Source organism: Stylophora pistillata, chromosome 4 (genome assembly GCF_964205215.1).
Source record: "Stylophora pistillata chromosome 4, jaStyPist1.2, whole genome shotgun sequence".
NCBI classification, from domain to species: Eukaryota; Metazoa; Cnidaria; class Anthozoa; order Scleractinia; family Pocilloporidae; genus Stylophora; species Stylophora pistillata.
Window position 1 is genome coordinate 20,245,454 of NC_142522.1, and position 245,000 is coordinate 20,490,453.

Below are 245,000 nucleotides of genomic sequence, written 5' to 3' on the forward strand. Positions count from 1 at the left end.
AGCTCGATCCAGAAAAATAATGAAACTACGTACTAGGTGTAAGTCACCTCCACGCTTAATACTTCTGTTGTTAGTTCTACTTAGCACTACTCTATTGTGCTATTTTAAGACCCCACTTTTAAAAAGGTAAAGACTAAAGATAAACTCATATGGTGTGACAGGTATTACGAAACAGGCAACTTGTCTGTTATGATAAAATAATCAAAGGAATAAATACCCCGACTAACAAACATGACCAAAAATTTCGACCCTATTCAGCAAAGTGACTTTAATCTTCCTTTAATGCATTTTTGACTGTCTATCTTCACAAATATCGTTCATACATCAGCAATTAAACTTGAATACAAAAATGAAGAGTATCGTCAACGACATTGAATGCTTTCTTGGTTAGTTTACGAGAATCAGTCTTTCCATTGAAAACATCAAAGGTATTTCCCTTAGTTCGGTTACAGCCCTGGGGTGTGAGCTCGCTTCAATAGTTGCATTGAGACAGATTTCCCAGTGGGGTCTTTTCGATCTCATTGTAGACTGACAATGTTATTGTCACATATGCTGGAAGGTCCACAGGTTAAGTGATCGGTTAAGCTAGTTGTAAAGTACTCGAAAGAGAGTCTGAGAATGGACACAGCTGATTTGTCGTGACAAACAAAATTCTTCAAGATAATTCGTTTCCTTTGTGTTGTTGATTCAATTAGCATTTTTAGAATCGCCCAACCGCGTTTTAACTTTGACTTTTTACCTATCTAATGACATTCTAATTGTCCTGACTGCGATAAACAAGATTTTATCACGAAACCAGCGGGAATGGAGTTGACTTCCATTGCGTCGAAAGCGTCGTCAGAAATATCGACAACATTCTTCCATGCTATCTGAACTTATTTCAAGCCATGTGCAGACTCAGGGAAGTCGACAGAAACCAGCTTCGAGTTCTTTTCCAACTAAGTGATTTCATGTTATTGATAATAATTCTGTAATTACTTTACAAATAGCTAATGACTCATTGAACTGTTTTTTTTTTTCCTTTTTTTTTTTACCTTTTCCAAATTTTTTTTCCTTGGGCTTTCTCTCAATTGAATGCTGGTTTCGTACAAGAAAAACTTTGTGTTTCCTTTAATCTTCAATCGTGCATGATATATCAGAGTTAAGGTATCGTAAGGGTTGTTCAACATAATAGATAAAAGTTGGTTGCTAAAACAATCTGGTCTCGAATAAATGCTGAACGTTTACAAATGCCCTTGGGAAACAACGTCAATATAATTCGATGACAGCCATTTCATTACTTACTTAGGTAAGGCCGACAAAAAGAACGAACCTGCATACTTAACCTTAATTATTGTTAGTGTTGTCACAAGTCAAACTTGGAAATGATTTACGGTCAGAAATATTTTATGGGCTTTTAACTTAAGTGTCCACCTTTTAAGCTAAGCGTTTTCACTCTCAGCATTCGCTTCCACCGTTTCACCGTCTTGGATGTGGGCATTTCCACTATTCATTTGCTGATCCTGGGTGGTGCCGGTGTACATGTCTCTGACCTTGTTCTTGTTCTTCATGAGCCGTAGAATGCGATATTTGACGAAAACAACAGCTAAACCTATGACTGCAACCAGACCAACTCCACCAGCGGCAGTTGCACCTCCTATTACAGCTGCTGACTGTTTTCCTTTGTCTGTAAAAGCACACACACAAGAAAAATGATGGTTTTATACGAACTTGATTTGTACACGTTTAAGATCTCACGTCCACAGGCTGTGACAATGATCGATGACTTTCTACATTTTTTATTGCTAACCACTGATGGTGATGCGTATTCGTAGGTTCTATTATACAGTCTTTTCTCATCTTTTTAGAACCCTGCCATCGTATTAGTATTTTAAAACCACTGTTATGTATGATTTACTTTACGGCTACCTCCGGGAAATAATGTTGTTAAAATTTCATTCTCATCGAATTTTTAAGTAACTCGCTAAGTGTCATTCTTTGAATTAGGACTGCCTTTTACTTCAGTAACGTGGAAAACGTTTCCCTTTACTCTCGTCATAATACACACTCTAGTTGTTTTAGTTGTATTAAACTTTGCGCATGATAATGATCTACCTCCTTCTTCGTTTTGGCTTTTCTCTTGGACAATTTTGATTGGCCCTCTTTTGATGATGTACGGACTGGTTGCGTCCTCTACCAGTTCACGTTTCTTCCTAGTAGCTGGCGGTACGCATCCCTGTTGGCACCTTCAAGTCATCAAATGCAAGTTACGAGTGATTTAGTCTATTGCAATGTTATCACTGAAAGTTAGTACTGGTGCTATGAGCTAGCATATTTCATCAAACTTTCAATTGTTTTAAAAAACAGATTGTCCTTCTGTTCCAAAACATGAAAAGTTTAGTCTGGTGGACCTTGGCTTTGAAATACGTAATTTTCCTGTGCATAATCGATCGCAAACTACCGCAAATGAACTCACCTGGAAGAGTTAGACCCTTTAAGACAGGCTAACAGCTCGCAGTGGATATAAAATGAGTCATATTCATTAAAGAACCTGAATGCTCTCAGTCTAAATGTTTGCCTATTTCTGCTTGGGTCGTAGTCGTGACTTAGAGTCGTGTCCATTGCACACCTTTTGATGCGAAAAACAAAAATGTGTTAACCAAATGACGAAATTATCCTGTTTTGGTCATATCATGATAAGTTAATAATTTTATATGAAACTACCGAAAGAAGAAATTGAGGTCCACTGAGGAAGGAACAAGGATGACGTTCAAAGAACTGGTAAGACTAAATTTTTCAAAATAAAAACTGGTAAGTTATTAACACCTTAATTAACATCACACGTACCCATCTTTTATAATGTGATATTGCGGCCACGAATAATAATCTGGAGTTTTTGTAGCCAAACAGCTGAGAGCCATCACCCCCAGGTCAGCACTGGACGCCACCTTGTACTCTAGGTAGATATACTCATTGAGCGTCACCTCGACAGGGAAAGCGGAGTAGGGCGTTAAGTAAGAAGAGCTTGCGAAGATATCAAATGTGAAGTTGAAGTCACCAAATTCCCCTGGAATAACAGTTTATCATCAAACAGAGTAATATTTGCATTAGATTACTCGAAGTTACCTTTTTTTGCAACAGATAATACTTTTGTGACAGTATCTGTTTGTCAAGTCATATGCAATTACTGCATTCTCGCCTTTTTACCACGGGCAACAAAGCTCCAGCATGTAAAAAGCGATCAAGGTAAAGTCTGCTACCTACCTAGGATGCTTAATGATTACTAGCGCAGTCAAATTGATCATCAGGATTCGACCGTGAAATACTACAAGTGTTGATTTAAGCCACTGACAGCATTCAGCAGAATTACGGATGAACTGTTGATTGGCGATACATTTACATACCTACACCGCGTACATCAACCCTTCCCTCGGGGACAAAGTTTAGGCTGAGAAACTTCGTTTTGGAATAGCTGCAATTAAACGGGAATTCAAAGTCATGTTCACGAGTAATCTGGCCGTCCACTAACTCGGCATCTTGATGAACAACATTGGAGAACACAATAGTGTCTTCAGTTTCCTGGAGTTTTGTTCCGCATCCATTTAGGGCCGTGCTAATGGAAATGAACTGTAGGCTGTCAGAGGCTGAACACGCAGGGGCATCCAAGGACATATTCCCCGCGTCTAGTGCGGGGAATATTCTCTTCTCAAATGTGATCTCCATCTGATGAGCACCGCAGGTAACAGTCACGCCAGGTTCTGAAATTATTTTCGAGAAATATATAATTAGGAATTTAGGCCCAGACGTATATCAATTTAGATCAGTTGTAGATGCGTGCGCTTGGCATTCACTTGCTATTTGGCTCGAGTACCTTTACTTCCGCCCTGTGCCATGCTCTTTGATATACAAGTGAGGAAGAGGAGAGCCAAAATCCAGGATATCATTTTGCATTCGAAACTTTGGTTGATTATCTCACTAAGTTGTACCAAGTCTAAACAGAAATCGCCTCACGATCTATTAATCGCCCTAATTTGGAAAATTTCGAGTAATGTAATGAGGCTGTGTATGGTTGCTTTCGCAATCAAAATAGTTGGCGTGCAAGTGAAAACCAATTACTTATTGAATTTCTAAGTTGATTTTCAAGTAATTGATGACGAACAGCCATTGTTCTTACCTACTGAAGTGTGCTTCGTTGTCTTACCGTGGGAAATTGGACAATGCACGGGTAGCCATATTTTCGAAAGGGCTGTTGACTCAGCCATGCTCTCAGCATTCAGTAGGATTTCAACGCGAATCATTTCTGGTTTCCCATAAGTTCCTCTGATCACTTTCGAGGAAAGTTCTAGCTTTATCAAAAAGTATTGATAAATTTTCAAGAATTGAAAATCCAAATCAGTATTTGAAGCTTCCACATGTATGAATCACAAAAATGTTTTCTGAATAGTGCACGCAATGGGACTTTGGTTCCACTTGGGCAAGAAAAACCTAACAGACCAACAAAAAAACTGCTGCAATCCCTGAAAATGATGTGAGTGTCACAACCATTGTTTAGAGCCTTCAGTAGAAAATAAAAATCAAACAAAACAAAGCATAATCAAACGAATTGAATCAGTAACGTGCTATCAATATCAAGCCTGCTCAGTTGAGCCCACTGCTGTGAAGATTCAAAACAATATGCATTAAAGCGGACGGCTGTCAAGCTTTTTACTGTTGCATGAAGGAGGGACCCACAACCCTTGAAAACTTAGTCTTCTAATGGATTATGCCTATTTTGTTAACAAAGTTAGGTTCCCTCAAGTTCTTGTCTCCTGAAGACAACATCTCGCTTAACTCTCTCCACGAGTGCATCCGTCATGAATCTGTGCTGTCGTCTTGAATTGCAGATTATCTAGTAGTACATAGAAGGCGACAACACGTCAAAGTAATCATTTTGATTAGCGTTAATTTCTTTGATACTCTCGTTAGATACTTTTATCAAGGTGTGGAGTTTGTGAAGAACATCATTTCTTTAATTCAGCCAAAATTTTACATAGCTAGGAGAGATTGCAGAGATTTCACGTTTTTCGGATTTTTGCGAATATATAATTTTGACGATGTTTTGAAACATAATTGACTAAGCTATCACTGATATTTGACATAATTCAAAGGGAATTGAACAAGGTTCCTTGTACGAAGTTTGAAAGAAAAACGTGCCCAGCCCCACGCGATTATGCGTATGACACGCTTCACTGGTTGAGACTTCGCAAGATTAAAAACGCATTTATTTTGTTCAGTAACTATAACCCTGTATTAGCTATTTCCTCTGCATTTTCTTCTCAAACTGAAAATAGAATAATGTCAACGTTGCAAAATCGTCAGGGAATACACTACCTGAGCATTTATTTGTTGCAAACAACGCCATTGTTAAAGCAATCATAACGGAACAGGAAATTGCTAACCCCCGGCTGAGTGAGTATGCCAATGCGGTATAAACTTGACGCGCGGAACCTTTAGGAAACGAGTCTTTTTCCGAGAAATCAAAGAGATTAAGAACAAAGGACCACAACTGGCCATACGATAAGTGTTACAAGTCACTGATTGTTTTTGTGAAAGAATATCAAAACATTATTTCGCTAAGTATGTTATCAACTCGTTTAAGCTTCTTCAAAGTTGTTTCCATTTTATTGGAAAATAATGTTAATCTTGTTACTCTTGTCACCTCCTCATAAATTTCACTTTCTCAGAGTACACCGTGGCGTCATCGAGTCCATTACGCGGCATCAACCGTTTTACATTTCACTTCTATGAAAATTTCAACAACACACCGTCTGCATTGTACCTCGGCAACAAAACATATTTTCCTTTTATGAATCAAAGATGAATGCGTTGATGAGATTAAAGAAAACTGGCAACAACCTGTTGGTGATAAGGGGAGAGCATTGCTTAACTGTCACATCCTAAACTTTTAGCAGATATTCTCAACAGAACGATTTTAGCACTCCATCTAACCGCGACAACGTTTCCTGAAGGAGACGCTCTGAGCCTGATCCGTGATAAAGCTACAACAGCGCCTAGCAGTAACATGTCGCTGGCACATGTCAGAACTCCGACGTCAATTCCCTCTAGAATTGGATATGTGCAAGATCAGAAACCGACAGACAGTGGAAACAACGCCATCTATTCTGAAGATTCAGAAATGTAAACACTGAAAATCGAGATTTTCAAAGCCAAAATACTTAAAAAAAAACTTCAAATGGACAAACAACCGGTCATCCACATAGAAAAAACAAGGGACAAAATGATCGCAAACGTTCTCAGTTTGAATCTCATTTATTTGAATGAGGATGACAATGAAATGGAAATAAGAATACGGAAGGCATGACAATAATAATAATAATAATAATAATAATAATAATAATAACTTTTATTTCTATAGCGCTCTTACCCTTTGTTCAAGACGCTTTACAACACTGTGCGGGGGACTTTCCAGACTGCCAGTGGCAGTTTACAATCAACAAAGGCGAATTTTTAGCAGATATCCCCTCCCCCCAATTTCCAGTAAACAGGCCAGACCTCACCACAGTAATCTCGTGACGTAGATTTTTTAACGTCCCCTGCCTAATCAAATTATATAATTAATAGATACGGGACCTACCATTTATTCGTCCTTGTCTGAGAACACTAGAATGTCTATCCATTTCTTGATATTATAGAAAGGTAGCACATTCTCCTCAGTTATTTTAAGACCATGTGTCTTGGTTCGGCCGGGGCAAGACGAGTAGTTTGATTATTTTAAGCGAAAAAGGACAAGACGAGTAGTCTCATTATTTTTTTTAAGCGAAAAACGTAAGGGGAACAATTTTGCGTGGTCTAGGGGGTAGATACGAAGACGCTTTTTGTCATACTTCTCTACAGATAATTTCCATCAAGGTCATGGTCCATCTTGCAAGTTTTCCCTTTGTTTTCGGAACGTTTTGATACCGGAAATATTTAATAGCTATTTCGCCAATGTAGTTCCAACAAATCACCGTGAAAATTATTTCAACGATCATCCAAGTGTAAAACTAATCGCTAGCAAAATGCTGCTAGATCAGTTTGTCTTGCAGCCTGCGAGTTGCAGCTATGTACGTGAATCGAAGTCTCAGACAATCTAAATCCCCGGAAGACTGTTGGCGTAGATGGAACTTCACCGCGTCTCTTAAGGCTCGCTGCTCCCATCCTAGCGGAGGTGATAACACAGCTGATGAACTATCTGAGTATGAACCAATCATGGCCAACCGAATGGAAGAGAGGGAACTTGACACCGGTATTTAAAAAAGAAGGGCTTACACTCAAAGGAAATGATCGTCCTGTTTCGAATCTTACCGCCATTTCTAAAGAGTTCGAGAAGGTTATCTTTGACCAGCTGTACGGCGCTTTCCATGATCATCTTTCTTTGAATCTATCTGGGTTCTTGAAGAAACACTCTTGGGTTGTGTCCTGGTGTACCGGTTAACGAAAATGTGTCCTGGTGTGCCCGTTAACCAAAATATGTCTTGGCGTGCTGGTTATCGAAAATTGCGTGACATCGGCCGATCGCGGAATGATAGCGTGACAGCTAGTTAGTTTCATGAATAATAAATGCTGGAAGGGGTAATTGGGCCAGTCGGGTCATTTGGGCCAGCGGGGTCATTTGGGTCATTTAGGCCAGTTGGGTCATTTGGGCCAATTGGGTCATTTGGGCCGGTTGGGTCATTTGGGCCGGTTGGGTCATTTAGGCCAGTTGGCTCATTTGGGCCGCTTGGGTCATTTGGGCCGGTTGGGTCATTTGGGCCGGTTGGGTCATTTGGGCCGGTTGGGTCATGTGGGCCGGTTGGGTCATTTGGGCCAGTTGGGTCATTTGGGCCGCTTGGGTCATTTGGGCCGGTTGGGTCATTTGGGCCGGTTGGGTCATTTGGGCCGGTTGGGTCATGTGGGCCAGTTGGGTCATTTGGGCCAGTTGGGTCATTTGGGCCAGTTGGGTCATTTGGGCCGGCTGGGTCATTTGGGCCAGTTGGGTCATTTGGTCAGTGGTCATCAACAGTAGGCTGCCAAGCGCTTCCATGTGTTTGTGGACTAATTCGATGAAAACATCGGCCTTTTGTTTTTTTACGTTGTCGATTTGACTCACGGCGTGAAACTTTGTGGTTTCGTTGAGGTGACCGCTGACCAATAAAATACTGTATCGTCCCCTAAAAAACGTATTTCCGCGGTGTCATTTGGGCCAGTTGGGCTATTTAAATCAGTGGGTGGCCAGTTAGCTATTAAACCGGGTGAATTTTTCGCAGTCAGTGTAACAATTGGGCCAGTTGGGTCATCTGGGCCAGTTGGGTTATTTGAAGAATGAAGATAAATCAGGAATTTCTGAGTTATGTTCAGCATAATGTAAAAAAATACGAAGATCGTCTACTTCGGGGCGAAAAGTTGGATGGACCTGCGATTATTGAGCCAGGGCAGCAGTTAAACCCAGACTTTCGCAGTCCTCCTAACGTTAGCGACTATGTGCTTCCTAGAATCATCATTTGGGATCCATTGAAGCAGCAGCAGCATTGTTTCAAGACTGGATTCACATGCCCCCATTATGAGCATGGCCATCAGAATACTATCCTTACTCCCTGTAAGTGGAAAGATGGGACGAGTGAGCGAGATTTGCCTCGCCAAATTTATTGTGTAAATGGCCCCGTGTTGCTAGCGAGCCGTGTGTATCGATGCACTCAAGGACACGAAATCGCCGGTCATGACCCCAGACTACTAGAGAATATACCATCAGGTGATATTAAATTTCATCTTGGCCATAAGTTAGGATTTACTCCTGACCTTTGCTCTTTAGTGTTTGCATTGGCTTCAAGTGGACACCCATTTAATGAAATTGAACTGTTTCTAGCGCAAAGATACCTGGAAAACTTTGCGGAAAGACAGTGTAAGTATGCCAGACACATCTCTACATATCTGGAGCAAAATAAGTCCGTAGACAAAGGCAAACTTCCAAAATTCCCATCTTTTGATGTATGGAGGCCAACACCAAGCACAGACACAGTTCATCAGTGCTTTCTGTATATTTTTAAAGAGAACCATCAATTTTTTCGGCAAAACATAAGTGAGAAAACTGCTGAATGGATGAGTGCTGACCACACATTCAAAGTTGCTGCAAACATTGGTTGCATGCTCCCAAATGGATCTTGGTCTACGCAATTTGATTCCCTCTATATCGTTATGAATGAAATTGGCCAGGTACTCACCTACAAACTGACAAAGGGTACTGCAATAAGCAAGGTAGAGGACATTTTAAAGAATTTGGAGCATACATTTGATAAACAGAAAGCATCCTGTGACACAATTTTTGTGGACAATTGCTGCAAGGTTCGAAGCAAATTACAGCAGATTTTCCCACACGTGTCTGTCAAGCTTGACTTGTTTCATGCCATTCAAAGAGTCACCACAAAAGTGCCCAAGGGCAAACGGCAGTACTTGTCCTCATCTTTCATAGATGACTTTAAGATGATATTCCGAGCTGATGCAGACCAAGGTGAAATTAGAGAGATGGATACACCAGATGAGCATACAATAATGAGTAATCTTGAACATCTTACAGAGAGATGGAAAGATGTAAATTATGACAATGGTGAGACTGTTTTGAATGAAAATGTTTTGCATGAAATTGAAAATTTGAAGGTTCACATCGAAAGAGGCTGTTTGTCAAAGATTTCTCAAGGGGGTGGCTCCACAAGAAATGAAAATCTACACAAAAATTTGAGGGCTGTGATAGCCCGATCAAGGCTGGGTTGTGAATTGGCTGAGGCATTACTGGCAACCTTCTTTTACCTCTGGAATGAGAGGAGAGGTGCATCAGAATTACCATCAGGTTGTGTAAGGCCTATCCTATCCTACAGAGCGGCATTAGAAGAACAAGGCTTTGAACCCACAGCTGAAAGGTTTGGCATAATCCCACAGTCAAGTGATCCTGAGAATGCTAGTGTACCCAAGGAGTATGATCCTGAAGTCATGCAGAGTAATTTGCTTGAAATGTCTGTTAACAGCACTTATGAAAATCTTGACACAAGCAAGGACAGGCTCAGTGACACTGAGCATAACTACATTTTTTGCCAGGCTGTGAACTTGTCTGTTCTTTATAATCAGCTGCGTTCACGATGTAAAAATCCCAGGTTGAGTTCCAAGCTACTTTACTTGATGCCCTGCAGCTTACTTCTGTTCAGTAACTCCACATTCAACACAGAGAAAGTTGCTGAACACTCTGAACGGCTAAACAAGAATCTATTGGGGTACAGCCTACAACTAGCCACTGCCGAGTACGATTGTCCAGCAGATAGCATTTTTCTCAGTGTTATTCGCCAGCTGAAAGAAATGTCAGCATCATCACCTTCTCTTCAAAAGCACTTGGTCTTCCTTGGAATTTCACTGGGAGACAGTGGTTACATCAAGATTGTCCAAGAATTGCGGGATCTTGTAGTCAATGAGTGCCTAAACAATGCTGGAAGGTACAAGCATGCCCTTCTGTCACCTGATAAGCATTTTGATGATGAGATAAACAAATTCAGGGAGTGTGGATACTTTTCAAGTAAGTGATCACACCAATTTTTATGTGTAACAGGACTACATGCTGTCCAATTTAGAAAAAATAGCCAAATTAAGGATTATTTGGATGATTTGGAGCTATTCAAATTCCTCCTAAATCGGACAGTTTTGATAAAATTAAAGAATAATAGCTTTCCTGAAATAAAACAAAATTTAAAGAAATTATCAAAGCTTAATTGGTGTTTTCAAATGAGTGGAGGTGTGTTAGAACAATTACTTCTATCTGGGAGGTGTGCATCTTCTTTGAAACTAGACATTTTGACATTATTTTACCATTGCAAACACTCCTGCACCTTCTGTTTATAGATGACTTAGGAGCATTTTTTCAAGAAAACAAATTATTTCCAATATTTTTGGATTTATTAAATATGTAACTTCTATGTATAGGAAAACATGTTAACCTTTTCTTTACTCCATAAGGACCAATTGTGCACTGCTAAGCACACCAAAAAGCCTGTCTTAAACTTTCATTCTTTTTTAGATGAGTTGGGGAATGTCATAGGAATTGCACTATCCCAGATTCTGAGACTAAACATTGTCATCTTTACATCACTAGACCACATGCCAGTGGTACCAGTTTCCCCACTTTTGCCTTGCACAGCTACAAATGCCATTTTTCTGGGATATAGTATTGGTCAACCAGAATTATATCACACTGTGGTATCTTTGGAGAATGTGTTTGAAGAAATCCCACCCCATGTTAGTTCTACGAGTATGTGTAGCAATGCTTCTCCAAAGGAACAGGTGCCTGAGCACTGCTCATGTGGTCGTGGTTCTGCCAAAAAAGATGGAAGAAAATTCTGCTTTCAAGCACCAAATGGTAACAAGAGCCGGTGTAAGTGCTACTCTACAACAGCTGGTTGCTCCCATCGATGTAAATGTGTTGATTGTGGAAATCCTTATGGCAGCTCCCAGGCTGCCAAACAGGTATACACACAGATGTGACAACTTCAAGATACCGACCCAAGCAAAAACTACAAGAGGTCAAAGGGAGCACCTCCAGTCTGGATTACCTTATGAAACAAGGTTTAACTCCAGTATTTGGATGGTCTGAGATTGAAAGTCTTACATTAGACTGTCTTGTGAACTTTGCATCTTTGAAAGGTTTAAGCATTGAACCTTCAAAAGTACATGAATACTACTCCAGACTTTATGACATTTCAAAAAGTATTGGCAGTCCCCTGCAACCAAAGAAAGCCAATCAAATAGATGGGAAACTCCAAAGCATTAAGAAAGTGGCTAAAGGCTTTGAAGCCCTTTACAAAAAGCAGGTTGAACTGAACTGGTTCTGATGGGAGAGACCTTTTGGAATACTGTAACCACCACCTAATGTCAGCCAAGTCAATTTGTTTTTTTAACTAATTGGCAGGGAACCAGTATTAATAACAATTAGAGCATTAATAACAATTAGAGCATTAATAACAATTAGAGCATTAACAACAATTCGACATAGAGTATTACTTGCTGGTCAAATAGAAACTTCAACATCTCCCCCTCCCCCCCCCCCCCCATTCCCAGCCCCCAGCATGATCCAGGTAATAGTTATAGTATACATAACAATCTGCACATGATTTAAATGAACAGGAACTTTTATTGTTAATTCAGTTATGTTATTACTTGGGTGTTCAGTTTTGAAATATCACTTTGAAATATATTAATTCCATGAAATATGAAAGGTACCTGAATAAAAGAAATTCTTACAACTATGTAATTCTACAATATTAATTGGGTTTAAATTTGTATTTCAAGAAATATTTCCAACACACCTCTGCAAAAAATAGATTGTATCTATCCAATTTGTTATTAATAATGTTATGCACATCTATTGCAATCCAAATTCTTCTTTATGATGAAATCACTTTCATTAATTCAGTTTTGTCATTATTTTCTTTGGATGATCAGTTTTTGAAATATGACATCAAAATATAACAAATAAAATTTAGATAGAACATGATCAACATAAATTGTTATAAACTATCTTTCTCTACAATATTAATTGGGTTTCAATTTGTGATTAATGTCAATACACCTCTGTAAAAAAATCAATTATGTATCCAATTTATTAATAATTTTATGTACATCTGTTACAGTCTGGAGACAACAATAACACAATAGTGAGATTTAGCACTTGGTTTACCAGAAAAGAGTGACCATGATTTTCCAGCCATTTTTTTTTTATGTTTGTTGGATGGGCTTTGCAGTGTCTGCAAATGATGTAGCTGTTTTGCATTTGTTGAGTATATGGGGATTTCTTCCTTTTCCTCTCACAGAGCAGAAGTCACACAAGTAAATGAAGTACTTCATATTTGAAACCCTTGAAATGCCATGCTTTTCATCAGCAGAAAGCTGCAAGAATTCATGTAAACCCAAAGTGACTTGAGCTTGTATGAAGCTTAAGCAGTTATGCTAACACTATTTTACGTGAAAAGTGAAAGGGTAAGCTGATGGTTGCTGTTTCGAGTAAAAGCAGTGCTAAGTCTCCCTAATGATTTAGATGTCCCATCTTTACCATTGTGATGAGCAGCACAATATTAATTAAAAGGTACTATTCTGTTGCCTGCAAGAAAGCTACAATCTCATCCTTTTGTGGATGAGCATTCATAACAGTCTCTAGCATGTCCTCTGTGATCTTCTTGTCTTTTGTGAGGAATGCCTGATGGTGTTCTTCTGGTGTTACACCACATGCAGCAACTGCATTTGAGTTTGCAACTATTGGAAGCTTTTTGAAGAAGACCACCAGCTTATTTACCTTCATAACAGAGCCAATTGTAGCAGCCTGTAAGGCTGCCATGGCTTCCTGGGCTGCTTTGCTGCTGGGTCTTCTTGTAGAAGAATAGCTCTGCACTACTCTCCTCACACTAACAAAAAGACCAGGCAGGCACAGAATTCTTTTTTGTATGTCTTCACATAACACCCCCACTTTGAGTCCTGCTGGGGACTTCTGCAGACGGCAAGACTGTAAAACAAATCCATTTAGCTCCAATTAAACTAAACCTTTGAGTTTCCATGTCACCAGCAGTCTACAGAATATTGAGCGAGTAATTCAAACCATGTATCTTGTGGTTTAATTGTTTTTTTGACCAGTTTGGAATAAAAATTCGAACTGACCTATAAATGAATCAACCAAAAACAAATTTGTACCACAACATTTATAGAACGTACACAGTTTTTTTTTACCACCCTCAAAAAAAGTGCGTTGAAGTGCTTTTCCATAATCATTTCTAACCTGCTGAAATGGCTACAATGAACTAGCTGTTAAAAATTAACTAAATAAGCTCTTAACCAAACAGCACTTTCTCTCATTTAATCTTTTGGTTTGGAATGCTAGGTAGGTCTTACACTGCTAATCATCAGAATTAATGTAAAATATACAGATGTAAATTCAGGTTAATATATAGTCATTTCCTTTCCAGCTGCATGAACATGTGGGTCACCATAATAGATCATTATAATAATAATAATATTTATTATTATTATTATTATTATTATTATTATTAGTTTCATCATTAATATAATTAGTATTTTATTGAACTCACCAGCTCTGAGATTCCCTTCATGGTCTCAAGAGTATCAGTGAAAGTTATTGCCATTTATGGTCTCTGCTGTTATAGCTGTGGGCGTTGTCCCCGATTCTAAGGCAAGTGCTTTGGTAAGCCGGTGGTAGAGGACATGCATATTCAAGGCCACACGTAGAGTGTTTTTATATTTCTTCGAACCTGAAGAAATAATTGAATTAGCAACTGCCCCCTGGCTGTCATCTTCGTTGGGCTTACTGAACTTAAAGAAAAGCTCCTTGGCAGTAGCAGTCAGTGTGTACTTCAGTGCTGGTGTTGTATTATGTTCCACATATATCTTTTCAAATACATCGCCAAGAGATTTAACAGAAAACTCGTCAAGGGAGTCAGAGTTCTCTGCCATAGCTTCCAGGTCTAGATGTTCCGATCTCCTTTGATAAAAAAAGAGCAGCCTCTCTGCCAGCCCATTTTTTGAGGCCACAATTTTTGGCCAAACTGACTCTAGGAACTGCTGAGGGGTGGTGAAAGCAAGGAGGGCTAGTTTAGCTGAAGTAACACCAACCCGCTTGCCTTTTGTTCCTTTTAGAACATACCAAAAATCTCCATCGTAACATTTACACAGGCGTTCCATTGAGAGGCTCGTGTGTGATATTGACTTTCCTTGATGTGTTAGTCTTTGCAGGAGAGAGTATGCCTCATCCACACAAAGGATTGGCACTGTAGATGCTGCAATAAAATGTACCAAATTCTTTCTATTACAATTAATATATGTTTCACTGGACAACTGAAAGTCAATTTGAACTAAAATTAATTTCGAATATTACCCATTCTACCCACTTACCCTCGATTGCAGAGTGAAGGGGCCCAGAAAGACCCCACACAAAACAGACAGGGATGCTCATCGCCTTGCTTTGGAGTGTAAATTGCAGATGTTTATTCTTGCCTAGGGCATTTTCAGAGAAAATGCCAATATTTTTAAGACACAAAGGAGTACACATCAAGAAATGGAAAAAAAATATTGCATGTTATGTACCTACATCTGAGCCCCTCACCCAACTCCTGGGGATGGAGGGCACAAGTTCAGAGGTCCTTGAAAAGAACATTTAACCCTTAACACCTTAGCACTGGTTTGAATATCCTCTACACTATTCTTTGTACATTAAGTATCATAACATGAACTTACTGCACACAAAAGATAATAATGGATGTCTAAAAATACCAACCTCCCAGGAAATGGTTGAATAGGCTGCTTGATGATGTTTCATCTATTACGATGCTGGTCTGAATTTTCTCCTCAACATGGCCCACAATTGGCTCCACGCATCCCTTCTGGCACGCTGGTGTTTTTCCCGTTCCAGAAGGGGCAGTAGCGATGAGATGGAGATTTGCTTTCTCCTCGTAGGAACGAAACAGCTTTAAAGTTGTTTGGCCGAGCAAAGAGCTCGTCGACACCAAAGTTGAACAGAGAAGCATCTCGCTTGTGGTGCCATTGCTGCAAGCGAACGCAGACAGCCATTGACGAAGGCGTTGAGGCACAACTTCGTCGATTGGAAGAATAATTTGGCTTAGCTGAGATTGCAGATCCGTAGTCGATGTTACATTACTTTGAGTGTCCATGATATTAATACCGAGGATCAATAAATCTATCTTTGTACCTATAACCAGCTTCCTTTGATGGCGGGAAAATCTAGATTGATTTAACAGGCGCCTGCGTCAGCGGTTGTATTTTGGCGATTGTGGCGGGAAAGCGACGGAAAAATATTATTCACCCAAATGACCCAACTGGCCCAATTAACCCAACTGGCCCAGATAACCCAACTGGTCCAATTGTTACACTGACTGCGAAAAATTCACCCGGTTTAATAGCTAACTGACAACCCTCTGATTTAAATAGGCCAACTGGCCCAAATGACCCAACTGGCCCAAATGACCCAGCCGGCCCAAATGACCCAACTGGCCCAAATGACCCAACTGGCCCACATGACCCAACCGGCCCAAATGACCCAACCGGCCCAAATGACCCAAGCGGCCCAAATGACCCAACTGGCCCAAATGACCCAACTGGCCCACATGACCCAACCGGCCCAAATGACCCAACCGGCCCAAATGACCCAAGCGGCCCAAATGAGCCATCTGGCCTAAATGACCCAACCGGCCCAAATGACCCAAGCGGCCCAAATGACCCAATTGGCCCAAATGACCCAACCGGCCTAAATGACCCAAATGACCCCGCTGGCCCAAATGACCCGACTGGCCCAATTAACCCTTCAAGCATTTATTATTCATGAAACTAACTAGCTGTCACGCTATCATTCCGCGATCGGCCGATGTCACGCAATTTTCGATAACCAGCACGCCAAGACATATTTTGGTTAACGGGCACACCAGGACACATTTTCGTTAACCGGTACACCAGGACACAACCCCAAGTTGGGATAAATTAAATCTGAGTGCAGACATATCCTTTCCAAAAGAAGCCTCTTAAGATTGATAAATAATAACAGACCTTACTTACCCCTGTCCTTCCAAGTTTGGTGATATTGATTACAGCTTGCCAAGTATTACCAGATATCCTTGCCTTGGTCTTGAAATATAATAGCACCCAATCTGGAACTCGGAGGCTTCCACGTATAAGGAAAATGTTTCATCACCAACAAGCTCTTCCACCGTCCGTTTAACTCCTTTCTTTAAGGCCACATCCTCCACAATCTCATTTACAATAGCCTTGGCCTCAGGATCGCCAAAAGCACACATGCTGGAAAGCACCGTTGATAAATTTTCTCGGTTCCTTTCACAAATGCCTTGTGCATCTTGGAGAACGCGGCTCCCCCTTTTCTTAATAAGGAAAGTCTTTTCTGGGGTCTCCAAATCATTCCTTTGAGCAATCTCCTTTAGATTAGGAGAACTAAGACTGCCACTGTTTGGAGGAGTCAAATGAACCGAGACAGGCATTTCTTTCGTACTAGGTGGAGTGTTGAATTGAGGGGTCATTGTAAGGCGCCGAGCTGCACGTGGTCGCTCGCAATTCAAGTCGTTGCCGTCTCCCGTGAGTGAACTCAAATCCAAGCCATTCAAAAATTCTTTAACTTTATAAATCGCGGCGGATCCTCCGTCTTCAGAACCTCTTTTTTTCCTCAGAATAACCGATACAAGTCCAAAAGACGAGCAAAAAACTTCAAATGCGCTGGAATTTTTCTTGTTGACGAAGGGGCGCCCATCGAGAAGCCGAAGTTTGTCGCTTTCAATTCGGCAGAAATCTTCTGGAAAAGTTGTCCCGATCGGCGATCGCTTAAAATATTGCAGAGGGGTAATTCCACAAAATTCTGTTGTGAGCACATACCAGTAATTATGCTCGCTTAATGCATCACTGACGACGCGAGAGAAAGTCGAAAAACCTTCCCTCGGCGCCATTTTTGGCGAAAATAACTAAGAAAACTACATGCACTACAAAGCAATCTGGGAAAAAAAAAAAAGAACATTGTCCAGATCCAAAAACAGACACTGTCCAGATCCAACCGAAAGGGGCGCTAACGATATTAACCATGCAAACGCTGACATAAAAACCACATATTTAATGGGATTAGAACGCCTGAGGAGTTTGATGTGTACTTCCAGTGCAGACGATTTGCGTCCCCTCATGAAATCAAGGAGTCGGTTGCACTCTGCGGATGGTAAATAGTTCCAACAACAATAGATGGTATGCCCCTAGGGAGCCGTTTGGGGCGGATTTTGACCAATAAAACTCCAAAATTCTCGTCCATAAGGTCGGATAGAACATCAAATCGGATAGAATCGCGGACGTACATGCAAATGCCTCCATGATCACTAGTTACCCTGTCTCCGCGGATGATATTGTAACACGAAATTGTCATCAATGTGGTTTTTGAGCCATGTTTCCGTGATGTAAATGAAGTCCAGATTTGCATTGCAAATGTCACTCGAACTTCGTCAATCTTTGGTGAGAGAGACATCACATTTGAGAGAATAAAAGGCAGCACAAACGAGTAAGCAGAGCCAGATTCCAAAGGGGCTTCGAGACGAATAACCTTGCAGTTAGCAGGAATATGTCCCGAACTGGGCGCCGTGAATTTAGTTTTACGGCTCACTGGTCTTGACTTTTTAATGGTGGTTATAATATGGCGCTTGTACGTTTCTCGTTCTTTAACTTGCTTGCCTGCTCGCTTTCCTCGGTAACGGGGCCAAACTTTCTCCTCTAGAACATCACTGTTAGGAAAAGATGAGGTTTGCATCATGTCGATGAGGTAAAGTAGCAAAATAAAGATAAACAGTTTAAAAATATGCGGAGCTGTGAAAGCCATGTGCAGCCGTGAAAGGCGTATACATACATTGTTGAAATTAGAAAAACAACGAAGGATGTCAAGCAAGTTGGCTGGTTTTTCATCAAGTACCACTACGACCGTCACAGCTGCCAACGCCGCTGAGCGGCGATCCACGCCTGAAGCTTTGCGAGAAATTTATGTCAACAGCCTTGCACTTTCATCAGTAGTTGGCAATAACACAACAGCAATGAATAACGACAGTGATGGTCTAACAGCAAGAGTTCTAGGTGGACTTTTCACCAATGTATCGTTCAACAACTCTCTAGTGAATATTTCCGTCCCCCGGTTAGCTCAAACTGCCTCCCGGTTAGCTCAATGGGTTAGAGTGCCGGATTGTGTTGTGCGGGAGGTCGAGGGTTCAAGCGAAGCTATTCGTGCGATATCGGTTTTCGCGGGAAATTTAACGCAGAATTCACCAATAAGGTAATGAATTTTCATATAATACTACACACCAAAACGTATAATAAGTAATTTATTATCCCACTGTTTTAATTTACATGCATTTCTTATTGGGCGTGAAAAGAGAAACAGACAGGGAAGTCTAGGCCGTTCAGCCGACCGGTTTACAGGTTTTTTTTACAGGAAAAAACATCCAACTGTCCAAAATTGCGAGATATTTGTACTCGTTTCGCGCGTTTTTTTTTTAAACTCTTCCCAGCGCAGTCGGATAGTAACAGGTGTTATTACTCACCCATTGTGCACAGTTCCCACAGAAGTACACCAAAAGACCACCTACCGAAGAAAAAAAAGAAACTGATAATCAGAGTTTAAAAGTTAGTAGAATTCCACCAACAAGAACTCTCGCTAACTCGAATAACCTCGCACTAACTCGAACTAAAATCGATTTCCACTGGATTTCATTTTACCCTCGATAACTCGAGCCTCTGGCAGACTCGAAGCAATTTTCGTCTCCTTTTAGGTCATTCTTTATACAGTATGTATACCCACGATAACTCGAGCCACGTCGAAGCACGTCTGTCAGTACGTGACAAATCAAAACAAACAGTTTACTGCAGTCCAAAACGTTTATGATACGTTGTGATTTCTTCATTAAGTTAGTGCTTCTTCTCCACTCGCCTTCTCCATTATAAAACTGGATTAAAATGCATACGGTCTGAGTATTAAAAATCAGTAAACACCGGTTGTTTACCATTTACCATAAATTTACCGGAAAGTCCAGTTGGGATGTAAATGGTAAACGTTTTTTTGGTTTGTCCTACTGGAAAATTCCCGGGAAAAACGGAAATTCTGAAAAGGTAGTCTCATTTTCCCGGAGGAAATTTTCCAGTGGAAAGTTTGTGTTCCATTTATTGATCCTCGACGTTTTTCACCAGTTTCAAAACTTTTAAGGTCGTTTTCGCTGCCAGATCCCTCTCGCGTTTTTTTGCGTCAGTCAAAATGGCGTGCGCTCAGGTATATGAGTGTTCAGTGCGCCGTTTTCTAGCCTCGAATTTACAAAAGTTACTTCACCATGATTGCGGCTCATGTTTGAATGGTAAGTAGAATTTGTAGCGTACAGTTTTTTTTTTACAGAATTTGTACCTGGAGCTCTTTGAGAGCAAGTGTATCTGGCGCAAAAATTATGTAGCGTCGCTCTCTAAGGTGTCTGTATAAATTTGCAAGAGTTTTTGAAATTCTTTGTTTCTAGCTACCATTTCTTCCGTTTCAACTAGGCCCTCGGCAAGTGTAACCGACCACGGTGAAGCAGGGTCGATGGAAATTTTGGAGCGGCGGGAAGATACAGAAGTAAGACCTCTCACAACAACATACGCAGATAACAAGCACATTTTGAATTTTCGCGGGAGAAATTTTTTTAAGCCAGGATGGAGCAACAGAAAGGGGCCTGCAAACGAATAAGGCCTGATTTAAATGGAACACATCATTATCTAATGGAACTTCCTAACGGAAAATTGCCGAATTTTAGTGTAAATGGTAAACAACCACGGTTTCCCCTTATTTCTGGTCCTTTGTTTTTAACCTCTTTTAACTGAAAACTATTGTACAGAATATGCAAATTTTCTTAAAGTGCACCTACACCCAAAAAATTTATTTCGCTTAACGAAGTAAGCTTATTTTTTTGAGTATTTCTGCGCAAAAATTTTTTTATTTGCTCAAATCTTCAATTTTCTATGCCCGGTCAAAATACGGAAAATCGGCCGCCATCTTGCCCCACGACCGAGTTTAAAGAGGAATGGCTCTAGTGGGTAATGTGACGTCAAATCGAGAACACGAAAGTCTGCTTTTCACACATTTTCACTTGTTTGGGAAGGTTGTAGTTGATAATTGTCCGAAAATATGCCGACTAAGTGTGTTGTAGAAGGATGTAGCAACGTGCGAAATTTGCAAGAGGGTATCGCGCTCCATACAATCTTCATACAACACACCTAGTCGGCATATTTCGGACGATATCGACGACAATCTTCCCAAACAAGTGAAAATGTGTGAGATGCAGACTTTCGTGTTCTCGATTTGACGTCACATTACCCGCTAGAGCCATTCTTCTTTAAACTCGGTCGTGGGGCAAGATGGCGGCCGATTTTCCGTATTTTGACTGGGCATAGAAAATTGAAGATTTGAGCAAATAAAAAAATTTTTGCGCAGAAATACTCAAAAAAATAAGCTTACTTCGTTAAGCGAAAAAAAATTTTTGGGTGTAGGTGCACTTTAATACTGAATTGTAAGCTAATGGTCAGAGTCAGGTCGATAATGGGAGAGTAGTCTTCCTTAGAGAGGCCCTGTGAACTTTAAATACTCACACATCGCTTTTAGAAGTATATTTGCCACTGACTAGTGACTCGGGTGCCATCCATTTGATTGGGAGTTTCTTCATGTTTTTTACTTCATACATATCCCCATACGTATGACGTAACAGGCCGAAGTCAGCAATCTTCACAGCTTTGTCCTCACCAAGAAGAATGTTACACGCGGCTAGATCACGATGAAAAAATCCTTTACCAGCTAAGTACTCCTATTCAAAAAGAAAAACGAAACACACAAGATCCATACAAACTAAGTTCCATCTATCCTTTCCTTTTTTTCATAGTTTCGCACTGCGGCCATGGAGAACATACACTAATGGTAGCTCAGTTCTTGCTGTCAGAATCAAACTGGTTGTATTTGGTTAAAATTGGAAGATTGTTTCGACAGCATGTACACTTAATCATTTGATGATTTTGCGATTAGAGAGCTATTTAAAAGTTATTTCACGTGTTTAGAATATAATTGTTTGTGTATCAAGAATCAAACGTTTATCTAAATTTCTTACCCTATTTCATTTATTTTGCCCCAGTTCAAAGCGAAGAATTTTTTGACATAGCATTCGGCTCTCGAAGCTAGGATAATAGGGAGGCACGGTCATTCCTACCCTCCTGGAAAGTACGAGATCGTAACATTTATTTCATTGATTTCAAGAACTAACCATTCCCTTTGCTATCTGCCATGCAAAACAAAGTACATCTTCAACGGTGAAGTCAACTACCTGCTCGCCATCACCGTCTGTTTCTTGTCGTCGCTCCATGTTCTCCAGGGGCTGCGGCAAAAAACGTGCACTTTTAAATGAAATGCCGATAAGTCTCTCTTCATCAATCGATGACTTTACTTCCTCTTTCCCTTTATTTTCATTTTTGTTCTCATTCTCCGCCCTCTTGGTGTTCAAATCGTCCCCGCTTCTACCACTAAGCCGAAAATCAGCGGTAGAATCTTCCAAACTAGTGTTTGCACTTGCAGTAGGCAAAATCACATCCATGTGACTCAGGCGGCCCTGTTGGCACTGTGGTCTTTTCTCTCCTTCGCACCCAAATTGAAAATGAGTTTGGGGAATTCTGATTCAAAGTACCTCAGTGTCATTCCTTTTCTCGTCTGTAAATGGCTGTTCTTCCAAAGTGAGTAAACTGTCCGACGTGACGATGAAGTCTTGCTTTTCGGTAACTTCCTTGAATTCCTGCACAGTCGTGAGTTTCTCTCCAGTATCGTGAAAGCCTTCGTCCTCTGACTTATCAGACGAGGCAGCTTCATTTGAACTCGCAGTACTGTCTGATAAAACGATCACGGAATCAAAAATTACACCATCAACGCCGTTTTTGCATTTTACCTGAAATCAAAAAGACGAGACGTTGGAACAATTCCACTTGACAATTTTGAGAATAAAGGAGTTAAAAAAATATGTCAAACCATTTTGAATTGTTAAAATTGGACCCAACACCGCCTCCCGGTTAGCTCAATGGATGGAGCGCAGGACTGATGTGCGGGAGGTCGAGGGTTCGAGCCCCGGCCGGACCAACACGCAAGGCCTTAAAATAATTGAGAAGAATATGCTGCCTTTCTATAACATCAAGAAATGTTCTAGATATTCTAGTCTTCTCGGATAGGGACGAATAAATGGAAGTCCCGTCTCCTGCAGGGTTAGGGATAGGAGACGTTAATTTCCCACGCACGAGATTACTGTGTGATGGATGTCCTCCCTTGGGGTGGGATGGGTGGGTTTTTTGTCTTGCGTTTCATACATGAGCCTCTGGCTCGGGCAATGTGGGTAACCATGCCCCACGTAAAGACATTAAACTTCGATTACTATTACTATTACTATTTGGAACTGACTCTGTTAAGCCCTGTCCAAATGGTAAATGTTTTACTGTAAAATATGTTAAAACATGTTTTAGGGTAAAAACATGGGTATGTCTTACAGAGTGGCCAAACGGCATAAACCATCATAAAACATGTTTTATCAAAACAGGTACTAATCTCCAGAAGCAAAGAATTGTGGTCCACTACATTACCCAGTACGCCTCACTGTTCGGCTCCAATTTTCAACATGGCGGAACGCGAGATTCAAAAGCGCAAACTAAGACAATCTGTAGCAGCTGCAATGCTCGTCGAATTGTTAGAACATGAAGAGAAAAGAGAAGGTAAGATCGAAGATACTACCAGTTAGCGTGAAATGATGCAGATGACCCATGAAGAACTTGTAAACATCCTGGAGATAATTTAACCTGATGTAACCCGTTATCAGGTTACTGGTGGTCATAAGGTCATAAGTGCAGCAGAGCGACTGACGTAGGCTTTGTCACGCTTATCCTTCATGTGATAGTCTTACTAAATATGTCCCATAGACAGGCGCTTTCCTCGAACATACCGATGAGAATGTCCGTCTCTTCGTCGCTCCATTTACTTGTCCTAGCTTTATTTCCTTTCCGCTTTGGTGTAGGCTTATCTTCGATAACATTTTCTAACAGACGGACTAAAACGTCCTCTTCGTTCGCCATCTTGAGAGAAATGGGCGAGTGACGCTCATCATATCCGTGGATACAAACTACTTAATAGAGTCAGCACGCATGCGCGCATAAAACATGTTTAATGCAGCTGTCCAAACGCGCAAAACATCGCTCACCAAACACGAGAACAAAAGAAATGTTTTAAGATGTTTTATCGAATGTTTGACAGAGTTCAAATCTTACCCAACATGTTAAAACACGTTTAAACATGTTTAAACAGCAGAAGATAAAGTGGCCAAACGGAAAATGTTTGGCCACCCAACAATGTTTTAGCATGTTTTACGGTAAAACATTTACTGTTTGAACAGGCCTTTAAGGTTAAAACAAAGTGAGTTATACCATACCTCAAGTTAAGAGCGCTCTCTAATTTGTCAATTCAGTGTCTACTATTTGCCCATGGGTGTATACTGCTGACGTGAGCAAGTTTTTCCAAGTAAGTAAATGTTTCGCAAGAAGAAGCTGTATTAATCTTTTACCTGTAGCCTTTTGTTCCTCAGCCACTGAAGAAGATCTCCCTGTGGAATATATTCCAGGATTAGCATAATGGGCTCTGATCTGTCCCAGTAACCAATCATGTTTAGCACATTCTTGTGACTACCAACTCGTGCTTAGTTCTCGTTTAACTGAGGAATTCTCGGAGGGTTTTGTATACCTTGTCACAAAATGGATCATTATGTGACTGTCTCTGAAAGAGAAGAAGACGTTCGTTAGAACAGCAAAAATAAGTCAGCGTATGGATTTTGTCTTTTTTTGACTATTGGTAAAACAAGTTTTCCATGAGACAACAGCTTATTCGACGCTACGGAGCGTAAAGTCCGAACAACAATGATTGAAAACATGGTCAAAATATTTAGATTACAAAACGCCTACTTAAAAGAATCACCTGCGAATTGGAGAACAATCAGAAATCGGCGTTTGGCCTTTCGAATGGTTGTTGCGTTCGTAGAAAGATAAGGTGTCTAGGGAAATCGCTTAACAGTTTTCTTGCGGTCTTGATCATGAATTCCGAATTTTGAATTTAGCCGGCTTCCTTCGCCAAACCATGTATAAGCAAAAGTAGCTACTCGTGTTACGTACTCTAAAAAAAACCTAAATAACGTGTATCCCCATCATGTGCAACCTTCGAAGAAAATCTATGAAATCAAGCGTAGCCAATGTAATGTTGTAATACTGGTTAGCTACAAACACAAATGATATTTCATTGAAAAACATTTCATTTTTGCGAGTTTTTTTAATAAAAATTGTAGTCACCTCCAAACGTTTTCACTCTCCACAATCGGCCGTGGTTTAGTATTACTGTAAATGGTGTCTCTGCTGTCGAATTCCAGGCTGTTACAGCTATTTCCTTCTCCCGTCGGCAACCAAGATGAAGATTATAACTCGTCTTATATCCCGATACGTTAACTGCTTTCCAGTGACTTTTAGCCTCTGAATAAATTTCTCTGTGGTATACAGTGAAGAGGGAAGCAGTACATGGCTTCCAACGGACCACCACAAAACTTCCTTTCACTTCGTTAGCTTTGTTGAAAATGACTGGGTACCCTTGGAAAAACAAAATTGAAATGAGAAATAAAACAGAACAATAACAACAAAACAAAAACAATACAAGCAAACAAAGGGAGTAGGTAAATCTCGAGTTGTGAGTTACAAGGGATGGGTTAGGAAACGTTATAATGAGAATGATACCTAAGAGAGAAAGGAAATCGGTACGACACAGAGTCCTTCACACCATACTCTTGTGTTTTAAAGCTCATAGAATCGGATAAACCGCCAATGGGGTAGTTTCTGTTAACAATTAATATCTTTAAAATTTCTCACAATCACTTGTGCTTTCCACTTAGCGAGGCTATGCTCGTTTGTCTAACTGAAATTTTTTATTGTTTTCTTCATTTAGCCAGATGATTTTTGTAGCCAGTGCCAAAAAATTCTAAATGAATTCAGAAAAAATAAAGATAGCGAAATACTCCCGCAATACCTGTCATGGAATTCACCTGCCAGGACTCTGAGCGGCTACTTGCTTCTACATCGTTCCATGCAGACACTTGAAATTCATATTCTGTGTCACAGTAAAGTGGTATGCTACTGTAGCTCATATCGTTTGTACCGGATGATGTATTGATACGATGACAAGCGTTTTCTTTGTTTTGTGATTTGATGGCTCTGTAGTACACGGTGTACATAGTTACTGGACAGCCGTTGGCTTCAGGAGGATTCCATTTGATTGAAGAGTTAGGAAATGATATTTCCTCCTCTTTGTTTATGACAACAGGAGGTAAAGGTGCTCCTGTGAAGAAGATGAATTCTATTTAATGAACTGAAATAATGTGACTATTTGAGTTTGACGCTTTAGAAAAACAAATTTTTGCCGAATTGTAGTACTCGCCATGTTCCCAATGATAACCGAAGATAATGTAGAAAGTTACCAAAATTTAAAAAGTTCTCGGTTGGCGTTTAATTTGAAATTAATAGAACGCATATGTCTCCGGTAAACAACATCTCGCAGCTCCTAGATTGTCTGTGGTTCCTTTCTCTCAATGATCGTGTGGCAAGGAAATCAGAACGAGGAAAAATCAACCGGACATCGACACCGACGAGAAGGATAACAGGCTACAATTCTGACGCATTTCGTTAAGATGTCTAAACAAGCAGGGTCTCCATTTGACTCGAAGCGCTCCGTTTTCTCCGAGCTTCGCGCGGGGAGAATATTTACGGACAGCTCACAGTTTGTTTCCCCTCTTCAGTAACAATAGCTGAACTCTCTCTCGTCTTCAATTTAATTTTAAATGAAGACTTATCGTAGTTGACGTAAGGCTTGAAAATTGAGGATATTACTTGGGGTATGTGTAGGCAATATCCCCTATTTGGTGCGGAAACATGCACGGATATTCGTCCGCGGACATTATCTGTTCCAAGATGCGAACACTTTTCCGAAAGCGAAGATGGAGGAAAACTGTGAGCTTCAAGGAACAGTTACTTTCCAGGAACAAATATACGAGCATATTTCGCGCAAAATAGAGATCAATGACGCGTATGAATACAATGAATGTATTTCATGCAGACCTATACAAATTTGGCAAGGGAAGACAGCACAAAAAATGCACTTCCGAGCCCGGAATTTGTCTAACGTATAGGTCAGTGGACTTCCTTGTAATTGTAATTTGGTTCATGAAGTGTTAACCTCAGCACTGATCACACAAGTATATTCACAAAATCTGTTGCACTGAAGAGTCTTAGCCAAATATGTAAAGAGAGGTATTGGTCAGCGTTCTCTTTATTTTTATGTCTGTCACTTTAATGCCAAAAGCACTTCAGTATAAGGGTTTGTAACAAATGCTTCTCGGCCTACTTCTTCAACAAATAAGAAGACGCTGACTAATATCAGCGAGCCCGCAATATGTCAGGATGCCACTGATGAACAATTGAATTGTTCATCAGTACAACGGTTTGTAGCCAGTGCTTCACGACTTAAGTCTATAGGAAACCAAAATCCGATGATTGATTTCAGCGAGCCCGCAATGGAACATGAACGCTGCTCAGAGGATTTTTTTTTTGTGCAACAGCTGTCACTACAACATCTCAAAGTGGAAGTCCGCTCTAACAACAATGCACTAGCATTGGGGGCCTTATGCGTTTAGGGCCAAATGCTATTACATTTTAAGACTTTATTACGTTTAGGACAATAATTAAATTTGCGATTTCAACATTTAGGACCAAATGTTATAAGATATAGGACTTTATTACATTAAGGATAGTTATTACCTTTAGGACTTCAACACAAGGTCCCAGCGGAATTTTCCATTCCGAATATATGGCTTTGATTTTTGGTTTTTGTGAGATTAAAATCAATCAAAAACTCCACTCAGTCAACGACGGTTTCACACAAAGAATCAAAATATATTAACAAAACTGATGTGTAAATTGAACGAAAAAAAATTGTTTGAAAAATAAAAGAAAAACTTAATTAACACTTCCTGTCGCATTCAAAAAAGCAAAAGTCAAACAAATTTGTAACAACAACATTGTTACTATTAAGAAAAATCAAGCCACAAATTCTTAGAGTTAAGCAGCATTCTTGTTTTCACCCCTGCACTCTAAAGAGGCTTTTTTCAACTTTTTCTTTTTTCATATTTTTTTTCCTGAGACCATTTTACACTTAAATTCATTTGAAGGAATAGGTCCAAATAGCCTGAGAAAAGTCGAGAGGGCGTGAAATTGAAGTCCTTCTATTTTTTAAACCTTAAAAGGTTCTTGTTTATAGTTGTTATACTAAGATGTCATTTACCAATAATATCAATCTGATCAGAGTTACTGGTGAGATGTACAAATAAAATTCAGTCGACGTTTGACATTTGGCAGGTGCAGTCCGTTTTCATCGTGGGTTAAATTCAAAATGCTACATTTAAAACGTTCAAAACGAAAGATTGACAAACCTGCAGATGTTTTTGTTCCATACACTTCTACTCTGAGAGCTTTGTGCATATGATAGTCAACTGGCTGGACCCGAATGATTCGTGCCCTTGCCAGCTCAATGAGAACTTGTTTTACTATTTCATTATCGTGCGAATTGCCCCGGAAAATCTGTGGAAAAAATGGTCACTCATTAATCAAAACTTTTTCCCCTCAAATCACGATTAAAAGTTCATAGATGTATGCCAAATTTGAACCAAGTAGGGAGGTCATCTCCATTAACCTAGCGTAATTTTAATTTGATTCTTGCTTCTCCGGTTGAAACTGAGTTATTGTTACTTTCCGGGATGTGCAAGATGACCAAGAAATAAATATCACCGCAACCTAAACTGATCGATGTACAAATAGGTAAAAAGAACTTTATAGTTTTCTTTCCGCTGATGGTTGGGAAAAAAATCTGAGCACGGGTTTCCTTCTCATCAAACCTTCTCAGTGTTGTTCTCCTTGTAGATGCTCCAATTTTTTTAGGAAGAAATGCAACTTATAGCTTTTGGTCCATCCACCGTATTTTGGACTTCCTTGAGTAGCTACAGCGCAAATGAAGAACACTTCTCCCAGGTTAATTTCCAGGTAATCATCAGCATTGTTGTCATTGCTAGGTAGCCAGGCGCCAGTGCTACTCCGAAGTCTTGCTTGATAAGGTTCATTACCAATACGAGAGGATGAGAATGAGAAACTTTTGTATGAGAAGATGCTAGGGCTGGCCACCCCAAGAGCTTGTGTCTCACACACTTCAGAAAAAAAAAGAGAAAGAGCAAGTTAAAGGGGACATTGTGAAGGATGACATAGCCACCTTTCTACAATTATCACTCACCTGTATCCATGAAAAAGCTGTTGTGGATAGGTTTCATCGTAGTACAAGGGAGGTAACCGGTGAAGTCGCACGAGAGTCATCTTGCCCGAAATCATGCCGCCCGAAATCCTGTCGGGCGACATGACTGTGGTTTCGGGCGCCATTACTTTGGGTGAGATGACTCTAGGGTGACTTAACCGTAAACCGCAAGGAAATGAGGTAAGTGTTAGGAGGATGTTGTTAACTTTGAATGCTCTCCTATTCTAGGAAAGAACTTATATTTTACCTTCAATTGTCTCTTTAGTGATTTTCTTCCATCGGACATTTTCACTTCGTCTCTCATTTGTGGGTAAAAGGAAAATCAGCTCTGCGCTGGAGCTGTCTGAAATCGAGCTTACCCTTTTTGTTGATCTTCTGTACACTCATTTTTCGCCATGAATTTAGTAGGAGAAACGACAATATACGACGATTTTAAAAAACATCTAACAAATAATGAGTAATTAGTGCCCGATCATTCAACATCAACTCCTGATTTATAACAGCTGCTTACCATTGCCTGTTTGTCTCTCAGAATTAACCTGCACCTCGCGTAAGGAATGTGCTCTGTTGGCGCCTGAATCTTCAATAAAAACAAATTTTCCGACAAGTCTTGGAAGACAATGTATGTTAAGTTGTTCTGGAATGGTTAGAAATCTTTCGGAAGTATGCTGTCCTCCACAGCGCAAGTTTGAACTGCCTCTAATGAGACTGTCATAGCCTGTTGAACAGGAACAGAGGAAAATTATATAACAGAACTTGCGATCGGTCGAGCTTTGCTTTTCAAGACTTTTCCGTCAAGTATTACCTGAAGTTTAAGTTGAATAGGGAACGGGTCATTCAGATGCAATTCTTTAATTTTTTCATTTCTCCATGAAATAAGCTTAAATCGCCTAAAGAAACAGATGCACTTGGGCTCCTTCTTTGCTTCAATCTCAATTCTTCTTCTCTTTCTTTATTTTGCTGCTGCATTCATGAAAGGTCCCACTTTACTTCGTAATTCTCGGAACTCACCAACTCATACGTGAAGTCCTTCCATTCGATTTTTGTATCTCACGATGACCTTCCCTACAACCAGTGATGCTCCCAAATCCACTCTCCACCAGGGATCCTGCTGGGACTGAGTTGTGGTACAGGAATGAAAATTTCCATCCCCTGCTTTGCCCGCCGCATTATTTGTAAGCGTAGAGGACTGATACGTAGACTGATGCAAGGCAAGATCTAACAGAAAAAAACAGCCCATTGTAAATGTTTGTATGCCCTGTATTTGCTACGAAGATCGTAAATTCTAATGATTCAAACCAAATAATTCAATCGTTAAGCAGCACTACTACCAAGATCTAAGTGGTTCCTGAAGAGGTAAACGTCCCAAAAATATCATGACGTTGCGCTCTAAGTCGCGATTTCAATACAATTTTGACACTGTGAAACACCAGAGATATCCTTGATTCCCTTTGGCCCTCCTCTCTCTCCCATTCCTGTTTAGGTGCAATTTGCAGACCAATATTACTGTGGACTGGGAAGGCAACATGTGTTTAATCAAATTTGTCCGAGGGTGTACTCTGAATACTGAAGATGACAAACGTTGAACAAAAGAAGTTAAAACAGCTCAAAGAAAACTAAAAAACTTTAGCCCAGGTTTCTATTTTCGATTAGTTTCAGCAGCATTTTTCTAGCATTTTATTTGTAAAGTTGCAAAACATTTGAGTATAAGTCTATTAGAAATCACCTTACAACATTTGCGCATATTATTTTGTATCATAATGTAAGTAGTGGCACTAATAAAGAATTCTTATAACTCTGCCAATTATATCGATTCCAATGACGCACTCTCTGATTGGCTTAGAAAACCTGCCTATCAGCGTGCAAAGTACTCACAGTTATAAAATAACACATTTTTTTTTTATCTGAATCGCTTTCTGAAAACCGAAAAACTAAAAGAAAATGACTTGCTCGCCTTAAGAATTCAGAGCACATCAAGCTAACTGTTCACAATCTGCAAGTTGTGCAGGAGTTGGTGACGCCAGAGGAAATGTGAAAAAAAAAAAACAAGAATCAGAATGTTTCTTTTCCCTCACTATCCTGCATGTGCTTTAAAGTAATGAAAGTAATGATACAAGTAATAGATAATGATTTACAAATGATTAACAAATAATGATTGACAAAAGCTGTAACTGACTCCAGGCGCGATTACCGCAAGTTCAGAACTTAAAATAAAGGACGTCGAAGCAGTGATCAAGAGCACTGGACTTGGTGTTGATTTCCAATGATTTATCTTTATTACAATATTCCTATGCTCAAAACCGTCAAACGATTGTCCTCTCTGTACGCCTGAGTAGTTCTAAACGATTAATCCAAAAACAATAAACAATAAACAATAAACGCAATAAACGCGATAAACTTCGCAAACGCAAAAACACAGACCATGCGCACAGGCTACTAGTAAAGACGCACGAGGCTCTGAAATACGATCTGACGGAAACGTCACTAATATCTAACCTAGACAGTCACAAAAGTTCTTCTGACAAGCGTGACAAGACAAGGTTAAACAAGATATTTAACATTTGAGAGAGAAAACGTTAAATTTGCCAACGCAAACGGCTAAGCAGCTGACTGGGGGCGTTTCGCGTCCCTTATTAATGAGCTGCGTAAATCAGAATATCGACTTGTTCGAGGAACCGGTAAACCAAACACTTAAATAAGCGTTAATCGTTTGCTCACTAAAACAAGTTTTAGTGCAATGGCAAAATCCAGGCACCAGTGTTTGGCTTGAGTTTGATGATGACATTTTGCTTGGATAATTAAAAAGTTCATCTCTTTCTAAGCATGCACCTTCTCTTGGACAGTCATACGCCACTAGATAAGTAAGGAAATTCATTTGTGTTCGGCAAGACTAGTTTCTGCAATTACTGTGGCACCCAGTAACAAAAATGATTTCTTGTAAGAATGAATGTAGGGACCCATTTTTGTCAGGATACACAAGATGTGATGCAAACCTATCAGCTGTCAGACTTTCTCATTGTATTTTATTTCTTTGTATCGTAAACACCCAAAGTTTGCAATTGTGAAACTGCATGATTTGACATCAGGAGGGTATGTAGCATGCTTCTTTTGTTCAGAATTGTGTGACTACAATATGCTTTATTTACCACATTGGAAGATGTATGTTAAAATGATATAGCGTTAATATCCCACGCTCAAGCTTGAAACTAAGATGTTTTTTGAAATATTGATATCAGTTCCATGACGAAGACTTAGATAGAAACAAATGTTTACAACTGAGGTATGTGAATTTTTCAAGTTGGGAATCTTGAAAAGTGAGGGCCCTTCTAATCAGGTCTGGAAATATTAAGTGTCCTATCTATTCTAATACATGGTTTTATTCTGAACCTGGCTCCTCCCCTTTAATCTCTTTGATTACAATGAGTAGCTGTTGAAGTATTTTGATGCATGAAGTTTAAATTAACTGGTTTCCACGTGATGCACAAGGAGAGAACATGAAAAACTTGGCTGAATAGTAAGTAATCGAATTAAAATCAGAGTTTTGTGGGACTTACGTCTAGCATTCCTCCACCCCCCACCCTCCTCCCCCACGGTATATTTTCTGTTGTAACGGAGAGAAAATATTTTCTCTTGGTAGTAACTCAATCACTCTCAGAGTTACGTCCATTCTCATGGCTGTCCACTGAACCTAAAGTGCTCTAAGTACACTCTTCAACAGCCAGTGAAGAATCAGATAAGGCGAGGGGCAGCCTTGGCGAAATCTGTATCTTGATATGTGTAGACGAAGTTTTCAAAGAACTGCCTAGCTGTCACCAATGGCATCCAGTACCGCAGTAAATGGTTTGAACCTGGGGGTAACGCGTGAAAGCGTGATCGTCCGGGTGAGTGTAGTCCTGCGAAGGACTGTTGTCGGTGGTGGTGACTGACGTTTCGACAATTTGTGCGGAAGTCATCATCAGAGTAGTCCTACGCCTACAGCAACCATACCGTACATAAAAGGCATGTCTGAGAACATCTCGCACATCTTACAGCCCTCCAATGTCCGCGCCGCCCTCAAACACATCACCACACTACGTCAGTTACTAACCTAACCAACGTTAAAGACAAGGACGAACCCGGACGACCACGCCACACTTTCACAGTATCCAGTACCATTTTACTAATGAGTACTCACCCACTCTTATCTCAGCATCGTTTAATCTATCCTCACAACGGTCTCCTCTATTGAGTATGAAAACCTTTGAAAGGGGGAGCACTTGCTCAAGGTCGACTCCCCACCATGGATTAGTAGATATTGAGCTTGTGTGTGTACAAAAATTATGATAATCATTCTTTACTCCGTCCACTGCGTTACTTGCATAATGATTATCATTATCATCCGCATATATACTTGACTGAATAGTGGGTTTTTCTAAGGCCAGATTGTCTGAAATACAAAACGGAATGTTATGAATTGTCTCAGAGTATCGAAAGAGGTGCGAAACAAAGATGTTAAAAAATGAAAATATTGAATTGTTTTCCAAGTATCAACAATAAATATATCATTTCCATTATCATTTCCCCTATCAACAATAAATCACTAATTAGTTCGTAGTCAACATAACTAGGCGACCAATCTTTAAATTCTTAGAGAACAAGTTTACAATAATGAAAGCACTTTCAAATGTTGACTGTAGTACGAATTATAATCAACACGCTCTTGCTAGCAAGCCTTCATAAAGCTTTATTGCCTTTTTACCTGCTTTCAGCTATATTCCATATATTTCAACCCTCATACAGCAGTTGCCTTGGTATTCTTGAGGAATGAAACGTAGACGTTTAGCTACAAGCCTATGGCACAAAATTTGTTTTACTGTTTTGTTTTGGTCCAAATTTCCTGAAAAGACCTGTAGAAGTAAGAAATACAACAGGAAACTTATGGTACATCGTTACTTACTCATTGTAGGCAGACCACAAGCGGATGTTCTGGTTTTTGCTCTTGCAATTTTAGCTTTTTTATCGTCGTCCTTTTCTTAGTAACAAGCCATATTGGTCTTAGATCGACTATGAAAGTGAAAGAATTGCAGGCATGGGATCATCATCGTCAGACATCTGGTCTAAACGTAGAAACACTACAGCCTCTACCTTACGATCGTGAGGAATGTCGCCGCCAACATTGCATCGTTCCCTCGAGTGAAGTGCCACCTAAGCATGCGGATCAACTATTACGCGAATTCATCGGCCACTTTTCAACTATCACTATTACTAATAAGTGGTGACATCAATCCCAACCCTGGTCCTGTTTCCTCAGACTCAACTAAGTGCACATCGTGTTGCCGAACAGTAGCCAGAAACCATAGAGCAATATTGTGCAGCACATGTAAGTCGAAGTGTCACATAAAGTGTGAAAATGTACTTCCACGTAAGTACAAGGAGTTTCTAAACGCTACAAACATCGTTTGGTTATGTAAAAGATGCCATGAATCCCCGTTAAACACGCAACAACCTATTCTGCAAGCAACTCAGCCGGACAGAACCGAAAGTACCGAATAAGGTTACTTTTTAGAACTAAACATGAGGATATCATGTAATAATTATCATTTGAAACTGGCCCATATTAATGTGAATGTTCTGATGACAAAATAAAAAAATTCCGGGAGGTCCAGTTGTTATTAGAAAAGGTGAAATTTGATGTGCTGGGTATTACAGAAAGCAAGCTGACGAGCAAAATTCGGGATCAAGATATGATTCCGGGGTATAAATTCTTTCGAAAGGACAGACCAGTGGAGGATGGAGGAGGAGGCTGTGTGCTATACTATGCGGAAAGTTTAGACATTGTTGAGATTCAGAACTGTTTCCCTGCAAATCTAAATACACTTGAGGCAATTTGGGCTGAGCTAAAATTCCATTCACAAAACCTGGCACTGTCAGTTATGTATAGACCTGCGAAAGACACAAACTTCTTCAGTATGCTGGAAAGGCAACTTGACTGTTTGCAAGAAAAAGAAAGACATCCTTATTATGGGTGACTTTAATTCAAATGTGTTGCGTAACACGAGACATGATGCCGTCGCCAATGTAAATGACTCTGATCAAGAAAGAAATCTCACAAACGTGCTGAGGAAGGTTGCATTGATAAATGTCATCAAAGAAACTACAAGGATTACGGAAACTAGAGAGACAATGATTGATTTATGAATCATAAGCGACAGAACCAAAGTTGTACAACTTTGTTAAGGCAGGGTATTTGACACTTGCACTGCAGATCACAGATACACACAGAACACAGTAGTGAAATTATCTTAAACAAGAGTTCCGTCGGTAATCAGGACGGCAATTGACTGAAAAACGGCAATCAAGATACCTTCAGACAACAAGTGGCCTTTATTCCATGGCATGCCTGTAATATCTTCGACGACATCGATGACAACAACTGGATGCCAAATGTGCTGTATCAGGACATCAAATTAGAGTTTTTACCAGAAAGAAAGGTAAAGATCCGCTCCAAGTCTCCCACCTTGGATGAATGGCAGCATAAGAAAACTTATAAACCAAAGTTATCAACAACTTTTGAAAGCACAAAGGACAGGGAGCCCGGAGGATAAGTTAAAGTACAAAGAACTGAGGAATAAGGTAAACAAAGCTCTCAGAAGTGCTGAGGCTGAGCACTAGACAAATATGCTATGCACCACCACTAAAGGATCAAGGGACTTTTGGAAGATTATGAACCAATTAACAAGAAGAGAAAAAAGCAGCAAGAGAATCGGGCCAGTCAGAGACAACAAGGATGTCTTAGTTTATGATGATCATGAAAAATCAGCCACAATGAATTCCTTTTTTGCAACAGTGGCTGAGAAATTAGCTTCTAATATTCCAACCACCATTGTGGATGGTTTATCACTCATGTCAAGAATTACGCAAACAATTTCGGATATTTCATTTGGTCATGAGGTTTTTCGCAGTAAACTGGCAAACTTAACATTCGTAAATCCCATGGGAGTGATGGCATAACATCAAAAGAAATGAAAATTGTCTTTTTAAGGAAATTGCTTATGGCACCTGAGTAACATATTGCATATCTGTCTGGCGCACCTGTTCTGTTGCTAAGCTATATGGAATTGAAAGCTTACAAATCAAAGTAGGTAGATTTATCCACAGAGTTCCTCAGAATGTTTTGGAAAGTGAAGTACTGAGCTATATCAAGTGGCAAGATCTAGGATACTTATATAAACGTAGGTTTGCTATTGAAGTTTTTAAAGTTAAGCAGGGCTTAAACCATAGGTTATTGCCATTCTTCAATTTTACTAAATCAAAGCGTAAAGATGTGTTACTTGAGGTGAAACGGAAGAAACCAGAGCTTGGAAGAAATAGCTTCCCATATAGAGGGACTGTGGTATGGAATTCACTGGACAGAGCGACAAGGAACTTGGAAAAGCTAGCTAGATGCTTTGAAAGCAGCACTGAACCGTAACAAAACTTGGCTCGGCAAAATCACTTTTAACAAAGGGACCACAACAATTCGTAATAAGGACACTAACTTTTTGTATTATTAAATGTAAATATTAACGCCTCTTCAAATTTTGAAACTATCTATAATTAGTTGGTTATTTTCTTTTATTGTAAATAGGTATCTTCGTTTTATTGTATATGGTATTGTTAATGCTCTGTAAGTTTTAAAATAGTAGATTTTAGTATTTCCTAGGTAAGTCCACATCAGCTGTAAAAGTTGCCACTACTGAACTGCATTACTAAATAAACTATGTATGTATGTATGTATGTATGTATGTATGTATCTCACTCTCGAAAATTTTTTTCCTTAACCGAAAAATTTCTTCCAAACACAAAGTTAGGCCGGTTGTTTAGTGTTGTTTTTACTTTCTTAGCAGAAAGGAAGATACCATATTTTAGTTTTTTTCCCACTTAAAAAGATTCAATTCATCTAAGAAAAAAAGGTACCTTTCAGCGTCAGTCAAATTTAGGAGTGAGATTCCTCTAACAGAATTGCTACCAAAATCGTTTATTTTATCTCTGATTCAGAGCCCTTATTATAAATAAAAGTGTGTTATTCCTTTGACATCCAGAATGTTTAACTAGGTTATTCAAGCACAACGATGAACCCTGCGCTTGGAAAACTTGAGCAACCTCTCTAGCGCAATTATGAAGGCAATTTTTTTTTTAATCAGGAATTGTGCTACTTTATTATTTCTTAAATTTCTGAAGGTAACAAACCTTCAATAGTCCCGCCTGTTGATAGTCTGTCCAAGTTTTTCCACCCTTGGATGACTGCAATGTGTATTTCTTCACCCACTGATCCCCTTGGGCATTCCCCTGAGTTGACACAGCACAGATAATATAAAACTTCTCTAAGTCCACCTGTAGACATGGCTGACTGTCATTTGTTGCAGCACACCACGAGGATCCTTCAGTGTAGTTCAGTCGACCATCCTTAGCAGGTGCGTTAGCGTTAAGTACGGAGGACGAACTGACGTCTCTATCCAGGATGTATCCATTGCCCAGTCCTAAGTCGATGTACTGACATCCTGGAACTGCGAATTGAGAAGAATTATTTAATGTTTATACAAATGCTAATAAAACCCCTTTGCACGAGTTTTCATCCAAGAAGTTCACAAATACGTTTGGTAAGATACTTTTAAAATTACTTTTGGGGGGGCTTAACCCTTTATGAGTCTCATGGAAAATAAAGCTCAAACGATTTAAGGCCTGTCTTCCATGTGTTTGACCGCATCGTACCTTAGCACAGTTTTCGAGACAACTGATTGGAGAGATCCGTTGATCATATGGAAAGCTGTGATATGAATGAAGGAAGCCTTTATTTAAAGAGGGTAGCACTTAATAGCCAGAGGCTAATAAACTTGTGGCCCTCACAAATTACACAACTATATACAATCAGATAAATATGTAAGCTAAAATATGTAAACATTTAAAATAAGCATTTAAAATAAGACAAGATTCAATTAAGAAGATATTATTAAATAGTAAAATGATGCAAACATTGTTGTTCTTTAAAAATCTTGGCAAACATGTTCTTTTTAAAACATGCTATAGAATCTAGTTTCCTAATTTCAATAGGTATACTATTCCACAGTCTTGTAGCCGAAACAGCGAAAGAGCGTCCTCCCTCTGATTCTCTTTCGTCTTTAGGACAAACAGCATTAATGCTTGAATATCTAGTGTTGCCGCTTATTATTCAAAATTAAGTGTTCATTTAGATAATTCGGCAAACGCCCATTAATTCGCTTATACATTATTATGCATTTATCTATCTCATGTTGCTCATAAAACGGAATCCAACCTAGCTTGTTAAACAAAGCAAACTGATGGTGTCGTGCGATCGGCATAAGAAATAACTCGTGCCGCACGTTTTTGCAATCTTAAGATCCTATAAACCGACTCTGTCGCAATTTGCCCAAACCACGTTAGCGTAAGACATAACAGGGCGAATAATGCTATTATAAAACTGAAGTCGCTGTTTAAGAGGTAAAAAGGCTCGAATCTTACGCAGTATTGCGATTCTAGAGGCCATCTTTTTACATACTTTCTCAATATGTTCATTAAATGACAATTTGCTGTCAATTTCTACTCCTAATAAGGTAGCACAATCCACATTATTGAGCTGTTTTCCGTTTAAAGTAACAACTATGTCACTTCCATTCATGTCAGCCTCACATCTTTTCCCAGGGATCGTGAGTACTTTAGTCTTGTCTTCATTTAATGGGAGCTTATTTGCTGAAGCCCATAATTGAATTTCAGAGACAGACTTATTTAGTGATGAACTTAAGTTGGCTAAGTTCTTCACATCCGCAAAAGCGTTGACAGTCGTATCGTCTGCGTGAAGGTCCAAATGAGCACTTGTATACAAGGGTAAATCGTTAATAAACAAAATGAAAAATAAAGGACCTAAAATGCTGCCCTGAAGGACTCCGTGCAACATCAAAGCTTCGCTTGACTCACTCCCATTTACACGGACAATTTGCTTCCGATCCGACAGATAAGAGTGACACCAGGCAAGCTCCCGGTTGACTATACCGTACAGCTCCAATTTGCGCAGCAATGGCTTATGGTCCACCATGTCGAAAGCCTTTCGATAATCGACCAGGACCATGCCGCATACATGATTGTTATCTAAGCCGAGGATATGCGGAGGATAGTTCCCCAAGTTGCTCGAGTTGTTAGTGATCCCATAACCTGGTGTCTATACAATCCGTACCGATCACTTAAGTGTTATTTGGGACGATTGGAGCACTCTAGACGACTTTGCGGAAACCAAGCTTATGAAATCGGCTACTTGAGCACTCAACCAGCTAGAGTTGCCGTCGGCTGCGCCTTTAGCAACTCTCACGCATCACTCGTACTCTCCGAACTTCCTGCGTGCTTCATATCTCGATGAACACACGCTGACGTTTGAGCAATTTGTTAAGTAAGAATATATAACATACACAGAATGTTTATTGATTGTCTCATACTCCGCAACCTGTTACCTGTTAAAAGTAAGCATATTTTCATTACTGTTACATTATTTACTCACATTTTTCTTTGTAAATCTCAACTCTGAGACAGCCCCTGATGTGATAATGGGTTGGATGAAATCGAAAGTATCTTGCATACACTGGCATCGGTAACTTGTGCTGGTCGACTGTCGGACTATTACTTTTCCTCTGAAATTCCTTTGAAACGAGTAGGTAAGAACTGGAAAATTACTCTTTTGAAAGGGAACAGCAGATTCTGAACAAAATTATTCCAAAAGCAAAAGAGAAAAACAAGAAAAAATAAATTAAAAAAAATGTTGTTCAAATTTCTTTCCCTACCACCAAATTAAAGTTAAAAACTGTTCTTTATGCCTAATACAATGAAATTCGTACCATTTCACCATTTTCATCCTGGTAAGTTTCCCAATTTGATCCATCCAAGGAAGAAGACAGTTTGAAAGCTTTAACCAATTGGTGTTTGCCCAAATGTATGTGTCCTTGGGTGGCAAGACCGCATGCTTGAATTACTACTCCGAGCTCTAGGGATAATAGATAATGCCACAATTGTGCCATAGATAATGCCACAATTCTTAATTACTCAATAATTCTTTCATGTACAAAAATTCGTAATCAATGAGAAATTTCTAGGAGTATACACAACCACAGACCCTAAAACAGCCAGTTCATAAAAAGGATGTCTAAAAAATACGATTACAGCTACAGCAACGTAACCGGCTATCTTGAATGAAAGCATGTGAGCTTTCGATTTCTTTCTTTAAATTTACCGCCGGCTTTGTATTGAAGACTGAACTACAGTTGAAAGAAAACCCGTCCATATGAGCTCATAAGCCATGGGAACAGCATGTAACAAACAAGCCATGCACATCCAGTCTCAAAAGAGATTTCATTGGGGCATAATTTTGCTCAGTACACACTTTGTCTAATTTGAAAAAAACTTCGGACATGAAAAGTTAGGACACACACGCTTTTCCATTGTTTTCTATATGCTGTCTTTATTCAACGATCAGCTATCTAATAAGCTTGTACAATCATCTTAATTACAAAACGTTTTCGTCATTCAGTGATCATACAATAACATTAAGAATGTTGATGCAAGTACTTGTTGCTATAGTACTAAATACACAAAAGGTACATTTTGATAATCACTCAAACACCATTTAAATAGCCGTCATGTTTCGATATGTGCCACAAATAAAGATACTCTCAATTGCCGTCAATAAGTTCGAGAGTGGCCGGAAATTCTCCAAATTGGAAACACGTAATCAGTCTGAAGTATCAGGCATTGCTTCGTAATTAGAAATCCGCCGAAGTATTCTAGAGTCAGAAACCAGAATCGCACAGTGACTTTGCACATTGCAAAGAGTATTATAGAGGGCGTAACAGACAAATACCAGTACTTCTTGTCATCAGCAGCCTTGTACATTTGAGCGTTGAAGGACGAGTCTTACAATTACTCTAGTGTTTCAAATAATTGTGAAAACTTGTGAAGAAAAACGAGAATCTTTTAGAATTGTCAATTTTTCAAAGGCTTTTTTCTTCACCCATTCTACAAATTTCATCATTCTTCCTCCGTATATGTTAGTATTTTCGGTTTGAAATACCGTGCTTATACTTATGTTTGGCATAGTTACGTGATGGTTGCGTCAAGCAAAGGGCTCACTGGTTGGTTTGTATTTACAACAGCGTTCAAACTTCGGGCAGGCGGAAGTGCATCCGTTTAGGCTGGCCGCACGACAATTTTTCAGCTCAAAAGAAACGATCAATATCGCACGAGAATGCGAAAAGTAAATTGAAACGTTCATAGAAATCTGCTAAGAAAAAAGGAGGAACAAGGAAACGGGACTCGAGAGTTTCTTTAACTTAATGTTGATTTAATGGTAGGTATCCTGTTGATTTTCGCCACTACGGCCGTCAGCATTTACAGTACATTTAAGAGGCGACACAATAATTTGAAATGTGGGACCGTGAACGTATCCCAAGCCAAGTGCATATTCGAATTCAAATTATTGCTACTTCCTTTCAACTATCCTCAAATGTCCTGTTTGTTTCCCCGTTCAGTCATGCTAGTTTTGACATTTCTTCTGAACAGTTTTTCCACGTTTGAGAGATCATGGCCTTACATCTTCATAAATTCATGGCTCTAATGTTTCTTGTGAGTATTCCCATTAATTGTGCTCGTATAACTACAGATAATTCAAATTCCGAAATATAGTGTAAAAGTAGAGGTGATCAGTTTTAAAAGAAACCCTCATGCTCAAATTCATTAGGAAGCCAGTTCTGTTCCTTGAGAGAAACTTTTGATCTCTTTAGATCTGTTTCCCAAATTTCAGGCTTAAGAGTCTTCATTTTGATACTGCCAATTCATGTCTGCTAATATTTAAATTCTATCATTTCTCACTGAGTTTTAAGCTTCAAGCTTCAGGCGATTCGCCAGGTATGGAAAACATTTGCATGGTAGTGTACTTTTATCAGAAGTAAAATAAAGACCAGCGCTGTTCAACTGTTAAACCGCGCGTTATGGGAATATTCTGTAACGCGCGTTATCTGCTATCAGTATTATCTGTCTTAGCATTCCGCTTAGAAAGATCTCGGTTTTGATAATTCATGATATCGTGTTTAACCTCACCCAATAATTACTCATTATATAAAATACATATCGCTACCGTGTACAATGGAAAATTAAGGGCAGACTATATGGAAAATTACACGATTGCAATTATGTAAAATGGCAGCTTTAAATGCAATGAAAGTCATTACATCGAATCAATTTATTTTAGATTGCTTTAGGAATCCTGTTGGTGTTGCTGATCCCAGTACAATCCCCGATTATCAGATAAGAGCATCTTCCGAATACGCTGGTCACAGGGTGGCTTATGGTCGACTCAACGATAACAGAGGCGGTGGTTGAAACTCTTGTGATACTGAATGTTTCACGATCTTAGATTCTGCCGCTTCAAAATACCAAATTAAGATCAAAGAGGCATTGCATATTAAGTGGGAAAAACCTATCCTTAATCAGCAATTGAAACATCTAGAATTTTCTCTTTCCTTTTAATTATGTTGTTCCTTGGTCTTTTAATTTATTTTTATTATTATTACATTTATTTTTTTTTTATTTATCTATTTATTTTTTGATCTAGTCAAGCGCGCGCTATTTACATCTTTCGCGTTTTTAACATTCAAATGTAACGTAGGCCCTGACACGTAGTTTGTAACGTACCTTAATTTAAATTCAAATGTGCAACAGTTAAATGCTCATTTGCAACTGAAGATGACATGAGAATGTCGAAACATGTCTTGTAAATTTAAACTCAAAGTTGTTGTTTCTTTTTTGAGAGTTATTGTCACTCTGCTGTCTTTACGTCCTTTTGGTAGCTGAAGAATTGTCGCGCGGTTATCCAAAACGGATGCACCTCCGCATGTCCGTAGTTTGACCACTGTTTTAAATACGAACCAATCAGTGAACCCTTTGCTTGACGCAACTATCACGTAACTATGCCAAATATAACTATAAGTACGGTATTTAAAACCGAAAATAATATCATATATGGAGGAAGAGTGATGAAATTTGTAGAATGGGTGATGTTAACACACTTTGAAAAACTGGCGATTCTAAAAGATTCTCGTTTTTCTTCACAAGTCTTCACTATTATTTGAAACACTAGTCAGAGTAATTGTAAGACTCGTCCTTTAACGCTCAAATGTACAAGGCTGCTGATGAATTCATGATTGGCAGCCAATTGAACGTCTTCATAATGAATCTCTTTTCGATCAACCCTCGACGTTTCTCTCGGTATAGAATTGAACTGGAAGTGTCACTTAAAGAGAATAAACTACGCCTTTTTTTATGACAATAGCATTTTTCAAAAGCTAGATACTCGTGGCAATTTTCATTGGTGCTTGACCGTTTTTTTCTTTTTTTTTTTCCGCGTCAAAAAATCAACCTACCTTTCCTGTTCCCCTTCTAGAACTTGTATGTTAAGAGGGTTATGAGCGAGCTTTTTGTTGTTTATCATGATATTGATTTCAAAAGTACCTAAAGCACTCTCCGTTGTTCACTTAACAGGCTTTGAAGCTCGCCATCTGATAAGTGGATTCTATCATGGCTTTTTTTGCCCCAACTTCATATTGTTTCTTAAGGAAATTGATGTCACTGTTTCTACGCCAACTTGGACATTGGGACCCTCTATCGTTATAAAACTTTCATCTTTAATGCTCAATGTTTCGTATCTAAAGTTTGAACTTTGATCATGGCGAGACGACGCCTGAATTGGACGAAATAGCGTATTTTTTTAATATAAGAAGTACTGATACTTGTCTTTTACTCCCTCTACATTACCCTTTGCAATGTGCACAGTCACTGTGCGATTCTGGTTTCTGATTCTAGACTACTTCGGCGGATTACTAATTACGAAGCAATGCTTGATACTTCAGACTGATTACTTGTTTTCAATTTGGTGAATTTCTGGCCACTCTCGAATAGGAGGAAGACGCAGCTCATTTCTTTCAAGTGTTCAAAATTAACATTTGGATAACTTATTGATGGCAACTGAGAGTATCTTTCTTTGTAACACATATCGAAACATGACAGCTATTTTTATTTTACCATTTTATTTACCACCACAAAATACAAATGATATTTTCACCACAAAATGCAAATAACAATAAAAACAAGACAGTCACCCAAAAAAAGAAGTAAAAGTGGCGAGGAAGCCCAAAGGGAGACCATGGGGCTTATAGATATTGGGTTCCCTCAGAGTAAAAACAAAAAATAAAGATAACAGTAACAGTAAGGCCAGGATCGAAGGTAAAATACAATGAAGGCAAATATAGCTTAACTAATTACATAGACTGAGTTACCAAAATATAAATTATAGTTAAGTATGATTAAGTATGTAACAATGCGTTTAAAGATAATATCAAATGCGTGAAGAAAGATAAGTAATTACTATAAGAATTTTTAAGCTGATAATTCACATAATTTTTTTTTCAGTTTCGTTTTGAATGAGTGGAGAGATTTAGATTTTTTGATATCATTTTTTAAAGAGTTATAATATGTAGGACCTTGGAAACTGACAGAAACTTATCGAAGGTTAGTTCTACAAAAAAGAAGGTGAAAAGTGTTCGCGGATCTAGTGGCATAGCTATGGACTTGTTTGTTTAAAGAAAAATAATTGCTGAACTTTGGAGGCAAAAGAGAATGGTCAAAAGAAAGCATAAGTTTACCCAATGCTAGTTGTCTAATATCGAAGAGTTTTAGTAGCTCTAATTCTTTGAAGATAGGGTCTGAATGAGAATCGAAAGTTGATTTAGAAATAATTCTGATACTTGCTTTTGTAAAGAGACAAGACGGCGAAGATTGGTTTTGTTCGTAGATCCCCAGACAATTATACAATAATGAAGATAAGGATAAACCATAAATTAAACAATAGTAAAGAGCTTTTAGACATGGTTTGGGTAGAAAAAATCTTGCTCTATTAATGACTCCTGTTGATTTCGAGATTTTACAAGGTACTTGAGGAATGTGCGGTTTCCAAGTTAGATGTTCATCAATGACTACATCGACGAAGACCGTTTCTTTAACCTGTTCGATTCTTTGTTCATTTACGCTTATTTGCATTGGAAAATGATACTTTTTCTTTCTTGGCTTAAATAACATGAAGTTTGTTTTCTTCAGGTTTAAGGAGAGTTCGTTTACCTTAAACCAAGCAGACAATTTATTAAGTTCGAAATTAAGTGAGGTTGCCAGGTACATAGGATCTTTATGGGACATAAATAAATTAGTATCATCGGCGAATAAAATCAGCTCGACGACCGTCGATACATTATTTAAATCATTAATATAGAGCAAGAAAAACAAAGGGCCCAATATGGATCCCTGGGGGACATCACAGCGGATCTCGATCTTGTAAACTGTCCTGATGCTTCTCATGGTAAATGTGCCGGTGATACTACGATGCAAGTTTTTGTAAATAAGGCCGGAACTGATTGTGCTAGTGATGTAATTTTACAATACCTTAGCTGGTCAAGTACTAACTATATGCCTTGCGATCTTTCCAAGTGTAAAGAATTAGTTTTGAAGAAGAAGAGAAAAGTAAATCCTAGTCCTATTGGTAATATAGAGCAGGTCGAATTTCTAGTGCTACTCGGAGTGACTTTCCAAAACAATGGAAAATTTACAGAGCACATTAAACGAAAACTCTTGGAAGCGAATAAGTGCCTCTATGTGTTAAGGAGCTTAAGGAAGGAAGGATGTAACCAAGCGGAAATTGATGATCTGTTTCAGTCTTTAGTTTTACCTAAAATTCCGTATGGTTTACCGGTGTATGCAGCCTCTGTGCCGGAACTTAATACTGTGCAGCGGTTCCTTCGTAGATGTCATAAACGCAGTTTTATATATTATGCTATAGATATATATGATTTGTTTGAGAAAACAGATGGGTCAATCTCAAAGAGGATCAGTTGCCTGCCTACTCATCCGCTGTACAATTTGTTGCCCAAAGTTAAAGAATCTTCCAAACGTTTGAAAACTCAAAGAAGCCTACTACCTTGTGTCAACACAGAACGTTTCAAAGCTAGTTATATTAATAGACTGTATTTTAAATATGTTTCCGCTTTTTACCTCTGTTGTCGGTGGTAGTGACTGACGTTTCGACAACCTGTGCGGAAGTCATCATCAGAGTCAAGTGAATGATTGCTGTCAGTAGAATGTTCTTATTCCAGTTCGTGTGAAATGATCGGTTGGTTTTGCCGTGATGTTATTGGCTGTAAGACTCAAGTGACGTAAGTCGGTCGTGATTGGTCTGTTTCGATCTGTTGGTAAAGTTAGGTAGTTCTTTTTCGGTCGTTTGTGATGTTTATGTCGTGAATGAGTCGTTTGTATGGAGCGGGTAGTTGTTGACATCTGTTTAGTTACCCCCGGGTTCAAACCATTTACTGCACCAAAAACTATCTTATAACATTGAACCCGAGATAGAAATTCTCTCAGCTTTTCTAGTGTTTACCATTTTAGTAAGCTACAACGGTGTTCGTAATTCATTTCGCCTCGTTTCTGCCTTAAAGCTAGTCGCGAAGCTCTTCGTTGAACCTTTTCTAGAGCCGTAATATCCTTAATCAAATACGGACTCCAAACAGGAGTCACATACTCCAGTAAGGGCCTGACCAGTGACTTATAGAGCTGCGAAAACACGTACTGGCTATTAGTTCCGATGGACCGCTTTATGATACCTAGTACCATATTTGCCTTGTTTACCGTTGCAGATACATGCAAGCCCCAGGACAGGTCAGAAGAGATGGTTACTCCAAGGTCCTTAGTATTCCTACCGACCCAAATTGCCCCCACAGCGAGTAAATTGGTTTAGCTTTATCCTTTCTATGTGTAATACGCGACCTCGTATTTATCCGGATTGAAGTGCGTCTGCCATTTATTTACCTTATTAAATTCAACTAGTTTTAATTTCTAACATGGCTACGAGGCTAGGGAGAATAGAACAAAAGAAATCAATTACTCATCCCTCAACCTGGATGTGATTTCTTTTGTTTTATACCCCGAAGCCTCGAGCCCAGTTTGAATTTTCATTTATCGAAAATGGCTTGCTATTAAAGACATACTTTTTGTATTAGTGTTCAGAAGATAGCGATTACTGCAATTGTCATCTTGGAGAGTCGACCTCAGTCACTGATAAACTTCAGCCTGGACATGACCGTCTCACTTAAAGATAATGAACGTAAGATAAAAAATAAATGAACAGTTAAACAGAATCGGCCACAGTTACTAGCTATCTGAGCTGTGCTTCCCTTATTAAAAGGACTCATTCTGCAAAATATTTTTATAAGTTATCAATGGCTCCATTTATAGCACTACTGATGTAGTGTAAATACTAAATCTGTAATGTCTCTTCCAAATTTTCCTACAATTTAATGGTGTTACACTTTTACGTATACCGGGGTGGATAAAAAAATCAATTTTATTTTAAAATGTGATCTAGAAGTGAGGAGAATTTTATAGATTATCTGTTGTTACTTAAAGGGCATGTAAACCCAAAAATCGTATATATTCTTTTCACATAGCTGTTTAGCAAATATATCAAGTACACCAAAGGTGCAATTCGTTTTTTCTCAAAATTCCATTTTCACCATGTAAAAGCTCTTCCAAATTCGAAACATTCGCCATCTTGAATTACACCATCTTTCCTGAGACGTCACGGGTGAAACCTTCCGGTGCTGGAGGTCAAAAGCGCATGAGATACCTTTAAGTCTCCTTCGCATCCCTTGTTTGCCGGTCTCGTCCCGATTCTTATACTTACAATTTGGTTGTATCCATTCAATTTTTCCATAATGGTAAAGCGTTGTGTTGTCCAGTTTTGTAGTAATTCAAACAAAACCGAGCATACAATGCATATATTTCCAAAAGAACCATGTTTGAAGTGACAAAGGGTTAAATTTGTACAAGTGAAGAGGGCCATTTCGTGGAGCCGTCCAAACATTCTGTTGTTTGTAGCAGTCATTTTTCACCCGTCTGTTTTTGAGAAAAGCTGCAAGGTGGAAATGGGCTTTAAAAGAGTTGCTGATCTCGGTGCTGCACCAACGATTCAGGCCCTACCAGAAACAAAATTCTTCTGAAGTAAAAAAGCGACCTGTGCAGTTAGCAGATAGCGGTGGCCGACCGAATTGAGAAACAACCGAGGAGAAGTAGAGCTCTCCAAAAGTAAAGGGAAAGAAAGGGAGACAAAAAAGAAATTCCTAAAAAAATCTCTGAAACTGTCAGACTTTTGACAGCCAAGTCAGCTCACCATTAAGGGGTCTCAAACTCATCCCAACACCCGTGACAAATAAATGTAAAACCTGAAGAGCTCTTGCTAGATTTCTTCGCAAGATGAATGCGCCTCCAAAATACCTTTCACGGACAAAACAAAGAGCCACATCCTTCTCCTATCAAACTGAATGCCACCGGTTCAGCCTTCTATTGCCCTCTAGGGCTAACCCGCAAAGATTACTTATCTAAGTCATGAAAGAATTTGTAACGCAATGAGGTAACAACAACTTTGCTTTAAACCTCACAAAACAACAACAACAACAAACAGCATCTTTATTTATAATCACAATTTAACTTCTAGATTAAGACTACCTGCAGTATAACGAAGCTAATCGAGGCAGGTAGTATGAGAAACGTGTCAATTACATATTGATATAATATTATTCTAATGACAAAACATAAATAACAATTACAAATGTACAGATGTCAATTAAAAAAGTGAACACAAAAATATAGGTATACTAATTATGAAGCCACGAGCACATAATTGAAAACAGGAAAAGCTCAAAATACTCTTTATTTTAACGAAATCTAGTTCCTTGTCATTTCATTTATTAATGTATCAATATCAGGATAACAATCCTGGTTTAGAAGGATTTGAAGTAAAGATTCGCTTATTGTTTTCTTGAAACTATGTTTTGGGAGCAGTTCCAAATTTTTGCGCCCATAGAGGGAAAAGAATTCTTATAGTGATTTAGTCGAGAGTAGTTTATATAGAAGTTACCAGCGGTAGAAGATCGTGTGTTATAATGATGAGCATCTTTAATGGGTCTAAAGAGAGCAGAAATGTTAGATAGCACGACTTTGTTATAGCCATCATGCATTAAGATAGAGAAATTTTAAAAGTAGATTAAACGTAAAGGCAGAATATTGGTAGAGATATAAAGTGGAACAGCATGAACATTAAACTTAGAGAAATTCATCAAGCGGACTGCCCGTTTTTGAAGATGGAGTATCTTGTTTAGGTGCGTTTTGGCTGCCTGTCCCCAAGCAGTAAGGCCATAGGAGATATATGGAAGAATAAGAGATCTATATATATTAAGCAAAGTCACGAAGGGAGTGAAATGCCTTAATCTAGATATTATACCCATATTATACTACTGATCTTTGACGCGATGTGGCTGATATGATATTTCCAACAGAGATTACTATCCATTAGTACCCCTAAGTACTGAACATATGATTTAGGTTCTATACTTATCAGTCTATTACTTTGGTTGTCACATATCTTTAAGTTTAGGTTCATAATCTAAGCGTTTTTGGTGTGGATGAAAGATAACAAAATTAGTTTTCTTTATATTTAAGGAGAGTTTATTAGCGCTTAGCTAGTCACAGACATTAAGTAGCTCCACATTTACAACAGATTCAAGTGATTATAAATTCTTATCAGCATATAAAAGACTTGTATCATCAGCGAATAGGTAGAATCCTAGTTTGTTTGAAGCCTTGTAAATATCATTAATATAAATCAGAAACAATAAAGGATCCAAAACAGAACCCTGTGGCACTCCACAAGAGGTTTTTTCTTTTTTTAGAAATACAGGCACCGACCTGAGTGGTTTGGGTTCTTCCATTTAAGTATGAACAGAACCAATCATTGATTATACCACGAATTCCGTAATGAGCCAGCTTACGTAACAAGATATAATGATCGACAGTATCGAATGACTTTTGCAGATCAATAAAGACCCCACACGAAAACATGCCCTTGTCCATATTGAGTTGAGTTCTATTGAAAATGTCTAAGATGGCATATTCCGTTGAGCATCTTTCACGAAATCCATATTTATAATTGTAAAATATATTATGTTTGTTCATAAATTGTTTTAGGCGATTATACATAAGCTTCTCAATGATTCTATTAAAGACTGAAAGAAGAGAAATTGGCCGATTGACACTCCTAAAGGTTCTGAATAGTTAATCCCCATTGCTGTCATGTAAGTTTAAGGAATTCGAGTCACTCTCTTCTGAAAAAACATTCACTGAACTATCGCTACTCGCACGAGCTGCCCTATCAATTCTACTAATGAAACAGTGTTCCGCAATATTTTGTTCAACCGCTTACGTCACGACTTCTCGCTATTGTTTTCACCGGAAGTGGAATTTCAGTTAAAAATGCCGATTTTCTCCTTAAAGAAGTCGAATTAGGCAAAAAGAACTGCAAATTCGTATTCTAAACCTTTTTTTACATAGTATAAGAAAAACATTTATTTTTGGGTTTATGTGCCCTTTAGAGCTAATGTCAACAAGCATCAGACAAACAGCGGCAAGTCACCCAAAATTTGCTTTCTCCCCTACTTTCAGATTTTGTAGCCCAATATATCTAAATAATTGTGGTGTAGTTTTTTTGTAAAAATATATTTTAGTTTTCGATAAATTATTTTTTAGGTCGACCGCTCAAATATGCAAATTTTCACCGTGAGTGTTTCTCCAGTTGTGTGACCTCGTGTAACGAATATACTTGTCCTCCGATATTTCTGACAACATAATCCTCTGTTTTAACATCTAAACTTAATCCCCTGTCATTATCGACGCTGGAAAAGAAATATTAATTTTTTGGCGAATATTTTTGTCTCACATACTTTTTGTATGTCGAAAAGTAGCATCAAGACAAAGACAGTTTTAACAATGACCGATATGACAGAATCTACTGAGTTTCTAGCTTTTAAAGGACGTCATGGATTCCATATCTATCTGTCATTCAATCATGCACGGCAATTACAACCTCTGTGATTATGCCTCCAACAAGAAATTGGACAAGCTTCTTCTTCAAGCTCTCCATCCTTCTCCTTCAAGATATCTGTTCATCCCTTCAGCTTGACATCTCCAATAATAAAGTAAAGCGCAAGAGACCATATATTATGCTAATTGAATCTTTGGTGGAGAGGTGTTCCTTTAAATCCTGAGTCTTGTTTTACTTGTACATAATCGTTTCGATGGTATTACAATGCAAAGAATATTAACAGATAGTGCAAATTAGTTTAAGTACCGCGTTTACATGCGAGATAATTTAGCCTGTAAATACAATTAAAGTATTTATGTCTTTTTCTGTCTTTTTCTCTGCAGATATGAGTATCGTATAGCGTTTACATTATTCAGGTACAAAAGGTCGTCCAGAATGAATGTTTCGTTCTGAAATGAAAAACTCAATAGACTTATTAAAAAATTACTCGTTTGGAATAAATTTTGCTCTGGTATCATGTGGGGTATCCGCCGCTTTCGCCCCTATCGAGTTCGCCCCTTCGCGCGTTCGCCCCTAACTTCTACTGTGTTCGCCCCCACACTTTTCGAGTTCGACCCCACCAAGTCGAGTTTGCCCCCAGATTGAGTAATGTCTAAATTAGTTCCTTTCGAAAAGTCTGGTTGCTATGACCGAGAATCCTATGAGGCGTGGAATGCGTTCTCTTAATAAGTCTTAAATAATCAAAAGCGTGATCAAATCGTGGTTTCGTAAATCCTTCAGTCTTATTTTCATAAATGAAGCTAAACGAGGTAAGTATCATTAAAACTGTTACACATTTATTACAAGTCTAACAACTTAAGCAATGATGTCGCGATGAAAATGAGGTTTGCATCTTCTCAAGTCTTATTGTTATGATCAACACAATGCGATGAAAGCGTGGTTTCCATCCTCTCAAGTCTGGTTGATATGATAAGCACATTTCGTGTTCGTTAGTTAAACAGCAGATTCCACGCAATTGTTGAAACTCAAAATGGTCGTCGCTGACTTGACATTTGGCACATTCTGCTAGTGTCTGAACATCACTCAATCAAGGGGCGAACTCGACTTGGTGGGATCGAATTCGAAAAGTATGGGGGCGAACACGGTATAACGCAGGGGCGAACTCGACTGGGGGGTGAAAGCAGTGCAATTCGTGATTACAACTCTAAGCACTTTGACAGGAAAATGCTTCTTTTTTATAGCGAAATATTAGGCTATTTCAAGGAATTACGCAGTGGTTATCCTGATGTTTACAAAAGCGAATTTATTCTTTGGAACGATAAAGAAATTACAATAGAGAGCAGATCTATTTTCTGGAAATATTTGCGTGAAAAAGGAATTTATTTTGTACAGGATTTATTAAATAGGAACGCTAAGTTTTTATCTCTAGAAAATTTTCAAAGGAAATATAATGTTGAACTAAACTATATAAATTTTTTTCAACTTATTGCTGCAATTCCAAATTATTTGAAGAGAAAAGCACAGGCAACTGCTGTAACAAACAGAAATATATTAGAGATGTAAATATTACTACAAATTACTTAGGAAAAGATTAGGACTTAACCTACCGCTGTTAAAAGATGGTCGAGACGTTTTGTAAACTTTGACTCTAGTCGGAAACAGATCTTACACAAAACTTACATTACGACGAGTGACAAAAAGTTAAGAGATTTGGTTATAAGGTTTTCCACAGAATATTAGTCACTTATTAGAAACTTGATAGTAGATACATGTCCCCGTGGTGCCTCAGTTGCATCTTTTGGCTTGATATCATTTATTAGATAAGTAGCCATTATGTCAACAAAATACCAGATTTGATTTGCTTCGTTGCCTTGTTGAAATATTAAACCCGATGAGAGCTCTTCGAAGGATCAATTAAAATGATTGGTCTTTTTACTGCGTGATACTTATCGACTTATATGATATGTGTTGGTGGCAAAAAGATAATTTGATGCCCTGAAAGCTGATGTAATCAAAAGGACAATATCTTTGATCAGATCATGCCTACAATTTTGTTCAGCGGTCAACTTTGACATTCATTTGGCATGTTGTATTTCTAGTCCGCAAAGTTTAAAATGTAATGAAGATTTATGGCTATCAAAATGTTTGTCTCGTTATTTGCTAAGCTTAAGATAGTTGCTGGTTCGAAAAACGAATAGGCCAGTGAAATATTCGTCTCCTCTCAGCACAAGGAAAAAAGAAAATGGTTGAAAACCTGTCACGTATATAGAAATCACTTTCGTATTTTATCCAGGGTTTTCTGCTTACATTTGATACGTGGCCTCTAGCAGCTGTCTACTGTAATATCTGGCTTTTCTTCGAGATGTACCTTAGAAGTTACTCTATTGCAAAAGTGCGGATTTTTAATGAAATGTGAGGAAAGGAAGGGGAGGGGGTCAACAATCAATTTCGTAGTAACTCAGACAGAAGTGTAATAGCCGCTCTTAATTAAAGGTTACAAATAATGACCGTCAATCCGCTAATGTTAACATCAAAACCCGAAAGAAAACATCCTTCGAGCGTAACGCTTCTACTTTTCTTAGTAATTCAAGTAGGGAAGAATTGTCAGAACGTGAGTATATTTCGTTGAGAGCAGGATTTTGCCACACCAACTCTCGTGTATTTGCAAACATCCCACCTATAAAGTGATACAAAAAGCAACTAGAATCCTCTCTTTCACATTCCGCGGATACTTGTGTTTTCGCAAACGTCTCTGAGGTCGTTAGGGGGTAAAAATTGATAGTTACTACAAGAAAGATTATGGCGAAAGATTGTTTCGACGTCCAAGAAAACGATTTTGAAGAGACGTGATCCCTTTTTTGCCGCCTTTTTTTCAGGAACGGATTTAGCCAATGTTTATACGAGGAAAATGTAAGTTTTGTTTGTGTCCACTTACGCAACACGCCTCGCATATTTTTAGCTACTCCGACTTTAGATGTTAAAAAACCTGACACGTATATAGAAATCACTTACATATTTTATCCGAGGTTTTACTGCATACATTTGATATGTAATCACTTACTGTGTACTGTCATACCTGGCCTCGGAGTGCATAATGTATTCTGGCAGCCTCTTTTCCCCGGCCACATTGTCATTTGTTATATGACATACACACTCGACCGCTGAATAATATGGCCGGCTTGGTAAAGAATGGCGCAGCGTTGATCATGTAGACTAAGGAACTAGGAGATCCAGTGATCCTTTCGCAACCTGGAAAGGCAAGTTCCGAAATCCGAAAACAATAAAGGTTTTTTGCAACGGATGGTCCTACACGCATCATATGTTGTCTCGATGAGTGATCCAAACCGCTACATTAGAATAACTAGCTTAAAGTTATACTGACTTGGGTAGGATCATCCATATGTTAATTTGAAATATAAAAAATTAAAAGAGAGGAAGTACCCTTTGAAGGGTAGTAAGATATACTCTTAGAACATACCTCGGCGAAACATTATCCTGTTTTGAAAGTGAAATAGACCTTCACAATCTGTGACTACATTCATAATATGCGTGGTGTCGTTATATTTTAATCAGTAATTTATACGTTGTACGAAAACCCTTTTTTAGTTTTCTTTTTCTTTAAACAAAAAATTCTTCTACCTGTACAAGGTACCGTGCAAGTGCACGAAACGCATCTAATCACTAGTGCAGGGGCTTCCTACCGACGCTTTCGTATTTTACATCACGTTTCAGTCGGTAAATCAATTTCAAAAGGAAAGGTCTAGTATAAGTTGCTAACCCGAATCAAGCCTTTAAGCTAACCTGTAGCCAACGGCCCGCAATGGAGGCAAGTAAAACATGATTATCAAATTATAATTTTGAGCTATTTTGGAGTCGAATTATTGTATGAGAGCTTAGTTATACATAAATACAAACGGTTTTGTATTGTCCTTTTGCCGGATCGAATAATTGCAATATCGTCATTAAATAACAATCAAATTATAGGATTTGTGGTGGATCAGTTCGTCGGCGTTACTTTCTACGTGGAACACCGACTATCCTTAAAACAAACAATATATCAAAAGCCGTTTATGACTGGTAACTTTGTATTTTGTGAGCTTTATGGCCTATTCTATTGTGGTATGTAAAGGGTTGTAAGACACCACAACCAGGAGAAAATTAATTATCGATAACATAGTTAGTAGAGGGGACCTATCCGACTGAAGTTTGCCGCGTTTCCTAACCAGTCCCCTCTACTAACTATATCGATAATGATATTTTTCAATTACACTATTAGACATAATAAATATGCGCGCATTGCACACCTATTATTATCTGAAAGAAGAGAAAATTTGCATAGAGACAATAGTTTTAAAAGGCATTATAAAATAATAACAAGACTTTCTCTTCGCTTGATAATCAATCATACCGCATAGTGGTGTGCTTGGGCTGAATGTCAGGGTCGATCGCTTGGTCTCGCCATGCTTTGTATTTTAGCGAAACCAAATAAAAGAACCAGCTATATTTCTGTTTAATCAAAGAAATACGCTATGTTATTGCAACTGTTCAAAAGCTGATGAACCGCCATTGCCGATCCTTGAAACAAATGATGGTAAAACCCTAGCCATAATTACTTAAAGAAAGGATTGTTTAATCGAACGACAAGGCTTCTCTGTAAAATTGTGAGAGCTATTTGAATTAACACAAAATCCTCGCGGAAATCATGGGCTGGAGACTTATCGAGAATCAAAAAGAAAAAAAAAATACTAGATCTAATGGACGCCAGGATTCTTCGTGTCAATTCGCACGGCGTCATTTTAAGCCGTCAAATTGAGACTAAACTGAATGTCGATTTTTGCATTGCAAATGAACCGTACGGGAATTCGTTAATTCAGATCTTAAGAGACCGAAGCTGGCGGTGAGCTTTTGCAGTGGTGTGGGCATTAAAAACATGCCTGGTGCGTGAGAACATGGTACGTTGCCCCAGGTGAAAAATTCATATTAGTTAGATTCGGAAAACACGTTTCAATTTCAGCTATACATATTTCAAAAGATTTGTTAGCGCCATATTCCAGACTCTTTAAATCCTGTAATACATATAGCTTATTCGTTCCCTTAAAATTCAAATTTTTGGAATATGAAAAACTAACTGCACCTGGCATATGCTGCAAGACAGTATATCTACGTACGCCTGCTGTAACTAAACATTTTCATTAATTCACGTCCAACGCTTTAGTTAAAGATAGGCATTGCAGTCGGGGAAATCAGGAGAAAAAAGGCTCCTTATTCTCCGATCGAGAATAATTATAATGAAACTTCCATGTTTGATTCTAATGTTTATGTCTTAACCATCAACCACCTGCATCCTTAATACTTCTGTTCGTTCTGCATTGCACGATTCTAATGAGCTGCTTTTAAGACCCACTTTTAGAAAGGTAAAGACCGAAAATAAACTCGCATAGTCAGACAGGTGTAATATGAGACATGCAAATTGTGTTTTTGTATTTGAATTCATAAGTGTCGACCTCAATCTGTCTTCTCTGCAATATTTAATGTTCACCCCCAGAAGTCGTTACGATATATTAACAATTAAACTTAAGTACATTAATGAACAGTGTTGTTTACTGCTTTGAACACTCCCTCCGTTAATCCTGGAGAACCAGACTCTCGATTGAAAAAATCACATGTGCCTAACGTAGAGTGCACAACGTTCTTTATTTCATTTTTTTTAGTCAAACACTTCTTAGTTCAGTTATAGCCCCGGGGGGTTGAGTGCGCTTCAATCTTGCATTGAAGCTTTTTCTCAGTGTGATCTTTTTTGTTTTATGTGATCGAAGAAACCGACAATTACACAATTGGACATGCTAAAAAATGGAGGATACTTGATCAGTTTTGCGAAGTTGTAGAGAACTCGACGTCGAGTCAAAGAACGGACACAGCTAAATGGGCTTGACAAACAAGATTCTTAAAGATAATTGATTTCTTTTGTTTTCTTGACGCAATGAGTTTTTTTCTAACAGCGCTTGGAACTTGACTTTTGACCTAACATTCCTTGTATTTTCCTAAAAACAAGATTTCATCACGAAAGCTATTGGAATGTTGACTACCACTTCGTTGAAAGCGTCTTTATAAAAGTCGCCAAGACTCCGATCCAAGCCGAGTGTAGACTCAGGGTAATGCATAGTTTCGTACATGGAAACTTTAAGTTTCCTTTGATCCTCCATCTCGCTTTATTAAATCATAGGTATTGTAAGGGTTTTTTTAAGTTAATTACTTAGTGAATTTCAAAATTGACTTGCATTGTTTGATTAAAAACAGCCTTTGTTCTTACCCACTGAATTGTGCCTGGTTGTGGCACCACACGGCAGCCACGCTCTCAGTATTCAGTAGGATTTCTACGCGAATTATTTCTCTTTTCCCAGAAGTTCCACTGATCGCTTGCAAGAAAAGAGCTAGCCTTAATCTTAAAAAATATATAGTTTCATGAACTGAAAAGGCAAATTATTTTTGTGGAGCTCCGGCATGTCTTAATCACAAACATATTTCGTGAGTAGTGCACGAGAGGGGACTTAGTTTCACTTGGGCAAGAAAAACCAACAAATAAACTTTTGCCATCCCTGACCGCAATGTGACTCTTCTGTAAAATAAAAGCAAAACCAAAATCAATCAAAACATAATGAAGCAAATGGAGTCAACAACGTGATATCAATCACAAGCCTGCTCAGTTGAGCTGTAGATATTTTTTTGCGAGTCCACAACTGCTTTGAATATTCAAGACAGTATGCAAATAAAGCAGACTGCTGTCAAGCTTTTTACAATAACATGAGGGAGTTGCTCCAATTACCGAAGACAAATACACTTGAATATTTAGTTTTAGCTGGAAAATGCCGTTTCTATTAAATAGCAAAACGCCTCACTTGTCCCCCAAATAAAACATCACACCTTCCCTCTGTGCACGAGTGGGTTTGTAATGAATCTATGCTGTCGTCATATATTGTACTTCTGCATATTAAGCGAAAACACTTACTCTCTTTGCATACTTTTATCAAGGCGTGGAGTTTGTAAAGAATAGCATTTCTTTAATTTAGCCAAAACTTTAGCTGGGAGAAGCTCAGCGATTTCACATTTATCGGATCTTTGGGAATGTAAGATTTTGACGGTCTGTTAAAAACATAATTGACTGATCTATGATGTTTGACGTGATTCAAAGCAAACTAAGCAAGGTTCCTTCAAGAAATTGGGAAAAGAGGAACGTGACAGGCGTCCACACGATTACGCGTATGACACACCTCACTGGCTGTGACTTTGAAAGATTAAAAACGCATTTATTTTGCTCAGTAACTGTCACCCCGTATTAGCTATTTCCATTGCATTTTCTCCTCAAACTGAAAGTAAAATAATGTTAACATGCTACATCTTCTTGGCATTTGTTATAATTAAAGCCGTTGTTAAAGTAATTATAATGGAACAATAAATTGCTGACCCTTGGCTGAGTGAGTATGCCACTGCGGTGTAAGCTTGACGAGGGAATTTTTCTGGGAAACAGATCTCTTTCGGGAAATCAAAGAAATTAAGGAAGAAACGAGAGCACGTTAGGGCATATGACAAATGTTACAGGTATCTGATTGTTTTTGTGAAAGAATGTCAACACAGTTGTTTAGTTATTTCACTCAGTATGTTATCACCTCGTATTAGCTTCTTGAAAGCTGTATCCAATCTTTTGGGAAGTAATGTCAATCTTGTTCCATTTTCAAAACTTCTTCTCTCCTTGAGTACACTGAGAAATAAGGAGCACCTTTTTGAAATCCGTAAGCCCAAGTCATCTGACTGAGCATGATAAGACCCTAAAGAAAAAAACCAAATAGATCGATTGTAATCATTTTTACAAATAATATTTTATGGTTTATCATTCTTAACATTGGAATCTAAGTAAATGTTGAACGACTAACGCTGTTCTTAAGGATCTTTAAACAATTTAGATATATTTTCAATTGTGGGATTTAAAATTACTGGCAATAAGGATGAAGGGAACATATTGCAACGCGAATATAGCTTCGCGTTCTCTGCAATCCACAGCTGCAGAATAGACACGGTGGCATCCTGCATTAACTTCAGCCGGGTTAACCGTTTTGGCTAAAGAATGCTGTGCTTTCAGTTGCACATTTTAAAGAAGAAATATCCAAGACTGTTCTTCTTCCTAAGCTTCAACATCCTGCATTGGCGCTAAAAAAAGAGATAATCACATAATCGAATGATTTAAAGAGAAAACAACTCAACTGACTTTACACACCTTAAGTCGGACAGACAGAAAAACCTAGAAAGGTTGTGAGAACAAAAGCAGAAGGGCTGCTCAGAAAAGTCACTCCAGAACGGCAAGTCATTTTCCTTTTATATCAGCTGACTTCCCCTTCTTCTGGGTAAATTTTCGGCTATATGACCATCACAAGGCCGGGTAGGGACATATTGGCGATAATACAGATCAGTGATGGAAATCACTGATCCACTACTTTCATGTAAAAGCCACGTTAGGAATTTTTTTTTGTATCAACTTCGAGTTCTCATTGGCTCTCGACGATATTTTCCTTTTTTTCTGATCAACGGGTTACAAATAATTCTTGACGGTTTAACCTAAAAGCTCTTTACAGAGGAAATTTTATTTAAGACACTTAAATTACGCTACGCAACTTTTATTATTTAAACGGTAACGAAGCCATAGTGGTTAATAAGCGGCCGGCCTTTCTGGTAAATTTTAAAGACTTGGAGAGCTCCTGAAGACGAATTTCAAGAAGAACGACAATCCAAAACGTTTTTTCAGTTTTCTAAGGATTAATGTCGACAGCTAGGGTGGAATTACAAGGTCGATGCAAGCGGTAATTGAGCTAAGCGAAGGTTTGGTTGTGTAAGCACGTGCATACGTTCGTAATTTAATAGTTTTTACATAAAGGTTAGTTACAGATGCATGTAAATACTCTTTTTATCTCCGTATTGTAGCCTAGAAACTCCTCAACTTCTACATAAGCTTGTTCATTATGCTTTATGTGAGTATAGAGCTGGATAACTTTCGATAAAAGCTTGCATAGGGCCGATTTCCGAATCGAGGAGACAATTGACAATGTTTGGTTTTCATGGGGATAGAATGCGTGTAAAGGAATGCTTTAGTATTCGCGGGGAAAAAATTGTCGGAAACTAAATATTTTAGTAATTCAAGGGAGTTTTTGCTATAATCCAGGCAAAGCGCTAAAAACTCCTCAAGTTGTTGAGGGGTCGTACAAAAATTGCATGTGTTCACCTTTCCAAAAATTTTGCGATGTTTTTCCATGTTGACTAAATGCTTTTGGATAAATATCATAGTACCAAGCTTTCAGAAATGGATAAATTTCCCTTTTTTTTCGTGAAAAGATATACTGTGCATTTTCAAATGAGATTGCATTCTTTACTACTAAAAATGATTGAAGAATGAGATACAAGTCAAAACATACTTTCAATACATGTTTTGAATAAAATGTAAAAGTGTAATGAGAGGTTGATCAGCAGCAAATGTAACCTCATTCTCAAGGTAGATCTCCTGTGTTTATTAGCTCTTTAACCCCTGAGAGTAACTTATTAAATATTAAGGTCACAAGAATAAAGGACATGATTGGAAACTAAAGAATCTCGAGAACATGCACACTGATGTTGGGGTGGACTGGGTTGAAATAGACAAGGTAGTCAAAGGTGCCAGGAATAACCTGCTGAAGCATTACCAAAAAATGAGGTCCAACTAATCTACTAAAGTGAGCGAAAAACTTTCACAAGTCATTCACTTATCATTAATTGTTTTTAGTATAAGTCTTACATAGCTTATTCATTTCTTCCATCCAGTCAAGACTTGCATTGCACAGCTTTGGCATTCAGAGCGTTTATAAGCTAACTGGTCTTCATTTGTAGTGGATCCACGTACTTAACATGTAGGTTAAGTTAGCTGGCAGCATTTGTTGATTTAATTTCATCTCTCATGCTTTCATTTTAAAATAAGAAAATCTAAATTAGTATGTTTTTCAGTATATAACCACAAAGTCAGAGATGTTGTTTGGTGAAAGGCTGTTTTCATTAATTTAGCTAAGAAGGGCCCTGACAATGATATTCATAACATAGCTGACTTAACTCTTTTGTGGATACCAACCTTAGTCCTTGAAATCGCAGGCGGCCCAGGCTGTGTCACAGGCTGTGTCACAGGCTCTGTCACAGGCTCTGTCACAGGCTCTGTCACAGACTCTTTCATAGTGGATTATTATAGAGTTTATCTAGTGGTTTAGTTGGACTTGCTTTTGAGGTCCATAACTATAAAGTTGTGTGAAATAATAAAAGAAATAAAGTCTTACCTTCATACAGAGTAGTCTGTGCTGTTATTGTCGCGATTTGAGGCCGTTTTGCTGTGTTTCAGCTCAACGTCCTAGCACTACCAAGTAAAAGGGAAGGTAGGAAACCTCTGTCTCACACACGCTCGCCAAAATCGCTCAAAAAACACACTTAAATACTTCCCCTTATATCGAAACTTGGCAGCACGAAAGCCAAAACGTTGCCCTTCAAGTTCATCAAAACAAATCCCACAAAAGTTGGGTTATCGAGCAACCAGTCCAGCGAAAATCTCAAATTTACCGCCATTTCAACGCCGTTAGAATGCGCATCCGTCAAAACCTGTGCAGTTAAAAGTTCGTTACGACGCGGTCAGCCTGGACACTAGCAAAACTAGGCCCAACGGGTAGCCCCATGATATGAATGATTCAGTCAGAAATAAATATCAACCCAAAAGTGGAGGGAATATTTTGGTAAATGGCTTGCTGTTTTGCTAAACATTGGCCACAGTTGAGCCTGGGCCGCCTGTGTTGAAATCTTAGACAAAAAGAATGCCATTGTTTAAAAACAGACTTAAATCTTGGATGAATTAGGATATCAAGCAGATAACGGCAAAATGCTTTTCAAGCGGGTCAGTGACCCTCATTTAAACGCCAACATAATACATTTGCATAGTTAGTTAATATATTACAGGTTAGATGACTTTTGTGACACGGGTAACAGAAGAACAATTGCAAACTTTGTGGAATTTTCTCCAAACAAATGGTGGCAAGTATTACTGTTCTTGCGGTAATCGGGATATAGAAATGCGATATATTTTTCTTCATTGTCATCACTTGTCTGCGTTATGTTGTTTTGACACTGATAGGAGAAAATCCTGTCTCAGTCACTCAAGTGAGTTAAAGGGTTAAGTACTGCTTTACACTCAAAGTAATCAATCCAGTCCTGAAATACCCAAAAAATTGTAACAGATCCTATTATCAATTGGTATTTGGATATTTAAAACCATGTAAGATTGAATTAAACCCAACCTTCTGATTAATTCTGTATTCTGGCATCGAATGAAAACCTGGACCATTGGCATGGTAGGCTTACTGTTAAAGTACTATAACCACCATGCATGTCAGCACTGGACTCCACACAGTACCAAAAATACATGTCTTCATTGAGACTCACTCGCTCAGGGTAGGATGTGTGAGGTGTAGCATATCCAGTGCTTCTGTAGATTTTAGGCCTGAGGGTGAGGTTGCCTTATCTTTCTAAAAATTGATATATATTTGGGAACAAGACAGGTTATGCAGGAGAAAATGATATGAGAAAAGTTGGTTGAAATATAATGTGGCAATGGAGTTGTTCACAGTAAATAGCTCAGGTTCAAATGGCTTTAAAAGAGGCGTCAATAATAAAATAATTTACGATTGTGATAAATATGTTGGTAATCGTTATTGAGGGTAGCAGCCAGTGTGTTGAAAAGTGTTGAACATGATCCTAAGAAAACTATAAACTTAGCAAATCAATGTTGACATTTTAATAATATTTATATATAGAAATAGGTAATTGTTTTGTTAATGTTAATAACATTTAACAAGTCACATACTAATTAGATGACTTTTGTATAATTCTGTCAAGAAAGTAGACTCGAGAAGGCACAATTATTTACTTCATTGCATGGTTTGTCCAAAGTATTGTCACGTTTAAAGAGAAAGACCTTGACACCATTATATACCGTTCTAGCACGAGATGCAGGTGAAAAGCACAAACGATATGATTGAAAAAGCCCCTTTTGCTGAGAAAAGGTCAATTATAGGGCCATCAGTTCATGTGGAGGTGATAATCTTTCATAGTGTGCAGTAAGTTGAACCTGGGAACAAGATTATATAGGAAAACTCATTACCCGACGAGGGAATTCCGCGTTAAATTGCATTTGAAAACCGATATCGCACGAATCGCGAAGCGCGCGCTCTAGAAAGCCATTTCAAAGCCACTTGCCAGAAGTGTCATTATGTTAACGAATAGAAAGCAAGGTTAGTCGTACACGTTTGAACCTTCGACAATTTTCTTTGTACCTCGTGCTCGATTTTATATTAATTTTCGAACTTTTTAAACAAGCTTCAAACTATTTAAGGATAATAGTGGTATTTCACTGAATTTACAAGCCGTATATCGTTAACATCTTTTTTCAAAATTCCAAATAGTTTGCTCAACAAGGATAATTTAAATATATCAACAAAGTTGAAATGGTTAATTGACCACCGTTACGATTATAAAAGCTGACGTTTATAGGAATTGTGGGTTGTGGGTGCCTTTAAAGGCAGAAAAAGGAGCTACTTGATTGGTGGGAACGTGGCAACGAGAAAAACACGAATAAATTAGTGGAATGAAAAGCGTTCGTTGATACCTGTGGGATTTAGACTGCCCGTTTGAAAGATGAGATTTTATTCAAGAGTTTTCCGGCTTTCCGTGCTACCTAAATGTAAGGAAAGACCACAGATTGCCATGTGTTGCTTAGAATGCTTAGGTAAATTAAAATGTCTAGTGACTGGTTTCGATGTGTCCTTGTCATTCCTCTCCACGTCGCGAAGGTGTTCTCGGAATCGGTCACCTAGTCTTCTGCCTGTTTCGCCGATGTAAATCTTTTTGCAATAAGTGCAAGTTATGCAATAGATTACATTAGTGGAGGTGCATGTGAAGTGATCGGTGATCTTAATGGATCGTTTGGGTCCCGATATTTTCTCAGTGTTGTGAATGAAAGGACACGTTTTGCATCGGACACGAGCGCATTTAAAAGTGCTTGGTTGGATATTGGTGTAAAAAGAACTTCTGACAAAAAAATTGCCTATGTTTTTGTCGCGTTTGAATGAAATGAGCGGAGGCTGCGAAAATATGGTGCTCGTCTATGGATCGTTTTGAAGTAATTTAAAGTTTTTAAGAATGATGGATTTAACTGAGTGGTTTTGAGGGTGAAAGGTGAGAGTGAATGGAATGCGATCGGAATCTTCCTTTTGTGACGTTTGTAGTGCTGCGTGTCGATCAATAAGTTGGGCGCGGTGGTAACCCACTTGAACGACAGAAACAGGGTAACCTCGTTTATCGAAAAACTGGCACATTGACTCTGATTTGCGGTGGAAATCAGAGTCATCGCTATATAAACGACGAAGTCTTAGAAACTGAGAAAAAGGAATAGAATTCTTAACGGGATATGGATGCAAAGACGAATACAACAAGTAATTATGCGAGTCTGTAGGTTTGTAATACACACTAGTGCATAAACCGTTGCCTTCAATTGAGACTTTGATGTCTAAAAAGGATAAAGAATTGTCATAAATTTCCCAGGTATATTTCAGAGCCGGGTGAAAAGAATTGACCGCGGTTATGAATTGAGTGAGCTCCTCTCTGGTAGAGGAGGAGGCGCCGATACAGTCGTCGATGTAGCGACCGTAGAGTTCAGGTTTGGAGCCGTTGTATTGACTAAAAAATTGGTGTTCGACAAAACCTACAAAAAGATTGGCATAGCTAGGTCCCATTTTGGTACCCATGGCTACACCATTGGTTTGTTTGAAAAAGTTGTCCCCGAATGAAAAACAATTGAGTGTGAGCACTAGTTCGGCTAAGCGTAGTAGTGTTTCAGATTTAGGTTCCTTAACAGTACGTTGATCAAAAAAATGTTTGAGGGCCAGAAGACCTTCACCATTAGGAATAACAGTGTAAAGAGACTTAATATCCATGGTGAAAAGAAGTTTGTTTTGGCCAAGGAAATTAAAGTCGCGAAAAATTTGAAGAGCGTGTTGGCTGTCTTTAATATATGATGGTAAAGTTTTGACGATGGGAGCCCTTTACCTCTTCGGTGGCAAACTGAGAGAAAATGAAGTGTGCAAGCGAAAGCGCTGATTTCAAGGGCAAGAACATCGCGATTAATATAAGGTAAGTGCCTTGAAGTGTAAATGCGTGTATTGATCGATTCTTTATTCCTTTAAAAGCAAAAAAGTTTTTCTTGAAAAGTCCAAAAACTTTAATCTTTTATTTGTAGAAATTCACTACAGGCGACTGCCATTAGCTGAATCGTTGGGATGAGCATTCGACTGAAAGTTGATGGAAATATTCACTGGAGAGCGTTTGAACGATACATTGGTGAACAATCCATCTAGAACTCTTGCTGCTAGATCATCAATGCCGTTATTCATTGTTGTTTCGTTATTGCCAACTACTGATGGAAGTGCAACGTTGTTGACATAAATATCTCGCAAAGCTTTAGTGCGTGGACCGTCGCCGGCGTTGGCAGCTGTGACAGTCGTAGTGGTACGACTGAAAACCCAGCCAACTTGCTTGACATCCTTTGTCGTTTTTCTAAAAGATTATGGCTGCAGATGGATACTGAACAGGGGTTGGCGTGACCTGTTAGCTCGGAGATTTTTTTTCAGGGGCCCTGCTCACAGGATTTACTCGCATTCGGGTTGTCGCGAGCGAAATAGGTTTTTCATGCTTCTCCAAGAATTTGAAGTTCAATTCAAAACAAGGAAGAACCCCACTTTCACTTTGAAAACGCTTTTGTTTTTTTTTTGCTCTTTAGAAGGTAAAAATGGTTTTGAAAACATTTTAAATTGACTTAAAAACCAAACTTTGTAACAATTTGACGATCATTTGTTGTGCTTAGTGACGTAGATGCGAAACAATTTCGCTTAGCCTCGTTTTCAACTCGCAATTCCAAGCTAAATACCTCGCTTCGTTAACCAATCAGAATGCGAGATTTTATTCAATGATGCGATTCTACACCAAATCATCTGGATATTTGTGTTTGCCATGTTTAATAAAGACCACGTGAGTTCATTGGCATAATACATATATCATGACATCTCCCCTCTAAACAAATATGCAGAGTAATAAACATGCAATTCAACACTGTCCACAGTTTATTGTCCAAGACTCATGAAACTGAGCACCGTTGTAAGAAATGACTTCATCAGCCATCCTATAGCGCACAAAGGTGGATCTAAGTTGGATGATGACTTCAGAACTAACGGTGCTGTTGCGCAGCAAGCCAGTGTCTACCCATTTTGAGTAATAGTCGACAGTTAGAAGAAAATCCTTTCCACCAAGGGTAAATAGATCTCAGGCAATCTTTTGCCAGGGCCAGTGTGGGACTTGATACGTATCAGGGGCTCTTTGGTATTGTTCTCTTTATGTTATAGACATGAACTACAATTTGCAATCAGATCTTTGATCTGTGCATGTATGTTTCATCAGTGCAGGATGTTGCGGGTTCTTTGTGTGGTCCTTTCAATTCTCAGGTGGTTTTCGGGAATTCTTCGGAGCAATTAGAGTCTCAGACGTTCTGAAACAATAATCTTTCAACAGAATTCCTTTAGCTTCATGGATTTCTTCTTTGAAAATCCAGTGATGATGGTGTTGCATCAGCAGGTATTTCATGTTTGTGTTAGGCCATCCTTGTCAGGTCAGTTGTGTAACATTCTGAAGTGTTGGATGTGCTTTTGTTGCTTCTTGAAAATCTTTCAATTTCTGTTCTGAAATTGGAAGATTGGCTTTCAGGAAATGGATTTGCATTTCAGTCTCAGCATTAGGTATCCCTTTCTTAATGTGAGTAGTCTTCATATGGGTTCTGGATAATGCATCAGATATGAACATTAGTTTTCCTGGGACGTACCTCACTTTAAGGTAGTAGTGCAGAAATCGAAGTAGTAAGCGTTGAATTCTGACTGGTGCTTTTGCAATTGGTTAGGCGAATACTGCTTCTAGTGGTTTGTGATCGGAAGCTACTTCTATTTCTTTGCCATACAGATACTGATGAAAGCGTTCGCATTCAAATGTTATTGTCAGTGTTTCTCTCTCAATTTAGGCCTTCCCCTTTCTAACAATCAGTCAGGGATTTTAATGCATATAACACAGGCTGATTATCTTGAGGTAAGACAGCTTCAAGTCCTGATTGGGATGCATGTACTGAAAGCTTTACAGGCTCGTTCACATGTAGTAGCTTAGTACTGGCTTTAAGATTAGGATCTTCTTAATTTCATTTAGAGCTCTTTCTTACTACTCCTCCCAGTGTCAATGTACCTATTACTCTTAGCAGCTCAGTTAAAGTGCTCATGTTTGGGATGCATATGAACTTACTTAGGCAAGTTAACATGCCTAGCGGGCGCTCCACATCCTTCTTGCTTTGTGGGCATGGCAAGTTGTGGATTGCATCAATCTTTGATTCATCAGGTTTGATCCCATCTTAGGTAATCTTGTCACCAATATAGAGAGGGACATTAGGGTTGAGATGTTATGGTGTTGACCCTTTTTTTTAAGCGGTATTGCGGTGAAGAACAACCCCCATTGCGGTGTTGTGGTAATCTCAAACCTTACGGTGTACAATGTTTGTAATTTCAAATTGACCGTGTTCGGTGAAATAAACTATTTCCGGTGTTGGTGTTTATTCTTTAACACTTATAAAGACTAGATTCTGATAACCTATGGTTAATTGTCGAACAAAATAGGCGACACATCCAAGTTAACCTTTATTTAATAAACATTAGCTGAATAACCCCAGGCCGTGTTCGTTATTATTTTAATTGACCTCTGGACCTCTACCACACGCACTATCAGCCAGCCAAAGATCAGCGGGTGGTAAGGATGAGTGAAGCCAGACCAGGTAAATCCTGAGACTTATACTATATCGCGGTTTAGGTGTGTTGATGATAATTCTTGGGGTGATGCGGTGTTTGCTCTAGTTTGTTTGCAGTATTGCGGTAGTCAGAACCCCCTGTGCCCCCCTCAACATACACAACTTCGGGAATCTTGATTTCACACTTTTGTTTCTTCAGTTTAACCGCTTTATTTTGGGCTCTCAAGCACAATTCTGAGTGCTCCGTCATGACTCTCTTATTCTTTGCCCCACACAAGAAGATCATCATAATTATATAACTTCTGCTCCTTCAATTTCTTCAAAAGAAACCTGCATTTTCTTCTGAAATACTTTATTTTAAGGAATTCAAGCCAAATGGTAACCGATGAAATTTTAAACGACCAATGGTGTGTTAAAGGTTGTGAGAAGAGCACTAGGGTGGTCGAGCTTTACATGAAGCCATCTTTGGCATCCAATTCGCTGAATAATTTAGCGCTAGTTAACTTGCTGTTTCTCTCAGCGGCTGTTGAGTGTTGAAAGTTTTCTCTCTTTACTGCTCGGTTCAAATCTTTTGGATCAAGACAGATTCTCAGACATCCGTCTGGCTTTTGCATTATCACAATGGGGTTAAGTCATTCTCTTGGCTGATGAATCCTCTCCATGGCACATAGCTGCTCCATTTTCTCTAGCTTTTCCTTTAGCTTGGATAGAAGGGTGAATGGAACTTTCTAGGGTAAGGATGACAGACTTAACTTCTGAGTTAATTTCAATATGATGTTCCCCTTCAAGCTCTCAGAGACCTTGAAATAGGTCGTTAAACTCATCAAGAATTGAACTCTCTGTAGTGACATTAGCTGTATCAACAGTTCTGACAAACCTAATCAAACTCAGTTCCTGACATGTTCTTAGTAGGGAAGGTTGACCCTTAACCTCAAAAACAAAGAAATCAGAGTTAATCTTTTTGTCTTTGTACTTCCAAATCATCCTTGCGACTCGTAGGACAGGTATCTCAGATCCGCTGAAACCAGTGCGTTTTGCTTTGATTGGTTTCAGCTGCGTTGTTCGTTTGAGCGAGATGATTACAGCTGATGGAATTACTTTTGCCTGTACTCCAGTATCCAGTTTAAACTCTACAATTTTGTCGCTCACTTAAAGAGATGCTTTCCATTCTTGCCCATGGTCATCTTTTTGTACTTTACTGATGAATAATTCTTCTAATTTCCGTCTTTGAGAACAGGTTGAGCGGCTTGATCACTTCCCACAAAATGGACATTCTTCGAGAGACACGGAGATGCAAAATGGTTTCCATTTTACATTTTTGACAGATTTTTCCTGAAGCAGGGCATTTTCTCGATGAATGAAGTCTTCCACATGTACATCTCTTACATGCGTTTAGGAGTCCACTGATTGTCCTCGGCTGGTTGTAATATTCCTCACTGTCTTAGCTTTCGGCGGGAATTTACCACTAGGTGTAGCTTACTTATCTGCACAACCTACAATCTTCGCTTCTTTGGTGATCATATCGTTTGGCTTCAGTTTTGGAAACTCCGACCCTCTGCACATATCAATTACTTTCTGAAGAATTTAGTCGGTTTCCTGCTTTCCACCTTTTCTCTTATTGTGTCGCAGACTATTCCACGTACGATCTCGAATTAAGCTCGGCTTACACAGCTCTCCAAATACACACGTGCTTGCCTTTATACACAGCTTGGTTACATACTGATTGATTCTTACAGTTGGCTCGTGAACACAGGTGAAGAATTTGTGCCGTGCAAATGTGGTATTGAGTCTCGGATTACGCTAGTCCGAAAATGTGTTGTAAATTTCAAGTACTTCTTCTCCCACGAGATGAGGTATGGCGACTCGTTGCTTTTCGAGTTTCTTCACTGACCCTGAATTGTATTGTATTGTATAGTTTATTTTGCCATTTTGTAATTTATGTTACATCAGTAGTAATAAAATGAAGTACATATACATAACACAACTGAAGATTTATCACGTGGCGAGGAAACCCGTAGGGAAACCAAGAGGCTTATGCGAGCTACAGGCTCCTCATATTTAACAAAAGTGAGGTATCAGTTTTTTGGAATAATTTAGGTACAAAAATATTTTCGGTTAAAATGGAAATAGCACAAACACATGTAAAACAACGACAACAATAGCAGGCACTCAAACAAACATATACTTAAACAGCTTGCGAAAAATAGAAATAAATAATAAGGGAATAAGTGGGGATTCAACCAAGGAGTAATTTAGACTTGAACAGGGAAAGTGTGTCAACATTTTGAATTTCTATATTCAGAGAATTGAAAAATTTAGGTCCTAGGAAACATAAAGAAAATTGGTTGATTTTTTTTCTGCAAGATGGTACGTAAAAGGAATTGTATTGTCTAGATTAATGGGTGTAACCTTGGGAGGTTACCGTTGTGGAAAACTCGACTGGTGCAACGTAAATAGAGTCGGAGCTGAATTAGAACGCACGTATAATGCCAAAGTCCAAGTTTAATCCAGCAGACGTAAATATGCAATGAACGTATGACTACTGTGCCGATAGCTTGAAATTATTATGGTAAAGCTTTGTGACTTCATGGTTCGAACTATAAACGAAATAGGACGACAACTACCTAAGTATAATGAGCTACAAGAACATAACGCTAAAAAACAAAGAAACGACTATGTAGAAAACAAAAGCCGAAAATAAATGGACAACGTGACGAAACTAAGATAAAATAAACCTAAAATAAATGTACCGGAACTTACTTTGGTCCAGCTCCCAGAGGAGGCAACAGCATGCACGAGAGCAAGAAAATCTCTTGTAGCTATAGATAGCTGTCACTCGTAGCCGATCGCAACTATCTGACTGAATACACTCACGTAAACCTGAAACCTAAAACCTAACACCTGCAGGGAAACGGTAAGGGTTCCTACGGAGTGAGCTAAATTACGTAATGTATTGACCAGCGAACGAACCGTCGTATAAAACTATTAGCAGGTACCATTTAACGCGTAACGAGTAAACGAAACATACAAAAACGCGTTTAAACCTAAGAATGGGAATGATTGCTACTTGACTGAAGCTTCCATGTACAGTTGCAATCGATGTTTTCACCTACGTCAGTTGTCTGCATCATTTCCCTTAGCGTTGAAGGGAGCTTGAAGACACTCATTTTGAGCGTGATTTTCGTAGTTCAAACTGTGTTTGAGATCTACCACTTCTGACACCATTCCATGTTTAAAAAGACCACGTGATTCAGTGATGTACAACATCTATCACAACAGTGTCAGCTGTAAATTTCTGTGAGTTGCTTGTATTGAGAGGTTTGAAATGCTATTCATCATATATCAACCATTTCTATACTTACCTAAGGATGGTAGTGGGTGTCTCTCTGGAAGAACTTCGAAGTCTGAGACATCGTTCTTAGGTGACTTCATCTATTGTAAAATAGTCCCATTTAAAGGAAAGTTCAAAGTCCTGTTCGCGATTAACCACACTACCAAACCGTTCAGAATAGTAGTAGACGACGTTTTAAAAATACGGAATCCTCTTTTGTTTGAAAAAGCGTTGTGCCACAGCCATTCAAGGATGTACTAATAAAAAGACACGACTCGGTATCCGTAGCTTGGCATTAAGGGTCTAACAAGTGCAACTGGCTAGCATCTAATAACAGGAAACTTCCCTTGTGAAATGACGCTTGTACTTATTGGCTGCCACACCTCACAGACACACCATGCTCTGAATAAAATGATGTTTCAAAAACTGGATGATTAGGAACTTGATCCCTTTGTTCCTATCCGTCACTATCGACGTTTGTGCCCTCAAGAAGGTCCAACTGCACCTTCTACCTTGGCCATGGGGATTAGTTAAAATGAAAGGGGGATAAAAACATACACAAGTTCATCTTCTGTTGAAAACCTCTCGTGAGGAGGATGACTTGGCCAATCTCAATTCTGAGGGAATAATTTTTTATTGCCTTAGAAATTAACATTCCCATTGATTGTTACTCAGTTTCAGGGATCAACCTTTGGTATCCGTTGGGAAAGCAGTATGAAATTCGTGGTCGCTCTCCGATTAAATAAAGAGTTCTCTTTTTAATTCTCTTTTCGTACAAAGGTGTCCAAAAGTCGATTTTCAGGTAATTTTGATTGGATATAGCAGACCTCAATCGCTTCCTTTTGACTTCAAGTACCATTAAGACTTACCTGTGATTAATTGGACACAAAATGATTTCCTTTGACAGAAATCGAAAGTAATCTAGTGCAACACCTTCACGACCTTCACTTCCAAACGCAGATAAAACCAAAGGAAAAAGAATTAGAACTGCTTCAATACAGGACTTGGCGTAATGACTAGGTGGTAAATTAAATTGACTGCAAATGAACAGACACCAATTTACGCGCAACTCGATTGTGTGACCCGTGCACTATAAATCCATCCCTGAGTACTATTTGAAATCAAAACTCAGAGCAAGGTGGTTCGCGTGAAAAAAGGAACAGGGAAAACTATTCTTTTATTTATTTTGAAAATATGTGAACAGTCTGGGGAGCATAGTTTAAGCGCTAAATTGTTACCTTTAATTTAATAACTGATTTCTTCGAATATTTGCCAAATTGTAACCTTTGATGAATAACAGAGGCTAAGTTTCTTCACTTCTCTCAGTGGTCTTTTATTCTGAATCATGAACCGTCAAAGGTCGCAAAATTTTGCCGTCCACCGTCAAAATAAAGTTGTTTTATCTACACTCAGCAGCTTCCATGAAGAGAGAGGATCAACTTCTGCCCACGTAGACATGATGGGACGAATTGGAGTCAGTAAGGTTAGACAACATTTCGAATAACAGCTCTTGACCCTACCAAGTCAAGGCCAATCAGTGAGTTTTTTCCATCTTTGCGATTGTTTGAAAGCGCTGAAAAGATTGTCACTGTGTTAACGTATTTTAGCCTCTAGCTGCACCAGAGAGTCTGAAGATAAGGTGTGCTTATTTAATATTTCGTGACATTTTAAAACGACTAAAGCTAAAGAAAATAAAATGCGATTGAAAAGGCAGGTTTGATGAAGAGAAATGATAATCGGCTTGGTTTAAAACCACCTTTCCTATTCATTTTTGATTGCTTTTAAAAGATCCAGTTACAGTGATCAAAGATTCTTAAATTAAGGCACGACTTATAAGATCTATACTGTTTTGGCTTACATATCCTTCACAACATTCTGTAAATGTTTAAAAGCAATCTATTCAAAACAAGGCCTGCAGTCAATAAGAGACTTTTCAATGTAAAGCTGGAGTGAAACAAACAAATTACGTAACCTTTAAGGGGCTAAATTTCCCAGGAAGGAGATGATAATGTTTATTTTTATCAGAGGTTGCAATGAAAACGCGGAAACCTCTTAACTTCCGACATAAAGTATGTATTGGGTTGTTGTTTGTTAAGGGGGCAAATACACGATGCAGAAGAATAGCATATGTTTAGAAAGAGTCTTCATGTTCGACCATGTCTTCAGGCTGAACGTAAGCATTTCTTCTGCTTAGTTGTTCATCTTGGGTTGCGTACTGGTCTCCAACCTTGTTCCTATTCATGAACCGTCGTGCAATGCGGTATTTGACAAATAACACAGCCAATGCTGCAACTGCAATCAGAGCAAATCCTCCAGCCCCTGCAAGGCCACCAATCAGCGCAGTTTGCTTGTTTTGATCTGCGTCTGTAATTTGAAAGCAGGAGATGAATCAAAGCTTAAGTGGGGACTAAGGAAAGAGAGACATTAAATTCTAATTTTCCTTACTATTCTTATTTCGGTTGATGAAATTAGCGGTAGAAATGAAAGAGGGAAACATCTTAATATTTATTGGCAAGAAGTTAAAATTAACTGTTACCACGCTTAAAATTCACCGTAGTTTATCTTTTTTCAAAATCCTTTTATACTCACCTTTGTTTTTGATAATAGACGAGGACTCGAGTTTTATAATAACAATAATAATAACTTTAATATTTGTATTGCGCAAAATACATGTAATATATGATCAAATGTGCAATGTTTTAATTTTTGAGTTTTAAAAGTTTTTCTCATCATCACTACTATTTTGATCAATTACGATAAATGGCCAACTATTGAGTATTTAAGACCTGAACCAGCCTGAGTAATACTCCAAAGTACTTAAATTTAAAATTTAGGCAAGATAGCGTTGTTGATATCTTCAACACAAGCCCTAGATTAACTGATAAAACTATATTTCGATCCCCCATCTCTTCACATTGTATGTGAACTTGCCTCCTAGCTCTTGTTCTTGTTGGATGATCAGTGGTCCTCGCGTAAGAGTAACTTTGGTAGTGCTCTCTTCATGTTCTATTTCGTCACGAGTAACATCCCTCCGCTTTCTCTTCTTACTGCCTAAGCAACTTCGGCTGCACCTGTCAAAGTAGTTGAAGAAGATTTGAATTAGTTTCGAACGCCTTCGTTATCTTGTGAAGAAATCATATTACAATCAAGTTTCACTAGTATGGTTGTGATACTCGCCACTGATCAATATTTATTTGGCATCTCCTAGCCTACAGCATTTTTCTGGACAGATCGATCTAGTTTGATAAAACGTTTAAATACTTGTGAAAAAAATTCGTGGCTGGTATTTGAAAAGTATTTGAAAATTTTACATTGTATAAACTTTTACGTTTTACAGAATAATAAATGAAAGAATAATCGTTTGTCTTACGATTTAGAATCAGGCCATCAATTGCATTGATTGCCATAATAAACGACAACATTTCTTGTAGCATTAAAGAATAGCGTTGAGTGACGGTGAGATTTCCGTGCTATTTATTTGTGCCATTGATTGTTTTGATGTTGTTCTCGCAATGATGTAAACCAGTAAGGGAAAGCTGAGGTACCTTCCATTTTAAACGCATTTTTGTGCAAGTACCTTTGTAAAGATAGCCAACTGCAAACATTAAAGCAATTCCAGTTGAGTTTCGAAGGCTAAAAAAGAGGCTCTGCTAAACTGTAACTGATTTGTAATGTTACTCACATATCCTCGTTATCCCCAGCAGTTACCTATGTTACTTTCCCTGATTGGGCTCAATGATCATTTAGATGTAACAGGTGGCTTAACGATACTCATGCAGGAGACTCAGTGGCTCAAAGGTCAGTGTACTGGACTGGGTCGAGAGGTCTGAGTTTGAGACCTGGCCGGGTCAATGTGTTGTGTTGTTGGCCAAAACACTTTACCCTCACAGTACCTCTCTCAACACAGGAGTATACATGGGTACTGGCGAATTTTTAGGGAAGCCTGATGCAACTCAAGGGGGGGGGGGGAACTTTGCAATGGGATAGCATTCCATACATCCCAGGGGGGAGTAGTCATGCTTCTAGTCGCTTTATGATACAGCGGGGAAACGGGGAAAAGCTCCGGCTGGGTGGGCCTATAGGCTCAAGTACAAACTAAAATGTGCAGTACAGAAAGAATGCTCTCAGTATAGCTGTCCAAGTTGGTTAATTCACCTGGAGTTTGAAGAGTATCTATGACAGGCCAAAACTTCGCAGTGAATGTACACCTGATCGTAGTCGTTGAAGAATCTGAACGCTCTGATTTTAAATTGCTGGTAATTCCTCTTAGGATCAAAGTTGTATTCCATGGTTGTATCTTGCGGACAACTGTAGATAGTAAAAGTAATTAAGAAAATGTGTTGGCCTATGTGGTCCAATTCTATCCATTCATTACTCTTTAAAATCAGTTAAACGTTTGAAGTTGTCCTTCAGTAACATAATGATTGGATGAACGATTCGATTGGGGCCTTCAGCTACTGTATTTCTTTTTCTATCCCTAGCCTTTGGGAATGACAATGTCGTGTATCGACGAAAGCCTGGAATAAAAAGGGTATAATTAGCCAACACCTTAATCGAATCATCCATTTACTTCTCAGAATGATTATCCGATCAAGTCTATTCTTCTGTTTTTCCTTAAGGCCCCGTGCAAATGCACTAGATTTGTCCACTGTACAAGCTCTCAACACGTTGATTGTTTATTGAGGTGTTGAGTGGGGTGTTCAAATGACCTCAACAATGACTCAACATTTTGAGCATTCCGAAGATTTCACAAAGGCTCATGGAATAACATATCCGCCGTAACCTGATTTCTTTGACCTTATTTTGTTAAGTTCGCGGCCAAGCTGAGATCGAAGGCCAAATATCTTTGTCTCAATATCTGCTACCTCAATGTCTAGTTCGTCACTCATATCACTGAGTGCTTTCTCTCTCTTGTTTTTTAAACGGTATTCTTTCGTGCTTGGCGTCCCATAAGCATGTATTCTTCTCCAAAAAATCAATCAGCTATTCCGTTTCTTCCTCCATCCATTTTCTTGTATTTCCTCTTTTAGAATTTTTTGCATTTGAACTTTCCTGTAGAACTTCTAACTGTTGCGACACCATCTTGTAAAAATGTTTGGTGTGTTTAAACTCCAAATGGATACGCTGGGCACTGCGCGTGCGCGGGATCAACATGTGGAGCGTTGCTGTACAAATGTACTCGACTCTGTTGAGCCACGCATGGATGACCGCGAAACAAAGGAAATGTTGAGCGGTGTTGAGCGAAAAGTTTGACCAGTTTCAAATTTGATTCAACAAGACTCAAAACCACTCAACACCGCTCAACAGCTCTCAACAGGGCGTTCAAATGCGCTCAACTTGTTGAGCTCAACATGTCGAGAGCGTGTACAGTGGACGAATCCAGTGCATTTGCATGGGGCTTAATACTCAAAGGTTCTCCGACTGCCTCCATACTTTGCACCAAAAATTAAACATTCGCAGCCAATGAACTATATACCTTTAATAGCACTTAAACGATTTATTTCTAGAAGTAAGAAATCTAGCTGATATGAAATAACTAATCCTTGATTAAACTGACTAAAACTTGTGTACTTGTTCCAGAAAAACCATTCAAAATAATACGCTTGAGTAACATACGTACCCGTTCTGTATGATAGAGTATTGTGGCCAGGAGTAAAAGCTTCCAGTTTTAGTGGCCTTACATGTCACGGCCATTATTACCAGATCAGCACTGGATTCTACACTGTATCTCACATACAAGTACTGATTGATTGGCACGCTCAGAGGGTAGTCCTGCTCAGTATAGGGTGTGGCAAATGACGAACTCTTGTAAAAGTCAATTTTAAAGGTAAAGTTACCATACCCAGCTAGACAGCAGAAAAGATAAAGCCATTTTAGCACTTAACCGTGTTAAGTTTTGAATCATTATCAGACTTAAACAACTTTGCATTCTACCGTCAAGATGAAAGAGTTGCATCTTCCTCAGGGGGAAAGCAACTTAAGGTAAACGTTGCTGATTTGAATTAATCGGAACGATGGCCGGAAAATTTTATTTACCTTCTGTTCCAAAGTGTAGATGCTGAGGCTTGAAACCCAGGTTGACCCATTTCTTCCTCGAATAACTACAATAGAATGGAATTTTTATGTCATGTGATCTAGTTATGACATTCTCGATAACGATCACATCCGTTCGGATTTCATTCCAGAAGATAAGATCATCTTCAGTCTCGTTGACCAGTGTTCCGCAACCATTTAGCGGAGTGCTGATTAGCAGATGGGTGTCATTCTGTGTGGCTTTACACGATGAGTACCTCAAATGTAATCGGGCAGCGTCAAAAAAGGGAAATGTCTTCTTTTCTAAGGCAACTGTCATAATGTCACTGCAGTTAACAGACACACCAGGTTCTAAGATGAGGTAAACAAATCAATAGTTTTAAATTTAGCAGGAATTAAATGTGTCTCAACTACTCGTGCCTGCTACATTATAACTTCGAGGTGATTATGTCACAAAAAAGTATCACGTATTCGCAAACGCAGTGCATTTTCGATATATTTTTCTGCTCTTTTTGCAAATGAGCGAACTCTTTATATTTTGTTGACCAGGGGGCAACAGAGTTATGACCGTCTCCGGGTCTCAAGACCGAGCACTACCGCTAAAATCTTGCCAAGTTGTTGTTGCATTAGATTGTCATATTTTTTTCCCACATACTTTTTCATTATTGATCGTTATTCATTTCCACTCAGAAATCAGGGGCAGAAATTGTCGTCAGTAGAGAAAAGGTAACGGCTCACATTTCTTACCAACACAAGTCAAATTGTTAGCACCCATACTAATTCCGTCTGGACAGCCACAGTAAAATGATCCAGGGACATTGTAACAATGATGGCTACAGCCACCATTATTGATCGCACATTCATCAGCGTCTGTGTAAATAGAAATAAAAAGTTAGAAAATTGAAGGAAAAAACTCAGCCACGTAAAATATTTAAATTGCAAGCTAAACTTACAATGGACACCTTGGGATAATGGAAAACGCATATGCTGCACGATCCTCGCAGTAGATAGCGCTATTTAAGCAATAGCGAAAATCAGACCTGAAAAAAATCAGGCCTGTACGGGATTCGAACCACTGACCTCTGCGATACTAGTGCAGCGCTCTACCAATTGAGCTAACAAGCCAACTGGGAGCAGGCCGTGAAGTTGATTCGTAATAAACCCGTGAAAGTGATAAATGAGATACAATGAAATATATGAAGTTCATATATTTTGTACTGCAGTAAGAAGAGGAGACTAACTTTGGGGGTCTCAAGTCTATATCATGAGCCCTTTGACCCTAAGTGTGACTAGCATCTAACATCTCCTTTCAGCATGGCTTCTGAATCTCACATTAAGGTTACGAGAATAAAGGAAATGATCGACTAAAGAAGCTGCTAATTGTTACATAAATTTTCCTTGGTATGCACCCAAAGAAATCTATCAAGAACAGCGTGAAGAGCATAGATACTTGAGTCAGGGTGTAATGAATCAAATTGATTGGGAACTATTGAAAAGTATGGAACAGCATTTTTTGAACGATAATTAGGCAGCGAAGCTGAACAAATCGACACAGCGATCTGTTATTTCAATCGCGAACGCGTCAAACAAATCGTTGTCGTTATTGCTTTTCCCACTAAAATTTGTAGCTGCACAATAAAAATATCACCAAACAACTTTTCTTGTTTAATAAATTTTACCCAAGCACGATTTCCCGTTAGCAGCCAGTTGGTATCCACCAACGCAAGAGCAAGTGTAACTTCCAACTGTGTTGTGACAACTTTGATCGCATTCCGCCGGTAAATGAAATTGAAACTGAGAAGGATCTGGTTGAACGTTTACACTTGAAGCAGCATAGAAGGTCGTTGCCATAGCAGAGGCTGGTGTCGGGTGGATCCCGTGCACTGCAAACAAAACGTACATATTTCTTACTTTGTCAGTTTTAGCCTCACTCGCTTAGTCTATTCATGCCTACTTTATTAGGCTCAGTCTCATAGCAATAGCTAATAACGCTATTATGTTTTTATCATTAGACTGTGTATTTTTAAGTTTGTTTGAAACATGTTCTTTATGAAACGATGCTGGTTTTAAAGGGAATTACATTTGGGCGAGGAAATTGTTTATAAAAACATGGTAAAGCTTCCGATAGATAAGTAAAGGTCTTTAAAAAATTAGCCTTTTTCAGGAGCCCGGGTTTCGTTCACTTACCGTTTGACGAAGTAGGAGTGGCAGTTTGTGGTAAACACTGCACTTGGCTGGTCATATGGATTTGTTGACTTGGTGATGCAAAATTGTATCCTGCGTAAGGGGAAGAACTCGAATTTGTAAATATTACCGAACAAAAGCACTAACATTAAATAGAACATGTTCTTTTTGGTTCTAAGTATCATTTGTAGGTTACTCCCATGAATTTATTTGAAACTTAACAACAAAATGCACAAAAAAAACAACGAAGTTCTCCTATGTTTTCTCTAAAAAAGTGAAGCAAGTTAAGCAAGTCGTGATAGACGCTCGATCGTGCCTGAGTTCTGAATCTTTACTATGTCATAGAGTTTTACCGCTCCTCCTCTGTACCTGCACCATTTACCCTTCTTCACCTGGTAAGTAAGTAGTTTTTGTTGACAAAAACGTCTTTAAACCTCCACCAAAACAAGTTCTAATTGTCATTTAGGCCATTACTGATGAACTCAAATTTCGCGCGCTGAAGTACTCGGCATAGAGTCGATATTTCAAGCTTTTGATCTCTTAATAGAAGAGCATAATCTCCTCGAACAGAAAAAATTACCATAATGGTGCGTTCATTAGCCCTTATTCTTAAACCGGAACCAAACCCAAAGTTTGATATGTCCTGATTCAATCATCATGCTTTTTCAGTACTTCGAAGGTAAGACTTCACCAACCTAGAAGACGTTTTGATCCTGCTTTTAAATTTTCATTCAAATTTGAAATATTCTTTTACCCTTTGTCAGCCAGGAAAATTTCATCTATACATTTTAATTCAAGAAGGATTACGGAAATATCTTTTTTCCTCTTACTGTAAGATGTAGCGTAGAAATAAGCGTAAAATCCAGGCATCCTGATGACACCGTTCGAATGGAACAACACCATGAGGAACCTTCCTTTACTGTACAATCTGAACCATGGCAATTGGCCACATGCCCTGAAAAGAACAGGGCTGTACACAGAGTTACCATCGAGAATTTTCACATAATCCCACGGGCAGTGAGAACCTCCATAATCCAAATGGAAAGAATAGAAGTCTAGACGAACGTATCGGCCAATAGGAGCTTCGAGCAGCCAGGCGCACTCCTTGTTGTTCGGGTAACAACCTGGTTTGCCAGGGCTCTCAAAGGAACCATAACTGTAGTTGAGGTGATGGAAACAGTTTCCTGTAGAGAAAAAGAAAACATATCAAAACAAAACACTATTAATTTGAACCAAAAGAATATTCTCCCGTTTGAAGTTAAGTGCATTCTTCTGTCCAGGTTTCTCAGTGATCGTCGATTTGTATTCACGCTGACTGGATAGTTCTAAGGAGAGTTAGCACTAGCAAAGTTTCCTCACATCAGATAAGACATAGGTGCAAAGCCCTGGAAGAAGCATAGATTCATCTTTCACTTAAATAACCAAGCATCAAATTGACCATCCTCGTTTACTTTATCATAGCGCAAAAGCACCATAATGGAAATCCTATTCTAGCAATATGCAGGAAGTTTGCCATAATCGATCAAGTTAAGCGGCTTCGCCTGCCACGAGTCTCCCATGTCTCATTGTATGCATCAGTCGTAGAACATCCGAATTTCTAATCGAAAGGTCGTAGGTTCGAATTTTATAATGAGGACTTGGAGTTCTTTTTCTCGGAGTATGCTGCGTCATTCACTGAATAACATCATCTTTTACATTGATTTAGTAGTCAGCGGGATTGTTGAAATCTGAACCAAAAGCTTTGTAACTGCTCCCCTTAAACCACATAGTAGTTCAAATTAACACATTAGCTTAAAGTGTTACAGCGGCATGCCTTGATTTCTACCATCTGTTACTCACCAGGAAAAGCCGGGGTAGCAACGGCAATATACTGGGCTTTAAAAAGGAAGAATAAAGAAGAATAACCGTCATTAACATTGAAGTTCATAACCGCAAAAATTACTCTTAAAAATGCATAATTAAAGTGAGAAAGACTGACAAACCTGTTATATTTTACGCTCAAGGTGATTCCTCAGAAAAAAGTTATCGAAAAATTTTCTTAAAACTCTCCTTAAATGTTCCCTATCAATGTCTGTTTAGAAGAATACAATAAAAAAAGATAAGTCCTAGTGCTTGTTTAGGGGATGTAATGGGCCAAACTTACCCCATTTATGCCTATACTAGCACTAATCATGAGCGTCATTTCCTCGGTTCTCGGTACATTTTGCGATAGCTGGAGGCATGGGTTTTTACATTTGGGAAAAAATCACGCAATTTTCGGACATTGACTTAAAACTCTCCTCGAGTCGTTGCTGTCAAGGTCATAATTTGCAACCTCGAATAACGACCTTCGTGCGCGCCTTTAGCTATGTCTTTTATTCCAATCGATGAATTTTTTAATTTTCTCGAAATAAAAGGGGATTGTTCGAACAACAAAATTATACAGTAATAAATATATGTCACTGTGCTAGTTCAAGACCTGAAAACCTTCGTACCTTCTTACCTGGCCCATTGATTGGAAAACAATGCCACACTCTCGGTTAGTGCGCGCTTATGCGCCTGTTAGTTTTTGTGCGTAGTACAAGGTGCACAGTGCAATTCTGAGGAATCACCTTAAACATGGAAACTATCTCCTGGATCATTCATCTAGTTTTATTTCTTGAGAAGAACATTTCTTCAGTTATTTAATCATGGAGGTAAAAAGAATTTAAAAAATGGTAGAGCTTCTTCAATGTAGTCCTAACATATATTCAGTTCGTTCTGTACACTTCTCGGAGGAATCACAAAAATCAATCGGGGTAAAACAGCTGAAACTTTAATATGAATTTAAAAATTCATATTAAAGGAAAGATACTTACAGGGAGTAGGTGCGATACTAGTTGAGTGAAGAGCTGAAAAAAAAAACATTCATTGAAAATTGCGTTAACGTGGAACAATCTCAACTCTATCTAGCAAAATGAAATCATATCTTTGATACTTCATTATGTCCAGCACAAGCATAGAGCCATTACCTTTCATGTGGTTTACGTTTCCTCTTAGACGATACAGCTTGCAAAGTTTCAGGGATAATTCAAGTGCTCTCCTGACGCGAGGCCTCACGCTCCCAGAGATTCAGAGTGATCTAAGCTTATTTTATCCAGCTATTGCGGATTAATTGAATTAAATCTGTTCTAAAGTTGGAAGATGGAAAAGATTTCGGTTGTAGTCACGCTCCAGGTCATCACGAGAGAAATCTCACTCACCTTGGTACGTTAATATCTGACGACCATTCTGTCCAATTTTCATGAAAGTTTAACAAATCTACATGTCTTGTTAAGAGAGGTTGTCACGAAAAATCAAACATTCACCGGCAATAGTCAAAAAGTCGAATTGGCTCATATTCTAGTATTAGGTAGGCCTATAGGTAAAACAAACCAAGACATATGTAGTTTGAGTTTTATGGAAATTGGTTGCCTCTGACTGTTGTTATTTCTGCTAATGCTTAAGCCTTCTCAGTAAAATGAAAAAACGAAGATTGTTATCATACGCTATTTAAAGTTAAAAAACGTGACGCGAGGCTTGCGCGCGTAACTATGTATTTGATGCTCGCGCGAGGTCTTTATAGGCTTCTGGAAGTACGATGTGATCGTTCCTAGCATTCGGATCCAAAGTAGACTGCCAGGCCTCAAGGAAAAGTCTCTCGTGGTAATTAGATTCGAAACCAACGACCCTGACGTTTGTAAAGTCCATTTTATGGTCGAAAAGGTGGACATGGCTTGAGACCTTGGAGTTTAAGTCAAAACCTGCGACTGCCTTTTTGTGCTCCGCAATTCTGGTCTTTAATGACCTTTCTGTTTGGCCATAGCACTTAAAATTACACTGTGTGCAATTGATTTTGTACACCACGCCTGACTTCTGGCAGTCAGTTTGTCTCACTCCTTGGGGCGTGGAAAAAGGCTGTTGATTGTTAGTTGTTGTTGGTAGGCTACTTTGACCTTTTGTTATTTCAATATGCGACTTATTTTCTCGGAAAGACCCTGTACATATGGAAGCATTACAAAGCCTTTGTAGTTGGTCTGGACGGGTTGTTTAAATAACACACTCTTACAGTTACGTATAAAAGTCATTGGATAGCTGTTATCTCGCAGAACGGCCTTTACTCGTTGTATTTCTTCCCGTCTACCTTTATTGGTAGATGGAATGTTGTTTGCTCTTTTCAGTAAGGTGTTAACAGCGGACCTATTATGGCACATAGGATGACAGGAAAAGAAATCGAGATAACGGTCGGTATGTGTTGGTTTTCTGTAAATATTCACATGAATTTTTGTGCCGCGTCTACTTGTTACGGTGTCTAAAAAAACCTCTGAGAAAGAATACCTTCGCAGTCCAAAACAGTTCCGTTTTCACGCAACAAATAAAACAGCTTTCCATCTCCAGCGATGAAGTCCTGGTCTCCTTCGATGTGGAGTCCCTGTTCACCTCCATACCTGTGGACTTAGCTCTCACAATAACCAAAGAGAGACTACAACGAGACCAGAATCTGGCAGAACGTACCAATCTTTCTGTTGGCAACAAATGAGACTTTCAGAATTTGTCCTCAACCACAATTATTTTAAATATGATGGCGACCACTACAAAGAGATTTTTGGATGCGCCATGGATTCTCCCATTAGTCCTGTTTTAGCCGACCTGGTTATGGAAGAAATTGAGGAGACGGCGATCTCCACGTTCCCATACCCTCCCAAATGGTGGTGTAGGTATGTTGACGATAGTTATTCTTGTCTAAAAAAAGATCAATTCGACAAATTCCACAAACATTTGAACTCAATCAACCCGAACATACAGTTTACTTTAGAATTAGAAAACACCAACGGACAAGGCTTGCCTTTTTTAGAAACCGTAATACAACGAGTAAAGGCCATTCTGCGAGATAACAATTATCCAATGACTTTTATATGGAACTGTGAGAGAGTGTTATTTAAACAACCCGCCCAGACCAACTTCAATGGCTTTGTAGTGCTTCCATACGTACAGGGTGTTTTCGAGAAAATAGGGAGTTTAAGCAAATCACTATGGCTGGCGCTGCTACAGCTACCGGAAGTAAAATTGTCCAGGAACGATTCATTGCGCATGTCAGTGGTTCCCATCCAGTCGTAGCGGGAAATCCTTCTACGCGAGTGGGAAGGTTTCGGCGTAGTCTGTGGTACGTGAACTTATCTCGCTTCTTTCTTCGCTTTATACATTCTCCTGAGCAATTTTAACTATTGAAATACACTTAACATCTTTAAAAATAGCTTATCGGGAATATTTATCAAGCTTGCTGTCCCTTCGCGAGTGAATCTGCCTTTATTTTTGCAGCCGGGTTTGTCGAAGGATCGAAGCAGTGTGCACATGGAGAACACAGCGAACGCAAGGAGAAATGCGGAAGTAGAAAGTCTAACTTTTCCTTTCAAACCTCAAAGACTACTTAAAATTCAAATAGCTAAAGCCGAGGAATGACGAGGGTTATGAGGGACCGTGTAGAAACTTTGCTTTGGTGTTTATAAGCTCCAAACTGGCAATTTTACAACACGTAAGCTTAAATATTTTAATTCACTCATTCACTGTGCACAGGATCGCTTACAATTTTTTTCCAAACGTTGGAATCCCTCGTCCCTTTGAACGAAGTCATTTTGAGTTTTTAGACGAGCAAAAACTACCGCGAAGACGCTTAATTTATTGGTTTTAAACTTCTCAGCCGTACTAGGTTTGTAGTTCGCGTTGCTTAAAGTTGAATTTTGGCGGGCTACGGCGACGTACTCTCCCCAAGCCTCGTCAACCACGATAGCCGTAGCAGCGCCAGCCGTAGTGATTTGCTTAAACTCCCTAATAAGTCGCATATTGAAATAACAAAAGGTCAAAGTAGCCTACAAACAACAACTAACAAGCAACAGCCTTTTTCCACGCCCTAAGAAGCGAGACGAACCTGACCGCCAGAAGTCAGCCATGGTGTACAAAATTAATTGCACACAGTGTAATTTTAAATACGATGGCCAAACAGAAAGGTCATTAAAGACCAGAGTTGCGGAGCACAAAAAGGCAATTGCAGGTTTTGACTTAAACTCCGATGTCGCAAGCTATGTCCACCTTTTCGACCATAACATGGACTTTACAAACGTCAGGGTCGTTGGTTTCGAATCTAATTACCACGAGAGACTTTTCCTTGAGGCCCGGCACTCTGCTTTGGATCCGAATGCTAGGAACGATCACATCGTACTTCCAGAGGCCTATGCAGACCTCGCGCGAGCATCAATTACATAGTTACGCGCGCAAGCTTTCGTCACTTTTTTTAACTTTAAATAGCGTATGATAACCATCTTCGTTTTTTCTCATCACTGATGAAGGCTTAAGCATTAGCTGAAACGTCTGATTCAGAAGTAACAAAGGTCACATATGTAGTTTGTTGAAAAATTCTTTTCATTTCAAGAAAATTGATAGAACTAAATTCATGCATAACTAGCTCCATTAGAAGGTCGAACTTAGTCCATTTTTGGAGGCCTTATTTGTACTTGCAAAAGCAGATAAAAACTTACTTATTCCACAAACTTTTAGTACAATGTCTTCCCTATGTTTTCACCAAAACGTAGTGTCACTATTTAAATTTGAAATAAAATACGGATTTTTCTATCTATTTACTTAGGTGCCGTGTGAAAAGTAGGGTAGCTTCAAAAAAAATTTTTATAGGTGCTAAGTGAAATAAACGTTTATTATTTGAAATATGAGAGGTGTAAATGATAAACTTACCGTTTGTAGGGTTGTTTTTTGGGGTTTATGCGCTGATATACATGCGAGGGCTTTAAATTCATAGAAATTTCGCTCTTCGGCGAAGTCGGCGACACGAAAGATAAGACCGACTTTGTCTATCATTTGCAGTTTGTGAGCTTCACTGGTAATAATAAATGCTTGAATGCTATAAATAACATCTTCAAATTACTTGCAATACGATAGAAGTTGTTTTCGTTTTCTCTGAAAGCATTCATTTTGCAGAAATGAATAGACATGGTTAATTTGTCACTGCGTGACTCCTGTGTCACGCATTTGTTCGATTTATATTCTTATTTTGCACGGTGGTTTGGAATTTCTTAAATCGAAAAGTTGCAGGGAATTTTTTAGATGAAATCCAAAAAGTACGAATGAGAGGTTTCGTGTTCAGATAAAAATCCATAACCTTTTATGACTTGTAACCACTCATGGGCAATTAGCAGTGAAACGTTACAGTTAATTTCACCTGATGAAACTTAGTGCACAACTAGTAAACAACCGAGTTTAAATGTTTTGAAGAATGCAAATTTGTTGTTCATTGAATCTCTTGTTATGGATGATTAAAATATAGGGCATTTGAGAGAAGGTGCAATAAAACTTTGGTTTACTTGCATTCGTATTGTTAGCATCATGCGGTTTGAAACATGTAAAAAAAAAATAGAGAATTCGAAAGAAGTAAACTTTGTTCATTCTACGCTATGTCAAATGTAGGGGTATCGTCACCTGTAGGTCAAAACACTACTCCAATGTCATTGTTATTCCCCGACAGGTATGGGCTTCCCACTCTCCATAAGAGAAAAGTTAATTGTAATACTGTCGAATTCGTAATGGCCCCCTTACATTCTGATTACCTCTATTTTTATTCTTGGTGAGAATGATAACAAAGAGTATTCGTATCGTTACTCTACCTTTAGGTCGGCAAACCACACCAGCGTCCTCACTATGCCCACAGTTATGATCTCCCCATCCTCTGTGGTCGCACTGTGATATTGATGTCTCATTTCCCACACATCGCACGTCATCCAGCCATATTGGACCAGTTCCTCGCCCAAATGCTGCATTACGAGGTGCTGATAAAGCTCCATCGTATCCAAGCTCACGACAAACTACGTTAGCATCCTGTAAGTCCCAAAGATCGTCACAAATGGTTCCCCATATGCCATTGTACAGCACTTCAACACGACCAGATGACAGCGAATTGTTGAGGCTAGCCAGGCGAACTACAGTCGTGAATATAAAGATTAGAAAAAGTTCCAGATAAAACTTGTCGACTCAGCCACTTTTAAGAATGTACTTAGAAATTGAAATTTCATATTTTAAAATATGAAATCTACTGCATCGCTCTAAAATACCTCATCCATCCAATTATTGTTGTTCAATCGCAGAAAAAAGTTAAAATGGTATAGAGGGAGAGAGGGTAAAGGTAAGGGCATGAGGAGAAAAATTTGGTGGGGCATGTCAGAGCATTATTGCGGAATTTAATCTCACATTGTAGGAATTAGCTAAACAACTTTTTGTTACAATTGTACTGGACCAGGTCGGTCTGATGGAATAGAAACAAAACTGGATCCGGAGACTTCAGAACGCGTGCATTTACCGGTAATAGTAAAAAAATCCGAATTGGCTCATATTCTAGTATCAGTTAGGCCTATAGGTAAAACAAACCAAGACATAGGTAGTTTGTTGAAAAATTCTTTTGATTTGAAGCGAAGTGGAAATGATAAACTTACCATTTGTAGGGTTATTTTTCTGGGGTTTTTGTGCTGCTATGCATACGAGAGCTTTAAATTCAGGAATTCCACTCTTCGGCGAGGTCAGCGACACAAAAGAAAAGACGGACCTTGCTAATCATTTGCAGTTTGTGAGCTTCAGTGGTTAGAATGAAATTACTGGCACTCTGCATTTAGTATTTCCCCCTCGAGTCCACCCAAGACCAAGTCTTGAGCAATGAAGTGGGCATATTGTCCATGCATCAATATCGTTGGGTCGTTGTAAAACAGCTGCTCTACTCAATATCAAGTCATACTCGGTGAACACACCCGACGGTGAATAAAAAAGAGCCAAACGTCCTTCTATTTCCTTGTCACAGGACAGCAAAGCTAATATTCGCCTATCTCCTTTTCTGGCTCTTGGATTGTAGCCTTGATCATCCCCAAAAAATTTCCATTCTTCAAATTTCTAAACTTAACTGTTTTCTCACTGCGCACTAAGCCTTATCAGATGAAATTGATTGATTAACTGTAACGTTTTATTGCTAATTGCCTATGAGTAGTTACAAGTCCAAAAAGGTTATGAATTTTTATCTGAAGACGAAACCTCTCATTCTTACTTTTTAGGTTTGATCTAAAAAATTCCCTGCAACTTTTCGATTTAAGAAATTTCAAACCACCGTGCAAAATAAGAATATAAATCGAACAAATGCGTGACACAGGAGTCGCGCAGTGACAACCATGTCTATTCATTTCTGCAAAATGATTGCTTTCGGAGAAAACGAAAACTATCGTATTGCAAGTACTTTGAAGACGTTATTTATAGCATTCAAGCATTTATTATTACCACTGGAGCTCACAAACTGCAAATGATAAACAAAGTCGGTCTTTTCTTTTGTGTTGCCGACTTCGCCGAAGAGCGAAATTTCTATGAATTTAAAGCCCTCGTATGCATAGCAGCACAAAAACCCCAGAAAAACAACTCTACAAACGGTATGTTTATCATTTCCATCTCTCACATTTCAAATAATAAGCGCTTATTTCGCTTAGCACGTATAAAAATATTTATTTGAAGCTACCCTACTTTTCACACGGCAGTTAAGTAAATAGATAGAAAAATCCGTATTTTATTTCAAATTCAAATAGTGACTCTACTTTTTTGTGAAAACATAGGGAAGACACTGTTGTAAAAGGTTTGTGGAATAAGTAAGTTTTTATCTGCTTTTACAAGTACAAACGAGGAAAACATAGGGAAGACACTGTTGTAAAAGGTTTGTGGAATAAGTAAGTTTTTATCTGCTTTTACAAGTACAAACGAGGCCTCCAAACATGGGCTAAATTTGACCTTCGAATGACGCTAATTATGCATGAATTAAGTTTTATCAATTTCCTTGAAAGCAAATTAAAAGAATTTTTCAACAAACTACGTATGTCTTGGTTTGTTTTACCTATAGGCCTATCTTATACTAGAACATGAGCCAATTCAGTGACATCTTCTCTCAATTCCTTTAAGTAGAGGTAACTCGCGTTAAAAACAAACTTCGAGTAAGAAATTCGCAGGCATACCACCGACCAATGAAACGAAACATCAAACTTCATGGCAAGTCTCTTGACAAAGAACTCCTTTGAAATTCGTGGGAAAGGTCATTACGCGAAACGGGGAAAATACAACAGTACAATGGAATATACAAAATCCAAAATTCATCGGGAGAAACCGAAGGAAAACTGGACAAAGCAAGCTGGGGAAGAAGAAAAACTTAACTTGGATTTCTTAGGCCCGGGCTCTCTCATCGTTGAGTATTCCCCTTTTGAGCATTCGATGAAGATTTTAATTTTTTAGCGCTCCGAAATGTGCCAGAAAATCCCCTTTGTAAAATGCAAATCGAGATCCCGGACAAAAGCCCGCGGGAAGCGTCAACACTCTGCTGGAGGCCTTCCGGATTATGTCAACTTTCGCTCTTAGGTACAGATTACCCTAAAACATTCTTTCAGCCGTATGTCGCATTCTTTTTTAGATTTGAATTTTTTTTTGGACAAATTAAACTTTAAGAAAGCAATTAAACTTGTTTTCTCTGACTAAAGAGAAAAAAGACGAAATTTAGAAAATTCTGACTACATTTTGTTGGCAATAACCTTAAAACACGCGATACAGATGTAGTAGGTGTTTTGGTGGAAGTGCACTTCCTCAGTTCATTGTAGAAGAATAATAGATATGGTTCAACTTGTTGCCTACTTCCAAAAATTTGGTGTAAAAGTGAGCGGGGAGACTTTGTCTTACCATTCCCAAAAACATACATAGATGCTGTCGCCGTCGGCTGTGTGGATGCTGTTGAGTTGAACGAAAAGATGTAGTTACTTTTAATCACAATGTAAAAGTGGAACGATAATAAGTGTATTATGTTACGTGAAAATAGAAATTTCTGGACTAACTTGAACAACGCCGACGAAAGAGGCAAAGAAAATTTTAGGCAACAGAAATACCTGGCGAGGGTGCTATAGTGGTAGACGTCAACGAGTGATAACCTGTTGAGAAAAAAGTGAAGAGCTCTTGTAAATTGTGATTTGACCTTATCGATAAATAGGTCTAAACTAATTATCATCTACGATAGGAAAATTCTAATCTCCGTTCTGTTACTCTCTGGCCTTGGCAGTCTTTGCTGTCTGTTTCATGTAACTGTCTGTCGGTCTGTTTGGCTGTTGTATGCTGTTCGTCTACGTGTTTGTCTCTCTTCAATTGGTCTGTCTGCCTGGTAACTGTCCGTTTGTCTCTCGCAACCGTCTGTTTGCAGTCTATCCGTCTGTTTGTTGGTTTTTCCATCGGTCTGTCTTTCTGTCTGTTTTTCTACCAGTCTGTAACGTCTGTCTGTCTCACCTCCTCCATTTCCACAAAAACGAGAGTCACAAATTGATAAGGGTACAAGCTCGTACACGTAGAAACCGCTGCAGTTACGAACGCGAATGTAAGTAGACCATAAGCAGCAACTTGAGGACCAGTGAAAACACACTTGAACATAGACAATTCCATCAGCCACCGACGGGTGCTGGCCATTTAACCAACCCGTTACGCTAGTGCCGCATCGATATCTTCCTACACAGGACGTTGGCATCTCTGTTCCCGCTGCACCAAGAAATCTGTACCATCCAGATTGTAAAGTGTGATAATCACAATCTACATTTCCGTAATAGCCGTTATAATGACCCATCCCTCTTTCTGCATCTTGTAGGTAAGAATGGTTGTAGCATTCTATAAAGTAATGTCAAATGCATGCTTTAGTTTTTAGGTGCGTTTCACAAAGCTTCACAACTAATAAGTATTTTGTCTTTGTTTTCAAAAATCTGAAATAAACAGAACAATGCAATGTTAACCATACATGTTTTTAAAATAGCCTAGAATGGTGCAAAGAGAAATTCTGCGATCAATCACGACCTAATTCAGTTTATCTTCATTTTGAAGAAAGTTAGTTATTACTGCTCTAGTAGCTTAGAGTGGGATCTGAAAGAAGAGAAATAAAAACGTAGAAACGTCTTATGACAACCTGAAGATTGTGAAGGAGCTGCGCTAACGGATGCAGATGGGCCTGTGTAGAGAAAATTTAGAGTTAATTTTACTCAAGGACTCAGCTGCAAATTAGCAAGCATTTGTCAAAAAGAATGGCAACAATTGCAAACGACGAACATCACATTCAAGGCTCAGTGTTCCCTATGGATTTAGTGTTTTTTTTTTTACTTAAATCTCTCAAGATTACTATTCATTAATTCTATCTAAAAACTCTTCTATATGGTATCGATATATTGGTCTGAGCTCAATCAATAACATTCATGTCATGTGGTAATAGCGGTGTCAGTGGTGATAGTAAGTAGTGGTTATAGAGCTAGCAGTGAAAGTACTTATAGGAGTAGCAGCGGTAGTGGTGGTGACTTGGTAGTTAAAGTAGCCATGGAAATACGCAGTGGTGCTAACGGTAATGTTAGTGGTAGTAGAAGTAGTAATGAGGGGGGGGGGGGTGGTGATAGTATTACTGGTGGTGTTAGTGCCAATAATCGAGATAGGGGTATAGTGGTAATAGCAGGGATAGCACTAGGGGCAGTGTTAGAGGTTGGCTTTAGAGTTAACTGGTGATGGAAATGAGAGGGGTAATGGGTGCGGAAGTGGTACTAGTGGTAGTAGAAAAAGTAATTACCAGTTGAAGTAGGTGTTATCCTTGAAGAGATGGCTGTAGATAAAAAATTAAAAGCACAATAAGATCACAAAAAGGAATAATCATACAATTGATACAGACGATATCTCTGTTTGAGGAAAAAGCGTTTGTTATTTCGTTGGACACATCAGTTTTCGTTTGTTAATGTTAAAGCCTGCCCTAAGCATGATCAGAAGGATATGCTAAATTTTAATTAGAAGAAACGAGAAAAAATCAACAAAGATGTTAACGTGGGAAACATTTCCAAGGCATGATAGGCTGAAAAGTTTACTAAATCAAACACTGGGAAAAATAATCATGTTGCAAAGAGTATTAACTATACCGATGAGCTTAAAAGATACCCTAGATGAAACAGTTTTGAGAATATACAGGTAAGATGTTGTTTTCAACTCTGTCATGAGAGTAACGTAACCCTTGTTCCAAGAACTGACAGGGTAAGCCTGTACACCTTGAGATAATCGAATGGCTCAAAGAAAAATTATGTTGAGGTCTTTTTTCCATTATTGTTATTATTAGCATAAGGAAGCATCCCACAAAAAGTAGTAGCAGTAGATGTATCTACCTGAAGTCTGGGTATATGGCCACCACCAATGAGATCGTTTTGACCGATGATGTCCCCTACACTCATCTATATCTGCAAACAGAAAAGAAATTTCCACGTGGAATAAATCTCGTAAAAATATATCTTGAAATTGAGTTTATGCTTCTAAATTTCAAATATTAGAATTGGTTCACCCCAGTTAAATATTATGATTTCGATTTTGAATTTCTGGCTTGATCTCATTGGATATTGGTTTGCTTTAGATTTAAGTTTCTACTCCAGCAATTGATAGAATAATTTCGAAACATTAAAATTGTAAACAGTTTAGAGGAAGAATATTAACTAAACTTTGCGGTTTTCAAAAATTTCATACATTGCTACATTATTGCCGAAAGTAATTTCATTCTGAACGACCATCGGTGGAAATGAACAATACATATTCCATTTAATCAATTCCAACAGATCATTCTTCATGCACATAACCTTTTAAGATAATTATGGGAAGAAACATTTTCGTTGGGCTGCGTAAAATCATTCTTACTAAATACAAAGCCCTATTACTGAAGATTATCAGACTTACTGATAGCGCTTTTTGCATTGGTTGAGATAGGAGCATAGATGATGCACCCTCATAGCCTACAACGAGACGAGACAATGCAAGCTAAAGATGCCGGTTTTGTGAAGATGTTTAAAATCAAATATTATAACTCTGGACGTACCCTCACACTTTTGAAAACTTGGAGGAGCCAAAGCATAACCAACAGGGCAGGCACCATCTACAGGGAAAGCCCAGTCTTTGGGTGAGGTTATACCAGGCGTTGGTGGACCATCATATGAGCAGCCTTGTCCAACTACTGCACCGTGATCTATCAAGATGGCATATGAACCATTCATACTCAGTGCAGCCTTGGGCGTGGCAAAATGCAGTGCTGTGCGATTACTGTCGATAATGACGTAACCGGAGAGGGCATTCACTTTGAAGACGGTAAAACCATTTGATTGCAGAACCAGTCGTATGAATGCTGAGCTACGAGGCTTCTTTATCTGCAAATAATCAAACTCATCATAAATTCAAGTATATTCTAAATTTGGATGTTTCCCTCACCTTTTGAATCCCCACGATCTGAAAACTAGTTCTCCCAGAAGATGACTGTTTTTTCGGTTTCTTGGTAATGAGAAACTGGGTATCCGAGTAATGTTCCTTAATTTTTAATTTTCTTGATTATTATCCCTTGAAAGCATTAAAATTTATTAACATTCTATTAAAGTATCTACGTATAGGTGTTCCTCACCACTCTGTCAAAATGAATACTCCACCATATCAGTCCTGTTCCAATCTCACTTATAGGGCTTCTTGGCCTTTGTGTACCCAAAATAACATGAGGCGTATTACCTAAAAATGATTGAGTGTCTATATAAATAAATGATGAAATGATACATGCTTCTTAAATAACGAATGGCTAAAGGACTCAGTTGATGTGCTTTTTATTTCAGTTTTTAATTTATGATGATATTGAAATTATTATTATCATAGTTACTATTATTATTATTTCATTGCCTTTTTGTCATTAACATAATAGATATTACTATTCATTGTTTTTGCGTTATTATTAATAAACAAATAGACCAGCCAACTCTTCAGTTAGCATGAAACATTAAACGAAAGAAAATATTAAAAAGCAAAAGCTGAAAATATCCCTTTTTCTCAATGAATCGAAATGTACTAGAGGATTAAAAATACTTACTCAGCCCCACAAGGATTGTGACACAACGCCATTCACTTTGTAATCTGTAGATTGGAAATATATGAAATTTAACAAATGGTAAACACCACAGCGTACACTATGGAGTTATGGATGCACGCGGGAGGTTGCTAAGCACGAAAGTAGGGTAAGAGTCGCTCGAGGCGATAGCCGAGAGCGACTCTAGCTTCTTGAGTGCTTAGAAAACCTACCAAGTGAATCTATAACTCAATAGTGTAGGCTGTGGTGTTTACCATTTGTTTTATAACATAACATTGATACATTGTAGCTAAAGAGTTCCCTTTTATTTAACAAATCTTACGCGACCAGAAAAAACAAATGCGCGCGGAAAAATAGTCTTTGCATTTGCTCACGTCAGCAGCGTACACCCATGGGCAAAGGGGGGACGCTAAATTGACCAATCAGAGCGCGCGCTTTACTTTGGTTATGTTATAAATGGATATATACACACCGACTTACACAACATGAACTTTTCTCATCCTCCTGTAAATTAATAAAGACATGGACCAAGATAAACCAGACACAAAATTGTTTTTTCCAGTACTCGAGTTTCTTGTACTAGTATAGAGCTCTGGTTGTTGGACTAAAAATGCTGCCTGGTATGCACATGTTGCACTCCATAAAACATCATTAATGTTATACTCTTGTCTTGACAGTGATCATTAATACTAATAAAAACTTAAAATAACTCATTCTAACTTGGCAGTTCATCAAAATTAGGATTGCAGATACAAAAATTTTACACAACGTACGAGAGCATCTTACCCGTCTGAATCCAAGGCTTGAAAACAGAACAACTGCTGCCCAACTTGGTTCTGATTCGGATACCAAGTGACATTCCTGTAGAAGATGCCTCCATGAAAGCGTAGTGGAGTCAGTTGCATCCCAATTGGAGAGCTTGTCGTTATCTCAACAATACTTAGAATATAAAGAACAGATATTAAGCGTTGGATGTAGTCTTTGAGTAGCACAGTGTCATACCGTCAGAAGTGTAAGTCGAGTGAGGCCAGGTATGCTACGATAGTTTAATTTTCCAAGCTTTCGCCAATCTACGGCATCATCCCTGATGATGTCGTAGATCGGCGAAAGCTCGGAAAACTAAACTATCCTGGCATACCTGGCCTTACTTGACTTACTCGTCCATCTTTCTAAGGAAAAGAGTCTTGGTTAACGTCAAATATAACATGGCAAGTAATACACTTTTGGATATGTGTTATATAGACAGTTCATGGATGAAAAGGCAAAGTCAGATGCCCTGGACTTGCAACCTTGAATACTTACTGTTTAGCAATGTTTGAAAGCCGCACCTCAACCACTGCTCTATATACCGACCCAATCTGAATCTCTGAGCATTCACCATTTTGAGGTGTAGAGGCAGTAAAAACTGGTATGTCTTGGCAAGAACCAGACCCAACGCTTATTATGGCAAGAAACTGCAGTGGCACGGCACTGAATGGTCTGATGTTGTTAAAGTTGGTGGTTCCAGCTGGAAAGTCTTCCAAAGTTAAGGTTACTGCGTAGGTGCCCGATGCTCCACTTCCACCTCTGTAAGTTAAAACGCAGTTTTTCTGCAAAGCAAAGTGTGTAAGAACCATTTTACACTGCATTTAGATACATTAGACACATAGATACCGTTCATACCACATTTTGAAGTATTCAGTGATTGATTGCTGAACAGACCTACAGCAAAATAGAATCTGCTGTTTTTTTGTTTTTTTTTTAATAAAGCAAAAATTAACAAATGGTAAACACCACAGCGTACACTATTGAGTTATGGATGCACTTAGGAGGTTTGCTAAGCACTCAAGAAGCTAGAGTCGCTCGAGGCTATCGCCTCGAGCGACTCTTACGCTTCTTTCCTTACTTAACTCAGTAGTGTACGGTGTGGTGTTTACCATTTGTTTTATAACATAACATTGATACATTGTAGCTTAAGAGTTCCCTTTTATTTAACAAATCTTACGTGACCAGAAAAACAAGCGTGCGCTGAAAAATAGTCTTTGTATTTGCTCACGTCAGCGGCGTACACCCATGGGCAAATGGGGAACGCTAAATTGACCAATCAGAGCGCGCGCTTTACTGTGGTTATGTTATAAATGTTATTGGCGACGTCATCCATGCGTCTTGCCTCCAATAGATTAAAAGTGGGAACCAACAAAAATACGCGTAGAGCTAAGCTAATTCTATAAAATTGTTAACATTTCAGAAATAAGTTCATAAAATTAATATGAGTTAACAAATATAACTAATCAGTATTCGGAGAAACACTGAAACGTAAACGATGGTTCGCTGTAGCCAATATTCCAATTCTTAATATAAAGTTCACGTTTTCCTGGAAAATTGTAGTATTATTTGGTGCAAAATTATAGCAGGTGCCTTTATTTATGTATATACCGCTATTTTTCTTCAGTTGTCGCTGTAATTTCTGTTGATTTTCTGTGTGCCACTCCATTTACTCGGTCGCTGTTTTACTCAGAAAGCTCTCGGGCATTTCACTCCATTTACTTGGTCGTTGTTTTACACGGGAAGCTCTCGGGTAGCTTACTCTCAGATAGACGTTGGGCGCTTTGATTGGTTTCTCACGCTTTGTCATGGGTTAGGTGACAATTACCAACTTGATCACGAAACAAGACTACTTTATCCAAGTTGATGTATCGAGAAAGTCCAAGAGGTTGCGTTCTTTTGCGTTCTTTTGCATTAGTAAAGTACTTACATAACAAGAAAAAAATGTAGTGATAGAGCATAAAAATTTACCTCATCAAGTTCACCGTAAGGAAAACTATCTCTTGATATGAAGGACTCGGCGCGGGTTGCCCAACGACATTTCACAGAATCACCATCTGGATCTTCAACTGGGATTTTAAGAGACTTTTGACAGCCCTTTTGAAACCGTACAATAGCTGGGCTCTTGGAGACCGGCGATGAGTTGATTTTTCCGTTATCTGATCGCTTAGAGAGACTTATATTGGTAGATATCAACCAGCTCGAGCTAGCATATCGCACAAGATTGGAAATCCAGCAGCAAGTTCGGTAACTGTCGACGAGACAAGAAAGGAAGGTTTGTGGAAAAGAGTGAGACTGCGGAAATTTATCTTGATTTGGGAAAACAGGCCACCACACCAACGAAATTGAACATGAGAAAGACTTCTACGCTGGTCTGCAGAATTACCAAAACGTAAACAGGAATGGAAGGACGGAGTGACGGAGTGACGGAGTGATGGGTGGAAGGAGTGAATTTGGGGTCATAACACTGATCAACTCGGAAATAATAAAAAAAAAATATTATTAAATAATAATTTAGCGATGGACATTCCACTGAGTGGCCCTTCCTTGTCCACTGTTTTCAGATCGAATTGGAAATTGGAATGTTGGTTTTTGCGGGGAAGGAAAGCCGAAGGACCCGGAGAAAAACCCTCGGAGCAAGGACGAGAACCAACAACAAACTCAACCCACATGTGACACCAGGTCCGGGAATCAAACCCGGGCCACAGTGGTGGGAGGCGAGTGCCTTCACCACTGCGCCATCCCTGCTCCCCAAAATGAAATGGTTTTTAGTTATTTTCTGAGTTAAAAACAATTTGTGAAATCTAATTTTGGTCATTGCAAACAGCTCATGATTGTTTGAGGGTTTCTGCCTCCTTAAAACTGAAACATTGTCAGAAAGTTAATCTTCACGTGGTTCTTTTTCCTCTTAATTCGGACGTTGACACACCTCACAGTCCACTCTAGGTTGCTAGACGGAAAAGTGTAGGTAAAATTATTTTCCCCCATGGACCAGTCTTCATCGCGACTAAAGTCGGTACAGCGGAAGCCAGTGTCTGCGATATAAGTAGTCTGCCAACACACTGCACTGAAAGGATCGCTGCACTTAGCTCCCCAAGAACCTCCAGGTCTAATAATTCCTCCTATGCTAGTTGTGTTCTCATCGCAGCGGTACGAAAAAAATGACCTTCGAAAAGCCAGACGGAAGGTAAACCGAATCTGGAAAATAAATAAAAAGATGATATGCATAAAAGTTAGGATTTCAAATAAAGTTTTGGTTATCTCTAAGACTTTAAAATTAACGAGGAAAGTTAATTTAATATAATCACACATAAAATGAAAAGCCATTTTACGCTGGCGATACTTCTTTATGGCTTTATCAGGTTAGGTGGTCATGGCCCATTGTCAAGTACAAAACAAAAAAACAGTGATATCGATGGAACGTAACACGTAAACTAAATAAAGGAGCAATATTTCCCTCGAAGAGCTTTGTCTACGGATATCTTTAAATGCCGCTGAACCCACGGATAGCCGAGCCGCATAAACCTTCCACAGACATAGCAGGCAGCCTTGATTTCCTTCTACATGTCCTAAAAGTTTCTATAGCCGTTAGTCCTTGTAATAATAACAATAATAATAACAATAATATCATTTATATAGCGCTTTATTCAAAAGTTCTAAAGCGCTTCACAGAATAAATAGACAATAGAATAATGAAACTTACAATATCTAGGAGATAAAATAACATTCAATAAGATAAGTTTTGGAGATTACTTAAAAGTATCGACTGTAAGAGACAGAAGAATGATCTTGTATAGTGTGACTAGCGTACTAACATTGCGGGCGCTTTTACCATCGAGCACATGGTTTTAATAGTGTTGTGTTGTAATCGTTTTCTCAAGGACGAGTTTCGCTTGTTGTTAAAGCACGATAACTTCGAATCCTCTCATTTCTACGAGTCTCGAATGAGATGAATACAAGTTTGTGCAAGTTAGGAAGCCCCGCTTAATAAAAGGTTTGTTATTCCAAATAGCCAAGAGTGGACGCTACATCAATCGAAGTTGTTTATTATTAGCCAAGAAGCCAAGAGTGGACACTACATCGACGCTGGGACTGTACAACTTTTTTGAAGCAATTATATAATTTTTTCAAAGCAATCGTTGTCAAAGCAATCGTTGATATTTTCTTTTCTAAAAACAATAACCCTTAGTGACGCTGTATCGTAAAACAGTTTGTCATCGTGGCAAATAACACTTTAACAAGAAAGGATAATCGTTTGTCTCACGATGTAGTCACTTTTGATGTGGATCGCGACGCAGACTCGACTGCATACTGCTAATCTCCCTCAGGCGATGAGGTCGATTGAATACGCGTCACCTATATACTTAGTGCTCAGCTGTGATTGGATGGAATTCCACGGCTGTGATTGGTGCCTCTTCGGAATTCGCTACTGCATGGCTCTCCTGCTCTTGTGTTTCTTGATCGTCGACATCCAGGCTTCCGGGGTCTCTTTTCCAAAGTCTTTGTTGATGTTATTAGGGTGACGCCTAATGTAAACTGCCCCTTTCACCTCGCGCACCCTTCACAACTGAACTTAACAGTATTTAGGTGACGTGTGCCAACCTTAGTGCCAACCAATTTTCAATTGCGTAGGAAAATTAAAATCATATTTCATTTTCGTTTTTCGTTTCTTGTTTTTCGTTCTTCGCTGCGCTGTAAAAAACCAAATTGGACTTCAATTTTCTTTTTTCGTTTTTCATTTTCCGCCAATGGCACTGAAACTGACATTCTGTGGGAAAACTCATTACTTCACAAGGGAATTCTATGCGGTGGCCATAAGTGCAAGTCAAATTAAAATCAAATTACTCAAAGCAAAACGTCATGCGACACAACAGAATAACTCACGGCAAAACAAATAAACTGACGGCAAAATAAAATAACTCATGGAAAAATATGATAAACTCACGGCAAAACAGATCTAACTCACGGAAACATATCAAACTGTTTCCCCACTGAGATGGACATTTGTTTTTGTCGGTTCCAGCCTGGCGCGGCCGCTAACCCAGATGCCCTCCTGAGCAATTTTCAAAATGGCGGACCAGCCAAAGAGAGAGATAAGAGAACCAAAGCGATTCTGCAACGAATACTCAGCATACACCCCTGTTAAAAAGGTCATTTCAGAGACAGAAGATACAAAATTGTATGATGTTAAAGTCACGGAGGTTGACAAACCCAACAAGAGACTGAAAATTCACTACAGTACACGCTACAGTACACGCTTCGATGAGTGGAGACCCTTCGGGGACGATGAAGCATCTGAATATTTTCCTTCGAAATTGTATAGATTAGTAGGCTGCAACAAAAATTTGTTGGACGACGTTTAGGGTAAAAACAGCAATCTAACCTGAAAAAAATGTATTCATTTCGACTCTCTCGGAAAATAACTTTACAAATCTTACTTGTTTATCTCGTAAGTAAACGATGGTAAATTAATACCCGAAGCGCTTTCCGAGCTACCCGATTCTTCTCCCACTGCTTTCACGCTTATAAAACAGGAAACGAGCAAAAGGAGGAAGGTGTGGTTGTTTTGACTAGCCATTTGCCGAGGTTCAGTCTGCTCCTTGTTCGACAATTTACATATCAAAACAAAGGAAATTTGTTCCTCTCTTTGATTTTGGCGGTACATTTTCAGTTTGCGCTTGCGTAAGAGAGAAATCGCCCAAGACTCCTTGCTCGGTCTTGTTTTGACCACGAACGCCTTCTTAATTTTGACGGACCCGCTCGGGAAAAGGTGAAAATGACGAGGGAAAAACTTTACTTTGTAGTACAAAAATACACAAAATGGAAAGCCATGATATTATAGTTCAATATTTCGGTGGTACATTGTTAACATTTTATACAGAGAGTCGGCAAAATGATATAACATCCAAAAAACGCACTCGATTTGAGTTGGCCGATGAAGTGGTAGTGGTCACGAAATTCAGTAAGAGACCATTTGTACCCCGTGAGTTTGATATGATAAAATAACCAACGGAAAAATAAAATAACTCGCGGCAATATAAAACAAATCGCGGGAAAATAAAATAACTCGGGGCAAAAAAAAAATCAACTCACGGCAAAACAAAATTTAAAATTTATTTGAGGGTCAACGGTTGATATCGTTCAAATACTGACTGCGTACTGCGTATGACGCTGTGTATTTTAACATGGCGGATAACGAATCACCTCGTATTCATACCCTTGCCTAATTATAAAATAGTATTTCAACAAAAGCCTCTGTTTTTCGAGTCTTTTAATATTCATTTCGGGGTCAGATACTGACTGCGCATGATACCGTGTATTTCACCAAAAAAGCGGGTCACGAAATTGTCCTTTGCTGTGAGTCTTGCAAAGAAAGTGTCATTGAATGACAATTTTTTGCTGTATATGCGGTTGTTTTCTTTTGCCGTGCGTCTTTTTCTTTTTGGTGTGAGTCTTTTTCTTTCTGGCGTAAGTCTTTTTCTTTTGCCGTGAAGTTTATTCTTTTGCCGTGAGGTTCTTCCTTTTACCGGGATTCTTTTTCTTTTGCCGCGAGGTTATTTCCTTTGCCGTGACATTTGTGGGCCACCGTAAGTCTGCAGTTATTTCGCGGGGATCTGTCGTATCATGATTGGCTGTTATTTAGGTAGAATTCCCTCGTGAAAAAATTAATTTTCCCACAGAATGTCAGTTTCAGTGTCATTTGAGTGCCATTGGCGGAAAACGAAAAACGACTTGACTTGACTTGCAATCCGTTTTCCAAATTACATACGAAAACGAAAAACGGAAAACGAAAATTGGAGTCCAACTTCATTTTTTTTACATCGCAACGAAAAACCAAAAACAAAAAACCAAAAACGAAAGTGAAATTTCATTTTCATTTTCCTACGCAATTGAAAATAGGTTGGCACTAAGGGACACGCATTTATTATAATTCTCTTTTGAAAGAGCTAATGACCTTGGCCATCGCGGCATTTTTGATGAAGTTGGCGGTTTTATTCTTCAAATACCCTTACGGTTGATGCCTTTTAACAAAAGAAGGTTCCGCAATGTACTTGATATACACACATTTCAGTAACGTACCACAGTTGCCCTTGTCAGGTTCTTTGTCGTGGAAAGTTAATGAAATCAATGGCTTTGAACTCTGCCGTTGGTGAAAAAAATCCACTGCCAACTGGAATGGTAACCAAGAGTTAGCGGCAGTTGTTTAGAACGCCTTAGCGTTTGGAGATAAATTATGAATTTGAATAGATAACGACAAAAACCGCAGTCTTTCCAAGAAATGGCCACAGTTGGTTGCGTCAAACAAGATGTAGCGCGATTCTTACATAGTTGAGTTTATCGTTGTTTAAAAATGTTAGAAAAACATGTTTTCAGCAATGAAGAGAGGCTAGAAAAAATAGCTAGGAGCGTCGATCATCATGATGTATTCTGCAGAACAGATCATGGTAGTGTAGAAATATGTAGTGTCCACCTTAGCAAATTCCCACCGAAAGCTATCAAAAGACCGAGGGTAACAAAAGGCAAACGTGTTTGTAAACTCATTCGAAGCATTCGAGTGCCATTAAAAAAAATTTCTACATGATAGAGCAATAGTACAACCTACCAATGACATGTACCAACATACTAATGACGTGTACCAAAAAAAGAAATATACGCCCACTGAAGTTTGACTCAGCGCACGAAACAAATCTCCTTAAATGCTAAGATATGTAAAGCCACAACTTGGCTGGTGATAACCGAGAGTCTGCTTTGTTGAAATGTTCTGTGCCGGAGCATGCCTTCTTCAGCATTTAGGTTTAAAGAGAAGAGCCATGACTAGAAAGGCAAATGCCGCCACATGGAGAAGAGGGATAGGTTTGTCTGCGTTGTGCTTTGCTTGATACTACGTCGGTCTCTTACAAACAAAAGTCTAAAGTACTGTTTTATGAAGCGTTTCATGAAAATTTTAAATCTGAGGTAAAGATTTCCGGAGCTTAAAGTTTCAAGGTCTTAGTAGGTCGAAACAAGGTGACAACCAGTCGCTCAGAGCACGGGACTGTCTTGTGGGGACTCAAGTGAAATTTCTTCGACTCACCTTGCCAAATGCTTCAGAGAAAACGTTCGTTTACAATGATGCATTATAGTTTGTCTTATTTACAAACTGAAAACAAAAAACGAGTGTAAAAGGTATAAAAGCAAGCTCAGCAAAATGAGCCTTTACTCGTACCTCTAACGTTCATATACAATATGGATAAAGGATAGATAAAACATCTCAGCAAAGTAACCCAGTGGCGTGCAATTAAGGACCATACCGTGTTGTTATCAGCATCAGTCGGAGCAAAGCTCATGAAGGCATGTCTGAAGTGAGACCCTTCCACTAAACACGACCATTGCACGAACACCAGTAAGCAAAGAAGGAACGTGAACGTGTGAAGTGTCATCTTTGGTAGCATTCCGTTTCTATTGACCCGCTCCAAAGAAAATGATCATCATATAACTGCTAAATCTATTTAACCAGACACATTAGGCAGAGCCTAAGTTAAACCATGTCAATCAAGATTACGCCCACGTATCCAAGGTAACCAATTAAAGAAGTCTTGAAGCCATGCAAGACACACAATATCATTTTTATAATAACAACAAATTATTTAGTCGTTACAAATCAGATTTTACTTCTGCTCAATCGTGAGTGAAGAGAAAGCTTATGCTCTGTACATTTCACAACCCAATATAATACAATGAAAGTAGTTTGCTGCAATTGCATAGCAATCAACTCTTTTTCTCGCGGCTTGGGCATTAATAACATGCCTGCTGCGTGAGAACATGGTTGCCTTAGGTAAAAAGTTCATATTAATAAGATTCTGGAAGCGCGTTCAAGCGAGTTTTAATTTCAGATATGCATATTTCGAAGGTTTTGTGACCGCCGAATTCCAGAGTCATTAAATCCTGTAATACATGTAATTAATTTGTACCCCTAAAACTCAATTTTTTGGAATATGAAAAACTAACTGCATCAGGCATATGCTGCAGAACATTATATCTACTTGAGACGTACGCCTGCGGTGTTTAAACATTTTTATTAAGTCGCGTCCATCACTTAAGGTAAAGATATGCATTGCAGTGGGGGAAACCAGGGGGCCGGAGAGTTCGATCGAGAATAATAATAAAGAAACTACTATAGGTAAGTCTACGGTGTATGTCTCAACCATCAAATCACCTCCACGCTTGATATTATTGTTGTTCGTTCTAGTTAGCACGATTCTGATGAGCTGACACCACTTTTAGGAAGGTAGAGACTGGTGATAAAATCGAATAGTAAGACGGTGTAATATGAGATATGCAACTTGTGTGTTTTTTTATTTTGATTAATAAATTTCGTCCTTAATCTGCCTTCTCTGCATTCTGAGTGTTCACCTCCACAAGTAGTCACGATACATTAACAGTCAAACTTAAGTATATTAATGAAGAGAATTGCCTACTTCTCTGAACACTTCCTTTGTTAGCTTAGGAGAACCAGACTCTCGATTGAAAACATCACGTGTGCCTAACGTAGAGTGTACAACGTTCTTTATTTAAGTTTTTAGTCAAACATTTCCCATTTCAGTTACAGCCTTGGGGGTTGAGTGCGCTTCAATCTTGCATTGAAGCTATTTTCGAGGCGTGGTCTTTTTTGTTTGATCTGATCAAGGAAACCGACAATTATACAGTCAATAATGCTGGAAAAAGGAGGACACGTAATCAGTTATGCTAAGTTTAGAGAACTCGACGTCGAGCTCTAAGAATGGACACAATTAAATGGTCTTGACAAACAAGATTCTTAGAGATAATTGATTTCCTTTGTGTTGGTGATTCAGTTTTTTCTAACAGCGTGAGTTCAAACTTGACTTTTGACCTAACATTTCTCGTATTGTCCTATAGACAAGATTTCATCACGAAAGCTATTGGAATGTTATGACTTCAAATTCGTTGAAAGCGTCTTCACAAATATCGCCAACGCTCTCCATGCTATCTTATTTAATTTTCAAGCCGACTCAGGGTAAAGGTTTCATACATGAAAACCTTAAGTTTCCTTTTTATCCTCTATCTCGCTTTATTAAATTATAGTTATTATTAGGTATTTTTAAAGATTATGGATGAACATTGGTTGTTCCCGTGTAATCTGACCGTTAACTAGCTGGGCGTTTTCATGAACAACATTGGAGAACACATGGTTTCCGTTCAGTTTCGTGGAGTCACTGAACTGTGCCTGGTTGTGACACCACACGGCAGTCATGTTCTCAATATTCAGTAGGATTTCTACGCGAATTATTTCTCTTTTCACAGAAGTTCCACTGATCGCTTGCAAGAAAAGAGCTAGCTTTAATCTTAAAAAATGTATTTTCATAAATTGAAAAGGAAAATTATTTTATGGGGCTCACGCATGTCTTAATCAGAAACATATTTTGTGAGAGTGCACGAGAAGGGACTTTAGTTTCACTTGGGCAAGAAAAACCGAAAAGCTAACAAATAAACTTTTGCAATCCCTGACAGCATTGTGAGTTTCAAAACTTTTGTACAGACTCTTCTGTAAAAAGAAAAGAAGCAAAAAAAAAAAAAAAAAAAAAAAACATAATTACAAACAAATGGAGTCAACAGCTTGATATCAATCACAAGCCTGCTCAGTTGAGCTGTAGATAATTTTTTGCGAGCCCACAACTGCTGTGAATATTCTAGACAGCATGCAAAGAAAGCAGGCAACTGTCAAGCTTTTCAGTTACAATTACATGAGAGAGTAACTCCAATCACCGAGAACAAGTACACTTGAAAAAATAGCTTTAGCCGGAAAATGCCGTTTTCATTTATAGCAAAACGCTTCACTTGTCCCCTGAATACAACATCGCACCTTCAATCTGTGCACGAGTGGGTTTGTAATGAATCTATGCTGTCGTCTTGTATTGTACTTCTGCATATTAAGCGAAAACACCCACTCTCTTTCCATAATTTTATCAAGAAGTTTGTAAAGAGCAGCATTTCTTTAATTTTGTCAAAACTTCACAAAGCTAGGAGAGGAGTCGGTGATTTCACATCTATCGGATTTTTGGGAATATAAGATTTTGACGATCCGTTTAAAACATTCCTTCAAGAAGTTAGGGGAAAGAGGAACGCGACAGGCGCCCACATGATTACGCGTATGACACGCCTCACTGGCTGCGACTTTGCAAGATGAAAAAAAGCATCTATTTGCTTGGTAACTATCACCCCGTATTAGCTATTTCCATTGCGTTTTCGTCTCAAACTGAGAATAAAATATTGTTCACATGCTACGTCTTCTTGGCATTATTTGTTGTAAACGAAGCCGTTGTTAGAGCAACTATAACGGAACAGGAAATTGCTGACCCTCGGCTGACTGAGTATGCCATTGCGGTGTGAACTTAGCAAGGGAACCTTTCTAGGAAACAGGTCTCTTTCCGGGAAATCAAAGGAATTGGGGAAAAAAAGAGGACATTAGGGCATATGACAATTGTTATAGGTCAATGATTCTTTTTGTGAAAGAATGTCAACTCAGTTGTTTCGCTCAGCATATTATCACCTCGTATTCGCTGCTTCAAAGCTGTTTCAAATTTATTGGGAAATAATGTCAATCTTGTTCCATCTTCAAAACCTCCATTTTCCCTGAGTACACTGTAGAGTAAAGAGCGCGTTTTTGAAATCCACAAGCCCAAATCACCTGACTGAGCATAGTAAGACCCTAAAAAAAAAAAAAAAGCAAATAGGTGATTGTAATAATTTTCACAAATATTATTTTATGGTTTATCATTCTTAATACTGAAATTTAGATAAATGTTGAACGACTTGAGCTGTTCTTGAGGATGTTTGAATAATTAAAATATATTTTCAATTCTGAGATTTAAAATTACAGGCAATAAGGATGAAGGGAACATATTGCAACGCGAGTATAGCTTCGTCTTCTCCGCAATCCACAGCTGCAGAGTAGACTCGACGGCATCCTTCATCAACTTCAGCCGAGTTAACTTTTGGCTATCTCCGTATTTTAGTCTAGAAACTCCTCAACTTCTACAGAAGCTTGTTCATTATGCTTTATGTGATTATAGAGCTGGATAACGTTCGATAAAAGCTTGCATAGGGCCGATTTCCGACGCGAGGAGACAATTGACAATTTTTGGTTTTCATGGAGAAAGAATGTGTGTAAAGGAATATTTTCGCGGAGTATTCGCGGAGAAAAAATTGTTAGAAATTCAACATATAATTCAAGGAAGTTTTTGATATAATCCAGGCAAAGTATAAAAAATTCCCCAAGTTGCTGAGTGGTCGCACAAAATTGTAGGTGTTCGATTTTCAATAATTTCGCGATGTTTTTACATGTTGATTAAATGCTTTTGGATAAATATCATAGTAACAAGCTCTCAGAAATGGATAAATTTCCCTTCTTTTTCGTGAAAAGATATATTTGTGCACTTTCAAATGAGACTGCATTCTTTACTGCTAAAAATGATTGAAAAATGCGATACAAATCACAACATACTTTCAATACAACATGTTTTAAATAAGCTTAAAACCCCGGCCAAACGAGAAATGTTGCGCCAAGCAACAAGACGCAACATTGTTGGGTCGCCCAACATGTTATCATGGAAGAGGGTGGCCGAACGATATCCAACAACACGCAACAGTTTCGTGAATCCATGCGTGACGTATGCGTGACGGCTATATTGAGCTCTCAGAGAAGTTATCTTGCTCTTAATCTCAGCTAACGAGGTACCTGGCAGGTTTCTTGCAGTACACTAAATGCTTCGATTCTCTTTTCTTTTAGATAGTACTCCTTACTGCAGACGTCCCACAGACAAAATTGTCGCTCAAAAGTGTCTATCAATAATTCTACCTCTTGATCAGTCCATATTCGCGCTGTTTTTCTTTTCGTAGCTCTGTCTCTCTGGCTTCCCTCTGCAGGGATCGTTTCTAGCTCATCCTCGTACGCCGCCATCTTGAAAGACGTGTTCGAGAATTTTGAGTGTGCGATACGCATGCGTTAGCGCAACATGTTGCGTTGACCAGGCCAAACAAGAAAATTTCATGCATTGTGAACACAAACAAAGGAAATGTTGGCTATTGTTGCGAAGAAAGTTTGACCGTCGTCAAACTTTATCTGACAAATGCCAACACGTCGCAACAACTCGCAATAGGGTGGCCAAACGAGCCAATGTTGGGTGACCCAAGAATGTTGCGTCTTGTTGCGAGGCGCAACATTTCTCGTTTGGCCGGGGCTTAAAAGAGTGATGAGGGGTTGATCAGTAACAAATGTAACCTCATTCTCAAGGTAGATCTCCTGTGTTTATTACTTCTTTAACCCCTAAGAGTTACTAGTTAAATATTAAGGTCACCAGAAAAAAAGGAGATGATTGCCAACTAAAGAACCTTGAGAACATGCACACTAATGTTGGGGAGGACTGGGTTGAAATAGACAAGGTAGTCAAAGGTGCCAGGAATAACCTGCGGAAGCATTACCAAAAAATGAGGCCTAACTAATCTACTAAAGTGAGCGAAAAACTTTTAACAAGTCATTCACTTATCATTAATTGTTTTTAGTACAATTCTTACATGGCTCATTCATTTATTCTATCCATTCAATACTTGCGCATTGCATACTTTTGGCATTCAGAGCGTTTATGAACTAACCCTAGTCCTCAGTTGTAGTGGATCCTGCAGTTACATGCAGGTTAAGTTAGCTGGCAGCATTTGTTGATTTCATCTCTCGTGTTATATTATAAAATGAACCAATCTAAATTAGTATGTTTTTCACTATATAACCACAAAGTCAGAAATGTTGTTCTGTTAAAGGCTGTTTTCATTCATTTGGCTAAGAAGGGCCCTGACAATGATATTCATAACATAGCTGACTTCATTCTTTTGTAGAAGCCAATCTTAGTCCTTAATTGAAATCTCAGACGAAAGGGATGCCATTGATTAAAAACAGGCTTGAATCTTGGATGGATTAGGATATCAAGCAGATAATGGCAAAATGCTTTTCAAGTTCAGTGACCTTCATTTAAAGCACCGACACAATACATTTGCATAGCTAGGTAATAGATGATACCTGATTTTCTGGAAGGTTAGATGACTTAGTGACACGGGTAACATTTGGAGAACAAATACAAACTTTGTGGAATTTTTTCTAAACAAACGGTGGCAAGTATTAATGTTCTTGCAGTAATCGTGATATAGAAATGTGTTATATTCAGTGCTGTCAATAAGTTTTGAAGTAGGCGTCCCCACTGGGAAAGTAGGCGGCAGCTTACTTTTCGAGCCCCGAAGGCGCGAGCATCCTGGGGGGGTCTGGGGGCATGCCCCCCCAGAAAATGTTGAAGTTTAGATGCTTGGAAATGCACCTTAAATGGACCTTAAGAACAATCAAAATTAAGACTATGTTAATCATATTCTATGTTCATTACAACCCTTCTTTTCCTCAAAATCGCCGCACTGGCTTTTAGAAAAGAGTGATTTCTTCACATGCTGATTCAAAAGAAGACAATCAATGTTTTAAGTTTATGTTGTCCTTTTGACTTTGCCCTTTGGAGACCTGGTGTACAGGCTTCTATGGAGCAAACGCATGGGAAAGCCTGAGATCTAGTCCTGTGAAAATGTCCCAGGCGTTCCACGACCCTTCGATCACCTCGATCTGCTTTAACTATTATACTTCACCGAAAGGTTAACACGTTTAAAACTCCTGAAATGTGCCTTTACTTAGACTAAGACGTTTGAGCCGGATGTTTTCCAATTATTTTTGCGGATCTTTTTATTTTTAAGCCGGTTTCTTGCTGGATCCTTTTCTGTGAAAATGTTGCAGGCGTTCCACGACCCTTCGATCAATTTCCATCAAGCGTGGCAAAGGTAAACCCGTTTAAAACTTCTGAAATGCGCCTTTATTCCGACTCAGAGGTTTGAGGCGGTTGTCTCACAATTATTTTTGTGGGATCTTTTCCTTATTTTAAGTTTCTTACCAAAGTTAACAGTAAGTGAGACGAAATTAGCCGGCCAAAGATTGGGCAGTAGCCGGCTAGTTTTGGCCGGTTACCGGCCCTTATTGACAGCACTGTACTGTATGTTTTACTTCATTCTCATCACTTGTCTGCTTGATGTTGTTTTGACATTGCTAAGAGAAAATCCTGTCTCAGTCACTCAAGTAAGTTAAAGGGTTAAGTACTGCTTTACACTCAACGTAATCAATCCAGTTCTGAATCGAAATACCCAAAAAAATTGTAACAAATCCTATTATCAATTGGTATTTGGATATTTAAAACCATGTAACATTGAATTAAACCCAACATTCTGATTAACCCTGTATTCTGGCATTGAATGAAAGCCTGGACCATCGGTAGGCTTACTGTTAAAGCACCATAATCACCATGCATGTCATCATTGGACTCCACACTGTACTACAAATACATGTCTTCATTGAATACATTGTCTTTATTATTTTAATAGTTTTTCCTATTTAGTAATGCTTAATTTTTTCTTTTCTCATATATTGTAATCAGTCTTCTATCGTGAACATTAATATTAATTTTAAAAATTTGTAAATAGATGTAAGGTTTAAAATTGTAAATAATTGCTATCACTGTTATTAAACGAAGCGGGCCAATTTTAACAAATTTTGTAAATACTTTTAGGGATTATAGTTGAGAGTCCTTCGCTCATTGTAGGATGTGTGAGGTGTAGCATGTGCAGAGCTTTCATAGATTACAGGCCTGAGGGTGAGATTGCCTTATCTTTCTGAAAACTGACATTTATTTCGAGACAGGAGAGGTCATACAGGAGAAAATGATATGAGAAAGATGGTTGAAATGTGATAATGGAGTCAGTATTCTGTCAAAGTAAATAACTCAAGTTTGAATGGCTTCAAAAGAGGCTTGACTAATAAAGTAATTAATAATTACGATTATAATAAAGATCTTGGTAATCCTTATTGAGGGTATTAGCTAGTGTGTTGAAAAGTGTTGCACATGATCCTAAGAAAACTATAAACTTAGCAAATCAAAATTGACATGTTAAAAATATTTATCTATAGGAATTGGTAGTTGTTTTGTTAATGGTGATAACATCTAACAAATCACATACTAATTAGATTGTTTTTGTCTAATTGTGTCAAAATAAACTTGAGATGGTGCAATTATCTACTTCATTGCATGGTTTGTTCCAAAGAATTGCCACATTTAAAGAGAAAGACCTTGGCAGTGAAACGTTCAAATGATATGATTTCAAAGGCCCCTTTTGTTGAGAGAAGGTCCATTGTAAGACCATCAGTTCATGTGGAGGTGATGATCTTTTATAGTGTGCAGTAAGTTGAACCTGGGAACCAGATTGTACACCAAATCATCTGAATATTTGTGTTAGCGATGTTTAAAAAAGACCTAGTGATTCATTGACATAATCCATATATCATGGCATCTTCCCTCTAAACAAATATGCTGAGTAATAAACATACAATTCAAATATCAACACTGTCCGCAGTTCATTGTCCAAGACTAATGAAAACTAAGGGCTGTTGTCAGAAATGACTTCATCAGCCATCCCATAACGTGCAAAGTTGGATCTAAGTTGAGTGATGACTTTACAACTAACGGTACTGTTTCGCAGCAAGCCAATCTCTACCCATTTTGAGTAACAGTCGACAGTTAGAAGATAATCCTTTCCATCAAGGGTGGCTAGTTCTCACGCAATCTTTTGCCAGGGCCTATGTGGGAGTTGTTACTGTATCAGTGGCTCTTCGGTATTTTTCTTTATATGTTATAGACATGAACTAAAATTTGCAATGAGATCTTTTATCTGTGCATGTATTTTTGACCAGTGCAGGATGTTATGGGCTCTTTGTGTGCTATTTTCAATTCTCAAGTGGTTTTCGTGGATTCTTCTGAGCAATTCGGGTCTCAGACATTCTGGAACAATCAGTTTGTGATTTTTGAACAGAATTCCGTCAGCTTCATGGAGTCCGTCTTCGAAAATCCACTATGGTGTTGCATCAACAGGAATTTCATGTTTGTGTTTAGACCATCCTTGTTAGGTCAGCTGTGCAACTTTCTGAAGGGTTGGATCTGCTTTTGTTGCTTCTTGAAAATCTTTCATTTTTTTTGAATTTGGGAGATTGGCTATCAAGAAATGGATTTCAATCTCAGTTTTAGCATCAGGTATCCCTTTATTAGTGTGAGTGGTATGAACATTAGTTTTCCTGGGACGTACTTCACTTCAAGGTAGTAGTGCTGCAATCGACGCAGTAAGCGTTGTATATTGGCTGGTGCTTTTGCAATTGGTTAGGCGAATATTGCTTCTAGTGGCTTGTGATCAGATTCTACTTCTATTTCATTGCCATACAGACACTGATAAAGGCGTTCGCATCCAAATATTGTCAGTGTTTTTTTCTCAATTTGGGATACCCTTTCTGACAATCAGTCAGGGATTTTAATGCAGATGACACAGGCTGATTATCTTGAGGTAAGACAGCTTCAAGTCCTGATTAGGATGCATGTACTAAAAGCTTTACAGGCTCGTTCACATATAGTAGGTTCGTACTGGTTTTGAGGTTAGGACCTTCTTAATTTCATTTAAAGCTTTTTCTTGCTACTCCTCCCAGTGTCAATGTACCTATTACTTGAGTCGGACTCTTAGCAGCTCAGTTAAAGTGCTTATGTTTGGGATGAAATTAAGTAGGTTAACATACCTAGTGGGCGCTTCACATCCTTCTTGTCTTGTGGGAATGGCAAGTTGGGGATTGCATCAATCTTTGATTCATTAGGTTTGATCCCATCTTTGATAATTTGTCACCAATATGGAGAGGAACATTGGTGTAGTGTATTACCCATTGGCGCATGCGTGCGAGAGTTGTTGTTAGAACACGTTGTCTGCCACTAAACTGTTAAGTTAATGTGTGTTGGTTTAATCCGAGTGTTACTGGTTAAATCCGAACCATCCGGGTGGGATATTACAATTGGGGTTGTGGTATTATGGTGTTGACCCTTATTTTTAAAGCGGTATTGCGATAAGAACCACCCGCAATGCGGTGTTGTGGTGATCTCAAACCTCAAGGTGTACAATGTTTGTGATTTCAAATCGACCGCGTTCGGTGAAATAAACAATTTCAGGTGTTGCAGTTTATTTTTTAACCCTTATAAAAACTAGATTTTGATAACCTGTGGTTAATTTTCAAACAAATTAAGGGACACATTCAAATAAACTTTAATGAACATTAGCTGACTAACCCCAGGCCGTGTTCGTTATTATTTTAATTGACCTCTGGACCTATAGCACACGCACTATCGGCCAGCCAAAGACCAGCGCGTAGTAAAGATGAGTAAATCCTGAGACTAGATTGCGGTTTAGGTGTGTTGATAATATTTCTTGCGGTGATGCGGTGTTTGTTCTAGTTTGTTTGCGGTGTTGCGGTATTCAGAACCCCCCGTGTCTCTCTTTACATACACAACTTCGAGAAACTTCTGTTTCTTCAGCTTAGCCGCTTTATTTTGGGCTCTCTCAAGCACATTTCTGAGTGCTCCGTCATGGCTCTTATTCTTTTAATCTCAGGGGCTGTTGGGAGTTGAAATTTTTCTCTCTTTACTGCTCGGTTCAAACCATAAGTGTAAATATCTCTTGCAGTGAATGGAAGAACACTGGTGGAACACCTAACTATAATCTCTACAACTGAAAGGTCGTCGACACATTTAGCCCTGATCTTCCATTTTCCTGGGAAGGCTGTTAACAAGTACTGCTAACAGCAAGGGGGCCAATTGAGTGACTTGGGGAATACCACCCCGAGGTACGACATGACCCGAGGTAGCACCACCTATTTTAACAAACTGCGATCTATTTGACAAAAATGATCCGATCCACTGAAATTAGGACATTATGTACACCAAGATTACGCAATTCAGTGCAAAGGACATTGTGGTCCACAAGGTCGAACCCTTTGCTAAAGTCAGCAAATAAAATCCTAGCATAACAGTGTCCAGAGTCTAGGGCTTCTAAAATACAGTGTAAATGTAAATTGAGGCATGTGTCGTTGATTTTCCCGGTATGGAAAATTGCAAAGGGTCAGTGTTAGTAATGACTTGGCTATACAGGGAGCTAAGTGTGAAACCTTCGATCCATGATTCTGGCTATCTGAGCAGTGAGAGTAATCGGTCTTAAATCATTGTCCACAGACTTGGGAGGCGGACCAGTGATTCCTTCAACTGAGCTGGAACGTAACCCTGTTTTATCGACAAGTTATAAATGTCAGTGAGCACAGGGAACAATTTCCGTGAGTTACTTGTATTGAGAGGTTTGAAATTCTATTTCATCACATACCAACCATTCCTATACTTACCTAAGGGTGGTAATGGGCGTCTCTCTGGAAGACCTTCGTAGTTTGAGACATCGCTCTTAGGTGACTTCATCTACTGCAGAATAGTTGCATTTAAATGAAAGTTCAAAGTCGTGTTCGCGTGTAATCACACTGCCAATCCGTTAAGCGTAGTCGTAGACGATGTTTAAAAAAGATGGAATCCTTTTTTGTTTTAAGAATCGTTGTGTCACAGCCATTCGAGGATGTGCTAATAAAAAGATGCGACTCGGTTTCAGTAGCTTTGTATTAAAGTGATTCCCTTGTTTTGCCACATGTCACAGACACGCCATGCTCTGAACAAAATGATGTTTCAAAAATTGCTGAATTAGAAACTTGATCACATTGTTTATGTCGGTCACTATCGGCGTTCTTACCCTTAATAAGGTCCAACCGCACCCTCTGCCATGGCCATGGAGATGGTTAAAATGAAAGGGGAACAAAAACGTACGCGAGTTAACTTTCCGTTGAAAACCTCTCGTGAGGAGGATGACTTGGCCAATTTCGATTCTGAGGGATTCAAGATTTTTTTTTGCCTTAGAAATTAAGATTCCTCTTATTGTTACTCAGTATCAGGGATCAACCTTTGGTATACGTTAGGAAAGCAGTTTAAAATTCGTGGTCGCTCTCCGATTACATGAAGAACACTCAATTCTCTTTTCGTTCAACGTTGTCCAAAACGTCGATTTTCAAGTAATTTTGATCTGATATAGCGGCCCTCGGTCGCTTCCTTTCGACTTCAAGTACCATTAAGACAACTGACATTAAAATTAACTGAGCAAAAAATGATTTGCCTTGCTCAGAAATCGAAAATAATCTAGTGCAATACCTTTATGACCTTCACGTCCGAACGCAGATAAAACCAAATACAAGGGTTAAGAATCAGAACAGCTTCAATCCTGGACTTGGCGTAATGACTAGGTGGTAAATTAAATTGACTGCAAATTTTGATTTGTGACGATTGTGTGACGCGTGCTCTATAGATCCATCCCAGTGTACTATTTGAAATCAAAACTCAGAGCGAGGTGGTTGGCGTGAAAAAAGGAACAGGGAAAACTATGTGAGCAGTCTGGGAAGCATAGTTTAAGCGCTAAATTGTTACTTTTAATTTAACAACTGGTTTCATCGAATATTTGCCAAATTGTAACCTTTGATGAATAACAGAGGCTAAGTTTCTTCACTTCTCTTAGTGGTCTTTTATTCTGAGTCATGAAGCATTAAGTATCTACTGGGTTGTTTGTTATGGAGGCAAACACACGATGCAGAAGAATAGCGTATATTTAGAAGGAGTCTTCATGTTCGACCATGTCTTCAGGCTGAACGTAAGCATTTCTTCTGCTTAGTTGTTCATCTTGGGTTGCGTACTGGTCTCCAACCTTGTTCCTATTCATGAACCGTCGTGCAATGCGGTACTTGACAAATAAAACAGCCAATGCAGCAACTGCAATCAGAGCAAATCCTCCAGCGCCTGCTAGGCCGCCAATTAGTGCAGTTTGCTTGTTTTGATCTGTGTCTGAAATGTGAAAGAAGGCGACGAATCAAGGCTCAAGTAAGGACCAAGGAAAGGGAAAAACATTAAACGATCACTCAATCTTATCTTTCATATTTCTGTTAATGAAATTAGTCATAGAAAAGAGAAAAGGAAATAACTTAATAACTATAAGCAAGAAGCGGAAATAAACTGATAAGTTAACTCAAAATCACCTGGTTTACCTATTTTCAAAATGCTAGTCATCTTTATTTTGACAACAGTAAACATGAACATGTCACATACAGAAGTTAAATGTTCCTCTTAAAGTTTTGTTTTGAAACTTTTCCTCGTAATTATTTTTATTAAAAACTGGATCATTGGATAATGCAACTCAAGACTTTTTATTGGCTTAGCCATTATGGTATATGAGTCAATATACCACAATCTAATATCTGTACATTGTAAAAGCCGGTTTCTTCTCATAAAATAAAGTCGAGAAGATTTGTCTAATATCTTGGGGCGTTTTTTTTAATGAAACAATTATTCCACTCACGCTTGTTGGATATGAGATGATTATAGCCAATTCGGCGCTACGCGCCTCGTTGGCTATCTTTCATCTCATATCCAACGCGTGCTCGTGGATTAATTGTTAAATATTTTCTAATTCGTAACGATAATTGTGAACTATTGAGTAATTAAAACTGAGCGAGAATGAACATCACTCCAAACTTTTTAAATTTGAAATTTAGGCAAGACAGCTTTGTTTATATCTTCAACACAAGCTTTGGATAAAAACTCATATATTTCAATCCTTATCTCTTCACATTATATGTGAACTTGCCTCCTTGTTCTTGTTCCTGTTGGAAGATCAGTGGTCCTTGTGTTAGAGTGACTTTGGTAGTACTCTCTTCATGTTCTACTTCGTCACGAGTAACGTCCCTCCGCTTTCTCTTCTTACTGCCTGAACAACTTTGGCTGCACCTGTCAAAGTTGTTATGGGAGATTTGAATGAGCTTCCAACACCTTTGTTATCTTGTGAGATGATGAAATCATCTTGTGCTCAAGTTTCATAAATATGGTCGTGATATTCGTCACTGCTGAATACTTATTTGACATCTTTTTCTCTGCAGTATTATGTCTGGGAAAGATCGTTCTAGTTCGATAAACCGTTTACCTTCACTTTTGGGAGCCGTTGGGTAAAGACTTACTTACATACTCCTAATTCTTTTTTTCAACTTGAGTTTCACAGAACAGTAAATGAAATTTTAATGGTTTGTCTCATGATTAAGAGTGAGGTTATCTATTGCATTGATTGTTACGATGAATAACAACTTTTCCCATAACATTAAAGCATGACATTAGAGATGGCAAGATTCCTTGGCTATTTGTTTGTGCCGTTGATTGTTTGGATGTTGTTCTTGTAGTGATACTTTCTGTTTGATACGCATTTGGAACAATTACCTTTGTAAAACTAACCAATTGCCAACATCATTAAGTCGAGTGTCGAGGTATAGAAAAAGGGGCTTGAACTTAACCAGCTGTAACTAACTTGTAATGTCACTCACGTTTTCTCATTACCAGGAGAAAACGTGAGCGGCATTACAAGACTAACCTTTCCTTATTGGGCTCTGTGATTATTTCGATTTGACAGGTGGAATAACGGCATTCATGACGCAGTGCCTAATGGTCAGTGCACTGGACTCCGGTTCGAAACCTGGGTGGATCAGTGTGTTGTGTTCATGGGCAAGACACTTTACTCTCACAGGGCATCTCTCCACTCGGGAATATAAATGAGTACCGGCGAGTTTTCAGGGAAACCCGATAAAATTTTGGGGGGTACGCATACATACATACATACATACATACATACATACATACATACATACATACATATATTTATTTTGGTAAAGCAGGTTAAGTTACATATAATGGCACCAAAAAGCTGATGTAACCTTGCAATCGACTAGCACCCCATCCAGGGGGGATGGGGCTGGGTGTAGTCATGCTCCTAGTGGCTTCATGCGACAAGGAAAACAAGAAAAGCTCTGCCTGGGTGGACCAATTGGCTCGAGTGTAGAACTGACCTTAGCGACATTCGATCAAAAGAATGCTCTCAGTATAGCTGTACAAGTTGGTCAATTCACCTGGAGTTTGAAGAGTATCTATGACAAGCCAAAACTTCGCAGTGAATGAAAACCTGATCGTAATCGTTGAAGAATCTGAACGCTCTGATTTTAAACTGCTGGTAATTCCTCCTGGGATCAAAGTTGTATTCCATGGATGTATCTTGCGGACAACTGTAGGTAGGGAAGGTATGAAGTACGTTGAAATTCATGCGCACATGTAGGAGGACATTTTGTTTATTGTCATCCTTCTTTTTCTCTCTCTAATTCATTCAGCCACTAGTATACTACCCTCGAGACTGCTCTGGGTAATTTTAGTCTTTAGAAGCTGGAATATTTGGTAAGAAAATATGGAAAGATTTTTCCTTTTGAGATTACGCTTGCTTCCGGAAACATAATGTGATAATGGCCTTTGTGGTTCAAGTCCTTGATCGAGGCATCCATTTACTCCTAAGAATGATTATTCGATCAGGTCTAGTACTCTGTTTTCTTCGCAATACTCAACTGCTCTGCGATCGCCTCCATACTATGCACTAAGAATGAATCATTCGTAGCAAAAGAAACTACGTGTACAAACCTTTAAAAGCATTTATATGTCGTATGTAGCAAGAAATTTAGGTAATATGAAATAAAGAATCGTTGGTTAAATTGACTGAAACTTATATAATTTTCCAGAAACATCAGTTAAATAATATGTTTGAGTACCATACGTACCCGTTCTGTATAATAGAGTATTGTGGCCAGGAGTAAAAGCTTCCAGTTTTAGTGGCCTTACATGTCACGGCCATTATTACCAGATCAGCACTGGATTCTACACTGTATCTCACGTACAAGTACTGACTGATTGGCACGCTCAGAGGGTAGTCCTGCTCAGTATAGGGTGTGGCAAATGACGAACTCTTGTAAAAGTCAATTTTAAAGGTAAAGTTACCATACCCAGCTAGACATCGGAAAAGATAAAGTCATATTAGTTCATAAACGTGTTAAGTTCTGAATCTTTATCAGACTTAAACAACTTTGCATTCTACCTTCCATATAAATGGATAGCATCTTCCTTAATATACACATTGCGGATTTGGAGTAATCGGAATGATAGCCTGAAAGTTTCATTTACCTTCTGTTCCAAAGTGTAGGTGCTGAGGCTTGAAACCCAGGTTGACCCATTTCTTCCTCGAATAACTACAATAAAATGGAATTTTTATGTCATGTGATCTCGTTATGACATTGTCGATAACGACCACATCCGTTCGGATTTCATTCCAGAAGATAAGATCATCTTCAGTCTCATTGACCAGTGTTCCGCAACCATTTAGCGGAGTGCTGATCAACAGATGGGTGTCATTCTGTGTGGCTCTGCATGATGAGTACCTCAAGTGTAATCGGGCAGCGTCAAAAAAGGGAAATGTCTGCTTTTCTAAGGCAATCGTCATAATGTCACTACAGTTTACGGACACACCAGGTTCTAAGATAAGGTAAAGAAAGCAATAGCCCTAGATTAGCAGCATTTGAATGCGGAATAGTGCCTAATCCATTATAACTCCTAGAAGGGTAGGTCACAAAAAAAAGTATCACGCATTTACAAACGCAGTGCATGATCAATATATTTTCTTCTCCTACTCCAAGTGAGCGAAACATGTGTATCTTGTGGACGGTGGGGGGGGGGGGGGGAGGGGGGGCAACCAATCAAAGAAGACCTTGTCAGGAGAAGTGTTTTCATACTGATTAGTGCTACTGAAATCTTACTTAAGCTGCTGCGGCTTTCAATAGCCATATTTTCGCCTGAAAACTATTTATGCACGATATTACTTTATGAGAACGGCCACTGGTCTTTCACTGTTCATCGTTGTATATTTCCACTCGGAAATCAGTGGGAGAAACTGCCTTAAGTTGTTAAAAGAAAACGGCCTGCATTCCTTACCAACGCAAGTCAAATTGTTAGCACCCATACTAGTTCCTTCCGGACAGCCGCAATAAAATGATCCAGGGATATTGTAACAATGATGGCTGCAGCCGCCATTATTGATCGAACATTCATCAACATCTGTGTAAAAGGGAAAAAAAGTTAGAAAATTGAAGAGAATACCACGTCACCCAAAACAATTGTTCGTGTGTTTGACGTCTGTTCTCAACCTTACACTGCACCCGTAATTCAGCCTCTCGGCTGCAAGTGGTCAGATATAAACTATATATATATATATATATATGCTCACTAGTTTACACTAGTTTGAGCACTCTGGCATGGCTTAGACGATACCACAAAGGTTGGGTCGTTTGGGGTGACCGTCCCGGTTCTCCCCCATCCTAGCTTCAGCACTGCACTGATGAGGCCCAGAAGGCCGAAACAGTACTGTCTGCAGTTAGTTATATATATATATATATATATATATATATATATATAAGTGTGACTTGATTTTCGTAGAACAGTGCTCAATACATAGAAGTAGAGCGAAGTATATATTGTGGGAGGAAAAAGACAAGTAAACTACAAGTTCATCCCTACAAGCCTGTTTCGTGGTCGCCCACTCATCAGGGGTTCACTGTTCACTGAGTGGGCGACCACGAAACAGGCTTGTAGGGATGAACTTGTAGTTTACTTGTCTTTTTCCTCCCACAATATATATATATATATATATATATATATATATATATATATATAATTACAAGCTTAACTTATAATAGGAAGCTAGGGAGAAGGTAAAGCGCGTACGAGAGGAGGAGAGTAATTTGGGCGTTCTGAGGTCTATATTGTTAACCCTTTGACCCTTAAGAGTGACTAGCTTGTGATATCTCCTCTCAGCATCACATCTAAATCAAACATTTAGGTTACAAGAATAAGAAGTCGATGATCAACTGAAGAAGCTCCTACTTGTTAAACAAATTTTCCTTGTGTGCAACCTTGGAAATAGCATGGAGAATATAGATACTAAACGGTTAGGGTATAATGGGTTAAACTGATTGGGAACTATTTAGAAGTATGAACCAGCACGCGAGAAACCACAACTTGGGAGTCAAGCTGAATATCAAAAACACGACGATCTGTTGCTATAATAGCGTACACGTCGAATACGTTTTTGTTGTTGTTGTTGCTTTTTTTTTCTTACAAAAATTGGTAGCTAAACAATAAAAATATTACCAAACAAATTTTCTCGAAAAATAATATACCCAAACACGATCTCCCATCTGCGGCCAGTTGGTATCCACTAACGCAAGAGCAAGTGTAACTTCCAACTGTGTTGTGACAACTTTGATCGCATTCCGCCGGTAAATGAAACTCAAACTGTGAAGGATCTGGTTGGACATTTACGCTTGAAGCAGCATAGAAGGTCGATGCCATTGCAGAGGCTGGCGTAGGCTGGATTCCGAGCACTGAAAACGAACACACATTTTTTTCTATTTTCAGTTTTATCCTTACTCGCTCAACCGCTAATGATGGACCTAAATCATGGTTATTTCATCTTAAAAATATATTTACTGTGTTGGGCTCAGTCTATCAGCAATAGTTAATCACGCTAATACATTTTTCACCATTAGATTGTGTATTTTTAAGCTTGTTTGAAACATGTTCAAAATGAAACGATGATGGTTTAAAAAGGAATTACATTTTGGAATAGGAAATTGTTGATAAAAATATGGAAAGCTTCTGAAAGATTAGTAAAAATCATTAGAAAACGAGCTTTCTTCAGGGGCCCAGGTTTCGTTCACTTACCGTTTGACGAAGTGGGAGTGGCAGTTTGTGATTGCGCAGGAAAACACTGCACTGGGCTTGTTATTGACGTTTGGCTAGGTAAGGCAATGCTGTATCCTGTGTTTGAAGAATAGCTTAAACTTTTAAATATTAAGGAACAAAGGCTCTTACGCTAAATAGAACATGTTCTTTACGGTTCTAAGTACCATTCGTAGTTATTCCCGTGAAGGTGTTTGAAACTTATCACCAAAATGCTCACAGAAAAACAACGAAAGAGTGGATGTCTAGTATGTCGCGTAGATTAACCCCTCACCTTCTGTTCCTTCCCAAATTTACCCTTCGTAATCTAGTAATAAAATTAGTTGCTGTTAACAATAACGTTCGTACCACTCCACCACAGCAGATTTTATTTGCCATTTACGCCTTTACCGATGAATTCAAATTTCACGTTAGAGTATTCGGCTTAGAATCAACACTCAAAGCCTTTTTTCTCTTCACAAAAGAGCATGGTCCCCTCAAACAAAGAAATTGACCGTAAATGGTGCGTTCATAAGCCCTATTCTTAGACCAGAATCAAATAAATCCAAAGTTTGATATGTCCTGATTCAATCATCATATCTTTAGCTTGGAAGATACGACTTAACTAACCTCGAAAATGGTCTTGAACTTGCTTTGAAATTTTTATTCAACTTGACTTAATTGAAGTCTTAAAAATATTTATTTTACACTTTGTCTGCTATAAAATTTTCATCCAGACATTCTAATTCAAGAAAGGTTGTCAAAGGAGTATAGTTGTTCCTCTTACTGTAATTTGAAGCTTGGAAATAAGCATAAAATCCAGGCATCCCGATGATACCGTCTGAATGGAACAGTACCATGAGAAACCTTCCACTGCTGTACAATTTCCAATTTGTCAACTGGCCGCACGCCTTGATAACAACAGGGCTGTGTAATGAGTTGCCATCGAGAATTTTTACATAATCCCACGGGCAGTGACTACCTCCATGTTCCAAATGGAAAGAATAGAATCGTAGATAAATGTATTTTCCAACAGGAACTTCGAGCAGCCAGGTGCAGTCCTTGTTGTTTGGATAACAACCTGGTTTGCCTGGACTCTCAAAGCTACCCGAAGCTTGGTTGAGGTGATGGAAACAGTTTCCTGTAAGAGAGAAGTTAAACAAAAGAGCCGTACGTCAGTCTATTATTTTTAACTTAAATGCATGGATCATTCTGCTTAGGTTTCACGGCGATCGTCCATTTCTATCTACGCTGACTGGACAGTTACATACATCATGACACGCATAACCTTTATTTCCTTCCGAGTTTTAGAGTAGCTATATAAAATTCATTGATATCTTCGAGAAATAAAGTGTTAAAAAAAGTACAAAACAGTGCCAAAAATTATACTTGAAAGACGTTTAATTTTCAAAGATAGGACACTGGGCAAAGGTATACAGGCTTTGTACACTTCTCCTTTATCAGAAAATGTGTTCAGCCTGTAGAATTTAGCAAGAGCATTCCATTCGTTGGCGGATATATGAGAAAGAACGTAGTCATAGGTAGTGGTTGTAAGCTTACTAGGAGACTTCGCATGGCTAATACTAAAGTTTACACAGATCTGATAAGGCGTACTGACCGTGTAAGGCGTTCGAAAAAGCATTATTTAGTAGTCAGTAAGATTGGCGATAGTCGAGAGGTTCGCCGCAACTGGCTCCACTAAAGCAACGTAGAAATTTATGCTTTAACTTACAGTCTGACAAGAAAACTTCCTTTCCAAATTTATTTCAACCAAATGGCACTTACCAGAAATAGCCGAGGTAGCGGCTGCAATAGGTTGGGCTTTGAAAGGCAAGAATAAACAAAAATTACGGTCATAAGTATTTTATAATTACACCAAGAAAGGCTGGTAAACTTGTTGTATTTTAGCCTTAGACACAAGAAACATTTCGTGAATTGCTCATCCAATTTTCTTTTCTTTAAACGATTTATTTTTAATTTCATCATTAAAGAAAAAACAATTTCAGAAATGGTAGAGCGTCTTTTACGTAATCCTACACATGCACTTCAGTTCTACCAGTTCCCTTATGGGAAGAATCATAACAGTCACTTGGAGAAGAACAGTTGAAACCGAATTCATGTTAAAGAAAAAGGTACTTACAGGGTGTAGGTGTGATATTGGTTGAGTTAAAGGCTGAAAGCAAAATAAATGAATATCCATTGGAATGCGTGTCTGCATGGAGCAGTAACCATTCTAACAAAATTACTACATTGATATCAACCACCGAAGCATAGAACTATTAATGTTTATGTATTTTACGTTTCACCGTGTACAAATACAATTTGCAAGGTTTCTTCCATTATTTATCAGTTCCTTAAGTATAGGGCCTTTGCTCCCAGAAACCCAGAGAGATCCAAGCTTAATTTATCTAGCTAATGAAGATTCGTTAACCGGTTGACTGCTTGATTTGTCATTTTGTTGATTCCTCTTTTAATGAAGTTTAATAACTTGACCACTTGAGCAGTGAAATGTTTGCGTAACACTCCCACCACTTGCTTGCATTGAGATAAAGGCACATTTCTCGTAATACATAATAAGTTCTTTTCTCTAACCCCCCTCTTAGTCTCTCTGTCATACACTAGTTTTATATTCTGTGTTTTGTGTAAGTCTGCGGTCTGTACGTCTGTCTGTTGTTCCTTTGTCTATGTTGGTGATTTTGTGCAAATATATGTGTCTAATGAAACATATGAGTGAACTGCGGTTATGAGACGTATATAAGAACGATCCTTCGCAGTAAAGCACTATTTGAGCAATAGTGGAAATCAGACCTGAAAAAAATAGTGCTTTACTGCGAAGGATCGTTCTTATATACGTCTCATAACCGCAGTTCACTCATATGTTTCATATGTTTGTTGTTGTTCGATTTATCATCTACGGGTTTATATCGAATTAATTTGATGGCCTGCTCCCAGTTGGCTTGTTAGCTCAATTGGTACAGCGCTGCACTAGTATCGCAGAGGTCAGTGGTTCGAATCCCGTACAGGCCTGAAATTTTTTTCAGGTCTGATTTCCACTATTGCTCAAATAGTGCTTTACTGCGAAGGATCGTTCTTATATACATATGTGTCTAATGTTCGTCTACTTGTTTGTTTCCATCATTTGTTTGTCTGACCACCGTTTGTGTGTCTGTTACAAGTTTCTGTTTGCTGTTTGTCTTTATTTTTCGGTCTCTTTCTGTGTGTTTTTCTATTTATTTGTAATGCCTTTCAGTCTTACCTCCTCCATTTCCACAATAACGATAATGACAACCTGGTGTGGGTCCAAGTTCGTACACGTAAAAACCGCTGCAGTTACGAACACGGATGTTAATAGACCACAAGCAACATTGATTACTCCAGTGGAAACACACTGTAGCACGGACAATTCCATCAGCTGCTGACGGGTGCAAGCCATTCAACCAACCCGGTGCATGGGTGCCACATCGATTTTGTCCTACACAGGACGTGGGCATCTCTGTTCCCGCTGCACCACGAAATCGATACCATCCCAATGGTAAGGAGTTATCACATTGGACATTTCCGTACTGGCCGTTATAGTAACCCATCCCTCTCTCTGCATCTTGTAGGTACGAGTGGTAATAGCATTCTGAATGTAAAGAGGAAAACAAAATGAAAACGAGATAAGGAACACCAATTTCCCTTTAAAGATAAAGTTAAAGAACAATATTTGAGATGGCCAGAAGATGTGAAATGCCTAATTGTCATCTAAGTCTCAGTAGTACAAATTTAGTACGCAATTAAAGTACCCTGCAAAAGTGTCCACTTAACATTGGATAAGCTATATATTACCTCTTAGTTTTTTAAGCTAATGAAAATCTTTGTCGGTCCTCATATTCAAGGAAACTGAGTTATTTTCTGACTTACATAATATAACCATAAGTTTATATTACAAAAAACGAATTTTCTTTCTTTAAATAAATATTTTTTAATGATAGATGGAATAAAAAAGGGTTCAAATACAACCTGAAGCAAATGGAGGAGCTGCACTGGCGGATACCCATGGAGCTGTGGGAAAACAAAATAGGCGAGGCTTCTCGCATTCATCGAATTCATTACGGAGAGTTACGTCAATACTAAGTCAATATGTTTTGAGAAGAAAGAGAAAAGGAGGGAAATTCGAACACGACTATTTCAATTCGTGAAAATTGTACCGTATATATACAAATTTTTTGTTCCAACATTCAAACTTTGCAGTAGAACCAGAAGATATAGTAGCAGTTTGTAGTGGTAGTAAAAGTAGTGGAAGTGGTGGTATTAGTGACGGTAGTTGCAGAAATGTTTGTTATAGTTGTAGAAGAAGGATGAAAACAGAAAAAAATACCAGCTGGAGTTGGTGCTATGCCTTGTGAGATACCTGTGAAAAGAAATGGAGAGGTTTAGTTACCTCATTTGCCTCTTCGAAAATGATTTTCCGAAACTTGTTCACTAGTTACCCAGAAATATGGACATATGCTGGTTAGGAATGTACTGTAGTCTCCTATTCGCATGCTGTGGAATACTTTTTAAAAGCGTAGAATTTATTTTAGCTTATTTCATGGGAGAAAAAATGAGCGACAATTCAATTCAGCGTGACTGCCTCATCTCTCTTTATAATCTTTTCATAATCGTCTTCTTAGCGGCCAAATCATACTGGCTAATGATGACTGACAAAGATACTGTAATTGGCTATCACTACATTTTATATCTTGCAAAACAACAGGAAGTGAGTTGCGCGAAAATTAATTCAAGCCAACTTGTCAGTTTTTGTAACTAAACGAAAATATATTCCCGCCTTTATTAAGTCTTCCACAGTAGTTTTGAAAAACATTTATGTCTTATTGTCTATTTTTGTCTCTCTTACCAGTCTGTTTGTCTTGTCTCTTGCCAGACTGTCTGTTTTTCTAAAGGGGGTAAAGTTTTAAAGAATCTGTGGTTCTGCGTCGGTGGGGGTGTATAAGAAGGTAATTTGAGTCTATCAACTGAGTTCCCTCCATAAATGAGGATAAATTCAAGACTGAACATAGCCTTACTCGAATTTATTTTCAGAATGAGCATCTCTCGGAGACTTTCACAAAAAGCGGTGAAACCAGGATAGGAAACTGAACCATCTATGTTTTGTTCAATTCACAACAGTTTGGCCCAAACAGGGTGTTTTCCAACCCCAACTCCAACCCCTTTGGTAAAGTTGTTTTTATCTCTTTGCTTATGTTTGTTCGATGATTTAATCAACCATTTTATTCTCTATCTACACAAATTTATTTTTTTAGACATTCGAACTGAACTAGTAGATGTAGTAGCAGCTTGTAGTGGTAAAAGAGGAAGTAGTAATGGTAGTATTAGTATCAGTAGAAGTATAGCGATCACGGTAGTTGCAGAAGTGGTTGTTGTTGTCGTAGAAGAAGAATAAAAACAAAAAAATACCAGCTGAGGTAGGTGCTATGCCTTGTGAGATACCTGTGAAAAGAAATGGAGAGAAATTGTTACCTGGTGTGCCTCTTCGGGAATGGTTTCTCTGAAAAAATATTGACATGTGCGGGCTTAGAATGTACTGTAATCTCCTATTCAGATAATTTTGACAAGTTTATATCAAACACAACAACGATCATTACAAATTTGTGAACAGGGAGAAAAATGACAAATGCCATTACTCTCGTTCGCCAGATGGCCAATATTTCCTCCTGTTCTGTATCTGTCATTCTATCTGCCTACTTACAAGCTGCAGTCTATTTGTCTTGCCTCTTACTTGTATACCTGCTTGTCTAAAACGGCAAGGTTCTGTGGAAACTTTGGAGCTGCGTCGGTGGAGGAGCACAGCAAGGTAATTTGGTTTTATCAACTGAGTTGGTAATGTTGAATAGCCTTTTCTAAAGCTGACGTTTCTAGCGTCAGTCCTTCGTCAAAGCGAATTGTCTGTCTCCCTGCCTACTTGCCTACCTCTGTGTCTTCCTGTCTGTCTGTTTGTTTTTCTACACGTCTTTTACACCTGTATGTCTCTTACCTCCCGCATTACCGCAATAACGAAGATAACAAGTCGGTGGGGGTCCGAGCTCGTACACGTAGAAACCGCTGCAGTTACGAACACGGATGTTGGTAGACCACAAGCAACAATCAGAGGTCCAATGGAAACACACTGTAGCCTTAACAATTCCATCAACTGCCCGCGGGTGTGAGCCATTCAACCAACCCGGTGCATGGCTGCCACAATGATTTTCTCCTACACAAGAAGTGGGCATTTCTGTTCCCGCTGCACCACGAAATCGGTACCATCCAAACGGTAAAGAGCTATCACATTGGTAATTCGCGTAGTACCCGTTATAGTAACCCATTCTTCTTTCTGCATCTTGTAGGTATGAGTAGTAATAGCATTCTGAATGCAAAGAAAAAAAAATTGAAAACGAGAGAAGGGGCACCAATATCAAATTTAAAGAAAAGTGCAATGATAATTTTAAACATGGCCAAACGATGTGAAAATGCCAAATTGTTATCGAAGTCGTTAGCGCTTAAAAAATTTGTGCAAGTGGATTGTGCATCGCTGTTTTTTGAACTCTGCAAACAGCGGAATAATACAAATTTATTGAGTCATTAAGGTACCTTGCAAAAGTGTCCATACAACTTGGCATAAGCTTTAAATTAATTATTTTAAGTATTATTAGAGTCTCATTAGAATCCCTGAGGTATATTTTACCCTCATACAATATATATATATCTTAATAGACGTTTTTTGTGTAGTATCGCTGAGTATTTTTACGAGTTGTGTCGTATCTTGACGAGCCCGTAGGGCGAGTCAAAATACAAAATAACGAGTAAAAGTACTCAGCGATACTACACAACGAAACGCCTAATAAGTTATTTATTATCTAACACGCCAAACTCTTATTTCAGTGTGGGCGAATTTCGCGGATATGTATTTACGGGGAGTGCGTGACAGAACTATGCGAAGCGGAACGGAACTGGCGCGTTGTTGTGTTGCTGTTTCTATTTTCTTCATTAAATGAAGAAATTTTCTGGTCGTCAAGCTGTTTTTATTCCTTCGATTCATCTATTGAACTTGGATCTATCTTTGCCAGCCATTCTGACTCTTCGGCGTCGGAAGTGTGATTCAAATTGTCCGCCATTTGTTTTTTTTCGTAACTACGATCCAATCCTTCGCTTGCGCGACGCGAGAAAACCTGTTTAACCGGTACTCTACAATTGACGAGTACAATTACCGCGTGATATATGTACTCGTCTATGGCGTTATTTGTACTCGTCTAGGTGTAGTTGGATAATAAACACTCATATTTAGGGAAACTGAGTTATATTCCGATCTACCCAATATAACCATACATTGATATTATTGATACATATTCATTTAGTATAATGGATGGAATAGAAAAGGGTCGAAATACAACCTGAAGCATATGAAGGAGCTGCGCTGGCGGATACCCATGGAGCTGTGGAAAACAAAATTGGTGAGGCGTTTTCTCGCTTTCATCGAATTCATTATCAAGAGTTACTTCAACACAGTCTAAATGTTTCCAGAAGAATGACAAAAATCGGTAAATTTCGAACACGACGATTCCAATTAGTGAAAATACTTAGTTTATCTATCATTTTGTAAATTATATCTGCCAACCCAAGCCCTTTGGTAAAATTGCTTTTATCTTTTTGCTGTTGTTTATTCGATCATTTTTTGCGTTCATTTTATACCACATAAACAAAATTCCTTGTCTTGACTTTCAAAACTAGTAGACGTAGTAGCAATTGGTGGTGGTGGTAGAAGAAGTGGTTGTAGCAGAAGAAGTAGCAGTATTAGTAACGATAATTGTAGTAGTGATCGTAGTTTCTGCAGAAGTGGTTGTTTTAGTTGAAGAAGAAGAATAAAAGCAAAAAAAAAATACCAGCTGAAGTAGGATTTATGCCTTGTGAGATACCTGTGGAAACAAAATGGAGAGGCATTATTACTACGTTTTCCTCTTCGGGAATGATTCTACAAAGCTTGTTCACTACTTACCCAAAAATATGGACACATGCTGTCTAAGAATGTACTTTAGTCTCCTATTCGCATAGTTTTTAAAAACCGTTATGTCTTCTCGTCTCTCTGTTACTAGTCTATTCTTCCTATCTCTTTCCTGACTATCTGTTTGTCCAAGGGGAGTAAGAGTAAGGTCCTTAAGAAACTGTGATGCTGCGTTAGTGGAGGAGTATAACAAGGTAATTTGGTTTGTCAACTGAGTTCCCACCAGAAATGAGAACAAATTCAAGACTGAAGATATCCTTACTTGAATTTACTTTGCAGACTGAGTATCTCTCAGAGACTGTTTCATAAAAGGCAGTGAAACCAGGGTGGGAAACTGAACCATCTGTTTTAAAGTGTACATAAAGGACGTTGCTGTGGCTGTAAACACACCAGGAATCTTGATAATAGCAGCGTCTTACTGTTAGGCTTTGGTAAGACGTTCCATCATATATCTGTACGTAGTCGTAAGGGCAACTTCCAGAACCACCCTCCAGATGGAAATGGTCAAAGCGGAGGTATATGTAGTAACCCCTTGATGTCGTAATAAGCCAAGCACATTGGAGATTGTGGCCGTAGTTTTGTGGGTAGTTTGGGCTACTGAAATATCCGTATGGTCCATATAAATTGTAGTGACAGGAGGCTAAAAAAAATCAGTATCAAGTAGGAACAACAAGAGTCAGACTATCAATTGTCATCTTGACTTCAAACATATCTCAAGGAGTTTAGGATTATTTGAGGAATACTAAAATGTCATACAATCTTACCAGAGGCAGCTGGCAGTAAGGCTGTTGACAGGGGTGATACTGATGCTAAGAAGACAAGAGAAACATATAAAAAATACCGTATGCTTGTAATTCTTAATAAATTTGTCAAGTAAATCCAACTTGAAAACGAATAAACAAAAAAACTGATGTATGTTGAATCTGAACCGTGCACTTTAGGATACATGCGAGAATATATTGCATTCCTGCAATACTTTAGCTTGCTGAAAGTACTCTCAATCGATAACTCACGCATTTAAACAAAATGAAAAGTTAACGATAAACGAATTTAGTGGATAAGAAAAAAATATACCTGGTGTAGGAGATATATCAGTGGGAATACTTGACGATGAGTGGTGAGCTGTGGGAAGAAAATAATCATGGCGGTTTACATCATCCAAAAAAAAGTATAGGTGAGAGGTCAGGATCTACGAAAAAGGGGTGTGCGAGAAACACACTTGACATGTGCTCTTTGAAAGAAACTCTAGTTAGCCTATATATGTTTGCTTGATATTGTGTAGTCCGTGTGTATTCATCTAACTGGCTTACTCTTTGTGAGTCAAAAGCCCATCTTATGATATTGATATAAATAATTTAATGGAAAAAGCTTTTCTAAATCAAGGCTAGAAGCATTTCTCCTTTTGTGATACTCTTCAAATAGATATAACTTTTTTTTACAGAATTCTGTTCGCTTGCTTTTTGAGGTCATGTGTTCGTATTTTTGTGTATTTTTTTAAAGAATCAGTTTTTTCTTTTTTTCTTTCTTTTTTCCTTTTAATGTCTTCAGTTAATAATAGTTTTATAGGGGAGGTCATATTCATAAGCCCCATTCTTTCCAAAAGAGCGTCTTGCCGGGAATTAGAAAGAATTGTATAAAGATTGTTTCACGTGACGTCACCAACTTCCAAGACAAAAGAGCCACGAGAATTTTTATTCTCGTCACGTATAAGGAGGTTTAAATTTATATCTGTTTTCAAATTTTCAGCTTAATGGCGTGCTTGGATTGGGAACCAGCGCCGTTTGAAGTTCACAGTCGTAGCGTTGCGTGACATACAGCTCCAATCGTGTCTGTCGAAAAATATATCTAGTGGTTTTAGCCTTTTTTAGATATTTAAGTAGTAGGAAAAGTGCATATGTTAATGTTTCTTGGCTCAGTCCAGATAATCTGTCGACTCAGTAGCCAAAGTAAGTGCATGTGTTAATGTTTATTAGCTCAATCCAGATAATCTGTCGACTTAATAGCCAAAGTAAGTATACGTGTTAATGTTTGTTGGCTCAGTTTAGAAAATCAGTACTATAGTCAAAGTAAGTTCCAGATGTTTATATCATTTGCCGGCCACCATATTGGTGTACCAAAAAGGCGCACCAACATAGCAGCTCCATACTGGGCTCTGCAAATTTGCGCAGAACATTTCGACGAATAATCTGAAGTTTGGAAAAAAGAAAAGACCGAAGACTTGAAGGAGTGTCTTCTTTGCCTATCTCCAATAAGAATACAATTTCTTGACCGTATCCACTGAATAGTTTTTAATTCGTTTTTTCGTTGCGTAAGAGTGGAAACAGTCTATATTTGCGTATAAATGCTATAAATGTTATAAAGATTGTAAATATCTTCTGGCAAAATAAATCGAATAAACAACAAGCAGAATTTAGTGAAAAACGACAGCTATGGAAAAACTTCTAGTCATAGCCTGTCTTGCACTTTAATGCAGGAAGACAGAATATGTTTCATGGACGTTTTCATAATAAGCAGTGAAACCAGAGTAGGATACAGAAACATCCGTTACAAAATACATACAAGGACGTATAAAGGACGTAAAGAAGTCTCATTGTCAGATGAAGGTGATGAAAAGGTGTGGTCAAAGCTATTTTTGGCGGATTGCATATACGAAGGCAAAGACAAACGAATGGAGAACCATTTCACAAGAGACCTTAAGAGAGGACTCACGAGAAATTAGCTAGAGTATACCAGGTTCCACTGGATGACGATGATGATCTAATCTTGCGCATATATTGGTGAGATTTTGGGTTGTTAAATCATGTTCCCTGTACTGAGAGGGTAAGCCTACACCTTCTGATAATCATTATAGACATGATAAACAATAATCGAAAAATTATATGACAGACCTTATTTGCCATAATAATAACTGTTATTATAATGATTGTTATTATTAGCATAAAGAAGCATGTGTAGGTATCTACCTGAAGTCTGGATATATTGCCACCACCAATAAGATCGTTTTGACCGATGATGTTCCCCACATTCATCTATATCTACAAATACAAAAGAAATTTTCGCATGGACAGACTCGTTAAAAAACATCTACAATTTGAGTTTATGCTTACATTTAAAATATTGAATGATTTAGATATCTATTTGTTTTAGATTATTATAGGCCCTACTTGATTTTATTGGATGCTTGTTTTTCAGTTAAGTTTTCGCACCCAGGTAGTAGACATCACAATTTCTGTACACGAAAATGATAAAATATAAAAAAATGGGGGCTTAACATTGCGACTTTCAACACCAGGATATCAGAAAATGATGTATCATGAAAAGCAGTTACACTGAACAATTATCTGAATACAGGCAGTACATAAAATTAATTTCAATAGCGTATCCTTCATGCACGTAATCTTTCAAGAAAATAATCGGAAGATGTTTTTTATTGTATTGGTTGAGATTTGAGCATTGATGATGCGACCTCATAGCCCTTACCCTACCAGTATAGGCTAAAGATACAGGGTACTTGTTCACAAAATACTACAACTCTAGACGTACCCTCACAGTTTTGAAAACTTGGAGGAGCCAAGGCATAACCAACAGGGCAGGCACCATCTATAGGGAAAGCCCAGTCTTTGGGTGAGGTTATACCAGGCGTTGGTGGACCATCATATGAGCAGCCTTGTCCAACCACTGCACCGTGATCTATCAAGATGGCATATGAACCATTCATACTCAGTGCAGCCTTGGGCGTGGCAAAATGCAGTGCTGTGCGGTTACCGTCGATAATAACGTAACTAGAGAGGGCATCCACTTTGAAGACGGTAAAACCATTTGACTGCAGAACCAGTCGTATGAATGCTGAGCTACGAGGCTTCTTTATCTACAAATGATCAAACTCAACCATAAATTCATGTGTATTCTAATTTCCCTAACCTTTTTAATTCCCAAGATTTGAAAACTAGCTCGTCCAAAAAGTGATTGTGATTTTTTGTTGTTGTTGTTGTTGTTTCTTTGTACTGAGAATCAGGTGTTGTAACTTGGTAATATTCCTAGTTATTGATTTGCTTGATTATTTTCCATTGAAGGCGTGATAATTTATCAAAATTCTAATTTAGGATCTACTTGAAGGTCACTTTTTGAAAAGTAAAGAGAATAGTGTTGATTACCACTCTGTCAAATTGAATACTCCACCATATTAGTCCTGTTCCGATCTCACTTATAGGACTTATCGGCCTTCTTGTACCCAAAATAACACGAGGTGTATTACCTTAAAAAAAATTGTATATATGTATCAAATGAATAACCAAATAGTACGCAGTGATTCAGTCATAGATAAATAACTAACTGATTCGATCGATTTCCATTTTAAGTCAATTTTTGTTTATCGTGATGTTATTATTACTGCATTTTTATCATTAACATAGATATTTTATTAATTATTATTTGATCATTGTGCTTTTTTGTTTGGTTCTAATCTGCATAAAAAGCAAATGAACCTGCCAACGCCTCAACGGTGTTAAGAATTATGCAGTAGAAATGATGGTTTAACAAAGCTCAATTCACATGTCTAGCTGATTGACTCGAAATATTCCAATGGATAAAAATAACTTACTTAGCCCCACAAGAATCGTGACACAACGCCATTCACTTTGTAATCTGTAAAATGGAAATTATATCAAATATGAATATATATACATCGACTTACACAACATGAACTTTTTTTTATCCTCCTGTAAATTACTAACGATATGCTCCAGGATAAACTTGACAAAAAATTGGCACTCCATTATGTGTATCTTGTACTAGCATAGAGTTTATCTTGTGCTTTTTTAGTTGGAAATGCTGCCCGATATGCACATCTAACACTCCAAAGAAACACCATTAATGTCTTGCTTTGTCATGATAGTGATCATTTACACGGAGAAAGACTTGAAATAACTCAATCTAACTTAGCAGTTCATCACAATTCTAATCTTAAATACAAGAGCATCTTACCCGTCTGAATCCAAAGCTTGAAAGCAGAACAACTGCTGCCCAACTTGGTTCTGATTCGGATACCACGTGACATTTCTTGAGTAGATGCCTCCATTGAAGCGTATTGGCGTAACTTGCATACCAAGAGGAGAGCTTGTGGTTATCTCGACAACACTTAGAATACAAAGAAAAGAATTAGGTTAACAGCAAACATGACATGACAGGTGATGCACCGTCGGATAGCTGTTATATACACAGTTCATGGACAAAAAAAGGCAAGCTCAGATGCCCTGGACATGCAACCTTGAATACTTACTGTTTAGCAATGTTTGGAAGCCGCACCTCAATGACTGCTTTATATGCCGACCCAATCTGAACCTCCAAGCATTCACCTTTATGAGGAGTGGAGGCAGTAAAAACAGGTATGTCTTGGCAAGAACCAGACCCAGCGCTTATTATGACTAGAAACTGCAGTGGCACAGCACTGAATGGTCTGACGTTATTGAAGTTTGTGGTTCCAGCTGGAAAGTCTTCCAAAGTTAAGGTTACTGCGTAAGTGCCCGATGCTCCACGTCCACCTCTGTAAGTTAAAACGCAGTTTTTCTGCAAAGCAAAGTATGAAAGGATCATTTTTGCAACTACACCAAGCAAATTAAAATCGTCTTACCTCTTAGTGCCATGTTGAGATCTCCCTTGAATTAACAATAAAGTCACAGTGCGCTTGTTAATATTTCTTTGTTCCGCGTGTTAAAGCCATCCATCATATAGCAGCCAAATATAATCGATTAGAACTAAGTTTACTAATTAGACAAATTTAAGTAACGAGACAAATGATACTGACCAATATGCTGAAAAACATTGAAACCGTATCGTAGGCTAGTAAACCATTCGTAAGCGTTGGCTCACTGCCGTTAATAGTCCCACACCATTTCTGATCATAAACCGTTGCGCTTCCCGGAAACTTAACTGTTTAGAACTAAGTTTACTAATTAGACAAATTTTAACTAATGAAACAAATGATACTAACCAATATACCGAAAAACATTGAAACTGTGTTTTAGGCTTGTAAACCATTCGTTAGCGTTGGCTCACTGCCGCTAATAATCCTACACCATTTCTGATCATAAACTTTGCGTTTCTCGGTAAAATGTGAAGTACTCTTCGGTAATAAATTGAGGTAGTTGCCTTCATTTTGTATACCGCTAATTCTCTTTAGTTTTCGTTGTAATTTATGCACGTGTTCTAAGTGCCATTTCATTTATTTAGTCCTTTCTTACCCGGAAAGCTCTCGGGAAGCTCATTCTGAGAGAATCTAGGCGCTTTGATTGATTTCGCGCGCTTTTCAATGGGTCTATTCAACCTCGTTCTCAGGATCGCTTATCTTCCAGTCCCTGGAGCGAGCGAGGAGAGACCTTGGTTTAGGCTGGTCACGTGTTTATGGAGTAAAAAAATTTCTTAGGGACGAGTCGTTTGTTTCCTTGATTTTTGCCTCATTTCCTTTGTCATCTTCAAATCGACGCTATCGTTGTTTAGGTCGCCATGTTTTATAGCAGCCTTCAAGTCGCTATATCTCGGATTTGGTATTGTAACCTTCATTTAAAACCCAAACAAGTCCAGTGTTTAGAAGCGACATATTCGGGCAGAGATGTGGCCGTTTTACCGACTGGATACGTTAAATCTTTGATGTTTCATCTTCTTCCTTCACTCTTCTTCGAGAAGTTAAATAGTTAACGACCCTCAGCTTCCTTGTCATTTCGTCCAGTTGTTACTGTTGTTTCGCCTTTAAACGCCTTTATCAAAGATCAAATAAGAACGAGTACCGGCAGCCGTAGGTTTATTTGTGACTTAATTCAACATTGGCACCTCAACTTATGTAAACAAAGGAAAGCGAACAAGTACGCGCAATTGCGTGCACATGTTTTTCCTCTTCTGAAGGAAATAGGTACTAGAAAAATAGAGATTGGTTAGACGAGCACAAAAAAAAAATTAAATAAAAATAATACAAGAAAATGTGTACGAATTTTCCTGGTCATGGACAATGTCTTCGGAAATATATCTGACAGCGGCTAAATCAATCGAAGGTAGCTCATTCTGAAAGAAATTTGTCACCTTTCGTAAAAGTACTCGCAACTCAGAGGCGACAAAGAAGTATCAGGGACCGTCAAAACGTAACAAACAGCAGATCTGGCAAAACACTATCGAAGATGCAGTTGTTTACCTCTTTTCCAGGCAAAGACTGCATTTGTGTTGGTACTGTTACAGAATTTAGACCGCGACGGCTTTCCTCAGACTCCCCTGCATCATGGCCAAGGTGCGTGGCACAGATTGCGATATTTCTGTGCATCACTTCACCTTTTCGATAAAACTCTGACTTTCACTAATCACCGTTTTGAAAGAAAAAAAATTTTTTTAAGCATCTTTCGCAAGGTCTACATGATAGATCTAGATGTGGAGAAAACTTTTCTTATCTCAACGGCCGGCCATAAATGTCCTCAGCAGCGGCGAGCGATGCGCGATTTCCTTTTGCTTAGATGTTCTTCGAGCAAGATATGTCTCCAACTGGTTTACAAAGCCTGCAACAACTGATATTTACCGTAGTGGAAGATTTACTGACCTTTTTGGGCGTCTATTGAATATTCTCAGTTGACATTCGGTTCGAAGCGCTTCACGTGTAGTTTGTTTGGATTGCCGACTAGCCACGCTCGCCAGTGGACTAAGCGGAGAGAAATTCCCACTTATCTACCCCTTCCTCAAACCGCTTATTTGAAATCTGCTAAAATCTGGAAGACCCGTGACCAGCCTAAACTGGGGTCTCTCCTCACTCGCTCCGGAGGGCGGGAAGAGAGACCCTGGGAACGAGGTTGGGGTTTACCGAGAATTACCAGCTTGCTCACAAAACATGACTAAATTTACTTTTCTCTCTTAGATTCGTCATCCATAGTTTTGTCATGGTAGTAATAGTAGAGTCTTTTTTTATTCCTATTTTGGAATTCTACGAGATTTCTTGAAAAGCTTTTGAATCGTTCGCCAAGTCGTGATTAACCAGTTCTAATTTTCTCGTGTTTTACTAGAAAAATTAATTGATAGAGCAAACAAATTTACCTCATTAAGTTCACCGTAAGAAAAACTATCGTTTGGTATGGAGGACTCGGCGTTGGTTGCCCAACGGCATTTCACAAAATCGCCATCTGGATCTTCAACCGGTATTGTAAGAGACTTCTGACAGCCCTGTTGAAACCGTACAATAGCTGGGCTCCTGGAGACTGGGGATGAATTGATTTTGCCGTTATCTGATCGTTTAGAAAGACTTATTTTGGTAGATACCAACCAGTTCGAGCTAGCATATCGCACAAGATTGGAAATCCAGCAACAACTGTGGTAACTGTCGACAAGACAAGATAGGAAGGTTTGTGAAAATAAAACGAGACTTCAGAATTAGTTAACTTGTTTTGGGAAGACTGACTAGCACTCCAACAAAACTGACCATGAGAAAGCTGTGTATGCTACTCAACAGACTTACCAAAAATTTAGAAGGAATGGAAGGAATTGGGAGTCATGGGGTGACTGAGTGATGGACGGAGGGAGTAAATTTGGCAAATTTGAAAACAACTCATGAATGGCTCTCAGCTATTTTCCACGGTTAAAAGCTGGATATCTGAAAGACCATCCCAGATGATTTGGTCATTGCAAATGATTCTTAATTGTTCGATGCTTTCTGCTTTCTGGACACTAAAAAGGTCTTATAAAGTTAGTTTTTACGTGTTTGTTCTTCTCTTAATTCACATTTGACACACCTCACAATCCACTCCATATTGCTAGAAGGAAAAGTATAGGTGAAGTTATTTTCCCCCATGGACCAATCTTCATCGCTACTAAAGTCAGTACAGCGAAAGCCAGTGTTTGCGAGATAATAGGTCTGCGAACACACCGCACTGGATTGATCGCTGCACTTAGCTCTCCAAGAACCTCCGGATCCAATAATTCCCCCGCGATTAGTTGTGTCGCCATCACAATAATATGAAGAAGAGAATGACCTTCGAAAAGCCAGACGGAAGGTGAACCGTATCTGGAAAATAGAAAAATATCACGCGAAACAGCTAGGATTATAAATTAGGTTTCGATCGTCTCCAAGACGAGTACAATAAATTCGATAGAGTCACACCATTTTATGCAAGCGATATTTCATGATGGCTTTACCAAGTTATGTGGTCAGGGCCCATAATCAAGTACAAAAAAAACATCGCTATCTTAAACGCAACACTTAAAGAAAAATATATAAAAGAATGGTGTTTTTTTATTTTTTAGATAGCCTTGTCTACCAGACATGTTTCACTGCCACTGCACTCGTACGTACTCGAGCCGCATAAACCACCTATTGTCGTATTATTGTATTTATTTCTCTAAGTATTGAAGGTTTCTGTAGCCGTTGGTCGTTTTACAACTGTTTCGAAGCAAGTATATAATTTAACTCAAAAGCAATTGTTCATTTTGTTTTCTTTTTCTGAAAACGACAACTGTCAGTGACTTTGTGCCGTCACTGCATTTTTGATGAAGTGAGTGGTTTTATTCTTCAAATACCGTTCCAGTCAGTGCCTTTTCTCAAAAGACGGTTCTTCAATATACTTCATACACGCACATTTCAGTTACTTAAAACAGTTGCCCTCATTAGATTCTTTATCGTGGAAAGTTAATGAAATCAATGGCTATCAACTAAGACGGAAAAACTGGAACATTAATCGAAGTGGACGGATGTGGTTTAGAAAGCTTTGGTGTTTAGAGATAAATTGTAAATTTGAATGAATGATGACAAAAACCGCAGTCTTTCCAAGAAATGGCCACAGTTGACTGCGTCAAAGAAGATATAGAGTTATTCTCATTTAGTTGAGAATATCGTTGATCAAAAATGTTAGAAAACATATTTACAGTGTTCAAGCAATTGCAAAAAGAGCAGGATTAAGTGCATCACGCTAATGGCAGACAGCCGGTGACTGGAGACTAGAGACTCCATACCAGCGAAACTTTTCATTTAATTTTTTTTAATTATGTTCATTGTTTTTGTTTATTTTCGCCTCATTAATATGTATTTTCAAACTTTGTTCTTATAAACGTTACTGAACTTACTATAATTTACATTTGATAGTGGTGACATGTCGTCGCCGAAACGTCATGTTTCTGAAATTGATAATAATTCTCCTCTGTAAGCATGTAGAGAAACTTATGAATATGAACGGACTACTGGAAAGAACGCGACTTTACAGAAACTAGACACAGCTGGCTGGGCCAATATATAGAGAAACAAGCTCGATATTCTCTTGGCTAAGTATCTCTTCAACGTGAAGAAGATCAAAGTAGGAATAGAAAAATGTACAGTTTAAAGATCAGTAGCATGCTGCCCCTTACTAGCTAAGAGATTTAAAAGCGAAGAAGTCAGTCAATTGTGCCGTATACCTCAAAAGAGGAGACCAGTAGCAAAAAATCAATGAAGCAATCATGGTTTGGCAACATGTACTGAAGCTTTTTGCGGATTAAAGGATCATACATACACACAAACAAAAAAGAAAAAAAAAAAAGAAATTTCTGTAACAATGGCGTACAAAAGCGTACTATTTTAAACAAGTTAAAAAATACAAAGCCAGCAGAGGCTCAATTATTTACAAATTTCGTCAATACTTAAAAAAAAAATTAGGTAAGAGGTTCGATCATTTGTTCTGTTTCAGTGAAAGAGAGTGAGTTCTTAAAATCTGGAGTAAAAGATTCCTAGAGCTTAGAGTGTCAAGGTCTTAGTGGGTCGAAACAAGGTGACAGCCAGTCGCTCTGAGCAGGCTGTCTTGTGGTGCCTGAAGTGAAATTTCCTCTCGTTACCTCGCTTAGTGCTTCAGAGAAGAAGTTCGTTCGCAATGATGCATTACATTACGAGTCTTATGCGTGTAAAGGCAAGCTCAGAAAATTGAGCCTTTACTTGTACCGGCTAATGTTTTTAATACACCTGAAAACGGTAGACAACATATCTCAATAAAGTGGCTCAAAGGCGCGTAAGTTAGGACCATACCGTATTGTTATCAGCATCAGTCGGAGCAAAGCTCATGAAGGCATGTCTGAAGTGAGACCCTTTCACTAAATATGACCACTGTACGAACACCAGTAAGTAAAGAAGGTGCGTGAAAGTATGAGGTGCCATCTTGGATAACCTTCTTTTTCGATTGACCCACTCCAAAAAAAAATTACCATATAACTGCTAAATTCATTTCACCAGGCATGAGCCATGTCAATCAAGATTACTCGCGCGTATCCAAGGTAACCAATTAAAAAAGTCCCAAAGCCACGCAAGACATACAATATGTTTTGTCCATAAACTTGGAATGCAAAAGATTTGTTTATTTAATTATCATTTTATCTTATCACGGAAAGGCCTTTGATGAATAACTAGAGTTGACAAAGGTAGTCTGGTACACAAGCTTAAAGATCACCTGCCAATGTAGGTCTATCTAACTACCTCAGTGCATTTTGAATAAGTTCAGTTCAAGTTACCTTGGCATGAGATCTCAGAGAAGATCAGGTCAACATGAATACAGAGTAGTCACTTATCTCTTTCATAACAACAAATAATGTAGTAAGACTTTATTTATTGAGGATAGCACGTGATAGTGCACAAACACTAATAAACTTGTGGTCCTCCTAATTACAATAAATATATAAATACAATAGAATCATTAATATATTGAAAAAAAAAAAAAAAAAAAAAAAAAAAGATTACAAATATAAATAGAAATTTAGCTAATTACAAATAATATTTAATTGATAAAATATATAATACAAGATAATATAAACAAGTAAGAATATATAAAACTACTATCAATAAAATTTACCGATTAAAATGAGCTAAGCATGATTTGTCATCATAATAATATTTAAATACATTGTCTTTAAAGGCCTTAAGTGTATTAGACTTTTGGTTAATACAACTTTGTTATATTATGAGTGCTGAGGAATATTTTTATCCATGCATTTCACAGCCTAAGAGAATGAAATAAAGACAGTTTGGTACACGTGAATAGCAATCACTTCTTTTTTCTCAGGGCGTGGGCATAAATTACATGCCTAGTGCGTGAGAGCATTGTTGCCTCAGTTAAAACATACATATCAATTAGATTCCGAAAGCACGTTTTAATTTTAGATATACATATCTCAAAGGTTTGAAGGTTTCTGTAGCCGTTGGTCGTTTTACAACTGTTTCGAAGCAAGTATATAATTTAACTCAAAAGCAATTGTTCATTTTGTTTTCTTTTTCTGAAAACGACAACTGTCAGTGACTGTGCCGTCACTGCATTTTTGATGAGGTGAGTGGTTTTATTCTTCAAATACCGTTCCAGTCAGTGCCTTTTCTCAAAAGACGGTTCTTCAATGTACTTCATACACGCACATTTCAGTTACTTAACACAGTTGCCCTCATTAGATTCTTTATCGTGGAAAGCTACAAATTCAACTCTTGGAATATGGAAAACTAACTGCACTTGGCGTATACTGCGAGACAATATATCTACATGAGACGAGCGCCAGATGTGATTAAACATTTTTATCAAATCATGTCCAACGCTTTAACTGAAGCGTTGCAGTACGAGGGAAAAATCACGGCAAGAAAGCTCTTTAGCTATGCAGAGTTCGATTGAGAAAATTGATGAAACTACTATGTGTAAGTCTAAACCATCAGACACTCCACACCTAATACTGCTTTGGTTCGTTCTACTTAGCACTACTTGATTCTAAAGAGTTGCTTTTAGAAAAGAACCTACCTTTAGGAAGGCCCGACCAAACTCAGTGGATAAAAATTCTATAATATGACCACTAAGTTGACAATTTCAACCTTAGCAAGACACGATAGACGGGCACACGCAGCCTCACGCATGAGTGAGAAGAAAGCTTTTGATTGTATCATATATTTTACAATCTAAGAGAATGCAATAAAGGTACTATGGTGCACACGAACAGCAATCACTTCTGTTTTTTTGACGTGGGTATTAATTACATGCCTAGTGTTGCCTCAGTTCGAAAATTTATAATTAGCCACAGAAAGTACATCTTAAAGGTTTTGTGACTGTCGTATTCCAAAGTCGTTAGGTCCTATAATACCTATATTTAATTAGTTCGCTCACAATTCAAATTTTTGGAATAAGAAAAACTAACTGCACCTGGCATATACCGCAAGACAATATATCTATTTGCGGACAAGCGCCTGCTGTGATTATATATTTTTATGAAGCCATGTCTAACAATTTAGCTAGAGATAGGCATTGCAGAGGAGAAAAATCAAAGAAAGAAGGCTCCCTAGCAACAAGCAGTTGTCTCAAGGTTATCAAACTGCTCTTCCGTTTCAAGAGCTCGATCCAGAAAAATAATGAAACTACGTACTAGGTGTAAGTCACCTCCACGCTTAATACTTCTGTTGTTAGTTCTACTTAGCACTACTCTATTTTGCTATTTTAAGACCCCACTTTTAAAAAGGTAAAGACTAAAGATAAACTCATATGGTGTGACAGGTATTATGAAACAGGCAACTTGTCTGTTATGATAAAATAATCAAAGGAATAAATACCCCGACTAACAAACATGACCAAAAATTTCGACCCTATTCAGCAAAGTGACTTTAATCTTCCTTTAATGCATTTTTGACTGTCTATCTTCACAAATATCGTTCATACATCAGCAATTAAACTTGAATACAAAAATGAAGAGTATCGTCAACGACATTGCATGCTTTCTTGGTTAGTTTACGAGAATCAGTCTTTCCATTGAAAACATCAAAGGTATTTCCCTTAGTTCGGTTACAGCCCTGGGGTGTGAGCTCGCTTCAATAGTTGCATTGAGACAGATTTCCCAGTGGGGTCTTTTCGATCTCATTGTAGACTGACAATGTTATTGTCACATATGCTGGAAGGTCCACAGGTTAAGTGATCGGTTAAGCTAGTTGTAAAGTACTCGAAAGAGAGTCTGGGAATGGACACAGCTGATTTGTCGTGACAAACAAAATTCTTCAAGATAATTCGTTTCCTTTGTGTTGTTGATTCATTTGGTATTTTTAGAATCGCCCAACCGCGTTTTAACTTTGACTTTTTACCTATCTAATGACATTCTAATTGCCCTGACTGCGATAAACAAGATTTTATCACGAAACCAGCGGGAATGGAGTTGACTTCCATTGCGTCGGAAGCGTCGTCAGAAATATCGACAACATTCTTCCATGCTATCTGAACTTATTTCAAGCCATGTGCAGACTCAGGGAAGTCGACAGAAACCAGCTTCGAATTCTTTTCCAACTAAGTGATTTCATGTTATTGATAATAATTCTGTAATTACTTTACAAATAGCTAGTGACTCATTGAACTGTTTTTTTTTTTCATTTCTTTTTTTTTTTACCTTTTCCAAATTTTTTTCTTGGGCTTTCTCTCAATTGAATGCTGGTTTCGTACAAGTAACACTTTGTGTTTCCTTTAATCTTCAATCATGCATGATATATCAAAGTTAAGGTATCGTAAGGGTTGTTCAACATAAAAGATAAAAGTTGGTTGCTAAAACAATCTGGTCTCGAATAAATGCTGAACGTTTACAAATGCCCTTGGGAAACAACGTCAATATAATTCGATGACAGCCATTTCATTACTTACTTAGGTAAAGCCGACAAAAAGAACGATCCTGCATACTTAACCTTAATTATTGTTAGTGTTGTCACAAGTCAAACTTGGAAATGATTTACGGTCAGAAATATTTTATGGGCTTTTAACTTAAGTGTCCACGTTTTAAACTAAGCGTTTTCACTCTCAGCATTCGCTTCCACCGTTTCACCGTCTTGGATGTGGGCATTTCCACTATTCATTTGCTGATCCTGGGTGGTGCCGGTGTACATGTCTCTGACCTTGTTCTTGTTCTTCATGAGCCGTAGAATGCGATATTTGACGAAAACAACAGCTAAACCTATGACTGCAACCAGACCAACTCCACCAGCGGCAGTTGCACCTCCTATTACAGCTGCTGACTGCTTTCCTTTGTCTGTAAAAGCACACACACACAAGAAAAATGATGGTTTTATACGAACTTGATTTGTACGCGTTTAAGATCTCACGTCCACAGGCTGTGACAATGATCGATGACTTTTTACATTTTTTATTGCTAACCAATGATGGTGATACGTATTCGTAGATTCTATTATACAGTCTTTTGTCATCTTTTTAGAACCCTGCCATCTTATTAGTATTTTAAAACCACTCTTATGTATGATTTACTTTACGGGTACCTCCGGAAAATAATGTTGTTAAAATTTCATTCTCACCGAATTTTTAAGTATCTCGTTAGGTGTCATTCTTCGGTTTAGGACTGCCTTTTACTTCAGTAACGTGGAGAACTTTTCCCTTTACTCTCGTCATAATACACACTCTAGTTGTTTTAGTTGTATTAAAATTTGCGCATGATAATGATCTACCTCCTTCTTCGTTTTGGCTTTTCTCTTGGACAATTTTGATTGGCCCTCTTTTGATGATGTACGGACTGGTTGTGTCCTCTTCCAGTTCACGTTTCTTCCTAGTAGCTGGCGGTACGCATCCCTGTTGGCACCTTCAAGTCATCAAATGCAAGTTACGAGTGATTTAGTCTATTGCAATGTTATCACTGAAAGTTAGTACTGGTGTTATTAGCTAGCATATTTCATCAAACTTTCACTTGTTTTTTAAAAAAAATATTATCCTTCTGTTCCAAAACATGAAAAGTTTAGTCTGGTGGACGTTGGCTTTGAAATACGTAATTTTCGTGTTCATAATCAATCGCAAGCTACCGCAGATGAACTCACCTGGAAGAGTTAGACCCTTTAAGACAGGCTAACAGCTCGCAGTGGATATAAAATGACTCATATTCATTAAAGAACCTGAATGCTCTCAGTTTAAATGTTTGCCTATTTCTGCTTGGGTCGTAGTCGTGACTTAGAGTCGTGTCCATTGCACACCTTTTGATGCGAAAAACAAAAATGTGTTAGCCAAATGACGAAATATCCTGTTTTGGTCATATCATGATAAGAAGTTAATACTTTTATATGAAACTACCAAAAGAAGAAATTGAGGTCCACTGAGGAAGGAACAAGGATGACGTTCGAAGAACTGGTAAGACTAAATTTTTCAAAATAAAAACTGGTAAGTTATTAACACCTTAATTAACATCACACGTACCCATCTTTTATAATGTGATATTGCGGCCACGAATAATAATCTGGAGTTTTTGTAGCCAAACAGCTAAGAGCCATCACCCCCAGGTCAGCACTGGACTCCACCTTGTACTCTAGGTAGATATACTCATTGAGCGTCACCTCGACAGGGAAAGCGGAGTAGGGCGTTAAATAAGAAGAGCTTGCGAAGACATCAAATGTGAAGTTGAAGTCACCAGATTCCCCTGGAATAACAGTTTATCATCAAACAGAGTAATATTTGCATTAGATTACTCAAAGTTACCTTTATTTGCAACAGATAATACTTTTGTGACAGTATCTGTTTGTCAAGTCATATGCAATTAATGCATTCTCGCCTTTTTACCACGGGCAACGAAGCTCCAACATGTAAAAAGCTATCAAGGTAAAGTCTGCTACCTACCTAGGATGCTTAATGATTACTAACGGAGTCAAATTGATCATCAGGATTCGACCGTGAAATACTACAAGTACTGATTTAAGCCACTGACAGCATTCAGCAGAATTAGTGATGAACTGTTGATTGGCGATACATTTACATACCTACACCGGGTACATCAACCCTTCCCTCGGGGACAAAGTTTAGGCTGAGAAACTTCGTTTTGGAATAGCTGCAATTAAACGGGAATTCAAAGTCATGTTCACGAGTAATCTGGCCGTCCACTAACTCGGCATCTTGATGAACAACATTGGAGAACACAATAGTGTCTTCAGTTTCTTGGAGTTTTGTTCCGCATCCATTTAGGGCAGTGCTAATGGAAATGAACTGTAGGCTGTCAGAGGCTGAACACGCAGGGGCATCCAAGGACATATTCCCCGCGTCTAGTGCAGAGAATATTCTCTTCTCAAATGTGATTTCCATCTGATGAGCACCGCAGGTAACAGCCACACCAGGTTCTGAAATTATTTTCGAGAAATATATAATTAGGAATTTAGGCCCAGACTTATATCAATTTAGATCAGTTGTAGATGCTTGCGCTTGGCATTCACTTGCTATTTGGCTCGAGTACCTTTGCTTCCGCCCTGTGCCATGCTCTTTGGTAGACAAGTGAGGAAGAGGAGAGCCAAAATCCAGGATGTCATTTTGCATTCGAAACTTTGGTTGATTATCTCACTAAGTTGTACCAAGTCTAAACATAAATCGCCTTACAATCTATAAATCGCCCTAATTTGGAAACTTTCGAGTAATGTAATGAAGCTGTGTATGATTGATTTCGCAAGCAAAATAGTTGGCGTGCAAGTGAAAACCAATTACTTATTGAATTTCTAAGTTGATTTTCAAGTAATTGATTACAAACAGCCATTGTTCTTATCTACTGAAGTGTGCCTTGTTGTCTTACCGCATTGGACAATGCACGGGTAGCCATATTTTCGAAGCGGCTGTTGACTCAGCCATGCTCTCAGCATTCAGTAGGATTTCGACGCGAATCATCTCTGCTTTCCCATAAGTTCCTGTGATCACTTTCGAGGAAAGTTCTAGCCTTATCAAAAAGTTTTGATAAATTTTCAATAAGTGAAAATCCAAATCAGTATTTGAAGCTTCCACATGTAGGAATCACAAAAATGTTTTGTGAATAGTGCACGGAATGGGACTTTGGTTCCACTTGGGCAAGAAAAATCAAACAGACCAACAAAAAAACTGCTGCAATCCCTGACAATAATGTGAGTGTCACAACTATTGTTTAGAGACTCTTCAGTAGAAAATAAAAATCAAACAAAACAAAGCATAATCAAACGAATTGAATCAGTAACGTGCTATCAATATCAAGCCTGCTCAGTTGAGCGTGTAGCCCCCACTGCTGTGAAGATTCAAGAAAATATGCAAATAAAGCGGACGGCTGTCAAGCTTTTTACTTTTGCATGAAGGAGGGACCCACAACCCGTGAAAACTTAGTCTTCTGACGGATTATGCCTATTTTATTAACAAAGTTAAGTTCCCTCAAGTTCTAGTCTCCTAAAGACAACACCTCGCTTAACTCTCTACACGAGTGCATCCGTCATGAATCGGTGCTGTCGTCTTGAATTGCAGATTATCTAGTAGTGCATAGAAGGCGACAACACGTCAAAGTAATCATTTTGATTAGTATTAATTTCTTTGATCCTCTCGTTAGATACTTTTAGCAAGGTGTGGAGTTTGTGAAGAACATCATTTCTTTAATTCAGCCAAAACTTTTAATAGCTAGGAGAGGTTGCAGAGATTTCACGTTTTTCGGATTTTTGCAAATATAGAATTTTGACGATGTTTTGAAACAAAATTGACTAAGCTATCACTGATATTTGACATAATTCAAAGGGAATTAAACGAGGTTCCTTTTACGAAATTTGAAAGAAAAACGTGCCCAGCCCCACGCGATTATGCGTATGACACGCCTCACTGGTTGAGACTTCGCAAGATTAAAAACGCATTTATTTTGTTTAGTAACTATAACCCTGTATTAACTGTTTCCCCTGGATTTTCTTCTCAAACTGAAAATATGATAATGTCAAGGTTGCAACATCTTCAGGGAATACACTACCTGAGCATTCATTTGTTGTAAACAAAGCCATTGTTAAAGCAATCATAACGGTACAGGAAATTGCTGACCCCCGGCTGAGTGAGTATGCCAATGCGGCATGAACATGACGCGCGGAACCTTTAGGAAACGAGTTTTTTCGATTTCCGAGAAATCGAAGGGATTAAGAACAAAGGAACACAACTGGCCATACGATAAGCGTTACAAGTCGCTGATTGTTTTTGTGAAAGAATATCAAAACGTTATTTCGCTAAGTATGTTATCAACTCGTTTAAGCTTCTTCAAAGTTGTTTCCATTTTATTGGAAATTAATGTTAATCTTGTTACTCTTGTCACCTCTTCATAAATTTCACTTTCTCAGGGTGCACCGTGGCGTCATCGAGTCCATTGCGCGGCATCAACCGTTTTATATTTCACTTCTATGAACATTTCAACAACACACCGTCTGCATTGTACCTCGACAACAAAATATGTTTTCCTTTTAAAATCAAAGATGAATGCGTTGATGAGATTAAAGAAAACTGGCAACAACCTGTTGGTGATAGGGGGAGAGCATTGTTTAGCTGTCACCTCCTAAACTTTTAGCAGATATTCTCAAAAGAACGATTTTAGCACTCCATCTAACCGCGACAACGTTTCCTGAAGGAGACACTCTGAGCTTGATCCGTGATAAAGCTACAACAGCGTCTAGCAGTAACATGTGGCAGGTACATGTCAGAACTCCGACGTCAATTCCCTCTAGAACTGGATATGTGCAAGATCAGAAACCGACCGACAGTGGAAGCAACGCCATCTATTCCGAAGATTCAGAAATGTAAAAACTGAAAATCGAGATTTTCAAAGCCAAAATATTTAAAAAAAACTTCAAATGGACAAACAACCGGTCATCCACATAGAAAAAACAAGGATCAAAATGATCGAAAATGTTCTCTTAAGTTTGAATCTCATTTATTTGAATGAGGATGACAATGAAATTGAAATTAAGAAGACGGAAGGTATGACAATAATAATAATTATAATAATAATAATAACTTTTATTTCTATAGCGCTCTTATCCTATGTTCAAGGCGCTTTACAACACTGTGCGGGGGACTTTCCAGACTGCCAGTGGCAGTTTACAATCAACAAAGGCGAATATTTAACAGATACCCCCTCCCCCCAATTCTCAGTAAACGGGCCAAACCACACCACAGTAATCTCGTGACGTAGGTTCTTTAACGTCCCCTGCCTAATCAAATTATATAATTAATAGATGCGGGAGACGGGACCTACGGTTTATTCGTCCTTGTCTGAGAAGACTAGTATGTCTATCCATTTTTGGATATTATAGAAAGGTAGCACATTCTCCTAAGTTATTTTAAGACCATGAGTGTTGGTCCGGCCGGGGCAAGAAGAGTAGTTTCATTATTTTAAGCGAAAGTGGACAAGACCAGTATTCTCATATATTTTAAGCGAAAAAGGTAAGGGGAACAATTTTGCGTGGTCTAGATACGAAGGGGGTAGATACGAAGACGCTTTTTGTCATACTTCTCTACAGATAAATTCCATCGAGGTCATGGTCCGGCTTGCAAGTTTTCCCTTTGTTTTCGGAACGTTTTGATACCGGAAATATTTAATAGCTATTTCGCCAATGTAGTTCCAACAAATCACCGTGAAAACGATTTCAACGATCATCCAGGTGTAAAACTAATCGCTGGCAAAATGCTGCTAGATCAGTTTGTCTTGCAGCCTGTGAGTTGCAGCTATGTACGTGAATCGAGATCTTAGACAATCTAAATCCCCGGAAGACTGTTGGCGTAGATGGAACTTCACCGCGTCTCTTAAGGCTCGCTGCTCCCATCCTAGTGGAGGAGATAACACAGCTGATTAACTATCTGAGTATGAACCAATCATGGCCAACCGAATGGAAGAGAGGGAACTTGACACCGGTATTTAAAAAGGACGAGGTTACACGCAAAGAAAATTATCGTCCTGTTTCGATTCTTACCGCCATTTGTGAAGAGTTCGAGAAGGATATGTTTGACCAACTGTGCGGCGCTTTCCATGATCATCTTTCTCCGAATCTATCTAGGTTCTTGAAGAAACAATCTTGTTGCACCGCACTCTTGAAGATGACTGAGGAGTGGAGGCGAAGCCTTGACAACAGGGAGGCAGTTATAGCCGTGGCAGTGGACCTGTCCAAAGCATTCGATTCTGTTAACCATAACCTCCTATTGGCTAAATTAAAAGCGTATGGCTTCTCTCCGTCAGCATTAAACTTGATTTTTTCCTATTTTTTGGGGCGAAGACATTGAGTTAAGTTGTCCGGCGTTTGTTCTAGCTACTCAAAAGTATGGTGGGCGTCCCTCAAGGGTCCCTCCTCGGACCGCTGCTGTTTAACACTTATACAAATGACTTGGATTACCGCATACCAGATTCTTAATCTTAGAGGCACGTACGTATTTTGAACGAGCTCTACGAGCTCCCTGGCGCTACGTGGGTGAATAAAGTATTGATTGATGATTGATTGATTGATTGGTATGGTCAAGAGGTTAGCAGTTAAAAAATATTTCAACCTATTTCTTGTCAATTTGCTCGTCACCACGCACAGACAGTAATAGAGCAAAGTTCAAGCGCTAATGTTGCACAACTTCATAATTGCGCAAAATCATTGCACCTCATACAGTTTGAACTGAAATAGCATGTTTTGTTTCATATTCTGCTTCAAAGTTAATAATCACCATGTTACGAACATTAAGAGGCGGAGTTGCTGTTTATGTCCTTCCTCAACTGCTAAGAGAGTGCTTTGGAAATTGTTTAAGTCCTGTCACCTAATTATGTTGCAAACTAGAACCAATCTTCGTCAGCTTGAAGTTTATCATCAACTAAGAATACATGATCTCAGAAACATGTGCGATTTTACCATTTCACACTAACAAAAGTATCTAGACAGTGCCTAGCATGAAAGAACGCCAGGATTTATATAAAAGGAGGGGCACTAGGAGCAATTGGTAATAAATGCAAACAACATTCAGCAGTGGGTGAAACAAATAATTAAAGGCTTAAATTTTCTCAAAGTCGATCAGCATATGGTATACAAGCGTTCTAAAGGAACATATAGGAAAAAATTCTGCTTTTACTTTTTCGCTGCTAACTGATTGGTGATCATATATCCCATTTAAGTATATGCTAAAAAAACTATTTTTAAATTAGGCTGATGAACCCGCTTTCTTTCTCTTCAATTTTAGCTGAAGTTTCACCTTCGAGATCAAAGCGCAAACTTTCCGAGTTGATTTTCGAGTTTGATATTGAGCCGAAATCGCTGTCCAGTTAAGAACGCTCTGCGTTTCCGTTTGGGTTCATAACTGGAAACGCAGACAACAGAAGCTAAGGAAGAAGACACTTCATAGAGAGGAACTTAACAAAGAATCGTCTAAAGGCACCTCCAAAGTACTCAATCTGCAACAATGAAGGCCAAGTTCAAAGAAAAACGAACTGGCTCAGGATGGGAAATGAAAGACGTGAAAGAAATCATTCGGCACTGGTTTAACAAGAGAACTCAACAACAATACGATGCAAGCAATGGAACCGACGATGGCGTACACGCCTAAGAAATCTCTTACCTGGACTGTGATTTAGACGTCAGGCAGCTAATTAACTCTCGTTATCGACTTAGAGAAGCAAAATCGGCTGACATTGGATAATACACCCACAGGGATTCTAAGCCAACTGCTGTAAAGGTTCTTCTAAGAGTCTTTATTCGAGAATCACTAATGAACGAGCCATCATAATACAAGAGGTGGTGAAAAAAATGCTGAATCCACCTAGATTCACCGGTAGTTGTTGCACTCCCATAAATATGCTACTCTTTATCTTTTTCTATATATTGAGACGATGAGTCTAATAGTGCAAAAGAAAAGACGGACCTACAGTATTTGAAGGTCCTTGCTGTGCAAGCGCGACAATTCGATGTTTGGCACCTCTCGCTCTCCACAGGCTGATCACCCTACCCACATGGTCAGTCTCTTGGCGGAAAGAAACATTTCAAAGTACTCAAAAGAGATCATAATCTTTTCTGTCCCATCAATAAAGGAACAAATTTTTAAAATCAGGAGCTTCAATTCATCTCACGAAGAAAAGAAATACTGTAGACCGATCGTAAATTTTTCCACAAAATTTTATGTAATTGCAACAAAGAAAAAGGGGTTGAATATGAGTTTAAAGACTTTTTTTGTGGTTTATCGTTCCTAAAATTGAAATATAAATAAACATCGCGTTACTGGAACTGTTGTATAGGATCTTAAAATATATTTGTATATTTTTAATCTCGAGCTTAAAACAACTGCCAATGAAGATAAGTTGAACATATTACATCTTGATGATAGTTTCGTGTTCTCAATGCACAGCTGCGGAGTTGACTCGGTGGCATCCTGCATGGGATTCAGGTGGGTTAACATTCAGGGCTCAAGAATGCTTTACTCTCTGCTGCACGATGAGAGCTAGAAACATCCAGTGATTACTTCTCTCCCCAAGCTTCAAAACCATCTGTGTGGCTAAAAAATGAGATAAGCACGGAAGTGATATCAAGAGAAACCGGCTGACTTAGTTCGATCGAATGACTTTTTTTTTTTTGTCTTTATAATGGCAGGAAAGGCGAGTCTGCAGCACACAAAGGCAAAGAACTCATCATTAAGTCTAACCCTGTATCCCTTCGATCTTCATCTGTTTTTTCTTTACAGCTGTGAGATACACATGTACACCAGCCCCAAATTTTGCAACATCTGAAACGTAGACGATTTCTTTCTTTCTGGTTTCCTACGGATGACACCGATAATTCTCACCGTTTATTCTCGTTCTTACCAATTCCGGATTTTTTTCTCCCTGTTGTTTTGTAGTCCTCTTTTCTTTCGTCTGATCATCAACAATCCCAAAATAGCCCTCTTTCTTAAACTTTCTGCCTGTTTTTTCTCTAATTGGTAGGGCATCTCTTCTCTTCTATTTTGAATTCTCTTCTCTTTCCCTTATCTCAGTCTCAGGATGATTGAAAAAAAAAAACCGTTCTCAGAATGCGCGCGCGCTTAGGCGCCTGATTACTTGATTTTTATGCACAGTATAGGTTGCGTAGTGCAATACGGAGGAATCAAGTGCTATCGAATAGCATTTTAAGAGAAGCAGTAATTGTGGTGAGTTTGCCATCAGCATTTATGCCTGTGGGGATGTCAAATACCTCTGATACCTCTCTCTCACAAATTTCATTAACAAAATGTTTCTTTGGCAATTTTCAGTTGAGTGTAGAAAATAATCCAAGATTGCATTGGTTCTGCTTTACTTCGCTCTGTGATTGGTCCAGAAAAATCGCTCTACTCTTTAAAAAAAAAAAGAAAGGAATCCAATCACGGCATGGTCGCCCGCGTTTTCCCGCGCTTTGAACAGTCTATTTGTTTTAGCTTTCAGTTCTCTTTGGCTCTGAGAATATTTTCCTTTTTTTCTTATTATCTGTTGTGATTTCTTGAATTCTTTGTTTTTGTTTTAACGACAATCAAAGGAAAGTACTTTATAGTATGCTGTCCATGAGCAACTTTTGGATAAGACACTTGAATTTGGCTATACTAAGTATATTATTTGAACTGAAAATGAAGCCAGTGACCGGTCAGCTTTTGAGGTAAATCCTGAAGACTTTGTGAACTACTGAAGGTGATTCTCAAGAAGGACGACACTCTGAACATTTTTCTTAGCAATCTAGGGATTAATATGGACAGCTAAGACGGATTACAAGCGGTAATTGAGGTAAGCGAAGACTTGTTTACAGTTGACACATGTTGGTAATGCCGAGTGTGCAGTTACATATGCCCCTAAATACTCCTTTTATCCCAGTAGTGCGGTCTAGAAACTCATTTTATTCGCAATTAGTATATCCCTTGTGCTCTAGATGAGTACAGGGCTCGTTAACTTCTGATTAAACCCTGTTTTAAGCCGATTTCCGATGCGAGGAGATATTTGAAAAGTTTGGTTTTTGTGTGGATTGTAAAAGTATCCGTGAGATGCCTTGATACCTGCGTTGAAGAGACGGATAGGAGTGTGATATTCCATGATTTTCAACGCAGCTTTCAAGATAGATTTCGCGATAAACCAGACAAAGTACATACAAATCTCAAAATGCTGCGTGGTCTTACAGAATTTAGTTGCCTAATTCTAAAATTTTGCAATTTTCTTCTAACATGATTATTACATGATGTATATTCAGGAGTTTAGAAAATACATGTGTATGTTATCAGCTTTCAGGAATGTATTTATTTTTTAGTTATACCATATCTTATAGCCTTTTAAGTGAGATTACATTCTTTACAGCTGAAAAAAATATTTTTGTAGAGATAGTTTTCAAGTCAAATATACTGTTAACTATAAATAAGACTGGTTAAAGAGTTGTGATCAGCTACAGGTACAACCTCATGCTTGCCTTCCCAATGTTGATCTTCTGCATAATGTATTAGCCCTTTGACCCCCTTGAGTGATTAGCATTTAATTTCTCCGTACAATATCATCCTGAATCACATATTTAGGTCAAGAGACTACATGAAATGATCATCAGGTATTAGGAAGCTCTTGACTGTTTCACAAATTATCCTTTTCAGCACCCCAGGATAAGTACAGAGTACAGTATTGAGAATTTGCATACTAATGTTAGGCTGTAAAAGTTAAAATGGACTAGTTGTTTACAGGGAATCAGCAGCAATTTGTGGATGCATGACCAAAATGGGGTCCAACTAATTTATTTGAAGATCAAAACAGTATACAAGATATTTGCTTTTCATTAATCGTTTCTAGTGCAATTCTTACATGGTAACCTCGTTTCTTCTATTCATTCAGTACATCCACTTGTACACCTTTGCTAATTTATGTGGTGATTGACTAACCCCCTTCCCTGCATGGTCAACATCTGTAGTAGTAGTAGTAGTAGTAGTAGTAGTAGTAGTAGTAGTAGTAGTAGTAGTAGTAGTGGTAGTAGTAGTAGTAGTAGTAGTAGTAGTAGTAGTAGTAGTATTAGTAGTAGTAGTGGTAGTAGTAGTAGTAATAGTAGTAGTAGTAGTAGTAGTAGTAGTAGTAGTAGTAGTAGTAGTAGTAGTAGTAGTAGTAGCAGTAGTAGTAGTATTAGTAGTAATAGTAGTCTTTATTTAAAGAGGGTAGCACATGATGGTTAAAAACTGATAAACTTGTGGCCCTCTACTATAAATGAATGAAAGTTACAATATTAAACTATAAACAAGGTAACAGTTCTATAATAAAAATTAAACAAATAAATACATATTAAAATTCAATAAAAATTGTGAAGGTGTAGTCTGATCGTCCGGGTGAGTGTAGTCCAGAGAAGGACTGTTGTCGGTGGTAGTGACTGACGTTTCAACAACCTGTGCGGAAGTCATCATCAGAGTCAAGTGAATGATTGTTGTCAGTAGAATGTTCTTATTCCAGTTCGTGGAACACTGACATACAGTTCACCAGAGGAGTCGAAGAAAATGGCAAACTTCCTTTTCTAGACTGCCTGGTAAGCTACAACGACAACTCATTACGGACAACAGTTTACAGGAAACCGACACACACCGACAGACTACTAGACGAGTCATCCTATAACCCTACATCACACAAAGCCACAACTATCAGAACTCTAACACGACGCGCACAACTAGTATGCGACTCGACAGACAGCTTATCCGACGAGAACAAATACCTTCACCGTGTTTTTACGAAGAACAACTACAACAACGACTTCATCCGACGAAACACTCACCGACCCACTACCACTACCGAAACAAACGACACCGCAACCCCTACGACTACAGCAACCATACCGTACATAAAAGGCATGTCTGAAAACATCTCACGCATCTTACTACCCTTCAATATCCGCGTCGCCCACAAACCCATCACCACACTACGTCAGTTACTAACCAACGTTAAAGACAAAGACGAACCGAGGAACAGACAGGGAACGATTTATAAGATCAATTGTTCCGACTGCCAAGCCTCCTACATCGGTGAGACTGGCAGACACCTCACAACAAGACTGACTGAACACAGACGGGCGACGAGGAAAGGTGATGTCAGCAATTACATTGCTGAACACCATCGACTTACCAACCACAACATTGACTGGGACTCTGCGCAATGCCTAACCTACAGCACTGACTATTTTCAACGATTGACTCTGGAAAGCTGGTTTACTAACTTAGAACAGACTCCCCTAAACAGATGTCAACAACTACCCGCTCCATACAAACGACTCATTCACGACATAAACATCACAAACGACCGAAAAAGAACGACCTAACTTTACCGACAGATCGAAACAGACCAATCACGACCGACTTACGTCACTTGAGTCTTACAGCCAATAACATCACGGCAAAACCAACCGATCATCTCACACGAACTGGAATAAGAACATTCTACTGACAACAATCATTCACTTGACTCTGATGATGACTTCCGCACAGGTTGTCGAAACTTCAGTCACTACCACCGACAACTACCCCGACTATCAGACTACACCTTCACATGTTACCTCCGGGTTCAAACGATTTACTCAATAAAAATTATGTGTAAAAATAAAGCAAGTGAACTTGATCTTGTAAAAATTGCTTTCTCAAGGCGCGCTTAAAACATTTTACACTCCGCTGCTTCCTTATTTCACAATTTAAAGTTTTCTAGTCCTGTATGGCAGAGACTGCAAACGAGCTTCCTCCTTCAGTCTTTCTTTTGTATGTAGGCGTAATAAAATTCAAGCTGGCAAACCTGGTATTACGTGAATGCCAAGAACTATTCAATTTCAAGGAGTCGCTAAGATACTCTGGTACTGCGTGTTCAATTCTCCTACACAATATTGCACATTTATTAATACGAGTTTCTGCGTAAAAAGGCAGCCGTTTCGATTTGTTGAAAAGCACAACCGAAGAGGCGCATGGTTCTGCATAGACTTTAAAATCCTAGCTGCTCTCCTTTGGAGACGTAAAAGGCGTAGTAAACATTCATTCGTTACTTTGGATTGCCAAACAACGCTGCCATAAGTGAAAAGTGGCCTTATAGTAGAAGTGTAATGGAGAATCCTTTCCCTTAAAGGGAGACAAGACTTGATCTTGTTCAATATACCAGTTCTATGAGCTAATTTCTTACAAATTCTATCAACGTTATTTGAAAACGAAAGTTCTGTAACTATATCTACCCCTAATAACTTTACAGTGTCCAGATCTTCGAGTATTTTCCCACTAGAAGTAGAAAGGCTCAGTGAATTGGTGGGTGCTTTGCCCTTCAGCCATTTCCCAGTCACCAGCATAGTCTTAGATTTTGTCTCGTTTAGTAGCAGTCTGTTCATACATGTCCGGGTTTCTACATCCTTTACTGAGTCCTGCATTTAGGTTAGGCTAGGTGTTTAGGTTAGGTGATGTTCAGTATTTGTCTCATGCCTTCATTTTTAAATGACTTGACCGAGAGCGGTGTGCTTGCCTGACTAGCCACAAAATCAAAGATGTTGTGCGGTCAAATAAGGTATTCAATCCTTTATCTTCTAAAGGGCCAGGCGATGACATAAACATAGCCCCGATACTCAAAAGCCAAACATAATCCTTGAGGACGCAAAAAAAATAGATGCCATTGTTTTGAAAACAGGCTTGAATCTTGATTGCATGAGGATATCAAGCAGATTGCTACTGTTTCAGAGAGTAGATGGTCTTGAACTTCTCCCACACAAACTTCATTAAAAATGTTCACTTTTGGTCAAAAACCTGTAACTGATTCATGATGATCATTTTAGACCCTTTCATGTAGACTGTTTTGGACAATATTGTTAAGAATATTGTTAAGGGTCACCTTTAATTTGTTGTATTAAGAAGAATGGTGGAAGCTGTTTACTCATGTTTATTAAAAAAAACTTTAAGTTTAAGGTACCCACTGCAAAAAATTGACTTATGGTAATTTAGAGAAATAGGTAAATATGGCAAAAAAATTGATTTTAGTTCTCTTACATTATAGGAACTAGCTAGGCAAGTCATGTCGCACAACCCAAAATTTGTAGGTTATTAGAAAACATTTTCTGCTTCTGCACTGAAAACTAAATGAATCTTGGAATTGCATTGGGTTAAGTAAACATCTCTATGTTCAGCTCCTAACAGGTTTGTCTTCTAGACCAGTTTGTGCTCTCTTGAAATTTCGCGACAAGAAATTCGTAGTAAACTGCAAGGGCTTGCATAAAAACAAGGGACTATCACCAGCTTTTACGAGATTTAGCTGACCTCAGATTCATGCGGCAAACAATTATTTCCAGTCAACAATTAATTTGCGAATGGGTATTTCGCAGACTACAGATTTCACGTGTTATGGGGTACAAAATTAGTTTGTTTGATGGTTACATGTATGTGTGTGTCAACGTGCTAATGTGGATAATGTTTGTTTGTTTTTTTAAGTTACTCAATATACTCAGGTAGTATTTTTCGGAACGTTATTCATTTCCTAAAATGCAGAACTATGCCGAGCCAAAACAACAAACGCATGCACAGCGACTTGGCACTTGCCCATCTCGAAGGCAACTTTTCCTTTACTGCACGGAAGACTAAGTACGTACATGATTATGATCTCAAAGAAGCTTTCACGTACTTATACATTATCATGAGCTATCATGTGTTTTGATAATTAAATCATATTTATTAGTCTAAGTTTCCTAAACTAAATTAGCTGAAAAATTATGGTCCTGGGAAAGTCGCTAGCAATAAGAGGCGATGAGTTAAGCGATGATGGTTTAAGAGAAAAGCTACAAGTTATGATGATTATAGCTTTGTGTCCTCGGTGCCTAGCTTCGGGATAGACCTCTCGACACGCTGGGTTTCATCCATGTTAACGCTTGACTACGTTGTGCTTTCGGATGAAAATTGATAGGCACAGATATAAGTTGATCATTCCTCTTCCTGAGCTTCAACGTCCTTAAAAAAAGGATAATCCAAAATGATAAATCTTCGGATACGAGTTTTATTGATTACTTAGCACTGAATTGCCTTATCACTCTAATTAATCGATCGGCCGTCTCGCCACGAGTCGTAGCGAAACGGCTCGAAAGCGAGCGCACATGAAACCTGCGAAGGCAGAGAGAGTGGCAGAAAGGTTCTTTTAAATTTTTCTCAATATTCTTAAGTTTCTAATCTTTAAGTTTATTTTCAATTTATTCACCTTTATTGCGGCAGATAAACTTTGAAGGCTGGAAAAACAAAACCATAAGGGACCCCATCAGAGTCAACATGCCAGGTGCCACCGCAAATACATGGTGTCACGGTAGCAGCTGATTGCTTCGTTTCTAAGGTAGGAGAGAGTTCAGAAACTCATAATCAGTCAATAGTAACTTGAAACTGTGGTGTCAGGTGTAGCGTTTGTTCAGAAGTATGTTAAAACTCTCGAGTGTGATAGTTATCGGCGGCTCGATTTTTAGGGCTAATTAAATATTGCAAGTTTTATGCTGTAATTGGACGTCGTAACAGGACGGTGAACGCGTGGAGTCAACGAATTTTGACACCACGAATCACGGTGGATGCCGCCTACTTTTTTAAGGCAATACCAAGCTATTTGTTGAGTTTGTCATGGATTTCAGCATTTTGGTTTTTAGAAAAATACTGAATTTAGCCATTAATCCGAGCTGCAAATTGGGTAAGCTGTATTTATGACGAAACCTGCTCCAGTTGTTCGATTTTGGTGTAGGTGAAAAAATCGCGAATGCTGGTAAATGTACTGATTCAAACGGTCAGAACTTTTGAAAAATCGAAAACCTAGAGATTTTTTTGCATTTTTTTGCCTATAAGGGTCTAAACTTAACGGCTGTGTAGGATAGAGTTGTCAACCACGTCTCAAATCCCAAAACTTAACGTCTAAATCAAGGTTATTTACGGCCATCGGCCAGTGGCGATTTATAGTGGTCAGAATATGCTAAAAATCGCCTTTTTAAATATATTGAAAGGGAAAATTCGAACTTTCTTGGCAAACTAGAAAGGTTTCTAAGCAATCTGATATAAATTCCGTGGCTTAACTATGCGAATAAAATATTTTACAATGTTACAAAATATGCCTATTTTTCACTTTTTGAGAAGTTGCGATGGTCCCTACGGACTGGGAAATAATTATGGCCCCTAACGCAGTCACAAAATTATTTCGAATCAAACCAAATCTAATTTAGTTCTTTCCAAAGTAAAGTCTTTCTGTTGACAGAGTTTCAAGCAAAATTATTTTTGACGCGAAATTGATCGGGTGGAAATAAGAGAGACAGCCTTAAAAGTTTATTTGCAATTTATTTACCTTTACTGCGGCAGATAAACTTTGAAGGCTGGAAAAATAAAACCATAAGGGACCCCATCAGAGTCAACATGCCAGGTTCCACCGCAAATACTTGGTGTACGTAGCTGGTGATTGCTTTGTTTCTGAGGTAGGAGAGAGTTAAAAACCTCATAATCAGTCAATATGTGAAGGTGTTACACCCGGGTTCAAGCCATTTACTGCAATCAGTCAATAGTAACTTAAAACTGTGGTGTCAGGTGTAGCGTTTGATCAGAAGTATATTAAAGCTCTCGAGTGTGATGGTTATCGGCGGCTCGATTTTAGGGCTAATTAAATAATGCAAGTTTTATGCTGTAATTGGACGTCCTAGCAGGACGATGAACGCGCCATTCTTGTATAGCTGGAAAGTCAGGGAATCATTTGGGCGCGCTAATGGAGTCATTTTCTCTTGGAAGACAGACGCCTGTTATCCTGTTCCTATCGAATAAACCGGTTTAAACAAGTGCTATTTTGTTTCTGAAATTTGTAACAGTACATATTAAATAAATTGTTAGCAGGACTTTTATCGTCCCATTCAGTCTGTTGCACATTCGTTACTAAAAAATCGGACTCCGACTCATTGTTGTCCGATTTTTTTAATAATGAGTCTGGTTACGGTAAGAATTGAACTCGGATTAGTTATTGTGTCTATTGGCATTGTATTAGCGGACGTTCTCAAATATTATTATAGTTAGTTTTTTTTCTTTGATAATGCTATCGAGTTTGCCTTAAAAAGCATAATTTCTATATTCACATGATTATCGTTTAAGATGACCTTAAAGCTGGTGTAAATAACAATCAATAACAGCAGGCCCTTCCTTGTAGTATTTTCCGACTTACCCTGAGTAAAATTTCTATATAAATATCACAAGGCCACCGCTTGACATCCTGGCAATGATGATGATGATGAAAATCACTGTTCCGCTGGTTTCCTGTAAAGGTATGATACATGTACCTTTGTATTTTGCCTTCAGCGGGCTAAGATGTATTGTTTATCCATGTTGATTACTCGGTCCCTAAATGTTTGCTTCCGCCAAGCAGCTTTTCAAGTGGTTAGTTTGCTTATTACTGTTGGCCAAAAGGCTCTCTTAAAATTACCTCATTAGTTATTTAAGAGAGTTAGTCCGTTGGCGTAGACTCTGGACCGAAAGGTCCTTAGTCTATTTACTTTCCTCTTGCCATGACTGGCATATAATACAAAGGGAGTAGCTGTACCACCAGTCACTTCATGCTTCAAAACCGGAGTAACCTCTAATCTTGCCACTTGGCAAGATCTAACTCATTTAGATTTGAACTACATACTTTGTGTTCACCAATTAATTCAGCGATGAACGTCAATTCCATGACGTACATTATGGACAGACCACTTACATTAATACCACTGGTGCATAGGTTGATTGCCGAATGGTGATGGTTTGAAAATAGCTTTAAACACTACCGCTCATCACATGGAGAGCTGCCAGAAGATAACTAATCTACCAAAGGAGAAAATTGAGAATTGTATGTCAGGTGGTACAAGTGTCATCCAGTTAATTTGGTTTTATCATTGCAACTGATGTTGACGTTTCGAGTGTTAACCATTCGTCAGAGCGAATACCAGTTATTTTGCCATCCATTATACCAGATCTTATTGTTACCCTGCTTCCAATTTTCCTAATAAGCTCATCACAAATCGTACTGGAGAAAGTGGCACTTGTCAGAAGTACCAGTGAAAAATAGGGAGTAGCTTCCTAGCACAAGGACAAGTGAATAAAATAACTAAAATCAGTGCTGTTCGACGTGCGATTCAATAAATGTAAGGAAAAAGGGCGCAATTCACTAAGCGGGAGGGCAGTCCCTCCAAATTATCTAAACGGTATCTTGAACAAGACGTCAGCAGGTGTAGATAATTGCCACCTAAGAAAGTTTGCAATAAAGAGAATAGACGCTCTTATAAATATATCAGAGAAAAATTTATTACTTTTAACAGATCTACAAGTGAGACATTGGCATCACTAGTATTCCAAACACTTATCTCCAACCGTTTTATACGTAAATCTTTGAAAGCTGACACCAGACCGAATGGAATTTTATGATTCTCAAAAAGTAAAATATAGGGTTGCACTATTTGGATAGAGGGAGGGATCTTCTAGGTCGCACTATATGAGTGCATGCCATCTCCGAAAAATAAAACTGATAGTAAGAGCAGTATTACCTATGCTGTTTTGTTCAGTTAGAACCATTATGTCTTTCTTTATAGTATAAATTCGTGACCTTTTCTTCTTGATTAAGACGCAAACAGTGAAATTTCAACTAGTATTTTCATTACTGTACTTAGATGAAAGCTCTCCCATAGTTCAAGTCGTTCATAAAAAGTATGTGAGAAATTATTTATAATAAAACTTCGCATGTTTAGTTGTTATGTACAGTGGAATAATTTATACCGATAATTGATGTGGGAAAGAGGACTACTTACCCTGCACAAGTTTGGATCCTTAGTCCAGGCCTTCATTGTTTTGGAGCGTTTTTTGTCATTTATGCGACAAAGTACTTTGGGATGGTCGGCTGTAGCTAATGAATTGTCTCTATCTTTGACTGATTTAAACCACTGTTCAGGGTCTTCGCTCGGTGTTTCCGTCATCCTCGTCTCCGGTTCCTCGGTGGACTTGTCATCGTTTAATCTAGTTTCTTTTTCTTCGTATATTTCTGAAAGAAGGACGAGAGATTCTGGAGCACTGAAATTCACGGACTTCTTCCTTAAGTTTGGTGCAGATCTCATGATATCTTCGTTGGTAATGTCTTTCCTTCCATCGGAGTCGAACCCAAAATTCGTGAAACCAAGTTCTCCGTGATCTGGCACAGACACGTTTCCATTCTTTCGTGTCGTTTGTTTTGATGAAACTGAAAGTTCTTGAATGTTTTCTGGGTAACCTTCATCGTTCGCAAAATAGTCTTGTAACTCTTTATTGTTCTCCATAGCCATTTGCTTGTCCTCGTCCTTATTGGCTCCGCATTCTCTTCCCTTTTGTGTTTCGAAGGCCTTTTCTTTATCTTTTAATACTTCTTGTGTGACTCCAGGACGGTCTCCATTATTTGCTAGCTTTGTTGCTCTTCACTGCTTAAATCACCTCAATCAAAATCACCTCAATCACCTCAATCAAATCACCTCAATCAAATCCTCAATCACCTTTGTAAAAAAAATACTCATTTTACGATAACGGTCTAAGTGACGTAGTACTGAAACCGCATGAGCTTTTGACTCTCCGTCTCCTGAAAGGCCAGTTGCTTCTTCTGTCTCAGTATCTGGCATGGTTTCAGGACAGTCTCCATTCTCATAAAAGATGACAGCCAGAAATTTCTGCTGTAAACTTTTCCTTCCGTAGTCATTTTCACGTTTTGCGGTGTCTTCTCTTCCCGGTTCTTCGTCTCCATTGTTTTGGCCATGCAACGGACCCATCAACATGTCAACAAATCCATGAGCAATACTGGTCTTCTTTTGAGAATCTTAAACAACAAAAAAGGACAAATTCAGTGAATTAACCAAATGCAAACTAACAAAATAGTAGCTGACTTAAACAAAAGTGAGGTGCGAAGACTTCTTACCAAGTCCATTTTGGAGATGTTGTGTAAAATGGTATTTGGAGTTAAATTTTGTCGGTGTGATTTTTAGTTATTTTACCTTCATCTTGTGTTCCAGTCCAAGAGAGTACTCCACCAGCATTCTATAAAACAAGAAGCAAGCAGTTTATTTGCCTTTCCCAAGCAGTACTGCTTTACAGAAACTATCATATTAGTTTAAATGGGGCAACTGATCATCATTATGTACCCCAGCCAAAGGGATTTTTGGATTTTAACTCAGTATGTAAATCAAGAATCAAGTACATAAGCCTCTTCTGCTGCGACTAATAGTTCTAAATTATTGCATAAAGTGTTCTCTCCTTCGATGACTTACCCTAAAATCGAAATATGAGCTACTTTTCCTCCGGCGCTTTGGAGGTTTCTTTGTTCCAATATGAAAAACTAATGCAAAGAATACTCCTGTTCCAGTTACAATCCAAGAGAGGTACTGTAGAGTAAAAATAAACAGGGATTGTTTTGTGAGAGAGCATATAAACTTCCTGGTCGAGAATCAGCAACAGTTGCGACCATAATCCCAGAGTATGATATCCTCCTCAGTTTGTTAAAAACTACAGTCGGTTGCAGAGCTTTAAGTAGATGATAAGAATCTTAACTGGGTGGGTCCCCACTTTCTTACACTACATTTAATTCAGTTTGCAACTGATATACTTATTGTAAATTACACGCAGCATATTACTTACTTATTCAATATCAAATTACTTCCCTTATTTTACATTTTTGCTTTCGAGTAACACGTAAAGCAGAAAGAGCGAGTATACCACCTTCTCCTCTCCCCCCCCTCCCCCCTTCACCTACTCCCCTACCTAGTCGAAATTAGTTTTGAAGTCTTTGCTGATTTTCAGTGAAACACCTGTTTAAATAACTGCACCGAAATTAAGTTACTTACTACAGAATCTGAGAGATTCTTTGGTCCAAGGCTGTTAGCACTGTCTCGTTCAATAAGGGTCCAGGCGATGACGTAAACGTAGACGCCACTCAAGATGCTAAACATAATCCTGGGATAATACTTAAGAATTGATTTCAATCATCGTCTGCTCCTGAGTACTTAAGAATTAATTTCAATAATCGTATGCCCCGTAAGCTCCCACTTACGCAATGCTAAAGGTAAACAGTTCCAGGAAACAGATTTAAGAAAATAAGTTGGGTTTTTCGATTAGTTGTGATTCCTTGCTCTGAAGTGAAGAACTAAAGTAAAAGTTCCTGTTGAAGAATCTTCGTTAAGAATCGCTAAGCGCGCCCTTTTTTCCTACGTGATTGCATTCTCTTTAGGTTCAAATATCATTTTAAAATGAGTTGTTAGTCATTTTATAAAACATTTGTCGACTGAGTTTGGTTAAGCCGGACGGAAAAACATTTGGCTCTCGGTTATGATGTAGGTCATGGCCTCGAAGCAGATATTATCTTAATTTCCGCACTTTCTACTCATTCAATTAGCCCATTTATAATCCTTAAAATGGCAAAATTTGCAAGATTTTTTTGTCTATGAATACAAAAAAGAGCATTTAATTCATGAAAACAAAAGTTCACTCTTGTGCTAGTGTTAGAAATATGTTTTTAAGGTATTTCGTTCGTATCACTATCTGCCAAGAATCTAATTCTACTGTAGTACTTTTGGCACACCGACATCGTATTTAGTACAAACTGCAAATCAGTAATTACGGCAAAGTTTTAGCAACCATTAACAATCGGCAAAAGCTGCGAACCAGACTCGTAACATTCCACTCTTCAGCATGACTTCATGAGTGTAGCTTTCTTATTTTCATAATCTACACTCTTCGATTCTTCGATGATCGATTTCGTTTGGCGTTTACAAATCTCTGACGCTCTACACATATCAACGGCTTTCTGAAGACTTAAGTCAGTTTCATGCAATAAAATTTCGTTTATTGGGTCACAGACTATTCCACACGCGATTCTATCTCGAATTAAGCTCTTACAAAGCTCTTACACACGTCCTTGCCTTTGTACGCAGCTTACAGTTCCTGAACTCGAATGAAAAATTTGTGCCGTTAAGATGTGATATTCTGTTTCGGATTACGAAAGTCCTCGAATTCCTCCGCGGTCGATAACGAAAATGTGGTGTAAATTTCGAGTGCTTCTTCTCCCACGAGATGGAGAAATACGGCGATTCGTTACTTTTCGGGTTTTTTTTTATTGATTCTGAAGCTTTCATGGACACTCAAATCGTTGTTTCCACTTACGCCAGTCGTCCGCAACATTTCCCTCGAGACTAAGCGTTGAGGGCGGCTTGGCAGCTTGAGCTAGATTTTCGTAATTTATCAACAAACTGAATTTCAATCGTATTACCAAATTTTCCAATCTCTCTTCTGAGGAGTGGTCGGCTCTAAAAAGCCTTAGAAAACGCAAAGACATAGTTATCAAAGCGGCCGATAAGGGCGGCTCAGTCGTTGTTTGGGGCACCGATCTCTACCAAAAAGAAGCTCTACGGCAACTTTCTGACACCTCTTTTTATCAGAAGGTCGACAAAGACCTCACTGCCAGCAATCAAAACACCGTCAAAAATACGATCAACCAACTCATAACTAAACAAGAATTGCCGGCCACAGCAAAAAATCTCATGATAACCACTCCTAGAACTTCTTGTATTTACCTTTTACCTAAAATTCACAAACCTAATAACCCAGGTCGGCCCATTGTCTCGGCCTGCAGTTGCCCTACCGAACTTATCTCCAGCTATCAAGACAAAATTATGGCTCCCATCGTCAAAACTTTACCATCATATATTAAAGACAGCCAGCACGCTCTTCAAATTTTTCGCGACTTTAATTTCCTTGGCCAAAACAAACTTCTTTTCACCATGGATATTACGTCTCTTTACACTGTCATTCCTAATGGCGAAGGTCTTCTAGCCCTTAAACATTTTCTTGATCAACGTACTGTTAAGGAACCTAAATCTGAAACACTACTACGCTTAGCGGAACTAGTGCTCACACTCAATTGTTTTTCATTCGGGGACTACTTCTTCATACAAACCAATGGAGTAGCCATGGGTACCAAAATGGGACCTAGCTAAGCCAATCTTTTTGTAGGTTTTGTCGAACACCAATTTTTCAGCCAAGACGACGGCTCCAAACCTGAACTCTACGGTCGCTACATCGACGACTGTATCGGCGCTACCTCCTCTACCAGAGAGGAGCTGACTCAATTCATAACCGCAGTCAACTCTTTTCACCCGGCTCTGAAATACACCTGGGAAATTTCTGACAATTTTTTATCCTTTTGAGACATCAAAGTTTCAATTGAAGGCAACGGTTTATGCACTAGTGTGTTATACAAACCTACAGACTCGCATAATTACTTGTTGTATTCGTCTTCGCATCCATCTCACGTTAAAAATTCCGTTCCTTTTTCTCATTTTCTAAGACTTCGTCGTTTATGCCGTAATGACTCTGATTTCCACCACAAATCAGAGTCAATGTGCCAGTTTTTCGATAAATGTGGTTACCCTGTTTCTGTCGTTCAAGCGGGTTACCACCGCGCCCAACTTATTGATCGACATTCAGCACTACAAACGTCACAAAACGAAGATTCCGACCGCATTCCATTCACTCTCACGTTTCACCCTCACAACCACTCAGCTAAATCCATCATTCTTAAAAACTTTAAATTACTTCAAAACGATCTAGAGACAAGCACTATCTTTTCGCAGCCTCCGCTCATTTCATTCAAACGCGACAAAAACAGGCAATTTTTTTGGTCAGAAGTTCTTTTCAGACTAATGACTAACCAGGCACTTTTAAATGCGCTCGTGCACGATGCAAAACATGTCCTTTCATTGACAACACTAAGGGGAAAATGCTTGCCACGTTGGAGGACAGATCATTCTCTGCTGCTGCCCCGTACTTATGGAATGCTCTGCCAGCTGAATTAAGTGATATTCAATCATTTTCCATTTTTAAATGTAAGCTGAAAACTTATTTATTTCTTGCAGCTTTCTCAAAGTACCCTGTCTGACAATTACTTTATTAGTATTACTAATTAAGTAACTTATTAAGATCCTTGTTCCTAATTAAGATCCTTATTATGGATATTCCATATTATTCTTATTTTAAACATACATTGTTAGTATAATGTACATGTAATTAGTTTTATAAATTTGAATTTACTGTAGTATTCTAAGTTGTTAAGCGCTGTTGATCATTGAATGAAAATAACGTTCTAGAAGTTATTAAATTAAATTAATTTAAATTAAACACTAAGAAAATATCGGAACCCAAACGATCCATTAACAGGCAGAAGACTAGGTGACCGATTCCGAGAACACCTTCGCGACGTGTAAAGGAATGACAGGGACACATCGAAACCAGTCGCTAGACATTTTAATTTACCTAATCATTGTAAGCAACATACGGCAATATGCGGTCTTTCCTTACACTTAGGTAGCATGGAAAGCCGCAAAACTCTTAAACAAAAGCTCATCTTTCAAACCAGCAGTCTAAATCCCACAGGTATCAACGAAGGCTTTTCATTCCACTAATTTACTAGTGTTTTTCTCGTTGTCATGTTTCCACCAATAACGTAGCTCCATTTTCTGCCTTTGAAAGCACACACAACCCACAATTTCTCTATTCGCTCCGACGAAGGGCTAACGCTCGAAACGTCAGCTTTTGTAATCGTTACGGTGGCCAATTTACCATTTCAACTTTGTTGATATATCCAAATTATTTCGTCACCCCCACCGAAGCAGCCCTAAACAGTTTCTTTAGAAACTATCAGCCTTTATTCATTTGTGTTTAAGATCAACCACTTGACTCCCTGCCATGTTTAATAAAGACCACGTGTTTCAGTGACGCAGTACATATATCACGACAGTGTTGAATATAAAATTCTGTGAGTTACTTGAATTCAGATGTTTGAAATTCTATTTCATTATATATCAACCGTGTATACATGTACCTAAGGGTGGTAGTGGGCGTCTCTCTGAGAGAGCTTCGAAGTTTGAGATATAGTTCATGGGTGGCTTCATCCACTGTAGAATAGTTACATTTAAATGAAAGTTCAAAGTCATGTTCGCGAGTAATCACACTGTCCATCAGCTCAGAGTTGTCGTAGACGACGTTTGAAAAGACGAAATCCTCTTTTGTTTTCGAGAAGTGTCGAGCCACAGCCATTCAAGGATGTGCAAATAAAAACATGCAACTCGGTTTCCGTGGCCCGGCATGAAGTGCATATGGCTGGCATCTAACGACAGGAAACTTCCCCTGTCAAACAACACTTGTATTTATTGGCTACCACGCGTCGCAGACACGCCATGCTCTGAATAAAATGATGTTTCAAAAATTGCAGAATTAGAAACTTGATCTCTTTGCTGATGTCGGTAACTGTCGACGTTCTTACCCTTAAGAACGTCCAACCGCACCTTCTACTAAGGCGATGAAGATGTTTAAAATGAAAGAGAAGTAAGAACTTACAGAAGTTCACCTTCTGTTGAAAACCTATCGTGAGGAGGATGACCAGGCCAAACTCAATTCTGAGGGATCCAAAATTTCTTGTTGTCTTTGGAATCAAGATTCCTATTTATTGTTACTCACTATCAGGGATCAACGTTTGGTATCCATTAAGAAAGCAGTATGAAACTCGTGGTCGCTCTCAGATTAAAGAAAGAATCACTCAATTCTCTTTTTCGTTTACAGGCGTCCAAAACGTCGATTTTCAAGTAATTGTGATCTGAAAGCAGCCCTAAGTCGCTTCCTTTCGACGTCAAGTACCATTAAAACATCCTTAAAATTAATTGAGCACAAAATGATTTGCTTTGCCAGGAAGTCATAAGTAATTTAGTGCAATACCTTCCAAAGGCAGATAAAACCAAAGGAAAAAAAAATAGAATAGCTTCAATTCGAGATTCCATCCTTGGTATCGAATAATGACTCGGTGATAAATTAAGTGGACTGCAAATTAACAGACACTCTTTCAAGCGCAACTCGATTGTGTGACGCGTTCACTAAAGATAGATCCAACCCAGAGTACTCTTAAATTTTAACCCAGAGCGAGGTGGTTTCCGTGAAACAAGGAACAGGGAAAACTGTTCAATTATGATTTATTTATTTGAAAGTATGTGAGCAGTCTGGGGACCACAGTTTAAGGGCTAAATTGTTATTTTTAGACTAAAAATTTGGTCTCTTCGAATATTTGGCAAATTTTGTCCTTTACTGAAGAACAGCGGCTTAGTTTCTTCATTTCGTGTAGTGATCTGTTATTCTGAATCTAAACCGTCGCAGGTCGAAAATGTCGCCGTCTACCGTCAAAATAGAATTGTTTTAGCCACACTATCAGCAGGTACATGTGCGCACCGTGACTTAGCCTACCTAAAGTGTATTCTAGGTCGACCAGTCTCTGTCTTGACATATTTCAGCTTCTAGTTACACTAAAGATTCTGAAGATAAACTGCACTTACATAACCTTCAAAGCCTTTTCTCTATACATTTAAAAGCGATCTATTCAAAGTAAGGTCTGCAGTGTATAAGAGACTGCAGAATGTAAAGCTGGAGAAAAAAATGTTACGCAACGTTCAGGGGGCTTAATTTCCCAAGAGGTGGAGGAGAATATTCATTTACAATGACAGCAAGCATACCTCTTAACTGCCGCCATAGGGTATAAGTTGACTTTTATGTTGTTAAGAAGGCAACATGACACATTGCAAAAGAATAACATATATTTAGAAGGCGTCTTCATGTTCGACCATGTCTTCAGGCTGAACGTAAGCATTTCTTCTGCTTAGTTGTCCATCTTGGGTTGCGTACTGGTCTCCAACCTTGTTCCTGTTCATGAACCGTCGGGCAATGCGGTACTTGACAAATAACACAGCCAATGCAGCAACTGCAATCAGAGCAAATCCTCCAGCGCCTGCTAGGCCACCAATCAGCGCAGTTTGCTTGTTTTGATCTGTGTCTAAAATGTGAAAGCAGGCGAGAAATCAAGGCTCAAGTAACGACCAAGGAAAGGGAAACATTAAACAATAACACAGTCTATTTTTTCTCATTTCTGTTAATGAAATTAGTCGTAGAAAAGAAAGAAGGGAAAAAAAGGAAAATCGTCTGATAGCGTAAGTCAAAATCATCTTAGTGAACCTATTTTCAAAGTCCTTAAATATCGAACTTTTTTTTTCAGCATTGTAAACGTAAACATGTCACATGCATATCAGGACTTAAATATTAATCCTAAAGTTGTGCTTTGAAAGTTTTTGTCATCATTATTTTTATTTTTGAATTTTTTGCGATAATAGCGAACTACTAAATGTTTAAAACGAGAATGAGTGTTACTCCAAACTAACTAAATTTGAAATTTAGGCAAGACAGCGTTGTTGATATCTTCCACACAAGCTTTGGATGATAGATTTGGATAAAAACTTATATATTTCAATCTTTTGTCTCTTCACATTTTATGTGAACTTGCCTCCTTGTTCTTGTTCCAGTTGGATGATGAGTGGTCCTCGTGTAAGAGTGACTTTGGTAGTACTCTCTTCATGTTCTATTTCGTCACGAGTAACATCCCTCCGCTTTCTCTTCTTACTGCCTAAACAACTTTGGCTGCACCTGTCAAAGTTGTTAAGGGAGATTTGAATGAGCTTCCAACACCTTTGTTACCTTGTGAGATGATGGAGTCATAGGGCGCTCAAGTTTCATAATTGTCGTCGTGATATTCGTCACTGAATCGTTCGCCTCACGATTTAGAGTGAGGCTATCAGTTGCATCGCTTTCTACGATGAATAATATCTATTCCTCCAACATTGAATAATAATATTGGTAAGGGCTGATCATTTCGATTTAACAGGTTGCATAATGCCACTCATGTGGGGGACGCAGTGCCTAATAGAGAGACCTGGCCTGGTCAATGTGTTATGTTCACAGGCAGTCTCTTTACCCTCGCCACCCAGAATAAATGAGTACCGGCGAATTTTCAGGGAAGCCTGATGAAATTTTGGAGGGTAACCTTGCGATGGACTGGCATCCCATCCAGGAAGGAAGGGGGGGGGGGTGTAGTCATACTCCCAGTCGCTTCAGAGAACCAGGGAATGCTCCAGCTGAATTGGCCAATTGGCTCGAGTACAGAATTTACCTTAACGACATTCAATCAAAAGAATGCTCTCAGTATAGCTGTACAAGTTGGTAGATTCACCTGGAGTTTGGAGAGTATGTATGGCAGGCCAAAACTTCGCAATGAATGTACACCTGATCGTAGTCGTTGAAGAATCTGAACGCTCTGATTTTAAATTGCTGATAATTCCTCCTGGGATCAAAGTTGTATTCCATGGATGTATCTTGTGGACAACTGAAGTTGGTGAAAGTAAGAAGTATGTTGAAATTAATGCTCGCAAGTTGGACATTTTGGATAATTTTGCTTTAATTCATTCAGCCAACTAAACTACCCTCGAGACTTTTCTGGGTAATTTTAGCTTTTAAAAAATGGAGTATTGGTAAGAAAATATACGATATACACCGTCTCCCGGTTAGCTCAATGGATAGAGCGCTGAACTATTGTGCAGGAGGTCGAGGGTTCGAGCCCCGGCCGGACCAAAACATTTAGGGTCTTAAAATAATTGAGAAGAATATGCTACCTTTCTATAACATCAAGAAATGATTAAATATTCTAGTCTTCTCGGATAGGGACGAATAAATGGAGGTCCCGTCTCCTGCAGGGTTAGGTGAAGGAGACGTTAATTTCCCACGTACAAGATTACTGTGTGATGGATGTCCTCCCCTAAGATGGTAACAGGACCCCCGTTGATACCAGTGTTTACTACACTGAAGGGGCTATCCTGTATAAATATAGATGTCTATTTCTACTTCTACTACTACTACTACTTCTACGAAGATTTGTCCTATAGAGATTACGCTTACCCCCAGAAACGTAATGTAGCAACAAATTTAGGTGATATGAAATAAAGAATCGTTGGTTAAATTGACTGAAACCTGTATATATTGCCAGAGAGATCATTCAAAACTATATGTCTGAGTACTATACGTACCCGTTCTGTATGATAGAGTATTGTGGCCAGGAGTAAAAGCTTCCAGTTTTAGTGGCCTTACATGTCACGGCCATTATTACCAGATCAGCACTGGATTCTACACTGTATCTCACATACAAGTACTGATTGATTGGCACGCTCAGAGGGTAGTCCTGCTCAGTATAGGGTGTGGCAAATGACGAACTCTTGTAAAAGTCAATTTTAAAGGTAAAGTTACCATACCCAGCTAGACAGCGGAAACGATAAAATCATATTAGCACATAACCGTGTTAAGTTTTTAATCTTTATCAGATAAAATGAAGGCATCTTCCTTACAGGTAAGCAACTTGGCTAAAGGTACACGTGGCTGATCTGGAGTTAACGGAACGATAGCCGGAAAGCTTCATTTACCTTCTGTTCCAAAGCGTAGATGCTGAGGCTTGACACCCAGGTTGACCCATTTCTTCCTCGAATAACCGCAGTAAAATGGAATTTTAATGTCATGTGATCTAGTTATGACATTATCGATAACAACCACGTCCGTTTGGATTTCATTCCAGAAGAAAAGATCATCTTCAGTCTCGTTGACCAGTGTTCCGCAACCATTTAAAGGAGTTCTGAGCAGAAGATGGGTGTTATTCTGTGTGGCTCTACATGATGAGTACCTCAAGTGTAATCGGGCAGCGTCAAAAAAGGGAAATGTCTTCTTTTCCAAAGCAACCGTCATAATGTCGCTACAGTTAACGGACACACCAGGTTCTAGGATGAGGTAAAAAAAAAATGAAATAGTCTTAAATTTAGCAAGACTTAAATTTGTCTCAATTACTCGTGCCCAACTTATTTTAACTTTAAAATGGTTGGGTCACAAAAAGTATCACGCATTAACAAACGCAGTGCGAGCTCGATTTAATTTTCTTTTCTTTTTCTCAATGAGCGAACACATTTTTATCTCGTTTACATGGAGACAACAGATCAAAGACCGTCCCCGAGAAACTGTCTGAAGACCGATTGCTACAGCTAAAATCTTGCTCAAGCTGCTGTAGCATTCGATAGTCATATTTTCCCGAAAAAGATATATGCACAGTTTTAACTTAAAAGGAACAGTCATTGGTCTTTCATTGTTGATTGCCATTCATTTTCACTTAGAAATCAGTGGCAGAAATTGTCCTGAGTTGTGAAAAGGAAACGGCTTGTATTTCTTACCAACACAAGTCAAATTGTTAGCACCCATACTGGTTCCTTCCGGACAGCCACAGTAAAATGATCCAGGGATATTGTAACAATGATGGCTACAGCCGCCATTATTGATCGAACATTCGTCAACGTCTGTGTAAAAAGATAAAAAAAAGTTAGAAAATTGTAGAAAAAAAAAAACAGCCACCTAAAGCATTTAAATTTCAAGATAAACTTACAGTGGACACCAAGGGAGAATGGAAAACGCGTACGAGAGGAAGAGAGAAATTTTGGCGCTCTGAGGTCTACATTATTAACCCTTCGACCCTAAGTGTGACTGGCGTCTAATATCTTTGTATTACACCTTAGGGTCATAAGAATAAAGGAAATGATAACCAACTGAAGAAGCTTCTAATTGTTAGACAAATTTTCCTTGTATGCACCCTATGAAATCTACCAAGAACAGCACCGAGAATATAGATACTGAAGTTAGGGTGTAATGGGTTAGATTGGGAACTACTGAAAATTTTCAAACAGCAAGCGCTAAACGACAATTTGGGAGTTGAGCTGAACGAAAAGGGTACACGATGAAAATATCTCCTCGTAAAACAAACTTTACCCAAGCACGATTTCCGATCTGCAGCCAGTTGGTAACCCCTAACGCAAGAGCAAGTGTAACTTCCGAACGTGTTGTGACAACTTTGGTCGCATTCCGCCGGTAATCGAAACTGGAACTGAGAAGGATCTGGTTGAACGTTTACACTTGAAGCAGCATAGAAGGTCGTTGCCATTGTAGAGGCTGGTGTCGGGTGGATTCCTTGCACTGCAAATAAACGCACACATTTCTTCTATTGCGAGTTTTATCCTAATTCTTTTAATCTAATTCTATCTACTGCATTGGGCTCAGTCTTACAGCAATAGCTAATAACGCCCATATTTTTCATCATAATATTTTGTATTTTAAATTTGTTATTATGAAACGATACTGGTTTTAAAAGGAATTTCATTTGGGCGAGGAAATTGTTCATAGGAATATGGCAAAGCTACGGATAGATAAGTGGAAGCCACTATATAAAAATTCTTTCAGGAGCCCAGGTTTCGTTCACTTACGGTTTGACGAAGTAGGAGTGGCAGTTTGTGTCTGTATAGGCAAACACTGGACTTGGCTTGTCATTGGCACTTGTTGGCTAGGTAATGTAATATTGTATCCTGCGTATGAAGAAGAGCTTGAAATTGTAAATATTACGGAACAAAAGCAATAGCATTAAATATTTTGTGTTCTTTATGGTTCTAAGAGTCATTCCTAGGCTATCCCCATGGAAGTATTTGAAACTTATTACCAAAATGTGTAGAAAAACAACGAAGGTCTACGGCTATGTTTTTTTCTAAAAGGGAGGCAAGTTAAGCAAGTCGTAGTAAATTCTATACAGTGCGTGAGTTCTGAATCTTTAGTATGTCGTAGAGTTTATCCCCTCTCCATCTTCGCCCGGTAAGTAAGTAGTGGGTGTTGAAAAAAGCTTCCTTACCCTCTTCCAAAGCAGATGTTATTATCATTTAAGTCATTACCGATTAATTCAAACTTTTTTGGCTCAAGTATTCAGCGTAGAGTCGATAATTACAGTTTTTTGTCGTCTTAAAAGTATAGCATTATTCACTCAAACAAAGAAAAATACCGTAAATGGTGGGTTCATGAGCCGTGTTGGACCGTAAGACCGGAATCAAACCCAAAGTTTTCGGCTCAAGTATTCGGCTTAGAGTCGACACTTACAGCTTATAGTCCTCTTAACAAAAGAGTATAATCCGCTCAAAAAGAGAAAATGACCACAAATGGTGCGTTCAAGCTCGTTCATAAGCCCTACTAGACCGTTAGACCGGTATCAAACCCAAAGTTTGATATATCCTGATTCAATCATCATATTTTTTAGTACTTGGAAGGGAGACAACTTGACTGAAACTTTTAATCGAATTGACATTAACGGGACATCATAAAATATTTCATTTACATTGCACCTACCATGAAACTTTCACCTACACATTCAAATTTAAGAAAGGTTTCAAAGAAATGCATTTATTCCTCTTACTGTAATGTGAAGCTTGAAAATAAGCATGAAATCCAGGCCTGTTGATGATACCGTCTGAATGGAACAGCACCATGAGGAACCTTCCACCACTGAACAATCTCAGCCTTGCCAACTGACCGCACGCCTTGACAACAACAGGACTGTGCAATGAGTTACCATCGAGAATTGTCACATAATCCCACGGGCAGTGAGAACCTCCATATTCCAAATGGAAAGAATTGAATTGTAGGTAAACGTATTTGCCAATAGGAGCTTCGAGTAGCCAAGTGCAGTCCTTGTTGTTTGGGTAACAACCAGGTTTGCCTGGACTCTCAAAGCTACCCGAGAGTTGGTTGAGGTGATGGAAACAGTTTCCTGTAGAGATAATTCAAACAACAGAACCATACATTAGTATTCTATTTTGAACTTAAAAGCTTGTATCTATCTACTTGGGTTTCACGGTAATCGTCCATTTTTATTTAAGCTGACTGGACAGTTACATACATACATAACCTTTATTTCCTTACGAGTTTTAGAGTAGCTATGTACATATCACTGACATCTTCGAGAAATAAACATGTTAAAAAATATAAAACAATACCAAAAAAAATATATTGGAGAGACGTTAAACTATCAGTGATAAGACAAATTTGCTTCACTGGGTAAAGGTATCCAGGCTTCGTACACTTCTCCTATAATCAGAACATGTGATCATCCTTTAGAATTAAGGAAGGGCATTCCACTGGTTGGCGGATGTATGAGAAAGAACGTAGTCCATAGTTGGTGGTTGTGGGCTTACTAAGAGACTACATATGGCTAGTAGTAAAATTTAATTACACATGTCAAATAAGGTGCTCTGACCGAGTAAGGCGTTCGAGAAAGCATTGATTTAGTAGTCAGCGAGATTACTGGTAGTCGAGAGTTTCGCCGTAACTGGCTGCATTAAAGCCACGTAGGAATTTATGCCTTAACTTACAGTCTGACAAGGGCGCCTCGTTTGCAAATTGATTTCAACCGAATGACACTTACCAGGGATAGCCGAGGTAGTGACTGCAAGATGTTGGGCTTTAAGTAGGAAGAATAAAGCAAAATGACGGTCATAAGTATTTATAATTACGCTGAGAAAGGCTGGCAAACCTGTTGTATTTTCGGCTTAGACATAAAAAATATCTCGTGGATTGTTCATCCAATTTTCTTTTCTTTAGACGATTTATTTTTAATATCATCACTAAAGAAAAAACAATTTCAGAAATGCTGGAGCGTCTTCCATGTAATCCCACACATGCATTTCAGGTCTACCCGTGCCCTTCTGGGAAGAATAGTTACTTGTAGTAGGACGGTTGAAACCGAATTCATATTAAAGAAAAAGGTACTTACAGGGTGTAGGTGCGATATTGGTTGAGTTGAGAGCTGAAAGCAAAATAAATGAAAATCCATTGGAAAGCGTGTCTGCTTGGAACAATTACAAAACAACAACTTTGATATCAACAAAAAGCATATAACTATTGATGTTTATGTGCTTTACGTTTCATCGTGAACAAATACAACACGCAAGGTTCATTCAAATGTTTACCAGTTCCTCCAAGTATGAGGCGTTTTGCTCCCAGAAATTCAGAGAGATCTAAGCTTAATTCATCGATCTAATAGCGGATTGATTAAACTGTTGATTGGTCATTAAAATACGTTATTGATTTACTGTTTCAATAGGTAACTTGATTCACCAACTCACCGATTGGTTGGATGCTTAATTTAATAATAACAGTTTGCCATCTCCAGCCTTCCTCATTTAATAAAGGTTAATAAATTGACCACTTGAACAGTGAAATGTTTGCGTAACAATCTTTCTACTTATTCGCATTGAGATATAGGTACATCAGATATCTCCAATGCTCTCTGCCGTAATACATAATATTTACATACATAACGCCTAATTTTATTCCTTGGGACGGTATTTCTATCTGACTGACGTACTCTTTGAAAAGAAATTGAAAGGTATGTTAATACGTTTGCCACTTCGAGAATGAACTTTCAACTTCCCAAATACTATGAACATATGCTGTTTAAAAATGTACTGTATTCTCCTATTCCCTTAGTTTGAAAAACAATTCTGTCCTCTCGTCTCTCTCTCTACCAGTCTGTTTGTTTTGTCTCTAGCATGACTTTATTCTGCCATTCGCATAATTTTGATAAACATTTCTCTCATTGTCTCTTCGTCTCACATACACCAGTCTATTTGTCTTCTCTATTGCCTTAATCTCTGTTTTTTTAAAGGAACAAGGTTCGAAACCGAGAAACCGTGGTGTTGCGTGAGTGGGGGAGTATAACAATTGGCATGTCTTTATCAACTAAGTATCCACCAGAAATGAGGATAAATGCAAGAGTGAACATAGGCTTACTTGAATTTACTTTGCAGACTGAGTATCGCTCAGAGACTGTTTCATAAACGGCAGTAAAACCAGTGTGAGAAACTGAATGATCTGTTTTAAAGTGTACATAAAGGCCGTTGCTGTGGCTGTAAATACACCAGGAATCTTGATAATCGCAGCGTTTCATGGTTAGGATTTGGTGAGACGTTCCATCATATATCTGCACATAGTCGTAAGGGCAACTTCCAGAACTACCCTCCAGATGGAAATGATCAAAGCGGAGGTAAATATAAAGCCCCGGTGATGTCGTAATATGCCAAGCACACTGGAGATAGTGGTCGTACTTTTGAGGGTAGTTTGGGCTACTGAAATTGCCGTGTGGTCCATATAATCTGTAGTGACAGGAGGCTAAAAAAAGTAAGTGTAAAGTAGGAACAACACGAGTTAGACTGTCAATGGTTACCTTGACTTCAAACATATCTCAAGGAAGTTAAGATTATTTGAGAAAAACTCAAATGTCATAATGTCTTACCAGAGGCAGCTGGCAGCGAGGCTGTTGGCATTGGTGTCATTAATGCTGAGAAGAGAAGCGAGACGCGATCAAAAATACGATATGGAAGTAATTCTTAATAAATTTGATAAGTAAAATCAACGTGAAAAAGATTAGCAAAAACCTGGATGTGTATTAAATCTGAAAAGTGCACCTTAGGATATACCGAAGAATATAATTCATTCTCACAATGCATGGGGTTGCTGAAAATACTTTCAATCGATGTCACACATTTAAAGAAAATGGAAAGTTAACGATTAACTAGATTATTGGATAAGAAAAAAATACCTGGTGTAGGAGATATATTAGCGGGGATACTTGACGGTAAATCGTTAGCTGTGGGAAGAAAATAGTCATAGTGGCCAATTTTATCAAAACAATATAGGTAACTTTAAGTCAGGATCCACAAAGAAAGTGTGTGTAAGGAGCATACTTGAAATGTGGTCTTTAAAAGAAACTCCACAGAACTTTTTTTTTATGTATACTGGATTTTGTGTAGTTCTTGTATGTGTTTCTACCTGATTGACACACTCTCTGAAAAGAAATTGAGAGGTATTTTCATTACGTTCACCACTTCGGGAATGATTTTGGACAACTTTCGCACTACTTCCCCAAACAAATGTATTGTATCAAAACTTCTATTCGCTTAGCTTTGAAAAACGTTTATGTCTTCTCGTCTCTCTCTTTACAGTCCGTTTGTTTTATCTCTAGCATGACTTTATGGTGTTATTCTCGTGCTTTTGAAAAAATATGTCTTATTATTTCCTCTTCTCACTTATACCTGTCTGTTTGTCTTGTTTATTGCCTTACTTTCTGTTTGTTGAAAAGAAACAAGGTTCTATAGAAACTGTGGTGCTGCGTGGGAGGAGGAGTAAAATAATTGGCATGGCTTCATCAATTAAGACCCACCAGAAATGAGGATAAATGCAACAGTGAACATAGCCTTACTTGAATTTACTTTGCAGACTGAGTATCGCTCAGAGACTGTTTCATAAACGGCAGTGAAACCACTGTGAGAAACTGAATAATCTGTTTTAAAGTGTACATAAAGGGCATTGCTGTGGCTGTAAACACACCAGGAATCTTGATAATCGCAGCGTTTCATGGTTAGGCTTTGGTGAGACGTTCCATCATATATCTGTACATAGTCGTAAGGGCAACTTCCAGAACTACCCTCCAGATGGAGATGATCAAAGCGGAGGTAAATGTAAAACCCCGGTAATGTCGTAATATGCCAAGCACACTGGAGATAGTGGTCGTAGTTTTGAGGGTAGTTTGGACTACTGAAATGTCCGTGTGGTCCATATAAATTGTAGTGACAGGAGGCTAAAAAAAGTAAGTGTAAAGTAGGAAAAACATGAGTGAGACTGTCAATGGGTACCTGGACTTAAATCATATCTCAAGGAAATTAAGATTAATTGAGAAAAACTCAAATGTCATAATGTCTTACCAGAGGCAGCTGGCAGCGAGGCTGTTGACATTGGTGTCATTGAGGCTGAAAAGACAAGGGAGACATAATTAAAAATGTTAATAGTTCTTAATAAATTTGTCAAGTAGATTCAGCATGAAAAGGAATAAGCAAAAAAGTTAATGTGCGTTAAATCTGAAAAGTGCACTTTAAGATATACGCGAGAATATATTTCATTTTCGCAATACATAAAGTTGCTGTAAATAGTTTTTATCAATAAGTCACGCATTTAAACAAAATGGAGTGTGGTTAACTAAAATATCGGACAAGAAAAAAAATACCTGGTGTAGGAGATATATCAGCGGGGATGCTTGACGATAAATGGTTAGCTGTGGGAAGAAAATAGTCGGGGTGGCTACATTCATCCATTAAAAGTAATATAGGTAACAAGTCAGGGTCCACAAAGAAAGTGTCGGTAAGAGGCACACTTGAAATGTGCTCTCTGAAAGAAATTGCACTGAACTTATTTATGTATGTTATATTTTGTATAGTCCGTGTGTGTGTTTCTACCTGACTGGCGTACTCTTTGTAAAGAAATTGAGAAGTATTGTTACTACGTTAGCTAGTTCGGGAACGATTTTACAAAGCTTTCACACAACTTCTCCAAAAGAATGCACTGTATTCTTCTATTCGCTTATGTTTGAAAAACCTTTATTATTTCTTGTCTCTCTCTTACAAGTCTATTTGTCTTGTCTCTAGCATGACTTTATTCTCTCATTCGCATAATTTTCATAAACATTATGTCTTATTGTCTCTTTGTTTCTCTCATACCAGTTCCTTACTAGTTCTCTTTCATACCTACTTCCTCAAAAAAATTGCATTGTTTCCTTTTTTTCACTTAGTTTTGAAAAACCTTTATGCCTTTTCGTCTCCCTCTTACCAGTCTCTTTGTCTTGTCTCTGGCATGACTTTGTTCTGCCATTCGCATAATTTTGATAAAAATTTGTCTTATTGTCTCTTCATCTCACTTATACCAGTCTGTTTGTCTTGTCTCTTCTCATACTTTCCGTTTGTTAAAAAGGATGTAAGGTTCTACAGAAACAGTGGCGCTGCTTCTGTGGGGGAGTATAACGATTGGCATGGATTTATCAATTAAAACCCCCCTGAACTGAAGACAATATTAATTGCAAGAGTGAACATAGCCTTACTCGAATTTACTTTGCAGACTGAGTATCGCTCAGAGACTGTTTCATAGAAAGCAGTGAAACCAGAGCGAGAAACTGAAACATCTGTTTTAAAATGTACATAAAGGGCGTTGCTGTGGCTGTAAACACACCAGGAATCTTGATAATCGCAGCGTTTCATGGTTAGGCTTTGGTGAGACGTTCCATCATATATCTGTACATAGTCGTAAGGGCAACTTCCAGAACTACCCTCCAGATGGAAATGATCAAAGCGGAGGTAAATGTAAAACCCCAGTAATGTCGTAATATGCCAAGCACACTGGAGATTGTGGCCGTAGTTTTGAGGGTAGTTTGGACTACTGAAATGTCCGTGTGGTCCATATAAATTGGAGTGACAGGAGGCTAAAAAAAGTAAGTGTAAAGTAAGACCAACATTGGTTAGACTGACGATGGTTACCTTGACTTCAAACATATCTCAGGGAAGTTAAAATTATTTGAGAAAAACCTAAATGTCACAATGTCTTACCAGAGGCAGCTGGCAGCGAGGCTGTTGACGTTGGTGTTACTAATGCTGAGAAGAGAAGCGAGATATGATCAAAAATACGATATGTTAGTAATTCTTAATCGAATTTGTCAAGTAAATTCAACTTGAAAAGGAATAAGCAAAAATTTGGCTGTGTATTGAATCTGAAAAGTGCACTTTAGAACATACACAAGAATATATTTCATTTTTGCAATACGTTAAAATGCTGAAAATACTTTCAATCGATAAGTCACACATTTAAACAAAATGGAAAGTTAACGATTAACTAAATCGTTAGATAAGAAAGAAATACCTGGTGTAGGAGATATATCAGCGGGGATACTTGACGACAAATGGTTAGCTATGGTAAGAAAATAGTCGTGGTGGCTAATTTTATCTGTTAAACAAGTTAACAAGTCAGGATCCACAAAAAAGTGTATGTAAGAAGCACACTTAAAATGTGCTCTCTGAAAGAAACTCCACTGAACCTATTTATGTAAGCTGGATTTTGTGTATTCTGTGTATGTTTCTATCTGATTGACGTACTCTTTGAAAAGAAATTGAGTGGTATTATCACTACGTTCGCCACTTCGGGAATTATTTTGCAAAGCTTTCACTCTACTTCTTCAAAAGAATATATTTTATTCTTCTATTCGCTTAGTTTTGAAAAATCTTTATGTCCCCTTGTCTCTCTCTTACCAGTCTGTTTGTCTTGTTTCTAGCATAACTTTGTTCTGCCATTCCCATAATTTTGAAAAAACTTAACCTCCCTGTGAGCTCAACCGCTTCCCGGTTAGCTCAACCGCCTCCCGGTTAGCTCACCGCCTCCCGGTTAGCTCAATGGATATAGCGCTGGGGTCTAAAACTCAGGGTCTTAAAATAATTGAGAAGAATATGCTACCTTTCTATAACATCAAGAAATGCTTAGATATTCTAGTCTTCTCGGATAGGGACGAATAAATGGAGGTCCCGTCTCCTGCAGGGTTAGGGGCAGGAGACGTTTGTTTCCTACGCACGAGATTACTGTCTGATGGATGTCCCCTCTGGGGTGGGATGGGTGGGTATGGGAAGGGCGGCATGGGTTGAACAATTAAGTACCCACTAGAAATGCAAATAAATGCAAGAGTGAACATAGCCTTACTCGAATTTACTTCGCAGACTGGATATCTTTCAGAGACCATTTCATAGAAAGCAGTGAAACCAGAGCGAGAAACTGAACCATCTGTTTTAAAATGTACATAAAGGGCGTTGCTGTGGCTGTAAACACACCAGGAATCTTGATAATCGCAGCGTCTCATTGTTAAGCTTTGGTGAGACGTTCCGTCATATATCTGTACATAGTCGTAAGGGCAACTACCAGAACTACCCTCCAGATGGAAATGATCAAAGCGGAGGTAAATGTAAAGCCCCGGTGATGTCGTAATATGCCAAGCACACTGGAGATTGTGGCCGTAGTTTTGAGGGTAGTTTGGACTACTGAAATGTCCGTGTGGTCCATATAAATTGTAGTGACAAGAGGCTAAAAAGGTGTAAAAAGTGTAAAGTAGGACAACACGAGTTAGACTATCAATGGTTACCTTGACTTTAAACATATCACAGGGAATTTAATATTTTTTGAGAAAAACTCAAATGTCATAACGTCTTACCAGAGGCAGCTGGCAGCGAGACTGTTGATAATGGTGTTACTGATGCTGAGAATAGAAGCGAGACACGATCAAAAATACAATATGTCAGTAATTATTAATACATTTGTCAAGTAAATTCAACTTGAGAAAGAATAAGCAAAAAAGTTGTGTATTGAATCTGAAAAGTTTGGTTTGGCTGTCACGACCGACAGATCTAGGTTTTGAAGCATACAACAATGTTTTTTATTCTCCCTTGCGGTCGTGAGCTCTGAGATGACTCACTAGTCCAATACTGATAGTGGCAAACTTTTGGACACTTGTGGCATGGATAGCAACCTTGTGCTAGTATACGCTCTTTGCGGCAGCGACGACGCCCCCTCAGATCTTCTATTCGAGCATCCTCAAACTTCGCAACCCTACACTTAACAGCTGTCTTCCACTGGGCTCTATTGCTTACAAGAGCTTCGAAGTCAGTTATGCCGCATTTTTTCAGCGCACCAACTTTACGAGCACCATCAGACAGTTTGCTGTATAAAAGGGCTCGTGGTAGTCTCCCTGCGCTCATACGAACAACATGCCCTATCCACCGATGATGGGCTTCCATTATGTAGGCCTCAATCCCGCGCATATGGCAGTGAAACAGCACTTCAGTGTTTGGTATACGGTCTTGCCAGGAGATTCCACTAAGTCTCCGTAGGCAGCGCATATGGAAGGCATCTAGCTGTCTAATATGTCGGTGATATAATGTCCAGGTCTCTACACCATAGAGCAGGACACTTAAAAAAGCTGCTTGATAGACCGACACCTTTGTCACTGGAGAGATGTCATGTTTGTCCCATAACCTCGAAGCAAGGCGCCCAAATGTTGAACTTGCTTTCGCCAATCGTGCTACGATTTCAAGGTCAATGGAGCAATCGTTAGATAGAACACCTCCCAAGTAACAGAACTTAGTGACTGCCCTCAAATTTTCAGATCCGTTCGTGACTGCAGGCTCTTTGTAGCAGTAACCAGGCTTAGGTTGTAATAGCACTTCAGTTTTCTTTATGGAGATCGAAAGGCCATATCTCTTTGTGGCATTACTAAGGCAGTCAATACGAACTTGGACATCTTCGGTGTGAGCAACAAGAGCACAGTCATCAGCGTGGAGTAGCTCTCTGACCAGTATATGGTGGACTTTGGTCTTTGCCTTAAATCGTAGAAGGTTTGATATTCCTCCATCGTACCGCACATTTTCTGGGAAACCAACTCTATGGAGGAGCATCCAAAGTCCTGTACGAGACACCGAGTCAAAGGCTTTTGTTAGATCCACAAAGACTATATAAAGGCCACGCTGCTGTTCTCTGCATTTTTCTTGCACATGACGCGCGGCAAAAAACATGTCCACTGTCCTGCGCTTCTCCCTATATCCACATTGGCTTTCAGGGTTCACCTCCTCTGCCAAAGCAGTTGCCCGTCTCACTATTATATATGTTAAGATTTTTCCAGCAATACACAACAGCGAGATGCCACGATGGTTGTTGCAGTCCGCTCGTTCGCCCTTGCTTTTAACATTGACTTTATTTTTTAAAATGAAAAAAATAAAGGCTTTTGTAGCCCGCAGTTAGCAAAGCTATTCTAGGCGGGCTACCTAAACAGACACTGTATAGGCTCTCACACACACACACACACACACACACACACACACACACACACACACACGCACACACACACGCAACAATGAAATAAATAAACAAATGAGCAAATGAATAATAAATAACAGTAGTGATAATCATGTTAAAGGTTTTAACTGAGCCAGTCACACAAGGGAGTTTTTAACAGGTCAAAGAGAAAGCTAATCAGTTGAAATACAAATATAAGCTAGAAAGGTCAAGGTAGCGCAAGTCAACATTCATCTCCTCAATTTCAAGAATTTTCAAAAGCAAGTGAGTTAACTCACGTTTAAAAGGTGCTTTCTTCAGCTTACGAATTTCAGGGGGGATGCCATTCCATATTTTCGCACCAACTCTAGAAAAGGAAAACAACTGATGATTTGTTCTCGCATGTTTTATATAAAAGCTTCCAGCTACTGAGAAACGAGTAGAGTAGGAATGAACCTGTTCAGAGTGAATAAAAAGTTCAGAAATATTGGGAGGAGCACAGCGATTTTTGATGTCATGTAACAGAGAGGCAACCAATTTGAAGTAAAGCATTTTTATCGGTAGAATTCCCGAACGACTAAAAAGAGGAGCACTGTGAGATGTATAATCGGAAAAGTACATTAGACGAAGAACCCGCTTTTGTAAAATGACGATTTTGTCTAGATGAGTATTCGCGGCTTGGCCCCAAGCAACGAGACCATAGGAAATATACGGTTCAATGAGCGAGCGGTAAATTTTTATAAGAGTAGTGAGCGGTACCAAGTGTCTTAACCTGGCAACAATACCGATACAAACAATACCGATACAATTTATACAAATGAATGATTCTCGCATACTTGTAATCTTGCCGGCGGAACGACCTCTTTTGTCCATGCAACGGAAAACAGCTGAAGGAGTCTTTCAGCTAGATAGGGGTCACCATATTTGAAGACTTTGGGTGGAATGGAATCGCATCCAGATGCTTTACCATTTTTAAGCACACGGATGGCATTTGTGACTTCTTCGAGCGTTATCGGTAAACTCAGGCATTCAAGCGTTGGTCTGCTTGGTAGATCGTCAAGCTTTGCATTTGCTATGTGGGATGGACGGTTTAGCAGTTGTTCAAAGTGTTCAGCCCATTCCTCTATGATACGCGTGGGATCATTGAGAATGATGCGCCCGTACGAGCTACGAACAGCCAGCATGCCATTCAAGCAAGGGCCATGGATAGCTTTTAGCTCATTATAGGAAGTACGCATATCGTTCTTGTTTGCCGCACTCTGCATCAGTCTAGCTTTTTCCTTCCACCATTCTTCTTTCATTCTCTAGATCTTTGCCTGTGCTGCAGATTTCACATGTTGATAGCTGTCCTTCTTTGTTTGATTCAGCTTGTCAGAGAGGCAATCTAGATGTTTTTGTTGCAGGTCTTATAGAATTGACACAATCAGCACATCGTTTTCATCAAACCAATCTTGATGCTCTCTCCGCTGGAATCCCAATGAAGCTATAGCAGCTTTGCATAAACGTTCCATAACCGTTCAACATCCGTCGCCTCTTCATGTTCAGCTGCCATACCTTGAAGTTCAGCCATGATGTTCTTCCGAAGGAGCGCACAGTTTTCTTCTGCCTTCAACCTACGCACGTCTAGACGAGGTGTCTTCAAAGTGCACTTAAGGATATACACGAGAATATATATTCAATCTCGCAATACATGAAGTTTCTGAATATACTTTCAATCGATAAGTCACGCATTTAAACAAAATGGAAAGTTAATGATTAACTAAGTTTTTGGATAAGAAAAAAATACCTGGTGTAGGAGATATATCAGCGGGGATACTTGACGGTAAATGGTTAGCTGTGGGAAGAAAATAACCATGGTGGTTAATTTCATCTATTGAAAACAATATAGGTAACAAGTCAGGATCCACAAAAAAAGTGTCTGTAATTAAGAAACACACTTAAAATGTGCTCTTTGAAAGAAACTCCACTGAAGTTATTAATGTATGCTGGATTTTGTGTAGTCCGTGTATGTGTTTTTATCGGATTGACGTAATCTTTACGTGGCACTTGTTGTGTACAGTCAAAAGCCCGTCTCATGATATTGATAAAGGTAATTTAATGGAAGAAGCTTTTAAATCAAGATCAAAAGAATATCTCCTTTGCCGATTCTCTTAAAGTAGATTGAGTTTTCTGATGATTTTTTTCTCGCAGCATTCTTACAAATGTTTCTGCTCGTCTCATTTGGTGTCCGTGTGTTTATATATGTGTGTGTGTGTTTTTCTTTTCTTTTAAGAATCACTTTTTTTTGCCTTTTTCTCTTTTTTTTCCTTTTTCTGTTATAGTATAATAAATACTATAAATATTTTTTGCGAAATAAAGCGAATAAATAACAAACAGAATTTAGTGAAAAACGATAGCTATGGAAAAACCTTCTGGTCACAGTCTAACTTTCCCTTGGATGCGGGCAGACAAAATATGTTTCGTGGAATTTTATAGCAAGCAGCAAAACTAGAGTAGGATAAAGAAACATCCGTCACAAAATACACATAAGGACGTTGCTGTGACCGTTAACACACGAAGTGTTTTGATAACTGCAGCGTCTGCAGGTGTGGTCAGGGCTATCTTTGGCGAATTGCAAACAAGAGGCCAAAGACTAAACGAATGTAGAATTATTTCACAAGAGCCCTTAAAAGAGGACTCCCTGGAAACTAGCTTCTAGGTGCCAGGACCGCAATATGCCAAGTTGATGAAATCTTAGGTTAACGTATTTCATGTTCCCAGAACTGACAGGGTAGGCCTACACCTTCTGATAATCAATATAAACATATTTATTATTATCATTATCATCATCATCATCATCATCATCGTTATTATTATTATTATTATCATTATTATTATTATTATTATCATTACAATAGACATAAGGAAGCATCACACATCTACCTGAAGTCTCGGAATATTGCCACCACCAGTAAGATCGTTTTGACCGATAATGTCCCCCACATTCATCTATATCTGCAAAGAGAAAAGAAATCTTCGCATCGATAGACTCTCGTTAAAAATACATGTAAAATTCGAGTTTATGCTTCCACTGGAAATATTGAATGACTTACATATCTATTTAGTTTGGATTTTTAGGCATCGATTGATTTCATTGGATGCTTGTTTTAGTCTAGTTTTCGCACCCAGACAGTAGACATCACAATTTTTGCGAACGAAAATGGGGACTTGCTCTGCAATTTTCAACACTAGGATATCATAAAATTATGCATCATGGGGAGCAGTTACACTGAACAATCATCTGAGTACGGACAAAACATATTTCATTAAATGAATTCGAACAGCGTATCCTTCGCGCACGTTATCTTTCAAGAAAATAATAGGAAGATGGCTCTTATTGTGTTGGTTGAGATTGGAACATGGATGATGAGCCCTCATAACTCATACCAGACCAGCGCAGACTAGAGATACCGTGTACTTGTTCATTAAATACTACAACTCAAGACGTACCTTTACACTTTTGAAAACTTGGAGGAGCCAGGGCATAACCAACAGGGCACGTACCATCTACAGGGAAAGCCCAGTCTTTGGGTGAGGTTATACCAGGTGTTGGTGGACCATCATATGAGCAGCCTTGTCCAACGACTGCACCGTGATCTATCAAGATGGCATATGAACCATTCATGCTGAGTGCAGCCTTGGGCGTGGCAAAATGCAGTGCTGTGCGGTTACTGTCGATAATAACGTAACCAGAGAGGGCATCCACTTTGAAGACGGTAAAACCATTTGATTGCAGAACCAATCGGATGAATGCTGTACTACGAGGCTTCTTTATCTACAAATGATCACACTCAGTCATAAATTCAAGTATATTCTAATTTTGGATGATTCCCTAACCTTTTTAATTCCCAAGATCTGAAAGCTAGCTCGTCCAAAAAGTGACTGTGATTTCTTTTGTTTCCTGGTACTGAAAATCTGGTGTTATAGCCAAGTAACATTCCAAAGTTAGTAATTCACTTGATTATTTTCCCTTGAAGGCATGATAATTTATCAAAATTATAGTGTCGGGTTATTATGAAGGTCTGTTTGAAAGGTAAGAATATAGTGTTGATTACCACTCTGTCAAATTGAATACTCCACCATATGAGTCCTGTTCCGATCTCACTCATAGGACTTATTGGCCTTCTTGTACCCAAAATAACATGAGGCGTATTACCTAAAAAATAGTGTGTATATTTATGTTAAATGAATAACTAAATAGTACATGGTGATTCAATCATAGATAAATAACTATTAGCTGATTCGATCGATTTCCATTTTATGTCAATTATTGTTTATTGTGATGTTATTATTACTACCTTTTTATCATTAACATCGATATTGTATCAATTATTATTTGATCACTGTGCTTTTTTTTTGTTTGGTTCTAGTCTGCATAAAAAGCAAATGAACCTGCTAACTCCTTAACGGTATTAAGACGTAAAGAGAAGAAAAGAGGGTTCAACAAAGCTCAATTCACGTGTCTGAATGAATCGAAATGTTCCAATGGACAAAAATAACTTACTTAGTCCCACAAGGATCGTGACACAACGCCATTCACTTTGTAATCTGTAACAAGGAAATCATTTGAGGTATGAATATATTCACTTCGACTTGCACAGCATGAATCTTTTTATCCTCCTGTGAATTACTAACGATATGTTCCGGGATAAACGTGATTAAAAAAATTGTTTTTGCTCGTACCGGTAGTTCAGTACATGTATTTTGTACTTGCATAGAGTTGATATCGTGCTTTTTGAGCATAAAATGCGGCCCAATATGCATATCCAACACTCCAAAGTAACACCATTAATGTCTTGCTTTGTCTTGACAGTGATAAATTACACCGAGAAAAACTTGAATTAAATCAGTCTAACTCAGCAGTTCATCACAATTCTGATCTTAGGTACAATAACATACAAGAGTGTCTGACCCGTCTGAATCCAAAGCTTGAAAGCAGAACAACTGCTGCCCAACTTGGTTCTGATTCGGATACCACGTGACATTCCTGGAGTAGATGCCTCCATGAAAGCGTAGGGGTGTAAGTTGCATACCAAGTGGAGAGCTTGTGGTTATCTCAACAACACTTAGAATTTAAAGAAAAAAGTTAGGTTAACAGCAAACATAACATGGCAGGTAATACCCAGTCTGATAAATGTATATAATTTTATACAGTTTATGGACAAGAAAGGGAAGCTCAGATGCCCTGGACTTGCAACCTTGAATACTTACTGTTTAGCAATGTTTGGAAGCCGCACCTCAATGACTGCTACATATGCCGACCCAATCTGGATCTCCAGGCATTCACCTTTTTGAGGAGTTGAGGCAGTAAAAACAGGTATGTCTTGGCAAGAACCAGACCCAGCGCTTATTATGACTAGAAACTGCAGTGGCACAGCACTAAATGGTCTGATGTTATTGAAGTTTGTGGTTCCAGCTGGAAAATCTTCCAAAGTTAAGGTTACTGCGTAAGTTCCCAATGCTCCACGTCCACCTCTGTAAGTTAAAACGCAGTTTTTCTGCAAAGCAAAGGATCAAACGATAATTTTTTCAGATACACCAAGCAACTTAAAATTGTCTTAGATCATAGTGCCATTTTGAGGTCTCCCTTGGATTAACAAGAAAATCACAGTGTGCTTGTTAATTCTTCTTTCTTCCACGCGTTAAAGCCATCCATCATGTAGCAGCAAAATGTAACTGTTTAGAACTAAGTCCACTAAATAGACAAATTTAACTATTGAAACATATGATACTAACCAATATTCCGAAAGCATTGAAACTCTGTTCTAGGCATGTAAACCATCCGTAAGCGTTGGTTGACTACCGTTAATATTCCTACACCAGCTCTGATCATAAACTTCGCGTTTCCCGAGAAAATGTCAAGTACTCTTTGGTGACAAATTAAGGCAGTTGCCTTCATTTTATATACCGCTAATTCTCTTAAGTTTGAGTTGTCATTTCTGCTCGTGTTCTAAGTGCCATTTCATTTACTCAGTCGATTTTTACCCGGGAAGCCCTCGGGAAGCTCACTCTGAGAGAAGCTGGGCGTTTTGATTGATTTCGCGCGCTTTTCAATGGGTTTACTGAAAACATGACTAATTTTACATAGACACGTCATCCATAGTTTTGTCATGGAAGCAATAGAAGAGTCAGTTTAGGGTCTTAAACGTGATCATCCTGTTTGTGTTTTTAAGGGAACTCTTGAAAAGCTTTTGCTTCGCTCGCCGAGTCGTGAATAACAAGTTTTTAATTTCCTTGTGTTTGAACAAGAAAAAAATCAGTGATAGAGCGAAAAAATTTACCTCGTCAAGTTCGCCGTAAGAAAAACTGTCATTTGGTATGGAGGACTCGGCGTCGGTTGCCCAACGGCATTTCACAAAATCGCCATCTGGATCTTCAACCGGGATTATAAGAGACTTCTGACAGCCTTCTTGAAACCGCACAATAGCCGGGCTCCTAGAGACTGGGGATGAATTGATTTTTCCGTTATCTGATCGTTTAGAGAGTGCTATTTTGGTAGATACCAACCAGTCTGAGCTAGCATACCGCGCAAGATTGGAAATCCAACAGCAACTGTGATAACTGTCGACGAGACAAGAAGAGAAGGTTTGTGAAAAAACAATGGGACTTCAGATATAGTTAACTTGATTTGGAAGACAGGCTATAGCACACTAACGAAACTCACCATGAGAACGCTACTCAGTTGACTTCCCAAAAAGTTATAAGGAATGGAAGGAATTAGAAGTCATAGGGGACTGATTTTGAGCCATAAAAACAAGATACATGGCTTTCGGCTATTTTCCGAGTTGAAAACTGGATATCTGAAAGACCGTCCCAATGGTGAAAGATAATTTTGATCATTGCAAACGGCCCTTAATTGTTCAAGGCTTTCTGCTACCTTGAGACTGAAACATTCTTATCAAGTTAGTTGTCATCTGTTTCTTTTTCCCTTAATTCACATGTTGACATACCTTACAGTCCACTCCACATTACTAGAAGGAAAAGTGTAGGTGAAGTTATTTTCCCCCATGGACCAGTCTTCATCGCTACTAAAGTCAGTACAGCGAAAGCCAGTGTCCGCGAGGTTATAAGTCTGCGAACACACTGCACTTAAATGATCGCTGCACTTAGCTCTCCAAGAATCTCCAGATCCAATAATTCCTCCTCGGTTAGTTGTATCGTCATCACAATAATAGGAATAAGAGAATGACCTTCGAAAAGCCAGACGGAAGGTGAACCGTATCTGGAAATAGTAAAATATCATACGAAATAGCTAGGATTACATATTAGGTTTCGATCATCTCTAAGACCTTTAAGCAACGAGTAACATGGGTGTTCGAGCCGCATAAGCAGTCCATTGTCTTGCAGTTCCTTCTCCGAGTCTTGAAGGTTTCTATAGCTGTTAGTCGTTTTACAATTTTTGCGAAGCAGGTAAATGATTTTAACACAAACCAATTGTTCATTATTTTTTCTGGTCAGAAAACGTCAATTGTTAATGACTTTCCTCCGTCGCTGCATTTTTGATGAAGTGGGTGGTTTCATTCTTCAAATACCCTTCCGGTCAATGCTTTTTCTCAAAAGATGGTTCTTCAATGTGCTTGATATACACACGTTTCAGTGACTTAACACAGTTGTCCTCATCAGATTTTTTGTCGTGGAAAGTTAACGAAATTAATGGTTATGAACTCTACCGTCGGCAAAAAAATTCTACTACTAAGACGGAAAATTTGGAATGTTAATCAAAAGTGGGCGGGTGTGGTTTAGAACGCTTTGGCGTCTACAGAGAAATTATGAATTTGAAATGAATGAGAACAAAATCCGCAGTCTTTTCAAGAAATGGTCACAGTTGGCTTCGTCAAGGAAGATAGCGTTATTCTCTCTTAATTGAGTAAATCTTTGTTCAAAAATGCTAGTAGTTAAACAATTGCAAAAAGAGCAGGATTAACTGCGTCACGCTCAATGGAAGACAGCCGTTGAGAATTAAGCCAAATCATGGCTGGATGATAATTCTCTCATGTAAGCATACAGAGAAACTTATGAATACGAACAAACTACTGGAAAGACCATAACTTAACAAGAAGTTAACACAGCTGGCTAAGCCTATAGAGAAAAGAACTCAATTTTCTCATGGCTAAGTATCTCATCAACGTTAAGAAAATCAACGTAGTAACAGAAATATGTACAATTTGAAGATCAGTGGCTTCCTGCCCGTTACTAGCTAAGTGATTTTAAAGAGAACAAGTCAGTCAACTGTGCCGTATACTTCAAAAGAGGACACCAGCAGATTAACAAAAAATCAATCAGGTAGTCATTGTTTAGCAACACGTACTAAAGCTTGTTGCAGGTTGAAGGATCATAAACCTGACGCAAACAAAAAAATAACAAAAAAAACTTTCAGCAACACTGGCGTGCAAAAGCGTACTTTTAAAGAAAATGCAAGTTAAAAATTTCAAAGCCAGTAAAAGCTTCAATTGTTTACAAAGTTTATCAGTACTAACAAAACAATTAGGTTAAAGGTTCGATCATGTGTTCTGTCTCTGGGAAAGAGAGCGAGTTCTTAAAATCTGAAGTACAAGATTTCCAGAGCTTAGAGTTTCAAGGTCTTAGTAGGTCGAAACAAGGTGACAGCCAGTCGTTCTGAACGGGCTGTCTTGTGACGCCTGTAGTGAAATTTCTTCACCTCACCCCACTTAATGCCTCAGAGAAAACGTTAGTATGCAATGATGGATTACATTGCGAGTCTTAGACGTGTAAAGGCAAACTCTGCAAATTTAGCCTTTACCGGTACCGGCTGACGTTTTTTATACAACATGTGAAAACGGTAGACAACAAATCTCAGTGAGGTAGCTCTGTAGCGTGCAATTAAGGACCATACCGTATTGGTATCAGCACCAGTCGGAGCAAAGCTCATGAAGGCATGTCTGAAGTGAGACCCTTCCACTAAATACGACCACTGTGTGAACGCCAGTAAGCAAAGAAGGTGCTTGAACGTACGAGGTGTCATCTTGGACAGCCTTTCGCTTCGATTGACCCACTCCCAAAAAATATTATCATATATCCACTAAATATATTTCATCAGATACGCTAGGCATGAGCCTGCGTCAAACCATGTCAATCAAGATTACTCGCGCGTATCCAAGGGGATTAATTAAAAAGTCTCGCAACCACACAGGACATACAATATGTTTTGTCGATAAACTTGGCATGCATTCGTTTATTTAATTATTATTTTATCTTATCATTAAGGAAAGGCCTTTGATCAATAAGTAGAATTGACAAAGGTAGTTTGGTACAAATGCTTATAGATCACCACCAACGTAGGTCTATTTAACTACATCAGCACACTTTTAATAAGTTCAGTTACCTTGGCATGAGACCTCAGGGAAGATCATGTGAACAAGAATACAGAGTAGTCTCTCATGAAATAAGTAAGCCGAATTATTTCTTTCATAACAACAAATTATGTGGTTATTATAGCTCCCTTCTGTTACGAGTGAAGAGTAAGGTTTTGATCTACACATTTCACAGCCCATGAAAATAAAATAAAGGTAGTTTGGTGCACATGCATACATAGCAATCACTTCTTTTTTCTCACGGCGTGGGCATTAATTACATGCCTAATGCGTGAGAACATTGTTGCCTCAGTTCAAAATCTTATATTAATTAGATACCGGAAGCGCGTTTTGATTTCAGCTATCCATCTCTCAATAATACTGCTTTTGCTCGTTCTACTTAGCACGATTCTAATGAGCTGCTTTTAAGACCCCGCTTTTAGAAGGATCAAGACTGGAGATAAAATCGCATAGTCAGACAGGTGTTATGAGACAGCAACTTGTGTGTTTTTTGATTGAATTAATTTCGACCTTGCTCCACAAAGTGACTTTAATCTGCCCTCTCTGCAGTTTTGACTGTTCATCTTCACGAGTCATTATTAATTAAGCTTGACTACATCAATAAAGAGTATTGCCTGTTGCTTTGCACACTACCTTGGTTAATATAGGAATATCAGACTCTCGATAAAAAACATCACATGTGACTAATGTAAAATGCACAACGTTCTTCCAAAGTTCATTTAAATGTGTTTCACTTTGTAACTCCACCGGTAAAAAAATTCTACCACTAAGACGGAAAAACTGGAATGTTAACCAAAAGTGGGCTGGGGTGGTTTAGAAAGCTTTGGTGTCTGGAGGTAAATTATGAATTTGAATGAATGAGAACAAAATCCGCAGTCTTTCTAAGAAGTTACCACGGTTGGCTACGTCAAAGAAGATATAGCGTCATTCTCTCTTAATTGAGTAAATCGTTGTTCAAAAATGCTAGAAAACATATTTACAGTAGTTATGCAATTGCAAAAAGAGCAGGATTAACTGTGTCACGTTCAATGGCAGACAGCCGTTGAGAATTAAGCCAAATCGTGGCTTTATGATAATTCTCCCATGTAAGCATAAACAGAAACTTATGAATATGAACAAACTACTGGAAAGACCATAACTTAACAAGTGGACACAGCTAACTGAGCTATACAGTTAAAGCCATGACTGCAACCATTGGATATATGAAAGTTTTATTTTTACAGAGGGAAATAAGACTGGACCAGAAATTTCGACCCTGTTCAGCAAAATGACTTTAATCTTCGATTCTTTTAATGCAGTTTTGACTGTTTACCCTCACAAATGTCGGTTATACATCAGCAATTAAACTTGAATACAAAAATGAAGAGCATTGTCAACAACGCTGCACCCTTCCTCGGTTAGTTTACGAGAATCAGTCTTACGATTGAAAACATTAAAGGTTTTTCACTTTTTAATCAAACACTGCTTAGTTCAGTTACAGCCCTGGGTGTAAGTTTGCTTCAATATTTGCATTGAGTCAGATTTCACAGTGGGGTCTTTTCGATCTGATTGAGTAGACCGACAATGTTATCGTCAGTTATGTTGGAAGGTCCACAGGTCAAGTAATTTGGTTAAGCTAGGCGTAAAGTACTCGAAAGAGAGTCTGGGAGTGGACACAGCTGATTAGTCGCGACAAACAAAATTCTTCAAGATGATTGATTTCCTTTGTGTTGTTGATTCATTCAGTATTTTTACAATCGCCCAACAGCGTTTTAACCTTGACTTTTTACCCATATAATGATATTCTAATTGTCTTGACTGCGATAAACAAGATTTTATCACGCAACCAGCTGGAAGGGAGTTGACTTCCATTGCGTGGAAAGCGTCTTCACGAATATCGAAACGTTCCCCCATGCTATCTAAATTTATTCCAAGCCGTGTCCAGACTTAGGAAAGTAGACAGAAACCAGCTTAGAATTCTTTTCCAACTAAGCGATTTCATGGTATTGACTATAATTCTGTAATTAGGAAAGATTTATTGCTGCTTGACGTTTCGGAATCATCATGACTCCATTATCAGGAGTCTAGTTAACTAGCATGCAACTAAGGAAAGGTACAAGATAAGCATAAATTACAGTAAACGGCCTAAATAAACACCTTGGCGCTGATGGAATCTGTTTGCACGTTCAGTGTTGGTTTACGCATGCGAATGTATAACATTTCTATAACGAGGCAATCAAATTTGCCGCTACATTTCGTGATGATGTGAAATTGCTCAATAAAGTGTTCAGACATTTCACTATTGTGTTGGAGGTTATAATGTTTGTAAATCGAAGATGACTTTCTTGTGTGCCCTTCTACACGCTTGTGTAAGTGACCACATGTATAACCCACATACCCCTCATCACACAGGTTACATTTAAATTTATAAACGAAGCATTGTAGGTTGCAATTGGGGGCTTAGTCTCGTGTCGCTTAAGTTGTTGCTCGAGCTTAGGGCTCACAAACACTGCTTGGACAGTAACGTTCAACTTGGAACTTAGATTTTTCAGTTGTTGTTTAACATAATTAGCTGAAGACTGGTCCTTTAAGGGTAACACTACTCTCACAGTCTCCGATGGTACATCAGGTGATGGGCAGGGCTCTTAAGATGAACTCTTTCTCTCAACGAACCACTTGATTGTAGTTTCAACCAGTGGCTTTGGGTATTTCAAGTTATGAAAAACCCTTCTAAAGCAGTCACATTCCTCCGATAAGAATAACCAGTTAGAAGATAATCGATAAGCGCGATCCACCATGATGTTAACTAAGCTTCGCTTGTACTTAATGTCAACATGACTCTGGAAATGCAGAAGGAGACCCGTGTTGGTTCTTTTGATGTACACCATGCTCTCAATCTTTGGTGCACGGTTAAGTAATTCAGTTTCGAAAAGGGGAAGGGATCCTTCCCGTCCGATTTCCATGGTAAACTTGAGGGAAGGATAGGTGGAGTTAGGGGTATCTAGAAACTAGCCAGCGGCTATCCTACCAGGCATAACGGTCAGGGTGTCACGGACGTACCTCCAGTAACACCGCGGCAATTGACCGTGTTCTTCGAGGTTTTCCTCAATCGAGCACAGGAAGACATTAGCCAACAACGGGCCAAGGGGAGAGTCCATAGCGACTCCATCCGTCTGTTCGTATAAAACACTGTCAAACTGGAAAAGCTGGGTTTTTTTCCTTCTCACTTGAGCTTCCACGTTTAACCTAGGCGTTTTGACTCTCAGCATTCCCTTCCACCGTGTCACCGTCTTGGATGTAGGCATTTCCACTATTCATTTGCTCATCCTGGGCGGTGCCGGTGTACATGTCTCTGACTTTGTTCCTGTTCATCATGAGACGTAGAATGCGGTATTTGACGAAAACAACAGCTAAAGCCATGACTGCAACCATACCAACTCCACCAGTGGCAGTTGCACCTCCGATTACAGCTGCTGACTGTGTTTCTTTGTCTGTAAAAGCACGCATACACACAAGAAAAATAATTGGTTTATATAAACTTGATGTGTACGCGTTTAAGATCTCACGTCCACAGGCTATGACAATGATCGATGACTTTTTACATTTTTTATTGCTAACCACTGATGGTGATGCGTATTCGTATATTATATTATACAGTCTTTTCTCATCTTTTTAGAACCCTGCCATCTTATTAGTAATTTAAAACCGCTCTTATGTATGATTTACTTTACGGCTACCTCCGGAATATAATGTTGTTAAAAATTTCATTCTCATCGAATTTTTAAGTATCTCGTTAGGTGTCCTTCTTTGGATTCAGGACTGCCTTTTCACTTCAGTAACGTGGAAAGCGTTTCTCTTTACTCTCGTCACGACCCTATAAGCTGCATAGCGTTTATCACCACCGTGCAAAAGTAAAGGTTGTCTGTCAAAATACACACTCTTGTTGTTTTAGTAGTATTAAACTTGGCACATGATAATGATCTACCTCCTTCTTCGTATTGGCTTTTCTCTTGTACAATTTTGATTGGCCCTCTTTTGATGATGTACGAACTGGTTGTGTCCTCTTCCAGTTCACGTTTCTTCCTAGTAGCTGGCGGTACGCAGCCCCATTGGCACCTTCAAGTCATCAAATGCACATCACGACTGATTTTAGTCCTTTGCAATATTGTCACTGAAAGTTAGTACTGGTGTTATGAGCCAGCATATTTGATAAAATCTTCAATTGTTTTAAAAAACAAAATATTATCCTTCTGTTCCGAAACATGAAAAGTTTAGTCTGGTCGACCTTGGCTTTGAATACCTAATTTTCCTGTGCATAATGGACTACAAGCTACCGCAGATGAACTCATCAGGAGGAGTTAGACCCTTTAAGACAGGCTAACAGCTCGCAGTAAATATAAAACGATTCATATTCATTTAAAAAACCTGAATGTTCTCAGTTGAAATGTTTGCTTATTTCTGCTTGGGTCGTAGTCGTGACTCAGAGTCGTGTCCATTGCACACCTTTCGATGCGAAAAACGAACATGTATTAGCTAAATGATGAAATTATCCTATTTTGGTCATATGATGATAAGAAGTTGATCATTTTACATGAAACTATCGAAAGAATACATTGAGGTCCAGGAAGGAACAAGGATGACGTTTGAAGAACTGGTAAGACTATATTTTTCAAAATAAAAATTGGTAAGTTATTAACACCTTAACATGACACGTACCCATCTTTCATAATATGATATTGCGGTCACGAATAATAATCTGGAATTTTCAAGTTCGTAGCCAAACAGCTAAGAGCCATCACCCCTAGGTCAGCACTGGACACCACCTTCTACTCTAGGTAGATATACTCATTGAGGGTCACCTCGACGGGGAAAGCGGAGTAGGGCGTTAAATAGGAAGAGCTTGAGAAGACATCAAACGTAAAAGTTGAAGTCACCAAATTCCCCTGGAATAACAGTTCATTGTCAAACAGAGTAATCATTTGCATTAGAGTACCTGAAGTTACCTTAATTTGCAACACATAATATGAAATTATCTGTTGCTTGAGTCATATGTAATTACTGTATTCTCGCCTTTTTACCACAGACAACGAACTCTGACATATAAAAAGCGATCAAGGTAAAACCTGCTACCTACCTAGGATGCTTATTTTTTAATGATTACAAGTGCAGTAAAATCGATCATCAGAATTCGACTCTGAAATGCTGCAAGTAGTGATTTAAGCCACTAACAGCATTCAGCAGAGTTGGTGATGAATGCAGTGATGAATGCAGTGATACATCTACAATGAAAGATGGGAAAACCGCCTCCCGGTTAGCTCAATTGGTATAGCGCCGGACTGTTGTGCGGGAGGTCGAGAGTTCAAATCCGGCCGGACCAACACTCGAGGTCTTTAAATAGCTGAGTAGAAAGTGCTGCCTTTGTAATAATATCTGCAAACGTATAGACTTTCGAGTCTTCTCGGATGGGGACGATAAATGGAGGTCCCGTCTCACAAGCCCTTATATGTGATATAAATTTGTGGGACGGTAAAGAACCCACACACACCTCGAAAAGAGTAGGGCACGTAGTGCCCGGTGTTGTGATCTATCTTTCTGCAGTGTCTATCCAGGGTGAATTGGGGGGAGGGGTGGTGCCTCGCATGGACCTTGTGTTCCGTTCGCACTAACCCTTCCGGGTCTAGTCACACCCGGTAAAGCCGTTAAAACAAAACAAAACAAAACAAAACAAAACGAAAGAAATCGTTCGGCACTAGTTTAACAAGACAGCCCAACAATACGATGCAAGCAATGGAACCGACAATGGCGTACACGCCTTAGAAAATCTCTTCTTTGGACTGTGATTCGGGCGTTAGTCAGCTAATTAACTCTCGTTATCGACTTAGAGAAGCAAAATCGGCCGACATTGGATACTACATCTACAGGGATTCAACGCCAATTCCTGTAAAGTTTCTTTTAAGAGCCTTCATCGAGAATCAATAATGAACGAGCCATTATACTGCCAGAGGTGGTGATAAAAAAGCTGAGTCCACCTAGATTCACTGGCAGTTGTTGCGCCCCCTCAAATATGTTGCTCTTTTCTACTTTATGTATTGAGACGACGAGTCTAACATTGCAAAAGAAAAGACCTACAATATTTGAAAGTCGCTGTGCAAGCGCGGCAATGCCGGCGTTTTATGGCACTTCTGCTGTCCACAGACTAATCACGCCACCTTCGTGCGCGGTCCCTTGACGGAAAGGAGATCATGATCTTTTTTTGCCTCATTAATAAAGGAGCAACTTTTTGAAATCAGGAGCCCCGAGTTATCTAAGAAACGAAGTAGACCGATCGTAAGTGTTTCCACAAAATTTTATGTAATTGTGACAAGAGGAAAGAGAGGACAGATGTGAGTTTGAAGATTGCTTTGTGGTTTATCATTCCTAAAATTGAAATCCAAATAAATATTGAGATACTAGAACTGTTGTTCGGAATCTTAAAATTTATTTGTACATTTTCAATCTAGAGATGTAGAAAAATTACTGGCAATGAGGACAAGGTTAACATATTATATCGTGTTTATAGTTTCGTGTTCTATATGCACCCGGTGGCATCCTGCATATAATTGAACTGGGGTAAATTTTGGCTAAAGAATGCTGTACTTTCGGCTGCACAATGAGGACTAGAAACATCCAGTGACTCTTCCTCTCCTGAAGCTTCAAATCCACCTGTGTGGTTGAAAAATGAGATAAGCACGGAGGTGATATCAAGACAACCCAGCTGACTGACAGAATCGTCCTAGTTCAATCAATTTTTTTTCATGTCTTTCTGATGGCAGGAATGGCAAGTCTGGAGCTCAGAAAGTCAAAGAACTCATCATTAAGTCTAACCCTGTATCCCTTAGATCTTCATCTGTCTTTTCTTTACAGCTGTGAGATACACATGTAAACCGGCCCCAAATTTTTAAACATCTGTAACGTAGACCATTTCTTTCTTTCTGGTTTCCTGAGGATGACACCGATAATTCTCACCGTTTATTCTCCTTCTTACCAATTCCGTCTTTTTTTCTCTCTGTTGTTTTGTAGACCCCTTCTCCTTCGTCTGATCATCAACGATCCCAAAATAGCCCTCTTTCTTAAACATTTTTCCTGTTTTTCTCTAATTGGCAGGGCATCTCTCCTCTTATATTTTTCTCCTTTTTCTCTTCATCTGTCAGGATAATTGAAAAATACTACCATGTTCTCGAAATGCGCGGGCGCCTGATTACTTGATATTTATCCACAATATAGGAGTAAAATGCTATGGAATAGCATTTTAAGAGAAGCAGTAATCATGGTGAGTTTAATTTGCCATCAGCACTTATGCCTATGGGGAGGTCAATAGCCCGGATACCTCTCTCTCCTAAAGTATTGCGTTAAACCTGATTCGCAACAAATTTTATGAACAAAAAGTTTCTTTGGCAATTTTCAATTGAGTGTTGAAAATAATCCAAGATTGCACTGGTTTTACTTTACTTCGCTCTGCGGTTGGTCCAGAAAAATCGCACCACTCTCTCAACCTATCAGATACAAAACGGAAACCAATCACGACTTGTCGCCCGCGTTTTCCCGCGCTTTAAACAGTTTATTTGTTTTAGCTTTCAGTTCTCTTTGGCTCCCAAGAATATTTTCCTTTTTTATGATCAGCTATTGTGATTTCTCGAATTATTTGGGTTTGTCTTTTACCAAAGTCAAAGGAAAGCGCTTTACAGTAGGCTGTTCATGAGCGACTTTTGGATAAGCCACTTGAATTTGTCTACACAAAGAAAATTATTTGAACGAAAACGAAGACAGTGAGCGGTCAGCTTTTGAGGTAAATCTTTATGACTTTGTGGACTACTGAAGATGATTCTCAAGGAGGACGACAATCTGAACGATTTTCTTAGTGATCTAGGCCGGGGATTGACGGATATGGACAGCTAACACGAAATTACAAGCGGTAACTGAAGTAAGCGAAGACTTGTTTGCACTTAGCACGTGTTCGTAATGTCAAGTGTACAAATGCGCCTAGTAAATACTCCTTTATCCCCGTAGTGGGGTTTAGAAACTCGTTTAATTGTGAATTAGTATATCCCTTGCGCTCTAGCTGAGTACAGGGCTCGTTAACTTTTGATTAAACCTTGTTTTAAGACGATTTCCGATGCGAGGAGATATTTGAAAAGTTCGGTTGTCACGGGGATTGTAAAAGTATGCGTGAGATGCCTTGGTACCTGAGTTGAAGAGGCAGTTAGAAGTGTGATATTCCATGATTTTCAACGCAGGTTTCAAGATAGATTTCGCGATAAACCAGACAAAGTACATACAAATCCCGAAATGCTGGTTGGTCTTACAAAATTTAGTTGCCTTTCTGAAAATTTGCAATTATTTTTTCAACATAATGATTACATGTACATTTTTAGAAAATACATGTGTATGTCATCAGCTTTCAGGAATGTATGTATTTTTTAGTTACAATATATCTTGTAGCCTTTTAAGTGAGAATGCATTCTTTACTGCTGAAAATAATATTTTTGCAGAGATTGATTAAGTATTCAAATCAAAACATAATCTTAATTTTAAATGAGACTGGTTAAAGAGTTGTGATCAGCTACAGGTACAACCTCATGCTTGCCTCAACCTCATGCTTGCCTCAACCTCATGCTTGCCTTCCCAATGTTGATCTTCTGCATAATTCATTAGCCCTTTGACCCCTTTGAGTGATTAGCATTTAATTTCTCTGTACAATATCATCCTGAATCACATATTTAGGTCAAGAGACTAAATGAAACGATTATCAAGTATTAAAAAGGTCTTGACTGTTTCACAAATTCTCCTTGTCAGCACCCCAGGATAAGTACAGAGAACAGTATTGATAATTTGTATCCTGGTGTTAGGGTGTAAGAGTTAAAATAGACTAGTTGGTTACAGGGAATCAGAAATAATTTGTGGATGCATGATCACCAAAATGGAGTCCAACTTATTTACCAGAAGATCAAAACAGTATACAAAATATTTTCTTTTCATTAATTATTTCTGGTGCAATTCTTACATGGCAACCTCATTTCTTCTATCCATCCAGTACATCCACCGGTACACCTTTGCTAATTTATGTGGTGATTAACTAACCCTTCCCTGGTCAACATCTGCACTGAGTCCTGCATATAGGTTAGGCTAGGGGTTTAGGCTAGGTGATGTTATGTTTGTCTCATGTCTTCATTTTTAAAAGACTTAACCTAGAGTGGCGTGCTTGCCTGACTAGCCACAAAATCAAAGATGTTATGCGGTCAAATGGGGTATTCAGAGCGTCGTCGACTGGAACTCTTTAAGTCAAGATATATGTGACACCGCTGTACTTTCTTACTTTAAATCTAAGCTTAAACATGCATTTTAGTTAAACATGCATTCTCGAGTGAAGTAGGTTTCTATTCTTATCTAGTTCTAGCTTAGCTTTTTAATTTTTATTGTAATTCTTTTGTAGCATATACAGGGCCTCACTGAAGAGCACCTTTTGGTGAAGTGGACTCCCTGTTAAAATATTGTTATTATTATTATTAATATTATTATTGCAGTAAATGGTTTGAACCCGGGGGTAACATGTGAAGGTGTAGTATGATCGTCCGGGTGAGTGTAGTCATGAGAAGGACTATTGTCGGTGGTAGTGACTGACGTTTCGACAACCTGTGCGGAAGTCATCATCAGAGTCAAGTGAACGATTGTTGTCAGTAGAATGTTCTTATTCCAGTTCGTGTGAAATGATCGGTTGGTTTTGCCGTGATGTTATTGGCTGTAAGACTCAAGTGACGTAAGTCGGTCGTGGTTGGTCTGTTTCGATCTGTCGGTAAAGTTAGGTTGTTCTTTTTCGGTCGTTTGTGATGTTTATGTCGTGAATGAGTCGTTTGTATGGAGCGGGTAGTTGTTGACATCTGTTTAGGGGAGTCTGTTCTAAGTTAGTAAACCAGCTTTCCAGAGTCAGTCGTTGAAAATAGTCAGTGCTGTAGGTTAGACATTGCGCAGAGTCCCAGTCAATGTTGTAATTGGCAAGTCGATGGTGTTCAGCAATGTGATTGCTGACATCACCTTTCCTCGTCGCCCGTCTGTGTTCAGTCAGTCTTGTTGTGAGGTTTCTGCCAGTCTCACCGATGTAGGAGGCTTGGCAGTCAGAACAATTGATCTTATAAATCGTTCCCTGTCTGTTCCTCTGTTCGTCTTTGTCTTTAACGTTGGTTAGTAACGGACGTAGTGTGGTGATGGGTTTGTGGGCGACGCGGATATTGAAGGGTAGTAAGATGCGCGAGATGTTTTCAGAGACGCCTTTTATGTACGGTATGGTTGCTGTATTTGTAGGGGTTGCGGTGTCGTCTGTTTCAGTAGTGGTAGTGGGTCGGTGAGTGTTTCGTCGGATGAAGTCGTTGTTGTAGTTGTTCTTCGTAAAAACACGGTGAAGTTATTCGTTCTCGTCGGATAAGCTGTCTGTCGAGTCGCATACAAGTTGTGCGCGTCGTGTTAGAGTTCGTCGTTAGTTTGTCGAAACGTCAGTCACTACCACCGACAACAGTCCTTCTCAGGACTACACTCACCCGGACGATCAGACTACACCTCCACATTTTACCCCCGGGTTAAAGCCATTTACTGCAGCATGAACTATAGTTAACAATACGATTCCATTTTGGCGCGGTGCTGTTCACTCGGAAATAGATAATAGATTACGTCAAAATTAATTAAGAAGAAAGTGGCTCAAGGGGCGCCCCAAATGTGTGAATGATGGTTTTACCACATAGCGGCCTTCTTTGATCTTTCACTGAATGGACGCTCAGCAACGTGAAATGTTTTTAATTTAAATGATAGCAGAAGCGAACTATATGAATGAATTTGTATGCTTCTGTCCTCTAACAGATGGCATACAACAGCCAATTAAAATGTGTGTATGATTCAGCTCATGTTATAATATGAGATAGTTAATCTGATTATTTAATTTTGATAGTGAAGTCGGAAACAAACCTCAAGGCGTTGAGGGCTGTGTACTCCTCCACAGACTCAGCTACAGTTGTTATATAGGCCAAGTGATTTATCTCAACTATGTTGAAGGACACCGCCAGTTGCACTCCAAAAATTCCATAGTAGACAAGTGGAAGCCAGCTTAGATTTGAGATATCACACAAAAAGCAACGATTATACAGAAGTGGGACGCTGATTGCCATCAAGATTGTTGCAAGAAGATGCCAAGATTTTCTTCCGCTGATTTTCTTCGCGACAAAGTGCGGATCGACTCTGTCCCCAAGATACCCAGTCAGTGGAGAGATAAGGGCGTCAGAAATCTAAATAATGAACAAAATCAGTCCTGTGTGGGAAACTGATAGTTTGATGACTTTTATAAGAAAAGGAATCGCAAATGAGAATTGGAACTGGCGGTAAGTGTCGTTGAAAACATTCCCGACAGCACAAAGTTGCCGTTCCTTCAGTCTCATTTTCTGACGAGAATGTTACCCAAGTCGTGGAGCCTATATCTTACTGTCGACACAAAATTGTATATATAAAAATGCATAAACACTTATTAATTTCAAAACTTTTTCAAAACGACATGACCATTTTGGAAATTTGAATTCGATTTGAAACCTATCATAGTGAATCGAACTTAAAATGATCTACATGAAAATAAACGAAGGTTATCAAACATACACCTGTCTCAAATTTCGAGCTGTTACACCTGTTGGTGATCCAGTGTACACCATGTCAGTGGGTCTTGAAATAAGGAATCGACTCTTTTTATATATACTGCACAAGTTTCAGCGAATGAACTTTGCTAAACTCTGCTTTGTTTCACGTTTTTTTCTCTAGAGCTTTGATAGTTCAAATACGTACCCAATGAATCTGCAGACGTCACAACTACTTATTGTTCCTGGGAAGTCGCATTCAAACATTCCACAGTAATCGCAATGGAAGTGAGACGTTTTCTTTTTACTTTTCCCTTCCCCTCTGCCCCCCTCTGTCGACTAGGATATGAATAACGAAATGTAGGCTCATATCTGATCTCAGCTTTAGACGTCTAGGAAACTCTTAGTCAATTGATTATTCAATTAGGCGTGAATAATTTGTTTTCTTTTTTTAGATATGTTGACCTATCTATAGTCCTTCTACATATTTTAGACATGCGCTTCATGCATCATTGCCTTGAGTGCAATAATTATTAGCCACATCAGCCTACTAGAGTTCCTTTTATGTTTTGCATGTGGTTGTCCTTTTAGAAACGTTTTAAAGTAGAAGTGGAAAAGGTATCTCTTACAAGGGGGAAAATGGATAATTGGTTCGTCAGCTTTTATGTGCACATTTATTATCAGCAAGTTATACGTGTCATCTTATTTGCATAAGTCCATGAGCGGTCCAAGGTGCGGTCGTCCTATATTTACGGATGGTTACTTTTTCACGCGTGAGAGAGAAAACACGTGTTTTGTGTTTTTTTCGACTGAGGTCCTTAGAAAAGTACGGTTTTCAGAAAGAGAGAAAAATTGAAAAATGAATAGCTGGCTCGTTAGTCTTTTCTGTGCAAAACTATTTTCAACAAGTTCTACTTGATGCGGTCGACTTATTCTTACATTGGCCATGGCACGTGTATTTGTTTATTGACTGAGGCCCTCAGAAATCATTGGTATTCAAAGGGAGAGACTAATTATAAAGAAAGTTTTCACGTGTTTAGAGAGAAACTGGACGTTTTGTGGGTTTCTTTTTTTGTTTTTTGTTTTTTTTTTTCACTTAAATCATTAGAACCCTATGGTCTTCAGAGAGAAGAAGTGAGAGAGAAGGTAAAAAAAGAATAAGAAAAGAAAAATATTCGGAGACCCGAAGTTGTATAGGTGATCGAAGAAACTTGACTTGAGCGTTAGGAAATTTTCATTTGGTTAAAAATACACTTTTGCATTTTCATATGCCGCTGACAAAATAGGTCCAGTCGATGCGCAAGAATAATTTGCTGACGCCGTCACTGCTAGAAGTCAATGCCTTGTTGGAATGCTTTTGAAAACTACTAAATGAGAACTCGTACATGACAGGACGGAAAACACGTGCACTGTGAGTACCTCCCGTTGTCCCATACAAAGCCTTAGAAAAGTTTTCTAAGGTTTTGTATGGGACAACGGGAGGTACTTACAGCGCACGTGTTTTCCGTCCTGTCATTTGTTCACTCATCAACAGCCATGGTTGGGTTACATTACTTATTTGATGAACTTGTTATTTCTCGAGAGTAAGTTTAGGAAAATCTCAATTATACCTGTACAAATATTTTTTACATATTTTCATTTCGCTAAATAAAAGACGAACGCATCAATTCCTCGTTAGAGGGCAATTATCAGTGGCCATGGCTAGCCTTCCAAACCGGTCTTAAAACTTGAATAGGCCTTGGTTTTATCAACTATAAGTTGATGAAAATGGAGCTACGTTATTGGTGGGAACATGGTAACGAGAAAAAGAAGAATAAATTAGTTGAATGAGAAGCGTTCGCTGGTACCGTGGGGATTAAGAGTTAAGAGTGCCGATTTTAAAAATGAATGTTTGTTCTAAAGTCTTGGGGCTTTCCAAACTGCTTAGACTTAACGGAAAGCCGCAGACTGCCTTATGCTACACAGAATGATTAGGCAGATCAAGGTGTCTTGCGACTGGTTTGGATGCGTCCTTGTCGCGAAGGTGTTCTCGGAATTGGTCACTTGATCGTCTTCCTGTTTCACCAATGTCATCTTAGAGATGAGAGATTGTCTTCATATAGAGCTTCATAATCAATTTCAGAGCTGCGTAAGTCGACAATTCCACCATGACCTTTCAAGGAAACCAGTCTATAGCTCCACAGGGCGAGTGGAGCACTCTTTAAAGCATTCCTTATTCCATGATAATTCCATTAGGCAGCGAATTCTTTTAATGACAAAGCTATGTCCTTGTGGTGAAGAAAAGCAAAATGGAGGCGCAAATTTCTGTTTTACCTTTTGGTTCCAAAATGCTTGACTATTTCTAAGAAGTAACAAGTGACTTTTCGGATTTTCCCTCTTCGCAATCTTGCTATTCAAGATGTTTTGGAGAATCCTAACAGTTTAAAAAGAGCTCTCTCCTAATCAACCTCCCCCATAAGGTCTATGTTCCATGATTCGAAATCACAAATCTAGCAGCATCGTATTTCTTAACCTCACGACCTCCTCTAACTCAGAAGACTGTATGTCCTTTTTCTTCCAGAAAATACTGAAAAGCACCATGTGTCAGGCTGCTGGTTGTGGTCTTCAAATCGGTAATTGTTTTACTCGGCTCCAGTGTAATTGATTTGCACCAACAAAGGACACACAAAAAACCCTATTGAATGTAAATAAGGATTTGGTCTGGGTTTCTCAATTTTGCTATGTGAGGACTACAAAGTGGGCCTCTGGTGCCCTACCAGTGAAGGAATACAACGATATTAGGGGAACAGGTAAGTTATGATGCAAAACCTTACTACATGTAATCAGTATACTTTTTGCTAGCTTACAGTCTCTTATACCTGTTCAATGTATCCTTACCACTTATGGTCTTCCATCACAGGCATTAGAAAATGCCACATCCTGTATTTCTAGTTCCAGATGTACACCGTTGCAAAATGTGAATGTGTTATATGGAAAAAAAAAACCTTTCTCCAGACCCTCATCATGAAAAAGGACGGGCAAACGGCAGTTTGGTTGTCCGATCCCAGCCCTGTTTCGCACACCCTCATTTCGGCTCGTTTCCATTGATCGAGAGCTCAGCCCTGGCTAGGAAACAAAATAGTTGCCTTGCGATAATGAAAGGGCCCCTTGATAAAGTTATCTATCTGTAACCTTTTGTGGTTGAACTCGCAGGCGAAAAGTAAAAAATCTTGCGAAAAAAAGATGGCAAACTAGCAGTAGATTGGTTGGCGAAATTTGATATGTATCGTCAGCAGGATATGGGAAATTTGCTAGCAAGTAATAGCCAACTTGCTGGCGAGGATTGACAAACTCGATGGGTAGACTTGAATGAGCGAGTCTGAGAAATGGCAAGTTCGCCATTTAAGTGCTCCAAATCGACCAGAGCTCTTTATGACTGAGCTTGTAAAAGTTCTCACAATTGTATTTACAGGTATTTGAACAGCACTTTATAAGTTCAAATGAATAAAGGCTGATAGTTTCGAAAGAAACTGTTTGGGGCTGCGTCGGTGGGAGTAACGAAATAATTTGGATATATAAACAAAGTTGAAATGGTAAATTGGCCACCGTAATGATTACAAAAGCTGACGTTTCGAGCGTTAGCCCTTCGTCGCTCCGACGAAGGGCTAACGCTCGAAACGTCAGCTTTTGTAATCATTACGGTGGCCAATTTACCATTTTAACTTTGTTGATATATCCACTTTATAAGTTCATTGGCTTTCGACAGTAAAGGCTTTCCTCCAAGAGGATATATAGATGAATGATTTTGTTGTGAGTGAGTGATCAATACCAATTTCAGTGCACAACAACATTTAAGATTATTTTTTATTAATTTTTTAGTCTCGATTTTTTACGAAAGGTCTCAGGTCAACATATGAGAAGCCTACATTAACGATCCGTACTGCAAAATAGACTCCAAGTACCGGCGGGTATGTTAGAGAGTAGAGCTGTACAACGATATTTGCATATACAGTCACCAGTGGTCGAGTGCAAGCTACCATATTACTTTGTTAAGAGTACTGTACTAATTGCGACATACCGTAAGGTTCCAAGAAGCAACTTCTACAAGAGTTTTCTTTTCAGGGTACCCTTAAGCCGTCTCGCTCAAGATTCGAAATAACTCCTTGAGTTCGCTACGTGTGGATCGATTACATCTCGATCGTTGCTGGATAAAATGCGAAGAAGAGAACGAGTGTTGTGCGCAGCAGGAAACATATTCCTTGAGCTCTACCGGTACCATAATTTTTCATTTTTTTTCTTATTTTTGATGGAAGTGGTGGACCCTTCAGCTGTAGATCTTGGTGTTATATTACTCGCGCGTTGGACAATTGGTAGACGCGTCTTTCACTACAATTTCTGGCTACCTCACTGATAAGGTTCAAGTACCTTTTCTTTAAAAAAAATTTGGCAAGTGAAAATCTTGGCACCTTTTGGCAACCGTCTTGATGGCCATCGTCGTATCTTTTTACGCAAACCGCTGTTATCTATGTATCATAGGTGGCTCCCAGTCGTCTATTAGAGCTTCTTGAATCATGTATGACATATGTTTCAGCATTATGGAAATAAACCACTCGTCTTTCATCGCTACTGCTACTGAGTCAGTTGAGGAATATACAGTTCCATGAGGTTTGTTTTAAACAGCGTTCTTTAAAACTAGAAGTCTCTATGGATCCCGTGTATGTGTTAGATGAGGCTGAATATTCTAACAAAAGTGTTTGGGCTTAACAAAAATGTCCAATCTCCCAAAGTCAGCCACCTAGTGGCCCACAATTGTTTATCCATGGTAATTATCTAAGCATATACTTAAGAGCTTACTTAGTAAGAGTATGTCGACATAGTTTAGATTGAAGTCAGGAGACAGAATTCAGCGGTACAAGTCAGTAAGTAGCACGACGGATAAATGAGAACTTCAAGAGATCACTCAGAGTCAGACGACCACGGTTACACATGTAATCTCCAACTTTTCAGAACGTGTCTCGAATACTGATGTCCCTTCCTGTCCTTTAGCCAGCAATCATAACGCTTTCTGTGCGAATATTAACATCAAAGTTACTGGATTCCAAACGAGGCACAAATACAACAGAAGTTTGAAGAACTTTAATAACTCTTCGTTCATTGAAGACTTAAAAAGCTTCCGTTTTATATTTATAAAGCAAAAGTGATATGAGGCACTAATGGACGATTTCTCAAACTCGTATCCTTTATCTGTTTACAAGGAGAATGTATATTGCTACTGGAACAGGCGTTTTCTTTGCAGCCCTTTTTACATGGGCACAAAGGGAAATGTTTTTTGGAGCTTTCTGCAGACCACAGTTGTCTCACGTTTATTTGAGAGGAGCGGGCCCTATACTTTTAGATACATGTACACGTATCTTTAATCGACATTACAAAATTTCCCGGTGTACAGTGAGTTGCAAACTGTATTCCATGCTATTCTCATTCTCTTAATTTGTAGAACTCTCTTTGAATATTCCTAAATGCGTTTGGACCTGGAAATACCAGTAAGTCTATTAATTGGGCGCTTGAGTTGGATTGAGGGTTTTGGCATTTCTCATGAAATGGGAGGTGTTTTGTACTTTTCGATATCAATGATGATATTACTAAGTGATTCACAGTGTTTAAAGACCACTTTTTTTATCCCATGAGGACTCGTTTACGTCTTGAAACTGTCATTTTGAGGAAATTAAACGTATGGATTGATCCAATAAAAGTTTAAACATTTCCCTGTGCTGTACAAATTAAGAAAGTATTGTTGACAAGATCGAATTCTGCATTTCAACCACGATGCAAAAAAAAATATGGAGTTTCAGTGATTGATTGTCTCTTTTGATTGTTTAAGACACTGAAAAGAACAGCCTTGCTTTAACAAATGGTAAACACCACAGCGTACACTATTGAGTTACGGATGCACGCGGGAGGTTGCTAAGCACGAGAGAAGCGTAAGAGTCGCGCGAGGCGATAGCCGAGAGCGACTCTAGTATCTTGAGTGCTTAGTAAACCTCCCAAGTGCATCCATAACTCAATAGTGTACACTGTGGCGTGTACCATTTTTTTTTTAATAACATAACATTGATACACTGTAGCAAAAGAGTTTTCTTTTATTTAACAAATCTTACTTGAACAGAAAAAACAAGCGCGCGCGGAAAACCAGCCTTTGCATTTGCTCACGTCAGCAGCGTACACCCATGGGCAAATGGTGGACGCTGAATTGACCAATCAGGGCGCGTGCTTTACTTTGGATAAGTTAAAAAATAAGTTTGTTGACATGACTATGCCCTCCATTGAATAGTAGTAGTAGTAGTGAACTTTATTTATGTATGGCGAGAAAATCTAGCGCATAGCACTAATTGGGGACACACAGAGTAATGATGCTTAGTAAGAAATCTAAAACCTATTTACAAATAGAATTATTTACCTAACCTATTTATAAATCAAAATTATTTATCAATGTCATAGTCTCAAAATTAACTGTTACAAAGTATACATTTTTTTGCAGCCATCGTCAATTATGACAGTCAGGTCCGTTCTTTTGATTTTAGTCTTAAATCCATGCAGACTATCTTCAGTGCGTAACTCTTTCGTAAGTTTCGACCAGAGGAGAGGGCCATAGTATCTAACAGAGTGCTTTCCGTATTTAATGATATTAAATCGAGGCTTTTTGAAATATGAATTTCTGAAAGAGTATCTCCTATCGCAGTTTGCTTTCAATGTAAAAAGTTCCTGTATTTGACGAGGAAGTAAGACGGTTATTTTTTGCCTTGAACATGAGGGTTGCTATATCCTGGAGCCTTCCGTTCACCAGTGATGGGAGTTCAGCCAGCTTCAGGAGACCGTCATAGGAGAGTGATTCATTGTTAAAAACTACTCTCAGGGCCCTCTCTTGTAGTCTTTCAACCTTACGTTTGTCTGAGGCTCTGCAGAAATGCCAGATGATACTGCAGTAAGTCAAGTGAGGTAAAATGGCGGCTTTATAAAGTTTTAGTTTAGCGTGAATGGGTATTAGTTTTCTTAGACGTCTTATATCTCCTATCTGTTGGCTAGCCTTTATGAAGACCAAAAGGAGATAAATGGATATGGCAGAACTAGACACCATGAATTGAACAAAAGAAAACGAAGCCTATTGCAGAAGTTTGTTGACGTAATATTTTCTGACCGGGAAACTGAGCACACTGATCAAAACCAGGATCAGTCACATTCTGCTGCTGAGGAAACCACTTAGGATTCAGAATGGAAGGATACACAAACACGATTGGTTTTAGAAGTACAGCATCTAGATTCTGAGCGAAAGAGGAGTCTACTTAAGCGTATTTTTGGTGGACTAGCATTTGGATGACAGCAGGAAGAGCAAGTGCAATTCACGTGCATTTATAGTACAGGGGATCAAATTACACAAGACGGTAAAGACGAAGATGGACGAGAAGAGATCAAAAACGTGCTGGACGAAGTAAGTGAAAACTGACCAAAAACGTGGCTTCCACTGAAGGTGAAAATGTAAACGAGGAAGTAAGAGTTGACGGAGGCCATAATGAAGACATCCCAGAAACATTAGTAAGGACCAGACGCAACCAAAGAAAACTTTGATTGGTGCTATCTCCGGAAGATGGTAAATTTGATCTCTCTAACTCTGGATTTGAAGATGATGAAAGCGGTGGTAATAGAAAAAGTAGCCTTAGCAGTACATCAGTAGTGAAACAAAGAAATTCTGTGACTTTTCTTTCCTCTTGAATTTCCTGAAAAGCCGTCAATGGGCGAGACTAAGCAACCAGGATAAAATGTCGGTCACACGCCTGAGAAGAAAGTGAGTCTCGATGAAAGCATTCAAAGCAAGCTTGCATAGAGGATAAAAGAATAGAAACTTATGAGATTAGAAATGATTCACCAGCTGTTGAAAATCACTCCGAAATGCTAGGTCTTTCTGTTCCACTGAAAACTTGTAACTCTGAGAGCAAACGTCCAAAAGGAATCAATGACTGGTTGAGAGATTCAGGCCTTTCTAAGGCAAACCTTATTCTTGTTTGTTGGATTTAATTGAAGTATTCTTTGATTTTTTTTTTTACCTTCTACTTCATCTCCCAGGTAGCAATTATCTTTATGTGTTCACGCCATACACAGGATTTCATGACCAGCAATTTACCGCTTTTCCTCACAGAAGCAATGCTATTTCTTAAGGAGTGAATCGCCTTTAATTTCCTTTGCTTTGTTCTTCAAACTGATTCGCAAATTTTATTTCAAACTCACAAAGTAATGATTAAGTTTTGTTTTCCTGGATAAGGGATCTATTGCCTATTTTCCACTCATACTCTTGATTGGTGGCTCTTTAGCAAGTTCAGCCTGTAACATACTAAACGAGAAGATTCGAATTAAAGTGAGACTGTAATTCTAAATCATAGACTAGCGGCTTTTTTCGTATGACTGGTCAGAAACGTATCTTAGTTTACTTTTGTGATGTCTGAAATGCCATGACTGCAAAAGTCGGTTTTTTTTTTCACTGACGAGCAATTAATCAATGCATGGTTATTTTATGGCGTTGTCAACGTCAACTAGGCTAGGGGGGTTAATTTTCGCCATACAAACACTATAGTCCAGACATCACTGATATCATCATAAACAGTATAATTTCTTTCATTTTAATTGGTTGAAAAAACTCCTATTTTCCGTTAAGATTTCGTTTCGTCCAATTCGGCGGTCTGTAATCATATTCGTGATGAACAAATTGCTCGTCCGATTTTGTAATCACTCGTATATATGATTACAGACCGAATTGGACTCTACTTTCTAAGTCCTATTAGGCAGTATATATGGCGCCTTTTACATATGAACCAAGTAATAGCATTGCTCGCCTTCATGAAATCTCGGGTTTAACTAAGTGGGGTCCGATGGTCAGGAGTTCGATTCGTCGTGGGGTATTTAGATGATTTCCTTGTCCATGGCTTGTTACAGAACCATGGACAGGGTTTTTGTCAAATAAGTCATACTAACCTTCAGACTTTCACTAATTTGCACTCCTAGTGGGGCTACCTTCTGGCAGGTTTGTTAGTGATGGGTGGTACTGTTTGGAGCTATTTTCAAACCATCTCCATCAGACAGTCAACTTATGCACTAGAAGTCATAATAGGAAGTGGTCTATGCATTATGCTTGTCATGGCACTTGTCTTAAGTATAAAGCTCATCGGGGAAAACGAGGTCAGGGGTTAAAATACATTTCGATTGACAACCATACGATTGAATTCACAAACGGCAGTCAACTCATCCCACTGTACTTATAACTAGTCATCCAACCAGCTGATCAATAAGTAATCATTTAAGAAGTTGAAATAAATTTTCATTGAATTTCGAAAAAGCACAACAAAGGGACCACAACAACCAATCTAAGGAAAGAAGAGTGTTATTAAAACCCAACGAGAATTTAACATAAAACAAGCAAACTGCCTGAGGCAGTTATTTAAGTGTCAAGGTAGGGGAATATTAAAAGGTTTCGGAGAAAGTTTTTTGAACGTTTGACTTCTAGATTGATCTTGGTTTTTTGTATGGTTTCCTTAAATTACGCTTTACTTTCTGATTTCAATATTTTTTTGTTTTCTGTCTTCTTGATGCATCGAGGTAAGGTAGCAAGTACTTATAACAAGTACTAGTTCGTAGGCTCTACGTGGATTTGGACTACTCTGTCGTACCGTATATTGTATTGCTTCTTTTTTCTGGCATTAATATAATGTATGAAATGACACGAAACAACACGCACAGCCTCAAGTAATCGATATACCGATTTCCTCGAAGAGGCGCCCACCCCCTCGGCCATCAAAACTTGTAGCTCTGAATAAGCGCGACACAGGAACCCTTTCTTTTTCAGCTGTCATAACATTTTAAACTTTGACTACCTTAGATGAATATGTTAGGAGAGATTCTTGCTTGAAGAGTTATATTACGCTGGTGCATTACCTTGCCATTTTACATGGCTGGCTTCGCAAGCGGTGCAAGATGCAGTGAATTCTGTGAGCTGATCAACTGTTAGCCCTTCCTTTTTTTCGTTTTCGGCGGTGGCCAGCATCGCAGCCATTTTGCCCTCGTGTGACCTGCAGGCAAGCTCTCTTTTGGCTCTCAGCGCTTGGCTCAGGGTTGAGTCCTCATGCTTGGTCAATAACGCATGACTGGACCTACTACCGCGCTCCATGTTAATTTCCACAACGATCCTGGCGGACAACGCTTGTCTTATTTACAGTTTGTTTCTTGGAAAAAGTTAACGTCCCACCTCTATCAAGGAAGCTTTAAGAAAACAGAAATTCAAGGACTTTCCAAGGATTTATTGAATTCATTGGCGGACTTCCTCTGATGTCGCGTTCCCGATGCCGCAGACACGTGGTGTTGTGCACCGGAGTTCGCCAGTATAACCACAGTGTTGAACTTTAGACAAGTAGCAGCATCAAACTCTTTATTCACTTAAGCTGGCAGTCTTTGTACAGCACAGGCAGTAAAAACTATAGAACGGATACATGAAGGTTCGATATAAGAGAAGCCGAAAGACTACGGAACTAGAAATGATAAAAATGAGGAATATTACAAGCGTAACTTACATCGGATCTTGACTCCGGGGTAGAGAACTCCTAAACTCCGTTCGGCTCCGAAATGGTTTCGCTACAATGACTCCTCGCGACTGAACTCCTTGCTAATAGAAGGTGAATTTAGTTCTTACACTTTGACGTAGGGGAAGTAGAAGTGAACAGTGCCTTGTGTAGCTAGCTTGGAGCGGATATTCGCTAGTCGCGGAATAGAAATCAAACAAAGCGCGCTAACAAATTTAATAGAAAGTCATTGAAAGTTTCTTAGTGTCTTTGTGCTAAAAACGGAAGAGTTACATAAGTAAAAACGATTAGAGTTCGTATCCGTAAACTTGACATCTGATATTCACAGACTTGCAAGACAGTACGAACCCTGTTAAAGTTTAAGGGAGTTTAAACTTTTTCGTACCGTGTCATTACAGTCAAACTAAGTGAAGCGCACCACTCAGGATTACATTAATGATTTGATTATTTGAATATTGAACCCGCTAATCGTTACAGGAGCGCAATAACGAATTGAATGTTTGAACATGGAACCCGCCAACCGTTTCAAGAATGCAATAATGGATTGATTATTAGAATATTGAACCCGATAGCCGTATTCGTTTTGAAAAGGCGCGGATCATTTTTCAAATCAGGAGTCCATTTCTGATTGGATTATGCGAACCCGTGATGATGGATCGGAACTATTTCAACATGGCGTCAGACATGGGGGGAAAGGTGAGTTCGAGTGTTGTGTAGAACTTCTTGTAAATGTTGTAAATGGAATGTTTTCGAGAGCTTTTTTCGCATATTTACATGTTGACAAACTTGTAGAAATTCTTGTGTGTATTCATGGTCGAAAAAAATAGTTTACGGGCGAAGCCATCGCAAGACTTTTTTATTTCGTTAATGTTTGCGATCGACTGCTTTCGCAGTGTTTTTACAGTGCAGTTTGTTCATTTTCAGGATTCCTCGTCAAATATAACAATCTTATTGGACTTCAGAAATAGACTTCTTGTTTGAACAATGATCCGCGCCTTTTCAAAACGGATACTGTGTGTGTCTGTGTGTCTTTATTGTTCAAAAGATAAAATTACATATCTTATGTTACATCTAATACAGGAAGTACACTTTCACAAAGCTACATTATACTTAAAAACAATTCTATTAAAAAATGTATTCTTAAAACGGTTTGTGCGAATAGCGGGCATGACAGGGGATTTATTTCTCAAATTATACCTCGTGATCTTGGTCTCAGGGAAGTAGGCTCTAAGAGGATGGCTCAGGATAGTTGAAACCTTGCGACAAATTTTGTGATCTTGCGTTTTAAGTAAGTCACCTATCACTAATTTCTTAGATATGTATTTACGTTTAAAACAACGATCTAAAAACTGCTGGGCTATAGTTAGCTCTGACTCAGAGATACGGCTATCGGGTTCAATATTCAAATAATCAATTCATTATTGCATTCGTGAAACGGCTACCGGGTTCAATAATCAAATAATCAATTCATTATTGCATTCTTGAAACGACTGGCGGGTTCAATATCCAAATGATCAATTCATTAATGTAATCTTGGGGGGTACGCTTCACTTAGTTTGACTGTAAACGGACAACAGGAAACTGGAGCGAATTCAAGAAAGAGATTTGAGAGCAATTTACAATAGGAAATCTGGAACCTATGACGAGTTACTAAAGTTGGCTAAGCTACCCACGTTAAAAAAAAACAGGCGATTACAAGACACTTCCGTTCAAATGTACAAAGTAAAGAATGAACTTTGTCCTTCATACATTAAAGAAATATTCCAAAACAACAACATCAACCGTTATAGCTTAAGAAACTCGGATTTTGTTATACTAAGATTCAATACCGTGACGTACGGAAAACATAGCTTACGATATCTGGGTCCATTTCTCTGGTCAAGATTAGAAACGAAAGTCAGAAATTCAGAATCTTTAAATACGTCTAAAACGAAAATCCGAAAATTAGACCTAGTTGGTATGATGGAAGATGATTGTAAAAATTGTACACTATGCAGTAGTTAATTAAGCACCCTACAGTGAGGGACTTATAGGATTTAGGATTTTAATTACAATTCTTAACTTTTAATTACTATTAGTTAGGTGTCCACAATTAGTTGTAAGCTAGACCCACCCGACACGTTAATAACGTTTTTTATCTTATCTTTTATCTTATCTTATCTGTGTCTGTCTAAACTAATTTCTCCTTCCTCCTCTTTCGTACTTTTCAGCTACACATTGCACGCCTAATAATTTTTCACTTCGTAAGCTTTGACAGCTTGTTCAACATCTCCTATCTTGATTTGAAAACGATGATTACTACCCCCAGTCTCTGTTTATTCACGATTTTAATCATCATTGCCCAGGAGGTAGCGCAAAAAGATTTTCAACACCAGTGCCTTAATCACATCGTTTCTATAATGTCTGAAATCTCTTGCAACTATCTCGAGGATTCCGGCACCAATAGAGATCATCTGAAGGCCAGTGACAAAGAATCCTATGAGTAGTGTGTACACTATAAATGCGACATAAGATATCAGTGAGAAAGAGCCGCCATGTATTGTGGACTCTGTATTAAACAGCAAAAGAAAATATAGGTTGTAATAAGCCGCGTTCATTCCCAATAACTAGTATCATGATGTTCAAAAATTACAGCACCGAGCGTCATCCGTCAAAGATTCCAAACACAACGGAAAAAAATCGTCGGTTCAGGAATTTATTTTGTCTCCGATCCGAAAACAAAAATCGGGTATAATCGATTAGAAAACAAAACAGTCAGGCCGCCAGTTAAATGTCGTAGTAAATATTAAGCGTCGCAGCCTGTTTTAGTATTAATGAAGTCAACTAAATATGCAAGCATTGACTAAGAAATGTTTCTTTAACGTGACTATATCATTAGCCGTAACACGCTCCGGGCAAGCGCTTTGTCTCATCAGTATTTTTAAGCGCCGATCATGTACACTTTTTTCGGACACCGCTTCCTTAATTACTTTTTCACGCCATAGGATAATGACATGATTGCGTAAAAGTTGACACCTCTATCAGATTAGAAGCGAAATACGATCAAAGATTTTACCCAAGCAAGCTACTAGGTATCCAGCCGAAAATGCGGATTAAAAGTATGGATTCTCTGCTGGATACCTAGGTTTTTTTTGGTTGCTAACGGCGTGAGGCTCGTTATGCGGCGGCGGCAACGTTCGGTGTTAAGAGAGGACGGCCATTATCGACGGTTGCTTATTGAACAAATTTTCTTTGCAGATTATTGACTTACATTACCTTCAGCTGCAATCAGTACAATTTCGGAGAAGCGTACGGATTTTCAAAAGTAAAGCATGCTATTAATTATCACAAAGGAATGATCTAGAGAGTAGATACTAATTGCCGAAGGGTATGTCAAACGAGAACCGTTATATGTTTTCAAACAGTCTTTAATAGTATCTGACTTAATTGCAGAGAAATGTGTTAGAGTTCTTAAAAACAGTTTACGACTTTCCGAGAGTGATTTCAGGTCAATACATGATAAACTTACATGAATGATCTGCAAAGTAGACATCACTGCCGGCGGGTATGTTTTGTCGACACAAGTGTTTCCCAATAGTGCAAGGTCGAGTGCAAGTTTCCATATTTTTTTTTTTTTGTTTCAATTATATATATTGTTCTTAGACGTTCCGAGAAGACAATTATGCAAGAATTTGCTTTTAAGGTTAAGTCATTTGGTCTCCGTGAGTAAATCTGTATCCAACCAAACCGCACTATTTTCGGTTGGATTGTTCACGGCTCGTTATACGTTAGTATGCGAAGAAAAGAACGAATATTTTCCGCAGTAGGAAATATATTCACGGAACTCTGCCGTCAGCATAATGCTTCATTCGCCCTCTTGTTTTTTATGGAAGTACTGGAACTTTCAGCTACAGATGTTGGAGTTATATTTCTTGTTTCACAGTTAATTGTCGCGTTTTTCGCATCAATTTCTGGCTACCTTGCTGATAAGGTTGAGGTACCTTTTCTTTCAAAGAAACTTGGCGGGCGAAAATCTTGGCACCTTTTGGCGACAGTCTTGTTGGCCGTAGTCGTTCCTCTTAACGCCAACCGCTGTTATCCGTGTATTGGTAATCATCATAGCTGGCTTCCAATCGTCTATTTCGGCTTCTTGAATACTATTTATGGCATATGTATCAACATTATGGAAGTAAATCACTCGTCTTTCATCGCCACCGTAGCCGACTCTGTTGAGGAATATACAGCTATAAGCTCAATGAGGTTTATTCTGAACAACTTTGTTTGAAACTCATACTTTATGTGGCTCTCATATATGTGTTTCAGGTAGCTTTATAAATATCCCTCTTCCCCCTCTCGCCTATAATGTTCTCCTGGTAACTGATTTTGGTTTCTTTGGAGGATGTAATTCAATTGAATTTATAACTCATGCATGCGAATCATCCTCAAAATATCATATCAATTATGGGAGTTATAAAAGTAAGCTTGGGCAATTCGCTCATGGTACAAATGAGTAGGATGTGATGTTTACTTTCACGTAATATAATGTAAGCATGAGTAATGAGAGGCCTTATGTCCCACATTTATTTTTCCAGAATAATGTAGGTGGCATTAAAGAACGATTTCTCATATTCATCTTTTCTCTGATTACAAGGACAATGTTCAGCTTCATAAGTGGCATTTTCATTTACATAGTCGCCTGGGGTCTTCTGGGACAAGACAAAAGCGATGATTTGGGACCTCACAGCCTTCCAGAGTTTCTGGTTAGTAACAGCAGCCATAATCGTTTTAGACCTATGGTATACTCAACTTGCCATCGACGTAAGGTAAATGCAAACGAAAACTATTAGCAGTTTTAACACTGTGTAAAGAAGAATTTCATCCACTCCCTGAGCTGCTTGTTTGCTTTTTCCACTGCTGTATTAGCTTCTTTTATCTTAGTTTTTCTTCCGTCGGAATATCAGTTGCTTTCTTGTAAGTTACCTCTTGATTGGTTCTTTCTTTTACAGTATCTTGCGTGCATTCTTAGTGGAACAGGTGTCTTCCTTGCAGCCATTTTTCAGATTGGTGTAAGGGAACCGAAAACACGCGTAAGAAGAAAGAGCACCATAAACAGTCTGATGGTAAGAAGAAAGGATATCTTAAAATCGTAGTTTTTGTCGAGGTGCTACACATGTAAATTTTTTTTTTGCATCTTTAATCCGGCTAACTTCTAATGGCTAATTACGGCTCTTTTATCACTGTGCTTAGTTCTTCATCTAAATTACATACACGAAGTTCAATTCTCATAGATTATCTGATCATACGATTATATCGTTTCCATTTGTATATATACTACAACTTTTTTTCCGTGCATTCAGACTGCCATAGCTTCGCAAATTTTGAGAGTAACAAGCCCTTTTACAGTTACATGCAAACATGTCCTATGGTCGGCGGCAGTAAAAGGCACGATCTACATATGTGTTGCGAAATTTATTCTATGCTGTCCTCTTTCTCTTAATTTGTAGAATGCTCCTGGCGTATTCCTGAATGCGTTTGGGTCCCAAAATGCCAGTAAGTCTATGAATTGCGTGGTTCAGACTGAGAGTTGCGTGCTTTTGCACTTCTCGTAGAATGGCAGATTTATCGTCCCTCCAGTATCAAAATCATGTGACAAAAGCAATGTACACTATTCAAAGGAAAACACCACTTTTCCTCTTCTCATAGACTGCCAAGACTTGGTTTTGTGTCCTGTTCCTTTTTAACTAAGCAATCCATTTATGTTATGAAACTCTCATTTTGAGGTAATTAATCATGTAGATTATATGGATCCTCCATGTAACGAAAATTTGAAGCATTTTCTTGTGTTCTATTAAGTGTAATTGTCAGGATCTATAATTCTTGTAAGAAATATACAACTTTTTTTAGAGACATGTTTCGGCATGCCATCTTCAATCAGTGAGTAACTGAACGTGAGTAATTATATAACACAAAAGTAGATGAATAAAATTTTTACAGTATGATGTAATACAAAACCGGGTTGGAGCGGCCGCTGGCCATCGCAACTGTTGTAACGCTATACCCAAGACTGCTTGCGCGAGAACACTAGAATTGTAACGTTGTTGTGTTTACGTCGTAATATTAAAATTCTCGTTTTATTTGGTCTTACCACGGGTACTAATTACAGCGTGACAACAAACATGAAATTAAAGGTGTGAACTAAAATGCTAGAAAAGTGTTATAATGCTGTAATCAAACAACAACAAACATATGAAACATATGTGTGAACTGCGGTTATGAGACGTGTATGAGAACGATCCTTCGCAGTAAAGCACTATTTGAGCAATAGTGGAAATCAGACCTGAAAAAAATTTCAGGCCTGTACGGGATTCGAACCACTGACCTCTGCGATACTAGTGCAGCGCTCTACCAATTGAGCTAACAAGCCAACTGGGAGCAGGCCATTAAATTAATTCGATATAAACCCGTAGATGATAAATCAAACAACAACAAACATATGAAACATATGTGTGAACTGCGGTTATGAGACGTGTATGAGAACGATCCTTCGCAGTAAAGCACTATTTGAGCAATAGTGGAAATCAGACCTGAAAAAAATAATTTCAGGCCTGTACGGGATTCGAACCACTGACCTCTGCAATACTAGTGCAGCGCTCTACCAATTGAGCTAACAAGCCAACTGGGAGCAGGCCATCAAATTAATTCGATATAAACCCGTAGATGATAAATCAAACAACAACAAACATATGAAACATATGTGTGAACTGCGGTTATGAGACGTGTATGAGAACGATCCTTCGCAGTAAAGCACTATTTGAGCAATAGTGGAAATCAGACCTGAAAAAAATTTCAGGCCTGTACGGGATTCGAACCACTGACCTCTGCGATACTAGTTTCATACACGTCTCATAACCGCAGTTCACACATATGTTTCATATGTTTGTTGTTGTTTGATTTATCATCTACGGGTTTATATCGAATTAATTTGATGGCCTGCTCCCAGTTGGCTTGTTAGCTCAATTGGTAGAGCGCTGCACTAGTATCGCAGAGGTCAGTGGTTCGAATCCCGTACAGGCCTGAAATTTTTTTCAGGTCTGATTTCCACTATTGCTCAAATAGTGCTTTACTGCGAAGGATCGTTCTCATACACGTCTCATAACCGCAGTTCACACATATGTTTCATATGTTTGTTGTTGTTTGATTACAGCATTATAACACTTTTCTAGCATTTTAGTTCACACCTTTAATTTGATCTTTGTTGTCACGCTGTAATTAGCACCCGCTTTTGTATTACATCATACTGTAAATATTTTATTCATCTACTTGTCTGTCATATAATTTACCCACGTTCAGTTACTCATTGATTGAAGATGGCATAAGCATGCCGAAATATGTCTCTAAAAAAAGTGGTATATTTCTTACAATATTTATCCTACTTGCTACTACTACGACCTTATCTATAATTCTACCTTTGAACTACGATGCCAAACATTTCGAAGCTCAAGGATTGATTGTCTTTTTTTATTGTTTAGACACTAGACGGAGGAGCATCGCTCATAATTTTATTGACATGATTTTGGCTACAACTCAATATGAAGAAAAGCAAAGTGAGATGAGTGGATGTGAAGAAAGTAGGGCCCCTGAAAGGCCTGGAAGAAAACGAAGTCTATTGCAGAAGTTTGTTGAGGCTCTATTCTCTGACGGGGAAACTGACAACAATAGTCAAAGTCAGGATCAGTTACAGTCTGCTACTGAGGAAACCACTAAGAATCCAAAAAGTGAGGATTTACAAACACCAATGTTTTTAGAAGTACAGCATCTAGATCCTCAACGAAAGAGGAGTCTCTTAATGCGTGTTCTTGATGGACTAGTACTTAGATTACAACAGGAAGAGCAAGTGCAGTTCACGTGTATTAATGGTATTGAAGATCAAATTGCACAGGACGGTGAAGACGACGAATGTGTAACTGGTGAAAATTTCTGGAGGACTGGACAAGAAGAGATCGAAAGCGCCCCTGACGAGAGCGAGTGGGAACTGACCAACGACGTGGGTTTCGCTGAAGATAAGAATAGAAACGAGGAGGAAGGAATTGACAGAGAAGACCAGAATAAAACTAGTCGTGATGACAGTACTCGGAACTTTCCGAAACAGGAGTGTATAGAGGAATTAGGAAATGACAGTGAAGATCAGAGTGAAAGAATCCCAGAAACATCATTTCGGACCCAATGCAGCCAAAGAAAACGTGAAATGGTGGATTTCCCGGATGGTAGTAAATGTGGTCTCTCTAACTCTGGATTTGAAGATAATGAAAGTGATGGTGATAGGAAAAGAAGCCTTAGCAATACACTAGAAGGAAAGCGAAGAAAGTCTGTACAATTCTCTTCTTCTGAATTTTCCAGAAAGCTGTCGATGAACGAGAAAGAACTACAGAGTTTAAATCTTGATTACACGCCTAAGAAGAAAACGAGTCTGGAGGAATGTACTCAGAATTTCCCGAAAGAAGACTGCAGAGAGGATGAAGGAATAAAAGCTTGTGAGAGTAGAAATGATTCATCAACTGGAGGAGACAACCCCGAACTACTTGGTGTCCCTGTTCCATTGACAAATGGAGAACGAGGACCTGAGAGAAAACATAAAAAAAAAATCAAAGAGTGGCTGAGGGATCCACGATTGTATAAGGTGAACATTTGCTTTTCCAACTATTCTTGTTTTCTGGACTTCATTAAATAATTTTTTCAATTGCTCTCCTTCTGCTTCATCTTTTCATCTTCAGGTGGCCATTATCTTCGCATGTTCACGCCATGCACTGGACCTTACGAACACCTATTTACCGCTTTTCCTCACAGAAACATTGCTACTTCCTAAGGTATGAATAGCCTTTCATTTCGGTCACCTTGTTTTCAATGTCATTTGCATTATAACATTTTTAATTGTTGTTTTGGATTAGGAATCTACCGCCTATTTTCCACTCATACTCTTGATCAGTGCCTCTCTAGCAAGTTCAACCAGTAACAAACTAAACAATAAAATTGGGAGTAAGGTAAGCCTGTAATTTTAAATCCTAGACAAACAGCTTTATCCGGCTGGAGCAGAAGCGTTTTTTAGTTATTTTGTGATGTCTGAAACTCCTTGACTGTTCAAAAGTTGCCAAGGACATATTCGTCCGTGAATTATTTTTTCTTTACAAGGAGTAATGAATCCAGGGATCCTTTTATAACTTTGATAACGTCAACAAGACTAGCGACTTCAAAATTAGCCAACCGTCTTATCCTATTTGCGAACAAGATAGTCTTCAGTTCACATTGCTGATCCAAGCGTTATGCAGGACGCTTTTGACGAACATTATTTCTTTCCTTTTTCCCTTTCTTGTTGTAGAACCAACAAGAACCTTGTTTTGTTAAGTGATTTCAACTAATTCTCACACATTCCTTGATTTTCACATCTAGTGGAGTTACCTTCTGGCAGGTTTATTAGTGATGGGTGGTGCTGTTTGGAGTTATTTTCAAACCGTCTCCACTAGACAGTCATTTTATGCACCAGTGGTCATAATAGGAAGTGGTATGTCTATTATGCATGTCATGGCACTCGTCTTCATTATGGAGCTGATCGGGGAAAATAAGGTGAGATTTATGAGACAAATTTCGATTTATTTTAGAACGATTAAATTCGCTAAGGAGGTGGTCGATACAATAACAGTTTCCTCGTAACATGTCACCCAACCAGCAGATCAATGAGTTACAATTTTGGAAGTTTTCTCAAGAGCGAAATTTGATTTAATGACGCAGAGTACAAAAGAAAGTGATCACAATAGCGTATATACCAGAGCAAAGGAATATATTTCAAGTACCTAACAAGAACTAAATTTTAAAAAAGGCAGACTGCCTTCAGCGGGAAAATGTTGACCAAGTTGTAATCGGTTTCAGTTTTATGGCATGAGCCGTCGAAATCAATCATAGAGGACAGAGCTGAATGACGTATGTGCATGCGCCAAATTTTGCCGCGAAAAACTGATTTTGAGTCGTTCGCATGGTTGATTTCCTATCCTGTTTCTTCGAGGCGTCGTTTTCCTCGCCGCTTTTCTTTTACAGAACAACCTCCAAAAACTTTGTACACTCCCTAAACCGAAATTTTCCAAAATTAATTTTACTCCTTAAAAACTCTGGAAATAGGAAAATGCCTTTGAGGACGATAAAATGCCTCGGTTTTGAATGTCAGTCCTTCTTATTTTGCGCGCATTTCGCTAAATTTTAGACCTCGCACGCTTGAGCCCGCGCAGTTGACCGCATACCCTCTGACGTAATAACATTTCGTTATTCAGCCCTGTCATCATAGAGCGGATTGAGATTTGCTCCAATGTTCGCAAATATGATTTCCTCTGTGAGTTCAATAACTTGATGGAGCAATTTCCTTTCAGGAAAACAGTGGATCAGTGTTTGCCATTATCGATGTGATCACAAGAGTTTCAAACGGCTTAATTTTGCTCGGTATACAGGAATTTTACCCAAACGAAAGGTTAGCAAAAATCTTATTGTGATGTTGCCTTTTTAACAGCTTAACTTGACATTTTTGCAGGATTTTAAGAAAGAATTAAAACGTCAAATAGTGAATAATTCCCTACTCTCGATTTAGAACCAACTCAAAGGATGTAGTTACCAACTATGTGCGACATGTGTTTGCATTGACGGCCGGAATTTTAACTCTGGTGGGATCCCTAGTGGTTTTTTTTCTCCAACCGTCAAAGTTTATCAACAAAACAAAAGGTAAGGATATCATTGGGCTGAAAGAGTTTTATGACAACGGTAACATGGGGAACGATGGCAAACTTCTTTGAATTTTCTCTCAGTAATTGGTTTGAAGTATTGCTGTTCTTGCCGCACTTGTACATGTCATCTTATTGATAGACACAGGACAGTAGACATGTATTTGCATCGCCATGAAAGCGGTTATCGTGGATTTACTTTAAACATTTAAGATCGGTTTGGGTCTTACTGGGTTGTGAGCGAGAAAATATTTCCCAATTCTTATTTCGATGGCAAGTCAGTTTTGAGGTGGTTGCCGCTGCACTGAATTCGAAGGAAAACTTCTCCTTTTGCCTTTCTTTTTTCTTTAGCTTCACAGGATGTTGAAGATCAACCTTACCAACCCTCGTTTGATTTTCATGTTCTCCAGTGTCCAGCTGAAGAAGCAGCGTCAATCAACAGCTCCGATACTTATAAACATAACCAAATCGTTACAGTGCATTCTTTATCAGAGAACACAGGACTTTAAATTCTTTGAGAATTCTATTTAGTGTCACAATTGGTTCACTGCCTGCCAAAGATCACGCCCTTAATTTCAGTTCCCATACTTCGAATCGTAGATGTTTCAGTTTGAACAATTAAGTTAGAATGGAATAGTTTGTGAAGTTAACCCTAGTCAAACTACGTTTACCTTTAACGAAGCATATATTTAGATGTCAAGGTAGGAAAATGTCATGCATACCGTAGAATGCGACTGAATGTTTTTTCAAGTTTAAGTTATATATTCAACTTAGTTTTTATTATTGTTTATGTATTTTCCCTTAATTAACCATTAGTCTCTATTTCCAATATTTGTTAGTTTTCTGTCTTCTTGATGCATCAAGGTAAAGATTCAAGTATCTTATTGAGCATTAATTAGACTCCATGTGGATTGTGACTATTGCGTTTTACTGTTTTGCTTTTTCTGACAGTAATGTGGGATCGATATATTGCACAATAACCTGTTAAATTTTTCCACACGATATCAAAGGGTCTTGTAATGAGAAATCTCTCCTTTTTATAAGTTCTGCAGGAGAGATACAGCAAGCCAACCGGGCGTTTAGGCCAAGAAACGTTACTAACATTAATTGTCTTCTCTGAGTGTCTGATAATGAAACCACGAATGAAATGAGTCTGCAAACGTTCCAGTTTGTTCCTCCAATCAGCAATCTTGTTGCTCCGAAGTAGCATTGTTGAATTGTTGTTTAATCAATGCCTCGAAACCAGCTTTTACTTGCGTGCTCCTTTTCGCATGTTCAGTGGAGAAGTTCAGCGACTTCTAGATGTTAATCCAGAAGTCTCCGTTGTTATAGCTGCTTTGATTTCGGAAATAGCTTCTTCATCGTCATCAGGGTGCTGTGACAACGACAGACATGAACGACGTATTTCAGTTATTGCCTCCTGATCACATTTCCGAAACTGCATGTTATTCTTTCTGGAAAAGGTCTTCCAACATTCCACAGAACAGTAACCTTTATGGAAAGTGCTCTGACACTGGACGAAAACAAATTTGAATTTTCCTTTCTTTTTCTACCCCTGTCTTTAATACTAGTTTGCAAAGTTTAGGAAACTTTAATGGTTCATATTTGAGTTTAGCTGCAAAAATTTTTTTAATACCTGTCAAAAAATTTCCAATTTACTTCTGATGGCAAGGTTTAAAATAAACGTATTTGTGCACGATCCTTGCAGTAAAGTGAACTATAATTTAAGCAATAGTGAAGATCAGACCTGAAAAAATTCAGGCCTGTACGGGATTTTAACCATTGACCTGTGCAATACTAGTGCAGCGCTCTACCAATTGAGCTAACAAGCCAACTGGGAGCAGGTCATCAAATTAATCCGACATAAACCCGTAAGATGATAAATCAAACACAACGAATATATGAAATTCATATATCTGAACTGCGATTATAGAAACGTTGTGTTTGATTTATCATCTTACGGGTTTATGTCGGACTAATTTGATGACTTGCCCCCAGTTGGCTTGTTCTCATTTTTGAGAATAATTTTCTAGCTAACTCTTTTTTTCATGGTTTTCGTTGCTAAAAATTATCATTTAGAGGAAGATTTCCAAAATGTTGCAAAGCGCCGGTCTAGTCAAACTGCCAAAATGGCGCGGCAAGTTGTTCCGGATTTTCTTTAAATCTGTGGTTTTCTTGCAGAGACTTGATTTGTCTAATTACAGAGGTTGTGCAAAGGAAGACAAATGAGCAGTTGTCACAAAAAATAACTTCTTACCAACGAAGCGCGAGGGCCGTATTGAGGATTATTAGCCCAAAATCGTGGTAGTACAGAGCGAGCGCAGCGAGGTCCGTACAAAAAAAGACTGAGGGCTAATATTCCCAATACAGCTTAAGTAAGCGATGTTACAAAGTATTTTATCATAGCGTTCGGGAAAACTTCTTTAATTTTAATTTTCCGGCTTTCGCGAACAAAAATAGACGGCTTATGATCGCTTCCGCGGAAATGGTCCGTATGGCAAAATCCATAATAATAATAATAATAATAATAATAATAACGAATTTTTATACAGGATTGAAAACCCATCAGTGTGTAACACTGTTGTCCTTGGGGTCCTGTCAAAATAATAAATAAATAAATAAAATAAAACTTAACAAGATATAATCATTGATCTTAAGGTCTAGAAAAGCATACAATAAAATAAAATGCTCTGAAAAAGGATAACTATAACCACGTTTAGATCGAATTTTTAACTAAAATAATCTCGCAATTTGTTCTTAAATTTCAGTCTCGAATCTAACGACCTTAGTTCAGCAGGCAGGTTGTTCTTACCGAGTAAGAACTAATCAGAACGCTCGGATGTACTTCAAGACTTTCCTGCCTTACAGTAAGTTGTTATAACCTTCAAGCTCGAGGTATTTCCATCGATAGGTTGTTTTCTCACTGAGATTATTTGTTTGAAAATACATGTCCGTGTAACCTTGCTTACGTTTTTCTGCTAAATATTCATTGTAGAGAAAGAGTCGCACATGACCACAAGTTTGTTTTAATTTTATTGGTCTGGTCGTTAACTCAATCGAAATAGTTTTACTTAGCGTACTAATTGACATTCCTTTTTTAAGATTTTGACGTTCAAAAAAAGTTGAATTACGGTAGTGTCAGAGACGTTATAAACCGATTAATCGTAGCTTCAACATCCGGGGCAACCCACATGCTTCTGAGAGTCGTCCTTTGAACCTTATCTGTGTGGGGTAAGGAATTTGAACCGGAAGTGTCAAGTCTTTTCAGTGGAATACTGGTGGTTTACCTTTAATATGGAGGTACTTCAAGCGGATCGCTCAGAATATAGGGTCTACAAGGTCTAGGTTTTGGAGCTTGAATAGTCAAATCGTGCCTTTTACAAAAGATGTGACAGTGAAATGAGGGTCTCAATGGAAAGATGCCTTTCACGGCTAACGGCCGGTTACATTTTTTGGCCATTTCATACGGCTAGTGCTAATTTTTTACAGCTTTATTTTTTAAGGACTCACGGTTAAAATTTGTCAGGTTTTGCACCTAATGGCTAATTTTTCTCGTTTTACGGCAAACAGTTATCCCCATTGAGAACCGCTAAAATCTAGCACCTGAGCCGGTCATTTGAACATGATTTTGGCCCAGGGGGCTGGAACCAATCTTCAAAAGTTTAAAATTCCTGAGGGGAGGCAATGCTGAAGCCTTGAATTGATCAACGCACCATTTTTTATTCTAGCATAATACTTTCAGTATCCAAACAATATCATCGGTTTGATAATCACCGAGCAAAACCGTGCCACATTGTCTTGTTTTACTCACGACTGAGTCTTATGATTCTAATGAACAAGTTTTTTTAAAGTGTTTTTCTCACGGTCGAAAAAAACCACAAGAAAGGAACAATCAATTGTGATTGAAAATATTTCGACCTTGCGCGACAAACGCTTGAGTATGTTGAATTCATAGTAGTGTTGTAGAGCGTTTTCAAGGCTCGATATTTCAAGCATTTTTAGGTTTGCCTTTTGTTTTTCTCTCCACCACTTCTGGAACTTTAGCTTTGAACAATGGCGAGCAACTTAACATTTCTCCGTTGGCCATCTATAACTTCCCTTGCAACGTTAGCTTCATTGGAATGGAGACTAGTTTGGGCACTTGTCCCCAAAGACTAATGGTGTCATTACCTTTATTTTCAACGGACACACTTTCTTATGTTCAGTGGGATCCTAACTCAGATGATTTTCCTACATTGAAGTTACATCATAAGTCATTGACCATCCCACCACCTATCAAGACTAATCATACAGTGATCGACAACTTCGATGAGTTGTTCCAACTTTATGATAGCCAGCTCAGTGGCACTTTGCAGAAGGCAGACAGTTTGATTGATCAGATAGAGGAAACTACTCAGTTCACTTACATCGAGTATATTACGTTCATTGCACTTGGTCTATCAGTGGTGAATTTCATTGTATTCTGTATTCTTTGCCGGTGCATCTCCAGAATATCTGTGCGACACTCCACACCTGCCAGCCCACCTACCTTGCCAACAGCAGTTGCAGAGAGTCACCGACATAAAACCTGCACACATTGTTCAAAGCACAGAAGGATCAACCATCTGAAAACAACATCCGCAGAAGAAAGTCGTACAACACACAAACCCGGAGAGAAAAGAAGTAAAGACTATCCAAGACAAGTCATTCAAGGAACCGGACTGAACTAAACTATTTCTATTTCGATAATGAATTATATAATAACTTTAACTTTAGTTCATTTTTCCCGAGTACGATGGGATTTTCGTTTTTGGCGATCTCTTGTTAGTAGATAACATAGACCACTTTAGGCAGTTAGTTAACAACCGTTCGACTGGGTTGTGACCGAACTGATAAGTATCAATTGAATTAATTAAAAAAGCAAAAAAACAAAAAAAAAACAAACAAAAAAAAAACAAACAAAACAAACAGCAAAAACAAAAATTGAATTATTTTGTATTAGATAAGTTAACTTTTCCATGTAATATTTCCCTACCGTCCGCATCGAGGACGATGCTTAATTTAGGCGGGGAGGAATGTTGTAGAGCGTTTTCATGGCTCGATATTTCAAGCATTTTTAGGTTTGCCTTTTGTTTTATTAAGTCTCGCCTTTTCGCCCCTACGTGCTATTTTGATGAATCTATAGTTTTGATCATTTATTTTTAGTGTGTGCTTGAACTTGGCTCAGCACTTACCGTGCTAGACATTTTAATCCCTTGTTATGGTTGAAGATAACTAGTTTGCTAGGTGGTCATGTTTGAGTTGGTAAAACTGACCTTGAGTTTTACCCACACTGAACATCCTGTTTTGGAAGTTCCCACGGTTAGCTAACCCAAACATGTCTGTGATTTTTGTATTTAATACTGGAGCACTCCTTGCTGAAAGTAGTAGAAATAAGCAGTGGAACAAGAGAGAGAATAAAGAAGAAAATTACAGAGTCTCAGTACCTCTTGTTAATTTGCCAAGCGAGTGGTAAAACCCCTCAACAGTAGTATCAGATTGCTTCCCGTCTTCAACGTCTTCGGAAAAGAACATTTGACCTGCCGGCCGTTATAAATGATTAAATTGTCCTCTTTCAAGTCCACAGTGAAACTCAAGTTTACCCTGGAACTTTTTTAAGAGCAAAAGTGGCCAAAAATCTAACATTTTCAAAATATTGTGGCAACAGCCAAAAAATCGATTCGGTTCATATTCTCAAGTTAGGTAGGCCTTATAGTGAAACAAAGCACTGCATACTTCGTTTGGCTGAATATCGATTTATTTTCGAGAAAATCAATAACAACTGAATTTCGCCGAAATGCCGCTTTTGAAGCTCAAAAATTCAGACGAATCTTGGAGTGTCGCGCCACGAATTGACAACACTTGGACCGCTAAAAAGCACCAAATCTTGAAAAACAACATCATTACATATGTTAATAGCAATTTGAGCAATTCTTGATTGTTTATTTACACAATCTAGTAAAAAAAGCAAGTAAGTAAGTAAGTAAGAGTGCAGGGAAGTTGAAATCTTATCAACAGTAAAATAGAGTAATATTGTAGCAGGCTCAATAACGAAGCGGTGACTGAGTTTGGTGAAAGGTCAGCGTCAATGCAATCAATTGAGAAATCAGGAGGCCGATAAACGGCAGACACTAGAACTGACTTCATGTTTTGCACTTGGACATTAAGCCATAGTTGATGAAAACTATTTGTTGACACGTTAGAAGTAGCGGGGAGTAATTCAGTTTTGTAATAATGTGACACATAAAAATGCAAACTCCACCACCTCTCTTCTTCCGGTCAATTCGGAAGAGATGATATCCTGGGATCTCAATATTTAGGTCGGATATAGAATCATCAAGCCATGTTTCTGATACGGTGAAGACATCAAATTTGTTTTCTAATATGGTTTCCTTCACAAGAATAAAATGCTCTTCCGTTTCAGTGAGCGTGCATTGAGATGTGCTAATTTCATAGAATTTGCATTCTTACCGCCTGATTCCTTGACACTGAAATTTTGTGGTCCTGGGTTGAGCTCAATATCATGCACAAGTTTGATTAACGGATGGAAGGTTAATGAAGAATTTGGGTACAACGTAGTTGGAACCCTCACTCTTTTCGCCTTTACCTCTGTCGTATGTTCAACTTGACTCAGATGGTTAGCTCTCCAACTCATGTTACTGATTCTACTGCAACTTTACTGGATGTTATTATCACTTCCAAAGTAAATCAAATTCGCGAAGTTAAAATCATTGAGAGTTCAGTGAGCGACCACGATTTAGTGTATGCCATACTCCGGCTAAAGGAACAGCGACTCAAGCCTGTGTACATCACTACCAGGTGCTTTAAACATTATCAACCCAAGGCATTTTACGCGGATATCGAACAAGCCCCTTGGTCAGCCTTAGATGTTTTTGATGATGTCAACGATAAACTGTTTGCGTTTAACGAATTATTTTGTGATATAGTGGATAGACATGCACCCATCAAAAAGATCAAAATACGTGGAAGACCACTCCCTTATGTGACAGATGAGATTAGGCAATTGATGAAAGCAAGAGAAGACTGGAGAAAAATAGCACGAAAGACCAACGATCCTTATACCTGGTCTCCATATAAAAACCTTAAACGCGAGGTTAAAAAAGAAATCAGACTTGCGGAAAGAGAATTTGTGATGGAGCAGATTAAAAACAATAAAAGCAACACGAACTCTACCTGGAAAACAATCCGTTCATGCATACCTAATAAGTCGAAAACACAAAGAACCTACAGTAAAGATGAAAAGCTAAGGCAAATGAATTCAATTAATTTCCGCAGGCGTTGGCGATAATACAGCCAAGAAAATCAGAGATTTAGCGTTAAAATTTAACTTTGAGCTCAACAACAATCCGTTCATTCCGAGATCATTTGCATTATTAGAACAATTTACCTTTAATCCTATAGAGTGCAAACAAGTACAAGCCATTGTTAATTCGATGGCAACAAACAAGGTGCCTGGTATTGATAAAATTCCGGTAAGAGTTATCAAAGACTGCCTTCCCGCAATTCTGCCTTCTCTTCACGTCCACCATTAACGCTTCGTTTACCACCAATACATTTCCAGATGCGTGGAAGCTAGCCAAGGTGACACCAGATCACGAGGTGCCGAATAACAATAGGCCCATTTCTCTTCTGCCAGTGCTGTCAAAGGTTTGTGAGAGAGCAGCCTTTAATCAATTCACAACCTATCTAGTCTCAGAGGAGCGTTTAACATCAAAGCAAAGTGGGAATAAACAACACCACTCAACCGAGACTACACTGATTCACACCACCGATCAAATACTGCGTGCTATTGACGACAAGCAAATAACTGCAACAGTCCTCCTTGATATGAGCAAGGCCTTTGATAGCTTACACCAAGGCACTCTTCTGGCTAACCTCCAGGATGTCTGTGCACCTACAACTGCTTTACAGTGGTTCCGGAGTTGTTTATCATCACGTCACCAAGTTGTGCGCATCAACTCTACTCTGTCAGATCGCATGCAAGTAAGAAATGGTGTACCTCAAGGAAGTATACTCGGCCCACTTTTGCTTAGCATTTACGTTAATGACTTGCCGTCAATCCCACAGTTCTGCCCCCCACAATACCATGTTGATGACACCAAACCTCTGTTATCCTTTGCACTCTACGAGGAGAGAGGGGCCAGAGATAAAATAAATCAGGATCTGCTTAAAATACGGAGCTGGTGCTTAATAACCAGATACTTTTGAACCCAGCCAAGACGAAACTAATGATCTTTGGAAGCAGACAAAACATTGCAAAAGTGAATGATGATTTTAATCTGTCCCTTTTCAGGAAAGATCTTGTACCTGCAACAACCACTAAAGACCTCGATGTAATTATGGATCCAAACTTAACTTTCAGAAATCGTATTCTAGAAACAGTTTCTTCGTGCATATCACGTTTAGCTCAGATCAATAGAGTTAAGCACTCTTTTAACAAACAGTCCTTAATTATTATTATAAACTCACTTGTTTTCAGTAAATTATTTTATAGACCACTTTCATAAATGGCTGCCGGATTAACATTCTTTTGTTTAAATTTAAATTAGCCCTGCTGGCCTCGTTCTCCAGTACAAAATTCAAAAGAGTACATTATCTCAAGCGAGGCCAGTAGGGCTAATTGAAATTTAAACAAAAGAATATTTATACGGCAGCCATTTATGAAAGTAGTCTCTTGCTCATGCGTTTGGAGTAATACTTCTCAAACAAATTTAAAAATGTTACAGACAGTCCAGAATTTTGCCTGCCGCATAGTAGGCGGAAGAAGAAAATACGATCACGTGTCTCCAACTTTACAGGAACTACGCTGGCTGCCAGTGAAGGAGCATCTTTACTACCGTTATGCCGTAATGTCATTTAAGTGTCTAACTGGTTGTGCTCCTGGATATTTATCTCCACAATTCATTAGAGGATGTTATGTCCCAAATCGTAGCCTGGAACACGAAGTTCTCAAATGCTTAACATACCTCGCTTTAGAACAGCAAGTGGCCAAAGGACTTTTTTCTATAGAGCGGTTACTTATGGAATTCCTTATCTAACGATTTTAAACTTTGTGAATCGGTTAATGTGTTCAAACGCCGCCTTAGTGTCGCCTCTTAAGTAACCTTAGCACTTCCGCTATTTAAGTAATTGCTCAATTTTAAGAGGCTGTCCACCTAAGAACGGATAAGGCAAATTTCGGACCTTCACCGATTTCCCTGATTTTTACTGTGAAAGTCGATACTTCTATCCCATGAACAAATATTGCGTTTATTTTGAATCACTCCGGTTTTTTCATTTTTACGAGATATTTTTCAAGGTGACCTCAAAGGCACCCAGTTTCCCCCCTCCCCCGACCTCCATAATTTAGCTACAAAAGTCGATCGCTGCTGAAGCCGTATTTTCAACTCTAAAATGCTTTCTATTTTTTATGTCTAAGATCAACCCTCTACCACTACGTTAACGGTCAAATGATTACACTGTATATGTTTTTCACTGAGTTACAAATTTTTCAAAATACTTACCTCGAGCACTGAAATTTGTGACGCGTGAGGTACATGTGGTTGAAAGCTATTTTCTCTTATGTGGGACCTGATCTAGAGTCAAATCTATTACAGCCTATAAGCACTTATACCTAATAAGTAAATTATGGAATAAAACTTCATGGCGCGCCGCACAGAGCTTTGCAAATTTCACAACTATTCGCCATTTTGATCGAAATCAAAGATAACGCGATCCGACCAACAGGTAAATTTGGGATCTGAGTACTTGTTACAAATCATAAAATAAAACTGAAGAGCGGATTTTTATATTGAAAAATACATATCATGCGACTTTTTCGCCGTTAAGTTGAAAACATTGGTGTTCCAAAGAGGAAAGACCTGTGTTTATAGTTAATAAATTATGCAAATTAGCATTATTTAAAATTGTGTCCATAAAATGTTTTTCTACGATGTTCTTAAACACAAAGAGCTGTCTCTTTTAACTGAAGAGCATATTACTCCACACTTCTAAGGCCAGGTATTTTTTGAGTCTATGGGCATTTTCATCTCCCACGAAGCGCTGATTAATTAAAACAGCAGTGTTTGTTTTGCACCCTTATCGCCAACTAATTCAGTTATCATCAACCACAGAGAAGTGGACATCGCAGATCTTACCAGTAATATTTCCTTAACCTCTCTTCAGTAGCAAGAGATGTTTTTTTTTCCGGCAAGACGCCACAGAGCTCGTTTTCCTAACAGCTTCTTTTATCGGTCGGCGGGCAGGTATTGAAGTCTTTCGGTATGACTTTTCAGAGTCACAGTATGGCAAGGATTGTGTGATCGTATCCTGTGCCCAATGAAAACATGCATCCGATGTTTCTGCAACGAAGGACACGACATTCGAACAGCGGGAGACATGAGAAAGGCGCTCTCCGAGAGACCAGTGAAAGGTACATCCGCGTGCGTATGTGAAGTTGACGAGTCTAAGAGAACCTTAGAAGTGAACAAGAAAGATTGTTTTAGCAAGCTACACAACATCCAGTTTGGGGAAAAAAGTATACGTGCGTGGAGGTCGTACGGAATAGCGCGTGGCAAGGAGATTTCTTACGACCAGATAATTTCAAATGACCAAGGGGACACCGCTCTCGTTGTAAGTAAGGAGTTTTTCCCTTTTCACAATGCACGTGTGTATGAATACACAGTTCCTGGAACAGAGGGTTCAAATGAAGACGATGATTTGGACGATTCAAAGATGGACATGTTTGAATGTTCGGAGCCTGGATGCGTGAAGAGTTTTAAAAACGTTTTCAGAGCTCGAGTTACATTTGAACGTAGGGGACGATTGTGTGAAGGATGAAAGGCTGTCAGAAACAGTATATGATAAACTCCGTAGAGATTGGGCAGAGAGGTTTACTACATCAGTCAGCATCACTGACGAACCACAGTGCGAAACTAGTACCCACCAGGTTGTACGTGACTCAATGCCTCCAGTAAACACTGTCAGTATGGGCTGGGCCCTACCCAAGCCACGAGCAGGATCCACTAGATTCAGTTGCAAAGTTAAGAATTATTTAACAGCAAATTTTGATCAAGGCGAACAATCAGGGCTAAAAGCTTACCCTCAGCAGGTTTCAAATGATATGCGAAAGGCAAGAGACGAGCAGAATAATAGGTTGTTTGACCGAGACGAGTGGCTTACCAAGAGCAAAGTGTAGGGGTTTTTCTCTCGCTTTACAGCAAACAGAAAAAGGCAACGAACACCCTCAGAAATCGAGCAAAATCCGAAGGAACTCTCCCTATAGGAAGAAGAAGCTGAACGACAATGGCTGATGGAACACATCCTTAATGAACTAAAGCCGCAGCATCCTCTGTCCTACGATGCCTTTAATCTGTGTGAGTGCGCAAAGGAGAATAAGCTTAGTCTTTTTAATGTAGCAATGCTCAAAGAAATCCTCTCGTTTTTTGAAGTACCATTTAAATCGAGAGACAAGAAAAAAGACCTTATTGAGCAACTGATATCATTTATACAGGAATGCCAATGCTTTAATTAAACTATATCAGAAGCTGCATAGCCCAGGAAAACAAATGATGGTGCCTGTGGAGCGAGTTTGTTTTAGAACAATAGGCACAGCCTCAAAGTAACCTGATAAACAGTTGTACTCAGCGAATTAACGTACTCACTTCTGGGAAAATTCGCGAAAATCTCTCAAAATTTGTCGTTATTAAGTTTGTGGCGATTTTCTTAACTCGCAAAAATTAAAAGAGAAAAAAGAAAGTAAAAAAATACTACCCTGACCGTGGTAGATGTTAATAGCATTTACGCGTAAATATAGGTTTGTGATTTTCTTAATTTCGAGAAATTAATGATATGTGAAGTTTGCAGGAGTTTATTAAAATGCCAGTTTCGATCATTTGTATTATTTTTCAATTTCTCCCGGCAGGATTCTCCTACTCTCGATGACTCAATCATATTGCATATCTTCGGGATTCGCGTTTGGTTCGACGACAAGACAAACCTCTGAAACTAGATGTTGCGTGACCAGGCGTAACTGACTCAGTCACGTTGAAAAAGTAAACATGTAAATTTCACCTCTTCAACAAATACCGTTTTGAAATGATGAATATATGAATACAGTATATTGGAACTGCGGAACGAGAAGAAGTTCATCGCAATTATAGACGAAACTTTTAATTTGCGGAAATAAACCTGAAAAATTCTTGCTTGAACGTAATTCGAACCCTTGACTTTTGCAACACCGCCGGTTCAGAGCTCTTACCATTAGGCTAACAAACCAACTGTGATGCCATTCTACAAATGATGATGAACAACTTGCTAACCACTTAAAAGGAAAACTTTAGCAAATAGCTGGAAGAAATGGTCAAATCTGGCAAATTGGCCACAATAATAAACACGAGTGAAATGAACAACTTTTTCAACAACAAATTCCGTTGGCACTTCGTTGATAACTGAAAACAAAGGCTAGCGCTCTTGAACATTAAGTAAGTTTCTCAAGTCCAAAAGGGATACAACAGTAACGTTTCCACTTCTATAGAAACTGTTGTTTGCATGGTCAAATATTGCTACGGAAACTATTTTGGACGCGTGTGTCGAAAAACAAGGAACGCATGCAGCTAATTTGCATATGACTACAGAGAAAGATTATTCTGAAACATTTCCTCCATGCCATGTAAAACGGACAAAACAATATTTTTATCGATTTGATACTTCATTAAGGAGTTGGTACTTTATCTTCAAGCAGTTTTAGGCCGTTAGGGCTTAGAAATCGGATTCCTGTGCGGATCGCATTATCTTTGGTTTCGATCAAAATGGCGAATATTTGTTAAATTCGCAAAGCTCTCTGCGGCGCGCCATGAAGAGTGCCCAAAAGTTCTATTCCATAATTTACTTATTAGGTGTAAGTGCTTATAGGCTGTAATAGATTTGACTCGAGATTAGGTCCCACATAAGAGAAAATAGCTTTCAACCACATGTACCTCACGCATCACAAATTTCAGTGCTCGAGGTAGGTATTTTGAAAAATTTGTAACTCAGTGAAAAATATATACAGTGTGATTATTTTACCGTTAACGTAATGACAAAAGGTTTATCTTAGACATATAAAATAGAAAGCTCGTTAGAATTGAAAATACGGCTACAGCAGCGATCGACTTTTGTAGCTAAATTATGGAGGTCGGGGGGGGGGGAAACTGGGTGCCTTTGAGGTCACCTTGAAAAATATCTCGTAAAAAGTGAAAAAACCGGACTGGTTCAAAATAAACGCAATATTTAATCATGGGATAGAAGTCTCGACTTTTACAGTAAAAATTAGGGAAATCGGTGAAGGTCCGAAATTTGCCTTATCCGTTCTTAGGCGGACAGCCTCTTAAGTCTGATATATAATTTTTAGCTTAATTGTATAATTAATTTTTACCTTAATTGTATTGCCTCTGAAACTCCTCTTTGGGGAAGTGGTAATTAAGTATGTATGTATGTATGTATGTATGTATGTTTGTATGTATGTATTCTGTCTAAAAATAATTTTACTTCATACCGTCATGTGTTGCCGGTTACTTTTAGAAAATGCGTCGTACCAAAGGTTGCCGAAAACTCCTTACGAGGGCGATAAATGAACCTCTCGCCATTAGTAAGGAAATAAGTTGTATCCATTGATATATCATAAAATAATCTATGTGAGGGATTTTATCTTGTAGACGCAATCATGGTTTAGTTATCATGTCATCAGGAAAAAAATACCCTTTCCAATCCCCCCCGTTCCCAGGGTTCTCTCCGACTTTCAGACAGCAAGGAGAGGATCTGGGAGAGGATCTGGGAATGAGTTTGACATTATAACTCTTACCCAGTGCACAGGTTGTTAAAGAGATCACAGGCATAGCCATGTGGGTTTGGGAGGTATGCTACTTGTAAATAACACTGCTGAAATATAATAACACACTCCGTCTCCCGTCATGGCGCAGATGCCGCCCACAATAATGGAGCTGTAAAACGAAACAAAAGTTAAAATTTAGAATTGCTACAATAAACTTTTTCTCGTTAACATAGTATTTAAGCATAAAAAACACGAGCCAGCATGAACTTAACTTTAGATTCAGTTATTCAGTAAAGCTGGCATTGAGATCTGGCCATCATCGTTAGTTTTATCGCTTTGGATAAAGATCGAGAAAAAAAATTTCCTGAAAAACAGACTGTTGATCGCAATGGTTTGCTTGTTCATTCTGTCGAAAAAACTTACTCCGAGAACTTTACTGCCCTACTGTACTCCTCTGCGTCAATAATAAAGAGGTCAACATACTCTGGAAAATTGTACTTCGCGCTATTAAGGTCCGTGATTCTCTAAAGAATTGGGGATATATCGACTCAGATAAGTGCGCCTTCTGTTCCCGGAAAGAAACTATAGATCACTGTTTTCTCAATTGCCCCTGTGTGAAATAAGTGTGGTCCCACTTTTCCCCTGTTATCTCCTCTATCCTTGGAACTAGCTTTCTCCCATCGTGTACCTATGTTTTCTTTTTTCGTTGGACCCCACTAGCCCAAAACAGAATTGTGTTGCTCGCTTTCCAAATTAAGACAATTCTGTACAGCATCTGGAAATTTCAAAATAAATCTACCTTCCACAATGGGAATGACCCCCCTCAGGGTATAATTCGCTATGCCCTCAGCGAGACCAAAAATAAAATTGCATGCGACTACTTCCGACTCTCGTTATCTAACTTTAGAAACGCTTGGGAGTCCCCATCAATCTGTACAATCGATGAGGACTCTAAAGAATACTTTTGTAAATAGATTACCTTAAGCTTTAGTTAACATTAGATTAAATTAACTTGAATCATTTACAACTTAGAATTAGCATTAAACAATCCTAGCGTCTACATAAGCCCTAGCCATACCACCATTATAGATTAATGTATGATGCACGATCCTCGCAGTAGAGAGCGCTATTTATGCAATAGCGAAAATCAAAATATATGAACTTCATATATTCATTGTATCTGATTATAGATTAAGTTTATATTAATATTAGACCTAACTATTTTGGAATTATTTTGGAATTAATACCTTACATTAATATTGGTAATATTTAATACTCGTATATATTTAAGAACTCTTGAACTTTGGAACTTTGAACTGTTTGTTAATAATTAGTTGGGGCCAGGCCCACGTGCGTTAGCACTTTTATTTTGTAACTTAGGTGGTTTATTATGAATAAACCCTTTTCAAAACTTAAAAAGCTTCTCAGCCTTTTAACCTATGAAAATCAGTATTCTCTTTTTTTCTTTCAGTTTTGATAATGGAAAGCCAGGAGAGCCAAGTTATTGAGCAGTTTACCAGTACCACCGATGGCCCCGAATCCGTCGGAACCTGGGCAACATCGTCCGAGCTTGATATCCCGGAGGCCTTAAAACTCCTTGAAAACAGTGGTGTGCGTTTTACAGGTGTACCATTTATGGGCTCAGGGCAAACCAAGATCATCAAAGACCGGTCAGTGTATTTTTCCGTGGACACCTTGGTTACCACCCAGGCTATTTTGGATGGCATTGATGCCGCTGGCATTGACATTGACTCAATCGGCACAGTCCAGAGGAAAAGTTCGAACAAGTCCAGGGTAGTCTCTGTTGTATCGCGTGCCGCGAAAGAGGTTGCTCTTGAAACGCCATACGTTAAGATCGAGGGGCTGAAGACCTTTCTTGGCGACTACGAGAGCCGTCTTGCAATTGTGAAAGTATACGAGGCGCCAGCGAAGCTGCCGGATACGGCCTTAATTGGCCGCCTTAGCCACTATGGCCGTGTCCTCAGCTTCCGCCGTGATATGGTCGCGCAACATATTGAGAATGGAGTGCGAACGGCCAGAATGAATATCGCCCACAAGATCCCAAACACTATCCGCGTGTCCGGTGAGACGATACGTATCTTGTACCCGAACCAGCCTAAATCGTGCAGAAACTGCGGGGATGAGAGCCACCTGGCCAGGGAGTGCTCAACAGTTCGTTGCTTTAACTGTGAGCGCCCTGGCCACCGTTCCGAAGGTTGCGAGGAAGGGGCTAAATGTTCAGTTTGTTTGTCAGACGAACATCTGATTGACAGCTGCCCGTTCGTTCTCTTCAACGCAAATATTGAGGCCGGTGCGAAGGTAGAGAAAACGGAGGAACAGAAGAAAAAGGAGCGGGATGAACGACTGAAACGCATGAAGGAAACTCGCCAAAAGGAAGACAAACGTAAACAAGAAGAAGAGCGAAAGAAGCAGACGAAGGAAGAAAGGAAACAACCCTCTGACGGACGCAACGAGCGAAAAAAGGACTCTGGAAGAAAAGACGAGCGAAGGGATGAACGGCGAGACGAGCGAAGGGATGAACGACGAGATGAGCGAGGAGATGAACGGCGAGATGACCGAAAGAATGATCGAAGAGATGAGCGGGAAGAGAGAAGAGGCGACCGTGACCGCTATCGCAACAGCCATGACCGCGGAGACGGATCTTCTCGCCGCGATTATTCAGACACTGATAGCGACAACGGTTGGGAAAGAGTCAGGGGAAGGCGGTACAGATACTGATTTATTTATTAATTTCTTTATCCATTTATTAACCAAACTCGATGAGTAAGCTTTCTTTAAATGATTTCTTTAAATGTGCGAGGACTCGGGTCTTTTAGCAAAAGTAGGAAAATTATTC

General features: G+C 38.7%; 12 protein-coding genes, 1 long non-coding RNA gene and 6 pseudogenes across 22 annotated transcripts; 6 read left to right on the top strand and 13 right to left on the bottom strand.

Annotated features, from left to right (window-relative positions):
- Positions 1 to 253: 253 nt before the first annotated feature.
- LOC111327220 (ZP domain-containing protein) lies at positions 254 to 4,488 on the bottom strand. 2 transcript variants are annotated; one of them, XM_088757670.1, is made up of 6 exons: positions 4,154 to 4,488; positions 3,384 to 3,737; positions 2,827 to 3,046; positions 2,456 to 2,608; positions 2,095 to 2,225; positions 254 to 1,666 (listed from the first exon to the last, which is right to left on the bottom strand). In XM_088757670.1, the coding sequence occupies exons 1-6, from the start codon at positions 4,275 to 4,277 to the stop codon at positions 1,422 to 1,424; spliced, it is 1,227 nt and encodes a 408-aa protein (XP_088613796.1). In that variant the 5' UTR covers positions 4,278 to 4,488; the 3' UTR covers positions 254 to 1,421. The 2 variants fall into 2 exon arrangements, with proteins under 2 accessions (XP_088613796.1, XP_022787087.2); XM_022931352.2 differs by lacking the exon at positions 4,154 to 4,488 and adding an exon at positions 3,851 to 4,082.
- A 3,688-nt stretch (positions 4,489 to 8,176) lies between these two features.
- On the top strand, positions 8,177 to 12,275 carry LOC148732785 (uncharacterized). Of its 2 annotated transcripts, none has more exons than XM_088757668.1 (2): positions 8,177 to 10,552; positions 11,126 to 12,275. In XM_088757668.1, the coding sequence occupies exons 1-2, from the start codon at positions 8,320 to 8,322 to the stop codon at positions 11,512 to 11,514; spliced, it is 2,622 nt and encodes an 873-aa protein (XP_088613794.1). In that variant the 5' UTR covers positions 8,177 to 8,319; the 3' UTR covers positions 11,515 to 12,275. The 2 variants fall into 2 exon arrangements, with proteins under 2 accessions (XP_088613794.1, XP_088613793.1); XM_088757667.1 differs by having other exon boundaries at positions 8,178 to 10,552; positions 11,051 to 12,275.
- A 509-nt stretch (positions 12,276 to 12,784) lies between these two features.
- LOC148732786 (uncharacterized) lies at positions 12,785 to 14,837 on the bottom strand. Its single transcript, XM_088757676.1, has 2 exons — positions 14,106 to 14,837; positions 12,785 to 13,510 (listed from the first exon to the last, which is right to left on the bottom strand). The coding sequence occupies exons 1-2, from the start codon at positions 14,157 to 14,159 to the stop codon at positions 13,115 to 13,117; spliced, it is 450 nt and encodes a 149-aa protein (XP_088613802.1). The 5' UTR covers positions 14,160 to 14,837; the 3' UTR covers positions 12,785 to 13,114.
- Positions 14,838 to 16,300: 1,463 nt separating this feature from the next.
- Positions 16,301 to 17,811, bottom strand: LOC148732787 (uncharacterized). Its single transcript, XM_088757672.1, has one exon. The coding sequence runs from the start codon at positions 17,493 to 17,495 to the stop codon at positions 16,629 to 16,631; it is 867 nt and encodes a 288-aa protein (XP_088613798.1). The 5' UTR covers positions 17,496 to 17,811; the 3' UTR covers positions 16,301 to 16,628.
- Positions 17,812 to 18,222: 411 nt separating this feature from the next.
- Positions 18,223 to 39,618, bottom strand: LOC148732788 (uncharacterized; annotated as a pseudogene). The gene is made up of 16 exons (XR_016000351.1): positions 39,516 to 39,618; positions 37,199 to 37,515; positions 33,729 to 33,876; positions 33,165 to 33,416; positions 30,002 to 30,208; positions 29,502 to 29,708; positions 28,584 to 28,889; positions 28,122 to 28,269; positions 25,667 to 25,975; positions 24,937 to 25,233; positions 24,168 to 24,298; positions 22,226 to 22,514; positions 21,843 to 22,015; positions 21,181 to 21,392; positions 19,116 to 19,156; positions 18,223 to 18,308 (listed from the first exon to the last, which is right to left on the bottom strand). The product of XR_016000351.1 is annotated as an uncharacterized LOC148732788 (transcript).
- A 32,929-nt stretch (positions 39,619 to 72,547) lies between these two features.
- On the bottom strand, positions 72,548 to 103,698 carry LOC111327233 (uncharacterized). Of its 2 annotated transcripts, XM_088757664.1 has the most exons (26): positions 103,502 to 103,698; positions 98,140 to 98,408; positions 97,182 to 97,461; positions 95,709 to 95,995; positions 95,193 to 95,345; positions 94,410 to 94,453; positions 93,957 to 94,057; positions 93,384 to 93,708; positions 92,686 to 92,757; positions 92,106 to 92,138; positions 91,461 to 91,502; positions 90,797 to 91,168; positions 90,406 to 90,447; positions 90,203 to 90,250; positions 87,124 to 87,435; positions 82,294 to 82,326; positions 81,296 to 81,331; positions 80,287 to 80,640; positions 79,460 to 79,549; positions 78,952 to 79,155; positions 78,020 to 78,142; positions 77,276 to 77,623; positions 76,860 to 77,085; positions 75,395 to 75,547; positions 74,171 to 74,310; positions 72,548 to 73,603 (listed from the first exon to the last, which is right to left on the bottom strand). In XM_088757664.1, the coding sequence occupies exons 1-26, from the start codon at positions 103,640 to 103,642 to the stop codon at positions 73,371 to 73,373; spliced, it is 4,461 nt and encodes a 1,486-aa protein (XP_088613790.1). In that variant the 5' UTR covers positions 103,643 to 103,698; the 3' UTR covers positions 72,548 to 73,370. The 2 variants fall into 2 exon arrangements, with proteins under 2 accessions (XP_088613790.1, XP_088613791.1); XM_088757665.1 differs by lacking the exon at positions 87,124 to 87,435 and having other exon boundaries at positions 103,502 to 103,697.
- An 11,907-nt stretch (positions 103,699 to 115,605) lies between these two features.
- On the bottom strand, positions 115,606 to 141,037 carry LOC111327234 (uncharacterized). Its single transcript, XM_088757663.1, has 30 exons — positions 140,878 to 141,037; positions 138,623 to 138,894; positions 137,931 to 138,210; positions 135,145 to 135,431; positions 134,850 to 135,002; positions 134,467 to 134,510; positions 134,021 to 134,121; positions 133,410 to 133,734; positions 132,830 to 132,901; positions 130,941 to 130,988; positions 130,631 to 130,675; positions 130,129 to 130,506; positions 129,748 to 129,780; positions 129,259 to 129,300; positions 127,866 to 128,234; positions 127,289 to 127,321; positions 126,210 to 126,242; positions 125,852 to 125,893; positions 125,106 to 125,474; positions 123,990 to 124,022; positions 123,635 to 123,670; positions 122,637 to 122,990; positions 121,853 to 121,948; positions 121,309 to 121,512; positions 120,065 to 120,187; positions 119,261 to 119,608; positions 118,861 to 119,086; positions 118,168 to 118,320; positions 116,865 to 117,004; positions 115,606 to 116,065 (listed from the first exon to the last, which is right to left on the bottom strand). The coding sequence occupies exons 1-30, from the start codon at positions 141,004 to 141,006 to the stop codon at positions 115,833 to 115,835; spliced, it is 5,001 nt and encodes a 1,666-aa protein (XP_088613789.1). The 5' UTR covers positions 141,007 to 141,037; the 3' UTR covers positions 115,606 to 115,832.
- Positions 141,038 to 143,454: 2,417 nt separating this feature from the next.
- LOC111327218 (ZP domain-containing protein) lies at positions 143,455 to 147,281 on the bottom strand. The gene is made up of 6 exons (XM_022931351.2): positions 147,060 to 147,281; positions 146,593 to 146,946; positions 146,036 to 146,255; positions 145,663 to 145,815; positions 145,300 to 145,430; positions 143,455 to 144,869 (listed from the first exon to the last, which is right to left on the bottom strand). The coding sequence occupies exons 1-6, from the start codon at positions 147,130 to 147,132 to the stop codon at positions 144,625 to 144,627; spliced, it is 1,176 nt and encodes a 391-aa protein (XP_022787086.2). The 5' UTR covers positions 147,133 to 147,281; the 3' UTR covers positions 143,455 to 144,624.
- Positions 147,282 to 148,695: 1,414 nt separating this feature from the next.
- Positions 148,696 to 151,064, top strand: LOC148732789 (uncharacterized). The gene is made up of 2 exons (XR_016000253.1): positions 148,696 to 148,816; positions 148,924 to 151,064. It is a non-coding gene; the product is annotated as an uncharacterized LOC148732789 (long non-coding RNA).
- Positions 151,065 to 151,726: 662 nt separating this feature from the next.
- On the top strand, positions 151,727 to 153,075 carry LOC148732790 (uncharacterized; annotated as a pseudogene).
- An 8,648-nt stretch (positions 153,076 to 161,723) lies between these two features.
- LOC148732792 (uncharacterized) lies at positions 161,724 to 164,007 on the bottom strand. 3 transcript variants are annotated; one of them, XR_016000251.1, is made up of 3 exons: positions 163,339 to 163,845; positions 162,255 to 162,358; positions 161,724 to 161,815 (listed from the first exon to the last, which is right to left on the bottom strand). XR_016000251.1 is itself a non-coding variant. In XM_088757674.1 (2 exons), exons 1-2 carry the CDS (start codon positions 163,843 to 163,845, stop codon positions 162,311 to 162,313), a joined length of 555 nt encoding a protein of 184 aa, XP_088613800.1. In that variant the 3' UTR covers positions 161,724 to 162,310. The 3 variants fall into 3 exon arrangements, 1 of the variants encoding a protein (XP_088613800.1); XR_016000250.1 differs by having other exon boundaries at positions 162,255 to 164,007; XM_088757674.1 differs by having other exon boundaries at positions 161,724 to 162,358.
- Positions 161,724 to 170,391, bottom strand: LOC148732791 (uncharacterized). The gene is made up of 4 exons (XM_088757673.1): positions 165,388 to 170,391; positions 164,815 to 164,928; positions 164,542 to 164,584; positions 161,724 to 164,366 (listed from the first exon to the last, which is right to left on the bottom strand). The coding sequence occupies exons 1-4, from the start codon at positions 165,490 to 165,492 to the stop codon at positions 164,020 to 164,022; spliced, it is 609 nt and encodes a 202-aa protein (XP_088613799.1). The 5' UTR covers positions 165,493 to 170,391; the 3' UTR covers positions 161,724 to 164,019.
- Positions 170,392 to 170,547: 156 nt separating this feature from the next.
- Positions 170,548 to 195,042, bottom strand: LOC111327235 (uncharacterized). Of its 2 annotated transcripts, none has more exons than XM_088757662.1 (32): positions 194,886 to 195,042; positions 192,982 to 193,253; positions 192,313 to 192,592; positions 191,243 to 191,529; positions 190,944 to 191,096; positions 190,536 to 190,579; positions 190,087 to 190,187; positions 189,482 to 189,806; positions 188,915 to 188,986; positions 187,779 to 187,826; positions 184,377 to 184,421; positions 183,872 to 184,249; positions 183,044 to 183,091; positions 182,734 to 182,778; positions 182,232 to 182,609; positions 181,365 to 181,412; positions 181,066 to 181,110; positions 180,564 to 180,941; positions 179,904 to 179,951; positions 179,598 to 179,642; positions 179,096 to 179,473; positions 178,077 to 178,109; positions 177,729 to 177,764; positions 176,721 to 177,086; positions 175,750 to 175,848; positions 175,259 to 175,462; positions 174,670 to 174,792; positions 173,878 to 174,225; positions 173,488 to 173,713; positions 172,638 to 172,790; positions 171,915 to 172,054; positions 170,548 to 171,410 (listed from the first exon to the last, which is right to left on the bottom strand). In XM_088757662.1, the coding sequence occupies exons 1-32, from the start codon at positions 195,012 to 195,014 to the stop codon at positions 171,178 to 171,180; spliced, it is 5,508 nt and encodes a 1,835-aa protein (XP_088613788.1). In that variant the 5' UTR covers positions 195,015 to 195,042; the 3' UTR covers positions 170,548 to 171,177. The 2 variants fall into 2 exon arrangements, with proteins under 2 accessions (XP_088613788.1, XP_088613787.1); XM_088757661.1 differs by having other exon boundaries at positions 176,721 to 177,074; positions 183,044 to 183,127.
- On the bottom strand, positions 186,293 to 187,591 carry LOC148732793 (uncharacterized). Its single transcript, XM_088757675.1, has 2 exons — positions 186,829 to 187,591; positions 186,293 to 186,359 (listed from the first exon to the last, which is right to left on the bottom strand). The coding sequence occupies exons 1-2, from the start codon at positions 187,291 to 187,293 to the stop codon at positions 186,324 to 186,326; spliced, it is 501 nt and encodes a 166-aa protein (XP_088613801.1). The 5' UTR covers positions 187,294 to 187,591; the 3' UTR covers positions 186,293 to 186,323.
- Positions 195,043 to 197,463: 2,421 nt separating the features above from the next.
- On the bottom strand, positions 197,464 to 198,338 carry LOC148732794 (uncharacterized; annotated as a pseudogene).
- A 250-nt stretch (positions 198,339 to 198,588) lies between these two features.
- On the bottom strand, positions 198,589 to 202,459 carry LOC148732795 (ZP domain-containing protein-like; annotated as a pseudogene).
- Positions 202,460 to 214,229: 11,770 nt separating this feature from the next.
- Positions 214,230 to 216,197, top strand: LOC148732796 (uncharacterized; annotated as a pseudogene).
- Positions 216,198 to 220,652: 4,455 nt separating this feature from the next.
- LOC111327216 (uncharacterized) lies at positions 220,653 to 230,014 on the top strand. 3 transcript variants are annotated; one of them, XM_088758525.1, is made up of 11 exons: positions 220,653 to 220,946; positions 222,210 to 222,381; positions 222,565 to 222,678; positions 223,063 to 223,108; positions 225,088 to 226,235; positions 226,330 to 226,422; positions 226,504 to 226,596; positions 227,003 to 227,176; positions 227,971 to 228,068; positions 228,186 to 228,316; positions 228,667 to 230,014. In XM_088758525.1, the coding sequence occupies exons 2-11, from the start codon at positions 222,214 to 222,216 to the stop codon at positions 228,822 to 228,824; spliced, it is 2,223 nt and encodes a 740-aa protein (XP_088614651.1). In that variant the 5' UTR covers positions 220,653 to 220,946; positions 222,210 to 222,213; the 3' UTR covers positions 228,825 to 230,014. The 3 variants fall into 3 exon arrangements, with proteins under 3 accessions (XP_088614651.1, XP_088614649.1, XP_088614650.1); XM_088758523.1 differs by lacking the exon at positions 220,653 to 220,946 and adding an exon at positions 221,250 to 221,818; XM_088758524.1 differs by lacking the exon at positions 220,653 to 220,946 and adding an exon at positions 221,250 to 221,818 and having other exon boundaries at positions 222,210 to 222,318.
- Positions 230,015 to 238,731: 8,717 nt separating this feature from the next.
- On the top strand, positions 238,732 to 239,793 carry LOC148732797 (uncharacterized; annotated as a pseudogene).
- Positions 239,794 to 245,000: the final 5,207 nt, after the last annotated feature.

Excerpts from the sequence above, each read along its gene's own strand:
- LOC148732785 (XM_088757667.1), top strand. The coding sequence starts at position 8,320 with ATGAAGATAAATCAGGAATTTCTGAGTTATGTTCAGCATAATGTAAAA. Across the intron at positions 10,553-11,050 it reads GGAGTGTGGATACTTTTCAA|ATGAGTTGGGGAATGTCATA; the intron begins GTAAGTGATCAC and ends ATTCTTTTTTAG.
- LOC148732786 (XM_088757676.1), bottom strand. The coding sequence starts at position 14,159 with ATGGCAATAACTTTCACTGATACTCTTGAGACCATGAAGGGAATCTCA. Across the intron at positions 13,511-14,105 it reads TGAAGGGAATCTCAGAGCTG|AAGTCCCCAGCAGGACTCAA; the intron begins GTGAGTTCAATA and ends TGCCGTCTGCAG.
- LOC111327216 (XM_088758523.1), top strand. The coding sequence starts at position 221,352 with ATGCGAAGAAAAGAACGAATATTTTCCGCAGTAGGAAATATATTCACG. Across the intron at positions 221,819-222,209 it reads ACAGCTATAAGCTCAATGAG|GACAATGTTCAGCTTCATAA; the intron begins GTTTATTCTGAA and ends TCTGATTACAAG. Across the intron at positions 227,177-227,970 it reads AGCTGATCGGGGAAAATAAG|GAAAACAGTGGATCAGTGTT; the intron begins GTGAGATTTATG and ends ATTTCCTTTCAG.
- LOC148732787 (XM_088757672.1), bottom strand. The coding sequence starts at position 17,495 with ATGGCGCCGAGGGAAGGTTTTTCGACTTTCTCTCGCGTCGTCAGTGAT.
- LOC148732792 (XM_088757674.1), bottom strand. The coding sequence starts at position 163,845 with ATGGCTATGGAGAACAATAAAGAGTTACAAGACTATTTTGCGAACGAT. Across the intron at positions 162,359-163,338 it reads AGGATCCAAACTTGTGCAGG|ATTAGTTATCTTCTGGCAGC; the intron begins GTAAGTAGTCCT and ends CTCCTTTGGTAG.
- LOC111327220 (XM_088757670.1), bottom strand. The coding sequence starts at position 4,277 with ATGATTCGCGTTGAAATCCTACTGAATGCTGAGAGCATGGCTGAGTCA. Across the intron at positions 3,738-4,153 it reads AACGAAGCACACTTCAGTAG|AACCTGGCGTGACTGTTACC; the intron begins GTAAGAACAATG and ends AAATAATTTCAG. Across the intron at positions 1,667-2,094 it reads AAGCCAAAACGAAGAAGGAG|ACAAAGGAAAACAGTCAGCA; the intron begins GTAGATCATTAT and ends GTGCTTTTACAG.
- LOC111327235 (XM_088757661.1), bottom strand. The coding sequence starts at position 195,014 with ATGACACCTCGTACGTTCAAGCACCTTCTTTGCTTACTGGCGTTCACA. Across the intron at positions 179,952-180,563 it reads AGTCTGCAAAGTAAATTCAA|CTAACGATTTACCGTCAAGT; the intron begins GTAAGGCTATGT and ends TTCTTCCCACAG. Across the intron at positions 171,411-171,914 it reads ACTGGAACAAGAACAAGGAG|ACACAGATCAAAACAAGCAA; the intron begins GCAAGTTCACAT and ends TTCACATTTTAG.
- LOC148732793 (XM_088757675.1), bottom strand. The coding sequence starts at position 187,293 with ATGAAAGAAGAATGGTGGAAGGAAAAAGCTAGACTGATGCAGAGTGCG. Across the intron at positions 186,360-186,828 it reads TTCCGCCGGCAAGATTACAA|AGTTGGTGCGAAAATATGGA; the intron begins GTATGCGAGAAT and ends TTCCTTTTCTAG.
- LOC111327233 (XM_088757664.1), bottom strand. The coding sequence starts at position 103,642 with ATGCTACCAAAGATGACACTTCACACGTTCACGTTCCTTCTTTGCTTA. Across the intron at positions 91,169-91,460 it reads AGCTCCTTCACAATCTTCAG|AATGCTACAACCATTCTTAC; the intron begins GTTGTCATAAGA and ends ATTACTTTATAG. Across the intron at positions 74,311-75,394 it reads AGATACTCTTCAAACTCCAG|GTGCAGCCGAAGTTGCTTAG; the intron begins GTGAATTAACCA and ends CTACTTTGACAG.
- LOC148732791 (XM_088757673.1), bottom strand. The coding sequence starts at position 165,492 with ATGTTTAGCATCTTGAGTGGCGTCTACGTTTACGTCATCGCCTGGACC. Across the intron at positions 164,929-165,387 it reads AGAATCTCTCAGATTCTGTA|TACCTCTCTTGGATTGTAAC; the intron begins GTAAGTAACTTA and ends TTTACTCTACAG. Across the intron at positions 164,585-164,814 it reads GCTCATATTTCGATTTTAGG|AATGCTGGTGGAGTACTCTC; the intron begins GTAAGTCATCGA and ends CTTGTTTTATAG.
- LOC111327218 (XM_022931351.2), bottom strand. The coding sequence starts at position 147,132 with ATGACATCCTGGATTTTGGCTCTCCTCTTCCTCACTTGTCTACCAAAG. Across the intron at positions 146,256-146,592 it reads GGTTGATGTACCCGGTGTAG|GGGAATCTGGTGACTTCAAC; the intron begins GTATGTAAATGT and ends CTGTTATTCCAG. Across the intron at positions 144,870-145,299 it reads AAGCCAAAACGAAGAAGGAG|ACAAAGGAAAGCAGTCAGCA; the intron begins GTAGATCATTAT and ends GTGCTTTTACAG.
- LOC111327234 (XM_088757663.1), bottom strand. The coding sequence starts at position 141,006 with ATGGCACCTCATACTTTCACGCACCTTCTTTACTTACTGGTGTTCGTA. Across the intron at positions 138,211-138,622 it reads AATATGGAGTGGATTGTGAG|TTACCACAGTTGTTGCTGGA; the intron begins GTGTGTCAAATG and ends TCTTGTCGACAG. Across the intron at positions 130,676-130,940 it reads TGATATATCTCCTACACCAG|CATCAGTATCACCCCTGTCA; the intron begins GTATATTTTTTT and ends TTGTCTTCTTAG.